Consider the following 287269-nt stretch of genomic DNA (forward strand, 5'->3'; position numbering starts at 1 on the left):
TCAAGGGTAGACTGCTGAAGTAGTTTTTCAAAATGCTACGCTAATTAACTTATTTTTTCTCAAAGCACATAATCTAGATGAAAATAGCCGTTTTAATTTGTCATTAGGCAAATCAGGAGTATACAACGTGAGCAAATTTAATGGAATCGAGGGTTTTTGTTTTTCTTTCTCTCTCTCTCTCTCCCTGCTTTGTCAAAAAGGTTTTCAAAGCTTTGGGTCTCCAAAGCTGAGAGTACCCAACTCAAGTTGCCTTTAGTGGGCAAAAATATTTTATTTCAAAGGCTTGGATTCTGAGCCCAAAGTGAAAGACAGAGGTTGTAAGAGAACTTCCCCATAACAGTTTTTTGAACGTATAACAAAAACGTAAAGATCATAAAAGATTTGGAAAAAAAAAAAAAAAAGTGCAACCAGATTGCGAAGCTTTTCATTGGCTTTGCGTGCAGTTTACTCATATATCATTTGATTTTGGTTTTTGTTCTTTGTTTCCTATGCTATACATATATATAAATATATATATATATCACTCACTCTTTCGACCGAATCATCCACCGTCGATCAAGATTCAATAAAAGCTAAAAAAAAAAAAAGACAAAAAAAAGGAAAAAAAAAAAACTTTGCATGTTCTAGTGTTAGTGACAAATTTTTACATAGATTATGTAGAGTTAAAGTAGTGTGAATAAAAACACAATATTGTAATCCCAACATTGGGCACTTGCCAATAGACTATTCATTTGGCCCCTGAAAAAAAGGGTATTTTTACTGCTGTCCTTTACAATCAACCAGCTGAACATCTTTCTGACTTCTCTACGCTTCTCATCCTTCTCTGTATTGTTCTCTTACCTCTTTTTGTTCCCCTTTGAAATGATCTGTCTTTCTTTCATTCTTTCTCCCCCGCCAACCCCCCCCCCCCCCCCCCCCCCCCTTCCCGAAAGCAACATGTGTACTCCATTTTACATTTTCAGATTGCATGAAATAATTGATCCTCATCAATGTGCCTTGAGTGATGGCCCAGTCCTGAGGTGATACACAAGATACAATGTGGAGAGTTTTACTTTTCTTTCCAACTTTTTTTTTTTCTCAGTCCCCCTCCACCCGTTGTTTTAGAAACAAGGGAAAGTTAATGTTAATGGTGGTTAAAAAAAGGAACAAAACACAGTATTACTCTTCGGTCATTTGTAGTACATCTCAGGCCCAAACGTCATCAACGGTACTTAGCTCACTATGATTTCACATCCTGGTGCTGCATCTTTACAAGACCTTAAAAACAGTCCCAGTCTTGTACTGCTGTTCAATCAGACAAGTGTCAATCAAACAGATATGGCCCCCCTCATTGGCTGTATGGTGAATATAATCCTGGTGATAGTTTTGAAGCTCCCGCCCTACTCTAACCCTTTGTCCTCTTTGTGTTAACACTAGAGTATTGATATTTATGGATGTTGCTGCAATTTCTAAATGGAAACTACTTTGCTTCTTTTTTTGTTTTGTTTTATTTTTTTTTGTTTGAGTCTTCCTGTTTTTGTTCCCAGAAATGAATAATGAGGAAAAAAAAAAAAAAAGATCAATATGCAATACTTGCTTGCACTCACGTAGACATTCACTAGTCATATATTTTTTATTCTTTTCCTCTTCCTTTTTCTTTTTTTTTTTCTTTTTTTTTTTTTTTTAACCAAAGTTAGTGTTGCACTTGACTGGCTGAGTGGTTGGTTGTCAGTCTGTTTGGCATGCCTACCGCAGGAGACCCTGACATTATCGTGAAGTCCAATCAGCCTTGCTCGGGTATCCTACTTTCTTTGTTCTTGACATTTGAGCTGACCATAAACGTATTAGGATTTCACATTCTTTTGGTCACAAGCGAGCCTTAAAACAAGGAACCTTCTTCTCCATCACAGATACACATTTTGACATACAGAAAGATAGAGGAAAAAAAAAAAACGTCCAAGAGAAAAACAAATATGCCCATTTTTTTTATGTACATTTTGACAAAGTTCCAAGTTATAATTATTGTTTACCTGTTTTTTTGTCTATCACATATATCATTTGGAGAAAAAAAAGACATTTTAAATATGGGGAAGATTTTCCCAGGTGTCCAACATGATGGTTTAGTAGTTACACTTGTGTGTGCGTGAGGTTTTTTTTTTTTGTTTTTTTTTTGTTTGTTTATTTGTTTGTTTTTTTGTTTTTTTTAGAGTGACAATTTTGTTTCATCATTGTTCTTGCCTACCCTTTAGAGATGAGTTGGGCATTACTTTCTTAATTATCTGCACTAAATATAAAATAGTGACAATTGTGAAAAATTTAAAAAAGGAAAAAAAAGAAAAAAAAAAACGGCTTAAAAGAGCGAAGGGAAAAATGATTGCACGGACATTTTTTGTGTCACGAAAACCTTGTTTTTTGAGCAGCCTAGCATCTAATCAGCAAGATTTGACTGTGTGTAAGATAATGACAAAATTGCACCCTTTTTAAAGAAAGACAAAAAAAGAGAAAAAGATTATAAAAGCAATAGTTTGGGCAGTCTGTTTTGTTCTTGTGTTGTGTGTGTAATTTAGTTTTTGGGTACAGAAGTGGAGATAATTGTGGGAAGTGATGTCAAACAACATAAATGACTAGAGAAGAAAGCTATGAGGCGAGCAGGATGGAAGCACCTGATTGTGGGAGATTTGTTGTTTGTATGTTGTATAGTTTTATTAATTACACTGATTTTAAAGCTGCCCTATTTTATAATGCAGGACTTTTGTAACATTGATTAAATGAGGAAAAACTAGTGTTGTGAATTTTTCTGATTGTTTGTATTATGGCCACATTAATAGAACAGGTTTTGTTTGTTCTCTGGGAACTGGATTTAAGTTGAAAACTTTCCTGTTTCCTAATTTTCTTTTTTCTTTTTTGCTTTCCTTTTTGTATGTATTTAAGGACTTTTTCTTCTTTTGATGGTAAAGAGTATTCCTGTACTTGAAAAGTATAGGGTATTGAGGTGAAAACCCCATTGTAAATGGATGTTACAAGTATGCTGTATGTTTTGAAGGTTCTTTGTTGCATCAGTGTTGATGAAGCTAAATCTAGGTAACTCTGAGGACATTGGTAAGAAAAAAAAAAAAGAGAGCGTTTTTATGCATTTTAAAAATTAGTTTAGGCAGAAGACAATGACATAGACAGCCAAAGGATGCCCCTATTATAAATGCATCTAGGCATCTTTTTTTGTGTTTCACCATTCCATGCAGGAAAATAAACAGCTTGATATGCAACATGATTCTTTTTTCTTTTCAACATCTTTCTTTCTCTGCTTCCACCCCCACCCACATATGCTTCAGTTACCTGGAGAGCTTTGAAGTACCTTGCACGCTCTTCATCTCCTTAGCACTCAGTAACGGATTTCCTCACTGCCACAAAAAACACATCCATAGTCAGTATACTGGAATTATCAGCACACATTAGTCCCCCCCCCCCCGTAAATTGATATGAAAAGAACATGTGTCTTTCAAAGGTAAATCCATATTAAACCCACAGTAACTAAATATTCAAAGCCCGCCATCCGTCTTCTGATTTATGTATCTGTGATCCATATAGTAAATACATTATCCTCATACAAACTTGTCTTTGAAAGACAGAAGAGGGTCAAAATCACATTTGGCAGAAAGTTCACTAACTGGGAACAGATTACGTAGTACGTATGGACATGAAGGATGGGTATAGAATTAGGAGGTCTTTTAGATCTTTATAAGGTCTTAATGACTGCCTAGTTCCGTGTTTCTATGACAAAAACTTCAAAACTCCATAAATTCAAGCCACTATAATCCACCCACAACTCAACCACTCACGCAAGTCCCATGGTCATACTGGCAGCATGTAAAACTTGGAAGTTGTTGTTTTTTGTTTTTTTTACTGTTTTTTTCGGATGCCTCCAATGTAATATATTTCTTAACACTAAGAAAGACATGTACTCCATTACTTTAATGCTTAGCTGACACTTTGCAATTAACCCTCTTCTCATGCCTTTTGGTTCCAATCAGCTGACATTACAAGAGGAATTTTAAACAGTTCCCTCTTGTGCTGCAGGTGCCCAGTTTGCACAGAGAATTACTTTACCATCGCTTTTTTTTGTTTGTTTTTTTTTTTTTTTTTGGTCCATCTCCATTGATTCCTTTTTCCTTAATCTTGCGAGCTATGGTTTCAGTTACATCCCTCGAGAGTGTTTATCAATATTTTGACCACTGTCTAAGGAATTCTATCACCCAAGAAACAGGGTTGAATAAAGGCCAGGCTGTGCAGATGCACACAGATAGCCTTTGTTGACATTTGTTCGTCCCCATTCTTGTGGGCATTGTTGCTGTAATAAGAGTCCCCACCCCCCACCCCCCTTGTGCTCTGAGTGATCTAAAATGATAAACAGAACATTTCAGGCCATAATCAGGGTTATTTTGTCATCAGCAATTAATCAAATCTAATGTAGAGGCCAAAGTATGTAACAAGAGTTGGATCTGTTAAACAGGTTTTACTACTGTCCCAGCCTTGTAGCTGTGCAGGACTTCTGTGTCTCCCAAGCTAATATAGCATGGGAAAGGATCCATACACCCATGGGGGGTTTTTTCAGAGAAAGATTTCTAGATAATGCTGAACAACGGGTAGTGTTTGTGAACAAAGTCCAGATTATTTGATGAAGGTTGAGGATTAAGGATTTTAAACAGTGACAAAACTCATAAATTCCCCCAAAGTAACAAAATATTGCGGAAAAGATATAAATCAACAATCCTGCTATATGGATTAGCCCTCTTGGAAAGCACTTCTACAGGACAATCAACAGAAACTTTCAACCATCTCACCACCATTTCGTCTTCCCAAATGTTTGGCATTGTTTGGCATGGGCTGGTTAAGGACTTAAAAATGTTCAATGAGGCCAATTCATTTTGGGGCCCTCTTAAAAAAAAAGATGTAAAACATTTTAATACCTGTAGACGGATATAAATTCATCATAAAACGAAAGGCGTAGATTTATACTCAATGAGGCACTGAAAGCAGGTACATTTTTGAAGCAGTTCTCCAGCGCTCTAGTCTAAAGAATACCATCGCCAATCCTTTGCATAGATATTTATCCTCCCGCAAATCCATTACATGGTGCTAATTCAGGCTGGCAAAACAGAAACAAAGAGAAACGGACGATTCCAAGTGATCTCGCTTTCTGACAGCATATTGAGCATAGCAGTTTTATCTGCATGAGAACTATGCACTGATGAAATAAATGCTATCCTGAAAATGCTAACGTCTGACACCTACTCTGAACTTCCAGCCTTTGCCTTCTTTTACTTTCAGTTGTTTTAAACTTATTGTATTTACTTATTTATTTGTTTTTACAGATGCGTTATGTTAGTAGAAAAGAAAGAAGAAGAAAAAAAAAAACGAACCAGCATATTTCCAGATATATTTAAAACGAACTAATGTAGTGCCTGTGAATCCTGTATCACATTGCTCCTCTGAATAATGAAATCAAATATCTGTTTGTAATCGTTTTGATTTCTCAACACCAGTAGCCTTTGCTGTCTGTCAGATCTTTCTAATTATAGCTGATGTACAATAATCATAGACTATAACTGCATGCTCCTTCATAACCACCGAGTAAGCTGTTATGAATATGACTACGAGAAAATCTATGAAAACAAAAACAAATATGTTATCTTATGGTCTTTTCTTTTCCTCCAAATGTCTCCGTCCTCCCTCTTACCTTACCCCAGCCCTAACACCCCCTCCACCCCCCCCACCTCCCCACCCCTAACCCAGCCTCAGTTGTCACCCCCCCCCCCTTTTTTTTTCTTTCTTTTTTTTTTTTTTGAGTGAGCTCATTCTAGTGACATTTGATCATGTTAGTCTCCATATTTATCGTTATGGTTTTGGAGCATTTTATATATCTTTTATATATCTGCCATCACTGAGCCGTGAGACACTGTCTTCCATTACTCTTCCCTATCTCCCCCTTCTGTATATTCACGCTCATCCCAAGAGTGTCGACCTGTGCATCTTCACTGAAGAGACCAGGCCAAGTGTTCAGTCGACTGCATCTTCCCACACTCATTAGACAATCTTTAGCAAGCCACTGGTATCATTCAGCCGTGTGAGTGAGATGTAGCTGAAGGGGTGAGGGGTGGAGGGGGGGGGGGGTTACTACTGTTCTCCTTCACTTGAGGAATAAGCTGATGAGCCATACTCAGTTTCACTAAAGGATGATGTTCGGTATTTGGCTGCCTCTGTAGTCTGCAAATCGATGCGGCGGTCATATATGGCGCGTTCAGCACTATCGAGGACAAAAGCCTGCATCGAGTGGTGTGGGGTCTGTGAAGGGTTTAAGAGAGAAGCCCTAGTTACTCCCAGGATAACGCTTCAAAGGAGCAGTTTAGCGATTAGAGTAGTCCGGACCCATCATCAGGCACACTGTAGGGACCCTAGCTAAACAACGCTAAGCTTCAGACCTGTGTCCTCAGTCTGCTTATCTAACATGTCCAGAGGCGGATCTAGGCATGAGAATTCACGCTCGGCCATAAAGGTCTACTGATCAATAATCCCACTTTAAACCGAAATATACGTTAAGCGGATAGAGAATCTGTTTTCCTATGAGGCATTTGCATCTCTGCTTTGTTTGCCAATTTCAATTCAAAGTCCAGCTACTTTTGATCAGGGTTTATTTGATGTCTGAATGAGGACGTGTAAGCCCTGAAGATAAACATTTTCAGCAGCGAAAGCATCTTGAAAGGGAGATGCCAGCTGGTCATTTTGGTGTGGTTGGTGTTCTTCTTGGCCTTGTCTAATCTGAAATGTTGCATTGCTTCTGCCATTGGCTGTAAATTTAGTGAAGACAATCTATTTTACCGGTTGACCTGGATAAGCCTGAGTGTCGGAACAATGCAGGACGACGCTTTGGCCCCGCGTCTCAGCATTTTCCTACAGTCATTCCCACAGTCTCTGTACCTTCACCATCTCCACCACTTCGACCTCCATCCGTCTCCTCCTCTCCGTTTTTTGGTCCATCACCGAGTACCCACTGGACTTATCAATTCCAATATGAAGTGAACTGAACCCTTGTGCCTCTATATCACATATTGAAGCGAATGGTAAAATTGTGAGCACCTGTTGCCTGCTGTGTGATATTAACCAGCTCCATTAAAGTTTTTGATTGGTCATTGTGTCCTTTCTTAAGGTGTAACTGACTTTTTTTTTTTTTTTTCTTTCTTTCTTTCTTTCTTCTCTATTGTCCCGAACTTTTCCTCTTATCTGCTTTGATGACCTTCCTTTCTTTCTGTCCTTCCTTTCGATCAGTGTCGTGTCCATTCATCTCTCAGCCCATTAGTGTGATCACGTCCATGAATTCAATTACCGGAAGCAAAGATGTGCATTTCCTATGCAACAACAACTGACGAAAAAAAAAATAAAATAAAATAAAAGACAATAAAGACGCTAATGCTGTACTGAAGTGTCTACGCATGTTCATTCCGTCACACGCTCACAAAAATACCACACGCTGCAAATACAACAAGGTTTCACAGCCGCTACACACACCAAATTAAACTCGATTGATGGATCCACTCTGATAAGCAAAAAAGGAAAAGCGTGTTAGGTACAGTAATGAGGTGTTTCGAGTAATTCCAGCACTTTGCGGTTTGTTTGCCGATGTTGGCTGTCTGGGGGCGTAGTCGGCCTGGCCCATATCACCTGCCCTGTTTCATGCTGCCGTGTTGTGTTCATGCCTCGTTTGATGTGAAAGAGCCTGTTCTTGCAAAACACACATACGCACACACACACATACCTAAAATTCGGTATGCTTCCTGCATGCCTTTTTTAATGAAGTTTTAAAGAATATTTGTATCTTCAACCCCACAAAATCTGCTTGTCAGGAATACGACGCGGCTTAAAGGTCTTGTGAAAATACAGACAGTACATGTTTTTTTGGGGGTTTTTTTTTGACGTGTATGTTTTAGACAACTTTTGTTTCAGTCATGTAATAAAAACACACAACTTTTGGCTGTTAACTGTGTTTAACGCGTTCATGCTCATTATGGGCACAAGTGAAGAGAATCAATACAGGTCTTAAGTACACCTCAGTGACACCCCAGGTTTTTTTTATCTGTTAATTACATGCATGACATGTTGAGCTGAGTCATGCCAAGCATCAATTTGTGTCAAATGCAAATGCATTTGTGACATTGAAAGGTCTAGTGAAATAAGGCTTTGGGGAGAGAAATCATAGGTTGTTTTTTTTTTCAGTTTTAATCTCCTCAACTAAAGATACACGTTAGATTGTGAGACATGAGCTTACATGTTGCTCTTCTCTGCCCCAAACTGGTTACTATTTTCCCACAATAAACCGAAGTCCTCTCTGCTCTCACCATGCTAGAACTGCTGACCAAACTAAACCTCCCTCTTTCTCTCTCTCTCACTTTCCCTGAGAAGCGGTGTGACAGTGAACTTGGATTCTCTCTGGGGAGCCGTGCAGTTGGAGGATTGGGTTTCAGGCCGAGAGACAATCCTGAGACGAAACCGCAAGAGGCTCTGTGAATAATTCACAAGCAACACGGAGCATTGGGTTTCCTCCCTGGGACAGGCCCCTGTCTGCCCTCCTCACAGCAACCTCTGACACCCCCATGGCCCCGCCCTTCCCTATGGGCACGAACTTGAGGGGGGTGGGGGTGGGGACGGGGGGGGGGGGGGGGGGGGTTAGTATCCTTTGTGCTGACGCCCGCTACCTGAACACCTCAGGTGAGCAAATGCACAATTAAGCATTATTAAACGCAGGCACAATCTTGGGATGTGCACACTGGCTGTCGCGCTCTCTCTCCCTCTCTCTGTCTGTCTGTCAGTCTGTCTGTCTGTCTCTCTCTCTCTCTCTCTCTTTCATTTGTTTATTGCACAAGGCTCCAGCTGCAGCCCGGTGCCTCATTAAAAACATAGATCATAAATTGAGGAGTGACTTAGGGGGGCTAATCTGGGATTTAAAGCCCCTTTCAGTGAAAAAAAGATAATTAATTTCCTTCCATTTGCTTAGCAGACCTCATACTGGGGGGAGAGAGCTTAGCGAAGATGCACCCGAGCCAATCTTAATGCAAAAAGTTTAGGGTAATCCCATCCACGACTGCTTAGAGCGAATGGTGTTGTTGATATTGTTGACTTCTGCCTCGGGGCACGGCTGTTTAACACAGTTCAATGGCAAAAATGAATTGAGTGTACAGTGAGGAGGAACTCCGCTGAAAAGAGAGCAAGCTTTTTTTTTTCACACCGTGACTGTGCTCGTGTCGTGGCGATATAACACATATTGTGCCTGGGTCTTTGTGTTTCCTACGGTTCCTTGGATTCACTGCACATGCACTGGTACTTATAATTACGTCCTTGCATCTGTATCTGTGACAGCAGAATGAAAACAGCAGTGTGTACATCTACATATATATTTACAGGGAGCTGTTACTTCAGCCTTTCCAATGTATATTGGAAATTTAGCTCAGGGCTACATGGGTTTAGTCGGTGTTTTGAATATGTGTCTGAATATGCTATATTCACAATGAATATGAACTGAAATGTAATACATGGAGCAGAAGAACACTGTGTGTCTAATGATGGTTCAAATAAGATATCTACAGTGCACTCAGTGTACTTCAGCACATCAAAAGTTAACCCGTAACATTTTAAAAATTACTTTTGCAGTAGCCATGATCTGCGTATCAGTAGCCATGATCTACAACTGTAAATGGAAATACTTACTCTCTCCTGTAGGTGGCAAATTATCCAGGAGTAACACCTGTTTCCATTTGGCGTAGACCTCATTTGTGTGGGTTGGTCATTGACAGGGTTTGGAATGAAGTAAAAGGTGTAGACTTCATTTGTGTGGCGGTTGGTCATTGACAGGGTTTGGAATGAGGTAAAAGGTGTAGACTTTATTTGTGTGGCGGTTGGTCATTGACAGGGTTTGGAATGAGGTAAAAGGTGTAGACTTCATTTGTGTGGCGGCTGGTCATTGACAGGGTTTGGAATGAGGTAAAAGGTGTAGACTTTATTTGTGTGGAGGCTGGTGATTGAGACAGTTTGGCATGAAGTAAAGGGTGTAGACTTCATTTGGGTGGCAGTTGGTCATTGACAGGGTTTGGCATTAAGTTAAAGTGTAGACTTCATTTGTGTGCCGGTTGGTCACTGATACGGTTTGGCAGGAAGTAAAAGGTGTAGGCTTCACCTGTGTGGCGGTTGGTCATTGACAGGGTTTGGCATGAAGCACTGTGTGCCACAGGCAATTTTCTTTGATGGGATGGCAGTGGCAGCAGGTAACTAACGCATTATGCCTGATTTGAACTTTGTTTGGGTAACAGCTTAGCTCAGTTTCTTTACAAGGTGTAAGAGGGAAAAGCAGGTGAAGGACCCCTTAAAGTGTATATATATATATACACTTTAGTATATATATGTATGTATGCATGTATTTATGTATATATGGAATCAACTCTTTATTAGTGTTCAGTTTCTTAATTACTGCTTTAAGTATGCTTGTGCCCATACAGTCTGTATAATCTAACCAACCCTTTTGGCTAAAACCATGGTGAGATATGAATAGTTCTCACAAAATATTAACAGCAGTGTTTCACCATTTCTCTGTCATAGCTGATCTGACACAGATTATTAAACCTCTACTCCATTTGCCAAACTTCATGCATAACTGATAATGATAGCAAAACTCTGACATTAGCCTGCTTTTGACCCATGGGCTTTTCCTGTCGTCAAAGTGGAAAACCATTATCACATTCCCACTTTGACCACAGGAAGGTGAACAAGGCCACTCTCACACTCGTATAATTGAACTTCCTGTTTCAGAGGAAACGCATGTCAACATTAGATCCAGTATGAGGCTAACAGCAGGTGTCCAAGGTCCCAGAGTCTCCCCCCAAAACTGCTTTACTGTCACTAAAGTTATTACATATCAGTTTAAAGTCGTGCTTTTTGGATTATTAAATGTGTCAGTTAGTTTCCAAAGGCTACTATGAACTGCAGTTACTTTGTTGTTTATCTGTATGATGAATATTGGCCTCCCATACTTTTCAACAGTACGTGGTGGATCTCTCAAAAGTGCTGTTTATCAGCTGCTTAGGTGTTACTGAAGTGCTACTGAAGTTTGGAGAAGTGACATTTCTGAAAGTCATCCCTACACAACTTTGACTACATGGTGACTTCAGAAGGTCTAAGCTCTGTTGGTAGCAAGATGGCAAGGTCTGGCCTATTAAAGATATCCCAAAGCTGTCATTTTCAAATGACATTTTTAGGATATGACTCATTTCAGATGATTCATTTCAGCCTTATTAAAATTGCTGGACCTGTCATTTAACTCAACAGAGAGGCTGAATCTTTTGCATGGACCAGTGGTTTTCAGGACACACTGAAACACCTCCGGCCAAAGCGACCCCACCAAACCCATCTCGGTTCTCTGAGATGCCGTTTATGCGCTCAGATGTTCTGTGAAAGCATGCAAAACGCCACAGCCAATCACATTGTGAAATATAATGTGAATTCTAACCAAAGTGAAGTACATTTGTGATGCTTTAGATATTCCATGCTGGGTTTATGCCAGAGACTTTGAGTCTGTATGAGACTCATTTGAGTTTGTTTAAGTTTGTCTCCCTTTCTTCTGTGACACAGGTGTAAACAAAATCAGGTGTAAGTTAACATTGAAAGCATGAGGTAGTGTAAGCTCTGTCTGGTTTTAGGCTAAATTCTAAAGCAGAAAAGTGTGATTTGGATACACTAGTAAATGGTTAAGAGTATTTGCTATTCAAGTCTTAGAAGTGGAACAAAGTTTTTACATGCATTCCATTTCGGGTTTATTAGAGGCATATGCAACCTGTCCTACTGCAGTTTTCCATGATCTTAATAGGGGTTTAACGTAGGTATGCTTTTTGGAATAAAGTATTTATATTAGCATTTTCACAATCTGAAAATATGTGAGTAATAGTAGTCCAGCGGCGTAAGATTGGAATATTGATGCGCATGTAAGTTTGGTCGGCGTAAACTTGAACTCTCAGTCATATCCTCAGACAATTTAAAACAGATGTCACACTTTGGCTGGATGTGCTCTTTTTTAAGATAGCAATGAAAAAATGCTTAAACAAATGTGTTTCTCACAGATGAGAGGGTGCACTAAATTAAATTTGACTGCTTGGTGGTCTCGGGATACGAGGGGACTTGAAGTTTAAGCAAATAGATGAGACCAAAACAGAACCAAGAGAGGAAAAGAAAGAAAGAAAGAAAGAAAGAAAGAAAGAAAGAAAGAAAGAAAGAAAGAAAAAACACTCAACTTGAGTTCAGAGAGGACAAGTATATGAGCCACCAAACAGGTCCAGTGGATGCCATGTTATAAAATATGATTCATATTTCAATACAGACGTGAGAGCGAAAGGTTCAGATAAAGGAGGTGGGGTAGGCGGGGGTGGAGCTCTAAACATGTTAATTATTTTGCCTTTAATGCCACCCCAATTACACCTGTGCTTTTTGTATGCCGCGAAAAAATGAGAGATCCTGTCCCAGGTCCGTACTGCGTGTCCGGGATTACTGTGGCTCATTAATCAAAGGCTTCTCTGCAGGATGGAGCAGGACTCTCCATGCCAGAGAACAGTTCACCCTGGGTGATGGTGATGCCATTATCATATTATCACCTCAGGCACAGCTATTAGACTGGAAATTGCAGGCTGGGCTTTTTTAAAAAGGGGATATTCACGCCGAGATCAGTAGAACAGCTTGTAGGCTCCCCCCCCCTCAACCCCTCAGGAGTTCACTCTTACCATCTCAACTGGTTCTACGCTCTCCTTTTTCCCTTTCCTGTTTCCCTTCTACGGATACGGTTTCTGTCTTTCTTCTCCTCGGTGTCTCTTGGTTCTTAAGTTCGTTGTTTTGCTTTTCGACCTGGTCGTCAGAAACTGGCCCTCTCTTGCATTCTCATTCACTGACTTTGCTTTTTTCCTTCCTTTGCATTAGTTACCTGTCTTTGGATTTGTCTGTACTGTTCATCTGAATTAAAATTAAACGTGTTTTCTGAACAGATGCTGAAGCAGCAGTCTGGTCAAAACTTCAAGATACGATACTGCCTCCCTCCACTCATACTCTTTCCATCTATCCCATATTAACGTCAAATCCCTCTGAACTTTCAAGTTCAGTCCTGAGCTTGTAGGCAGCCTGGATATTTTGATGTTTGTTTACTTTTGGCAGGGAAAACATCCAGAACTGACCATATACAACCAGTTTGCCAGAAAAAGATTAAAACTACGCCTGGACTAAATTCCATTTTAAGTAGAGATATCCATTCAGAATGCAATTTTCTCCAGGACCAAATTTAATCCTTGTCTGAGAGGCTGGCCCAACCAGTGTGTGTGTGTGTGTGTGTGTGTGTGTGTGTGTGTGTGTGTGTTTATGTGTGAGAATGTGTGTGTGCATGTATGTGTAAGTGCACAAAGCTCCCGAATGAAAAGGACCTGGCCACAAATTAGCAGTGTTGCATATTTATCCGTGTTGCAAGCTACTCACTGTGGATGAATTACTCTGTGCGTGGTCAGTGTATCATGGATTACTTCAATACCATCCAACAGAGGAGCCTGGCATTAAATCCAACCCACTGAGGTGATACATGAATGCTCACAGACAGAGCCTGCAGGGTCCCCTGGCTATGGTTCTGGCCAAGGTAACAAAGAGTCCAGGGTGATAAAGGGTCTCGACCACGCCTGGCCCTCTAATGAGTGGGTAATTAGTGAGTGGGATTACGGCTCCGTGGTCCACGGAGAAATTAGCATCAATCAAAGTTAGGTCAGGGGGGAAAGGGAGAGGGAGAGAGAGGTATTGGTCACACTGGGTATGTCGGTCCTGCCGGATGCTCGGCCGCTTAGAATGGCAATGAGTCGCCCAGGGCAGAAGCCAGCGTGACTCCTTTTAATTGCCACCACTGTTTCAGCAACTGAGGTGACAATCAATGCCTTTCGCAGCACTTAATCGCAAAAAAATTGTGGAGGGTAATGAATGCGAGGGTCAGCAGGTGTCGGAGGCGAAGGGAGGGAGGGAGTTTGGGGGGGGGGGGGGGGGGGGGGGGGGTTTGGTGTTGGTGGAGTGCGGCAGCCCTGGAACTTTTCGAAAAGCATGACCTCATTCGGCTTTCAGCAGGACGTGTGAGCGTGCATGCATGTGCGTGTGTGTGTGTGTGTGTGTGTGTTTGCGTGTAAGTGTGTGTAGCGTATTATGCAGTTGAATGTTTCTATGACCTCACCGGAGTGATTTTTTTAAGCTAGCAGGAGTGAGAGGCCCCTTTGGCTGGGATTATGACTGATTATTATTGTATTTCATGCTCATTCTTGGCATGTATGGGCCTCCATCTGCAAGTGATGGTAAAAAGGCCTATGGTTTGTGTCCTTATTTAAACCTGCTCTCCCCTGGGCTGGTGTGAATTGTGCGGTGGGGTGAAGGGGACAGGGTGTGTTCACCCTTCCATCCTGGATCACACCAGAGTTCATCATATTCAGTTGCTTCCAGTGAAACCAACTTGACTCTGCTCTGAATGATCCAATCAACATTTTGCGTCACGACAAAAAAAAAAAACATTTGGTCTCCTGAGTTAGGGAGTGGGATGCGCCTCTAAAAATACTCATGAAAATTGATGTTTTAAAACATTTGTACGTCTTATATAAAAACACTTTTGAATTAGATAGAGTAAAAATAAACGTTGTTCAACATGCCTGCAATGGGTAGATGAAGTACACATATGCTTTGCTTGAGTCCAAAGTAGAGGTACCCTTGACAGAATATTTCCCCATTTAAAACCCAAGCCCTACATTTAAATTTCCACTTGAGCGAAAGTAGAAAAGTACTTGCTTTTAAAAGTACTTAAGGATTTTAAGTATTTTATTATTTATTATTACACATTGTTTCTATAATTATCTGTACTCCCTCACTGAATTAACCTACTAAATGCTCTAATGCCACTGTTACGGTTGCCAGTCCCCCTTAAATTGCGCTTTTCTCGCACCGATACTGACTCACTGTTGTTTTTGTGTGGACATTAAGTGAGTCACGTGCACCTCTCTGCACGGTTAACTGTTACTCCTGTCCATCATCACTGCTCATGATCTGCTCATGTCATTGTGTAGATTTCATTACGTGGAGGTGTGGATATAATCACACGGCCTGAAATGATAGAGAGTGGCAGACAGGGCCACTTTCTGTCAGATCTTAGTGTTGAGTTGTATTTATAGAGAAGATCTGATGTGAAGTTTTGGAGACATGTTACCCCACGGCAAAAATCAAAAGGCGATGGACATAGATCGATCCCATATACCCGTCCCATTTATTATTTGTACACTCTGACATTTGTAACTCTAAATTTATTGCTACATAACAATAACTGACTGCGATCATGAACGTTCTTTGAATACCCTGTGCACAGCTCATTAGTGATTAGTGGGTGCCAACCAATGTGTTTTGGTTTTGTTCTCTAACTTGAGTGAGAGTAAACAGAAAGAACCAAAAGACTATATTTTTTCGGGTCCTCGGCCCACCCTCTGTCAGTGCTGTAAGTTGGTTGCTGCAGTGAAACCGTAGCATTCGTTGAGCGAAATGTTTTGTGTTTTGTACCTTTCACTTCTTTGGCGCTGTGCCTGCATCCCCGTTTTTTCGTATTGGTTTTGGATGCGTTGATATTGTGTGATATCTAGTGTAAATGCGAGACCCACATCGCTGCTTCCCCACATTTAGCCGTCATGTCTCATTAGTTCTTCGTGTTACATCTCTTTGTAGCCTTAGACAGCCATCCTAGGTCATAACAGCCACCTACTGGGCACACTGAGCTGCCAACAGAGGAGCTTATAAAATCAGTTATGTATGGGCATCAAACAAAGTTTTATTATGGACAGAAAACCATTTCATAATTTATTCTATGTTTCCATTATGGAAACAAAGCTTTCTTGTGCGTCTTAACTATTGTAAGTGTCTCCACAGCTAAAAATAAAGAGGGGTTTTCAAACTTTTCCTGTTGGTTTTCAGTTGTCATGGACAATGAGTGAGAAACATCACCTATAAGTGTGTTAACATCACCTTTAAGTTTGTTTATGTGTTTATCTTAAACGGAGTTGCACGGAAACGCTACGCCATAATATAACGAACCCCAACACCAACGACCATATTTGGATTAAATGCTATTCTATCCATCACCTGCTTAACCATAAAGAGATTAAACCAGCAGAAATCATTTTGAAAACTGTCAGAGGTCTGAACTGAACTAATGGACTACATCAAGGGTCATTTCCCATTGCACAAGACTAATCTGCAATGTAATATATTTCCCTTCTCTGCAGACTTGCATAACCTTTTGTTTAACCTGAGCAGAAGCTTCGATTTAAAAGTTTTGTCAGTCTAGTCCTGCTCTCTTTGGATGAATAAAAAATCAGTCTCGGCGTGTTACTGCAGGTGAAGTGGTGTTCGTCTTTCGAGACATGCTGTAAACTCCTGGTTAGGACTTGAGTATATCTATGTTATCATCTGAGCAGGCTTAGTAAGCATTCTGTTTGATACTTTCCTGAATGTAAGTTTGCTTCATGTTTGCAAAGAAGACTTCTTTATCAGGTCCCGTAGGTGTTCTTCTTCTAGGAGGTCCTTAATGTTGTTTAGACTTGAAATGTAACGTCTGTGTCTGAAACTTCACCTGTATCATATGTTTTGGAACTAGCTTACAATGTCAATTACTTCTGTTAATCGGAATTTAATGGGTTAAGCGGCCCAAACATGGTCATAACATGGCATTTCACTCAACTAAGTCACTGACTTTGTTTTCTTTTTTTTTTTTTTTGAACATCCCTCGTCAGAAGTTATGACTCATGGAAATGCCCAAATTACTCCAAGTGGATATTAGCTCTAATTCATAATACTAGCTTGGCACATGATGGCTTGGCTTCTGCTGGTCAAAATGGTTATCTAGTTATAGACATACAAACAGCAGATTTCAGTTCGCTTATTTTTTTGCCAAACACAGAGAAAGACTTTGTTATAGATAACTATGGTAGCTTAAGTACCCCTCAAGTAAAGCTTTAGAACTTGCGCTCACCCTAAAACTTTCAGAGGAAATTCTCAGTGGATGAGATATCTCTCACATATGGCATGGACAATCTAAATCTTTATGACTTGTTCATGTCTCCCTCAGTTTAAAAAAATTGATCCAAATATGGATGTGGACGCTAGGGCGTCTCATTTTCATCTTCAGCTATTTTAGCACATGCTTATTGCATCACTATATAGGCATGGTGATTCATGTGCTGGCATTTTTGCACTTTTTTTCTAATCAAAGTAACAAAAACTGACAGGTGGAGAAATAGTGAGACATTTCCACTTACGATGAAGTTCAGTGAATGAAGTTTCTAAAAGTGGGAGAACATAACACTCAAGGTAAAGAAACTTGGAAAAGATATTAAGTACAATAACAGATTACAGACACCTCTTTCTATTAATCCATCCTCCTATCCCTTCCCATCATCATCATCATCATCATCATCACTGTCATCATTATCGTCTTTCTTTTCCTAGACTAGCGTAGGAGTCTCCAAATTCAACAGTATGGAGCAATATATATGTGCCATAGCATGTAACGCATGTGATTTATAAGTAAAATATCTCTCCTGTGAAAGCTGTATGAATTAAGGTTCTAATACTCCAACCCAGCTGGCCGGTAATTATGTCCTATTTGGATGACATTTCACCCGGGAGGGAGGGAGCTGGGCCGTGCAGTCAGCAAGAACAGCCCCTTTCTCAACCTGACCCCAAGGGGAAGTCTCCTGTAACCACAGGACATATTCACAATGAGGTCACCGCGCTGCTCATTTTCACTTCAAGATGAATGTTCTTCGTACTTAAACGCGTCTCCGCCTGTCCATCTGCATATATGTCTTCCGTTCTTTTCTTTTTTTCTTTTTTTTTTTTCCTCGCGTTTTAATCGTTTGTGTTTTTGTAGGAGTGTTCTGTTTGTCTGTGTCCATATGTTTGGATGTGAGCCTGGTCCAGGGTGTATAATATTGCAGGTGAATGGCCTATGGCCTTGTCCGCAGCTGTCCCATTATCATGTCTGATCCATTTCCTGTTGTATCTCTCTCTCTCTCTCTCTCTCTCTCAGGAGCAGGAGACTTTTCTCACGCCTCATGTTTGCATCCACATAGATTCTATTTCAGCGTGACACAGGGAGCTCTTTACCCTGACATTGACTTTACAAATCAGGTTTATCCCAAAGTGACAATGGAATCCATCTATGCTGAGACAATAGCGCGCAGGAGGTGGCGTTTCGTTTGAGTTAGGGAGGTTAGGCAGATGAGATGAGTTATCGTAGCGCGCTAATGCGCTTGCTCGTCACCGGTCAGGCTCCATTTCCCCTCTCCCTCTCGCCACGTATCTAAAATCAGCTGTCCTAACCGTTTTCTCCCTCATTCACAAGACAGACTTAACTGATCTCAGATCAGCAGCTAGGGATTGAGTGGGTCTCCCCCACCTCACCACCCACCACCCACCACCCCACCTACCCGGTCAGGCTCCATTAATTGTCCCACCGGCCTTGGCTCTTAACCCTCCCCCATGCCACGGCACTGGGCCGGATCAGCACCCTGACAGTGGCTGCAGGGTGTCAGGGCAGACCCTCATGGCTTGTGCGCTCCGTTCACGCTCCATTGGTGCAGCGCAGCCTGACAAATGAGCCCACTCCTGTCTGCCGGCCCCCCGTTTACATTCTTACATGGATTGAGTTACTCCTCTTGGGGGCAGACGATAGAATCAGTTTGAGGAGGTGTTGTGTTGTGACCCTTGTGTTAGAAATAGGGTATCGTGTGTGTGTCTGTGTGATGTGTGTGTGTGCGCGCGTGTGCGTGAGTGTGCGTGTGCATGTGCGTGAGTGTGCGCACGTTTGAGTCAGTCACTCACTCTGTCTACATGCGTGTTGTCATGTAGGCTTTTGTAGCTGAGGCTTTGATGGAAAAGCATATTCTTATCACCGGTCCTTTCTATTTGTGTGGTGGGTGTTGTTTTATGAGGTGTCCCATATATTTAATTTGTCCTCCTCTTAATAGCTTGTAATAAATCTACGATCTATGATATACACTACGAACAAAGAGAGAGGGAGTCCAATAGACTGCTTGCAAAATACAGACTACCTGTTCGAGCAAAATACAGAAACAGCACCCCCTATAGGTGACGAGTATGCCAACCATTGTGAGGCATAAGTTTTCTCTCTCCTAACCAGCCATTCTGCACACCATGGCAAAGAAAAGAGTCATAGTTTAAGATGACAAATTCAGATAACTTTTAATGAGAGATATTCCCTTTCTACGTGGTTATAATTAGATCATCCCAGTCTCCCTACCGATCTGTGAATGGGGCGCATTACCCACAGGAATACCACAGACCCTGTACCTTGCTCACCATACAGTCGACGTTAATGTTATGATTTACTTGCATTGCATTTTGTACTTTGTGTGCATCAGAATGTAGAATTGTTTTTGAACTGTTAAAAAGTAAGAGGACTCCAGACTCACATAAACCGCACTGAAGAATATACAACAGAAACATTGTGTCCATTGGTAACGTGCACAAATGCCCAAAAAGTGTAAAAAAAAAAAAAAAAAAAAAAAAAAAAGGCAAAGTAAATAAATAAATAAAGACATGGTCTTAATAGTATATTGACAGAGAGAGGCAGAATAGACTCGTCTGCTGTTAGTCAGTAATTTTGTTGGACTCAGGAGAGTTTGTGCCTTTAAACCCGTTCTTCAGCCAAAGCTTTTTAAAAGGGTGCTGGAGGAAGCCTGGGTCGGATTCATTAGACGGTTTTAATCATTTGTCTTCCGAACAGTGATTGACCCTTCACATCCTTCGCAACCTCAGTCATATTTTTCTCACTCTTTTTTTTTTCTCTCTCTCCTGAAAGGTTTTGAGGATCAGCTCCGAGAGTTGCCAAATTCCTAAATGCACAATATATTAATGCAGGGCCCGATAGACAGTTAATATTCCAGAGGAGTTGAGAGCTCCATGCAAAAAAAAAAAAAGAAAAAAAAGAAAAAAAAAGGGAAGAAGAAAAAAAAAAAAGAAAAAGCTAGTGATCCATTTTGGTGGAGAGGAAGCCAAGCTAGTGCAGTGGCAGTTAAAATGAATGTCCACTGGAGAGGAATGGAGACTGCTAAAAGGCCGGATGGGCCAGCACTCAACTCGAAAAAAGTACTCTGGCTTCACCAGCTGCATGGCGGCTGTGTGTGTGTGTGTGTGTGTGTGTGTATGAGGTGGTGCTAAACAGGTGGTGCTTATTTCACGCCGCCTGCCCTATTTTAAGTGGATTGGCAGAGAAATGGACGGGGATTAAATCAAACACTTTGATAAGGGTCTGTTGTTATTGAGTTGTGTTGGTAAGTGTGTGTCAAGAATTTCTTTTGTGTGTTTAGTGTGTATTTATACGTGTGTGTGTGTGTGTGTGTGTGTTCCTGGCATTGAGCTGTTGGACTATGTTTGGCCGTGGTTTGTGTGAGTGGTTTTTGGTTGTGAAGAGAGAGAGAGAAAGAGAGAGAGAGTGAAAGGTCTGTTCTGGCTCCAGTTCTTATTGGAGGCTCTATGGAAATCTCCCCTGGAGGAAACCCTGCCTCAGTCTGCAGGTGGACCCAGTCGTATAGGCACATCCACTTCAGCAGGAGCCGCATGAGTTTGAGACCTTCCCTTGCTTTTCATACCATTGTGAGGCTGTGTGTCTGCTGCCTTTTTTCAATGCCACTCTGTGCCAACACTCCCTGGCAGGGAACCTACCCATCAGCTGAGGAAGCCATGGCTTAGACCATGTGTGAATATTGAACGAGCTTATCAGGTGCCACGCCAGCACGAAATGTGAAAATTAAAATAAAGGATTAGAGGGAGGGGGCTGGTTGGCACTCTGTTATTTTATTTATTTATTTATTTTTTCAATCACCATTTCGTGAAGCCTGTCACCTTATCATTAATTCCTCTTGACACACATGGTTCCGAACGACATAACTGTAATTTCATGGCTTCTGTAACCTATGCAGACGTGCCAGGGGAGGAGAGCTAAGAGCACTACCATGCGTGTGTGTGTGTGTGTGTGTGTGTGTGTGCGTGTGTGTGTGTCTTAGCTGCGACTGGATCATACTGAGGGCATTGCCCCTCCCAAACAAACAAGCGGATGAAGACAGGGAGACACATGTGTTTCGGCGATTAAATGTTTCATCTGTGGCAACTTGACCCGTTTCAGAGGTTTCAAGGATGACCGGTGTAGTCTGGAAGAGGATTCGTATTATAAATCCACAGTAAGCAGATTCCAGTGAATACCTGATTGCATTAGCCACAGTTGTTGGAAGACTGTTATTTGAAATGGAGAGTAATGGCAAGGTAAGATTTATATGTCAGGATGTGTAAGCGCTGTGTGGAAAGGGCGGCAATGTCACGGGGTACTCTCAGAATGGGTCGTGTGATGGTTAGTCACAAATCCCTCCCCCCTTCGGCTCTGTCCAATCAAACTGCAGCAAAGCCCCAACACCTATAAGAACTTCTTCAGGATCCAAGAAATGAGCTTTGACAACATAAACGCAGCACGCACAAAGAGAGCTGGCTCTTTAAATGCGTCAGCCTTGACCTTCTTCCCCCTCAAACTGGGAAGGGGTGATGTAACTTCCCACCATCTTCACCCCGCCCCAAAGGCAAAAACAAGAGCGTCGTAGTAGGGTGGGGACAGTAAACTCACATACCTCTGACAGCCTCAGACACAGGAAGCTATTTATCATTACATGTTGGGGGAAGATGTTGCCTCCATACTGAACCAATTAGACCAGGTCTGTTTCATCATACTTCATAACCTGGGCTGAGGGAGCTTTGGAGCGTGGTACAGTGCCGTAATTGAATTTTGATTAAACACACATGGCGCGTGACCCCGCATGGATATATAAAGAGGCTGGGCCCAAGTCCGAAAAATTTCTCCCAGCCAAGGACTTGCCAAAAAACAGGATGTACTTTTAGATGAGGGGTTAGGTTAGGGAGGGAGAGAGGGAGAAAAGGGGGGTGACATATGAAATGTATGAAAATCAGGGACAGCTGGAGAACAATGATTTCTTTATGTTTTCACTGCTGCAGCTTCCACTTTGGACATGCAACTCCCCCCCCCCTCACATGCTTTGCTCAGACATGTTACAGCTCCATGCGAAGTTTCTGGCCGTTTCGGTGATGTGCTACAGTTATGGAGTGCTGTTGCGGTGAAATGTGATGTATTGCAGGAAGCCCAGGACCCGGGGCCGCACGGTTTGTTTTGTGCTTAGTCATTGCTGGTCTGCACATGAGGGGCTTTTACATGCCATTCATCATTGGCTGTCTCTGAAAAACACCCTGTCACTCCTACTGCAGGCACGTAGGGGTTGTGAGACCTGACCACAGCCAGAGAGATAAGCTTACACAGCCAGGATCCAGACTGAAGGTCAAACACATTTAGCAAATACCCAAAAGATTGATACGAAACCCGCTAATGGTGTGTGACCTGTGTCTTACACTGTGTGTAAGTGCACTTCAGGTTACGGTTACACAAAAGGAGATTGTTGGGGAATGTGATGCAGCTGGACAAATGTTCGATGCTTTAGCAATTGCAGAATTTTGATATGAAAAGATGAAGGGGAAATTAAAAAAAAAACATTACACGTTTCTGTGAGTTACTGAGAATCAAGTGGTTTAAGACAAATGTGTTTTTAATTTACTTTGCCCAACCTCACGAGAATCATCTAGCCTCAGTATGTGGATCCATGATTCATTTGATCTGTGGAAACCTTCTACAAGGTTTTTAAGTCCTAACACAAACTCTCTGTGTTATAAAATTGTTCTGAAATCTCTCGAGTGGTACTTGACAGTAACTGTGGCAGTTCTACATGAAGCTTTCTTGGCCCGAAGCCCACCAGAAACACCTGTCAATACGAGTGGTGTACGAGTGCTCCATTTATGATTGAGTCCCAGAACTATAATTCTCAACAGGAGAGAAACCTCCCCTGAAAGCGGGTTCAACAGTTCTGACTGCTCATGTTTCATGCCTCGCAGTCCGGTCCCAGAGCTGAGGTGCAGTTTCTGAATTTGTATTACGCAGTCGCCTCACTGCAGCCCTGTAACTGCCTCTCCCTCTCTCCGAGACCCCACCCGCAGGGTCCCGTGACACAGCCTGCTAGAACTCTCCTCTGTCACACTCTGATCTCATTGGCTTTCATAAAGACAAGCAAATGCTGTCAAGGGCCCGGTGACCTAACCACCGGGATTTCTCTGCTCTCTCTCTTTCTCTCTCTCTCTCTCCCTCACTGTGCCTCCCCCTGCTCATGCCTTTTTACTTGTACTTCGTACTTGTTCTCTTTCCGAGTACCGCAGAGATCTTTCTCTGGTAGAGTTGTGGAGTCCCTGATTGCTCCAGACTCTGCAGATGGACATCGTGTGATAAGAGTGAGATGAAATAGCGCCAACCCCCCCCTCCCCCCACCCCACCCTCATCCGTCTGAGCCCTCTGACATCACGATTTTGGCCAAAAAAAAGTCAGGCCGCAAGTACCTCCACTATCAGCAAACCGGTATAAATCTTCCCCGTCCTACCCTGGCTCACCCTCCGCCCAACACAGGTCCACAAAGCCTTTCCACACGCCAAACCTGAACCACAGAGACAATGATTGGCTCGTTCGTTTCTCATCTCTCCCTTCACTAGCTTCTTACTTTTGTCTCAGACTGTGGGAGGAATCAATGAGGTCTGCAATGCAGGATTATTCCTCCTCAGGTTAGAGGACTGTTTTTTATTTCGGCATTGTACTGCACCCCTCCTTTGTGCTGCTTCCCCTCCCTGATTCTCTTCCATTTCATCTATCCGGAGTGCAGGGGCATGCACCTATAAAGCACCGGCCCGGATGAGGAATGGCCTCCTCCTCCTCCTACTCCTCCTCCTCCTTCAGAAGAGGGATGGGGGGGGAGGGGGAGGGGGCGGGTGAGGTGAGAGCAGTGGGCCTAGGCTCTGCGGCTCTGGTGTGGAAAGTGCTCTATAAATCTCCCAGCTCTTATCCTTGTGGTGTATTGATAAGCTATGCTTTAGGGAAGTTAAGAGCACAGACTTTGGAAGAAGTGAGCAGAGAGGAGAGGGAATTAGTTTGACCGTTTCCTTTGATTTCTCCTCTTTAAAGTGTAAGTTTAAAATTCTTGTGGCGGAAAAGGAGAGACTAAGGACAAATGTAAAGATGAAACCTCCAAAGCTGAAACTGAAGAGTTCTACTGTATAATATTCATTCATTAGATCCATTATTTAGTTATTTAAACAGTGAAAAAAAATGCAGCAGTTATTCCGGTGATCATTTCATGTTCCTTCAATCATCTTTGACAACTGAGACAAAATAAGGAAAACATTCAGATGGACAAACAGGGAAACTCATTCTTTAGACTGGTGTCTCTGAAATACTATAAAAAGCGTATGGATGACTGGTTCCGTCTCCTGGGGCTTGCTGTAGAGAGAACATCCCATGCCAGGGCTGGTAAGTCATCATCAGGTCCACTGGGGAAAAGGAGGGATCCATTTCCACATCCACACGCTGAGCTCTGCATGTTGTGGCAAGGACAGTTCACTTCATAATGACTCACACACAGATGTAGTGTGACAGGCCAACGCAGCAATCACTTGACTCTTACACACTGACTCCACTGGAGTTTGTTAACGATGGTGCGACTAAGCTGGTAAGCGAAGACATGCTTGAGTCAGACTGAAGCAGAACTTGACACTGCTTAAACACAGATCGTGTGTGAAGAGCTTTCTGATAGAAAACAAAACCCACAGGCGATATTAAGTGTGTTGTGGGCCTATATTAAATGCTGGTAGCGTTCCATTCACTGCAGTTTGCTACACCTCTATAATTAAAGCAGAGAGGGAGAGAGGGAGAGAGAGAGAGAGAGAGAGAGAGAGAGAGAGAGAGAGTGAGAGAGCGCAAGAGAGAGAGAGAGAGATGTTTTGCAACATCCTATGAACTACAGACAGATTTTTTATTTCATAAAAGGATAACTTTATTTACAGACATTCAAAATTACATCAAGACAGCAAACATCAAAAGACTTCTTTACAGCCAACAGCAAAGAGAAACACACTCAGACATACTGAAAGGTTCTAAGGGTGGGCTCTATTTTAGAGGAATGGAGAGAGTGAGGGAAAGAGGGATAGAAGATTGATGTGCAAAGGTTCTATGAAGACTCTTAACCCCATGGTCAAAGTACAGAGCACCAACCAAAACTTCAAAAGCCCAACACTCTATGACCTTGATTATTTACCAAGTCCTCTTACACACGTACAGCAGTCGGCTGAGGTTGTATATTCTCATTTAACTAGAAAGGAAAACTGCTTTACATGTCATTATTCTGGAGTGCTGTTGGTCTCTCGTGCGTTTCAACAACCTGAAATGAGGAAACGGGAGATGATTTTGTTCAGATCAATATTCAGTAACAGAACGGTGCAAAACGACACACGTGTCTTTCTGAAGAAATAATCTATGACATAAGGAAAAGCAGTGCAGCAAAGTCTCGTTCTTTATGAACCAACTGATGAGAAATGTGATACTGCATAATCACTGTGAGTGCCTTTCCACGTCACGGCAAGATATTAGTTTAGCTTGACACAAAAAAAAACCCAGCCATGATTTTAAGATAAACTCCTTGTTTTCATTCGATTTGAATGTTCCTCTATACTGATTGCATGAATAAAATGAGCAAAGAGCAAACACCAGGTTATTCTCAAGCTAGACTGACATCAGAGCAGTGCCGTGGTAACGACGCCCCTCGGAACGCGGCACGCAAGATCTCCCGAGCTTCGTTTAACGTTGAATTTTAGAACAGGACTACGTTAGGGAGAATTTCTTTCAGAATTTATGGCCTGCTCTTGATGCGGGTCTACCGTCTTCCAATGTTTTTGCAACATTGCGACATAAAAGTCCCAGTAGTGTGAGAACCCGGAGAGTGACTTGTGTAAGAGTCTGTGTGGTGTAGGAGTATGACGGGTGGAGTGAACATTTCAGCTCCTCCCTTCTCTCTCTCCCTCTCTCTCTCGCTGTTTCTCTCCGCGTCTCACACGGGAACAATGTAAACACTGCCGAGCTCGTAATGGACTCCACATGGGTCTGATTCACTAAAACACTCCTGTCACCACCAATGCACCATAGCACTTAAAGCTTAGCAGAGAGAGAGAGAGAGAGAGAGAGAGAGAGAGAGAGAGAGAGAGAGAGAGAGAGAGGGAGTAAGAAGAAAACAGACAGATACGGCAAGACAGTGATAAAGGGAATGATAGATGAACGTGCTGGACACGGCACTGGGATTATATATATATATATATATATATATTCTTTTTGAAATGGAAGCGTGTCCTGTATGCGTGTCTATAAGGGATACGGCTAGGGGCAGGCGGGTTATAACAGATTCACTCCGGGTGTCAGCTGTAATGAGTGCGGCCTCACGATTCAAACATGTTTTCTCAATGTTTGCTTTGCGAGCTGACATTTAATCGCTCCCTCCCAAGAGCAGGGTGCCTATACTGGGGAGCAGAGAGGGAGGCGGGAGGGAGGGATGGGGAGAACCAGGAGGGGCTTCACCTCTCTGAGGCCCAGTTGAAGGTGTCCTTGGCCCCAAAGTTTGCTTTCCTACCAATGGAGGTCATTTAAGACTGTCACCAATACGGAACATACTACAGAGAGAAGTTGAAACTATAACCAAAGAACGATTTTCACATTAATACTTGGTCTTCAGTACCTGAAATTCATTTTGGACTTCTTTTGTTCTTCTACAGTGTCACCTTTCCATGAGTTAGTTCCATCACTTTAAAGTTATATGCTATGATATTCTGTTTGTACAGGTTTAATTCAAATGAGGCTCGAGGTTTGGAAAATCACCCTTTTGAAATCTACTTTGCAGCACTTTTACTATGACCAATACTACTCTGTTGGTGCAACACTCCACCATTTAGAGTGGGACATTTCTGGCTCCTTGAGTTACAAACAACAAACTATAACGCCTACAGACAAAACTGTCTTCACAACCACAGTCTCTTAATCAGTTCCAAACTTCAGCATTGTATTCATTGGATATACTTTTTTTTTAAATGAAAAAACCTCCTCACCCTCTTTCTCCTCAAGACAGCTGTGTTCTTCTGTAGGTTTCGTTAGTGATGGAAAGTCGTGTGAGCCGGGCCCCATAGTAATCCACAATATAGTCAGAACCATCAGATGGTCCCACAATCTAGGAGAGGACACGACGAGAAAAGACAGAACTTATCAACGAAAAACACATGTATTACACACCAAAGGAAATATAATGTCAATTTGTTCCATCCCATATATCTGTAATCGGAGTTTAAAACATGATCAATGACTGGTATGAGGTTTTAATTGGTCACACATTTGGCTAACAATGATTCGGTCTGTTACCAAAATGACTTCTAACAGCATGATGATTTCTTTGAAAGGGAAGGGACGGATGACGTTTTAAATCTGGTCTCTGGTGTTTCGTTCAGTCCTCAGATCAGAGTGCGGGAATTAACGCAGAGCCGGACTGGGCTGACGCCAGGTCTGAGATCAGCTCCTATCTGTCTGACTCACTCGGTCTGACGCACCAAGACGGCGTAATGGCTTCCTGCAGAATGCCTGCTCAACACCTGGCCTGGGTTACCCTGCTCTCAGACAAGGTCCTGATAACACACATCTGGTCCCGAGCGCCGGGACGTGAGGCTCCCGCGAAAACCAGACACCGCCTGATTCTGACTTCTACCACATCAAGATTAGCACTTGACTGGCCCCAGACCAACAGCGCCTGATTGGACGCTTTCGTGCTCGTTTTTCTCAATTCGTCGGCGAGTCCAGTAGACTGCCGCACTCTAAAGTAAGACCAAACAGTGCTCCATTCGTGAATTAACAGCCAATCTGTCACTCGCTAAGTCCTTCCTTCTCTTGGTTTTTGGGCACAAATTGAATAGTTGCGCAATGATCGTTTATCTCCAATTCTGGGAGGGGGTGGAGGGGGGGGGGCAAATGTCCTAAACAAGGGAGTGACTCCTTGAGACAAAATAGATGAATATAAATAAAAGTAACAAGTCCCAGGTGTTTATTCATTAGTTCTCACGGATGCATTTTCCTGGCCGACGCCGCTCTTAGTCAAGGTAGTTAGGCTTAAAATATGGAGCTTTAGCGGGTGCTGCGACGCATAAATGGCCTCTCAAGGGAAGCGATACCCTTTATCAAAAGTGTCACAATTTCAAAAACGGAGAGCCCAGACAGCAGCACAGCTAATTGAGAATGTAAGTGTGTGGCTGCTTCCAGAGCCAAAGGCACTTCTTAAAAGCATTGCTCTCCCAGGGCCCTCAATAAGACATTAAGAGAACAATAAACACTGGAGAGCCACTCTTAATCAAAGTTGTCACGGCTATTTAAAAAAAAAAAAAAAAAAAAAAATGCTTGCTTTATTTATCCCCAGCTGACAGAGGAGAGTAGGCTCATCAGAGGAAGAGGAGCAAATTAATAAAAGAGGAATTATGTGAAAGAGACAGAAGTGTGTTATTTTTTTTTTTGTTTATAAAACAGAGTGATGTGCTAAAGGGTGGCACAAGAGCGTAAAAGCAAAAATATATTAAAAAAAAAAGCATTTCTCAAATGCTGTTACTTTGTTTGTTTTTTTTGGTTTGTTTGTTTGTTTGGTTTTTTTTAACAAATGAATTCTTCAGTCTATACGGTTGATGAGATCAAAAGGAACGGATTCTGGAAACAGAATTTTGAGAGACTGCTCACTCTAAATCACACTGTTCTCAAAACATCTTCGAAAGCATATATAGCTCATTATTCAACGCAATATTTTGCAGGATCAAAGAAGTGCAATTATTGACTGCAACGACGTATGAATGGATTCATTTTAAAACACTCATGCTTATAGTTTACCAATCATATCGATGAAACAAATTTTTTTTAACAACAACGACAGCGGCAAAACATTTCTGACACACAACCCTCTGCGGAATCATAAAAAGATACAACAATTTGCATTGTTCTTTAACATGCAAAACCTCAATTAAGATCTAGTCATATCCATCTTTCATCAGACTGGAGAGCAAACAGAAGCCGAGCGCCTGCTTCTCCCGTGTATAGCTTCATTCAGCCATCAGGGCCTAATTAGGATAGAGAGGGTGAGCTTAGTGCTAACAGGATGACAAATGGACTGCCATTTTTCTCTCTGTCAGGCATGGGGGTTTTAATGGGGGTCTTCAGGGACAGTGTGCCTTTGGGGGGTGGGGGGGGGTTGGGGTGGGGGCAAAACAAACCACAGTCTCATTAGCCCCTTTCATTGCGCTCGCTGCTCCGGCAGACCTCACAGAGGCACAGGTGGCGGCGAACATAAACAGTCTCGTTGACACGCGAGAGCCCTGTCACTACCGCGAGGAACAGGGTCTCCATTCTGTCCTCTGTTCATTTCTGCCTGACATAATATACAAGGCCACTTGACTTCATATAGAACCTGACGCTTCAGTGTTTCTGATGAGAGGTGAGATTTTGGTTTTTCTCCTCAGTTTACCCCGAAAAAAAAAAAAAAAAAGGTTTATCATTACTGGTGTAATCTATTAAAACCCAATTGCCCTGCCTTTGATTAAACTGCACAAATCAAATGGCGACATTACATCGTATGAATAGGAACAGATTGATTGCTCTTACTGTTTACTGCGGAGAAGCGTGGATAATACAAACAGAAGTAAACACGAGACAAAGAGATAAAGCCGGGGCCACTCACCTGCATGGAAATCAGCATGAAATCCACCAGACTTCCGATTCCACAGAATCCCACGGTGCAGAACTTCAGCAGGCCTGAGGAGTGGCAAACCAAACACAGCTTCATCTGCCACTGAACCAAACAGCACTGCAGGCTTACTAAAGCACCACCTCACTTCAAGATCTAATGTCCATTGCCTTCCATTGTTTTATACCTCTTCATACACAGTTAAATGGTAAAATAGCTACATAACCTCTAAGTCAAAGAAGGACTTGTTTACTCTGTAGATTCTGCCCCGATACGGGGTTTTTTTTTTCCAGGTGAGAGAAATTCCCATGTTCTCCACAGGCGATTCTCTGCAGCACTAATTGTTTTTTTTCCTTTTGTTGTGACTGAAAAGTTGTGGTTTGTCCAGCTCAGCACCCATTCAGACGCATACGAGTGTAAACTACCCAGAGGGCAATAATTCTGAAGCCAGAGAATGCATTATTTGCACACCACACAGTGAACAAAGCCTCTTACTGAGTTCAATGATCATATTAACTGGCTGCCAAAGCACTTCTAGAACTTCTATTTTTTTTTTTTTTTATGTCTGCAAAGTAATCATTTTTTTATTTAAAATTGTTGAAATGATGGCCAGCCTTAATATATTTTAAACGTCTTTAAAAAAAAAAAAAAATAGCTCACGTTGCGATATGGACTGCCGTCCAATGAGAAACCCCCACAACGTTGCCATTTCAGGATAATTATTGCTAATGCTAATCGTCACTAATTGCGCTGGAAATTACTCACGGTGATCTTAAAGTGTGTTTCTTCAAGGACAGAAATTTCAAAAAGGGTACGTGCTGAGCGTCTGGACAACAGAACGCGAGCCTGACCTTAAGAGCTTAATAGCCCAGCGGCTTTCAGAGCAGTCCTGTGTCGTGCCGGACCACGTCAAGTGGCCCTGCAGAACCCTCTTATGTCTGCACCGCGTGAGTTTACCTTTCAAAGGTTTTGTGTCTGGCCAAGAAAAAACAACAACCAAAAAAAAAAGCCCCAGAAACAAGAGAGGCCCAAACAACCCTTGGGCCTTTGTAATCACGCAGGTGTTTAATTGATAACAAACTCTTAAACATAAAGAGAGAGAGAGAGAGAGAGAGAGAGAGAGAAACCTGCCTGACTTCACATCACACCTGGCACTGCTTTTAGTTTGTTTTTTTTTTGTTTTTTTTAGACGCATGGCTCAATTTGCCAGTGTAAGCACTTCTAGGTGAGATAATGGCAGCCATGCTGGATTCCACACAGGCAGTGTTGACTCCTGAGGGTTTACACTTATTCTACAATGTTGGTTTACTTGCTTAGCGTTCATTCAGGGCATGTGTTGTTCTCATATAACAGGTGTAAAACTAGAACACAGTGAGAAAAACAAAGATCGCTGGAAATGGTTTTCTGCTACTCGTGAAAAGCATGGTAGGCAATTTTCTGGTTCTTTTCTTTTTGTGGTGGGGGACTGCTGTCGCGCCTCTGCTGGATTAAAATGACTGCGTGACCTAACGAATAGGAACGTTTTTCAAACGTATTTTTCCCCGTTCTCTGAGCAGCGACGCCGCATCATGCACATTCCAGAGTTTCAATAGACAGTAAACGTCTAAAAACTAACCGGAGGTGTGCAGGTATGTGGCACTCTGCTACTGCCAATATTTCCCCCCCCCCCCCCCCCAAGGAACAAACATCGCCCATCAGCTAATAACAAACGCAAGCAAAGTACCGTACAAAATAAAATAAAAGCCATGATGCAGAACGTGGACTACTGTAAGCGTACTGAGATTCCGAAATAACCAGAGCATAACAGCGCACTCCCAAGTTCTCGCCTCGGAACACATCTGGTAGAAAGGTGTGTCCTTGAAATGGATGCGGAAGGAAATGATGTCAGGTCTAGATTATTCAGTCCTCCCTCGGCTGACAACGTAAGCCTGCTCCAAAGGTCTCTTGAGTCAAATTGCTTTTAGCCAAACAATGAAGGCGGAAACGTGTGATCATTTTTTCCCCCCCCACATGTTGCAGAGTCTCCGTTTGTAATGGATAAGAGCATGAAAAATCTCTCGTTTGGAGTCATTCACTTTGTGTGTTGGAAAATATTAAATAAACGGCGATGAGTTCATTATTTTGAAATAAATCTGCAACCAAGTAAAATAAAAATATAAAAGCCAGAAAACCACCAACACACTCAGACACCTCATTTTTAAGCCGTTCACATGCAAGCGTTACTTTTGGTATCATTTGTTGAACAGCGCGCAAACCAAATATTTACCTAAGGCTGGATAACCCAAGTAGAACCGATCCGCTCCAAGCCATCCCAGGAAGAGTGACAGAGCAACAGCAACTTTGTATGAGTAACCGCTCCTAATAGGCCAGAAAAAAAAAAAGTAATCAAAACATTCATATAAATTACAAGTCAGCACTAATGACACTGAACAGCTAATTCATCCATTTAAAATAAACAGCTTTCACAAAATGACTCGGGTTAAAAAATGATAACAATCAATTTGTTCATTCAAGTCTGGTGTGGACATCGGTTAGGTTTTACATCACATTTTGGATAAATCACATTTACTTGGAAACTCCTATTGAAAATTAAGCAACGGTAAGCGAGTGAGGGGTATGACATACACATTTCGGCACGGGATACTTTTGTTGAAACCAACTTCTTCCCCGCTGAACTTAAACGTGGTCCCATTTGCTAAGCGACAGCTGACGTTGGGAGCAGGACAACATTCCACTGAAATCAAGATCAAGATCAAGATTCACTTTATTATCCCACATTGTAGAAAATTTGGCTTTGGCTTCCACCCATGCTGCATCCATAGAGAAAACATTCCACATACATAAAGACAGGGTGAGACAGCTACAGGGAACAAGTAACATATCTAAGAACATACTACTTAAAACATACCATAATTATATATATATTAAAAAAAAAACTATACAGATCCAATAACCAGGAAATTACTCATTTTGATTTCGAACCAGCAGACAGATTTGTGGAAAAGTAGTCTGTGGTAGAATTTCTGTAAATTAGCATACACTTTCACAACCTGTAGACAAATAATAATCTAGATGGAATTCTTTTTCCACAGCCTGTGTGACGGGTGGCATTACCATGATCTACTCACCCCAGGCCAACGAGTCTTTGCAGTTTTGTGGCTCTTGAGTGGCGTCATCTATTACTGGATCTTTACAACGATACTTGTTCACAGTTAAGGAAACTATTATGAACTGACCATCATTAGCCCAAATAAAGCATTGAGATCGGATGTATAATACATGGACAAAAATATAACAATTCTATCATTAAGTGTACACATCTCGATTGAGTAAATCCTGATGTACCCATTCTAATGCTTAGTGTGCTGATCTTCATACAGAAATTAGAACACAGTGAAAATTCTGCACTTGATAATTTACATAAAATGTCCTATGCTAATGCAAAAACAGAGATATTTGAGAGAAACCACGAGTTTGAGCTCCAGCAAATTGAAAGCAAATATCATACGTCATTTGAACTACTGGTTTAAAGATAAGGACTCCAGATAACATACACTATACACTTCCCCCATGAAAATAAAATACATGGAGCATTCTTCTGTTCGTTTGTGTTGACACTTACGGTGTACAACACGTAACGATAAGTGTACTGAGAGGTGTTTCAATTGATCGTATTTGTCGTATTAGTCGTTGTTGTCGTATTAACTTAGAGATCACACCAACAAATATGATCAAATCGAGTGCTGATCTCTTTGGTCATCTGAAGCAGCTAGGTTTTTTCCACATCAAAAAAAAAAAAAAACAACTGTTTGATTATCTAAACAAACAAGGAAACGGAGAAATACTATGTGCAGTTAGTGCACGTGCTAAATGACAAAGTATGAAATTATACCCGTCCGTTAATCACCTTATTCCTAGAATATCACTCAGGGTCAGTGGGGTTTACATTCGTCAAATAAAGTATACATAATATTTACAAAACTGGGGATTAGCAAAGCTAGCTAGTTAGCCAGTGACATCACTGCAGCGAAAGATGAATTGAGAACACACACACACACACACACACACACACACACACATAAACAACAAAACAGCAGCACAATCGTTAACAAACTGGTCTGCATATAAGTATGAAATGACTGTCTCCCCTTGTCGCTTGCTACGAACAACAAATTATGTCGGTCATTTAAACACCTATCAAAATCTGTTTGGTCAGGCTAGACATACGGCTAGTTAGCAAACTGAATAATTGAAACAAATAACCAAGGTAGCGAACGAAGTTTGACACAAGGATATTGTCCCAATCGCAGATTTTCACAATTGTCCACGTCATCTGCAAAACTGTATATCAAATTCCAGCACAGAGAAGACAATAATATTACTAATGGCAAGGAACGCATACAAGACAATAAACTATAGGGAGACGCCATGTTTGACAGTGTGACTACATCACGTGACTTTGAAGTTTTTAAAGAGACAAAGCAGAATTATCTCCGAAGGAGACTCGAAGACACTCACCTGTAAGAATCGTGTTTTAAATAACTTTTTAAGTACTTTACGAACTGTGGGCCGCACTGTCACATTTTAATCACGGGTTTTCATTTCAAGGGGAGTTTCATTCAACTCGTATTCCTGTGTGTTGATACGCAGCGAACAACTTTTCACCTGGCTAACGTGGCTAACCTTATTCAAGCTCTCAGACAGTTAGCATAGCTACGATAGCTACTTTGCCTCAGTTGAATGACTGATGGAAGCAAGAGGTATGTTTGATAACAAGATCAACACCTGTGAATATCGTCGTTCTTCGATATTTAGCTTATAACATGGTTGTTCCCTCTTAAACGCTGCTTGAACTGTCAACGGTAATGAAACACTGAACTTCAACCGTACACTTGCTAGGCGATGTTTCCAGTCTCATATTCATGCACCTGTTGTTAGAACACTCGGTTGGCAAGTGCAGCCTTCAAAAAGAGGAAGCGGTGCTTTTATATTATTGAGGTCATCTTTTTATTATTAACGACGTCCCCTGTATGCGTTACTTTTTAAGCGTGTACGTAATAGAGTTGCTATGAAACTTGTCAGGGTCTTTCTGTTTAGCAGAAACTCAATACGGTTTTGTTTTATTGTGTTCCGTCTCACTTCCTGTCCCAAGGTGAGGCGAGAGCTTTTAGTTTACTTCCGTCAGACAGGTAAGGGCGTTGAAAACACCTAAATCACAGCTGAAACTTCAACGGTAACTAAACAAGGCTCATTTTGTAAGGAAGCTTTTATTATGCCTGTTAGTGTTTACAGACCTTCTTTTGAAGTTAAATGGTCTTATAATCGTTAAACTCTCGTTCTGACATGCTTTACTTTCTTGCGTAAATACGGCTAGCAAATTAGCCGTAGCATGCGTTGCTAGAGTAAATATTTCTTGTTTTGCTTTGTTTTCTATGCTTTTCTTTTCTTTTCTTTTAAACAAAGAGTGGGTTTCATGTTATCCTTCTTATCATGTAAACGTGCTTGTGTTGTGTTCAGAAATGTTTAATCACACACACACATGTATTATTACAATTTATTTGCGAACCTTGCCTTGTCCGTCCAGACAAAGTTTAGAAGTGCCTTTTCTCTAGGATGATGTTTATCACTCTCCTCAAGAGAGTGAGAAACTTTCGTTTTCTCTCCCCTACGTAAAACTGGGATTACTTTCAACCAATATAAGCTTATTATCAGATCACAGATCGTGGCTCAACCTGCTTTAATATTTGGTTTACCTTCCCTGACAGATTTAATCGCACTGGTCAGTATAGGGGTGGACCATGTATGAAAATGTTCCAACAGGTGAAGCTGCTTTTATTACAGATTAATTAGCATAACTGGTATACCGTAGTTGCACTGGTGGTGTTAATGTTTCATCCTCCTGTGTGTATGTGTATGTGTGCGTGCGTGCATGTTTTTAGTGTCTACAGCTGAGCGACAGCAAGCTTTGCAAGCTTTGGAAAGGCTTCAGGCAAAGTTACTCCAACGTGAAGAGTGGACCCATGCCGACCGACTTGGGGCACTTAGGGAGGCCCTCCAGAACCCTCTGTTTAATCACATACTCACCCTGCAGCACTCAGTCAAACAACTCAGAGATCAGGTGAGATACAGCTATGAGTTATGACGCTCTGAGCATTCAGCAGCTATTCCACAACAAACTTTTGTGAACCCATCACAATATGAGTTTAAAAACTGTAACAGCGGTTAGACATAGTTTGATATTAGAACATTTTGGATCAATTAATCAATAACTGAGAGACTGCTTACTCACAGTGAAGCTCTGCAAAGCTCTGATGTTCTGTCACTGAACTGGACATTAATTTTTAAGTTACATTAAAGATACTGCATCCTGTCCGCCCCTGCTTTCCCAAGATGTTGTCAACGGGCTGAACCAGGGTAGCTCAAGGTTAATTAAATGAGTTACTGTTATGAATGGTATTTCATGAGAATTGCTGCTTTGAGATGAACATTTCAACCATAATGTTCCCAGTGTGGAGCACTGTGTGTCAGTTTATTGCTGAGCTGACACACTCAAAGCCCCATGTAGCTATTTGTATTCAGCAAGAGTTTTTATTGACACACAAAAAAAAAACGTCTTCGTATTAAACAACCCACACTCCAAATTAAGATAATGGCAATAACAGAAGCCTGCATTCATATTCTAAGTGCTTGGAAGGTCAGTCAGCCACCTATGAATGCGTCAGGTGAAAACCTATTGTGTATATAGAGACGGGAGTGGTGAATAATTTTTTTTGTGGTTCTATCAAGCCTTAATATCTACTGTCTTGGTTTGAGTAACTGCCTTGTCGGAGATATATTGATGAAATGGCTGGGAACATGCTCCGTCAGCCCAGGCTAAATAAGCAGAAGACTGATAAGTTTCCACAATGTGAGTCTAAAGGTCATTAATACATTACCTGTTTGGGACCGTGGAGTGCTGCAGAGGAATGTATTGATCTCCCCCCACCCCCTTCTTTTTTTGCAGTCACTGGCTCTGCTTTATAAGGGCAATCCTGTTCTTCCGTTATATTCTTCCTTTATACAACGGCTAACAACTGCAGTGCACTTTCATATACCTCGTTCAAATTTAAAATGACTGCGGGTAAAATACTGCAGTAGTGATCATCTAAATGTGTAACAAACATGTTCAAATAAAATAGACATATTTTTTAGTAGTTACAGATGAGTGTTACACTGGACATAATTGGAATGCTTTAATAAAAATATTATTACTTGATTTAGGATAAAGGGTTGATTGTGTAATGAAAGGAGAGGAAGAAGTAAACTATTATAATTTTCTTTTCTTGCAGTTGAATTGCATGCCCCCAGATACGTGCAGTGAATTCAGCTTCTCAAGGAAGGGCCAGTTGATTTTCAGCGCCAGTCGTCCGTCGAGTAGTCTCGGTCAGGGCTCTGTCGTGTCAAATGGCACCGGGGTGACGTCTGTGTCATCTGAGCAGCTTCAGAGATGGATACATGCAGCAGCAAAGGTCTGAGGGAAAAAAAACATCCATGAAGAATTTATGTTCTCTCTAGTTTCTATCCTTTTTTTTTTTGAGAATTTAAAGTGTTTTTCTCATTTTCAATGTGTTTCAATGTCATCCACAAATTCTCGAATTGGATCCATTGCTCTACATTCACCACGCATAATTTTATTGTGCCTTCAGTGATAAGTTCAGCACATAGTGAATTTGTGAAATGTATTTCCCTTTAGGGAAGGAGGACGGAGCACATCAGGCTGCCTAAGCCTTTATCTGGAGGCCTGGGATTCAGTGTAGTGGGCCTGAGGCCTGAGGGAGTGGGCAGCCACGGGGTCTTCATCAGACAGGTGCAGCCTGGGAGTATCGCAGCCAGGTCAGTGCCTCAGCCCAGAGCCCGACTCAGATGATTACAGAAACATTTAATGGAAAAGATAACCTTCTGTGACTTATTCTTTCAGGACATCGGCGGAAATGCATCGTTTATCAAATTATCTATTCATCTAATCTATTTATATCGCTGTGCATAATATTTTCAAATGCTGAGGGTGCAGAACGATTCTGCGTTTCACAGAGATGGCAGGTTGCAGGAGAACGATCAGATCTTGGCCATCAACGGGATTCCGCTGGACCAGAGTGTCACTCAGCAGCAGGCCATCACTCTGCTGCAACAGTCCAGAGACTGGGTGGAGTTAGTGGTGGCGAAGGACACTGCATCCAAACAGAGCTCGCATGCGCCTGGGCCTATTCAGACGGTAAGGCATGTGTCCCGCCCTAGCGTTTTGGAAGTTCGTAAGACATCTTCTAAGGAGACCTATGTTTTTTTGAAATACAAAGATGCGTTGAAGTGTTGTTCTTTGAATTTATCTGTTGATTACCCAGTGCAGTTTAAGATCATTTTCAAAATAGCTTCAGATCTGGGCTCTAAGTCACTATCGGCATTACATGGACTTTGCTGGAGTGTAGACAGTGCTCTTCAATAGCATTGCATAATTTTTGAATGTGTAACCGCTTAAATTTACGAGTGAAGGCTTGAAAAACTGAAGGCTTGTGTTATGCTTTTCTGTTTTGCAGCTGTAAGTTTTATGTAGTTCAGTTGAAACTCTTATTTAAAACTTTTTCTTTTTAAAACTTTAAAACACAATCATTGAGCACAGCTTTTACGGGACGAAAACTGGAGCCGGTTAAGGTTTATTTTTTTAATTTTCAGGAGAATCTGTGTTTACCTTACGTGGAGGCCTTTGAAAAAGCCACCACGCTTAAACCTTTAGGTCGTGGAAAGCACATTTTCCTTAGCCAAACTCAAGATGGATGAGAAACCGAATGAGTAAACTTGACTCTTCAAATTGCCTGAAGGGTCCTCTCGTCCTTCCTCTGGATGGGAGAAATAAACTTTTAAGTGAGTCTAAATGAGCCAGGAATAGATCAACAGTCAGAGGATGAACTCGATTAACCCAGCGGTCTAACAATAAACAGATTGGTTCTACCTCCTTCGGTTTGATTAAATACCCCAAAAAGCTTCTCGAACTACTCAAATAAAGTCTAAACACAAACGAAGCACCGATAGTCCCAAGTTTTAATTCAAACGGTAGATAAAACACACTACAATTCATACTGAACACAGGTTAGCATCAGCCACTAGAGTTGTGTATTTCTATGTCATGTTGGTGTTTCTCTTTTTTTTTTTTTCCCCTTCCTTTTTTTTCCCCTCGTTCTTTAGTGCTCATATTGTTTTAATACCCTTGGACTTTAGCCATATCCTGCATATCAAATCCAGGCATTAGTTTTGTTTTAATTCATGTGCTGTTTGTCTTGAGGTCGGATTTAATGGAGCCCTGAGCAGAAAAGTCTGGATTTTATTTGATTGCTGTAGCCCAGTTTAACTAACTGTCACCAAATGCCACGATTCATGGTAACAAACGTAATAAGCACCTCTGGTCTTGTTTGTTATTTTTTCTGTAAGTATCAAATTTTAAAGTTCGGATTTGCTGGAAATATGGCTTTTCACAACATACTGAACGTCCAATGTGGCTGAAAGTGGAGGAGTCAAATAGAAGATGCATGGAGCTATTGTCGTATGGTATTTGCATTCTGCTTGGTGCATTATATGCCTGTATGGTTTAGACGCGCCTCCTGGTAGGCAGATGAACTGAAATGAAGCCCATTTGTCATGCTTGACCTCCTGTCAATCACCGAAAGACATTTAGTAACTGCATGACAAGAATTGGCCCACACAAGCTCAACAATGAAGACATCTCTCAAAACATATGTGTGATGTCCTCAGCCTACACTTTTATTTAAACACTCATTCCTCTCTCTCTCTCTCTCTCTCTCTCTCTCTCTCTCTCTCTCACCCTCCCTCTCTCTTGCTTGCTCTCTCGCTCGCTGTCTGAATCTGTTTCCTCATTGTGAAAAGCTGAGAAAATATTTATCTGTCTAAGCTCTCATTTCTCATCAGGCCATTGGGGATTCTTTGCCTAGTGCTTTAAATTGCGGAATGTGCACAGTAATGTTGCCTTGGTATATTTTTTTTTTACTTCCCTAATGTCCCTCATACTTTCTTTGGTCATGGCCTCCAAAGATTTTGTTAAACTATCTTGAATCTTAATTATAGCACACGGAAACATTCAAAACAAGCATGACTGTGATGCACGACTTGAGACCCCAGTACCCGCAGGAATAATCTGGAAGCAATGTCCCAGACCATCTCCCCGTAGAGCTGTTTTCTGTGAAACCCAGAACCCTGGCACCCGTCTCCCTTAATGGCTTTCTCGTTAAAACGTTCGCTAATGTATCGTTGTTTATTTAAGAACTGTCTAAGGGGGGAAAAAAATACTGTTTGTCCAAGAAACTTTGTAATATTTCAAATGTTTGGGTTGTCAACAGGAAGGCATTACAATTCACCCCGATCTCATCCAAAGGGCATGATTTAGCGTATTTTCGCTCTTGCATGACAGTTGTGTTTCTGTGTGGAGTGCCAGGTGTGTTTAACGTTTGTGATGTTTGGCTGCTGGGCATCGTAGCCTGCTCTGTAATTCTCATAACTTCTAATTTGCAGTATTGCCTCTCTTTCCGTTTCCCAAACAAAGCAAAGCAATCATTCAAATGACACTCATCAATCTTTTAAAGCCTCAAAATAGTAAGCAATAAAATCAGTACCTTTATTTTTGTAAAGCAGACGCGAACCGCTTGTCTGTTGAACTTATCAACACGGTTTGATTTAGGGTGAGACTGAAGACCTCATCCAACCTAAAGGTTAAAAAAAAAAAAAAAAAAATTACATTGGGGTTGCTCCAATGCTTTAGCTGGAGTTCTTATCTCTGAAATAGTTCTGTCCTTTTTTTTTTTTTTTTTTTTTTTTTTTTTTGAGGGATAAGCAAGAGAGCTAAGACTTTGTCTCCTGGGGGTAGAGCGAATGGCGTAGCAGGTTTCATTAGATAGTTTGAAAATTGCTGAGGAAGTCACCCATCAGATAAGCTCTGGTAATAAGAGAAAAGAAATGTTCTGATTGGGGATCATTAATAAGAACCCAAGGAGACTTTAGCGATTAGGAACGGCACTTGTGTGTGATCAGTGTGTTAAAGCAGCTGTGAAAGAGCACTCTCGAGGTTTCTTCACCCCGATATTGATCAGTGACTTATACGTCTGACATTTAACACGTCCATTTGAATTTTTCGCCCTATTATGACACCGCTCTAACACATAGTTAGCGGCCATACCTTTGTAATATCTCTCCTCTGATGAAGCCATTCAAGCCGTCTGAGGTGATTGAAAGAAACATGACTCAAAAGCACCGCGTCCTTAATGCATTTAGCAGAACCCGCTTCGGCAGAACGTCGCGAGACTGTAACCTCTGTCCGGGTGACCTCGGATTCCCAAAATACGTAACTTTTGTTGCCCCTGTGTGAGAAGACAGTGTTGTAATGAATCTCGTCTCGTCTGTTTTGGCAGGACCAGTGGGGTCACGTGGAGGAGATCGAACTGGTGAACGACGGCTCCGGCCTGGGCTTCGGCATTGTGGGAGGCAAAGCCACAGGTGTGGTGGTGAGGACCCTGGTGGAAAACAGCGTGGCAGACAAGGTTGGTACTAAAAAGAAACTCTTTAAATGTCAGCCAAGGTAAAAACGGTGAAAAAAAGTATGGAGTGAGATGAAATTATATCAAAGTGATTCAGTGTTTGTGATAATCAGCTGGTCTTTCATCATTTTTTTCAAACATTTTCAACTACTCTGTCCTTGACATCATTTCATTGTTTGGGAGTGAGTCAATCATACTTCAGCTTAATTGCATTCTAGACCTTACGTTACATTGTTTGAATGCTTAAGTCAAATCACTGTTTGACGCACAAGCTAAATAATATGCTCTGTGCATTTTAGTGTGTCAGCTTGAAACTTCAGCGTGGAACAAATGTTTGTATCTTTCAAGTCAATACCGAAAGCAAAAAAAAAAAAAAAAAATGCCTGCACTTCAACAAATCAATTCAAAGACAATGCATGCTAGAAAAAAAGGACGTTAACAGATGTTGAATTGAACTAGGTACCAGCACTGTGGAGCTGTGTTACAAAGATGTTTCAGGGAGATTTACGCCTATGCGAAAGGCCCTGACATTCTCCTTTCACCTCCTCTTATCCCATTGAGATTTGATTTTATTTTATGCCTTTTTCTTTGCTGCGGCTCGACTACATTCAGAGTTAACACAGGGGCTTACGGCAAGTGGATTGTAAAGAAACATTTAACGTCTGCCTCGGCCTCTTGATGTGTTATCCAGGAAGGGATGTGGATTCAAAAACCCCTGTCCTGTTTTGAAACTCCGCGTCCCCGCCACCCCCACCCCCCCCACACACACATCCACATCCACCCCCAACCCACCCCTCCTCTCTCCCGCCCTATGTCCAGAGCTTGGGCAACAAAACCCTTCTTGTTCAAAAGCCACAGCACTGCATTTCACACATCACTGGAGCTTATGCTCCAAAAAAGCTGTCAAAATTGGGGCTTTGTTAGCCCTGGCGTTTCCCATTTCAACGTTTAATGGTTGCGCTGGGCTTCAATGCACCCCTGCTGTCTCTACGCACAGAGGCACGGACAAGTTGGGGAGATTTCCTGCGCGAGTTGATGCATCAAACGCCTTTCATGTCTTCTTTTTTTCCTCACAAAGGCTCCTATTCTCTCTTCTCATAATGATTCTTTAGTACTCCCCCTTTTTTCCCCTCTTTTTTCCCAGTTTGTTCTGCTTGAACCCTGAAGCTGAAGAATACATTTCTGAGCTTAACTGGGCAAACCCAAGTGGAACTGTCCTGTTCAAGTAGCGCATTAGCAGTAATGAAAGGCCACACCAGCCTTTGCATGGCTCATGCACCTGTTGAATACTTTGACAAATTTGGCCTTAAATTCCGTGGTTTCCTGTCAGCTGTTAAATATTGAATTCTTCATTTTCCTAAAGCTGATTTGATATGTTTGGAATTAAATCATGTACAGATGAAACTTTCGGGCCAGCTTTCGAAAATGTAGGCATATCCACAGTGTCTAATTCACACTTCTTGTTCCCCGCGTCGGTCACAAATAAATATCTACCATCTACGTATACTTAGAAGTGATGAATCATTACACGTTCTTTATTATGTGACTAAACAAGTATCACTGCCCCTTAATGGAACCCATGTCTCTGGCGTGGAGTAAATATCCCCTGCAGTTTGATTGAAATGTTTTACTCTCTCTCGCCCCATTCTCAACGAAAGGACGGACGACTGCAGACAGGCGATCACATCCTGCGGATCGGTGAGACCCCTACGCTGGGGTTGAGCACTGACCAGGTGGTGCAGGTCCTGCAGGCCTGCGGGAGCCGGGTGCGTATGCTCATCGCCCGGGATCCCGTGGGCAAACTCCAGCCGGCACCCCCACCCCCTCCTGCACCCGCCGCTGCGCCCGTCACCTCCCTGCCGCCCGTGCCTCCTCGCAGAATGAACAAGACGGTGAGTGCGACGGACTGTTGCCCTGTTAAAGTGGGATGAGTTGAGACGTAAAGATCACGTTCTTGTCATTTCTTATCAGTCCAGAATATCTCCAGTCTGTGAATGTGCAGGAAAGGAACGCGATTTTAAAACATGAAAAAAATGGCTTAAAGACCAATGTTTGCGAAGTTATATGATCTGTGTGTCCAGCTTATTTCAAAACCACTTAAATGATCTGTTGTATTTTACCGTAATACCAAAATTTTCCGTAATAACTTAAGTATGATTTTATGATACCAAAGTCACCCTTAATGTCTCAGTTATTGCTGGTCTGATATATATATTTTTTTTTCACAGCCCAACCTAGAGGGCTATGAGATCCATGAAGTGCCACTGACGAAGAGGGAGGGCCAGAGCCTTGGAATCTCCATTATTGGGTACAATGCCTTAACCAGTGAAGGTAAAAAACAAACAGAAAGGAGTTTATTTTAAAGCTGTAATGGGTCATTCTGTCTGTGGTTCGATATTCATCTGAAAAATGTGTGTATAGAAACACCTAAAAGCAGCTATTGTTGCAGTGTGTTTTTTTGTTTGTTTTTTTTTCTTCCTTTTGTTTTTTCAATACAACATGATGACGTACCATAAATGAAAATCAAGTATCTGCACATATAATACCGACAGTAATAGAATACCTATTGGTACAATAGCTGTATAGCAACTGCCGCTGGATTAGGATATTGCCACTAATGTAAATCTGTTGCTGTTTCCTTTTCTGTAATCTCGCTGTGTTCTCTTCCTCATGGCAGATGCTGTGGGGGTTTTTGTGAAGAACGTAGTTCCGGGGAGCGCAGCTGACCAGAGCGGGAACATCCGAGTCCATGACAGGATCATCGCGGTGGGTTCCTAATCACTTTTTAATGAGCTCTGCCTTAATTAACACTGCTCTAGACACAGAGAGGAGTAAAAACCAACAGAGGATAATCTCAGAATCCTATCCTCAGATTTACTGACGTTTTCATCAAAATCTTCAAAGTAGGGAAGCATGTCTCTGAGCTACAATTTGTGATGTTCTCTTGTCCCACGGGCTCTTTCACACAGATACACACTCTCTCTCTCTCTCTCTCTCTCTCTCTCTCTCTCTCTCTTTCTCTCTCTCTCTCTCTTTCTCTTTCTCTCTCTCATTTCCTGTTTTCTGTGGCAGCTGGATGGAGTGAACCTCCAGGGATTCACCAACCAGGAGGTGCTGGAGGTGATGAAGCAGACAGGCCAGACGGTCAACCTCACCATCGTCAGGAAGATCGCTACTCCCATGAAGGGGGCCACCGAGAGGTCCCTTGATAAAGGTGAGTGTTTTCTTTTTCCCTATCTCTCTGTCTGTCTCTCTCTCTTCCTGTGCTTGTTAGATAGAGAGAGCTTTTTTTTTTTTTTTTACCACATATGCCCTCTCTCTCTCTCTCAAAGGCCTGATTATCTCCTTTTGTTACCTCAGCTGAAGGAAAGCCCCCACTGTGATGCTGAATGTCTGTAAAATAATCAGAGCGTTTTCCCTCGTGTCACTTTGACTCACACTGGCCTCTGAGGGCAACTGGCTACGTGATTTTTACACAATTTTGTGCTAGTTGGCTGTGTTGTAAATGTTTACGGTTTGATGAAAATCTTTCCCTTGGGTGTAAGTGAACAGGATACAGAAAACTGTAAACCTGCCTCAGCTCTCATCAGGCCCTCCATACCGGACACGAACCATTGACATATTCAGGAATGACCAGATTCCCCATCAAGTTACTGTTGCTTGATATGGCCGTTTATCACGGCACAAATCAATCAAGCCGTAAGTCTAGCGTGTGGTGCTGTGAGGTTCATTTAGCTGACCACAGTTAAGACATTAGATAAATGCAAGACGCTGCATCCAGTTCTTTCGTCTGGCAACCATTATGCAGAACCTGGATCCCAGACATCAGTATGGAAATATGAAAACACAGCCATCTGCAGCTATTAGTATGATCAGCCTATCCTGAAATCGAGTGTGTGTGTGTGTGTGTGTGTGTAGTCCACAGAGAGTCATCGCGTATATCTCTGAGGAGGTCGGCAGAGATTAAGGCACGGTCAGACGTGCAGAAGGCCCCGCTGATGGAACCTGTGGAGTCTGCCATGGGTGGGATTAAACAGCAGCTGCATGGGAAAGGTGAGATCATCTTCACAATCACACAGACACACACTCTCAGACAAAGAACCTCCCCATACTCCCCAGCACACTCATAGCTTATAAATAACCCCACAGCCACTCACAGATGATGAGTAGACACCCAGACACGCTCCCAGAGATACAGCACTGACAGCGCTGGAGCAGTAGGGGTCAGTGTCATTGATAGTAGCTCAGACTTGGCAGGTATCTTCGGGGAATATGGTCAAGACATCATAGAATCACTGCTAAGAGGAACGGAAAGTTGGTTTCTTAACCCGTCTCAGTTGCTTGACAGTACAGTGCGCTGTTTAAGTAATCTTAGATCTACATCTCCGTTGGAATATTGAAATGGACCTTAAGGTGACAGACAGACACTTTCATATTGACTATTGCCTTCAGTCCAGCACAGGTTTAATTTCCTCATCATTGGGCCCTCTCTCATCTCTCTCTCTCTCTCTCTCTCTCTCTCTGTGGCTCTTCTTGGTGATGACTGGGTCATTTGGGGTTTTTTAATGCTGTTCTTTGGAACCTGATCTGGTAGTGAGCCCCGCTGGACAGAGGGTCAATGGCAGGCCAGGCTGTCACTCTAGCCGTCTTCATCCAATCAGCTAGTCTTCCCCACAGTTACCGTGCACTGTTACCGTTACGCTAGACTGCCCCACAGATATAAATATCAGGCTTGGCGAGGTGGGTGCGGAAGAGCAGGCCCGGTCCCAGGCTGGCCGGCGGGGCCAGCTCAAGTTACACTCTAGCCTAATTAATCCAGACAAGACCCTATACCTGCCAAAGTTCTAAATAAAGTGCTCTGTTGCACAGGGCCAATACAAGCCTGGGATAACAATGATTGCTTGTCAAAGAGTCATTTCCCAGTGGGGGCGGGGGGGGGAGGGGGTGGGCACACCACTTGTAAAACGATAGCAGCCTTAAATCAAAGCACCCTGATTTTTACCTTCTTCCCCCCCTTAACTTCTTTTTTGGGTTTTAAAAATGATATCATCTTAATGACACATCTAGATGTTTCTAAAAAAGCTGTCTCCCTGTGGGATGTGTGAGTTGACCTGTGAAAGAAAAAGAACGGGGTGCGGGGGGGGGGGGGGGGGGGGGGGGGGGTGCGGTTCTGTTCAGTACCTGTTTTTAGATGATTCTATTAGGAGCACCATTTAAACTGAAGTTTTCTGGATGTCGGATTTGAAGTTTTAGATTTCGAAAGCAGATATTGCATGTATCCACAGTCCTGCTATAAAAAACTGATCCGAACGTGGGCCTGCCGTCCTACTGTGGCCCATCTGTTTTTGGAGTTCTTGTTCATTTTCATTCATTGTTTTTTTTATTTTGTCTTGTTTTTTTGGTATCAAGACATTAATATGCCCAAAAAGCCCAACTTAAGTGAATAGCTAGAGCTCTCCGTCATCTCAGCACTGGATTGGGAGTAAGTCTCAGATGGGAGTAAGTCTCAGATGGGAGTAAGTCTCAGATGGGAGTAAGTCTACTCAGATGTCTTTGCAGTGAGATGGTGCGTACAGCAGCTTTAACACAACGTTGTGTATTGTAGTCTGAAGCTTGTTTGCTTTAATTACCTAGTGTAAGTTGAAAGTAAACCTCTCTATTATTGATTATGTCCTTCACTGAGCTGGGGAAATGAGGGAGTGCGTGCTTTTTACTTCTCAGGAAAAGTAGCTTATATCTCCCTGCATAATATCCTTGTATGAGCATATCGGCTGTTGCCTAGTGATCAAAATTTTCCACTCCTCCCACTGCGTTAGTGCACCTGGGTCCCAGATGTTGGCGTGTGTTTGACGCCTCAGCGATGTATTGCTGTATTAATGTAGTCAAACACTTGTGATGAATTGTGTTGCGATGGCAGTGTTAGAAATGCTAATTTAATCAGGTCTCAGCGTTCAGGCCACAGGTCCGGCATCTATCCACGTGAGGCCTGGAGGGGTGGTGGGGGGGAGAGAGAGAGAGAGAGAGAGAGAGAGAGAGAGAGAGAGAGAGAGCGAGAGAGAGAGAGAGAGAGAGAGAGAGAGAGAGAGCTGTCCTATACTCCAGTTGCATGAGGACGGAAAGTGTTCTTCCACTTTGTACGTTTTCAGAACCGTCCCACGGTGCATTAGAGGAGAGCACAGTTTTCCATCGAGGGAGCGCAGTCATGCCTATTCATTTACATTTCCACCTCGGGCCATACATCTGATACCATATGCACATTGGTTACATTTGCTGTTTATCTCAAGTGACCTTATACTTTCAGCTATACTATTAAACAGTGATTTTTCTCATCCATCAAAATGACAGCCTACCGCAAAACAGTACTGCATTGCCTTAGGTTAATGTCACATGCTTCCAGATATTGTGTCATAGACTGTTGGTAGCCAAATAACCATTGTTCGTCTTTAATTGATACCCTTAATCTTCACTGTTTTAGTCCAAGACCCGGTACCTCTGACTGAGATGGAGCTACGCGCTAAGTGGGAGCAGGCTCTTGGCCCACATTATGAAGTTATGGTAAGCCAACGTCAAGTGAGGTAATGTTAACAGATGCTAAATGAGGCACTTAATTAAACTTGACATGGATGAATGCTAGCAACAAGAGCCAGTGCTTACAATACATTTATAAAGTGGCTGAGGCCTCCGGTTAACCATCTAAAATTGATTTTATGTTTTCATTGTTGTTTCCTTCAGTATGCATGTAGTGGTATCTGTAAAAGATACTGCCAATAATTTGTCAGTGTTCTGACTTCTCCTCTTACGGATCTTCCATAGTGTGACTTGGAAAGGTTTGTAGTGTTACTGAGTTTGGTCTTTTTCAGGTTGTGGAACTGGACCCTGTCATTGAAGATGATGAGGAGCTTCAGAACTGCTCAAAGGTAACACGACACTCTTAACCCCAAACCTGTACTGTAAACTGTAAGTCTGTTGGACTGTTATTGAGATGACTTCTTCTCGCAGCTTCTCCCAATTCATACCATGCGTCTGGGAGTGGAACTGGACTCCTTTGATGGACACCATTACATCTCTACCGTGGCCCCGGGGGGACCTGTGGCTAAGCACGGCTTACTTAGACCAGAAGATGAATTGCTTGAGGTAAAAGTTCAAATCTCAGTTTCACAGCGTTCTTGGGGGAAGAAAAAACACAAGCTAGCCTTATATCTTCAACGACTGCCTTTCTTGACCTCTCTCCACAATATCACTGGACCACCCAATGGAGAACAATATTAGCTTTCCTATTGGCATTACAATTAAATGTTAGAGATCCTACAGATTGGCGCCCGTGCAGATTGGTTTGGCTAAGATCTGAAGGTACACCACAACCTCACGGTTGGTCTGTTAAACACCCCCCTCCCCAGTCTCCAGGAAAGGCTTGCTGGTGTTGCTGCTGTTGGCTGGACACAGGAGCAGGAGGCCTTGTGAGTCCAACTGAGGGCCATCTGTATGGCAAACCCCCACCTTCGACTATCCTGCAGCCCTTTCTTCCTGACCTCCCACTCTTTGCCCACCTGGTCCAATGGCCACTTGCCCCTCTGTTCTAAGACTGTTGCTGTTGGCAACAGCAGCCGAAGCCAGCGAGAGGTACAGTTATTCAGAGCTACAGAGGAAAGGAAGAAGATTACGGTCGTTAAGGGTGCTCGTAAGGAGGTCAGAGAGTTTGTGGAGGTCTCACAGAGGTCTCGTTACATTGGTGTTTGAAATGCCACGCTTCAGCGAAACTGTACCCCTCGTAACTTCAGCCTCGCTAGACGTTGGGCACTGCTTGTTCCCTGTGTGAAAAAGATTCGGATAACCATGATGGCTGAGACTCTTAGGCATGGTGTGTAGTGGTAAGGACCTCCTCCTGTCTGGACAGATGGTAAAGACCTTCCTCCGCACAGTTCTCCGTTAGGTCCAGTCTTGCCTGCTCCATTAAATGCCAATCAAGAGGCCCAGCAGCTCCCAGGGTTGTTTCATATAGAGAATCAACAGTGCCGCCAGCTTCATGTCTCACTGCCTCATTACTCAAGAGAGAAATCATGGCGTCTATCAATCAACATCCTATTCCCCGAAGCTGTGATTATCTCAAACATAGTGGCACTTGGTTTATCCTTGGCTGGTTAATGCGCATGCAGGTATCTGCCAAATGGCTTTGTGTTTATTGGCGTTTATCTTGCTTTGTAAGGGTCTGAGTGGACCTAAACCATGCCAGGAAAATGCGAGCCACAGTAAGACAGAGCCACCGCACATGCTCTCTTCTGCTTGTTAAGAACAGGGTGAGCGATGACTAATCTGATCATATGACTTTTTTTCCACTGCTCAGTAGACCACTTTCTGTGTTCTTTGTCCAATTTAAATCGCAACGGTTCATTTTTATGCGTAAGAAGGACTTTATGCACTGGAAACCAACCGTAGTATCTCTCTCGAGTTCTTGATAGACTGTTGTTGATGTCACTCTCACCCCAGACTGAAATATACAGGTGGCTAATTTAGATTTGTTTATCTGTTTTGCCTCTTGAACCTGTACCAGGACATTGCAGTTGAGGAATATGTGCTTGTTTCAGCGCATTCTAGCTCCTCATTAGCCATGAGCGTTTTGGTGTTCATGGAAAAACAAAAATCTAGGTCTTATCAGACAACAGTATGAGGTACCAACAGACACAAAAGTAAAGGCTATGAAATAAGAGTGTCAATAAGAGTGAACTTCCCCTTTCACACTGGTCGATAAGATAGCCATACGTCTAGAGTGTTGCATGTATGAGCAGAAAGGTGCAGTTGTGTTTGTGGTCTGATGTGTGCACAGGTGAATGGGGTTCAGCTGTATGGCAAGTCCAGACGGGAGGCCGTGGCGTTTCTGAGGGAGGTTCCTCCACCTTTCACCCTTGTATGCTGCAGGCACCTAACAGAGGAGGGCAGTGATTTTCAACCTGACACAGAGGAGTGGCAGTCTCCCAGTCCAACAACCAGCTTACACGAACAGGTCACTGTCACATACAAACACACTCTCTCTGAAATACACAGTTAGATACACACACACACACACTCACTAACAGAGACACACATGTATCTTAACAGGACTACTTTGAAGTCAAAATTAGTTTGCCAAGTATGTTCATATTTATTCTGCATGGTTGTTTTACTTTTCTTTCTTTTCTTTGTTTTCTGTAAAGATTGAAAATAACCTCTCCATGCTGGCTAGAGATACTTCTCTGAGGGCCAGTATGAATGACCTGCATCAGGTATGTCCTTTGCTTCTCTCAGCTTACTATATTCAAGCAAGCAGAAAAACAAACTTGATTCGCCCTTGAAAATATTCAGATACCTAAATCTAAATATACTGTCGGTATGATCCGTTCATCAAGTAAGTGTCTCTGCCAATGTAGTCCTACCAGCCACAGATAATCCCACCAGAAGTTTCTGAGGAGGGACAGCATCCAGAGCAGAGACATGTAGAGAAAGAGGAGGAGGAGGAAGAGGAAGAAGACGAAGAAGACAATGAGGATGATGACGAGGAGGGTGAGCTGGCTGTCTGGGCTCCGGAGGTCCAGGTGGTCGAGTTGGAGAAGGGAGAACGAGGTTTGGGCTTCAGCATCCTGGATTATCAGGTAGGAATTCCCCACCTCTTTATGACACCTTTCCTCTAAGTCTTATCCAAACGTGTTATGATGACACCTTATCCCACTGTGCCAACACCTGTGATCCTTGAAGGGCTGACTGTTCTTAGGAAATCTTAGAAAAACAAATTGAAGAATTAAGAAATGCCAGGGCTTAGTCCTGATCAAAAGGGACCATTCGAAACCCATGTGTCGAAGCTGCGGGTCTCCAAGGAGTCAAGTAAAGAATACTTAAAGCCTTTGTAAACACATATTAGGTTTTCTTTGGTAAAGGAGAGCACGGAAGAGCCTAATCTTGCTTGACTTTCCTGTAGCCTGAGCACAGGAAATGTGCGCTGATGTCACAAGTGGTTGGGTCACGCAACAAAAAGAAGCGCTGATACGTCTCTGGCAGCACTGCCAAGGATCTGGACAACGGCCAAACTCTAACATCAAACTTATGCTACGTCTTCAGTTTCTCCACAAAGCTGCTTTTCCTCCCCTTCATTAGCCTCTAATCAGGGTTAGTGCATAACTACACATAAGTAGCTATTAGAAAACATAAGCAACCAGGTAACAAGGGGCCACTTAAAATGCAAGCACTGGCTTGTTCTCCTTTTTTTCTGCTTTCTTCCTCTGGGACTGTGTGTGTTTATTACTCAACCCCCTCCAAAAAAACAAAACAAAAAAAAAAAAACAAATTGATTTGGAGATTGTATTGGCAAGGAACCACTGTGGATTGGAGCTGAGCTTTTGCAACTTTATCAGGAGAATAATAAACGACAGCGGTTTAATGGCTCGACTTTGAAACGGGGTTGAATTTAGCGACGATCACGTTTTAATGATACAACATGCTTCTTCCCCTCTTCGACAGGGGCTCTTATGAGTGATGGCCGCACTACGCCACAGGCAGAATTGCACCGCCGACTTAATGACAGTAACTCGAGCACTGATCCTTTCATTTCTCCATTTCTCCCTGCATCACTGATAAAGTGAAGAATAACCACGACAGTAGTTTTGAAAAGAACTGAGAGTATGGAGTTCATATGCAGTGGTCATTATTTCTTAAATACATCTTTTTTTGAAGTGACTTCAGGCTCATCGCTTTCGGTATACGTCTCGACAGGAGCGTTATGAAAGACGGTTGTGTTTTCATCTCTTTACGTTCACTGCCCTGTGTTAGACGTCGGCCGACCCAAAGAAAATTTATAGCACGTTGGCCATCGATAATACAAATGAGGCTTCTGAAATTTAAGCAGATTCTCATCCTAACCAAGGTTATGTGTCCCGCAGACATTTTTTTTTTTAAACTCCTGAACACAGTGGCTTAAATTTTCCATCCAAAACAGACACTACTACCCCCAAAATGTGCTTCCCCCTTTTCGTTGATTGGGTGGTTTGGTATGTCATGGGACTTAGCGGAGGCCATATTGACCTGTGTGCCCTTCTCAGTCTACCACGCTGTCCCCCTCCCCTCACCACCAGCTGAGCCCCTTTTACCCAGTGCTGTCTGGCCCCCTTATCGATACCAGGGCCTCTGTTCCACACGCTGCCTGCTTTCTGCCTGGGGTGGGGATTCAGAGCGAGTGGGAATTGATTGAGAAGCGTAGGGGGTTTGTGGGTGTGTGAGAGACTGAGAGCAAGAAACACAACGGCGTTGATCAACCTATAGAAATGTTCACGCAATTAAACGGTTAAAACAGTCAGGAGTGAGAGAAAGAGAGAAGAGGCAATTGTAATGTGCCATCGTAGCCTGAATCTTTTATCCCTTACTTTCTTTTATTATTTATTTATTCACTTTAGTTTAGTATCAACTTCTCTTTTTCTCCTTCTCTCTTTCTCTCTCAGTTGTACTGCATCTGCTGCAAGCGTGGCTCTTTTCAGTTGGAGAGGGAAAATTGATTTCAGTGTTTAGTCTCCAGAAAAGGCCTGTAGGCCAATAAGACTTTCTGCATGGGGGGGGGGGGGGGGGGGGGGAGAGTTTCTTGTGGACACTTTTACAGTAATCCAGGGTTTTCCATCGGAGCCTCTGGTCTGCAGCTGGAGCTCTCATTCTCAGTCTCTCATAGCTAAAGTTACCAACAGTCTCATCAAATGGCAAAACGACCCCGTAACTGCAGCTAGACGGATGGGAGCCCGCCGTCCAAGTGACAGCTGGATGCTGGCTAGTTTTGTTTTGCATTATGAAACACCTAACTGCAGGAGTGCTTAAAAAAAAAAAAAAGACAACAGTGAAATCAGTTGGCGTCGGGTTTTTATTCGTTTAGCTGCGAGTCGTGCTTAAAGACGAGAACCGTGACGTTCAACACAGACGCGGCGTGTGAACAAACGATAGCGACCCCCCTCTTGGTATTACTAGCTATGCCCGTAATGGAGATTGATGCCACCCCACGGGTTTCTAAACAACTCACCTGAAGGCTGGGTCGGGCTAGTTTCATTTGACCGGCATCGGTTTTCATGTGGCCATTTAAAAGTCATTATTTGGAGTTTTCCTTGTAGTCCTACTTTATCCGTGCAGGAATAGTTGTCTGAACAGGATCGTGATTGAAGACCTCCCCCGCAGCGGAGCAAAAGCTTAGGGCCTGGGCTTCCCTGCTGGGATTGGTGGGAATTTGCTTTAAGTGGGCCTCGCAATACATTGTTTGGGTGAGCTGTCATGCCCACAACAACTTTGTTACAAAAACATTTTCCATTTCATTTGGAAACCAATATTCAATTCCTTAGGTTAGGACCGGGGGGAAAAAAAATGCGATTTAAACTTGTGTCTTTCATAGAGTCTTCAGGCTTATGAATGTGCTTTCTGTGTCAGAACAAACACATGAACTGCAGAAACGCATGTAAAACGAACCAGTGTTTACATTTCGTTCACTGTAAATAAACTGTCTCATTCTCTGCATGGGGAACAAATATATTACCTCCACTGCATATGGGGTGCATGTAATTCATTGCTGCGCTCTCCTGCCAAGAAAAAGCAAAGAAAAATCTGGAAGGTAATGTTTTTTGAGGTCTCTTTGGCAGTCAAAATAGTCTTACCTGCACGTCAATGCAATGTTTAGCTTTACCCGGTTTGTGTTTTAAAGAAAAAGCATAAATCACAGCTTTTCTTCATTATTTATTTACCAGGGTTTGTTTTTGTTCGCCCGTAGTGCCAGAAATTGACCGCGGAAAGCTTTATTGCCTTCATAGGTACGCTAACCAACAAGCGCATAGATACAGCGTATGGAAATGTAGCTTCTCTCAAAACTTTCAGCCTCTGGACGCGGATCCCACGGTACAGTGCAGTCCTGACGGACGCCGATTTTCCCATACGCGGCGGTGGGTGTGGGGGTGGGGTGGGGTTTCGGGGGGGTTTCAGGTGATTGTTTATCACTCGTGTCTTCTGCTCCGCTCTGAGTCTCTGAGCATGTCCAAGGCGCTGGAGAGGGAGGTTGGAGAATTTACTGCCATTGTCAGGTCTGCATTGTCTATGCTAGTGTTGACTCTGCCAAACGTCTGGCCACAGCTGCAGAGCTTTATTATAAACAGGGTCTCGTGTTTTCCCATCCCCTCCACATGCGTTGCGCACAGACTACTGTTCCCATGTCAAAGACGGAGCCTGTGGTTGTTTAAAGGTCTAAGTCATAATCACAGTGTCTTTCCATTGACAGAGGCCACATCAGCGAGTACGACCACTCACAAGCTTTGCATTACAAAACTGCATTTTCTTTTCAGTATTTTCAGCTTCTCTGCTCACAAAAACAGCCGCAAACCGTACGTTTCTCCGTAGATAAGCTAAACATAATATTAGTGTGATAATGAGATACGTGTACGATGATAAGGTGAATTCGTAGCAGGTTTGATGGGAAAGGTTCAATATCTCTGAACATCCTGCATGAGTGTTGAAAGTGTTAACAGGACATTTCCTGTAATCCGGTTGGTTTTTGGGGGGGGGCTTGTGAACGACTTGGTCATCCACGTCATGAGAGCAGTTGGCCACTCCAGACCTTCGTTCCTCTTCAGAGACACCCATGGAGAGAACACACACAAAAAAAAGAAAAGAAAAGAGAGAGAGAGAGAGAAGGGTTCCTGGAATTCTGTTCAGCAAGATTTAAGGAGGAGGTGAAGCGGCTCACAGGAGTGCAGCAGATGACTGGCTCTGCTGATTATTCCAGCAAAACTCCAGATTTACTGTCCACCTGACACCATGGCAAAGAATTTCCAATCCTTTCTCAGATGCACAGGGGTCTGATCTCAGCCACACTTTTGTCTTTAAAGCTTTGCCTTTCACACAGTGGCATTTATCTGTGAAAGCTGAGAAACACAGCGCAGAGGCTTCACTAAGACGAACAAGAAATCTGAATGATCCGGTCCTGACACATATGTGGTCGTTCTGCTAAGAACTCCCCGGCGAAGCAGACCTCTTTATGTGAGACCGTGGAGTTAATTCACCGTTTGCGCCGGCCTTGTTTTTAAGTTTACGCATTGCATTATATTTTGAAAGTGAAGTTCCAAAACTGTACTTTTCCGTGTTTACAAAAAGCCCGTTCAAACCTTTGAATCAAACAGGGAACGAGGCGATTACATACCAATCAGTGCAACAGACTTTTTTTTCTTCTGGTGATATTTACAGGCTCTGCCAAGGTATTATAATTGTGTTTTCACTTAAGCTGACTGCCACACTTCCTGTTTGATTAACCTTGAGTCTACCAAGCTGCGCTTTCCTTTTTTTTTTTCCTAGTACAGCAGATCTGACCCAAGAAGCTTTTCTTCCTGTATTGTTTTTGCCATTTATTGGCGTAACATGATCCCAGTATACAGTTTAATATCAGAACATGCAACGTGAACTGTGAGAGAATTTGACTGTTTATGTACAGTAGTTGCATCTGTTGGAATAGTCTTTTTTTTTTTTTTCTTTTTTCTTTTTTGTTCATATTGTAGCTGACCTCAGGCCTGTAACATGGAAGGCAGCTGCACCCCCTGTTTCATTCTTTTTTTTTTTTTTCCTTTTTTTTTTTATATGGAGTCTTAAATCACAGATGCACTGAGGCAGAAAAATAAATAAGAAACGAAACGTTTTCTTTTCACGCTGTCAGGCCTGAGAATCTGCTGTTCTGTACGCGCCGGTCCTACACCCCGGTGACGTACTTTTAAGTTACTGAGCGTGCGTGGGCTGTTTTTTCTTTTTTTTTATTATTGTCTTCTGTACATGCAGCCCCCAGTGTGGGCCCACGTTCCTGCTAGCCCACGCTCCCCTTTCTAAGAGCTTCTCTGCTGACATCACCAGCCATGTGGGATGAGAGAGGGGGCTTGGAAGCCAAACACGCTTGGCTGAAACTCCTGAGCCGGACAATGCAGCTAGTGTCTTCGCAAAGGGCCAGCTGGAGTGGAACTTCAAATCCCTTCTCTAACTTTTTCCTGTCTGTTTTTTTTTTTTTTTTCTCTCTCTCCTCTCCCTCTCCCTCTCCCCTCTCCCCTCTTTTCTCTCTCTCTCTCTCTCTCTCTCTCTGTCTTTCTCTCTCTCTCTCTCTCTGTCTTTCTCTCTCTCTGTCTTTCTTTCTGCTTGATTCACTGTATCTCAGTGTTTATGTTCCCTTCCACCAGGCCTCAGTTCACCTCACCCTAAAATTGCTTTCCCCCCTCAGTCTCTGCTTACTCTGCAGCAGTAGCACATTGTGTAACTACTGGCTGTAATTGCCCTGAATTGCCATTCCACTGTGCTCCCTTCAGTTTTGCCTGGCTCAAGTCAAGTCACCTGTCTGGGGTTTTCTGATAGGGGTGTCCAGGGCCTCGGTTATGGTTCAGGGCCTTTGCTACAGGCTGTGGTGTTGAACAGTTTTAGCCGGAGTGCCAGGTTTGATAAAGTCGGCATGGTATGGTAGGCTGTGGAATTAGAGTGGCACTTAAGAACACAGCGATAGACATGGAAAAAGTGGTTCCCCTAAAGAGCACTCTAAGCTTAGAACTGGAATGAATTTAAAAGTCCAAGTTTCAGTGTGCAGGCGCAAAGACCATTCTAGCACCAGACAGCTAATTCTGAAGCCTTTTCATCCATTCTTGTGTTTGCTAGATGGATGTACTGCTTTATAAAGTCTCTGTGGAGCTGATATAGGCCCGAACGTGGTTCTTTTTCAAAGACGTCAGGCCCGTTTTGGTAGACATGTAAACAACACACTCGTTTACTGCCGTAATGACGCCTGGCCTGGTCCGCTTTTACAAGCCCTAAAAAAAAATATTCAGCCCGGAGACTAAACGTTGTCCATCTTCCTTCTGCCCTTAAGGGAACGGCCATAAATACCTCTCCCATCACTGATAGATGTTCCCTCCGCTAATTACTGCACTCCATCTTTAGTTTATACACTGAAATAACCACCTGTTAATCATTTTTATGCAGTCTCTCGTCGCATAAAAGGCGCCCATATGGGTCATCAAATATATTCGTGGAGACATCAAATAAGAGCTGAACTGTGCTTTTATGGCGTAGCTTTTCTAGAAACATGATTGATAACTGTGACACTTCGTGCTGCGCAGCGAACGCAAAAAGTCCCGTCTTGGTTCGGCGTCGGGCGCTTGCGCTCCAGTTATGACGGGAATGTGAAACATCCCCGCGGACTTGTAGTCCGCCCAGGTTTACATTCCTGAAAGTCCTCCAATATACTTCCATATAGAAGCAGCTCAGGACTGAGCTTGGATCAGTCTCAAGGTGCTTTAAAGCGTACACAAAGTCAAAGGAATTGAGTGCACTTGGGAAGATAGTTGGGTTTTTTTGTTTGTTTTTTTAATTGCTCGACAGTTTTGGGGTTTTTTTTTTTTATTTTATTTTATTTTTTTTTAATTTTCTTAGGATATTTTTGCAATGTTGGGATGTGGTTTTGCCTGCAGTTTTTTGTGTGATTGTGTGTGTGTGTGTGTGTGTGTGATTGTGATTGTGTGTGTGTGGGAGGGTTTCGTGGGCAGGTCAGCAGGTCTTTGTGAGAGATGTGAAATCAATAGGACTGTAGATCCTGATTTGATTTGTAACAGAACTGTAGTCAAAACTGTCACTCAGTGAGCAGAGGACATTTCCCCTCTTTGTCTCTCTTTCACACTCTCCAAAAGTGTCTGCTCATCATATCCACTGCTGTATTCTCTTAGCAGAACATTTCATAAAGCCATCAGGGCAGTGAACAGCAAAAGTGTTTCCAAACTGAAACCTGTTTATGTATACGCGTGAACTGTTCGTATATAAACTGTGTAATTGCTACTGTAGTTTCCCATTAAAATGTTTTCAGTGAAATGTTACGTGATTTGTTCCACTCCTCATTGAATATGATTTTGGTTACATTTGGGTGGTCAACAAATATGATCAATACAAGCTAATAACTCCGAACATAAACTTGTTCGTGCTGCAGTTTTTTATAAATAGATTTTATTTTTCGTATTGTGCAGAAGCTTTGGAGGATTGCACTAAATCATGTATGTATGTATGTATGTATGTGTGTGTGTGTGTGTGTGTGTCGCTCGGGCGTGTTTGCTGTGGTTTGTGTTGCCCTCTGCAGGACCCTGTGGATGTTACACGCTCAGTCATTGTAATCCGTTCTCTGGTGCCTGGTGGGGTAGCGGAGGGTCACGGTGGGATCCTTCCAGGGGACCAGCTGGTTTTTGTCAACGACACCCACCTGGACACATGTACTCTTAACCAAGCAGTGGAAGTGCTCAAATCCACACCACCTGGAAAGGTCTACCTAGGCATCAGGAAACCACTGGTGGTATGTGCAAGGCTCCCCCTCTAACCCCTCTCTATCACCCAAATCATTTCATCATGATTACAATGTGACTGCAAAGATGAACAAGTGGTTTTACTATTTGCAAAGTGGACATTTTGCAAAAGGGCAGCTTTCGAAAGTCAGTTTTTCACTTAATTATTGCATTTCTCAGCATGTACCGGTCCGTTCTGAATTCTTACAGGCGGGAGAAAATGACACTGGAGAACTTGGCTCTCAGTCTGGGGAAGTTCATGAGGAGCAGGCAGCAGTGCGAGACTCTCCCATCCAGACCCAGCTGCCCGAACCCAAGGTATTAACACACCTCCCTTACACTGCTGCTCTTCACTATATATTATTATATTATAGTCCCAACAGTGAAGCTTAGGAAGGCTCAGCTCCAAATGAGCCTCCTCCAAAGGTTGGCCGCTATTAAGAGAAGACCCAGACTCATGAAGGGAATGTTTAAGCGATCACACATCGCCAGCCCATCTCTGTTTTAGGATGTTCCGATGTTATCCTTGATTTTTTTTTTTTTTTAGCAAAGACGTAAATGCAGCCCAGAGTCAAGTGGCCCCGTAAATCTCCCGCCAAAACGAGACTAATTGTACCATTAAGATTTTCGACTCTGCACATTTTTCACGGCAAATTGGTTCTGCGAGGGGGCCAGGATGGGAAAGGCGCTGACTAGGCGTGTTGAGAAGTTGAGGTTGTAGGGGGGCTGAACTATGCTTTCAGCTCTTAGGATCTTTAAATGTGTGTGTGTGTGTGTGTGTGTGTGTGTGTGTTGGGAGGATGGATTTGGCACCCTGTCGCTAGGATAAAAGGCCTGCTTCGCATCCGATAGACAGAGGCTGTGTCTTACAGGTCAGAGTTTCTGATAGTGTTGATTAAAACAAGAGGAAAGACCACTCTTTTCAGGAGTAGATGTCAGTAACGTGTAAGACCCCCCCCTTTGACTGCAAAGGGTTCCGTAAACTTTGGTATTGCGCCAAATATAGGCCCATCAAAGAAGCCACCAAGATTAACGACCAAGTTTTTGGTTGAGGCATTTCAGTGATGCTCTAAAAGAAGCTACCTTATCATGTGTTCCAAACCCTGGTGGTGTGTAATTGATCTGTTCAGACAAACTGATCCTGTTTGTAATATGGATGGTTTTGTTTTTAAAGGCCAGCTGATCAAAACTGGTTTGAAAAGCTTACAGACCCACTGGCTGTCCAAGAAGAGGAGCAGACTTCATGACTGTGATCTCTGGCAGCGTGAGTGCCTGTAACTGATTGTGGTTTGTGTTTAACAGGGCTTTGGAGACGTCTCTGCTCTCCCCGAGCTTATGGATGATGAGCCTGAGCTCATTCTGGACGCTCACCCCCGTTACTCCTCTCCTCTCACCACCACGGAGCCACAGCCCAGGCAGGAGAGAGAGATGGCTGTGGACGAAGACTTGGAGGAAGACGAGGAAGAGGAGGAGCGGAGGAGTCACCAGAGCTCCAGAAGCGATGAGGAGAGCCTGCCGTCGTACCACGGGCACGCTCCTCTCTCCTGGGAAGAACCGACAAAGATCAGCACCTACTTGACATCTGTCCAGCCCACGCTGCTGGTCCAGGTGAGCGCCCTCCAAGTCGTTTGACTGTTAATCGATTAGTGGTTCTAAACGCGTGAATGAAGGAATGAACTTTTTTTCCCTCTCTTTTGACCAGGAGAAAGAGGAGGAAGAGGGCGATGAAGGCAGAAACACGGAGGAGAATCCAGGAGGGCTGGTGTCAGAGCCCTCATTCAGTGAGTGTCTGTGGATGCCCTTACTGAATGATGCATGAAAATGTGATCCATGAAGACTTCTGACTGTGTGGGATTTGTATTTAAATGTATAGTCCAAACTTTAAACTGTGAAGTCTGAATGCTTGTGTAAGTCAGTTAGCGCGTCATTCATTCAGGCTAGACAGTGACTGAGTTAAGTCAGTGAGTGAATTGGCCTATGTCTCCTCTCAGGCCTGTCAGAGAGAGCGTGGAGAGAGACGGCAGACAGCGAGGCAGAGTCTGTCTCCAGGAACGACGGATCAGAGCTCACGCTAACAGATACTGACACTGAGTGAGTGATGCACACATGCTCACGCACACACACACACGCACGCATACACACGCTCGCATCTACAACATGCTTTACACGCTGATTTAATTTACATATCTTCTCGTTCAATAATATTTATTTTCTGTGTTTGGTTTCCTTTTCCCGGTAGCGTTTGTTTTGATGATCTGTATGCAAGCAAATAGCAGGTGATAAAAGCACACAACAAGCACATAAATATTATCCTGTCATGTTTAGCAAACTGCATGTAGCAACCCTCTCTTTAACGTCCAACACTGTAATTAGAGTTTTCCTCTCACAAAATTAGGGTTAGACAAGTGTGATTCTTAATGGTTCTGTGTTGACTGATGGCTTTAGTAATGCCTCTACGTTGAATTTTAATTACTTTAACATAAAATGTCCTGTGGACTCATAGCCCCACCTGCTGGTGGAAGACAGTAATGCAGCAGTTTTAACTAATCCTGTAGACCTGCATAGAGATAAGCATCAGAAGCTTCACTTGAAGGTTTAAGTCATTATTAATGATGCTATGAGAGTGGTTGAAAAAAAAGTCACAGAGAGGCAGAGACTTGGCTTCGGTAGCAATGAATTTCCACAGAGCCTATGTGTGTGTGTGTGTGTGTGTGTGTGTGTGTGTGTGTGTGTGTATGCACTTTGAGAGGAGGAGATAAAAGGAGCCGGGAGAGAAGAGTGTTAACTCTGAAAGGTATGAAGTTAGTGTGGGAGGCACAAGAGGCTTTGCCAACTGTATAAGCCGTGTGAGTGATAGAGACGTGTGTGTGTGTGTGTCTGTGTGTGTGTGTGGTGTGTGTGTTGATGCAGGCTTACATGTTTTCTGTCATTCAAGCAGTATTTTTCCACCTTAAATCAACAACCTTTATTTCCAAAATGAAAAACCCAATTAACTTGTTTGACCTAACCCTCTTCTTCTACTTTTCATTCAAAAGAAATAAGACAGCCATTTTAGTAGAAACAGAAACAAACAAAGAAAACACAACACAATCAGTCAACAATCTTATCAAAGCTCCTTTAGTCTGTTCATTCATCTGTTTTCATCTCCTGTACAAATTGAGTGCATCTCCTCTGTACCTGTGGAGGTTGGCCTACTTCCATAGCGACGGGAACGGCTTTGATGTTGGGAAACAAAAGAACACAATCAAGACCCTTTTTTTTTTTTAGCCCAATTCTCTACTTTCATTTCTAATATTGTGAAATTTTAATCTATCCTTTCATATTGCAGTTTGATCTGTAAAAATAACTTGTATCTGAATTTGAATGACTGAAGTCTTTAGTGTAATTGCCTTAAGATGTTTCAAAAATCCTTTTTTTACAGCAAGTACTATAATCTGGAGTCATGTAGTCCCTTATCATTTTAGCCCGCTGGAAATCAAATAAACTCCAAAGTCAAACTGACATCGAATTTCTGCCTCTGTCGTTCCACAGTTTCTGCCCAAAATTCGCAATCTAATTTAAAGCACTTTTTTTTTTGGGCAGGGGGGTCGCCCAGACGAGAAAAGGCCTGGGATGAGACTGGAATTCGTTTCGTCATAGTCCGCTGAGATTTTTCTTGGAGATTTTCTTCCATTTTTCCCCCATGAGTGTGAGGTCAGCCGTGCAGTAGATTACAGGCCCATCACACTGATTTACCACGCTGAACTACCACACAGATACACGTTCGCAACATCAAATAAACCTGTCTGCGCTCCTCCTTCTCTAATTCAACCTGTCTATGTCTATGGCACTTCATTTCGCCATTTATTTTACTTTGACGAGGACCAAATACAGATATTGAGGTGTGGCGGGGGTAGCCGCCGATGCTAATTCGCCGTATCGCTGGTCCGTGTATCTCAGCGGTTTCTATGGCTCAGCTCTTGATAAGCTCAGTCAAGCACGACAGTGTGTCGTAATGCGTCCGTTAGAACACGTCGCTCACTGAGCGATGGTTTCGATCGGAGTGTTTAGGGGTTTTTTTACATCACGCCATTCTCATTTCGCAGGTCTGTACATCGATCTGCGTCAGAGAGGAAAAAGAGGAGGAGCCTTGGGACTGCCACACTGCCAATCAGAGGAGGGTCTAGGTAAGGGCGTGTCTGAACAGTCTCAAATCCCAGCCGGGATTTAAGTGGTGATGACTTTAAAAAAAAAAAACTACATTGTGTGTGTGTGTGTGTGTGTGTGTGTGTGTCTCATCTTTAGTGAGCTGCCGGAGAGAGAGGAGGGTGAGGGAGAGGAGACACCTGTGTTTAGTCACTGGGGTCCACCACGCAGGCAAGTGCAAATTCTCTTTATTAACCTGTTTAGGTCTCTTTAACCACTGCTGATAGCGTGCATTAAAACACACGTACGTTATTCTTCAGATGAATTATCATTAGGCTTTTTCTTTAAAGTTTCTTTTTTTTAATTCGTTTGACAGTGTAATTCAACATACATATTATATATTATGATATAATTTGACCAAACAATACAATTGTACAATGCTCTCTTCAAATATATATTGGCCTGTTTTTGCCTCTGCATCTCTCTGTGTTTTAATATCTGCATCTGTGTCTGTGTGTCTGTCTGTGTGTATGTATGTGTGTTTGTTTGTGTGTGTGTGTATACACAGAGTGGAAGTGTGGCATGAACCCAGTGAGTCTCTGGGCATCAGCATAGTGGGTGGGCGCACTGTTATTAAGCGGCTGAAAAACGGAGAGGAGCTCAAAGGCATCTTCATCAAACAGGTGCTGCCAGACAGCCCTGCAGGCCGGACCAACGCCCTCAAAACAGGAGACAAGATCCTACAGGTGAGCACTCAGCTAACGCACACAGGTACTTCTGCCTTTTCGCATTCATATTCACCCACACAATACTGATTTAATCAGTGCATGAGTCTGTAGTCATGTTATTCACCAAGATAATGCAGTCTATCAGTACGTTTTCCATTTAACTGACTACATTTTCCTTTCTCCTGTCACCTGTTCTTTCTCTGTAAGATACATGATTGGTAAACTTGGTTAGTCAGTGATCAAGCTGTGCTGTAATTGCAGTCAGGCAGAGGGCCAGATATTTATCTTATCTTCTCCCTCTCTCTCTCTCTCTTTCGCCCCCCTTTCTCTCTCTTTTATCTCTCTTTTTTGCTTCTGCCTCTCTTCTCTCTCCTGCTCTCGCCCTCTCTTTATTCTGCTCTCTCTCTCTCTCTCTCTCCCCATTCCTCTCTCTCCTGCTCTGTCTCGCTCTCTCTCTCTCTCCCCATTCCTCTCTCTCCTGCTCTCTCTCGCTCTCTCTCTCTCTCCCCATTCCTCTCTCTCCTGCTCTCTACCTCTCTCTTTCACTCTCTCTCACTCTCGCTCTTCATTCCTCTCTCTCCTGCTCTTTCTCTCTCGTTCTCTTGCTCTCTCTCTTCATTCCTCTCCCCCCTGCTCTCTCCCTCTCTCTCTCTCTCTCTCTCTTGCTCCCTCCCTCTCTCTGTATAGGTGTCAGGAGTGGACTTACAAAATGCTAGCCATGAGGAGGCAGTGCAGGCCATTAAAGCCTCTTCCAGTCCCGTGGTCTTCATCGTCCAGAGTCTGTCTGCTACACCGCGGGTAAACACCAGCACCAGCCTCACTGGCTCTCAGCCACACAGTGCTGCTGCATCCAGATGAAACCTCTCAAATACTCTGCCTGCCCAGACCCCAGTTTGTCAATACCAATGGCCTCACTGCCAAACATTCCCATTAAAAAAACACCATATCACCCTGCAGAGCCCAGTGTTCTCATTAGGACAACATTCAAGACAATGAAAAGGGTATATTATTTGATCGATGTATCACCACAGAGAGTAAGAGCCAGAGAATGGAGCTAGAACACACTGTATCTGTTTCCATTTACTCGCACACCAGTTCCTGCCTGTTGCAGTCCTACACGCTTTACAGAATGTTGAGTGTATGTCGGTATGTGCTCTCCCAACATTAGCGTGATTGATTGTCTTCTCAGGGGTCGTTGCTTATGCTCACGGTGAATTCGGGGCCCGCCTCACGCATGCATGCGATGCCTACGTTATCTGAGAATCAGAGTTTTTCTTTTGTGTGTTCTGTGTCCGCAGCCCACCTCCGTAATGGCGCCTAGCGTAAAGCAGCACAAAGCCAAGAGGAAAGCTACACCCGTAAGTGACGGTCCACCGAACTCATATACTTCATATACTTCTCCCCTCAGCCGCACAAATATTCTAATGGGCCAGAAGTACGGTAGACTTCTAGACAGAATGACAGAGAAAGCACCAGGTGTTTTTTTTTTTTTTTTCCCCTCCACCCCATGAGTCTGAGTCCTCAGGGGTGTAGACTCTGTCTGCTGCACACCAATCTGTACACTGCCTGCCCCAGCCCATCTGGACCACAGAGACAGAGAAAGACAAAAGCATACATGTAAAAGCTAGAAAAACTGAGGAAAAAGACTAGAAAGAGATGGGGGGAGGGAATTGGGGGAATGGGTAAAAATGGACTAGAAAACTGGTGCCTGTTCCTTGGGGACATGCTGACGAATCCCATTTTCAAATCTCATCTCTAAGCCAGCGCTGTGGAATCAGGACGTTTTGATTAAAGTAGTTTTATCTGACAGTTAATTGGAAATTGTAATAATTTTACCTAATTGGTCTTATTTCCATGAGCATCACGTTCAGCTCTGGAGGGCATGAGATTATTCGCTCTAATCAGAGGGGGGTCTAATTACACCGAGCAAATTTAATTAACATTTCAGCACATATCTAAAGAGCAACTGTATATCTCCGTTTGGATAGAAGAAAAGCATTAAATAGATTTAATAACCTCTGCGGAGTTGGTGAAAAGGGACCCTTAAGCAAAGTTAAAGGGTATACTTTCAGCCTGAGTATGCACAGATACAAAAGAAAAAAAAACTTTAAAAAAAAAAAAAAGAACGCTCTTTTGTATCTGAAACACCTTGGCATGAAGCTTGAGTTATCGCTTAGTTCTCATAAGTGCTGCGTTGTCTCAGTGGGTTTCTAGTCCACCCTGGATTCTTCCAGAATCTTCTCTGCCCTGCTGCAGTAAACTCTCTCCCGAAAGGGCCTCTTTAATAGGTGATTACTGCTGATAGATTACACAGAACTGGGAACTGGGGGGGGGGGGTGTCTGGTGCAGACGGAACTGCCCAGAGCAATGACTCGAGCTCTACTGAGTCACAATTAGTTCTGATTAAGCACCGCCCCCTCTGCGTGATGAATGTCCAGCCAATGAGCTGTGATTGTTTATTCAGCCTGACCACACACACAGGCAGAAGCTCAGAGTGCCTATAAAAAAAACTATACACAGACAGGCAGGGCTACGGCTCCCTCACTTACCCACAGAAACCAATCTGGCAGGTTGTGTCAGCTGCATGGGTGTTTGTTTTTTTGTTTTCGATTTCAGTGAAAACACAAGAGAAAAAGAACATTATCTAAGCTGTATCTTATTGGAAAGGAAACTGTTAGGCAGAGCTTGCAGAGAAAGAGTTTAATGGCACCTTAGTGGCGACGGATAGAAAACCAATATTTGGGACCGTGTCCATTCACATTCCCTTTAGATCAGACTACAGTAAGACTCTGTGACTTCACTGAGTTGATTGAAATTCAGCTCATTAGTTCAACACCATTTACCGTTTTCCTGAAATGTTATGAATATTCCCACTGTGACTGTCAGAGTATCACTGATGCTGCTAACTGTCAATCACACCGTTTCACGCAGTTGCTGCATGTCTGTCACAGTACTTGATTGGCTGCCCGCTAAGCTAGCCTCACTCTCTCTGTCTCGATTTGATACAACATCTTACCCCCCAAAGAAACCTTGGGGAAAACCTTTGTTTGTTTTAGCTTGAAAGAGTTCTCTTTAGAGTAGCATAACTTGTTCTCTGTGCCCTGTTTTAATCTCCCTGCGGACCTTCAGCAGTCTTCAAAGCTCAGGTTCTTCAGACATCAGGACTGAGCTTTACTTGCATGGCTCTCTGTGCTTTCCCATCTCCCCCACTGACTCTCCCCGCTGCTCTGATTCATGTTTAGCTCTCTCTATCTCTCTCTCTCTCTCCATAGCTTTGCCCTGAAAGTGTTTGCTTCAGAACTCTGCCTACAGTAAAAAACCTTGTTTATTTCTCTCACAGAAGGTGAACCAGGGGAGTATACCTCCACCCATGCGCCTCCCTCCCCCCTACAGACCTCCTAGCACGCTGCAAGATGAGGAGGTGCAAGAAGGGCAAGACCCAGAGGAGGAGCTGGCACAGGCCAGAGGTGAGTCTATATGCCCTTTCTCAGAAGATCAGACCTTGGTTCTGAAAGCAGCTCCTAGCTGCACTTCAGCACCAAGGTCAGCTCCTTGCCCTTGCTAAGTATGTGACACTGTGCTGTCCAATCAGTGCCCTAGCAACCAATCTAAAGCTGAATGTTTAGTGTGCTTATGTGAGCACAATCTAAAACCGCTCTCTTCCTCCCTCCACCTGGCCTTTGTAGAGGGTCAGACAGAACTGGATCATTTTCAGTTAGAGCACTACGCTGTTCTCATTTTAAGTTCGGGCTTAGCAAACAGGCAGAGGCTTCTAAGGCTTTTACATGGAGGGGCAATAATGCGGTTTTAGACTGGGCTCTGGTATTGCTTAAGCACAAGGGTGTACAGCCTTGTTCCTGGAGGACCAGTGTGTTTGCTGGTCTCTGTTGTGATTTATTACTCAGTCATTAGTGTCCAGTCTGTGCTTTGTTCTCAACAACAGCTCTAGTGAGTTGAATAACAGGAGAAAGGACTTTTAAATCAGTCAAGTTGACTGATAAGCCCAGGAATGAGTTTGGACACCCTTGCTCAAACACTCAAACTATGCGTCAAGTTTCTCTGTCTTACATTCATTATTTCCCACATTGCACCACGTTCCGTTTTCCAGGCACAGAGTAAGCCGAGTTCAAGAGCAAGAGGATTTGGAATGGAAAAATGCACATTAACAAGGAAAAAGAGTTCATGGATATGCTTAACCCGTGTCTGTGAAACCGCCTCACTTTCATTCAGAGGCAGAGACCTCAAGCATTTGCCAATTAATTAACTCTATTCAGCGTTCCCTGACGCCGCTGTCGTTGGCTTAACACCTTACTGTGACTTAAGAGTCGGTCTTTTAACGCGTCTCTTACCCTGCTTTGGGCTCTGTGCAGTATCGCTGATATTAGCTCCTAAGTCGCGCTGAAGATTTTGATCGCAGTCTTCGTGCTGTCGCGCGTATGAAATGGCTCTGTTCCCAGCGATGTGATCCCCAGAGAGAACTGCACTTAGGACCGCATCAAGTCTTTCTGTAGAAAACCCAAAGACTGTTATACTTGAGTGAACTCCAAATGAGCTTGGAGAAAGCGACAAATGGCGGTACCGGTGTTCTCTTTGAAATAGTCAGACAATACCACTGGCCAGATAGCTCAGCTTCGTGGTTAAACTCCCTCTTGTAACCAAGGTTTTCGCCCTAAGAAAAAGTCTGACCTTTGCACGTCTTTTTCTCTGAAAGTTGCTTCGACGTGCAGATCTACATCAATCCAAACTTTCCATTGACCAGTAAGATCTGTCTAACCGATAAGTGTCTGCATCAGTGATTGCTGAGTAACACGCTGAGGACTCTGCCACTACCAACCACTTTGTCTCATCCGTCAAATCCTAGAGCAATTGATCAGAGATGTCAGATGTATGGAAGTTGTACACCAGCTGTGCTGAACGTGTAAAAAGTTTTGCTGGAAGGCATTTAAAAATGCAACAACTGAAAGCTATTGAGAACTCTCTACTCCACCAAGGGCAGCGGACTCAGCAGTATACTTGGTCCTTTAATGCAGAGCATGTCGTTACATTTGGATTTAGATAAGACTGAGTGAAATATTGTTTGGAAGCATGTGATTTCCCAAAAGGAAGGTTGTGTATGCCTATATAAAAAAAGACTTTGTATGCTTGACTACACCATATTTTATCAAGCAAGTACCAGTCAGTGAAGCACTTTTCTTTCTCTTTTCTTTGCCATTATTAATTTTTGGCTGAGTACTAGTGACATTGATTGGATACGCGTTTGTTTTCCTTTTTCTTTAACATAATGACTAGTGTCTTTGCGAAGCAAATTCTGTCGTCACGTAAACATGCGCCCCCCCCCCCCCCCCCCCCCCCCCCCCCAAAATCATCCCGGGGCGCGTCTTTTATTCCGGACTATTCCGTTCTCTGGCACAATGCTGGCCTTGGTGTTTGTGCCGGGAATTTATGGGCGCTTTAGAATGAATGAATGCCACCATCTGCTCTGCTGTTGGGAAGAATACGGCAGACGGCGGCATTTGCTTCCTTTTGCGTACGGCTCACGCAGGCGAGAAAGAGGGCCGTCCATTGTTTATCAGCGGCGGGTGAAGGACCTCAAGGAAGGCCCATTTATCTTGGATCGCAACATCAGTCGGACTGATGAATAATTGAAGAGTCGCAACATGGTCGCCACAAAGCTCCAGACCTTTAGCACACCAGAGGGCCCCGTTCTGCTCACAGCTAAGCTAGCGGCACTGTCCCTCCCTGCCCCTTCATTCTTACTGTATCAAACCCACTACAGGGGATGGCTGGGCTTAACCTTTCTGAAGTCTCATCTAAACCCATATGAAGATTTTTTTTTTTTTGGTCATCATAACAGATTAAGCTTAATGGCTAGCTTTCTTGGGGGGGGCGGGGGGGGCTTCACACCAGTATTTCCTACTGACCTATTCCTCGGCTGCCCACAGAACGTTTCACATTTTTGTTCCCCTCAGGTTTTGTCACATCTCGGTACAGGATGGTCAATTATTCACCGTCAGATCCTCAGTAAGGGCCTGAGTAAGGGAAAGGAAATTGAGTGAAAGAAGCGTTTTTTAGCTGAACGCCATTAGGGCATGTCAGGGCATCTGTGCTTGTCTTGACAGCATATCTGAAAATAAATATTCGCCTTTAAGAGCCGCTACCAGTGCTGTTTTTTGTTTGTTTTTTTTTCATCTCACTTTTTGTGGAAACCGTTGTTGAAAACCCGTCCACTGCCGAATGTCGCGTCCACTGCTGAAAGTCACGTAAGATGGCAAGCGTGGTCAGAATGAGAAATATTGTGTAGAGTCATCCATCTCTTTCTGTGTTTGTCCGTGACAACTGACTCCTGCGGGTCTTGCTCTGGTGTAGTTGGCTGTTTTTAAAGGAATATCAGCTGAGTTACAGTCTCTGCAGCAGGAAAGGTGTGATGCCGCCCACTGGAGCCATGTTAAACAGTAACACTGTATCATTAGCCTGTTTGTTTTTCTATTGATCCCACTGTCTGGGTGACGCATAAATAAAGAAATCTGCACCGATGTGAACTCGTTACACACACACTCTATACACACATACTGCGCACACGCACGTACACACACACACACAGACACACACACACACACACACACTCACACACACACACACACACTGCACACACGTCGTATACATACACACACACACGCACGCACACACACGCACGCACACACACACACACACACACACACACACACTGCACACACGTCGTATACATACGCACACACACACACAACACACACACACACACACACTCCCATACACTGAGAGCACACACACATACACACTAAGTGTCTCAAGCTCTATATCCACCTCAGCACCTCACCTCCTTATCAGAAACAAAGAAAGAGAGAGAGTGAGGAAGAAGGAGTGAGTGTTCACCTCTTCTGCGTACCGAGTGTGTGCTGCGTGTGTCCGTCGGGAGGTACCGCTGGCTACCCTGTATTCTTTCCACCCCCCCTCCCCTCTCCCCACCTGCCCCCTCCAACAGCACTCTTTCTCTTTTACTTTCCCTTTTGTCTCTCTCTCTCTCTCTCTCTCTCTCTCTCTCTCAATCCACCTCTTCCTCATTTGTCCTTCCTCTGCTCTCCCTTCTTCCCTCCTCCCGCTTCCCTCTCCCTCTCTCCCTCTCTCTCTCTCTCTCTCTCTCTCTCTCTCTCTCTCTCTGTCTCTCTCAATCCACCTCTTCCTCATTTGTCCTTCCTCTGCTCTCCCTTCTTCCCTCCTCCCGCTTCCCTCTCCCTCCCTCTCTCTCTCTCCCTCTCTCTCTCTCTCTCTCTCTCTCTCTCCCTGTCGCTCTCTCTCGCTCTGGTAGCTGAAATGCATTGAGGTGCGCTAAAGCAGAGATGGTGCAGGGGGGATTCCCAGGTAAGAGAGCTGACGTCTCATCTCACCCCCTTCCCATCTCTCATTCACACTCCAACACCAGCATGTGAAGGACTAGTGTGTGTGTGAGTGCCTGGTAGCATTTTTAGCGTTGTGTGCGGTGCACCAAGGATTTCTGCACATTAGAGCACACGGTGGACGTGAAGTTAAGCGCTGTCTTTTACTCCATTGCACCGGTCGTCTCACGGGCTTGCAGCATGTTAAGTCAATTGAACTTTTCCCTCTTGGCATAAGTGTGTGTGTGTGTGTGTTTGTGTTTGTGTGTGTGTGTGTGCGTGTGTGTGCACGTGTGCATGCGTGCATGTGTGTCTGTTTGTGTGTGTGTGTGTGTGCGCGCGCGTGCATGTATGTGTGTGTGTGTGTGTGTGTGTGTGCGTGCGTTCGTGTGTGTGATGAGCTAAATGAACATAGATCAGGAACGAGGACATAAGGAATTAAAATGTTTTGTTCTTGGACAGAATTTGTTCTCATATTGGGACTCTGTCCATATTTAATTGCAGCTGGTTGATTGGTTGTTGCAAATGACTGGTTGCAATGGTGGAAACATTGTGACACGTTTTGTACTCTGTGTAGATCTTCTCTTGAGTTTCGAATCTGTCAGCTGCAGTGTGTGGGTGTATGTGTGGGGGTGTATGTGTGTGTGTGGGGGTGTGTTTGTGTTTGGAACCGCTCAGCCATTGCCGTGTGTCAGGGGAGTGCACGTCAATGACTGAGCACGAAGGGCGGCAATGGGCATCTGCCAAAGAGCAGCTAACTAAACCACAATCACTGTCACAGCACCCTCCTTTCCCTGGCCTGATATCCCGTCTCTCTCTGCTCCGCTCAGACAGGATACGTCAACCACTTTATACCTTCAGATAAAGCTCTTTAGAGGGTTGTTTATTTCTTCTGTCTCATACGCAGAAAGGCCAAATGTTGGAGGTACCACATGTTGGTAGGCAATTGAACGGCATTATACTAGATTATTGGGAAGGTGTCCTGAATAAATGGAAAGATACTAGCCTGAGTCACATTTATTGTCGGCAGTTAAAAAATTATCACCCATTTGCCAGCCACAGGACTTTTTTTTTTCTTTTTTTTTTTTCCTCCAATCTGCTGGTCTGTGAGAGCTCTAAGGAACAGCTCCTGAATTCTGTCTTTCTCTCATACCATTTGGAAGAGCTCGGTGTTAGTGAACAAAACCTCATTGCTGACCCTAGATCAGTCAACGGGTTGAGAGATGGTGTTATTGCTTTATCTCCGACTCTGCAGCTGTTAGTTCCTGCAGCAGGAGCTGTGTGGTGGAGGTGCTTTAGTGCTGTTTGGGATTCTGTCAGGTGTCTTGTCAGAGTTAATGACTTTGGGACAGAGGGCAGCCTACCATGTCTGGAAACACGCTGAGATTATAGTATGAAGTCTTCCTCCTAGCCATGCGTTAGCATGCACCTTGTAGAATACTCTTAAGAGTTTTGAATTATTCTTCAAACATTGTCAGGATTACTGGAGTTCACAAAACAACATAAAATAGAATCAGTACTCGGTGGCTTTCTTTAAAAAACGACTTTGTTGTGTGCTGTGGTTTTGTCTTTCTGGGTTCAGTGTATGATGCGTATGTTGTACAACGTACAAGATCCTGAACAGGGATTTCTGAACGATTCCTGTCAGATTTCGGAGTCTACTCAAACTGTCCTAGATATTCCGCCTCCCGCTCTAGCTCTTAGATGCTTGAGAAGTTTCAAACATCAGATCTTGAATTTAGACGTTTCCATGTCACTGGGGTTAATGTAGCATCCGTGATTTTTTTTTTTCCCGCGCGCTGGAGAGGCGTGTTAAGAGAGGTCTCAAATGATGAGGAGAAAAGTCCAAGTTGTGGCGTAAGATTCACAACTCTGTGAACCAGCCAGCCATTTTGGCACGAGGGAATGAGGTGCTTTTACGGAACTTGATGAGGCTGTCTCCCTCGCACAAAGCCGCAGGACTGTGCTCCAGGATTAGTCTTAACACACCGTATTCCTCTAATTCAGAGGCTTCTCAGGACTTTGACAAGCTAAATCATGTGATCTTGTGAGACGGAGGCGCCAAAGGCCGCGTACTCTGCCTGTCTCCAGGAAGAGGGTTTTTTTTTGTTGTTGTTTATCTGTAATAGTGAGATTTGTATCTGCCTTAAGTACTCAACCTGTTTAGCTGTGACTCCCTAACATTTTGGCTCTGTGACTCTCTTCGTATCTTGGCACATCTCGCTCCAGACTCCAGACTCCTCTTCGATTCGAGTCTCTCAGAGACACAAAGCCTTCGAGCAAAATGGGCTTGTTCAGCTGGGTTTTTTTGTTGGTTTGATTCATTCATCTGTTGTCTTTTGTTTATGCCCCAAACCGTGATGAATAGCTCTGACAATTTGGCTGCGAGTCTTCCTCAATCTTCTTTAGCTCCCGCTTAATTAAGAACCGTAATGAGGTTGCAGCTAATGAGAAGTAGTCACAGTGGTTTTGTTGTCAATGTTATCGCTGTAATTTTGCCTCAGGCCGATGATGGAGGGAGCGAAAGAAAACAGCTCCGAGCTCATATATTTCTCTCTTGCGGAGGTGTGCTGGTCTGTCTGTATTCCATTTCACCCTTCTTCCGCTCTCATCATCCCTCACTCATCATCTACTGCGTTTTTTTTTTTCTCCAGCCTCTCAAATCTCTCTATTTATCCTCCCTCCCTCTCCTTCTCTCTCTCTCTCTCTCACTCGGCTCTATCCCTGTACTCGGTTGGTGAGTCGTATGGGGTGTTGAATGATTTGTGGGTTGGCTGTGGTTTAATGCACTGTTCTGCTCTATGCTGAATATCAACATTAATCTGGCACAACTGATTCTTTGACTGCTCGCATCCATATGTTTAAACTGGAATGACTGGCCTCAGCAATTTTACCTGCAGGGGAACTGTATTTTACAAAGCGAGGCCTTCTCTCCAGAGCCCTTAGTCATCGCGGATGCGCAGAAGTAACATATAGACAGATAAAAGAAAGACAAGCAGGCAAAGCAACCCCCCATTAGCATTAAGTCTAATAACAGATGTTAGATGTAAGACATTCTTGCTACGGCCAGAATTTGAAAAAATAATGTCTCTGCTTCTCTTTTACAGGATAGAGTGGCTGACTGTTGTATGGCCAGAGATTCCCCCCCCCCCAGTAGTAATCTGTAGCCTCCTCATGAGAGAGGGAGGGAAAAACGTGGAGGTGTCTACCATTTACTGTTGTGCGGAAGTGAAAGTTTGGCTTTTTCTTTTAAAAGGGTTGAGGGGATCTCAGGTTAAGCCTCTCTGTAGACATCTGTGGCATCTTCCATCTTGCTTGGCATGAAGGGTTGGTTGCATCAGGTCTCTGGTGGGTGTTGGGTGGTTCTGCACTGACATTGCTTACAGGCGAATTCTTCGCCTTTTGTGAATGCTTTTCTTTGAGTGAGTGGGTAGGGATGCAGGCGTTTCTGTGTGTGTGTGTGTGTGCGCTTGGGTACGAGTGTGTGTGTGTGTGTGTGCATGTGTGTGCTTCTCTCTGTCATATGATTACTGATGCAGTTTGTTGTTTCTTGACTTGTCTGACTAATCTGTAGACGTGATCTGTAATTCAGACATGCCCACTCTCCGTTAGCATGGAGCTAATGGTTTCATTGGAGTAACATTAAGAAGATCAGCCTAACTAATAGAGACATACATGGATAGCATTTCACCATGTTGTAGATATAATATCAGTAGTGAATTTACCTTCATTTCGTACAATCACTTTGGCCAAATCAAACTTCTACTCTCTTTCCATATCTTTGTGTATCCTCCTCTTTGATGGCGATGCCTTTTTCTCAGACCTCATGTATTTATTTATATGTTTTTAACTGCAAAGAAATAACTATGTTTTGTAATAAATCATTTTGTCATCCCTAATGTTCTGTGTGCTGTTTGCAAAAGTTCTTCACTATGCGTACATATTTATTTGTGAACGTGTGTGTATATATATATATATTTATGTGTGTGTGTGTGTGTGTGTGTATATATTTATGTGTGTGTGTGTGTGTGTGTGTATTTATATTTATACACACACACATATAAAAGATCCATTGTGCACCCAGTCCCTGTCCCTGTCCCTGTCGCTGAACTCTCCTTATTGAAAATTCAGAGCACATTCTGGAACGACATTTACTCCAGGTTGATGCTTGATTGACAGGTCTCTTCTGAGTCTTATTTCTTTTCCTTTAGCAGACAAGCCTGTCACAGGAGAAGAAAGAGTTGACAGGAACATGTGAACTGTCTCAGATGAATACTGTCTCACTGACTTTGAGTGCGGGCCAGTTTAAATCTCTGCCTCTATCATTTAGGAGGGCAGCCGCGGAAATGTGCAAATCCAACTCCCGTGGTGTTAAAAAAAAAAAAAAGAAAGAAAGGAAGAAACGATGGAAGGCAGGAAGGAAGGCGAGTGGTTATTTTCAGACACCTGGTATCTAATGCTGAAGGTCATTGGACATGGAGATGGATTATAATGGACTCGTGCAGACCCTGTGTCTTCAGCTTTAAATAAAGGGATGATTGCACTGAGTAGGACGTGTTATAGTTTTACCGCAGCGTGCTTAACGTGTCTTTTTTTTTTTTTTTTTTTTTTCCCTCTCCACCGTCCGCACAATTTACTTCTCAGCCTAAAGAGACTGAAAAGGAATTGGCCAGCCGCCTCACCATCTTGTCTGAAGATTGAAAAAACCACGAGTTGTGCAATGAGTAATGTTATTTTGACTATGAGCTCTCGCTGCATTGCTTTAAAAGGTAAAACGTTGAGAACGCTCAGGCTTTGCCTCATTAATTTAAATGTCTTCTCTCTGTTTGTGGGCTTCTGGTCTTTTCCGTATGTCGTCATCGCGGTTCTCACCTGGATCTGGCAACTTATGCGTTGAACTGTGCCTCGAATTCTGAGAGCGGGTTAAAAAAAAAAAAAAAACGATGAAAGGATAGAACAGTGAATGGATGGATGGATGGATGGATGGATGAGAAAAGGACAGGTGGACAGATGGAGGAATGGATGGGCAGTGTTGCTTGCCAGTTGAGCGCATGCGTTCACAACAACAACCGGGAGGGAGGGAGGGAGAGAGAGAGAGAGGAATAAAGCGCTGATCCATCCATCACGGCAGCGTGGGCTGGCGGCGGGCCGGGCCCTCGTTTATCTGCGGCCAGCCTGCCGGTACAGACGCGGGGATCCGGGTGTAATTACTGCCAGCTCCTCTCCTAATGCCAGAGTTATGAGTGGCCTTAGCCTAGTCATTAATATCCCAACACGCTGCAGCCGCCACCCACCTAACACCACAATCCTGCTAACGTATGCTAAATCTCCAATGCCATATGCAGATTGGGCTTTGTTTCCCACTGTACACACACACACTCACACACTCACACACAAGACTCACATGAGGAAGAGCTCCCAGCTGTTTTTGTTAGTTTTTCAGGCCTTGGTGAACATTTGTTTTTTTTTTGTGTACATATCTTGTTTTTCTCTGTGTTTGTGTGTCCCTGGTAGATTTAAGGTCTTGGTGAAGCTGTCTCGTTCTTTCTGTACTTCACAGTGTTGGTGGAGATTTTTGGTATCTGCATTTAGGCCAGCCACTTCCCAAACAATCAGGTCAAGGCCGGTTGTTCCAGCGCTTTGTGAGAATTCCCCAGACTGTAAGCTCTGTTTATTATAGCACAGACTGGTCCCATTTCACACTCTCCACACACAGTCTTTTCTGGAGGAGAACCAGTTTCTGTCCACAACCCACACCACTGTTCCATGCCACGGTCACTGGCAGGAATGGTCCAAGTTCTGTTGGACAACTGAGCAGTCTTGTGTACGTCTTAGAGAAGAGGACATTTTTACCAGCTCATCTTCAAACAGGAGCCTTGTTACATCCTTAAGAGCTTGAACATAGCTGTCAAAGAAGCGGATGTGAAATTCACAGTAAAGCCCAGCGAAGAATAGGTTGGGATTGAGGATTGGAGCGGGGGGGATAAAAAGAACAGCTACACAGAAGTGAACTTGTAATTAAATTAAAATTTCTTGCACACCCAGTTGCCTTGAAGCTAAATCAGCTTGTGGATACACTATGAAGCTCTTATCCCAGTAAAACCCAGTATGATCAGCTGTATCTGAGTTTTTCAGCTCTCTCTTTCTCTCACTCGTACACTATCTCTCTCTCTCTCTCTCTCTCTCTCTCTTGCTTTTTCTCTTTCATTGCCTATATCCCATTCTCTTTCTCTGTCTTTCCCTCTCTCTTGCTTGCTCTCTCTCTCTCTCGCTTTTTCTCTTTCATTACCTATATCCCATTCTCTTTCTCTGTCTTTCTCTCTCTCTTGCTTACTCTCTCTCTCTCTCTCTCTCTCTCTCTCTCTCTCCTGTTTCATAGATAGACTTTGTCTTACCTCTGTCTATTTTTCTGTCAATCAGTCTGCAGAGGTATCTGTGTATTGACTGATTAATCACTCTCTCCCTCCTTTTTCCTCATTCTCTCTCCGTCTGTCTCTCACCCATCTCCTCCTGTCATTATGAAATCTCTGAGAGACTGAGAGAGGACTGTGGTATTTCTGTGGTCCGACTGCGCCGTGTTCTGTAATTACAGTCATGTAGTGGGGCCAGATATAGGCACATTCTCCATTCAGATGTGATCAAAAGCCCAGAGACCCCCTCTGCTCTCCGTCTCTCTTTTTTTTTCCATTCATTCACAGGGCCGCACTCTGCTGAGAAACCTTTTTATCTTCTGCCATTCAAAAGAGAGCACACATATGCTATTATCTTTCCCACTCCCCTTTCTTCTCAATGTAATTTAAGGCAGAATATTGTCAAACGAAACCATCTATTGCCATGACAATAAATGGCTGTAATTCTAAGGCGCCTGAGACAGCTAACAGATGGCATGATGTGAAGTCAGGTTAGAGAGCTTGCTTGTCTGCATCAGAAAAAGGGTTTGGTTGGCAGAAGAATTATTACCTGAGATATTGCTTGCCTAACATTGGGTATAGATCTTCACCTGTCATGTTACGTAAGCAAGGGAAGTGTTGCTGCAGTATGTGTTAATGGGGTACACACACACACACAAACACACATACACACACTACTCTGCAGAAACTTTTCTAGGCTTTGCATTGTTACACACACAAAACCTCAACTCCACCCCCGTCTGCATTCTCTGCAGTTCTCTCCTGTAAGAAATGCCAGACGCTCGACATAATGCTGCTCCTGGTGATTTGATTGTCCTTGAGAGCAGCGTGCTATTCTTCCTCCTCCTCCTCCTCCTCCTCCTCTTTCTCCTCTTTCTCCCTGACATTAGAGAAGGGTGGGTATTCTGTAAAAGTGTACTGAAGCCCTGGACCAAAGCCTGTTTACCTCATGACCCACTGAAGGGTCTGTGAAGTATCTCATCTGAAAAAAAAAAAAAACTACAGAGCAACAGCATAATGAATAGTTTTAATATGTCAGGCACCAAGAAAATTTCTCCTCTCATATAACCAAGAAGAGATAGTATATCTGTCACCTGCTCTTCTGAATGACGTAACACTCTTTGCTCAGTTCAGAATCAGTCCTTATATAAAATAAGGGTCTGTAAAAAAGTCTTTTTGGTTTCGATAAGAAACCTGATGACTATTCTGTCAGTCCTGAGGGGACTGAAGTGAATAACATATCTCTTTCACAATGGTTACCAAATGACAGTGAAGACCTGGGGTAAAATGTAAGACCTTTTATCACAGTCTCAGAGCTTTATGATATGAATCACAGTGGTTTTATTCTTTAAAATGATAGACAGTATTCCCATCAGATCTTAGCCATTTGGATATGAGAAGTGTTTTAGTCAATTGTGCCTTCTGTCACCTTTTGACTTTGTACTTCAAAAGTTACTGTACATTTTTTCACTATTTTGTCCATTCGAATTTGGGTTTAGGAAGTTTAAGACACAAGTTTTCGACTTCCAGGACAGAGTCAGTTGTCAGAACTTGTATACATATTTCGCTTGCTCTAATTTCCATTTTCCCAACAGATATGTGACTTTTTCCTACACCTGAAAACACATTTTTGCATTTTACTGCACCCTTGGATAGTGGATGACTAGAGCAGGATTCCCACTTGGAGTGGTGTGTCCTTTTAGCCTTGTGACTATTGTATTTGTTCATATTACATTCTGTGTTCAAGTCCCAGCTCAGAGTCAGCCACGGTGCAATACCTCTGGAGCAATTGGAGGTTAAGTGCTTTGCTCAAAGACACATGAGCAGTGTCAGAAACAATAACCGTTTACTCTTGAGTACACAGCTAGGTTTTTTTTTTTCCTCACCATTGTCAGGGATCTAACCTGTGACCCTCAGTTTGCTGTCTCCTTACCGTTAGGCCTCTGCAGTCCTGTTCAGAGGGATGCATTGATCGTTTTCATTGGTCATAAGCCTGATTGCATTCAGGAGTGACAGTTGTGAAGACTTTGAGGCTAAAGAGAGGGTTGTTTGTTAGTGATGTCTTTATATGGCAGTGAGTTTGCACTTTCGTGATTATCTGTCTGAAGTCTCTGTGAAATCTCTTTCATGTGTTGTTTAAATGCAGAAACAGATGTCCTCTCCTCTGATCTGCTTCAACTGAACGCATTTTAAAAAAACGTATATGTTATCTGCTTTTCTTTTTCATATGATGGCTTTTTTTTTAAACTCCTTCATGTTAAAAGCATTTTGATTTTTTTCTTCTTTTTTTTTTAATGAAAGGTAATTGCGCTTTTCTGTCTGTCTACCCTTCTCTTGCTTGTCTCCTCATTTTTTGCACCAAACTGTGCTTGCTTTGTGCTTGAACTGTACTCTGGTCCTCTGCCACTCTCTCTAATAATTAACCAACCACAGACACCAAACTGTATTCGCCTCCAACTCTGCTCTCCGCACACCAATCCTCCACGGTTAAAAAGCTGGATAATGACCCTGAACAAACCTCACATTTGCTTATTTAGTCGCATAGCGACCAGAAGCAGGAGACGTGCTGTTCCGGTAGCAGAGTTTGTTTTCAGATGGTGTTTTTAAAGTTTGTTTTGGAGAAGGATTTTAAAGAGTTTTTCCTCCCTCAAGGCCATTTTATCAGAATAATAAGCAGAGAGCTTCTTTACCTTACCGTTGCAAGGATTGTCTTCTGTCCTTCCCAGAATTCCCATGTCAGGAGACACAAGCCAATACTCCTGGGAGTGCTTATTGAAATGGGGCCTCCCAGACCCATAGATCCATAAAGACACTGGTAATCAGGTGTGAGGAGATCTTTGGGAAGCAGATTTACTCATAGGATTTGAAATATTAAAGAGTTTAAATGAAGAGGAAAGGGTGGGACCACATTGAAGCTGAGATGTCTAAGGCACTGTTTCTATCTGCCCTCACTGTGGTGCAGTCTGTCACAAGTTTGGGAGATTTGTGTGTATGTGAACCAGCGGTGGTATGAAATTATCCCTGACATGGACTTAGCCGTCATGGGGTTGCTGTCAGTGTCAATATGACTGAACTGTGTCATGCTGACATTTACAGCTATTTTCTCTGTTTGTCCAAAACCAAAACAGCGAACTCATCTGACAAGGTGACCCAAGAATTAATGATAATGATCCCGTGACCTCCCCAGTAGAATCCTGTGTGATATTCTGTGGACAGTAAGTCAGTAAGTATCTATGCTATGGATCTGGAAAGGGTGTCTATGCATGTGTACTGTGGCCTTTCCTTGACTCATTAGATCAGTGCACCATTCATCTCATGCCTGTTTACACGTCACCGCTGAGGTCGGAGGTTGTCACTTATGGACTGATTGAACTGTGTTTGGTCAGTGTTCAAGGAGTCTGGTAATGAATGTGTCGTACTGTTGCTTAAAGCTACATTGGACTTTGTAAGGGATTTTATTACTGCAAAGAGTTATGTGAAATTTTGTTCTTGTAACATGTCTTGGCTCACGAAATCTTTTTGCACTGGAAATGTCTAGCTCACAGAGATAGATAAATGTGAAACTAAAAAAGCAGTTAGATCTAAAATCAGACAGGGCAACCTTCAACATAAGAGGCCAATTTAAAAGCGTAGATCTGAAGGTATTATGGGACGGCATGAGAAATAGGATGGCCAAAGGTTTAAGGAAAATAAGCCTGTTAGCATTGATGACTTTAAAAGCATGCTCCAAATGGTTTCCGCTTGATGGATAAAGGGATGTACTCAAGGTGAATAATATCTCAGTTAAGCAAATAGAGTTTAATGCACAGTGTTTTGAAGGAACGGCGGGTAAATGTTCGGGATCAGGTGATGTCATTACGAAGGCTCTGAAGACATTTGAAGAGCAACTGTTTTCTTTTTCTGTTTTTTTTTTCCCCCCTTGCTTTTTCAGTAAAAATGCTCTAGATTCTACTATTGCACCCGTGGGAGAAGAGAGGAGCCCTCCCTCACCTTAAATCAGTTGCTTTGACCTCACCAGTCATCAAAACAGCAGTTTGCTTTAGGGAAAGGAAAGTTGTTGAATATGCCACAAATGTACTATTCACCATGTTGTGTTCTTCATCTTAATGGTCCAAAAACACATTAGGTTTAATTTGTTGAATTTTTATTGCTTTAAGAACAATGCAGCCACATATTTTACCCAACAAGTTGTTCCCTTGCTTTGACGTTGACTCAAGGTCCATTCCTTTGTTTGTTGATTTTTGTTGTTGTTGTTGTTGTTGTTGTTGTGTTGCTCTGAGAGGGTGATGGTAAAAGGGATTGCGTTAGAGCCGCGCTCCTCTTCCACTGGTTCTCCTCTACGTCATGTCTTATTTTACAGTCTCTATACCACTGATTTGCAGGATCACCATGGGTACAGGCACATCCTTAAATTCGTTAATGATTCCGTTATCGTCAACCTGTTACCCAATGAACAGACACAGCTTGGATGGAAGTGTTTGTGCAGTGGTTTGATTATTCATTTCTTTCTCTTCATTGATCTAAACTGAAGGACATGGTTGCTGGCTACAAAACCACCCAACCATCCTCTGAAACTCCATAATTATGTACCGGGATATTGAATTGGTAGAGAATTACAGATAATTGTCATTTACCACTGATATGGGCAGTGACACTGTAAAAAAGATTGATGGAAATGGCATGCTTTAAATGGGAAGAGAAGAAAAGTGCCAGTGCCGTTGAGAACTGTTATTGAACCTGTTTGAGTTTTTTCAGCAGGGGCTCTTCTTTAAATGTGTCGAAAACTGAAACCCTCTCAATAGCACTTTTAAAACGGCCACTATAATCACTGGCACTTGACAGACCACCTTCTGTGATGTCTATATTCAACAAGTGTTCCACAAAAATTGTGCTATGTGCGCTGATCGTCCTATGGTGTGATGAATTTTGAAGTTCTCCCTCAAACTGCAACTTAAGGATACCACTGACAATGGACTGAAGTCCTGCTCCATCCCAAATGTAAAATTGTGTATTTTGTCCATTTGGAAGTAGCATTCTTCAAGCTAAATTTCCTGCCTCAGAAAAGAATTTCTTTAATCTTATTTTTGTGGGTTTGCATCATGCTGCATGAGGCTTATCTGAGGAAGCACCGTAGAAATGTGCCTGTCTTTGATGTGTGTTGGCCTTTCCACATAAAGGCGTCAGTGCCGAAAAAGAGGCCTTTGTTATTAAAACAGTGTTGAATATGAACTTTCAGTTTGTCTCCAGGCCTCGCAGCCTTTTAGATCTGGAACAGAGATGACAACATTTCAGTGCTCTCATCTGTGTGCTGTTTTTTTTTTTTTTTTCCTTTTTTTTTTTTACACACTTTGTCTCTGTCAACCCTTGTGAACCTTAATCTCGTTCTGTTCTTATTGCAAATCGATTTGCCTGTGGATTGTGTCTGGAGCTGTTACGAAGCAAGAACAGAGACTGCAACTTTTAATGTTCTTCTCGGATTAGATCTGGGTTCTCATGATCAATACACTGGTCTCTTGGACTTGGTTCTTCAAGGGAGGACTTGTATTATGTCACCTACACCTCTGGTCGCTTCCCTTCCTGGGCACAGACACTCTTTTTTTAAGAGACAAAGCATTGGCTCATTCATGGACCCAATGAACTTTTGTTATGTGGCATGTTTTCCAGTGGCAGCGTCCAGTAATGTGATGGGTCTGTAGTATAGGGATAGTTCCAGTGTGGTGTAGCACCTTTCATATCCACATGTACTGTGGTGTATGTTCACAGTGCTGTTGTGACATGTCATTTGAATTGTCTTCCTTTGTTGTGGCAACCTACTGTATGAGGTGCACTGGAAACGCAGCTTTTGGAATCTGGTGCTGCTTGGACCTGAGCCTCACGTTTTCCATTCGTAAACTTGTAAAGGCAAACAAAGAACAGTGACGTAGCAGACGATGTAACAGAGTGAATTTGTGCGGGCTTCAAGTTTGCTGGAAGTTATCTGTGTATGGTGGAGACAGCCTGTGCTACAGTGAATGCCTGGCTTTTTCTCTTGAATAACATTTGCAGACTGGCCCCATCACCAATTCAGTCCCAATCTTTCATCTTTACCCAGTCTACTCTAGGAGAAGAGATCTGCTCACACACTGTGCCAAGCTTTGGCTTTGGCTGTCAGATAAACTCTTTATTTAAACTGACTCTTTTCTTCTGGGCTTTCCACAATCAAAAATGCATTGAGAAATCAACAGAGAACCATGGCAAATTAAAAAAAAAGAAAAGGTTCAATCTTCCCAAATAAAGCATATTATACACTTCTTTATCCTCTGAAGATTACGGCGGACCATGAGTCAGCGGGGCTGAGAGATGTTCTAATGGCTTTCCTCTGGGTGGAGATCAGAGTTTGCTGGGGGGGTTTTTTTCTTCTTTTTTTTCCTCCCAATTCTCTGTGTTTTTGTGTACAGCTGGAGAGGTTTAATGGAGTTTTACCACAGGCTGCCTCTTCTTGTATTGGTAATTCCGCATTGCCGAGTCACTGAATGGGTGTCTAATTTAAGCGTGGAGATGATAGAGCTGTTTGCTGAACGTTCCAGACATTTTTTTCTCTCTCTCTTGCTCTCCTCTCTCTCTCTCTCTCTCTCTCTCTCTCTCTCTCTCTCTCTCTCTCTCTCTCCCTCCCTGTCTCTCTCTTACTCAGAGAGAAAGAGTGGGTGCACTTGAGGTGCCTGGAGCAATGAGCCAAAACACACAAACATTTCTTCGGGGCAATTTATTTTTCCTCCTCCCTCCCCAAAATGCATATTTATACAAACACCTAACCAAGAGGCTGATGTGGCAGATGTTATCAGGCTTGTCCTGGTGATGGGCTGAAATTAGAAAAGAGTCATGAGTCATTCTCTCTGTCCCTCTTTACTTTAGAATCTTTACTGTGGATCTTATCAGAGACTGGTTTTGCCCTCTGGTTTCAAAAACGTGCATATCCGATGCACGACAAAGCATGAGTTGTGGCTTGTACCATTTGAAGTCTCACTTTGGATATTAATGAGTCATTTTCTCTCTTTTCTAAAAATAAATAGTGGATATTATTAGATTGTGATCTCGTCCCTCAGAGAAGTAGTTACATAAACATACAGAAATAAGACTATGCATAAACATAAGCAACTATAAAAAAAAAATTGCATACACAAATTGAGCAAGTAGATGAATGAGGTTCTTGGATTTTCTGATTGCTGTAATTTTTTTCTGTCTGTCATCTATGTCCTTTGATTGAATGGAGTCATAACTGAATGAACAGCAGCTGTTGTTGGAGACTCATTGACAGGAATGCAGAATGTTACAATCAATATACCATTATGGACATAGGGGATTTGAAGGGACCCTGATGTGAAGTCATCCACCCCCTATATCCACACACACAAACACCCCACCACCACCACCACCTTCACCCCCACCACCACACACACAGAGCACACCCACTTTAAACACACACATTTTATAGAGGCTGACTGGTATCAATGAAGATTAACTCCTGTGTCGTGTGTGTTTTTTAATCCCACCTTGAAGATTCATTCAAGCCCAGCACCCTACGACAGCAGAGGTCCAGAGCTCCCCCTTAGACTGGGAACACTGATCTGCCATGTCATCACCCTGTGTGTACACACGAGAGAGAGAGAGAGAGAGAGAGAGAGAGAGAGAGAGAGAGAGAGAGAGAGAGCAAAGCAGGAATCAGATGCTTGTGTAATTGAAAGCTATAGTGCACGGGGTGTCTGAGACCTCTTGTTTCAATTTATATGTATGCACATTCTCCAGGAGAGGGGGAGAGACTTGATTGAGGAGGAGGAGAGAGAGAGAGAGATGGTAAAACGTGTAAGAGCGTGAGTGCTCAGCTCTCCAGCATGCATGCACACGCAGACACACACACACACACACACACACACACAGTCAGCTACAGAGACTGCACGGTGTTCTTGGGCAAGCTCCCACACCGACTCAAACAGCATCATGACTTCTGACTTCCAACAGCGCTACCGACCAGCAGCACACCACTGAGAGCGAGCGAGCCAGCCCCACACACACACTCACTCACTCACTCACACACACACACGCACACACACACACGCACGCTCAGCCACGGAGATCGTAAGCTCCGAAATGGTGGGAGACTGAAGCATGGATCATGTTGCCAGGTTAGTGCCGATTGTACGCTTTTCCATTTGTCATTTGTGTGAGAGAGACTGAGCTGCTCTGTGGAGAAGGAGAACATAAAAAAGAACTGGCAGTTTTAGGTGGGATATTTGACTCTTTTTTTCAGTATAGTGTTCAAAGATTAGCAGACCAGTGTAGTCCATGCCTCAGCCACACAACTCTCTCTCTCTCTCTCTCTCTCTCGCTCTCTCTCTCTCTCTCTCTCTCCCCTGTTGCATAGACATACAGGGCAATGAGAGTAACCATGATCTGCATGTACCACACATGGACCAGTCCGTGTTATACATCAATACAGCAACAATAAGCAATTAGCCAGGGGTCACCAGCATGGGATGAGGTCTTTCATCTGCCTGCAGCCTCAGCCTGAACGAGATCTTCTCACTCTTTCTGTTTGAGCACAGGATAAAAGTACGTGCGCGGTGCTTTGTGGAGGTGTGGCGTGAGTCCTCAGTGGGATTAAACTGTCATTAGAGAGCACTGACACAATGCTCCGGTGAGACTGAGATGCTTGAACCCTGTGTTGAATGTAATCCCACAGTGTCAGAGTGCAATATTGTCTGTCCTTTTTTACAGCACTGACTGCAGAAAATAACTGAAGAGTAAAACTCTCTGCACTACAGGATCAGTGTGTTAAATGGAGGACGAGGGAAAGGGAGAGAGAGAGAGAGTGTGTGTGTGTGTGTGTCTACGTTAATCATTTTTTTGCACATTATCTATGCATTTTCTCACTGTGTCATGATGTTGATTCAGTCAGATGTCTTATCATTGAGTTGGGTTGAATCTGTGGAAGATTTGTGCAGGTAGCCTCCAGTGCATTTACATTCTCCCTGTTGAGACACCAGTTTGCATTAGTCATGCAGAACACCTTGATCATTCAATCCCCACTGATTTCCACAGGTTGCAAATGATCATCTTATAGCTCATCCTCTGCATAATAACCACAGTCTGTATAAATTACTATGCAGAACCAGCAAGACGTTACAAGTAATCCTGAGCTCTGAGGTTGTTTGACCAAACGTAATCCAGAGTGGAGATAATTACGTAATCAGGAGTGCTCGTGTACCTACGTGTAACTGTGATGAGAAAGATTCTCCTCGGCTGGCTACGTGATAATCCTGCCTCGCAGTCTTAAACCAGCATCTCCTCCTATTGGATTAAAGCTGATTATTAGTACCCTCTGCACCTGAAAATGTGACCTTTGGTTGATATAAAGATACCAATCAGACAGCCCGTTTTTCCATGTCACCTCCCTGCCACACAGAGCTCAATCTGGGATTGTATTGTGTGACTGGCTAGATAACATAAGATGCACTGATGGTGTATTGTGCTGCAGAGGTGAATGGTGAGCCCTGTGTGTGTGTGTGTGTGTGTGTGTGTGTGTGTGTGTGTGTGTGTGTGTGTGTGTGTGCGTGTGTTTCTGTTTGTATATGCGTGGGTGGGAAGTGTGTGTGTATATTTATGTAGATTGGTGGAGGTGTGTGAGTGGGTGGATGAGTTTGTAGTGATTATACCAGGTTGATGTGATGAATGCTCTGCAGTGAAGGGGCACGGTTGGCAGGCAGCAGACACAGCCTGCTGAGGAAAACTTGCATTTCCACTTATGAAGAGAGAGAGAGAGAGAGAGAGAGAGAGAGAGAGAGAGAGAATGAATGTCTTTCTCTGAGAGTGAGAGAATGTGTGTGTGAATAGGGGGGACGCTTTGCACTGCTGTGACAATGCAGACTACAGCAGGTTCATCAAGAAGGTGAAAAATCTTTCCCACTGCAACACTGCTCTCTCTCTTTCTCTCTCTCTCTCTCTCTTTCTCTCTTTCTCACACACACTCCAAACCACCTGACTACTTTTCTTTCTTTCTAGCAAATCTTCTTCTATATCTCTATCACTCTCTCTTTCTACACTAAATGAGGGAGGGGAAGTCTATGAATCTTTCTTTGTAAATTTGAGTGTGTATATAACTGCAGAATCTCTTCCACTGTCAGCCTCTGAGGAGTCTAGTGTCTGTATTTGAAACAGTCGGTTTCAAAGCCTCTGAAAGACTGAGGGCGCACACATTGGTCACTGTGTTTAGTGTGTCCGCGGCAAGTCAGGAACCAGCACAGAGCCTGTGATTTAGTGCCTCATTTCGATAAATAGCCCACATTTTACTGTATGAAAGAAGTGAATGGGCTCCCTCTTATTGCTCACAGCTTAATATCCGCTCAAAATCTTAATGACTGCAGTCAACATCAATGGAAAAGTCCTTCGCTCTGTTGGTTAGAAGGCCCGTCTCGTGTGATGGGAGCTATATGGGAGCTGCCACGCACCAAGGGATTAGCCTGCAGTACTCCCCCTGTTATTTCCTTTTATCTCTCTCTTTTTTTTTTTTTTCTTTTATTAAACGTTCACATAAATGCGTTCTGTATTCACGGCCAGTCTCGGTGGCGCTCTGAGACACGCCGGGTGTGGAGACAGGAATCGCATGCTATGAAACGTAAGCCAGAGATGGGAGACAGAGGAAAAAGTCTGTTTAAAGTCCATGTGGCGGAGAGATCTCCATACCCGCCAAACTAATGAAGAGTAGCTTGTCTCTTGGCTCCTGGACGGTTTAACGTGTAAAGCCACGTTGTGTGTGGTTGTCCATATTGAAACATACTTCATTATGCCCTCTGTGTCTCGTTTAAAAATCAGGCTCTCGGTTAAGGCATATAAACTGGTATTTATTTCTTTGTTTGGGTGAGTGTGCTTGCAGGTGTTGGTCCTTAGGAAGGCATTAGGAAGGGAGGTGCAGATCTTATGCATTTGGCAATGTCTCTGGATCGCTCCATCAGGTCACCCCCATTACCTTCCCCAAATTCAATTCTGAGGGACAAATATTGAATTATCCTGAGCTGCACCTGCGTGTCTCTCTTGATTATAGTCCTCCTGCTTTTCCTGCCGCAAAAAAAAAAAAAACAGGCCAGCGCCTGTCAACATCAAAGGCAACCGCTCACCAAAAAGGGATTGTTTGCCTTGTGTTTTGTCTTGTTTTTGTTTTGTTTTGTATTTGCCGGACAAATCGATGCTCTGCGTGAATAATTAAACAGGATCATTATTTCTGTTGAAGACATGCTAATGTTTTTCTTTCTTTCTTTCTTTCTTTCTTTCTTTCTTTCTTTCTTTCTTTCTTTCTTTCTTTCTTTCTTTCTTTCTTTCTTTCTTTCTTTCTTCTCTCTTTCTCTCTCCCACTCTCTCTCTCTCTCTCTCAGCGCATTTGCATAATGCTTGAAACTACTGCTATTTAACTATCCTCTGGGACCTCATAGATTCACCATGGCTCATTGAGGGCATTTATTAAATTTGACTATCAGGGATCTACAGGGATCCCCTCAGTCTGTATGGCTAACTGACCTTGTGACCTTAAGTCTTCAAGAGGGTGCCCACTTGTCGACTTTTAACCGTTTCTGTGCCACTCCAAATGCTTAATGACATGGGCACAGTGCTAGACATACGTTAACTCATCCTGCCATCTCCCTGCTGCTGTGGCGTATGTCACCATGCCAACGAGACAGACTATGGCTATGCTATATGAAAATGTTAAAGCTGCCAACAGCGTCCACCACATACACGGAGGCGTAGCCAAGCTCCACAGCTGAGGGGATGAAGGCTGAGAAGGTAAACCTTGAGCTCAGGGTCTAAGTGGTTGAAAGAGAGGGATTTTTTACACGCTGTAAGCAGGTGTCACCTCCACTCTCTCTCTCTCTGTGTGCTGGATAAATTGCAGAGCCGATTATCCTGAAACAACTCGGCAGGGTTTTTTTTTTTTTTTTTTTTTTGTAAAGGGTCTGAGAATATTTCGGGAAATAAGCAGGGGTGAGTGTGGGGTGTTTGATTCCCTGTGTTAATGTGTGTGTGTGTGTGTGTGTGTGTGTGTGTGTGTACACTCTCTCAGAGCAGGAGGACCTGTCATGGCACATCAGCACACAAACACACACACACAAACACAACCAGGGGGGAACAGCAGGAGACAGCAAACAACATCTCCCATGTAGATTATCAGCAAATGTTGTATGAGTCGAGAGAGAGGGAGAGAGGTTGGGTTTATGGGTTTACAGTTGTGTTCTGTATGATTGACTGGGGTTTGTTTGTTTAAGCGAGTGTGTGTGTTTCATTTGTGGAGCTGCTGGCTGCCTTAAGCAGAGGAGGATTAATGGAGGCATGAGTTTGTGACAGCGTAGAGGCAGAACACAGCTCCTTCATACTACACCCCCCCCAAATGCCTGCCATCATCAATCAACTCAGTGCATTTCCTGTGTGTGTGTGTGTGTGTGTGTGCATGCGTGCGTGTGGTGAGAGAGAGAATGAGGCTATGTGTATAGCACTGTTCAGTGTTCTTGTCGTGTCCTTTTGGTTGTCCATACAGAGTCTGAATCACACATCAGGGTTCTATACTTCCAGCCAGGAAAGCATTCCTAATGCATACACATAAGCTGCTCTGTGTTTGTGTCTTTTAAATAATGACATGAATCCAGTTGATATTTTTCTTTGCTTTACTAAATTATTTACATGGTTGTTTAAGGGCATGATTTTTTGTCACGTTGTCCCAGAATTAAAGTAATTTGCCGCATTTTCAACAGGGCAGTAGTTTGAGCTGTGACCACAGACCATTCCAATTGAATTCACATAAAATTTCTGTCCCTTGAAGCAGCAATAAAAAACTTGGCAGTTTGACCAGTTTAATTTGGCAACTGTTAAGGATATAATCCTGTGCCAATTTAAGAATCTGGGCTCATCCTTCACTGTTTGTTTTGCTCCAGTATTTTATTGAATTCTGTTGGCTTTGGATAATGCACAGAGATGAATGACAATTTGTAATGTATATTTTAGCGTAATAGTTGCGTATTTATGTGTATATGTATATGCGGGGGCTGTGTATGAAAGTGGGAAATCGAGGCCGTGCGTGTGTGTGCGCGTCTGTGTGTGTTTGTGTGTGTATCAGAATACTGATCAGTGAAGTGTGGTCACTTCTTTTCCCCCGATGCCACTTGGTCTCTGCTGGCTGCACATCCTCATCTTAGTACATTAAAACCCAGCTGCAGGTTCCAGAGCAGAAGTCAATTTACATACTTTCCAGAAACACCCCCCCCCCCCATTCTGTCCTCCTGTGGAGATGTATGAGTGCTTTCCAATTAACACACCAGCAGCTGGCCTCCCTCATTCTCACCTCCCTCCCCTCCCCACAGCTGTGTTTGAATGCTATGGGACAGGCTTCACTTTACACGTCTTTAGGTACAGACACCGCGTGGCAGTGAAGGGGCCGCTCCGGCTCTCATTTCATGCTCTGTAAACTGCTGAATCATGTGTCTGGCCGGATCGTCATCACAGCTGCCTCGCGGCGGGAACGCTACCTGGTCGCAAAGAGGGCGAACGCAGTCGACGGCCGCGCGCGTATCGTTTACCCAAAGCCTTCGGCGTCGAGCGCGTCGATGTCCCGTGGCGGAAAAAGGGGAGTTAAAGATGTGTTTGTTCCACACAGACACACAACAAGACGTCAATACGGGGGAGAGGGAGGACGGCGATCGATAAGAAGACCCCTCAGCTGTGAAAACAGGCAGTGGAGGTTTGTTCTCTGTGCCATCCTGTGGTGCCTGCTGGACTCTGAAAGGGTTTCACACACTCATGGCCTTATGTGGTGTAATATTACAGCCCTTCAGTCAAGGACATGGGCATAACTACGTTTGCTGTCCTCACAGTGCATTTTTTGTACGACTGAGTGTGTGACCTCACAGTGCAGGTGCATTACAGGGTAATGTAACAGAGTGGGTCTTTAGCTTGACACGATGGAAGATAAATACCGTGATTTTGAGCTGGCCATCAAAGTGTTCACTCAACCTTACCCACACCTTTTAACAGGGGACACTGCGCTATAAAAATACACTATGTTCCATGTTCTGTACTATGACTCTTGATAACCAGAGAAAGACCTTGAGTGTCCCCTATCCTGTCTACTCAAATCTGCCAGTGTTTGCCCCCTTGTGGTTAAGAAGGGCTACTTAACATGGTGCTCTGGACAGTGATGAAGGAGACTCATTAACCAAGCCCATCCAATAAGAGTCTCTCTCTCTCTCTCTCTCTCTCTCTCTCTCTCTCTCCCCTCTCTCTCTCTCTCTCTTTCTCTCTCTCTCTCTCTCTCTCCCTCTCCCTCCTTCTGTTCTGCTAATAGAGATCTCTCCATCTTTGGCAGGCAGTCTCAGTCAGGGGTCATTCTCAGTTCTTCTCTCCAGCCTGGCTGGATTAGGTTTAATTACCATTCTGAACAGCGCAGTCATGGAGATTACCTGCCCAGTGATTCATAGGCGGCAGTCAGAACCTCGGCGATGACGCTTTGCGGGGAGGTTTCCTCTTACCTTGTCCTTGAGGTGGAGGTGATGATTTTTCATCGTTATATCTCTCGCTGTACTGCACGTGGTCACATTTGTAAACTACTCATGCTGTAGATCGAATGTATCACCCCAAGCTATGAGCACAGGTTCCCTAGACGCTGGCTAATTTCTTAAGTGTATATTACCAAGTAAGTGGGTTACTGCCTACCGCTATAATAGGAATGTTCCAAGAGCGTCCTTATTAAAGCAGTGGATGGTAAAATTATGCACGTAACTGTACCTTTCCATGAGTGTTCTAATGATCTGAGAACGCTGAGGGAAAAAAACAAAAAACAAACAAACAACAAAACAAAACAGAATTTTGTCATTCTAGAATATTTACCCATAACTTCCTGAGGGGATTCAGTCACTTTTTTCTAACATCCCAAGGCTGTTACCTGGGACTCACAGTTTGTGTATTGTTTGTTTTCTCTCTTTTGTTCTGTCCTTTAATATGAAACAGAGAGGGAAAAAAAACATGCCTTTATGCATTGCAAGCCATTGCCTTTTCCTTTCCATCCCTGCAGAGTCACAGATCGGTCTCCTCTCATATACTCGTCTGTCTCAGCAACGAAGCATCGATCTCTCATTCTGCTGGCCCTCCCCGGTGCCGTGTACTTAAGGTCTAATAGAATGACATCCCCAAGCTATTTATTTTGGTGTTGACGCACCCATCTGGGGTGCCTTTATGACTGTACTTGAAGGACATGTTTCAAGATAATTGTCTGTCTCTCTTCCTCTGGGTCTGTCTCCTGTCATCCTGTCTTGGAATGTGATCAGTGGAGAAGACACAGTAAGATTAAGTCATTAGGTCATAAGACAATGGTTAAGGAATCTTGGGTTTGGGCTGAGGATAGGGCTTGGGCTTGAGAGGAACTTGTTGTGGAATTCATATCAAACCTTACAGGGCCCCATACTTTGATTGGCAGATCTGACAGATATGTTAAAAACTATATTCATGGTGTTCCATCAACGCAAAGCTCTGACTACAGCCTAAGGATTCCCTCATAACATAAACATTTTTAAAAACTCCTGATAACATAATCAGGAGTTTTTAAAAATGTTGATAGATTTTTAATATAACACTGTTCATCAAAGCAGTTATTCGACCTTACCCCCACCCTTTTCAGAGTTCTAATATTTATACCGTTCTGCGTTCGCATACATTGATCAATAAACATTAATAAGGTGAGGAGCTCGAAAAGCCCTGACGAAGCATTAAATGCACAAACCAATAACAATAAATGCTAGTACCAATATTTCGTCTGTTGTTGAAATGAGGTGTAAAAAATAGCCAGGTTTAATGGGCTGTGGCGGTTATCGGTTAGGCACAGGCCCTGCCCCCGCCCCCAAACCAAATCTGTCACAGCGCTCACACTTCTTCCATGTCAGAACGAGGGAGCCAACTATCGCTACGTTTCCACTCGCGGGAATTTATGTACCTCATAGGGCTTTTAATTACTCCTCTCACGTCATGACGGCAGTAAAAGCTTCCCTGTGGTAAAATGAAATTGAAAATAAAAACGTGAATGACTGTCATGGAGAGAAAGGTCACAGGATCCCTCCCCATCCCTCCCTCTCTGCGCTCTCATAGCCTGACAGCTGTGCTTTTAATCAGAAACGCCGCTGAAAGTCTGCTCTCCACATTAAACAATCACAACCACCAACAGGCAAGGAATATTGAATTCTCCCTGTCATGGCACTTAGCATACCCTGCAAGGATAGGAGTTCAGTACCCATGGGTGAAAGTGTGAGGTGTATGGGAAAGAGTGAGAGAGAGAGAGAGAGATTTGATTCCTCAAAGCAACTCTAAAATGTTGATTCCTCTTTTCATCATGCCAAATTCTGTGTGTGTGTTTGTGTGTGTGTTTGTGTGTGTGTTTGTGTGTGTGTTTGTGTGTGTGTGTGTGTGTGTGTGTGCGTGTGTGTGTGCGTGCGTGTGTGTGTGTGTACGTGTACTCATCCACATCAATACATCATCCACATGACCTTGCCTAAAATAAACTAGCACTTTGTGAGATGATGGAAATAGAGCTGGAAGTCATTTTGAAGCCAGGCTGCAGCATGGTTTCTTTGAAAAAATACATAAATAAGAAAAAATGACATTTGTACCCCACCCCACTACTCAACCAACCACAAGAAACCTTTTTTAATTTATGTCTTTTTATGGACACCTCACACAGTCATCTAAGGATGGCTTTTAGGAAGGATGGGCAAAATCTTCAATTGGACCCCCACTGTCCTGGTGTACGCCTCAAAGGGATCTCTGATTTCCCACCTAAGCAAAGCCCCATTCCACCCCAGGTCCCTGAGTGCCTGCTGTTTCCATGACAGCAACCAGACCCCTCTGAGGGGCAGAGAAGAGGAGAACTGAGGTGTGAATCTTGCAGGCCATGCTGCCCAAGCAGAAGGGAGGACAGATAAGAGTTTTAGCCTCAGTCACACAGTGTGTGTGTGTGAGGATTACATGAAATGCCATAGCAGTCTGATGGATGTTTGGACCCCGGTATGGTTGCTAGGGGAAGCACCGTGGTGTCTTTCAGCAACCATCCAGCTTCTGGTAAACACCAGGATGCCAACACTGAAGAGACATGACATTTAGTAGACCTCGGTATGGCTCAACCATTTGCTCTTCTCTTTGATGTATTCACCTGCAGACGGCATGCGAAGCACGCTTCTGGAGATTACACTCACGCTGTGTAGCACAGAGTGTTTTACAGATAAAATGTCAGATTTCTGTTCCGATACTCCAGTCTTTTTGCAAGCAAGTAATTTAAAGACGGTGTGCTTAGCAAGTGTCATAACTCTTTACTCTTTTTGAAGAGGTTTGAAGTTCAGTCATAACAGCAACCTTGAGTTACTCTAATCTACCTGATTCTACTACTCCAGGTCCCTGTGAGTGTCTGACTGGCAGAGTCAGGTATGCCAGCTTAGGGTTGAACTGAAAGTGCGGTGGACTAGCTAATACACCTTGGTTTCACAATGAGAGAGTAGCTCTCCCCTTGCCTCCTCGATGACTGCGAGTGCTTTACCGTCTGAAGTTAAGTTCCCTCAATGCCTTCCTTTGAAGTACCGTTTTATTGCAGAACTCGGAATGGTTTGTGAAATGGATGCCGACATTTAAAACAGTGTCTTGACAAAAGGCCTGCACCATGTCTATGTGATACTGCAGTGAAATAACTGAATAAGAAGAGAACCGCTCTGCTGAGCACCGTTCTGCCCACATCACGATACGCTTTCGATTCATGAAATATGTAGGCAGACTGTTCGCCGCATACTCAACTGAAATAAGAGTGTCATAACAAATAGACTGGTTATTGTACACAAAGGGAAAATGCCTTGAGGCTGTTTCATGACCCTACGCTGAGGACAGGCAGTGGAAACACGCACAGACAAACACTCTTACTTGAGTTAAGTGGAAAAACTGGACGAATATACGATGATAGAAGCAAGTGGATTTTTTTTTTTTTTACTTGTTTGATTAAGTTGTTTGTTATTGGTCTCTGTACTCTTTATATGTGTACATCCCCGTGTACATGTTTCTGCTCTCTCTCTCTCTCTCTCTCTCTCTCTGTCTGACAGAGCGGATCAGGCAGAGGTATGGGGAGCTGCCGGGCGAGCTGTTACTGGTGGAACTGGAAAAGGATCGGAATGGTTTGGGTTTGAGTCTGGCTGGGAACAGAGACCGCTCCTGCATGAGTATCTTTGTAGTTGGCATCACCACTGGGGGCCCAGCCAGTCGCGACGGACGCATCCGTGTGGGGGATGAGCTCCTGGAGGTATAACACACACATACACACACACACACACACACACAACCTCTCTTTCACTCTCACTCGCACACATACACAAACAAGCCCACACCCCCTGTTCTTTTTGTCTGAGGGATGCTGTTATTGAAGCTGACACATTCTGGAGAGTGCTACAGGAGGTATATGGTGAGATGAGAATACACACACACACAGACACACACATACAGCGAGAGAGAGAGAGAGAGAGAGAGAACAACAGCAAAACAAACTCACTTCTTGTTTTTTCTGCCTGAGAGTGTCATTTCCGTACTCTCAGGGATTTGCTGTAGGAGGTAAATGGAGAGCTGTGAACACACACACACACACACAAACCAAACCCATCTGTGCTCTTTTTTTCCCCCCTGTCAGTGTCATTCTTCTCAATCTAGAATGTTTTGCCAAGGATAAATAGAGACCTATGAACACATATATACACACACACAGAAAAACATGTATCATTTTTTTCTCATTCCTCCTCTGTAATGGACACGGCGTAAATGAAGAGTTATAAGCACACACACACACACACACACGCAGACACAACACCACTTTCTTTTGTTTTTCTTAGAAAGCATTGCCATCAGCAAAGTTTGTGTCAGTGGTGGGAACGTAGCAGATCCACCTGTCAAACGGTGGGTAATAGTCTTTTCCTGTTGAGCCCACTTTCACCCAGCAGGGAAACGAGTGGCTCTATCATTGTCACTCTGATTCAGGGCCGCTGTCCTCCTCTCTGGGCGCAGATGCGTTTGTCTGGCCTAGAGTAATCGCACAGGAGAAAAGAGTTCTCCAGAAGGGTCAGCAAGGTCAATCTAATCCTGGGGACGTGACTGTGGGACTATGGACGTCTTTACCTTTGATCTGAGATTTTGGTTATATGTTTAAAAAAACGGTCACTCTGATGTTGTTCATGCAACAAAGAAAAAAGAACCAGTCATGCTGTTTTTTGTGTGGAAGGCTCTATTTAAAATGTCAAGGAGAATTTTGAATAAAGTTTAAATTTCTTCAGCTTTTTTTTTTTTTTACTGTTCACTTCTCTCTTTATCCTCACTTCTGTCCTTCACCTCATTTTTCTCTTCATTCATCTATGCATGTTGTCCAATTCAGCGCATTTATACAGCCTCAGCACTGCACACTACACTACACTACACACACGCACACTCTCTCTCACACACACACACACACACACACACAGGAGAGCGTAGCTATCCACTTTGTTGGTCCTCCCATGATTCCAGCTGTTGATTTTCTGAGGTCATGCTCCTCATCAAAGACCACATGGGGCTTCATTCAGATGAGACGTGAGAATTTTTCATTTTAATCTGTCTCGTCCGCCCAAATTGCCTATTGATTTACCAATTTGGTGGCCATATCAAAATACATTTGTCGTGAGGCAAAAGCCAACGCGTGGAGGCATTGCTTAATGACCTTTCCCTAATATCCGTCTCCATTAGAACCAAACACATTGCGGCGTTAGTCGTGATTTGCAAGCCGACGCTGCCAAACGCTCCTGTCACAGATGAGCAGAGGTAGACTCATCAAATTTCCAGTTTGTTTACAAGACAGGTTGTTATTTAGAATCATTTCAACAGGACGTTTACCTAGCTGTTCGTTCTTCCCTGTCTATCCGCCTATTTATGTGTCTGTTTTTTCACCTGTTTATTTTTACCGTTTACTAAACAGCGTTTAAATGACATATTTTTCATTATGCACTTATTGCATTATTTAGTACGCAGATGTGTTGAGAAAAAGACGCTTTTAGATTTTTGGGGGTCTGAGTGTTGTCGTCTCTCATGCAGATCAATAACCAGGTGCTTTACGGGAGGAGTCACCAGAACGCGTCGGCCATAATAAAGAGCGCCCCAACCAAGGTCAAGATTCTGCTCATCAGGTAACAGAAACTCTCAGAATACACCAGGGGGTCAAAGCCAAGGCTCAGTTTCATTACCTGCCAGGCGCAGCCCAGTAAAGCAGCTGGAGCGTGCTGAATCAGAGAACGACATTGACCACTGTCATACCATATTACCGTATTATTGTTTAAAAAGGCCATTCATCGTTGTTTTGCTTTTCAGTCTTGGTTCTTAGCCGTTAAAAAATTCTTGCTTTTAAATGTTGGTTAAATTTCAGCTTAGTTCGAATTCTATCCATGTATTTTTTGGTACAGAGACAGAATTTGGATTCTAAAGTTGATTGATTTATTGAATTTGTTTTAGTTAATGGAAAAGTTTTAGCAAACATGATAAAAGCTTCAAGTGAAGATCAGCCATGGTTTGTACAGAAGGGATTTGATTGCCTCTTTGGAGCAATACTCAAAAGAGTCTGAGATCTGTGCCAGTACTTTGAAGAAACTTCAAGGAGTTCCCATTTATGGCATAATTAAAATCCTTATGAAGATCTAATTGAAAAGTTGCCATTATGTGCCATATGTATCTGCAAAGTTATAAAAACGACTTTTTTCCTCCTCCTCAGTCTGAAACCATAATTAGGCTTTCTCCAAAGAGTCAGTGAGGCTGTGTGTAGTTACGAGGGGCACATATTCTTCTTCTCTGTGCCATGCAAAAGGAAATTCAGAAACGGTTTCCCTTGGCTCCTCATAAGCTTACACAGTAGATTTTACTTCTAATCTTTTATTTGTGGCGTTGTCTGTTCTTTTTTTGGCCGGGCTCTGCGGTCTCCACCTTTTGGAGTCACTCAGAAGAGGCGAGCCTTGCATTTCCTTCAACAAGCTTGAAAACACAGTCCTGTTAACACACTGGCTCATTGTCCAAGTCAGCATGGGTTAAGTCTCACAAACAAGTGGTACTACAAGGACCCCACTGTAATGTTTGCAAATCCTTCCTTTATTAATCTCAGCAGAAGAGAAACAGGCAATAGTGGCGTTAGAAGGGGGTGTTGGAGGGAGGGGGGGTGGGGGGTTCTCAGAGCTGCTCCTGAAAGGTGCTTTTTGTGTCTCAGTCGGTCCTGTTTCTAAAATATCAGTCCTCGTACACCTGTGGACCAGTGAGGAGAAGTCCTCTCGTCCTTCCCTACGCTGACTCTTTGATAATCTCCCCAGAGAGAGAGAGAGAGAGAGAGGGAGCAAAGCCGGGCTCCTGGCTGAGCTTTTCTCTGCATGCCGACTGATTTTTACCATTAATTAAACGCAGTGGGCATGTCATAGCTAAAACAAACGCACTCCGGGCACTGAGAGAGGAAGAGCCAGAAGACTGCGGTCGAGTGTGCAGATGTTTGATTTCGACTCTTTTCTATGAGGTTGAATGTCAATGGACGATCTCAGTTCAGACATGTACGTGCTGTTATGGCATGATACATGAGCACAGTAGTGAGGTTGTAATAAACGATGATGTACAAGTCCTACGGCCAATCCAGAGTTTGATCGTTAAGTGGATTAGAGGAAACAGATTGTGTTAACAGGAATACACACACTGCTTTCAATGCTGATTAGCTTTTCTCTGGAAAAAGTTACAAAAAGAAAAGAAAAGAAAATCCTATGTGCCAGTGTGTGAAATATGTTTGTAGTTTCTATAATCTTGGCAGTATTTTCGTGAAGATGCTGTCCTGTCCTTGGATGACCTTGATTTGTTAACTGTCATTTTTGTTTTCTCATACTGATAGTTTTTGGGAAAAGAGCCTAAGTGAGACCCCTGTATTTCAGTCTGTTTTCCAACTGATTATCACTGGTCTCCAGCAAAACAGACAGCTCAATTTATTGCTGTCCAAACAAAAGCTGACAGGCACGATAGAAATTAATTGATTTTCCCTATCATTGCCAGAGATGTCTTGCAATCAGTTGCACTGGTATAGGGGTCATTGTTTTGTGATGTTTTTCGTTAGTTGGATGCCTATGAAGAGTAAATGACACTTAAAAATAATGTGTGTCAAGTCAGAGGCTGTCAAAGAATGATGGAATATCATGGGAAGGGAGAGTACCCCCCCCCCCCCCCGGTCTGAGCTTATCGCCATGGAAACGCTGGTGGGTTAACAGACAGGAAGAAAAACTGTTTGCCAACAGCTTGAAACAGTGAAATGTCAGCTCATCACAGACTCAAAGGTGACAGAGACCTCTCTGCCTTTCTTTGGGAGTTGACATAATCATATCAAAACCAACATCAGCAACAACAACAGTTACCTGGTCTAACTTCATAGTGTCAGTTTACGACTGCGTGGTTTGCTCTTATCAGCTGGCTTCCCTCCCCACTGAGGTAAGGAAGAGGAAGGACAGGAAATAACAGATTGATTATTCCATAAATTCCCCAAAGTATCCTCCAAGCCTGCCCTTGCCTTGACCAAAAACACGTTAAGTGTAATTGAAAGAGGGTCAGTTAGGGGGTAAAGACAATAATACAGAGATGGGATGAGAGAGAGAGGGAGGCAGAACAGGATATAATGCTGAGACAGACGCTGTAAGACCATCCTTGAGGCTTGGATTGCTTACCAGTGCATGCAGCCACTTGAGAGAGGCTGTACAATACATCCAAGGCTCTGTCAACCACCTGTGGATTTACACAGTACTGCTGTTCTCCAGTCAGTCCATCCCCGCCGTTTGATAGTTCAAGAGGGAGACTTACAGTTAGAGCAGGTCCCGTAAGAAAAATAAGAGGAACGTCAGACATTGTGGAGCTCAGACCACATGGAGAGTAGGAGAGGAGAACTGAAAAATGGAGGGATTATGCTGAACTGATGACAGGGTCTCTGGGTACTGTTGACACTCTCAAATGACCTACGACCACAGGATGTTGTGTAAAGATGCTAGAATTCCCTGTCTTTTGCTGCACTGGGCTGACATTTTCATCTTTTACTAGCTAATGTGGCTTTCTAGCAGGGTTCTACTGGAGATAAATCAACAAGGGAATCTGAATTTGTCCGTTTTTTCCTTATTTCAGAAAGCCGTCAATTTTAGTACAGCGTTCCACTTGATAATTTATCTAATAGGTGTGTTGAAATGTATTGCCTATTTAACTAGAAACAGATCAGGTTTTTTTTTTTCTTTCTTTCATTTAATCTTGTTATGCAATTGCTCATCCATTCTGTCTCTGGAACCCCCACCCCCCCACCCCCCAACTCTCTCCTGGAACGTTCCACATGTGCTGAATTAGCCTGCTACCCTGAGCCGTATCATTTGTGACTGCTCTGATATTTGACGTGGTCTCAGAGGGCTTGTGATTGTGTCGCTGAAACGGTTTGTTGTTCTTGTTGGAGTATCCACACAAGGCCTCTGATTGTCATATCACCAGCTGTCACCGTGTTGAGCTAGGGTGACATGGCATCTCTGAACATATGGTGAATAGACACATGAATAGACTGATCTGGGTTCTCCGTCTCTCTCTATAGACGCGACGCCACGTTTACTGTGAGAGCGACAAGGAAAATGGTACTGTCGATGGTTAAAACAGGGCAGGGAAATGGGAATGGTGGAGTGCAATTCAGCTGACTTAACAAAAGTGTCACCTTGTGGTATCTTGTTTAGCAGAGATAATGAAATAAATTGTAGTTTGTGTGCTAATGAGTTAGCGAATTTACAATTAGCAATTAGCTGATGTTTGCTCAAATTTTGTTATTTGAATAGAGTTAGACTGAACTCAGCAGTTCTACACACCAGAGAGTAGTCAAGAGATCTGTATGCCTTTCTTAATGTAAATAAGTAATGTCTGTATCTTACCACAGTCTATGTGATACAAGTCTTTTCAGATCTTTTAGTCATGACTGGTATTTTTCTCTCTCTCCCTCTCTCTCTCTCCCTCTCTCTCTCTCCAGAAATGAAGATGCTATCAATAAAATGGCTGTCCCTCCTTTCCCCTCTCAGTCAACCCCTTTCTTATCCAATGAGGTATCACACGTACTTTCCAAATCTTTTTATTTGTGGATTTGTGCACCAGTCTTTGTATTAGTATTGCACTGTAGTGGTTCTTCTGTGGGTTTTGCATGTGAGTAATGTAGAGCTTTAAGTCAATCTGGCCCTTTAACTGAAGGCTTAATACTACATTCTGTTGTGGTGCATCTAAAGCATCGAAGGAGTCAGCGAGCTGCCGATAATAAGTATTGAAATTGGCACTCGACAGAGCAATGCAGAGAGCCAGATGAGATTTGACGCCTTTGGCTTTCCATATAATGAAGTATGATATGATAAAGTAGAATGACATCTTGCAGCACAGAGAACGGGCCTATTATCTCGTTTGTAATGTATTCTTGCTGTGAGAAATTGCTAATTCCAGCCATCGTGACCTTGGGCCAAAACTCAATTTGGATGGAAACTGATATATGTGTGTTTGTGTGTGTTTGTGTGTGGGTGCGTGCGTGTGCGTGGGTGTGAGAGAGAGAGAGAGAGAGAATATATGTCTTAGTGTATATTTGATGTTCATTCAACCCTGACAAATAGCAGTTGGAAGGTCTAAATTAAGACGCTGCCCGCATGAAGTTAATTGCTGAACTTTTACATCATAAGACTGGTGGTGCATAGTTATGAATAAATGTGTTAACAGACTCATCAAAGTGCTCCAGCCGTCCACACGCCCACAGACAAGCCTCTTCCTCCAGACAGCCTCTGTCTCAGCAAGAGCCAACCCGAAGAACCCCTGACTAAAGTGAGAGCGCTAAAGGGTGCACTTTATATAATCAGAGTTTTACTCTAACAGAGTTATCTGTTTACTCTCGCAGAGTAAAACCTCTCTTGCAAGAAATGCCTTGCTGCACTGTAACCAAATACAAAGGTCCTTGTGGACACATGTTTAACAAGCATTCTTTTCAAATATTACATCGATGAATAATACATTACATTCATAATAACAGAGCCCTGTAAGGGCAGGAAAAGATCTACCATGCCTTCTTCCTCTTGTTTTCTTTACATGTGAAAAGATATGAACATTTGTCTCTGACCCAGATGTCTCCCTTTAGTTCCAATCTAGAGCTAGACGCTTTTGATCTGACCGACTGTTCTCATTCACTGATCGAACCGTGCCTCTTAACAGACTGCAGTCCCACAACTAGTGCTGACAAGAAAAAGAACTTGACCCAGTTCTGGCCCTTTTTTCACATTAAATCTGTCCGTACAGGAGCTGGCCAGTGTGACGTCCAGTGTTAGCACAGACCCCAGAGAAATAGCACAGAAGGGTCTCAGAGATGGAGAGTCCGCCTCGAAGGTGAGCACACAGAACAGGCCGGAGAATCTTGGTGACAACACATGACGTTCTGTTCCGCTGTTACTGCGCCTTTTTATGACGCGCTCTTCTCTCCTGACTCATTTCAGAAGCTGAAGTCCTCGGAGAAAGCAGAGAAAGTTCTGGAAGCCGCGAGTGAGCAGCCCTCCAGACCTGTGCCTGAGCAGGTTAGTGTGGGCTGAACGCTGTGAGGGTTCGGGTATTAGTGAGGATAGCACTCATGTTCTGAGAGGAGGCTTCGGATTTCTCAGAGACACCTCTGGGGCCAGCTATTTGAAAACTTTGAAGAACAACATTCTAGCTTTATTTCACTTGAATTTTAATATTCATTCTCTCTCTGTCTCTCTCATTATGTCCGTGTTTGTGTGTGTGTAGACTGCCAGCTTCCCTAAATCCTTGAGGAACTCAGGCAGGCTTCCGGCAAGTTCTCAGGACAGAGCTGTCTCTCCACCTGCTCCAGCGGCACCCTCTTGCACCAGCCCAGACTTTGAGTACTGCAGTAAAGGTGAAGTATGACACTCACACAATGGAACCCACACTACTTCAGCCAAATTCATCTTCAAACCAACTGCCAAATTCCATCTCAACACAGCAGTTTTATTTCTTACTAGATCTGGCTTTGATAAAAAATTTTGTGCGGTAATTTTAATCTAACTCCTAGAACTGACATCGACAAAAGTATATTTTTTCTGTCATAGTGTTCCAGGACAGAGACATTATCGTTACTACTGGCTTCACAGATTTATTATTTTGTTCTTGAACTTGTCTTATGCTTTTAGAGCAGAGGTGATTATCTCTCAAACTCATTTTTCATATTGAACAAGTGAAAATGTCACTGCCTTATGTATTGATTTCTGTTTTTTAATTTCTAAACATTGGCTCTCATTAGTCATTGTGCCAATTATGAAGCCAAGTTTTCAATTAATGCTCAACCATCACCCTCTCTCTCTCTCGTTCTCTCTCTCTCTCTCTCTCCCTCTCTCTCGTTCTTCTTGCAGACCCTGCCACATGCCCCATCGTGCCTGGCCAGGAGACCGTTATTGAGATCTCTAAGGGACGATCAGGACTGGGTCTGAGTATAGTTGGAGGCAAAGACACGCAGCTGGTACACTACATCACATCCTGTCATGTTATCATATCTGTGTAGATGACCGTTTTTATAGCTCACAGGCCCAATCCATCACACGCTGACAGAAGACTGCCAGCGCACGTTTCTGAACAGGCTCGTCCAGCTTAGCAAGGCCGCATTTAGAGAGCCTTTTAAAAAGCACACAACTCACTCCAACCACAAATCGCCCTAACTGATGCTCATGTGGAAGGGCGTGCGCGTGTGTGTGCGTGTGTGTGCGTGCGTGCGTGCGTGCGTGCGTGCGTGCATTCGTGTGCGTGTGTGTTTGAGTGAGAGAGGGCAGGGTACAGTGCCTGAGGGCTCAAGCAACTTTGAGTAAGAGGCTGTTGAATGATTTGATCAGACCGAGCAGAGCGGTGGACACTAGGGTTATTCTGTTGGAAGAGTCTCTCTGCTGGAGCTCACACTAACCCCACCGCCTCTTGAAGACACCGCTGGCAGAGCCTGCCCGGGGGCTCCCATCATCGGGTCGGATTCAGCCGCACTCGTAGCCCCGGCTGTCCTCAGCTTTAGGCTCTGGGAGAGCAGCCAAGAGCCTGAACCGTTCCGACAGAACCCATAAAGTAACATCAGCAGCTTTCATTACTCATCAGGGACCAGCGATATTGTGTCTTTCAGGTGTACTTCTTTTTATGGGAAAATGTTATTCATGAAACCTCACTTCTTTCTTTCTTTCTTTCTTTCTTTCTTTCTTTCTTTCTCTCTGTCGTTCTCTCCTTCGTTCTTCAACCCGACCTTTGCTTTTCTCTTTTTTTTTCTCCCTGGTGTTTTCTATGGCACTGCCATCCTCCTCCTTTTTTCTCTCTCCCTCTCTCCCTCCCTCGTTGCAGGATGCTATAGTGATCCATGAGGTGTATGAGGAGGGGGCGGCAGCGCGAGACGGCAGGCTGTGGGCCGGAGATCAGATCCTAGAGGTGAGAAAAAAAATGATAGCGCGTGGACGCGTGGACGCTTAGACAGCGACACACTCAGGCTCTGCAGTGTCTCGTCTCCGCAAAAAACGTCAGCGCATTGTTTTCATCCCAAGGAGAGACAAACATCATTGTCCTGCCCTCACTAGCCCATAGTCATGCTCCGACTATATGGGACAGTGCCTCCACCTGCTGGCCAGAGAGAGTAATACAGGTGTAACTCCTGTAAGGATATAGCATACCTGTGACCCGCACAGGTTTGAGACATTGGGGTGTTGTTAAAGAGACAGTTGCTGTGAATGTCTAGAGTATTTCAGAGGTATGTTAGGATGAGGATTTCATTCCACACTCAACCTGTAGCTGTTGAGGTAGGCACATATTGTGGTGTTTCCTTCATTTTCCGTGGCAAGTGAATGTGTTTTATTACAATGAATGGGCGCGTGTGTGAGTGCGTGTGTGCGCTCGCATGTGTGTGTGCGCAGGTATGTCTGTCTGTGTGTGTGTGTGTTTTTGCACATACTGTAACTGAGCCTGGTCTCTCTTGTCGTCCACAGTATTCCCTGGAGGAAGTGAGTGTGGATTCTGACGGTGTGTGTTCTCTCTCTGTCCAGGTGAATGGAGTGGACCTGCGGAGTGTGGCTCATGAGGACGCCATCGCGGCTCTGAGACAGACCCCGGCCAAGGTCCGTCTGACCGTCCTGCGGGACGAGGCACAGTACCGGGACGAGGAGAACCTGGACGTCTTCCGTGTGGAGCTGCAGAAGAAAGCCGGCCGGGGGCTGGGCCTCAGTATAGTCGGCAAGAGGTGATCTGACACGATGGCCTACTTCAGTGCACGATGGCCTACTTCTGGGCTGTCACCCAGAAAACAGAGAATTTTTTTTATGCATTTCATGCTATTCTACGTGGTTTTCCATTTAGGCTCCCCTGACACATAAAAAGTTATAGAATCAGTCGACTTCACAGATGAGGGAAAATGTGAAAAAGTGTTCAGTAATGTTACATGTAATAAGAGCAGTTGTCAACTCAGTGTCTGCCTTGTGATTATTATGAATTATTATGATTATTATGAAGTGTATAACTGTTATGTTTTAAGGCAGTTATGATGTAGTGTGAAAAAGATCCAGCAGGCTATTTTTACACAGCAGAAAAATAGAGAAAATGGACATTCTGTGCACTTTGTGGCCTTGTGTGGTTCAAAGAAGACCAACATTGTATTGAAGATTATGCCTATGATTGGGACCACTGTTGATACACTACACTGCACAGTCAGAGTCAGCGTTTGGTAAACATTTAAGCATTTTGTTTTAGTCGTCCTTAATGCTTCAGGAAATACCACACCATGTGTTGTTTAAACGTGAACAACTGATGCATCTCTCCAAGGAATCTCAAACAGCACAGCTCAGGGAAAAAAAAACCAGAAGTCACTGCAGTATGTGATGTGAAATGATGCAAATGAAAACAATTAAGTAATTAAAGTGATTACTGAGAGACAAGACAAGCTATGAATAATCTCGCGAACCAACGTAAAATCTGCAGTGTATTATGTTAACGCTCTCTCTCTCTGTCTCTCTGCCTCTGTCCGTCTGTCTGTCTCTCCCTCACTCTCTCTCTCTCTCCTCCTCCTCCCCCCCCCCCCGTCTCTCTGCCTCTGTCCGTCTGTCTGTCACTCTCTCTCTCCTCCCCCCCCCCTCTGTCTCTCTGCCTCTGTCCGTCTGTCTGTCTCTCTCTGTCTCTCTGCCTCTGTCCGTCTGTCTCACTCCCTCGTTTTCTCTCTCTCTCTCCTCCCCCCCCCCCCCCTCTCTCTCTGTCTGTGCTGGTGCTGTAGGAATGGTACAGGTGTGTTTATCTCAGACGTGGTGAAGGGCGGGGCGGCAGATCTGGATGGAAGGTTAATGCAGGGAGATCAGATCCTGTCTGTGGATGGAGAAGACATGAGGCAGGCCTCCCAGGAGACCGTCGCTGCCATCCTCAAGGTGAGAACGCCACAGCGCAGCGCCGAGCAGAAAAACACTCTTCCCGGCTTACACTAATACTCCCCAAATAGGATTACAAGCACACAGAGATTTAACACACGCTGTCAGTACCGCCACACACCACTAGGGGGTGCCATTGACATGGACATGGAGAAGGCCATATGCATATGGTGCTATGATTTTTTTTTTTTTTTCTTTTCCTACACACATCACTTAGGTAGAAAAATGTTTGAGAGAAGCCATCAAAAATGTCTTAACTCTCTTCATGTATCTTGCAACCAGACTGTAGATAAAAGTGTATAGTATTATATTTTGTAATCTAATAATTCAGAATTTCAACAGTTTTCCTCAAAGCAGAAACTGCATTTTCTCCAATTTTATTCAGTAGTGTATATAGTAGTGTATATATATACTATATACATATATCTTCTGTACATATATGAAGTACACATTTGAATTTATTTATCCTATTTCCTGCTGTTTCTGGAACTGAGTTGCCTACTGGAGTTTAAAAGACTTGAGATGTAATACCCTATGCAAATGAATAGCCTAAGTTACTTGAAAGACTATAAAAGATTGTTTCATAATAATTAACATACGACTGTCTCTGGGTCGTGTCTGATATAATGTAGTGATCGGATGCATTTGTGAGACTGCATTGCTCTTATGGATTACCACTGTTGCATATATGTGCTCAACACGACTGAAGTATCCATGGCTCTGTGTGAGAACCAGCACAGTTTTGTTCTACAAGATGGAACAGTCCAGATGCCTTGTCTGTTGGCATCACGGTGAAAACGCTAAAACACTCTGTGGAGTTTGGGTCTTTTTCTCATTTGGCAGTGTTCAGGCTATAGTCAAACGCTCTTTAGAGTTGAGTCCATGTCGTTTGGCAGTGCCGTTAGAACCCAAACCAAACACAGCGGGCTTGGCTTGGGTCGGGCCTTGCTCCGTGTTGTAGCTGAAGCTGGCCGCGTGTCGGCTGGCAGCCCGTTTGGCTGTGTTGCTGTGGAGTTTTGGGCAGGGAGGGGGGAGGGGGCGTGCGGTGCCTCTCCTCTCCGTGCTCTGGTCGTCGTAGTCACGTCGGCTGCCCTGTGCCCCCCGCAGTGCGCCAGGGGAATGGTACAGCTGGAGCTGGGCCGTCTGAAGGCTGCCACCTGGATCTCCTCTAGACGCACCTCCCAGGGAAGTCAGGTGTGTAGCGGCGGGCCGCACGGCTCGCCCCCTCGCTGGGCGTGGCGCTCACTCTCACCGCACCGCGAGTCGGAGCTGTGCATGGCTGAACTCCCATAACTAACTCAACTGTCGCCCGCTGTTTCTCTCGCTCCCTTACCCTCCAGCACACGCATGGTCATAGACACGGGAACCTAAAGCGTGAAAGGAGACGTATGGTCAAACTCACCCGCATGACTCTGTGTGTGTGTGTGTGTGTGTGTGTGTGTGTGTGCGTGTGTGTGTTTGTGCTTATTACCGTGTTTGAGAAAAGAAGAGTGTTTATGCATGTTCACTCATCTCTCTGCGTAGATGCAGCTGTGTGTGTGTGTCTGTGTCTGTGTGTGTGTGTGTGTGTTTATTACCGTGTTTGAGAAAAGAAGAGTGTTTATGCATGTTCACTCATCTCTCTGCATAGATGCAGCTGTGTGTGTGTGTGTGTGTCTGTGTCTGTGTCTGTGTCTGTGTGTGTGTGTGTGTGTTTATTACCGTGTTTGAGAAAAGAAGAGTGCTTATGCATGTTCACTCATCTGTCTCTGCATAGATGCAGCTGTGTGTCTGTGTGCATGTTGTGTAACTAGTTTTTCTAACATCTGTTCTCTCACTCCCACACTCTACAGATGAGCCACGTGAGTGCCAACAGCACTAGTGCCACGCCCACTCCCCCCGTCACCGCCCCCATGCCGTCCCAGGCCCTCAACAACCCCAGCGTCAGGAGACCCACTGCTACCACCACTACTGTCAGCACGACTGCCACCGCCAGCAAAAGCACAGGTACCTCACTCAACACCGCACACTGTCCCCAGAGTCCACCCCCCCCCCACCACCTCTACCAGACTCATGCTATCTGCACTCAGGCAGGACAAGTCAACACCATCCTGATAAAAGTTACAATCTCGTACTCAAGACAAACTCCTCAGCCAGAAATGACATGAAAACTCTGTCACGTGTCGGACTTGTGTCACACTCGTATCTCTGCCCTGCTTTCTGTGCTTTTAACACTATAGAATGGTCAGCCGATGGAGGATCGAGTCATATTTTAGATGATTACCTAAAGATTCATTAAGTTATTGAGCAGTTTTCTGTGCATTAGTGCTGTGGTTGAGTGTGATACTTGAGTACTCACACTGTTTGATTGTTCAAGCGTTGATTCGTCAATGATAGTGAGTGTTGCGTCTTTGTGTGTCTGTTCAGGAGCTGATCCAGGCCTACGGACAGTAGAAATCAACCGAGTAAGAAGAGATGTTCTCATCTGTCAACAGTCATTTCCTTATTTCCTTACTCATGATTTACCGTTGGTTTGTTTGTTTGTTTGTTTGGTAGCCTAATAGTAAAAGCCTTTTAGACAAGATGTACTGTTGACACAGTGGGTAACTATCTGAACAGATTGTGTTGTGTTACGATAACTCTCTCTCCCTCTATCCCCCCTCTCTCTCCCTCTCCCTCTCTCCCTCTCTCTCTCTCTCTCTCTCTCTCACTCTCCCTCTCTCTCCCTCTCCCTCTCTCTCTCCCTCTATCTCTCTCTCCCTCTCTCTCTCTCTCTCTCTCTCCCCCTCTCTTGCTCTCTCTCTCTCTCTCTCTCTCTCTCTCTCCCCCCCCCCCCCCCTTCTCTCTCTCTCTCTGTCTCAGGGTCCTACTGATGCTCTGGGGATCAGTATAGCAGGGGGTAAGGGCAGCCCTCTGGGGGACATTCCCATCTTCATCGCCATGATCCAGGCCAACGGAGTGGCTGCCAGGACCCACAGACTCAAGGTTACTCCACTCCTCACTCTCTTTTTTCTTTCTCCTGCTCTTCCTCCCTCCGCTTTCTTCCTCTCTGCTAGTACGTTGTCCCCTGGCACTCAAACAGGCTGCGTACTATTGATTAGGCGTTGTGTTGTAGTTAGGCTATGAAGGACATAGCCGTGAACAGTATTGGATGTGGTTTGATTGGATGTTCTCTCTCTCTCTCTCTCACCTACTCACTCTCTCACTCACTCTCTCACTCACTCACTCACTCACTCGCTCGCTCACTCACTCACTCACTCTCACTCTCTCTCTCTCTCTCTCTCTCTCTCTCTCACTCTCACTCTCTCACTCACTCACACTCTCTCTCTCTCTCTCTCTCTCTCTCTCTCTCTCTCTCTCTATCTCTGTAGGTTGGGGACCGTATCGTGAGCATTAACGGTCAGTCTGTGGACGGCTTGTCTCACGGTGACGTGGTGAACATGCTGAAGAACGCTTTTGGCAGTATTGTTTTACAGGTGATGCTTTGACCCCATGACTAATGCTCAGATACAGACCGTCCTGCCAGAAAAGAGAGGGTAACCCTCATGACTGACAAAGCCAGGACTGTGAATGCGTGGCCTGAAGGCCAACATTGCCGCAAGCAAATAGAAATTGCATAAGGCTTAGGTGCTTAAGGTAACAGGGACAGGCAGGACCTGTCAGTGTTACTAATGCTTTGAAGGGGCTGTAGAGTGTAGCACCCCCCCCCCCAGCCCCTGTCCCTCAGTCTTCCTATATGTGGTGTTCCTAGAGCATAGCATCTATAGGACATGTACATAGACAGTGTCTCACTAAAGCCTGCCCATGTTCATTCATATACACTGATCAGTCAGTTCACACACACACACACACACACACACACACACACACACACACACACACAAATGAATAATACTTGATAGTAGTACAGGGTGAACACTTCAGTGTGTGTTTGTGTCTGTGTGTGTGTATTATGTTTTCTAATGCTTAGTGAAAGGTGTAAGCTGAGGGAATAAGGGCTGAGAATACTCTCCTCTCAGTATGTCTCCATGAGCTTGTCAGGGTTTTTTTTATATTGTGTCGCTCTTGTGATGTGTGTGTATGTGTGTGTGTGTTTAAATTTATGTTTGCATGTGCGCATTGTTGAAGTGTAGTGTGGAATGAGTGTTTTTATTGCTTTTTTAAAGACATTTTTCATGTGTTATGATAGAGTGTGTAAATATGTAAGGTGTTGTGTCTACACAGTCCGTGTGTGCATAAGTGGCCCAGTGATGTGGACGTGATTCTGTGTTATACAATGTATGTGTGTACGCGCTCACACGCGCGTGTGTGTGTGAAGCAAATGCACACTAACCCTGTATGTATGCATAAAGTATACATTAAGCATGCCTCAGTATGTATTTGTGTGTGTTTGTGCATGCTGCCTCAGACTGTGCGTGTGTGTTCATGGGTGTGTGTGTGTGTGCGCGCGCTCATTGTAGTGGCAGATAGCAGTGTGAGTGGTTGGTGCTGTGTCACTGGGCTGCCGCTGTGTTGAGGCTGTTATCAGCTCTGTACAGCTGGCTGGCAGTTTGCCGCGCGCCCCCCAGATTATCCCAGACCTTTATGCAAATGCAGCCTTATCAGCCCAGCTCCAGCAGGAATGCACTGGGCTTTTAAACAGGGGAGCCCTGCCTGCAAACCTCCGATTACACCACCTAGGAGACCAATTACTGTTTACTACTCTTTCTCTCTCCCCCTCTCTCTCTCTCTCTCTCTCTCTCTCTCTCTCTCCCTCTCTCTCTCTCTCTCGTTCACTGCTGTGTTCTTTCTTCCTTCTCCATTCTTTTCCATTCATGGCCACTCATTTGCAGAAGCCTGTTTTCTCTCCCAGTCGAGCCAGGCCATATGTAATTGTACAGGCGTTAGGCCATGTTAGAAGTACATTAAGATTGTATATGAGATCTGTGCAGTCTAAAATAGTGAATTATTAGTTTACTTTAATTTTGCCCCCTGGAGTTTAGCCTATTATGTTGTATGTCCATTTCTTCCTCCTATCTCTCTCTAGGCTCCTCCACAATAAACAAGATTCAAGTGCTTCAGCGCTCTCTCTCTCTCTCTCTCTCTCTCTCTCTCTCTCTCTCTCTCTCTCTCTCTCTCTCTCTCTCTCTCTCTCTCTCTCACTCGCTCACTCACACTCTCTCTCTCGGTCTCTCTCTCTCTCTGTCTGACCGGTATATGGAGAAGGTGTGGCAGAGAGATAAATGAGTGAGATGGTTTGGGAGCGTTCCACTGGTTTGCTCACAAACCCGCCAAGTCATCCATTAATTAGGCTTTGTTGTTTGTTGTTGTTGTTATTTTATTTTTAATTGCCTGGCTGTTAATTAAATATGTAAATGAATGTATTCTGAGGGATGTTGCCCTTATTTGCTGGCAGACGGTTTGATTGAAGGGGGGAGAATGAAGTGAAAAGTGACAAACAAAACCATTTTTATCCCTGTTAAAGAAAGAGGAGGACTTGATGACGGATGGCAGGGTGTGTCTATTTGAGGACTCTTGTGTTTCAATGAGAGCATAGTCCATTTGTCTGATTCTTCCCCGATTTGGAGGACATTAAAGGATTATAGGGGTACATTTCAAAGCCAAAACACACATCGCATGAAAACAGACAGAGGTTATCATGCACACAGACACTCATCCATCTAAACACAAACACGTACTGGAATGTACACAAATGTACAAGGATATAGATGTATGGCATGGTCCCGTTAGATCTGCTGTGTGTTCTTAGAGCTCTGTGTGTGTGTGTGTGTGTGTGGGTGTGGGTGTGTGTGTGTGTCCTCATATTTTTGGGTGCATCAGGGCTCTGTGTGCATGTGTGTGCATATGTGTGTGTGTGTCCTCATATTTGTGGGTGCATCAGGGCTCTGTGTGTGTATGTGTGTGCGCGCGCGTGTGTGCATCTCCTTATATTTGTGGATGCATCAGGACTCTGCTTCAGGCCTCTTTTTTTGTGTTTGTTTGTGTGTGTGTGTGTGTGTGTGTGTGTGTGTGTGTGTGTGTGTGTGTGTGTGTGTGTGTGCGTGTGTGCGTGTGCGTGTGTGTGTGTGTGCGTGTGTGTGTGTGTGCGTGTGCGTGTGTGTCTCTGACAGGTGATTGCAGATACTAATATCAGTGCCATAGCCAGTCAGGTGGAGAGCATGTCGACCAGTTCCAGTGTCAACAGTAACACAGAGAGCCAGGCCGGAGAGCCAGAGTGAGTCTGAACACATTCATTTTACTGTATTCACTCAGTACTGTACACCAGACGTGTGTCTACCTCCTCACCCGCATGACTGCGTACTCAGATTCGGGGTTTTATGTTTGGTTGGGTTTTTTTTTTTACATCGTACCATACACGGTCATTAAAGCACTCATCTCCAAATGAGTAAACTCGCTGCATTAATTCATTTTTACACTGAGCTGTCTTAAGTTTTTGAAAGTCTCTTGTTTCTTTCTCGTTCTTTCTACTAGCCCTATGTAGTTTCATCATTACTCTCTGCTCTGTCGACTTAGTTTCCCTGAAATGTCGACGTTCAGCTCACTGTTGGGTTTAGCACACGCCGTCCTGTCTGTGAGCTGTACTGGATCCCATTCATAGAAGCCCATCCTGTAGACTGGCTTTAGATCTTATCTGACCAATCGGTCACACTCTGTTGTGTCTACTGCTGCTCTCAGCCATTTCTGACATATTTTATATTTAGTCCTGAGCATGGGGCTGAGGTATTTGTTGGGGTTGTGTATGTGTGTGTGTGTGTGTGGGTGTGTGTTTGTGTAAAAAGGCTCTTGTGTTGTTGTGTTGCTACAGAGGTCCAAAGCCAAAGAGTATCACGCTGGAGAAGGGTTCTGAGGGACTGGGCTTCAGCATCGTGGGAGGTTTCGGAAGCCCCCACGGCGACCTTCCCATTTACGTCAAGACCGTCTTCAGCAAGGTAGACCTGCCCACCGTCCAACCCTGTCAGACTGTTACCTCACCGGGAGAAGTGCAGACAGCTGTGCCACTGATGGCATTATTGTCTACTCTGGCTTGTCCCTTTTACGGACACCAGGGGGCAGTGCTGTACTCACCCTAGAGACAGTTTATGCACCTTCATGCAAGAAATGATATTTGCCGTTGTTGTTAATTATTTGACATCTTTATTTTATTATTTTATTGATACAAAGGTTGCACATAAGATTTATATTTATGGAGTTCTTCCTTGACACATAACATGTTTTGTCTTTTATTGTGTGTTATTATTGGGCTGAAGGTTAATAATTAAATTGTACTCTATCTAATGTTACTGTATATGTAGCCGCAACAAGTAAATATGAAACTTGGAATGTAATCTGTTAGTTTTGTGTTTATATTGTTAATTTTGTGTTTATATTTGATAATCTGATGTGTTGTTGGTATGAATAAGAATCTTCCTCACTTAACCCTCCTGTGTGTGTGTGTGTGTGTGTGTGTGTGTGTGTGTGTGTGTGTGCTGTGCAGGGGGCAGCAGCTGTGGATGGGCGTCTGAAACGTGGAGATCAGATCCTGTCTGTGAACGGGGAGAGTTTGGAAGGAGCCACACATGAACAGGCAGTGGCCATACTGAAGAAGCAGAGAGGAGCTGTCACTCTGTCTGTACTCTCCTAACACCAGGGTTCCCTTACAGACGCAGCACCCAGCAGACTGGAGAAAAAAAAACAAACAAACCCACATTCCGTTTTTTTCATCACTCTCTCTCCACCCCAGAACAATACTGTGCTCAAAATATCTTCAGATCCAAACTCCGTCTGAGATGTTTTGGTAGAGCACTGAATGATGACCCTGCATAGTTCAACCCAGTTTAAGTCTCCTCTTCAGACCCTGGAGCAGAGTGAATACTCGAGAAATGACTGAATGAGAAAATTCCAGGAAAAAAAAAAAAAACCCTGCTGAGACTTGGCACTTTATTTTTGAGTTTCCTTTGAGCTCAACCCCTTTAACATACGTGCCAGTCATCCAGTGGATCTGTGGCAGAAACAAAGGGAATCTATTGACAGACCCGTCTGTATCCATAGCATTGTACTGTGTCTGACATTCGGTCTAGGGGCTCGTGTTCGGTGGTCTGGGAGGACTGTGCTGTGTTTGACATTCGGAGTAGGGGCGTGTATTCGGCGGTCTGGGAGGCCTGCTGTAGGGTTGGAAAGTGACTGTGGTCAGACTGTGATGGCCGTCTGAAGGGAGATGTTTGAAACGGTGTTGGTGCAGAAATGAACTGACAACATAACAACGTTAAGGCTCCTTCAAACACTCGTCCACAGGGCCTCTGGAGGAAGAGACTTTTTGTTTTTGTTTTTAAGTTTGTTTTGTTCTCTGTCCCCACTGTCTTAATGATGTGTAAGAACAAAATGAGTCTCTATGTGCCATCTTTCCAAAGCAGATCCATGCACACGCACATGCACACGCTCACGCACACGCACACGCACATGCACACGCTCACGCACACGCACACGTTCTTTCGCACGCACACGCACACACTTGGTCACAGTCAAAGCTGTCACACAGACAGGCCTCTGGAGAGTGACACACAGAGGTGTGTGTGTGTACACAGACCTGCAAACACGCACACGCACACACACTCGCACACGCACACACACTGACACACACACACACACACACAGACAGAGCTTCCATCCTCTCCTTTTTTCATCATCTGAGCCCTGTGAGCACTAAAAGGGGGATGGGGAGGTTACTATATGTTTTCCCCTAATCCCCTGATTAAAGCAAGGCTTAACAGTCTCACACACACACACACACACACCTTCCAACTCTCCCAGACAGGTTTCTCAGCCTGCTTAGACCTGACCACTGAAGAACCACTGATTTTGCCTGAATTAATCTGGTCCATTCTTTCAAAAAAAAAAAAAAAAAAGCCAGGAGAAATATGATTTATTTATTTTGTTTTATTTTATTTTTTTTCAAGTCCTAGGGCAGCAGTATTTTGCTGAAGTGAAGCTGAAATGTTTAGCCCTTGATCTGTCGACTCTCAGGTCATGCTGGAAATCCTGTTGTGTTGTTTCTTTCGTAGCGCTGTCATTGCGTTTGTTTCATTTCTGTGGGGCTGGCTTGCTGCGCTTCTCATTTCTGTGGTTCTGGTAACACTGGAGATGATGACATGAATACTGCAGTAGAATCAGCAAAATCATGTAACACTGTTTTTATACTCCATCACTCAGATTAAAGCAGTCATTCATATACAGTCAGTCAGACACAAAATATTATGCATTTCAACAGAGAGATTTGTTTGTTTGTTTGTTTGTTTGTTCAATTTTTTACCTTTGTATGTCCTTTTTATTTTGTCACAGTTACTGTTGCAATAATTTAGTTTTTACAGCACAAAGTTTCACCATTGTTTCATTGTAAATATGTAATTTATTTCCTTGATTGTTTCCAGGCTGAGAGAATCAAATGAAATTGAACTGTCTTAATGAAGATGCTTACTATGTGACTATGTTTCCTGCTTTAGTCTGGCTAGTGGTGTAAAGGAGCCACAATAAGAGGATATCCTGTGCTCCCCACAGCCTGGTGCCTGTGTCACTCTGACCTCCTTCTCCCCCCCCCCCCCCCCCCCACAGGAAATGCCAGGCTCCAATATGAGACACCCTCACCAAGTCAGGGTTATAGAAAGTGTGGGGACTTACTCCTCTGTAGCTCCCCTCTTGGTCACAGTGCAAATTCTTCACATTCAACAGAACCATGTGTAACAGGTTTTAAATGACGTCCAAACACCTCATTTTGTTTCTCATATTCAAGCTCTGCTATCCCCCCCCCCCCCCCCCCCCCCCCGATTCATGATGTCAGCAAAACCGAGGTTTCTGATTGGTTGAGTCTGTGACGAGCCGGGTTTTGTGGGGGAATAAACATGTGTTTGGGCTGGGGTCTCCAGAGGAGAGTTTTTGAGAAGTACTGTACGGTGGATTGCACAAAGCACATTTTTTTTATTGGTCTTAAACATGTAGAAGGTATGGTGTGTTCTGATGGTGCCTAGACACGGAACTGTTGTGCCATGATAATATGCTTCCATGAAGACAGTGTGTGTGTGTGTGTGTGTGCACGCCATTACGAGGCCTAGAACTCTCCGTTTCTCAAGCCCTTTAAAGGTTCACTCAGAATTCTGTTATAGTTTCACTACCGGACCTCCTCTAATCTATAGACTTCAAATTACTGGGATCCTTTTTCATCTCTGCTTGCGTTAGTAGATCCTGATTCTGTTTTAGAATTTGATTGCTACTGTATTACACTGAGCAATATTAAAAAAAAAAATACAGAGCAGTTTGCTTTCACGTGGCATTAGATTTTTCTATATTGTTTGTCAGGTCACTTATTTTGTCTCATTAAAAATGACTGTAGTATTTTTGCAATGATACAGCAATGTTGGTAATAATTTCTAAACTCCTTAAAAAAATGACTGATGACCCCTAGTAAATGTCAGTCCTTCATGATGCTGGTTTATGGCGTTATCTCTTTGTCAGAGTGCAGTTCCTGTCTCAGCATTGCCTTCTTTCTCATCTGCTCTCTTTGTTTTGCAATATTATCTGTGCATGAACTCATTTGTGTTTTCTTAGGAAGAAGAATGACTTACAGTCCTCTAACGCAAACACATTATGTTTGTCCTATCATTTCAGCACTACTTGTCTAAAGTCACTTGTCTTGATACTGGTCAAATTTTAGTCTTACAGGAGATGTTTGTCATTGATTAATGTTACTTTTTTTCATATCATATTCCAAAGAAATAAATCAGATCTACATATTAAGAATACAAGAAATGTTGCTGTGATTAAATGGATCCATGTTTACCTTGAATTTACACTTTGGTAATGCCCATTATGACATTATGTCTTTCCCAACACGTTAGCTATGAGAATTGCTGGCAGTGAATTCAAATTTGATTACACTAGGCGAACTCTACCTTCTTGAACTTTGTTCGAAACATTTTGAAATCTCTATTTATTAACCCCCATAATAACCTTATCAATAGATACCAACAATCGATTTCAACATTTGCTGTCATTTTTATTGGAAAAAAAAACTGGCTCTTACAAAGATTATTCTACATTTCATTTCTTTACATACATTTGAAAGTTGAGGACACTACGTGGTGAACACAAACGTACATATTTACCTTTTTTCAGAACAAATTGATTACTTTCTTCTCTGGTAATTCTGAATTTTTAATGAGTTATGCAGTGATTGTCGATAGTCCAAGTCGATCTATTGGTAATAGTAGCTTTTGTGTGTGTGTGTGTGTGTGTGTGTGTGTGCACGCGCGTTGCTGAGCGTTGTCCGAGGCCGCTTAATCACATGGCGGTTACTTTGTCATCGGCGGTGTGAATGTCCACGTTTTCATATGCACTCAGTTGATCGTTGCCCCTACAAAACATGCACATACGGGCACACGTGAGCACACACATAATTCAAAAGGAGCCGTCAATAATATGTCCCACCTAGATCTGATTTGCATAGAGTTCAATTCAGACTTGCAGCACGTGGTATATATACAGATGCTATTTACATGCTTGCGTAATGAGGCATTCGATTTTTTTTAAGGTTCTATGATTTTACGTGATGGTTACTTGTACTATATCTTTTTTTCTTTCCTTTTTTTGTAATAAAAACCTATCGTTTAGCACCCGCTTCGTGCTAAGACTTACAAGAACTGTGGACAAAAGTAAATATATCTCTCTTTTACACATGACGACATGGGTATTGTTAGCTGGCGATAATGTACGAGTCCTTACTTGTCCATATTCAGGCTAGTCTCATAGGCTGATCCATTAGCGGTAGCGTAATTGTTGGGAATGACGGTGTCTTCTTCCCTCTGCCCTCTTAGAGACATTGACAAGAAAGGAAATTTGGTCACCAAGACACCATATATGAAACCACAGTGCTGTACTATAAATGTATGTAAACAACCATCGTTAATAATCTGTAACTTTTCTTTAGAAAATTTGTTCCGTAAATAAGGTTTTTGTGTTATGGTACGTACATGTCTGTTTACATATACATTTTACAGAGTGGGTAGCTATGTATTGCTGCACGCTAGAGTATCAGAAATCACAGATTGGCTTTTTTCATGGAAAGACAAATTCTAAAATGAGTTACATTATATTCAAAGGTTTTTTTAATCTTTTTTAAGTGATGATTAACTTTCATTTTTTTTAAGTGATGATAAATAGTAGTTAGTCTGATAACAGAGATTAATCAAATGGTTGGTATTTACTTTGGCTTCTCACACCAAGCCTTGTTAACAAGGAAGGCAACGAAAATAAGGAAGAGGAAACCAGAGACTGCGATGATTCCCACAAGCCACTGTGGCAGGGCCCGCTCTGCCCTCACTGTGTGGTAGACATCAGGAAAATAAAAATATTTCCATTAGTATCAGCTATAGAACATTTATTTTACATAATTCATCTGAACAACTGGAATTCCAAGCTTTTACATACTTCTAAATAACTCAGTTTCAGCAAACAAGGTTGCATGAAGGCCATCTAAAATTTCATGTTATACTTGAACTTGAAAGATGCTTTTTCATTTATCTGTGATTCATAGGTTTTATTGGATGGTCCATAAGGTAGTGATGCAGGTGAACATTAAGATTTGCAGATGAAATTATGGACATAATAACCTCTGACTTTGACTTATTTTACTTTGCATGAACTGCTGAATGTTGTCGTGATTTAGTTTCATTCTTACATTTCATCCAAATTGGAATCCCATCATTCAAATCTTCTCTTAGCTTCGCCTCGTTATTCACAAATAAAATATTTAAACACTCCTTCAATATGAAGGACATTACACAATTCATGATTTTTTTTTTCATCAGACAATTTTGACACCACACTGAAAACAGATGACATGCATAAATGTCTCACCTGCCTGAGCTGTGACGGACCCCAGGGTAAGAAGAAGCCAATAAAATGTTATAATGCTTTTCCCCATTCTGAACCCTTCTAGGAAAAAAAATCTGAAAATGCAAAGTATGAATATATGTATATATATATATTTATGTATCAGTCACTGCCCCACAACAGACACCTTTTCCATACAGCTCCTCAGATGGACTGTTTTTCTCTCTCTCTGCTGTAGCCTAACCTACAGAGCACTCTGTTCCTCCTCAAAGTGCACACCCATATTCGTGTTTGTGTGTGGTAAATCATTTACTAAACAGTAACATATCTTTAACAGAGCAAATAACAGATACATGGATTTTTTGGCTGTGATTTCTGGATTGAGACTCTCTAAGAAAACCCAAAGCTGAGTTTGTCTTGAGTTTCATAACCAGCTACTTTCAAATCATCCAATGAACATTTCACTGTTTCTGAGAACTCAATAATGAATTTGTTCAGTTATTGGTGGACAGGTTTGTTTGGTTTTTTTTTTTTTCCTTTCACACCTCAAAGACAAACCAGGAAGTACAAGTCTAAGTAAAAAATACTCTATTGAGAACCCCCAAAAGGTTGGTAACTATCACTAAAGGACTTTGGCTTAGTAACTGTGTCTTTTGCTGATGAGAGTAGTAATATGTCACTGGGGAGTTAATCTGAATTGTAAGCCCCTAAGTGTTTTCACCTCGTGGGAGTTACTGTTTAGCCTGAGTTAGAAGTGTTGTAGTTAAAATGGATTTAGCCATAGTAAATCTCACGTGGTACGTTCTAGGACACAAACAGAGTAGTATATAAGCGCAGACTGGTTCAGCGGTACGTTCTTCCAGCCGTCAGTAATTCGGGATGGTTGAGTTTGTCCTGAAAGAAATCAGCTGGATTCACGTTTCTGAGCCACTGCGTCTCAGCCTGTTTAGTACGACAAAAACTGGAGTGACAGGGAGAAAAGCGAAGGGGTTTAGTGTCAAACTGAAGTGATAAAGAAACCTGATTTACAGTGAGGTGAGAGGTGGGGGTGGGTGTTGGAGCAGACACTGGGGTACGCCCCCTCGGTACTCAGGGGACAAATGAGCATCACTCAAGCCCTGGGAGGGACGGGGGGGGGGGGGGGGGGGGGGGGGGGGACTTTGTCACTGCAGTTCTGCCCCAGCATCAGCCAAATTAGCAACCCTTTTGGAAGCGGCCCAGCCCCCTCGTTAACACCCCAGTGCCCACTCTCTCCCCAGGGGAGCAGCCAGCGATGTTGTGGCTGATAGTCCTGAGAGAGTCCAGGGAAGGCTGTTTCCAGTGCCTCAGCACAGAGCTGAGAACCAGGCCTCTCCCAGGTTCTCTGGGAGTCCAACAAAACCCCCAGTGAGCCATCCCACCGTCAGTGGAGGGGCTCCTTAATTGAATTCTTTCACCCTCCCCACCCTGTTTCGTTATCTCCGTGGGTAATGATGTTTTTATCTGTCTATAACCATGTTCTTTGTTGTGACAACCCTTTGAGATCTATCAAGGTGCTGGCTCCAGCTCATCTTGCTTCAGTCTCTGGTGGGAAAAAAAAAACAAAAAAACGGGACAGCTATAACAGCAGTTAATTAAAAAGGGAAACCGCTGTCAAAGTCCAGTCAAAGTGCCCTGATTGAATCCATTATACTGCGTCAAAGTTTCAAGAGGGTAACACTTCCACGCCAAAGATGAGTGAAGGGACTTAATAGAATTGGGTTTCATGGAATTGTTTGATGAAGTCTGTAATCTCTGGTTGGAGATATACCCCCATGTATTCCATGTGATTTTAGTTGACGTGTCTGGAATGACAATGCATCTCATTTAAAGACTTAAATATGCAAAGGGTATTTTATTACATCTCAGATGCATTAATAGACTGTCAAATGAAAAAAAATATGAGTTCTTCGCAAACAGACGTGAAAATGTTACCACTTACATTCTTAAGAATGACTGTGTTGCCTATATTTAGCCAGGCTGTATGTGGCAGTTGCCGTGGTAACTTTGGTAGGATGGTCTTTGTCCGAGGTTAAACCCACAATGATGAGTCCCAAATTGGCCAAAGAGCTGGGACAAGTAAGAGGATAATAGACAAGGTGGGCTGCTACTCCATCCTGTCATAAAGCCTTTCCTTTTATTATTTTATTCCTTTTCTTCAGTGTTCAGTGAGGAAAGCAGCCGCCCTACCACTAAATGACTCATTTAAGCAGAATAATGACTGATTCCGCATCCAGCAGGGCCAAAGTCCTGATCCATGTGCAGTAAACACGGTGTCCATTGTGTAAATCATTTTTGACTGCACACCACCTCCTCTTGTTGTTGAAGTGTAATGACAGTTTGTTCTTTGCTTTGGTATAGTAAGAAATCAATCTGCCTGGGCTATTTGTGTTCTTCATTGTCAAACGGTAACCAGGCTGAGTGGAGTACGTAGCAGTAGTTTATGTTAGCAGTAAGGTCAAAAATGATCAAACTGATTATTTTTTGCCCTTGTAGTTTTATGCTGCGTGGGGTTTTTTTGTTTGTTTGTTTTGTTTTGTTTGTTTGTTTGTTTTTTTATTGATCCAGTGTTTGTCATATCTGTTTTTTGTTATGATACAAAGCAGAAATTTTCTTTTGTTAAGAAAAATGTTGTGTATTTGTAAGAATTCTAGGTGGGCTGGGATGCCAAGAGCATTTCATTCAAGCCATGCCTTTGTGGGAAGATGGAGGCTGAGATATAGCAAGGTCATGTGTGTGTGTGTGTGTGAGTGAGTGTGTGTGTGTGTGTGTGTGTGTGTGTGTGTGTGAGTGAGTGAGTGAGTGTGTGTGTGTGTGTGTGTGTGTGTGTGTGTGTGTTGTGTGTAGGTGTGTATGTGTGAGAGGCTCAGTGACTGAGCTGAGAACCAGCACAGGGCCAGTCTCTCTTGAGTCCATGGGGACCAGCAAACCGACCAATGGCTTTTTCATTGGCTTTGATGCTTATCAGTCTCTGAATCCGTATTCTCCAAATATAAAGCCTAACAATGACAATTAGTTTCCCACTCCATCTACAAATACCAGCATATAGCATCTCTCATCTGTAACTCCTCTCTGACATGGGAAACCGTGTCATACCTTTTCCCCCCGAAGCTCTGTTAACGCTCATCTGGAGTTATTTGGTAATGTAGTATTGTAAGTGTAGACAACACATAACTAGTTCCGTTTTCCAATAATGACAGTGTTTGAAATGTACTTTGCCTTACAATGCTTTGTTGATATGATTTCAAAAATAGGTCAGCTTTTCATTTTTAATGTCACTTTTTAAATTAGAGCAGCTTTGAACATGAATGTTTAAACTGCTGTTTAATAATCTAAATAAATTGTTTCAATTCTTTTAGACTGTGAAATATTCTAAAGTCTTTGTCCAAACCTCAGATTCAATAATCTTGTATAATCAAGAATGATTATTGACAGTGGTTTATTAAAGTAATAAACTGCTTATGCACCAACAGCTTGTCAGGAATGGAGCACTGTTATGTGAAGTGTGTCCAAAATATCCTAAAGTATAATATATTATATATTGCGTCATATGTCTTAATCAATACTCAAGGTGTGATACCTATAAGCCCAAAAACTATGATTTTGCTCTTGAAGGCTATATCTGAAAATATAATATATATTTTTCAAACATCCCATTGCTTTTAGCATGGTATTCTAAACCCCTGGTGGAGTGCTTGTTGGTAGAATGTTTTGTCTCTCAGATAAAAGTGTTATTATATAAGTCTATTTTCAGCTGTATTCATGATATTGGTCCCAATTAATGAGTGTCTGTCTAGTGTTTTTTTTTTTTCTTGTTGGCTTTCGTTTCTCTAATACACACATTCACACACACACAGTACGCGCGCACACACACACACACACACACACACACACACAGTAGTCTCAAGCCTGGCTCATCAATAAACTTACATAAACAGACATAAGGATATTCAGTTCGCATTGAAAAAAAAAATGAGAACGAACAGGAAACTTGTATCAAATTAATTCTGAAAATATTATGATCTCTTATTATATTATTAATTATTATTAATATTATAATATAATATATTATTATATTATGATTTGTAGTTTTCTTTCTTTCTTTTTTTTTATCATTTTAGGGCTATCAGAGGGGAGATGGCGGAGTAGTTTCGTTTTTCACATAAATTAAAACTCTGATGGACAACATATAGTTTCAGAAATAAGTTAAAATTCTGACGGACAACGTATAGTTTTAAACATGCGATGTCTGCTTATGAGGTATTAGGAATCCGACTGATGCACTGATTGTAAGTCGCTTTGGCTAAAAGCGTCTGCCAAATGCTAAATTGTAAATTGTAATTGTAAACATAAATTAAAATTCTGATCAACAACGTATAGTTTTCAAGCTTGTGGTTTTTATTTCTTTTTTTTTCTTTTTTTTTTTATAAAATTCTGAGAGATATAACGTTGCATATATTTATAGATATATTCATTTCACCTTACAACAAAGGTTCTTCTACTAAATATCACATTAAAATAACCATTTTTTTTTTTTGCTTAATACACAAAAAAGAATAAAAGGTACCAAGACTGGTTACTCAGTGGTCTGCTGAAAAAAGCAGAACTCCATTAAGTCAAATACAGTGATAAAACACTTACTGGATGAGTGTGTGTGTGTGTGTGTGAGGGGGGGGGGGGGGTTATCAGTTTATAATGAAGAGATGAGGAAGGAAGATGGAGAGAAAAAAGAACAGGAGAGGTTAGATGATGCTGATTAACTTATTGTACCATAATCACGCTGGAAAAAAAGAATAAAGAAAAGAATAAGAGGTACAGGAGCATAGATTGATGGGCTACATTTTTTTCAATGCAGATGTACAACATTATCCCATTTTCTGTATGTACACTTGGAGCGTGGTTGCTTGTACCTCTTCCATTGCAAGCATCTTTGTCCCACCACCTGTTTATAAATGTCGTAAAATTCATGCTAGTCTTACAAAACTATGATGTCTGTGTGTGTGTCTGTGTGTCTGCCTGCCTGTCTGTCTGTCTGTCTGTCCGTCCGTCTGTAATCTTTGTACTATGTTTTTGTGTCTGAACCCAAAAGGTAACATTGATAACCATTTACAACATGGCAACAATTTGTCCTCATTGGTGTGCACTTTTAGATGCTAACAATGCCAAATGTTTAAATAGGGCACGACCCCGATATGTACATCATTTCTCTTAAAAACACGTTTTTATCTCCAAAACAGAGCTTCATAGCAATGTCTCAGAGATTTAAGGATTACAAGGACACACTAATTATAACTGACATAGTGTTCTCCGGCTGTCTTTTTCAGCTAATTCTGTCTGAAGGTTGAAACATGTTTATGTGTTATTCATTCCATATACTGAAAATACTGAAAATCCATTTTGGTCGAATTTGCCGTGATTTACCACAACCTCATTTGTCTGATTTAAGACTTAAAACATGGTTTTCTCATCTGTTTCTTTAACACCATTAATTACGCATTAAATGTACCTGATGAAATATGGGGTCAAAAGTGAGAAGAGGTACCATTTTCAATATTTTGCCCAATCACAAATGTCCCTATATTTGTTTTAGTCATAATCGGATGATGGCGACGTTCCATTTCATTCCCATGGGAGCAGCTGGGACACCAAAAAGCCTAATTCCAGTCCGCCATTTTCCCTCTTGTACCAGCGTTTAACCATAGAGGGCAGTCCAGGGACAGGAACAGAGAACGGAACAAAAAAAAAAAAAACCACTGGGTAAAAAACGGGGAGAGAAACCAAACGTATGCCGGTACACAACATGAACACATCACCACAGGTCCATGGCCTATTCACTCCATCTATTCAACCTTTAGTGGTGGGGCTTCGCACCCATTGCCTTTTAAGATCAAGTCTTTATTTATTTATTTTTTTTAATCATCTGTGCCTCCGCTGAGACATCTCAGTCACCGATGGTTGCTGCCGTCCATGGGCAGGGAGGAGTGGTGCAGTCCCCTGGCCGCCGGTCGAGATTCCACCGACGAGTCCTGGTCCTCGGTGAAGCTCTCTGGGCTGCCCTCCCCGTCCAGAAGGCTTCCGCAGCTGGAGTTGGGCGACAGCATCTCCTGGAGGATGTCTTCCCTCACCAGGCCGGACTCCCGGCCCTCCCTGGCCCTGGTGGCGGCCTCACCCCCCAGCATGTCGTCCTGGTCGTTTAGGAGCTTGGCCAAGAAGTTGATGTACTTCATGGCCAGACGGAGGATCTCGTTTTTGCTCAGTTTCTTGTCCGGCGGGTGGGTGGGGATGAGCTTTCGCAGCTCGGCGAACGCCCCGTTCACGTTCTGCTGACGCCAACGCTCACGGCTGTTGGTGAAAATCCGCCGCACCATTTTGGGCTGCGAGGCTGATGGAATAGAAAAGAATATTGGAAGCGTTACCAAAAACAGTTTCATTCGTTTTCGTCTATCTGTGCTTTTTTTTCCCCCTTCTTTTCTGGGTCGTTTTCATCTATAGAGTCTGTGAAATCTGGTATCCACAAAATGCATCTCTTATTGTTCCATCACCCTCAAACTGCACTTTGAAACAAGACGTAGCCCTTGCAGCAGTGTGGCATCGCTACTAGTGACAAACTCCAAATGGTCGGATGGTTGACGCTGTTTTTTCACTTGAATGGAACTTAAACAGGGAGCTCACTGATAGATTAGAGGTTTATCTCAACCCATTTAGCCAAGAATTAATTAACCTTTATATTATCTGCAGCATTGTACATTCAATTATTCAAGCTCATTTCTCATCTGTGACAGTTAACTTAGAAGTGAACTCTCTCTCTCACTCTCTCTCTCTCTCTCTCTCTCTCTCTCTCTCTCTCTCTCTCTTTCTCTCTCTCTCACTTTCTCCCTCTCTCTCTCTCTCTCTCTCTGTCTGTCTGTCTCTCTCTTCCCTTAGCAGTTGATGCTCTGGTGACTCAGTGTGTTTATACTTGATACGGATTCGTATTCATATCTTTGGCAGAGCTATGGAAGTTTGTGTGAGGATAATCAGACATACAGAGTGCAGGTAAACCGATGTTACTTTAAATGGTAATTAGCTGTACATTAAAAAAAAAAAAGAAGAAGAAGCTGTATGCTGCACTGATTTCATTTCCATAGCCGTGTGTCGCTGGGGCTTCCCACTCGTTTAATTCCTCTCCTACTCTCACCACCAGCAGCCAAACACCATGCCCCATATTTGCATTTTTATAGGCAAGACACAGCTATCTCTCCTGCACATACACCGTTTGCCTCTGGAAGTCATCCCACTGGCAACTGTACACACACACACACACACACTCTCCCTCTCTCTCTCTCTCTCTCTCTAACTCTCTTTTGCCATTTCTGTCTCGCTCTCTCACTCTCTTCTTTCTCTCATCACCTAAATTTGTTTTTAAAAAATAAGGATAAGCAGTAAATAAGGCTAATTTAGTATGAAACGACTAATAAAAGTAACCTTTATTTATTATGTAGATATTAGAAAGTAAGTATTTTGTTTTCCATATAAATGTTATAATAGGCGACTGACAACATGAGGAAGAACTCTCGTTTCATTTAAACCACACGCGAGATAATTAAAGGTGAAACGAAAAATGCGATGCAACGTTCAGTGCATCTGATGAACCAACAAATAAGCACGTTTCTAAAAAATCTCTTTCAAATTTCGATAAGGCTGTGTAGCGATACATTTTTTAACGCATTTTTGTGAAATTTCAATTTTGTAGTCCACAAATTCTCTATAATTCTGTATGTGCACCTGACACCTGACAAATTAAGCAATAGTCCGAGTATTGCAAGTGAAATTAAAATACCGAGTGAGAAACGAGTGAACACAGCCAAGGAGTGGCTTACCATACTTGGAAAGATCTAAAATGCTCCTACCATCGTTGATTTCAACCTCATAAGGCGCAGGGCGACGTTTCACTCGATTACTGGGGTACATTCCATACTGATCCGGTTCTCCCCCAAAGCCACTGTGAGAAATTGATGTTTATTCGTTAATACTGAGATATTAGAATGAAGTAAAACGTAATTTATTACTGCTTGCAAAAATTATTTTTAGTTGGTAAACCTTAAAGGATTGTGTATGAAGAGGTTTCAGAGCCGTTAGAATTTGTTTCAGTTCTTCTGATCCCGATTTTTCAAACTCACAGCTTAAAATTATTGAAGTAATTATTATGTATAATACTTAAATAAAGAGGAAATTACAAAAGCAATGATTTAATCGTGAACCACTACATAAATGTTGTGTTGTAATGATTTCGTTTCGTTCAGAAAACCAAGAAAATCTACAAAAAAAAAAAAAAAGATTGTTATTTGTTCAAAATCCTATTACTTAAATTACAAGAACCATTTGACTGTAGTCCAGAGAAACAGTGTATAGAATTTCATACCGATGCATCATTGGCACTGTGCGTAAATAATGTGTGTAGAATAGATTCTTAACACACATAAACGAAAGTAAAGCTGTTTATGAAAGGAATTTGCCTCACCTGTTAATAGTGGCGAGCGGTTGCGCCATGTTACTGTAGAGCATCGCTCGAGCCGGGAGAGGAAAAGCGGGTGGGCTCAATTGCACCATTCGAGTTTCGCTAAGCGGATCCCTGGGAGGCAGCGGCAGAGGAATAGGTGGTCTGCACAGTTCAGTAGTCTGCACCTTGTGGCTGCTGTCTGCCTTAAGCTCCCTGGCTTTTATATCACCGGTCCCTCCTCTCCTGGCCAACTCGATCACTGGCACTTCCTTTTTTAGCTCACTGGCGTGGTAAGCCGTTTCCTTGGCAACGCCATTAAGGATGATAGTCCCATTGCAGTGGTCCTCTGGGATATACTCCCCTCTCTGCTTACTTTCCGCCGAGTCCACGGTCGTCGTGCCTTCCTGTTTCCCGCATGCCTCGCCCTTCTCCACTGTAGTTAAACCTGCGGAGGAAGTCGTGGAGGTGTCGTGTCGGGGCGATGCACACTGCTCATCGCTTGGACTTGGCTGAGACAGCTCTGATTTCAGTTTTTCCATCATTGTTCAAGATTTGATATAACAGTAAGATGTGCCTTAATTTCTAGATGGGAAAGGCGAAATCTGGAAAAAGCAGAGAGATGCGTAATTGTATCCTGAGAGATATATTCCGACTCTCCCGATGAATGTCCTGATACGTCACCTGAAATAGAGGACACCTTTTTACGCACGTCCAGGGTTTGCTAAACTTAATATATCAGCACAAGGTAACACCGCTTGCCTTTTGTTCGGTGCTGGTCGGTGTCATTCATAAAGCATCCCTTCGGTCCTTTGCACACGCGTGACTGGAAACACTGACAAGTGGTACACTATCCGTACAGTATTCTATTTGCTCACAGTACGAATATGCCTTGCATCACAACATAACCATGTATGCGAAGTCATCACTCAGGCCTACGAATGCGACTACAGCTTCTTTCCCCTGTCGCCCCCCCCCCCCCCCCCCCCCAACCTCCCAGAAAACCAGTATGACTACTTCTTTATTTTTATTAACATTTTGATTGGAAATTAAACCGTTTTATTGCCTACAAGTAGTACTTAGTAGCCTATAGCCTTTCATATTCCCAGTGTTGTCGAGTCTAGAATTTTTTCTTTGTGGTAGATTCAGGCTTTTAGTGACTCAATGCACAAAACCCTACCACCGATTTATTTTGCCTCCAATCAATGCGTAATTGACGCATCCTCTTATAGGCCGTAGGACTGCCTCGAACCGACATGTATTGTTTTTTTCTGTTTTCTTCCAACGTGACCTTGGCCCATCACATTAACAGTCTCGTCATGGTATGAGCAGATAAGCATGCCATGACCGGCTCTCAAATGAGAGCGAACTTATCTTTTACACACATTGTTGGATATATGGCAGTACAATTTAACGGTGTATTTTAAGCGGGCTATTGCCAGACATTTTTGGATTTATTTTTAGTAAATATGTCACTGTGCTATGTTTATATTTAAGCAAATTAATAATTATTCAGCTTCTTTTTTTTTCAACCTTAAGGGGCATAATCCTAGGCTATTAAAGAGTGATCATTGCTAATAAAAGATAGAATGCAATAATCCTAATGTTACCAAAGATCTCTTATTGTTATATTCATTTTTCCAGAAAAGCGAATGCCACATTTTTCGCTTCGAAACTGCTGACATTTTTATTTATTTGAATTTGATAGTATCGTTGGCGCATTACATGACAGTTAAGCTATGTTTTCCTCTTCATTCGATGTGAGTGTGCTTAGCAGCCCGTTATTTTTGGACGTTTGGCAAATGAGAGATGTTAAAAAGAATAAGCTCCAATGAACTGTTCAAAGATACTGACATTTATAAAGTTCTTTATGCGCCTTGCGTTGGTGCAGAATATTAGGTCATCTGAGAAGAGAGAAAACGCCATAATTGTAAAATCTTGCTTTAAATATGTGTTTTTGTTATTAAAACAGGTTAAGGTCTTATTCCATCTTTCTAACGAACGCAGAACTGTTTTAAAAATGTTATAATCCTATTTGTCATGTAAGAATTTTAATCCAAAAATCTTGTTCGTTAACCGTGTTGCTCCGAATTACAGCAATCTTAAAATAAGAAACAACGTTAATATTCACATCAGCGTTAAAATTTGGTAACCTTTTTGATAGTCATAGCTTGTCTATAGATATAGATATATATATAAAAAAGTCATACATAAAGCTAATCGTTGATGTTTCCAAATTTTAGAAACATATGACTTCAGAAAACTGTGTAAATGACCAACATTTTACACATGAAACAACACTCTCCGTATGAGCAAAAGAAGCGAATTTCACCAAATTTAGTTTTGCTATGGATCGATTCCATGTTTCCTTTTAAGGGAATAAATTAATAGCCTACACTGTGTCGCTACTGGGTATTAATCACAGGCTAACCATATTGCTATTTGGAAAACAAGCAAAATATGAAATTTCACTGGTCATTTTTAAAATGAACGCTCCAAATACTGCCGATTATATCGAAAATTTCAATGATATCGCATACATGTCTCCACTTTACCACTTTATTCTGAAATGAAAATGCTTAATCGATGAGTGCTATACAGAGGCAGTGGGCCTAATTTTTCCTGAGCGGTCTAGGGCAAACAAAAAATGGAGAAATAGATGTATCGACCCACAGAATGATATTGGACCATTAAAGTTTATAAAGATAAATTGTATTTATATCAAAACGGCAGTTAATAACTGTATTTTTCTCTTACCGTTGTCGGGGTGTAGTTGATATCAGTGTGCATGTGGAGCCATTTTGTCGAGGGTCATCCATGTCTGAGGTTTTAGATGCACTGAAGTGCTGTGTGGAACTGGAAGTGAGGTCTATATGATTCCACATCACGTCCAGTGCGCCGCTTAGCATGGGGAGCGGAACACTGGAGCAATGTGGCCAGGCGAGATAAGCGCGCAGTGGCGGCCACTTCGTATTCGATAAGCCCCTAAACCCATTATTTATGAAATGATTCATTATTATTTTGCTTTTTATCGAGGGCAAACGCGAAGAGAGAAAAATATAGACTTATATTGTGAATGGATATGCATAAAAAATAACTTAGCAGAAAATGAAAAAAAAAAAAAAAAAAGCCGAATGTTTAATACAGGTAGTGATGTAAAACTGCTCCAGGGCTCAATCAAAAATTAATTACGTGGCGCAAAGGAATACATTGGAGTGATATCGGAAGGGATGTAGGCTTGAAAAGTACCATTAGCGTGTGTTTGTTTTTACATATTTCAGCGTTTTGCTAAGGACGTCGTGATTAAACTGAAAAAATGTGTAAGCTGCCCAGCCCCTCTTTCGTTGAACAAATTGTCAGTGCACGTTATGGAAGGGGTTACAAGGGCACGTTTTAAACCGATGCTGACTAGTGGTTTCTTTGATTATTCAGTTCATTTCTTGGTGCTTTCTTTATCTGTTACCCACACTGACATGCAATAACGATACATAACCGAACGTAAATCTCATAGCGCTTGTTTGTATGACTTCACCTGTCTTTTATTGATTAACTGATTTGCCTTCCTCATGTAACATAGAAATACGTCGTTAAGGTTGTGATAATGATGATGATGATGGTGATGATGATGATGATGATGATGTGAAAGTATTGTGCACTTTAGTTGAAAATATACAACTGGTCTCACATTTCTTAAGGTCAACACCAACCATATCAGTTAATAATGACAGTGATAATGTTTTTTAGAGGTGGATGTGAGAAAAATAGAGATTAGACATAAATCACCCTTATTCGTGAATCACACAATATTATGGGTATACGTTCAAAACTTAACATAGAAAATGAGGGTATATATGAAATTATTAGGTGCGAAATCAACCAAGTCATCTGAAGCCTTTGATCATCGAGCTTTGTGTGTTTATTGCCACGGATTTGAGCGATTTCGGAAGGATGCCCTGGGAGTCCTGCCAGAATTTGGTGTAAACCTCAAAGGACCACCTTGCAGAGTGCGATAAGACGCTATCACTGCGCCAACGACCTCAGGTTCATCCATCAGCAGAGGGATGAGAGTCACCGCCATTTGAGACGGTAAGAGAAACCTGTGGATGCGTAACGACTATAGCACTGCCAGTAAGCCATCAATACCGGTTATATCTCCTTCTCCTTACTTTCTTATGAATTCTATCAGCGGTTTCTCTTTTTTTTTAATTGCAAGACTTCTCAAAAGACCCCATTACAAGTATCATAATCAGTTACCCATGTGTTTTTTAGAAACCCACGATAATAAATATGTTGTCCCAAAAGTGAAGATTCCGCGATTTTTGTAGTCAACAGATATCTCGGGGCATCAGATTTTTATCCACATAGAAGACAACCAGGTAGAGAAAAAAGAAAACCTTTTGTAAAACGTACTGCCAGATGTTTTTTTTTTACCGACTTCCTCTGACGTAAAATACAAAGTAGCATTTCACAACGACAACATGATAGTAATTTGCTAACAGTAACCGAACAATAGACTTTGAAATAGGCTGAGGGAAAATTACAGAAAGTCGTTGAGGGACATTGCACTTAGGCCTGTGCTCTGCTGTCACGACAAACTTCCGGACCTTGCTAATAGACCACCAGAAGAATAGATGGTTATGTATGGATTTAAGTCAGCGGTGATTGTCGATGACTACTTTCTTTTGTATAGCATTACTGAGACTCATTTGTGCAATTTAACACGTTAAAGAATATAGACAGAGTACACCGAAACGTTGCTCTCGCAGTGCGTAAATACGCACAATCATTTGGGGCGAGTTAACTTCCAAAAATGCATTATTTGTGTGTCAGAAAATATGTAAATGTAAAATAGGTATATATGAAGCTGGAAGCTGACACATAACGTGCCTGTAATGAAAGTGTTGTTTTACGCATAGAACAACATAACACCAATGATATTTTTCTGTGCTGAATCCAAAATACTAAAGACTCTCAGATTTTAACTCTAGGTTGTGACGACACCTACAGGACATATGCTGCCATAACAACAACCAAAAATTACCATACAACTTCCCCATAATCCTCAAACAGCATGGACCAGCCATTTAATAACTGAATCGAAGAAATGGTTTCTGATAATACAATACATTCGAATCATGTTAATATACTACAGGTAATTACCAAAATAAACGAAATAGCCAGGTGGCATAATAGAACATTCAGACAACTGCAGGCAAGCAGAGGAGCATCACTTAACCTTGGCATAGATTCTACAAGTGACTGGAACTCTTGCGGAGGAGCACAACAGCATTCTCCCGTGAGAAATTCATTCATTTGTTTGTATTAATAGTGATGGAAAATGTCATCTCAGGTGCCACTTTAGAATCTCATCATTTTTCTTCAGCCGAATGGAGAACTAGTGACTGAGACAGTTATGTCATGCTATTCACATAGTTTACATTCAGCCAATCAGTGCCCACTCATGCCTTCTGGATGGGTGTATTAGTAAAATGAAGGAGAAACACTCCTTTATAAGATGATGGTATATGTTCATAATTTATTGGCATTGTGTTTTTAAGTGTAAAAGCAGAAGCAGATCTAAAGCATGCCAGAAATACGCACCCCGCACTGTAACAGAACCACCAGACCTCTTCACTGTAAGTACTATACGACTATATGTGTCTTCTCTCCCAATAAACCACTGTCTGTGCTCATCACACCACTTTATTAGTAAATATACATTTTAATAGTATTAGGGGCTTGTGTGATGCAGCCTAACTGCAATATCCATTTTTGCATTTTGTGAAGTTGCTGATGGACTTTTCTCATTGAAACCACTTGTATGTGACCTCAGTGGTTATTTGCAGATATCTGATTCAGAGACGTTTGTCTGTTTTACATTAAATATTACAATACATTTTCCACTGGATATTTTGGTCAAGAACTGTGTGATCACCTTAGACGACCTTAGACGACCTTAGACGGCTGATGTCTTTGTCTCGGATGTTCATGCCAGCATCTCTTCAGCCACTGTTTCTTGTGAAGCATCAACTATTTGACCAGTCTTCAGGACTGAAGTTCCTGCCAAACACAGCCCTAAAATGACCCCTCTCTCTGAGCCACTGAGATCTCTCTTACCTCTGGCCCTGGTAACCAAAATAATGGGGAACTGAACTTACCCATCATTGTCATACCTCACTCTTAAAGTGCTGAGACACTGGTGGTGTTATTCATTGAGGAGCAACACCCGTGTGGAGACACCTGCTGTCAGTATGCCTCTGTCTGTCACTTTCTCAAATGTTTCCTTTATTTGATCTTTCACTTACGCAGTTAAAAGGAACCGAACATTCCCAAAGGAAGTGTGCAGTTCATTGGATGTTTTAAGTACAATAAAAGACATCTTTCGTTAAGCACAGCACGTGTGCTTCATGCCCCTTAGTGGCATAACAGCAGGTTAAAAAAGAGTGTTCAGATGACTCTATACATTTTATTATTGTAGTTTTATTCCCAAGACTCATAAATATTAGAAAAGACATAAAAGTATTTCTCCTTTTACTATCCTTTAAAAAAAACCCTCTCTACTCTGTCAGTAAATGACATGGGGGGGGGGGGGGGGGGGGTTCAGGACTCTCTATAATGTAAATATGCATCATCTCTCTTTTTATTTCCCTTCTCTCTGTTTTGGATTCACAGTTAAATCCTTTTGTTTTGACTGCGGTTTAAACGTGTGCTCATACTGAAGTACAATACAGATTGCCATTTGGTGATGATATAAGCAGTTTTGTGAGAATGTGAACTTTAAATACATAATCCTTGTCTATTTTTCTGCAAAAATGTATTGAGTCTAGCTGTGTTTTGGAGGTGGGGTGAGAAACGGAAGCTTTAAAATGAGAATGAGCGTGAACACAGCCGTAAACATTCTCAGCAAATCAGATTATATAAGTGCCCTGTCATCTGCTATTTTTACTGTGCTAACCGTGAACTGACCTACTTAATCTAAAAGGACGTGAATGTTTACGCAATTAGACCATATCCTTCAATGAGTAAACCATTAAGAATAAAGATTTAAAAACAATATTAACCACGAGCCTTAAGTACTATAACATTTACATCAAAATTGGGTTAATTTCTTTGGACATATTATTATTTATGTTTATGTAACGAATACACTTAGCGCCCTCTGTTTTGGTAGTGCCTCTAATGGCCACTAGATGGCGACATGCACCAGCGTTTTCCTTCAGTGACGTTTTTCTTCCCTCTCAAAACCGTATAAGGTCATGTAGAACCCTGGTTCGTTCTGACTGGAGAGCAAGCTTTATGGAAAGTTGTTTTCTCTTGAAAGACATTCTTTCCACTCAAACCAGGTCACCCAGCCCCTCCCATTCACTCATTTGCTCACTTCATCCCTCAGCCTGGACCCAAGAAACAGCTGGGCCAATGCATCAGACCCTACACACACATTTCCAACCTTTTGTGACTGTATACTCAAACAATGTAATGTTATCCATTACCGACGGCGGATTCCTTTCCTATGCTTTATACCATAACCAGATGTCCATGGAGTTGTGTATGGAACCAGTTGGTTGCACTAAGACACAAAGACTCCTGTTTCTGGTAGCAGGGTGCAGAGTCACTCTTTTTCCAGGCAAGGAAGAAAAAAGAACATTTATGTATATTTCTTCTAATATTTCATTAAATTTAAGCTTGTCCTGTTGGCACTTGTTTCTGATAAGGAATCAATGTGGTCTCGATCGAGGAATTGATTTGACACCGGCTGTTTTGTGAGTACTGTACGGTGCAATGCTAATATAAGTTGCACTGACCTAGAGAGTGTAATGATTCAGAGCAAGGGCCAGAGCGTGGGATGAGGAATACAGAAACAAGTCCATGTGTCCTAAATACACAGAACCAAATGGGGTCAGCAGCAGAGCTGCATTGGTAGGTCACACACATGTTGGGGCAATAGAGAAGTGAGCTTCCTGTGGTCAGGCTAGGCGTGTTTCTGATGTCCACAACTGAGATCAAAGGTTTCCTGTTGGATTCAGTGGAAGTTGACAATAAGTCTGCCGAATTCCAACCAAGACAATTTATGGTGTTTGAATGTAGAATCCAGATGAGTCATTTTGGTAGTGGAACAGGAACTAAATCTGGAATTATGGAGGCTGCGTAAGCTGATATGTGTTTGTCTTCAGATCTTAGATATACCCTGATATCAAAGATGATATTTGCGGATGAGTGGGTGAAAGAAAGCGTGTGTGTGTGTGTGTGTGTGTGTGTGTGTGTGTGTGTGTGTGTTTGTGTGTGTGTGTTTGTGTGTGTGTGAGAGAGTGAGAGAAAATATGAATGCATCAGAGAGAGGAAGAGAGGCAGGAGATGAAAAGCAATAAGTGAAGGGGCAGCAGCTGCAGATCTCTCTCTCTCTCTCTCTCTCTCTCTCTCTCTCGCTCTCTCGCTCTCTCTCTCATCTCTCCAGGTTAGCAGAGTGAATCACCCTCTATCTCAGTGGGCGGTGAAGTCTGCTTCACTCCAGCTCTATAAATATACGGCCCACGCTATATTTGGTGTGGGGGGCGCTGTAGTCTGACTACACCGCATTACCTCAGCAGTGGGTGTGTGTGTGTGTGTGTGTCTGCGTACATGTGTAGTGTGTGTGTGTGTGTGTGTGTGTGCACTATGTGTGGTATATGTAATGTGTGTCTGTGTCTGTGGTATGTATGTGCATGTGTGCATTATGTGTGGTGTGTATGTGTGTGTGTGTGCGTGTGCGTGTATGTGTGTGTGTGTGTGTGTGTGTCTACTTTCATCTCACCTCGCCTCATTCTCTGAATCATCAGCCAAGGCAGAGGCAGGCTTCACAGCCCCCGCTACTTCATGGAGAGCAAAGCCAATTTGAGAGCATGCCTATTAAAACGTAAGGTCTGTGTGACAGCCACGTGTGTGTGTGTGTGTGTGTGTGTGTGTGTGTGTGTGTGTGTGTGTGTGTGTGTGTGTGTGGTTGGCTGTGGGGGTGCACAGGAGCCTGTCACTTCAGGTTATATTCATAGATGATCCTCTGTATTACTATTCTCACACCCAGACAGCTCTGATTATGTTTTGGCTGGAAGCTCACAGAAATTGTGTGTGTGTGTGTGTGTGTGTGTGTGTGTGTGTGTGTGTGTGTGTGTGTGAGTGTGTGTGTGTGTGTGTGTGTGTGTGTGTGTGTATGTATGTGTGTGTGCTGAGAGAGACTGGCTAGAGTGCACCTCAGGTGTTGATCTCTTGACCTCTTGGCTCCTGGTCCCGCCATGCTCAGGGGGCCTGTCTGGGGTTGAGATGTAGGAGGGAGGTTGGAGGGAGGTTTGGGGGAGATTTGAAGGAGGCTTTGAGGGGGAGTTAGGATCTGTCAGCCTGCACTGTCTGAGGGGAGACGGTACTGGAGTCGGTTGTATTTTGACAGGGAATGCTTCTGCTGTGCATGTAGTGGTGAGAATCAAAAAAAAAAAGAAAGAAAATGTGTTCGGTGGATGGTGCTTTTGTGTAACGTGTGCACACCTACGCACGTGCACACACACACACACACACACACACAGTCTGAATAATGAAGAGGAGTGTGTCTATATCTGGCAGACGTGGTAATGTGCTTCAGGTTACTGATCCTGCCCCTCATTACCATTAGATGATCGGAAGCAGTGAGCCAGAGACTCTCTGCCTTTGGCACCATGTATGAAAATGACATGCCTATGATGTCCTTTACTGCATAGCATGTTTCACTACCCATGATATCTGATGGCATTCTCTCGTCGTTTACTCTGGGTTTGAAACATGTGAATCCATGTGTAATACTGGTTACATATTTCAGGAATTAAAGTCATTTTAGATCTACCCTATGAGAGATCTGTTTTGTTTTAACCTGTTCCTTGTTGGATGTGTTGGGTGCATGTGAAGATGCCGTGAGGGTAAAGAGATTACACTGTATGTGTGTGTATGTTATCAACCTCCCTTTAACATGGCTGACTTTGAACAATAAGACAGCTTGCTGGCAGGAGACTGGCCCCCATGCCCTGGGGTGTATGCTTGTGAGTGTGTGTGTGGTGTGTGTGTGTGTGTGTGAGAGAGAGTGTGTGTGGGGGGTTGGGGTAGCTCCTGGAGGTATGAAAAGGAAGACTGGGGGGTTGTAATAGGGAATCCATTCCAGGCGTGTGTGTGTGTGTGTGTTGTGTGTTTGGTGGAGGTGGTGTGTCACATGCAAAAGAAAAAAGAGAGAAAGAGAGAGAGAGACAGCAGTGGAAATCCCAAGGGAGCAGGGGGGTTACCACGGAGATTCTCAAAGAAATGTGTTTACCTCACCCATCCACCCATCCCCCACCCAACCTCAGTCATCTACCTCCCCCCACCCCCACCCTGGCCAGGCCTGACCCCCCGCCTCAGTTCCCAGGATGGGGTCCTGACTGGGGGGAAGGTCCCTTAAGATGGCCCCCTTTGTCTTCAGCCTTTTGTCACCCTCAGCAGGACTTGACTCCTTGATGAGTTTCACAGCTAAAAAAAAGAAGAAGAAGAAGAAGAAGAAGAAGAAGAAGAAGAACTGAGTTTGGTTTCCTTGGGCATGTTAGTATAGTACACCCTATACTAATTCTCCTTTGTCAATCTTATAAACTGAAAAGGAAATGTTCTGTTAATCTGGGAGTTTGGTATTGCTTTAGCCATTATAATTCAGTCTGAACAGCTGAAATGGAATATTTCTGAACCATCTATAGACGGGCTGATGATAACTTGTAATATTAACTTGGTCATTTTCAGTCATGGATAAAATTCAATGAACATATACATCATTGATGATACATCATAGTGTACCTGTGAGCGCCTTTGGCAGTTCAAGAGAAGTGACATCAGGTTTACTCATATCTCTGTCTCATGTGTCTGATCTGTTTTCTCATGGGAAACGTGTTGGAACTGAAGGTTTGCCTGCACAATCAGGCCTTTGAGAGATAGAGCAATCGCCAAAGTAATTTTCCCATCTACCCTCAGGCCACTGCTCCAATTTCTCTGAAGTAATTACAAGTACTAACACATTTTTTGTGACCCCCTTAGAGTCATTATGTTGTTTGTGTTGTTAAACACCACTTTCTCACACATACGTACACACACGCTCAACAAATACAAACAGAAAACCACCCACCACTCCTGTTTGTTGTGTTCTTCTCTCCCTCGGCATTGGCTACCAACAACTTTGTCACAGGGTGTGGAGACTTCATGGCTCCAGGGAGAACGTCAAAGGAATTTCAAGACGGTTTCTGTCACTGACAAATGACCGAGTCACTCACTGACGCATATCATTTTCCTGTATCTTCTCATTAATCAACTGAGGTTTGTTTATTCTCTGTGTATACACCATAAAAACACTTCTCTTCAAACAAGAACTGACATTCATATAATATAATATAATATAATATAATATAATATAATATAATATAATATAATATAATATAATATAATATAATATAATATAATATAACATAACACAACACAACACAACACAACACAGCATAACATAACATAACACAACATTCACACTGATAATATCGTAATAACTGATACATAATTGATATTATAATATTAATTGATAATAAAAATAGATTATATGTCTCCAGACTGATGTTTTTTTCTGTTGAGACAGTACACAATTTAAATCTCTTACTAACACTACTGTAACAATATTTGCTGGTAGCAGAAGTTTACAGTGTTTGTAAGGGCAGAAAGAGGAAGAGGAAGTGGCTTAGTAATGCGTGTGGTTTTGTTTAAGATTGCTCAGAGCAAAACCAAAATGCCTGAATAATTCATTCTGAAGAGAGCCACAAGACATGTAGCGGCCAGGGCGTAGACAGACAGCTGTTGAGAGAGAGAGAGAGAGAGAGAGAGAGAGAGACCTAAAGACTGGTTTACTGTGAAACATTTCGTGTCACGGCAGTAAAACCTGTCAAGCACCTGTAGGACCACAAATACACTCCTCAGCCTCAGGCATCTATCTCTCTCTCTTTCTCTCTTTCTCTCTCTCTCTCTCTCTCTCTCTGTCTTCACGCACGGGCCAGTTTCAGCGTCCAGTTTCTCTCGTCCAGCCACTTCTGACATCAAGCCTGCATTGTTACGTCACTTGCAGTCAGTGGTGTTTATGTTTACAGGTTTATCAATGTGGGTCAGTGCTGTTAAACAAACATAGCGACGCCTTAAACGTCGTCAGGGTGATAGTTTTACCTGAAGCTCTTTGCACGAGCAATTGTTTTTATGAACAGTAATGACTTAGAGCTGCTCTCGTTGAACATTGTGACATTCCAACCGTGAGCCCCATTCTAAGCCATGAGTCATAGCACATGTTCTGGTGAGTTTAGAGTGACTTGCGAACTGTTTACCTTGTCCTACAGTAAGAGAGGAATGTACATAACTGCCTCACTCCCCAGGGGAGGGGGGGGGGGGGGGGCTTAAGACCACATGGGAGACATAGAGAGGTGATGTGACGCATGGTAGTACCGTTAATGTCTCCTCTCTGTTCCGGACATTGTTTCCCATTGCATGCTATGTGCCACCACTGCTCCCCTTTCTGTTTACATAAATAGCAACCAAAAGACAAGAGACCACACACACACACACACACTGAAATATGAATGGGGCAAAATAACATCCACAGCTGTCTGTCACACACCGAAATGTGACACTAAGTGGAGAGTTACAGTAACCCTCCCCACCCACGCACCCACACACACACACACACACACACACACAGACGCGCTCATCCCGCTGTCTCTTTTATGTAATATCAACAGCAGTTAATATAGGACACAATGTCCTCGCGGTTCATGTCTGACCTAAACCGAGGGAGAGAGAGAGGGAGAGAGGGAGAAAGAGGAGGGGGGGAAAGGTGGAAAAGATGACAACAGATGGAGAGAAAGTGAGGGAGAGAAAATTAGTTGGGGTGCAAAAAGAGGTTAGACAGTAAGACATAGGGATAAACTGAATGCAAGAAAGAAAGACAGATAGAGAGAGGCAAAAAAAAGAAAGAGGGAGGGGGGAGAGGAGGCCTGTAGGGGAAAAGGGGGCCTGTGTGTGTGTGTGTGTGTGTGTGTGTGTGTGTGTGTGTGTGTGTGTGTGTTTGTTTTCAAATGATGAATGGGGAGCAGTGTCCTCAGGAAGCGGGGGATTACACAGTGTACTCATGGCAGCAGCAGTACAAAGCCAGGGCAGAATAGCTGTGTGAGACAGTCCCTCTCAATGATTAATAGCCTGCTTTACTCAACACTTTTTCTCTCTCTGTTCAGTTATCTACCACTGATCATCATCTCCTCATCTTTCTCCTTCTTCTTTCCTCTTTCTGTTATCTCTCTCTCTCTCTCTCTCTCTCTCTCTCTCTCTCTCTTTCTCTCTCTGTTCTCTCTCTTATCTCTCTGTCTCCCTCTCCTCTGTTTCTGTTTCTGTTTTTTGTCTTTCATTTCCTCTCCTCTCATCCATCTCTCCTGATAGTGTGCCTGAGTCGCCTGTGTGTTGCTGGTTGAGTCTGGTGTGGATTCATAGCCAGGAGAGTGGTAGGGACACCCCAGAGATAGAAGTCTGATTCTGTCACTGATGAAGGCGGGAGGGAAAAGCCAGCAGATGAAGGGTCCTCAGCCTCAGGAAGGGAAAGTGTCTGGGTCTGTGTTTTGGATGTCGTGCTAGATGTGTTTTGATTGTGTGTGTGTGTGTGTTTGTGTATTCTATTGCAATGGAGGACAAGGCTATTGTTTGTTTGTCTGTCAACACTTTCATGTTTTCACGCTTACACACACACACACGCACACACACACGCACGCACGCACACACACACGCACACACACACACTCACACACACACACTATCGCTGACCAGTAAAAAAACAAATTCACTATGACACACACCCCTTGAGGCAGAGTAGTGAAGTGTGCATACTGCCAGGGATGTCAAGTGGCACATATACACACACACACACAAACACACACACACACTCACACACACACAAACCTCACTTTCATAAACATAAACAGGCCCACCCCTCGCCTGCTCATGTCACTGTACACAAATACACATGCGCAGAAGCTGACACAAACAAACAGACAAACACGTTCACAAGAACCGCTGTGGATGTCAAACAAGGCCACCAACCCTCCCCCCAAAATACACACACACACACACACACACACAGACACAGCTTGCACAGATTCACTGAAGTCATGCTGGGATGGCATCTGTTACCCCCAACCCCCACCTCCTGGCTGCTGTAACCTCCACCTCCTCTCTGATACACACCACTCTCCCCTTCCTCCACCCCTTTGTTCCTCTTTTCTTATAATCACATGCAGGGCTTATTTATTCCCTGACTGCCCTCCCGTCGCCCAATTTGTCCTCATCTCGCTGTCTGTCAGTCTAGTTTGTATGTACTTTCATTTTGGTTCAGTCCTGTAAGCCAGGCGCTACATACAGTTGTGAGCGCCGATATCTGAGTCAGGAATAATTGATTAACGCCGTGTCTATGAATATGAGCGTGTTTTGCTGTTGTCAGCAAATGGGGAGAAAGAACCTGCGGAGTTGTGTGGACTTAAAGACGTGTTTAAAAGCAGCTAGGATGACAGATCAGCAGTTAGGAACAGAGTGTGTCTGCTTCATGTCCTGTGAGGGAGGTGGGTGGGGGGAGTGGGGGGAGTGGGGGGGGGGGGGGGCTGCTCCTTAATGTGTGAGCAGCTTTCTGATTGAGCTTCTGTGGGATTTTTCTCTCCTCAGAAATCCCATAGTCTCCTTAAGCATCTGTTGACTTGGCTCGTGGACGGACCGGGAGGATAAAATGAGGAAGAGGATGGTGACATCAAAGAGGAAGCACGGGAGTCTCAGACGAGAGCCGTGCTGATGCCGCTTTCTTTAGACTCCTACCTCGTCATCTCCTTAAGGACTTGAGCTATTCTACTGCGGGCGGTGAGGGCGCGGGAGATGAGTTATGCCGGAGAGCGTGTCTGGCGGGTCAGTGGGTCAGGCCCAAATTCCACACGTGACTGCACTGACCTGGCTGCTCTTGCCAATCTCTGTGGGAAATACGCACAACAGTTTAAACCCCCCCCCCCCACCTGAGGAACTAGATAATCTATCCTTACTAGAACTTCGCTGTAAAGGAACAGCGAGACATACAGTAATACACGCTCAGGGAGAGAGACTGACTGTCCATCTGGTCCATTTGGACCGTTTCGTTTTGTTTCGTTTCGTTTTGTTGTTTGTTTTTTTTTTTCAGACTGCTGGACGGTTGACGGGGTGGTGCAGTTTTGTGTTACCGCTCGACAAACGCTCTTAGCAGGTGTTGAATGAGATAAGTGTCTGTCTGCCTGCCAATGAGATAAAGGCTACACTGCATTAGGAGAACTGCCCCATGGGACAGATATGAACACTTTCATTGCTTTGCTTTTCACCTTGGCACACGTGACAATGCAGTAACCACTGTCACGCCATAGATCTAGACATCTCGCACCTTAGACCTGAAACAACGCTTTAGTGTGACAAAGATTTCTTTAAGTTCATCCTTCGGCGTATCAGTGTCCAAACCTAACCTCCAACATTGCACTACAAGTTTTGTGCTGTACAGACTGTCAGTAAAAAATTCTGCATTTAAATGATAGTTTTCACCCTGTAAATCTTAATGTTTTGGGTTAAATGTTAAATGTGTTTGGGGTAAATATTTGAGGCTCCTGTTTAATGTTGGTAAAACAAGTGATTGTATTGTTACAACCAGCGTTTTTGAATTTCTCTGTGTTCAGCTTTAAAAGATGAAAATGGCCTTTCATCTTGTCAGTTTTCCATATGGTACATGGAGTGATCCAATAGGGAGGAGTCACATGTGGGTAGACCAAGCCAAGCTTGTGTTATCACGTCGTTGCTAAGTGCTGTGACATAATGTTTTGTCTGTGTTTTGGCAAATGGTTCAAAGAACTCTTAAGAGTTAAATTATTTACTCGAGTAATTTTATTTGCAGAACTCGCGAATCTGGCAGTCTTTGCGCTTCTTGAAAATAAATCTCAGATATGATCTAATAATCTTCAAGTAATATGTCATATCCTCTCCCACATTTATAAACTCATTAATGTTTTTTTCACACGAGAATGAACGAGGTTTATGATGAGATTATGGTGTAAGCATGAGTAGTGTTTTTTTTAAGTGGTTGGTTTGTGTTTATTGTTATGGAGGCAGCTGTTGGTAACCAAGTCTCATCGTATTCCACAGCCCTGAGCTTGTTTTGTTTCCCTAGCAACACCAAGGCACAAAAAACATTCACCCACTACGAGAACCCGCTGAAACAACCTTGGGGTTTTTATTCTCAGAGATGTAGAATTCTTTTCATTTTACTGGCATTCTTTCACCAGTTACTATTGTTCTTTCAAATACTGAAAAACTGCAGGTTTTGAATATTCCTAGACATATGTAAAATAGCGTTCAAATAAACCGGAATGAAGGAAGACAGAGAGCGGAGAGTGGAACTGGGCCACCCCTTTACGACGCAATGACACCACCTCCACATCATATTCCAAAGGTCAACTGTCTGATCCTGAGTGGACTTTCATGTTTGAATGAGTCAGAGCAAGAGCAAACACGAACCAAAACAATCCAAAGGCCTCTGTCCAGGTTTCAAACATCACAGCTTTACTCCTACACTGAACTGTTATTTCCCCCTGATTAAACAATCCACTGGATGATACCAGTGTGGTGAATGTGAAAGCCCCTTGCGTGATCTCGGAGACATTTAACATTTACCCAGCATCTCGACTCAATATTTTGGGAGCACAATCTGATCCAAGGATTCTCCAAGGCACTAGAGATTTCCTCCACAGTCACGTCACACACGCAAGACTTCAGGCAGTGTTTACAAAATGACAATTAACCAGCCTTTCAATCCATTGGCACCCTGCAGCCAGTATTAATTTGCCATGAAGAAATGAACTTCTGCAGTTGAACGAGATCCACAAATGATTAAAGGGATGTTGCCTGACTCTGAAAATGCCTGCACGCTTGCAGGGTTTAGTAATGTGTGTATTAGTAGTGTGTGAGTGTGTGTGTGTGTGTGTGTGTGTGTGTGTGTGTGTGTGTGTGTGTGTGTGTGTGGTTTGGAGGGTAAACCCCCTGACCCCACACAGGAATGCACAGCTATGTCTTTGATTTGCCATTCTAACATCTAGACAGACAAGCAGGTTAGCACATTACCAACACCACAGAATGTGAATGAGGTGGGTTCTCCTATTTCCTTGAAAGCACTTTCTGCCCTCTCTACTTCTCCATTAGATCTTTACTTCTCTGGTCATGTCTGAGCCTGTATTAGGAATACAGATAGACAAACACACTCACACACACACACGCACGCACACACACACACACACACACACACACACACAAACACACACGCACACACACACACACACACAGGCTACTTAGGAACAAAGCAGTTTAGATACTCTGAACTGGCCATCCTTGAGTAAGGCATTCATATATTTGAGGGTTATTCAGAAGTAAGTCACTTTGGAATGTGAACTGGCATACTGTCCGTTGTATCTCTCTGTGAGCATTTCATCATTGCGTGCAAGCAATGTTTTGAGTTTGCTGCCATTGTGAGAGAGACCTGGTCTTGTCTGGACATATCTCCTGCCTCCGTTCCTCTCTCCTTGGCAGCTCCTATTTCAGGAAGCCCAACCCTGTCACTGATCCCACGCTGGCATTTTTCCCAGGATACCCCTCCCCCGACAGTGATCCCTTCTTTTTTTTTTTTCTCCACCTCTTACCCTCCCCCCAGCCTCTTACCCTCCCCCACCCTACCCTTTCCTCCTGCCCTCTGCCAGTTCCCAAGGTAAACAAAGACTCTGGTTTGTCTGGGTTCCAGAGGGGGTCAGAGGCATGAATGGTGGGGCCAAAGCAGGGGTTCTTGCTCCCGTTCTTTAAAGGAGAGCAGGATGGTTTTTGTGTGATGTGGTTGGGGGCAGGGGATAGAGTCATTGTGTACCTGCCAGCTCCACAGTTAAGTTGTATCTGTTTAGGTTCTGACTTTTGTCAAACCCGGTGACATAAACGTAGCTAACGTCGTAAATATGTTTTGAACTTGCACAAAATGAAATTCAGTCGGTCAAAATCTCTGGTTAATCCCCATATTGCATTTGAGGTAATGATGATGTCAGTAGTCTAGCTTATCACCAAGAGATACACAACAGACAACAAACACATAAACATTTCGTTTACACATGGCTGGACTGGTTATTAACTGATATTTTTCCCTGAGTGGGCAGCCTGTGTAAGGACATATTTGATCTTAAGCAGCAGATGGGTTGTCGCTTGTGTTTTGGAAGCTTTAGATGGTTTTGTAATGCTTATGCACACAAAGCTGATTTAGATGGACAATAACTCCATTAAGCTCAACATGGATGGGATGGAGGTCTCCACCCTTCTCAGCTCTATGCGTGTGTGTCGGAATTTATTATGCATTTACTCACACGCTGCTGTATTCCCCCTCCAGCTCAGTCACAAGTTTTAACGATTTTTTCTTTCTTTTTCTTTTTTTTGAGCATCATGAGTGTCAGCTGAGCTGTCTCCTTCCTGTGAATCTGAATCTGGCCTTGTTTCATAAATTCTGCAGACAGAAGGGCGTTTATATAGTCAGCTCCCAAGGGTTAATACAAAAGCGTGACATAAACAGATTAATGGGGATATTGATAAATTGCTTGATGGGTCATTGCGGTGGAGATCCCGGCAAGAAGATATCCATCTTGTCCGGCGAGCATTGAGCTTTCCCTTTGCTTTCCTTTTTTTAACGATACAAAGGAGTTGTCAAGGCAGAACATGTCCCAACACGTTTTTTAACGGGTGTTCTCGTTTGAACTGTTATTCTGTTACACTCGTGGGAGGAGAGCAGGAGTGACTGAATTAAACAAAGGCATTTATACGACCCAGATAAGTGAATTAACATATGACGAATCCCATAAGATATTGTCAAGTGTTTTTATTTTTAATCTCAGATGTTATGTTGTGTAGTGCATTCACATAGCTGAAGGGTTCGTCCTGGTCAGTCTTTAATATTTTTTGGCCAGATAGACCTAGGTTTGGTCAAGTTGAAGCAGCTAGTTGGCACAGAGGTCAGCCGTGACATTGCTGTGAGTACACTTAATTAAATCAATATTTCCCTCCATTCTTCTGCTTTAACCCTGCATTCCAGAAACACGTGCTCTCCTGCTGCAAATCAGCAGGAAATGATTTCGCAAGTTTTTTTCTTTTTTTTTCCAGGATTTTTTTTTTCTTTTTCAGGAATTCAGAAAAGAGGCCAATAAAGTGTGAGGACACTGGACAGCTGTGTGTTTGCGTGAGTTTTTCGAGTGTGTGGCTTTGGACCTGACGCGCATTCATTTTAATCGCTGCATTAAAAAATAAAAAAAAATAAAATAAACCTCATAATGGCAAGCCATACAGATTAGTCATACCAGTAATCAGAACAGAGAGCAAGGCTGGTGCCTAGAATGAAACATTATAACTGACATCAACATACGTGGTATGTCAGCTGGTCGCTCTTTTGTTTGTACAGTGGTCAGCTGACTTCTACACTCTGGGATTTTGAGTGACACACATTCCTTGCACTTACGCAGTGGCTTTAGTCATGCCCCCCTGGTTCATCTCCAGGCACCAGGTCTATTTATACCCTGCCCATGTCCATGTGAAAGAATGTGGTTTTAGAGGACATGAGGGAGGCTGGTCTGGCTTAAATCCGACTTAAGCTCTTGTCACACTAAATTTTAGAGATTTGCAGGAGGTCTGCTCATCCAAGCCATGAAAGATTCTATTTTTTCTTTCTTTGTGGTATTACCTTTAGCGTGCATATGTTTACAGTTGTCTCATTTTTGCTGTGACCTGCATGCCGGTCTTCAAGGTTAGAGTTAGGACAGACCAACAGAATGAGCTAGAATGACACACAATGTCCCTCTAACATTTAGCCTTTACTTCCACCGTTTTAGGTCCTTCGGTAGCAAAACATTTCTTCTATGTATTCAACATTTTGACCAATTTGACATATTGAAATCCATACTCAATAATAAAATATTGTTTGTTGAGTCATTTCTGATGTCATGCCTGATGTAACTGATTTAAACACACCAGTAAACAAAATTCCTTGAATCCAGTCTTGGAAGTCCTACTGGTTTTTTCCTCTCTTCTTTAGAGGCAGATTTTGACCTGGGAAACAGGTATGTGTGCTTCTCAGCTGATATAAGACCTATAATTCATGGATGATAAAAAAAAAAAAAAAAAAACAGCAGGTCTTAAACTCCACAGCCTGAAGTTGGAAATCCCACTTTGAAAAGCTGAAGTTTGAACGCCAGGATGAGAGTTATAGGAACCATTCTTTGAGCCTTTCAGCATAAACTTAACTACCCTGCCGCATGCCTGACATTCCTCAACGTACAATGGCTTGGTTTACAACATGTAGTAAAAACTGGTTTTCAACAAGAGTTTCTCTGCAATCTAGAGCAGCAGCTTTCCTATCTCTGAATTCCTGCTCTTATCTTCTTAAAGTTCTTGCCCTCCAACTTCAGCTGGAAGTGTGCAGTCCCCTTGCTTCAGTCTTAAAGGTGGGGGTTACTCTCAAATATTATCAGTCACTGCCTGGTATTTTTCCACCGCCAATGCACCTTGGTCTCTATACATTCTTCAAAAGACCACACTGAAAAGCAATCCAACGCACGATGCAGCAGCTCCAGGTTCGGCAATATATAAGACACCATACTTAATTCTTTGACCTGGTTAAAACTCTGGAGTTGAGATTGAGTTGCAGCCAAGAAACAAATCTGTAATGTTCACTTAAGTATTCACAATTTAAGTATAAGCATGATGGTTATCCATTGAAATGAGAGTATGAGGCAAAATAGGTTTCATAATCTTTTAATACGTGATCACCACGTAATGGTCAATACCAAAATACATAGATTCAAGAGGCATTGAAACAATATGTACAAGCACAATGTTACAAATATACAGGTCTTTATAAAACAAAGACATCAGAGGAAAAAAATTGTGTCCCCAACCCAGGATAGACTTAACAGATGGAGTCAACACAGTATGTCGTGAATTGATCCAATGTACAACGTACTCAGAGTACACAAAATCTGCCAGTGTGATGCCATGATCTCTTCAACAATTTACTCTGTTATAACTGGGTAAAATTCCAATATTAAGCCAAACTTAAACCTCCAACATAGGTTGCTTAAATATGAATTTGAGGGCAGAGAGTTTAGTACTGGGTCTTAGTGGAGTCATTGGTTTTGCATGGTCAGACAAAGTGGTAGTACCAGCATGTTCACATACTTTGCTTTACTCAGACATGCCCAAACATAGAACTGGCTTTGTACTTGGTAGCAATCATGTTTATGGGGAAGTCCCACAGCACTTAGTCCGCCCACGCTCCACCACGTGTTAAAATACATTGAGTGTTTCCCAGACATGAAATACGGTAATAGCAGTTGGCCTAGTCTCAACATTCAAAACTGAATTTTTTTTTACATTTCCATAGATGAGTCCAATTCTATTAAAATGCGACGATAGCAGTACTCCATGGATTAAGATTTTTGAGCATTTGATCGCAACAGATCTGCCCTGACCCAGAGTCACTTTCCCCGGCCTCTGTCTCCGGCTTGGCGCCGTCTTTACTCAATAGTCCGGAAAAACTAGACCCGAAAATCGTTATTAGATTAGACACATTACTAGTATCCATTTCTTCTACCTCCTCATTGTTACTGTTCGGCACAGTTGAGTTTGAGGAAGTTGCCTTTGTCCTTTTCAGAGGAGAGTCATTGGCTGGTGATTTTTCAGCGCTCCTTTTCCTGGTCGAACAGACGTGCGCTTTCGCTGACTGGTGGAGATCACTTGTGATTTCACTGGTGGTAGCACTGGGTTCACACTCTGCCGGTCTTTCTTCCTCTTGTTTTTTGACACTTTGATGTGAACTGGATGAACTCCTTGGTGTTACGCAAGCCACTTCGTTAGTTACATCTTTTGTGGTAGAAACGTCCTGACCCTCCACTGATTCAGGGGAGCAGTACTCTGAACCCTTGTCTCCTGTTTCTGGGCAAGGCTGGTCTCCCTCCACAGACACCTCCACCATGTGGTGCTGTGCAGAGTGGTCGGGTGCTTCAGTTGGCTCCTCGGTAGCCAATGTTGCTTCGCTGCCGCCAACGTCTGGCGAGCAATCCTCAACCGCGGGGATCAGTTTCTCCTGTTCAGAGTCCATCAACTCCCACTCCTTAGCCTCAATATGCTGTGCGTTCAAGCACACACCACCATAGTAGTCACTCAGATATACTTGACGAGCACTTCTGAGTACCAGCGACACCAGAAGATTTTTATGTAGTTTGATGCCTCCACGCTGTACTCGGGAATTATAGATTTTCCCTAAAGAAATGCTCATTATCCGATGTGCCTCCACTTTATATTCCATCGCTGTTTCGAATATTAAACAACTCAAAAAGATTTGAAATTTTGTTGGTCCGGAGCGAAAAAGCCACAGAGTCTCAGTTCGTATTCAGGTCTGTTCGCACTCAAGTAACTTTAATTAAAAACAGCGCTTCCCAAGTATGTCCAAAGGCAGCGCAGATCACAATCCAACCAGTGCGAAATTAACATCAAAGTTTATTTCCTCCGGTTTGTAGATGTAGGAAGTAGTGACGTTACTCGTTAGTTCTTGTTTATTAGTTTTAGAAATGAAAGACGGTAAATAGAAGCATTAGCCTCATCTTTCTTATTGACAAAACTTGTATGGCGTAATACTATGTTAATGGTTGAATTTACAAAATAACATTACCGTACGTATTTCTCCTATCCCTACAACAGCCGCCTGAGGAATGAGACCGTTTCTATTTTTAACTCGCTTATATACTTCCACGCAATGTCTACGATAACCAATGGTGTTACGAGTTGGATTTTACAAACGCCAGGATTTACACCGCGCCAAACTCGCGTCGACCAATTGGCAAGAGACATCGAGATTAGTCATATTTAAATACAAACGTGGGAGAGTCGTTTAAAGGGGCCAAAATGTTTTTAAGGGCGAAAAACCGAGACGAACCAAGGACAACAGAATCCACAGTTTACATCTTATGATCGCTGATTTCAGTTGTGTATTTTGCCTTTTCGTGCTCATTTGAGAACAGCTTAGAACGCAGTGAGATTCAGTAAATGGCTCTAATACAATATATACAAAATTATTCTTTACGGTTTAATACATTTTGGGTTTGTGTGGTTCAAGGTTCCTGTATATCATTTAATGTATGGAAATATTTTTAGCGTTGAACTCTGGTTCTTATAAAAGACACCTTTGTCCTTTGTTTTTTGTTGAACCGAAAACACACTCGCTCCTTCCCCTTTAAGATTTTTTTTAAGTAACTTCCTGGACTGATGTAATGGTTTGTCTGCTTTGCACAAGTCACATGACACAATTGTGCAAATTCACTGCGGTGTGTGAGCAAATGTGAATGGAACCGTTAGGAGGGGGAGGGGTGTTGGTGTTTTGTTGCAAGAGGCGATTGTCTACAAACGGTAAAGAGGCAATGTAGGAATAGCTCTTGGTCGATCATCTATAGATGATTTAAACGATTCCACACCAAAACATTGTCACGTAACTTTGTCAACGTCCTGAATAAGGAGGTGACCGTGAGGTCGTCTAGTTGGAAATGTGGGTCATACATAAACTGGTAGGGTGCCTTACTGATGACGTAAGACACCGAGGGGTAATTTTATGAAAACCGTGGACGAGAGAGCGTGAACAACATCACGCTGTGGCCTTAGTACCTTTGACTGAGATTGTAATATAGCGTGTTATATTCTGCAGTTATATTTCCTTTTAACCTCGAGGTTGGTGACACATATGTGTATTATTGGTAGCGATACAGTTCTTCAAATTAGTGTCATGTGTTATCAAATTATTCTCATGATTTTGTTTTCTCGTTTAGATTGATGCCAGGTACATTTCAGCCACAAAATATGTTTTCCTATCTGCTACTGGAACTGCCATGTCTGTCTCTCGTCTGCAAAGCATGTGTATGGGTGTCTTGTAATTATATGGGTTTTGCTAATTTTATACATGTTTTCTAAAGAGGTAAATATTACTTTTATAACTAAATTGTGTTTTGATACGCTTCGATAAATGAGCACCCTTCTGCACAAACATGTTGCTGTAAAGACATTACGTGTTATTACATTGTTAAGATGTTGTTAGAATATTAAGTACTTGTGCTTACATTAACTGTTGATTAAACAACAGACTTAGAATGAATGTGTGCATTCAGTGCATTTTGTTCACCTGATATAATTTCCATACACTTCTCATACATTATCTACACAGGCACTGGATCATGGATGCTGCGCAAAGATAACCAGACTCCCAGCATACCCACTGGGGAAAAAACCCTGTGGGTATCCAGTTTGTGAGAGCATGAATAATTCATAATAAGTAATAGCGTTGCAGTAGGCTACCAATAACATCCCCTTCTTTGTAAAGTCTCTGGCAACAATGTAATGTTTACATGAAATAAAGTTTTTGGAGCCGCTTTTGTTCCTCAAGAGAATGTACCTGTTATGATACAGCTTACACAAGATGATCTTATCTGACTCGAGCCTATCCATCATATCCAGTCCCTCGTGTAGTTTTTATTTTTATTTCCAAAGATGTTTTAGGGACCTAATGCGCTGGTTCGGGTTCGGTGCCGATGCTGGGTCTTTAATTAATGTGGGAACCCAATACAGAACCTGTCTTGGCGGCGTGATGGTGTTTTTTGTTGTTGTTGTTTGTTTGGTTTTTTTGGGGGGGGGGGGGGGTGCGAGATTGTCTCATGTGTGTTTTCCAATGAATTGATTTATTTTTAGATGTGATGATTGTCTTTGAGACAATAGTTTGCCCCGTACCCACCATCTATCTATCTATCTATGAATATTCATTTATTTATTTATTCAGCTTTGGACATAACCACGGATTTGCACACATGTACAGTTACATCTCAAAGTTAAATTTCCGATTTTAGGAGCCAGTTCAGTATATTCACTAAGAGAGCAGCACAAATGATATTTAATGCACGTATGTAAACCACCACGCCTGTGGTGGAGTGTATCCACGACCTACGACCCGGATAGAATTACCAGTGGGCAATGGCGTCTGGGATGAAAGGAATGCCAGCCCACATGTAAACAACAAATTAAATCCCTCCATTTGTTTGTGATCTTGTCGGCGACAAGGCAGAGCGGTCTTGTGTTGGAGCATGCTCTTTTTATGTAAACGCTCCTACATCTGAGGAACAAGATGTCGATGGAAGACCCATTTTTTGTCGTCAAAGGGTAAGTAATAATAGCACTGAACAGTGCAATGCTAAGGATAGCTAACTACCTCAGGATGTTAAACCAGGGATCGAGCGATATGGTGCTTTACCGGGCTAATTTAGCCAACGAGCTTTTTCCAAACGAAAGGTTTCGACACGGAAGGAATGCATTTTTGGTGCTTTGTCTCGAATATTAGATCCATCGCTATAAAACACGGTAATCCCATACTCAGTATGAATTTGTGAACATCATATAGCCGTATGAATGGTCACTTTAATTTGTGCTTACCAGTTGGCTAAGGGGCACAACTGTTTCCAACGTTATCTTAAATACTGTAGCTAGAAGGATGTTGTGAACTAAAGACGTAGTTTGGGCTCATTTAGCACATCTTGCTCTCCAGCACATACTGAAGTCATCAGATTCGCTGGTATAAATAACTATGGCGATAACGCCCTTAGCAAATACCACAGTTGAGAATGAAATGATGATGCGTGCGTGCAGCTAGCCGTTGTTGCTTTGGTCGCAGGTTTTTCATTTCAGTTTAATGTTTCGTTCATGCTAGGGAGGTACAAAAAGCAGTCAACACAGCACAAGGACTGCACCAAAGATGGAGGGAACTGCTACAGGACCATGGAGGTGCCCCCAAGGAGGAGATGGACTGGACCACCAATGAGCTCAGGAATAGCCTGAGGTCCATTGAGTGGGACCTGGAGGATTTGGATGAGACCATCAATATCCTTTATATGTGGTTCAAACATAGTAAAGTTTTTTTCCCCATCCTTTTTAACATATAGTTTATCAGTTCGGCTATTTGCATGTCTTGTTTGTTTAACCTTAATTTTGAGTGCAAGTATTGTGGAATCCAACCCTAGGAAGTTTAATCTTGATGCCATGGAGTTAAGCAAACGGAAGGCGTTCATTGCCACCACCAGACAAACTGTAAAGGTGAGCATATTGCAAGTGCTAGACCAGTTAGAAATAAGAACTTTGCACAATGTAGAGTCATGTTCAGTTGTACAAATATAGGTCAGAATACTTCCTGAACTGATGTGTTTCATGTCATGTCACTGTCTGCATAACTGATGGAGTGAAATGTATGTCTTTTTTTTTTTTTTTTTTTTTTTCAGGAAATGAAAGAGCAGATGTCGAATCAAATGGTTCTGAATATGTCAGAGAAGAAAAATCGACAAGTAAGTATGATCACAGCTCATTAGTGTAATATAATGTGCTGACATTAGACTGATCCGTATTGATTTCCTCCTTTGTTAGGCTCTGTTAGCGGACGGTGGGTCCCAGGGCCCAATATGGCAACCCGGAGGAGACAAATACACCCGGCTGGACCAGGAGCTGCAGACAGCCAACTCCCAGTTTATTGAGGAGCAACAGACACAGCAGCACGTAAAGACAGAATTCTAAGCAGATCATTATTGGTCTGTGCGATTGTTCATTATGGTGTTTGTAAAGCTCTCAGTAACAAGCACTTTTCCACCGAGATGAATTCCTCAAAGACACCTATGAAAACGAAGCATGTTCTGCACAGTAAAACATTTTAGCAATCATCTTCTTCATGTTGTAAGACTTTTTTGCATTAAACAGATAATGTCAGTAGTTCTTTCATACCACTGTCTTTGATATTCAAGGGTAACCGCTGCACCGCTGTTAAATGCATCCGATTTAATAGTACTGTTTTGGGTACAGTGTGTGTATCGCAGGACAAATGAATTTGCAGGATTAAATCTGAATGGGTGTATGTTTCAGCTGATAATGGATCAACAGGATGAGCAGCTGGAGCTGGTGTCTGGTACTATTGGCGTGTTGAAGAATATGTCTGAGAGGATTGGCCAGGAGCTGGACGAGCAAGCCGTGTATGTGTCGCTAACACAGGAAGTCCCATCTCAGTGACTTCCTTTTAGTATCCGCCATGGCTTGTGTGTGGCCAAAACATAATATGGCTTGTTTATGGTGGCCAGGAATGTTTACACCATATGCAAAATATGTTTTGTTTACATAAGAGTCAGCAAACTGGTTGATCAAAAGGTTTTAGTTGTGTGGACCTACAGTAATCTTTTGTAAAGAACCAGATGTGTGTTTCACATCAAAAATAGCATTTGGTTACATAAACGACAATACACACATTTTCAGTGTACTGATTCAAAACAGTTTTTCTCATCCTTATGTGTCGATTTTTGCAGTCTGATGATTAATGATTGTGGTGCAGTCACACAGCATTCATTGTGTCACATCTTTTCATTTAATATTTAAATGAATTCACTTTTAAAACACAGTAAGAAAAAACATTTAAATAGTTGAATTCTAATATTATGGTAATGTGTCTTGTGTTGGTTTGCAGTATGCTGGATGATTTTTCACATGAGATGGACAGTACCCACTCCAGACTGGATAATGTGATGAAGAAGCTGGCTAAAGTTTCTCACATGACCAGCGGTGAGTAGAATCCCAGACAATGCCTCTCTCCGAGTGGAAATAGCTTAAGGTATCAAATTTGGCTCTTACATTATTGTGTTCAGAACTTTTGGTCTGAGCTGAATGAGACCTTTGACGGGAGTAGGGTGACTGCCCATGGTAAGTATTTCGGTGGACATGAACCCTGAATCGAGACCAAAATACCGATGTGATTGCAATGTGAAATCCATCACATTTCTCAGCACTATGGAGTATGTGTTTCAGAATAACCGCTGACTCTCCCTTAATTGTGTACGAACATGTTGGCCTAAGGGTCTGTTCTTGTCTCGTACTCACTGGTCTATATTCTAGTCAGACTAATGAATCATTCTTGAACTTGTTCAGTCATGCACTTCCTGTCGTGAGGTACCTCCTGCACTTCATATCCTGGAGTCAGTAAGACTGACTGACTGGAGCGGAAGGAAGGGCGGGGCTTGCTGCGGGTGGCAACGCCCTTATAAGGCATTATTGTATGATAACCTCAGGAAGTCTGACCTTTGGGTCTCTCAAAGGAAGCGCTTGGTTGATGGCGCATGCATCAACTCGAATCTTCATTTTTCTCACCAGTTACGATTTCACTTTCAGTTGTCATCTCTTGCCTTTAGGACATTATTTTTGCCTCATCGGTTCACATTAGTAGAAATAGAGAGTTTCTTTGTTTATTTTAAATTTCAAAGATCAGTAGTGCCTCTCCCTGATTCTCGTAAGTATTTTGTAATCACAAACAGTCTGTTGTTATGGAGTCATCTGTAGTTATGGAATCGTACTCTTCTAATGAATACTGTTGGGTGCACTAATAAATCCCATGAGTTTGTAATGAAACAGAACATTGAGGGCCCTGAAACTGGAGCTGTGATCAAACCGTGTCTGGGCGTTTTTCTGCCCATCCTGTCTTCCCCAGACCGACGTCAGTGGTGTGCCATTGGCATTCTCCTGGCCATTCTGTTTGTGGTCATCATCCTCTTCTTCGTTCTGTGAACATCGCTCCGTCCACCGCCGCTACCCAGCACTCCTCACCCGCACGTAGGGAACGAAAGAAGTTATGGTGCTTCGGGAAAAGACGATGACAACAACGAGAACAACAACAAAAAAAAAGTTTCACTATCTGAACTTTTCACCGTTACACTGTCACGTACTCTGCATATCATTCTCTTTTCGTTACATCTGAGAAAACTTTCGCAATTTTATTTCTCGATATTTATGTATTTAGTTGTTAATACTAAGCAGTTTTTTTTTTGTCTTTTAACAAAGGCCAGGATAATGCTACTCTTTTGACTGTGGTGTTCATTACTTGCTCTCTTTTTGGAGTGTGGAATCTTGGGAGGAGTTTATCAAGTAGGAAGCAGTCAGCCTTCCCATTGGTTTATGGTCTCTCTCTTTTTTTTTTTTTTATTTCATTTGTTTATATTCAATATAAGCAATGAGCTGATAACATTTTAGTGGAGAATTCTAGTTTTAGAACTGATTTTCGTTTCTTGAAGAAACTCTAGGGCTATCACTAATTCTGTCATTTACTTTTCCCCGTTGTTTATTTATGCGCTGCTGTAAACAAAATGACTACTGTATCCGAATACTAACGTTAAAATTATGTTTAAAACAAAACACTGGATTTATCAGTATTCTAAACGGGTCTTTGACTAATCACACTAATACTTAACTAACCACTTATTATTCCATAATCTGCTCTGTAATTCATTCTGTACTTTAATTGTTTCTTTCTGTTGTTTGATTTCCATAATATGCTCTGACTTTGCTGACGTAATCGATAATCCAATGGAAATGGTAATCTCGGTATTTTATTGTATGAACACTAACAATGGCATGGCATTTGGATGCTTGTGGAAAGCACTGATGATTTACTGAACTCTACAGACGTGTGCATAGTTAATGTGAAACACTCCAAATCTTACAAGTTTACTCAACAGCTTTTGTCAAGTCTAGGGTTTATCTTAACAGTAAAGGATACCATTTAAAAGCCCACAAACTAAATATACTGGTGTTAATTACTCTCTGAAAAAGCATTGACAATTTCATTTCAATCACGTGTTATGCTTGAATTTTTTTTTTTGTCCCGAGTTTTCAATAAGAGATCACAGGAGAGATTGGCATGTCCACGTCTTCCGTAAAGCGGTCGACTTTTGAAAGCTGATCCAACCATCCTCGCATGTTTTTTTTTTTTTGCTCTGAGGAACGTTGTATTGATCAGCATGTCTGACCAAGTAGTCTAGAGTCTTAACGTAGCCAGTGCCTTAGTGTGATGACAGGAAGGTGATGTATGGCGTTCAGTCTGTTAAAACCTTTTTTTTTTTAAAAGCTAAGCTATACCCAGCAGTGCTTACTCTCATCTGAGTAGTCCACAGGTTAGAAGGTTTTCCACTATTTAGCACCCTGAGGGCATTTGGATGTGTGTTTTCTGCTCTGTTTTACAAGGAGCAACCCCCCCCCAAAAAAGGTCTTAAAATAACAGGCGGTAAAAAAATCTTTCTGTTGTATTTAAGAAGAATTACACTACATGTTTACTGTATCAAACATACAGTATATTTTTGAGTTTTGTTTTTTAGCAGCTCTTAGTCAGTTTGTTATGTCTATGGGTTTTAGGTGTCCTTTAGCGTTCTCTTTTTTTTTTGTTTGTTTTATATCATTGCATTTTCAGGCAATCACATAACCACACTGTGTGACAGGCTTGAAAATGAACCATACAGGGATTTTATGGTATAATTGCGTATTATGGTGTTAGCCCTTGAACTAGTGATACTACAGCTGACACACGAACGTGAAAGTGCAGTGTGCCAGTTTTAATTGGTTCGAAAGTCTGATAAGAGTATTATTGTTATGTAACGTTACGATACAGAGAAGACTCAAATTAAAAGTTGCACAATACTGGAACTGCCCTGTGAAGGAACGGTGACCAGTGGATAGAGTGATTCAGTGAAAGGATTGATTCAGTTCCTGATAAAACAGTAGCGTGAAACTCTACTGTGTGTCTTATTTTGACATGTTTTATCGACTATCATCCCTTACTCCTGGAGAGAATGGGAGTTTTTTTTTTTTTGTTTGTTTGTTTTTTAGAAATCCCTCTCTTCCCTTTAACCTTTAAACTGTTATGTAAGTCTCCATACCATGTCCCTAAGTGTGTTTCTTGCTGTGTATTGTTGAGTGACTTTGAAAACTATTAAAAAGCAGATCTGTGTTGAAGATCAAGGGTCGTATGACTGTTTTCCTTTTTACAGCGTGCCGCAAACATAGTTATATCGGTGTTAAAGTCCACAGACGTTTGTTTTCGGAGAACTATTAGACTGCTGAAGACAGCAGACGTGCAGTAGCTGACCATGGCAGTCAGCGTATTGATCTGATTAGCCAGCAAGCGGCATGGATCAGTCATGAAAAACCAGTGGGAGGGGGGCTTAAACCCAGGACACATGACAGGTGGTGCTCTCCCCTTCCTGTCTGCTCCCTTTGTCTGTCCCAAAACAATTAGTGATCCACACCTGAGTCCCTCAGCGTGCCACACTCTCATTAAAATGACTATTGAGGAGGTAAGATCTGTGAATTATAATTGCTTCATATTTCAGATCAACGGTAAGGGATACCTTCACAAGATTTTGTACATGGAATCATCTAAGTCTTTTATACACTATATTAATGCTTTGTCAAATGTTAAATATTTTTGGATTTTACTATGTACTTGTGGGGCCCTCGCAAAATGTTCTCTATGGCGTTAAGATCAGAGGACACATACACGTCACCCACACAAAGCTTACATGACTGTTTGCCTTGGACACACTAACAAAATCTTCCGTACAAAAACTTTACCTTCACACATAGATAGATGGTCATTTGCACCTGGTCATTTACTGGTGTCATAAGTCTGAGGGTCCAGCAGAAAAACCAGAAAGTACTCATTTTCTCTCAGATATGGGTAAAATATATTCATTATCTAAAATATGCAAGGCCAAAGGCCCTGTGTGGCTCAGATATATCTCTGCCTGAGAAATTGTTTTCTGTGGACAGTAACATCAAGATCCAGCAGCAGTAATATATTGTGTGCGAGGAGCAGCTCCTCTCCTCTCCTCTCCTCTCCTTCTTTGTTTGCACCATCATTGAGCCTCATTAAAGAAGACTTCTACCAAAAACCATCTCTGCGCCTTTCTATCATTTAGACCAACAAACGCAAATGCCCGACATACTCAAATGGTGAGAGATTCCTTTTGGATGTCTGATATTCTAGGCTTGTCATTGAACTCCTTGGCTCCAGCGGAGAGAACATGGGTGTAGTGGGAACATTCTCAATATGGATATGTGCAAGTCACTATCAATAGCTGGAGGGTTGTTAATTATGGAAGGTGTGTGTGTGTCTGAGTGTATGTAACTGGCAGCAGGTGCAGGATGCAGGTTTTCTGTTCAGTTCCTTTATGCTGCAGTAAGTGGAAGGGACAACTGAGTGCCTGCCCCCATGGGACACAGGGTTGGGGGGCAGGGGGTGGTCTTAGACAGCTGGGCTTATTAGCATTGCAATGCAGGGCTTTGAGAATACACACAAGAAACATAAAGCCCTCTAGTATCAGGAAACGGACATGATTATGTGAGCTTATGTGTTTGCCTTTTTTTTTTCCATCGCTAAAAGAAGATAAAGCATTTTTACCCCCCTAAATGGTGCCAGAGAGAACCATCTATAACACATTTCCTTTGCCAACCCATTTCCATCAATAATTAGAAAGAATAAATCTGTATTCTTTGAAGTAAAGGTTTTCGTCTTGCTTTATAAAAAACAGTGCACCCAAATTATATTCCCTCATGAAATAAAACAGCATGAGTAATCATATTTCCATAACAGAACAGCTAAAATCAATGAATGCGAAGCACGTTTCGACATGCCATTTCTGAGTGCATTCACGCTGCAGTACATTAGGTCGTACAAGAAGATTGAAGATGATATTCATTTCTGGAGGTTACTTGTCATTTTCTGTCTGTACGGACTTAATTCTGCTCTTTTATGGCAACGTTCCTCTCTGTTGGTAAAAGAGAGAACAGATTGAATTGAAAACCATGTCAAGGGAGACTATGTGTGGCGTTACAATATAAAAGTGGTGTTTTTCTGGTTCTGGTTCAATCCATCTTGGTCCGGTCAATATGAGGAGACGTGAAGGGTATTGATCACTGATCTTCCACCCCCTCCCCTCTCCTCTCCATCCTGTGTTTGCCAAACCAGCTGAGACTCTCCTCACACATCTGTCACATCTCCTCCTCTATCCCAGCATGTCACTTTACCCCTTGCTTTAAGCACACCAACACTTAAATGTCATGTCTGGATCAGTATCTACCTTATTTATGAAATTTAAAACATCCCTTGTTTAGATTATTCAAGAGAAATTCTATTTTTTTTTAAATGCCCAAACCATTTTATTTACTTAAAACACAAATCCAGTAAGGGGCGAGACTCAGACAACCTTTCAAGTCCCTGTTTTAAATCAGAGCTGGAACAGCAGCCACCGTTAACCAGAAAGAGAACTTAAAAAAAAAAAAAGTGAAACATATTTTATCCTATATTTTATTCCGTAGGATCGCATGTATAAATAAAGGTAACAAAATACATTGAGAGATATGGACATTTCATTTCTTTGTACCTTAATACTGATGCCATTTCCGACACCATTCTAATAATAGGTACTACAAAATTGTTCCACTGGGATAACAGTGTTCTGAATGAAAGGAAGGAAATACTTAGAATAACTTACTATACATTTGAAATTCTCAAGCTACGAGTCTACCACACCAACCACTGTGTGTCCCCTCACAAAGTCTAAAGCCTTTTAAAGTCTACAGAAAAGTACTAATACTCCTTTGGCATTTAATGCATTGAGTACTTGAAGTCGTGTGCATCTAGGTTATCAGCAGCAATAGAGGACAGTTTACCTGAATGCACGCATTCTGGACACCGTAGGACATGCTGATACAATAAAAGGCTGAAATATGCTATACCGGGGGGGGGGGGGGGGGGGGGGGGTAAATAAATAGAGAGAAGCTCTACTCACTGGGTACCTTTCTGATCAGCTACAGACCTTAATCCTGTTACTATAAGAATGTGCAATGGCTACAAGCACATGAAAATAAAACATTGATTTGTTTGTTTGGCAAACAGTCGCAAGCAAGGAAGTAAAAAAAGAGATCATCCTTCATTACAATCAAAATGACTGGTAAACGAAGCTTCTCGATGCCTCGCGGAACTGTGGCGGGATCACGGAGTTTGTGCACCACAAATGTTATATTAAATATTGCTCGTTTTCCAAATGCTTGGCATAACACTGAAATATAGTCCTTACAGAACAATACTGATTGGGTTTCATTTATGAACAACGCTTACATAGAGAAATCACAAGAAAAAGTAAAATAAAGTTTCAACTCATAGATGTTGAATTTTGGTTGTGGAATATGTGCATATATCCACCTGTATCTCAGTGTGTATGTATTCTATAGACATTTTTAGGCACTGTATTAGTCTTGTAGGGCTTCATTTGTTGAAATATCTGATGGCTTTTTATACATAAACATTTTTAAAGATTTAACTCTACTTAAATCTTTTGTGTGAAGTTGAAGCAATGCTTACAAATGAGGCCCATGATATCATAGTGCTAACTCAGCTGAAGTAAGAGCAACCATTGGGGTCTATTCAAAAGTACTGACAGCGTAACACAAGATGAATACAGGCAAAGAACACTGATTGCAGTCTGTTTAAAAACACCAAATGAGCCTCACATTTTAATGGGTCTTAACCTGTTAAGATTAAACACAGACTAGTGGGTGTGCATAAACATAAACATTTTCACAATGGTGACATTAGATTGTTTAAAGAGATGGAAATAGCACCAGGTATCCTGCACTATTCAATCCATAAAGTTTTCCTCTAAATTCTCAAAACACACCTGCCCCAGGTTCAACTAAGAGGAGTCAGAGATTCAACTGCCTTCAACTGATTTAGCATACAATCACTATGCTTTTCTGATAAGAAATGAACAGCTCACAGAAAGATCTCGCTGACTGGTTGCTATTTCTGAATCATTTTGATTCTCGTCACTCATCTTACTAATGCTCATCTTTCAAAGTGGACTCTATTTTCAGAATGTTATCTGTCACCATGGCTACAGACTGCTGTATTTGCACACAGGTACCAAACAGCTTTGAATCACTAGATGAATACATTGGGATTTTTTTTTGTTAGGTCTCAGGGGGAGCTGTACTGTTGCGTGGGGAACATCTGAGGATAGAGAAAGCAGAAGCTTAGGGCATTTACTTAAGCCAAATACCTTCAAAAGAACTTTCCCACACCTTGTTCAGTCTATTTTGCAAGATATTTAGTCTCACTACCTTGATGATAAGAAAGTAGACAGTCGCTTTCATGTCGAGTTTTTTCTTTGAACTGCCAGGAAAAAATATGCTGTGAATTCAGATACTGTGATGTGTTCAACCCTCACAGTATTTCAAGCTGAAGAGGCTGTTTGATTGACAGCACATCAGACTGAATGGAGGGCTGGAGCACCACGGTAAGCCAGCTACAATCACGCGGTCACAAACAATGTAAAACAACATCATTCACTCCTCCGTGGTGTCATTAGCGCTGGAGAGGTCTGTGGCGGAGAACACGGATAGATGCGGTACTGTTCTGGGTCATCAGCTGGGTCACAAGTTCCAGACTCAGTCCTGCTACCTTCTCCCCATTGACCTCTAGTATCTCATCTCCTACTCCCAGTAATCCAGCATACAGCTTCTGAGTGCTGCTGTCTCCCATCTCCTCCACATACACACCTATGAAACAAAACCACCGCACAACATTGGGTTTCACTCAGTGAATAACAAGACTTGAGATGGCAAATTGTTTGGTCATGGAGAACGTCTCTTATTGTAAACAGCAAACACATGAAATTAATTTTGATCAGCTAGTCTTAGAAGTGATTTCCTGTGCATTCTACTTTTGCATGAGACTTACAGTAACATCTTAAATGCTGTATAACTCTACGTGATAAAGGTGCCCATAATCAGATTAAAAGACAGAGAGAGAGAGAGAAAGAGAGACTTAATTCTCTAACCTGAATCTCGTCTGCCTTTGCCACGGGATATGAGAAAGCCGAAAGGCCCGTTGGGGGGTCGATTCAGCTCCAGCAGTAGAGTTCCATCAGAAAAGGCCTGGGCCACTCTCCCCACTGACCGCACTGCACTGGGGGAGCCCACATCCTCCACACTGAGGGTACGTTGGAGCCCTCTACACAAATACACACACAGACACAGAAGACCAGCCTGAATCAGGTATACTCATCAAAGATATTTGCAATCACACACACACATAATATTTTCAAAGCAGACTGATGCTGAGAGTAAACGCAAGCACCAGCAATTACACAACCAAAATTTTCAGAGAAGAGCGCACACACAAACAGAGACCAAACTGTGTGTTTGCATCACTAGTTCATATCAAAGGGCATTGGGTTTTCTCAGGTATAGTATGTTTAGGGATGACAAGACAAGGGGAAGAGAAGCTCATTTTAAAAGAAACAATACTCAGCGGCTGCAGACACTAAATACAGGCCATGCCCAAATCAGTATCAGAGTGACGGAAGCTCAGCTTTCACTCCATCAATCTTGCCCAACGGATCAGGAGGAGCTGTGAATAGAGTGTCCTTGTCATGCCTCTCTCAGGTTTCTGACTGGCTCTCCAGGAAGGTGATGTAAGCAGGAGGCTGTCCAGTCACTGGGGTTGGAATTTCCTCTGGCCTCCAGAGTGTTCCAGTCTTTTATTGGACTACTGGCACAGAAAGGCTCTCAGACAGTGTAAACACACACACACACACACACACGCACACACATACACACACACACATACAAACAGAGGAGGCTCTAACACAGCATGAACACACATAAACACGGCGCATTCTAGGACAGCATAAACACACACGGACTCTCTCTCTCTTTCGTACACGCGCGCACGCACACACACACACAATCTCTAGCAGTGCCAAAACACACACACACATGCACGGCAAACTCCCAAGTGGCATCAAGTCACACTTAGTAGGTATCAGCAACACAGACAAGCACGATAACACATTCTCTGGCAGCATCAACAACCAAAACACACACTCTCCAAGGCAGTACTGACAACACACACAAACAGTATACAGTTTCAACTCCGGTTTTAGCCAGCGTTCCACTGTGTGACCTATGATCATCTCCTGAATTCCTTCTCTTTCTTTGGCAGTGACACACACTCTATTTTTGTCTCTCCGCCAGCCTCCTCAGACACCCACGCTCACTCAGTCAATGGAAAATATTCAGCCGTTACACAACGCTTCCAGCTGTCCGGGGCGCATGCCGCTAACACAGGATTGGACCCTGTGCACATCCTCCCAACGATGCACGCCATAATCCAGATACAGCTCATTCATAATATCATGACCAAACAGGGACGCTCTGGGATCAGCTCAGTGATTCATAAATAACAAAACAATTTGTAAAAACACTCCAGTTTTGACATCACATATAGTCATCTTCATTTAGATGTTGATGACATACATCATACTTTGGATACGACACGTAAAAAATAATAATAGCAATCAGAAATTGTGTTGATCCGTGAATATTCTCGAGTATCGATCTATGTATCTGAGAAAAGGTATGAAGCAGTGAGTATGAGTGAATAAAAATGGTGTGGAAAAGTCATCAGTTCAGTTTATGTACACAGTGAAAATGGAAGAGGATGACATCTGTGTATGTGAATGTGTGTGTGTGTGTGTGTGTCTGTATGTGTGTGTCTGTGTTTGCATAGGATACCATACCTAGCCAGCGCAGGGCTGCAAGGCTGTTCTCCTGGTGTGTATGCAGTGGAGCGGTCTCCCTTTCTCTTGGGAGACTGGAGGCTCTGCACTGATGAAGACTTCCTCAACTGGAGAAAGGGAGACCCCTAGTGGTCAAATATATCATAATTATGTTTTAATCAGTCAGACAGTCAGCCTACACAAGATTTTCTGAAACGGACCTTTTTCACTACACCTGAACTGATTCCATCTAAATAGCGTAGTTTTAATAAGGCTTTGAGATTAGCAAACTAATACAGCTAGTCAAAAGCATTAAGTCAACTTATCTGTGTTACTGTTAACATAGAACTACTACGTTATAACTGAAAATACTTCAGAGACACAGCCTCTGTGGGCGCTGAACATTACACAGCAGCGCGGTGTTGCTCACCAGGCGAAGGGACTGCAGTGAGGGGGCTTTCTTTAGCTGGTTCTGCTGTCTGTGAGCGGGGCTGGGAGAGGCAGTGCTGGATTTAGTCTGTATGTTGAGCTGATCCATGCTGCTAGATCGGCCCTTGCCCAACTTCCCCGCGCTGTTTAATCCCATTGCAGAAAAGAACCGTCGCAGGGACAGCTTGGGTCTCCCCTCCCGGTGGTCCGCATCTGTGAGTGCCCTACTGTGATTCCAAAAAAAAAAAAAAAAAAAGAAAGAAAATGGCCATGAGGAGACTGACCAATCAGAGGCAAAGGACTGCATTACAGTGAGCACAGCTGACACAGTTTTGTTCCAGGTAAACACTAGCATATCTAATAACCTTGTTAACAATGCAACAAGTCAGTTCAAGTCAGTCAGGCGTGGCTTGGCTAATAATAGTATGAATTATACACCCTATTTGTTTGCTACAATGTGATGTGCACTTCTATGAGGTGTGTATCCTAGGAGGAATTTAATACATCATTATGTCAGTAAGTGGGACACTGTGATGGACTTGTGTTGACTGAACAGAGTCTTTTCAGGCAGTTGTTAAGATCAAATCAAATAGTGATCACCAGAATGTACTTGTAGTTTTGGACAGTAGGGGGCACTATTGTGTTAGAAATTCTGACTACACCTGCTATGACTATGGTGAGAAAAAAAGCAGGAACCAAAGGCTCCAATAACAGAGTGGTACAATGATGTCTATGCCTAAGAAAATTTTCCACACATGTGGTCTTAATCAGAGGAGGGCAATACTGTCCTTGACATATCCCGACGGAACATTTTTAATAACAAAAAAAGGTTAGCCTGCCATTTCATCCATTTCCCTGACCTACATTCAGTGTTTAGTGCCACAAAAAATGGACTGGACCTGAATCCCGGAAATTAAAGTGTGTGGAGAGGGGGCTTGAAGGGCTATGAAAGGGATCTAGTTCCTTAAAGTATGAGCCCAAATAAAGGGGATTAGAGAGTAAAACACAGCACTGACTCTTAGACACAAGTCAAAAACACAGGAAGCAAAGCCTCTCTCTGAAAGAATTGACCTGACTTACTGTGAGGGGCTGGGACTGTCCTCCCTTTGATGTTCTGCCCTCATTGGTGCCCTGGCCTGTCCATCAGTGACACGGCAGTAAGTAGACACGCTACCAGCAGTTAGATCGGGTCGAAATTCGCCTGTGCCTTGGTGCTGTTCCGTAACTGGGAAAGATGGAAAAATATGTAGTGGACCTATTTCTGAAATAGTTTTCCACTTAGGCATGACTAAAAGTTTTCAGCAGAGCATGTTTGTTGTGTGTTCCCCTTGTTCTCAGTGTGAAGGGAAATCAACATCTCTATAATGCATTGTTTAATGTGTGAGAAGACTTAGGGCTGGGGAGGCCGCAGAGGGAACAATCACTGGTTTCAGAACATGAATAAATGCAATAGTGCGAGTGAACAACCCCAGCCTTCATGGGATTACTGCCTTGGGACCATGGGGATCTGCTGACAAGAAAATCTCGACTGGAACTGGTACACAGCACAGTCAGGTACACCCAAACACACACACACTCACACAGAAACGTGACACATCACAGAACATAGACAACTACTTGTGATCCAAAGAGACAGTTGAGACATGAGAGCTCACATGCAGTTCATTAGCAAAGGTGTGCCTGGTTATAACTATATCTTTCAAACCATTAGGTTTGGATTTTCTATGACAAATAGTATCCGTTGGTCTGAATCATAGCTGATTTATATGATCAGTTACAGATCTTCTCATACTCACAGTAGTAGTGATTAGATGGAGTAATGATGGTTATGATTACAAAAATGCCCATTGTTATCTATCCATCTACTTCCAGTGCCCTGTTGCAAAGTATATCTCCCATTACTTCTAACTGGTTTGAACACTGTCAGACTAGTCCATTGTTCCAGTAGCCTCTCACGCCATGTAACATATCGGTATATTTCTGATTGTAATATGTTGAAGAAAAACTACCTGCTGTTTGAGACGCAGGCTCCCCATTCTCTGTAGCGGCGTAAGCAGGTGAACCATGGGTCGCGCTATGTTTGAGGGGAGATCCCCTGGAACCGGAGCTGGAGGAAATTCCTAAAGATGGACAGGACCCCACTAGAGCTGAACCGCCCACCCCAGAGGAGAGCTGCTCCGGAGTCCTGGTCTCCAAAGTGCCCCCCTCCTCTGGAGAGTCCAGAAGCACAAGGCGGTACTGTGGTGAAGGCATGAGTTTGACCACTCGCTGGCAGTTCGCTCGGCTCTTGGAGCCTGACTTGAGAGCTGATTTCTTTGGCTGCGAAGGTGGTTGGGGGATACTCTGAAGAAGAGGAGGGGTTGGAGTGTCATCTTGAGAAGGAGGTACTGCGGGAGGTTCGGTGGATGGGTAGACAGATGTATGACCGGCCGGCACCCTTTGCCCAGATTGCTCCGTGGCGTATGGGTTGGGCAGTAGCATTGTGGTTCCGTTTGACAAATGAACTTCTGCTCCATTTGGCACCGGCCTAACATTTTCTAACGGACCTTGAGCCGCAACCCGACTTGTGCCTGAGTCCCCTGCTTCTATCATCCTCTCTACACTTCGTCCCCTCCTCTTCTGCTTTGTTAACGTGCCCCCATTGCTCCCATCATCTGCCATATTATTATACTGTCCATCACTGTCCAGCCCATTGACAGGGTTCACTGCCCCAATGTAAGTCTCTTTAATTTGTTCAATACGGACCATACGGTTGGGTAGGGTGGGGGTCACCCAACATGGGATCGTCTTTCCCTCGTTCCCTCCGTTAACAGAGATTGAATGGAGAGGTAGAGGGTTTGGAGCAGGACTCAAGTTGGATGTCGAAGAAACTCCGTCCAAGAGGGTTCCACAGGAATTGCACTTCTGACTGACAGCTTCTTGGGGGATCGTTTTGTAATGGGCATTACCATTTGACAAATTCTCCTGGGATTTTCTAGCTTTCTTAATCCACAGAGCAGGGTCTTCTGGACCACGGCCGTGTTCTCCTGAACGTCCCGTCTCGGAGCGGCCGTTGACGTAAGAGGATATGTTGGGCTTGGACACCAGTAGGCCCTGGGCTCGCTCACCGGCACGTCGACGTTGGCGAAGACGTTCCAGGTAGCGCACCTCTGCATCTTTCTCTGACTCGTCCTCAAAACGCACACGCGTGGGTGACTGACCGTACCGCCGACGGGCACTACACACAGATTCCCCACTAGAGGAGTCACTCAGACTCCCTGAAACCGCCACCACCCCCTCCTTCCCCGCAAGAGGAGCCCAGCGCAAGGGTGCACCAACCCTAGACAGCAACTCCCTGCAATCACACACAAAACATTTCAGAGCTCTGCACTGTTACAAACTGTTGAATTATGGGTATTTGAGCCATAATCTAATATCATGACAAAGATTTATTAGATTAATATCCATCCCTCTAGGCATGAGATTAAAGCCAAACAATAAGTAAATTACCGTAGATTATCGACGTGTAAAAATTTACGTGTCTGCAAATGACATCATATTTTCAGGTTCTTTGATCACACTCCTGAATGATATTACACCAAATTATACCACGATATTCAAACACAGAATCACACAGAATCATAAAGGCTAATGTGGTCCACATTCCATTTCCTGACACGGAGACATGGCGAAATGCCTGTGGAATTCTCTCATCTGTTTTTGGCTCCTCTCTGTAAGGCCTCTGCATTCCAGGCATGCTTTTTTCTAGTTAATGGAAGGTCATTTTTAGTACAACCCTGCTTGCAATATCCTGATTTCAAATCAAGCTCTGAGACAGACATCAACATAATCCTTCAGAGATATATTTTTATATATATATATATATAAAAAAATGTTAGATATATTAAAAAAAATGTTAAGCTGTTTCAAATATGGCATTTCTGTAATTTTTCAGAAACACATCTTTTTACTTCTTACAGTCTGTTTGTTCTGGTGTAATTTGTTACATACAAAATTATAAATCCATACATCTACGTATGACATTCCCCGAATGCAAAAGATGTGCGCTTGTACGTAGGGAGACAGAACTGCACACAATGGAAGTTTTATGGTTGTGAACATAACATTTTGAATACCACATAAATTACGGTGTTAAACAAAAAGTCCCTGTGGAAAAAGCGTGGAATGTTTACAAAGTGCCGACATCAGTGGACACAGTTAAGATGCGTTTCTCCCCACGAGAAGAGAGAGGGGGCTGATAACAGCTGGCGGACATGACAGGTGTAGTGATGCAGGAAAGCAAATCAGTTTTGCCAAGCGTCAAATTTAAATCAGGGAATGCAGCTGAACTGAAGGAAATGAAATCCCTTTATCAGCAACACTTGATTTTTTTTTTCCAATACCAAAACCTTTTGGATTTGTTTTAAAATTACATTTTGGTCACAAAATGAAGTTCGATACATCATTTAGTTTATATAGGTAAATCGTTGCTTGACGATACGTTGTCACTTCACTCTGTTCCTAAACTGTGTTGCTATTCACTTAGTCCTAATCTGTTATGGATAATGTCGCTAACTCAGTTGCTCTCACCGTACCAAACAAGGAGACAGCTGTTTGTGTGGTATATCCATCTGTCTCTATGCGAAAATGCTGAGCGGTCAAAACCAGTACGCGTTATTTGGATTTAGAGGCACCAGCGTCCAGTAATTGTTGTATAATTGAAGACTGCTTACGTAACACTTACAGCAGAAATAGAATAAATAGAGTGCCTAGAAAGGACATAACAGCCCCGACACGCTTTTATCACAAGCTAATTTCATGTTTTATGTATTTATCTGTTTGCTTATTGGTTTGTTTGCCTATGTTGTTCTTGTTTTTGTTGCTGCCGCATCTTAATAAGGACTAAAAATAAATAACTTTCAAAAATGTATACACGGATGAAGAAGTTAGTAAGTTTTGCTTAGTAAGATCATCTGTAAAATATGATACTAAGATACTAGCTCTGGACATTTCCAATACAGCTATGAGGGGAACCAGCACCTGTTGCAGCTGAGAGCGTGCTGCTGATAGACAGTGAACACTTTTTACTCTCATCAGCGGCTGCCCCCCAGTCCAGACCAAATGAAACATAATACAACACAGCACATAACACAGAGACTTAATGGCTCTGAATACTGCAAAACAGACACACCCAGAGTTCATTTAACTGAGGGAAACCACTGATGGAGAAAGAGCGGGGTACGACTGTCTTAAATTTGCGCAGGAAGATCTTCGAGCACAATGAAGATAAGCCTGTACGATAAACAACAGCCCTTGTTCGGACCCCTTAATCTCAGAGCTAGTAGGCTTACGAGAGAGAGAGAGGCCAAAGAGACTTACGGGTTGTCCCTCTGGACGGGTAGGATGGTGTGGTCAGCCTTCAGCGGATAGGCACGGGCCTTCATACGCGCTCGTTCTAGTAGTCGCTTGGCCTGCTCATGGCGCGGACTGAGCGGCAGGTCGTCGCCGGACACAAAGGCCCTGTGGGCCGCCCAGAGGGAGAGAGACAGAGAGAGGCACACGTCAGCGCCTGTTCAGGAGACACGCTCATAGAGTAGGGGATTAAGTGGAGCAAGCCGTCACCACTAATTAGGCTGACGGGCTGTGTGTGTGTGTGTGTGTGTGTGTGGTTGTGTGTGTGTGTGTGTGTTATGTGAATCTAATAAATAAAGGTAAACAAAACAGTGCGAATAAATGCAGCTATTGAATAAACTATCAATTATTGCTGAGAACTATTGTCGTCATGTTATATGTCACCGTTTCTAAAAAGAGCAAATTAAATCATTCAGTATATTGCTACAAAATACTCGGTTGCCTCAGACAAAACTAGTTGCTTTCAACGTAGTTCTTTGTATAAAAACTCTGTTTCAATTAAATCGCGTTAGTGAATCGGATATGTAACAGCTGCTATGTGTTTTGCGCTCTTAAGATTTTCGAGTGAGACCGTTTTTTCAGCGCTGACAGATGACAGAGGGCTGTCGATCTTTTCCTGCCGTTATGAGGCCAGACTAGTGGACAAGGAGGGGCAGGAAAAGTGAGCGATATGATCTAAATCCTCTCCTGATGAGAATGTGGGTTCAGCTGCGGCAGCTGCTCTGCTCAGTATTTCCTTTCACACTTGCTGTTCTGGTCTCTTTATAAAGAGCAAATGTGAAGATGCCGTATTCAGTTTCAGCATAAAAATGGGACAGGAACCGAACGGTAATGCAAAGTTCGATATTTATGTTATTAGCACCGTACTTGGGGTTGTGTTCACTGTCTTGGAGAGAGATTCCGGAGTCTCCTTCACTGTCATTCACGGGGCGCAAACCTGTGAAGAGAAATTCAACACCATTCTCTGTTATCTATATTGGCGTTGTCACAAAGAAACTTTGCAGAGGCAATTTTTGAACCACATGTTTTTCGCTCCTCAACAGTACAACATAACCCACTTGATCCGCATGTTTAGCACTTGCAGTAACATGTAAAATATCAACCAAATCTTTCAACGGCTTTGTCTTCCATGGTTATTAATTGACCATTGAATAATAAATTACTAAATGCAAAATGCCAAATCTTTAGAGAGTAGTGTGGATGGTAAAATGTTCTGTCTGCATTATATTCTGTCTGCATAATGCATAAGACTGCATTAGATTTGCAGAATTGTGTGTCTGTCCCTCGGGCATGAAACAACTGCTGTTAATAAGACTGGAAATTAAAGGGACATCCTGTTTATGTTAACATCTGGGCTGTCTGAAAAACATCACATCATCTCACTCCCTTTTTATCTCCCAGTCTTTACCTCTACTACATTCATCTCTACTCTTGTTAATCCATGTAATTCTCATTCTCATCCTTCAGTATCTAGAAGGATTAAAGAGCTCTCTTGCTTGAATGACTCTTATTTACTGATAGAAGATACAAAAGCTTCAGATATATGTAATGTAGTGAAAGTGACATTAAGTAGGTAAGTGAGGGTAGTGAGGTGTCAGAAGAGAGAATATTGTTGTCATTAAATTTAAATCGACACTTGTTCACCCATCTACATGCATCCCACCATCTAGCTGCAGTTAAATGAAGTCCCATGTTGTGGTTTATATCATGGACAAAGATTACCATGGAAACAGTCAGCACTGATCTCACTAGTTCCGTGCCTTAATGCAAAGTTGAATGAAACTTTTTACCTTTGGTGCTGCCTTGCTGTGGGTTTTCTGACCTGTGCCCTGAGATCAGGCCTCCCTGGCAATCCTTCTTTTGGGCCTTCTGGAGCATTTGCCTCAAGAGGGTCCGGTTCATCTCTACTCTCTCGGCCAGAGACATGGAGCTGCTGGTGCTGCTGCACACGCTCTCCAGGCTGTCAGCCCGCCACAACAGACCCATCTGTGCCTCTGGGCTCATTGAGTCAGCCTCATTTCGCATGTACCTGAGCAGGTGAATCTCCAGGCTGTCAGACCTCTGGAGTTCCCGTCGCGTTGCGGGAACCATCCCTCTTCCCCCTGGGACAGTTCCTGCAGAGGAGAAATCTCGCACTGGAGGAGCATCTGCATTTAACATAAGGGTCTCCGGCCTGGCAGTTTTCCAGAGGCCCTTGGGAGGAATCCACTGTTTATGGCAAGTAGAGTCCCCCTGCACGCTGCAGACATCATCTGATAGGTTCTCTGGACTGTCTCCATCTCCATGTACCCTTGGTAAAGCCGGTATTGCTGAGTCTGAGGCCTGGTCACGGTCACCTACACCTGGGAATGAGATTCCATTAAGATCCATGTGAGTCTCAGGATCTCCAGGGGGGAAAGAGAGTAACCTAGTGTGAGGCTCCACCTCTTCATCACTGCTGCTGGATGTCCAGGCCCCTGTGAGTGGAGATCCTAACCCGTATGGCACGGTTGCCACTTTTTTCTCCTGAACCCTCTTGGTAGGCTCTCTCCTTGCTCGCTCTTTGCGCTCAGAAAGGGCCTTAACCTTTGACTGCAGGGCGGATACAGCAGATACCTGGGCACAGGGCAGTTGGGGATGGATGAGGGGGCATACAGAAGGAGTGGTGGAGGTGGAAGGCTCTCGGATAGGAGTAGAGGGCCTCCTGTCCTCTGAGTCCCCAGGCTGTTGAAGCTCAAGGCCTTCACCCAGCTCGGGTGGAGTTTTCTGAGAGGCATCAGGCAAGGGCTCTGTCTCCTCAGCCACAGAAATGTCCTCCATGGCCCAATCAGAAGGTCAAATCCAAATCAGTGCATCTTGGCCACTGAAACAACAGGAGGGGAAATCAAGAAAGAATCATCAATGTTGTGTTTCAAAGAAGACTTCACCGTGTGAAAATGAATGAATGATCCTCCTCTAAAATCCATGCATCCAACTAAAAAACAGCTAATTATAGTTTTTGATGTAAAAATGCTGTGACACTTATTGGTCCCAGAATTTAGGGTCATGCTTTTGAACACGATGGCACTTTACATTACAAATTTCATAATACTGTATCTTGTCACAAGTAGTATTTTATGCACTGCAAAGACATTGAATCCTATGTCAAAGCGTGGCCAATGTTATTACATATTATTTAACAGTTTCTTTAAATAGCGCTGATGAGCTGAGCCTAGTTGTTTTGCAAAGTGGACATTAAATGATGCTGGGCCTGGATGATTTCTATGGTAACACCTATTCAAAATCAGATGACTATGCTTTGTCACCAGAGGCAACACAATGCAGCTTCATGGATCCATCAATGGCCTTAAAGCTGTCTCTCACTCATGACCAAATAACAGAAAATTATTAGACATTTCCCTCCAGCAGTTCCCCTCAGTAAAATATGTAGAATTTTACTGGATTAACAGACTTCTGTATTTTCAGTTCTAAAAGGCAATGTGGGAACCTTTCAGTATAAAATGTTACCAAACCATTGAAAAATTGTAATATCAAATTGCGTGCAAGTATAAATTCGTTTATATAACTGTATACATAAGTATAAACCAGTTGGAAGTAATCACAACTTTCCACTTGGGGTTTTGCATGAGAAAAAGGACTAGCACATGTCTGTAGGCAGATGCGGCTGGTATCAACAAGCGCAAACAATTCTCCGAAAGTGACACACCCAAATTCCATTTCTATCTAGTGGGTCTTCATTTCCCATCAAACCTTGGAGCACACTGTGTGGGCACAGTTTTACATGTTCTTCTTGCCAACAGCTGTTTGCATCCACTTATTACACTATCCGCATCAAAGTGATGTGCACTCAGTTTTCATGTCTCTCCTATCAGTTTCTGTGGTTTGACATGGTTTAAAATGTTAAGGGCTGGCGTGAAATTTATTCCATTAAACCAAATATATTCCATAAAATCTTAAAACAGAGGAAAATAACATTCTGATTTATCATTTTACACAGATCGCAGTAAAGGTTACACAAATAAGGAACATAAATGAACACTTGCCATGTAATGAAAAGTAAGCATCTGAACCGTGCAGAGTTTTTCTAAAACGTGATACTGCTGCAGCAAACTGGAAAAAATGACAGCATTTGGTTTAGAGCAGGAGGGAACATTCAATGCCTGCCCCTCTCACACAGTTTTGCTCTGAATGTGGAAATTTGTGTGAAAATGTTTTTCTTGGTTTCAGAGCAGAGGTCACTCTGGCTTTGTCCATACCATTTCAATAAAGTAATCTGATTGGATCTCTCTTTGGAGCACGTAGCTAAAGCTAGAGTCACTCGCATTAAGAGTGAGAAAATTAAAGCACTTCTCTCTCTCTAACGGTAATCTTTTATGGCCTGTGCAGCAGAAATAAACATGGCAAAGGAAGCATACTCTTGAGGTGAATATTTCATGCAAGACTGAAGTTGTGGAGAGACTAATTTGTTTTAATTGGTCTCCACCTAATTAGAACTCGCTGCTTTTGCCCTTGCTAATCTCCTTCAGGTAACACCCACAAGTCCTAGATACACCCCGCTGCCAAGTACTCAAAATTCATTCTACCATGACTTAGACAACTGAGTCTTTTTTTTCTGTAAACACAGACAGCTGTACGCAAACAAATCACCGGCGTTCACATGGAAAACTGTTCTCAGACCGCCTTTTTTAGGGGCCTCTTCCGCTGCCAATAACTGCCACAGTTAATTTTGTTTCGTTTTTAAACTGAAGTCAGTTAGACATTACAACAGTGAAGCACTGGATATTCAACAGCTACTCCCACAAATGTAATGCCTAAACAGCCTTACAATTTACGTACAGTCAAACTAGCAAAAACCATTCCCAACAAACTGAAAGGATTAAACAAGTCAGTTGGGTGCAGAGATCCATGACTTATTTTTCAAATCAGAACATCTTAAATCAAAAACGTCTTGTCTGAAAGGTCAACATCCCAGGAACATTTGAAGTTAATGAGACAGTTCCAAAGGAATGTGTGAGCAAACATTAGCAGCTAGTCTCAGAACCTTCCGGCTCCCTCCTGTCCTCCAGACCAGGTCAGCCGCCTGGCTTCTGCAAGGCTTTAATCATTTTGTTTCAAGTATGAAATCAGTCAGGAATGCAGCTGTCTGAAAATTTCTTTTAAGTCATGTGGGGATGCAAAAACTGGTTCAAGGCTGCCCTTCCAAACTCAGTGTCAAACTTCTCAGCCACGGGCTTCTGTTTTAATGCCTGTAGATGCTGACTCTCAGTGTAAGAAGGTCAGTGTGTTAGGCAGGGAATGAAAACAAATGCCGTGGTGAGAATGAAGATCTCACATGGTGCTGTTCCAGTCAGAAGAGATTTATGGGAATTCCATCCCTCAGTACAAGCTCAAATGAAACACACACAAAGTTCTGGAACGAAGGTCAATAGCAGAGTGCACACAAGATTATGACCATCAGCCTGAACCGACCGAGCTTATAGACGACAGTCTAACGCAGCAGCAACAACTCAGTCATAGCGAGAAAGAGCGAAATATTGACTTACACATGTGGAGTCCAGAGCGATATGAGCAAGTTCATTGTACAAACATAAACATTTAAAGAGGGAAAATGAACTGGACAGAAACCATCTGCTTACCTCACTCCTTCCATCATTGTTAGAAGAAGTTATGCTTATGGTCCTTTCTTTGATCACCCATTCTGGATTCAGTGAAACTCAACTATTATAAATATTCATTAAATCAGATGTGAAATATGAAAATTCGCCTGTCATATTTGTTTTGCATTGAGTTCTAATGTGACCTCTCCCTCTCTTTCTCTTCCTTCTCTCTCCTTTCACTCTCTCTCTCTCTCTTTCTCTCTCTCTCTCCCTCTCTCTCTCTCTCTCTGTTCTAATCCAGCTGTGCTGGGACAGCTGAGGAGTGTGGAGCTGGTTTGCTTTGAACACTCCCACTTCTTAAGAACCTTAAATTGGGCTCTCTGACCAGCTCCCTCCTCCCTCACCAGCTCTGCTAAACTTACACCATACTGCTCTGCAAAGTTAGCCTTAGTGGTGTACAGGCAGTAACTGACTATAAAAGACAGACAGCATGTGCAGGATCCTTGGGTTGCTCAGGAGACAGTCACAGCCGACTCAGAAGGGGATTGGCTGATAAAAAGTTTCTGCAGGAACAACAACAAATGTTCATTGGTGCAACTGCCCGAGTAGCCCATTCCCCTGCAGGAGGAGTGTAATCCTACCCTTGAATTTGAAGGGGGGAAAAAAACGTCATAGGAATCTCAAATGGAGAGAAGAGGAAGTGCAGAAGTCTCCAGGCACATATTCGAGCTTCCAAGGAATTTCCTTTGTTGATTGTGCATTTTGAATCGGCTGATTCGCCACTTTCCCCGCTTTGCAATCGACCTCTTTCTCTACTGCTCTCATTTTGATAATAAAGGAATGGGTAAAATAGCAATTTAGTTGTCAACCTGTTTGATTTTTCAACCTGTGGGATTATTGATACAAGGTGAAACAAATTTTCTTGTTTATTTTAGTTTGCTGAGACTGTAGTTCACTGCTGACTGTGAGGTCCGGTCTGAAACACTGCCAGAGGCAATAGAAAAACGTTGGGTTGGGTCGTCAGCTAAAGCTGGTCCAAGGACGCATAAAATGAGATGCTCCGGCCAGAAAACCTGAGGATATACCAAAGACCAAGAGAGGACTGTGTCTGACAGGCAGCAAAAAAAAATAGTGCTGTCCACTCAAAAAGACACACTTCTACCAAAACTCTCCTTTCCCTTAGCTCTAAGATGTCCACTCAGTATCCACTTCTCATAACAAAAACCTCATTGTTTGCAGAAACTCCTCTGAAACAGTCACCGCCATATCCACTCTTTGAACAAGACGTATAGCAGGCAGTGAGGTTAGAACTAACACAAGCATTCTCCTTACAATATTACGCCTTTATTGTCAGTGACAGTGTGTACTGAACATTTACAAGTATATGTTAACTATTTGTTGACTGGCTCAACACAAACAAATTCAAAGGAAAAGTAATTGGATGAAGAGTTCTGGCAACATTCACATGACTCAAGACATCTTCTTTGAAAAACAGAGAAATCTATTGTTTGTCATTTTGGAGACAGTGGGATAAATCAGAGCACTAATCAATACTGAATGACCTTGACAAATTCCATTTAAATAATGCATAACACTGCAGGTTTTGAGGATTAAATAAATTCATTTGACAGCAATATTTTCACGTCATGCCAGTTGTCATCCTGAATATATGACTCACTGAACGTTAAATGTTTTTGCTCAGATGTCCATTCTTCCTCTCATTCAATAAAATAAAGCTATCACTCTGTATGACCCAAGCAGTATATGCAACAAGAACTATCATTAACTGGCCTGTGATCACCAAATATCCTTGTGTTTACCACAAAATGCATTTTCACATCCACTTACAATGTGACAGAACCTCAGTTTGGCTGAACATTAACTTTTGTTTTGGTGGATTAAATTCTCTCTGGAACAGTATGAAATGAATAACTGACAAAACCATTAACCAAAGGTCAGCACAGTGCATGTACATAGTGCCCACCTAAAATATATGAACATGAAAAAACATTACCTTCTCCTCATTGTATTCTTGAATTCAGGATTTACCCTGATTTTAGTCCAAAAAAATAAACCTAATCATCCATGTCCTGACAGCGAAATATTTTCATTCGCTGTAGTGTTCATGATATAGAGTTCAATGAGAGAATCCAGAAAAAAACTCAGCTTTCTCACTACACTAGGAGTTCAAGCCTTTCAAACCCTCACATGTACTCTCTCACTAGATGCAAACAATTGGTTCGGGTTCGGTTAATCTGTTCAAAAAAAAAAAAAAAAAAAAAAAAATCAAGCGGATTAGGACAAAATGAAATCCACCAAGGCCAACCATTGGCCAGACACTGTTGCATAAATTCAATCTGGGGCCCATTGGCTGGACCAACATGAGTGAATGAGTGAAGCTTGGAGATTATTTCTGTCAACTCCAGAATGTGCTCTGGTCTGCCAAATGAATGATGACGTCGCTCCCTCGATCCTAGATGATGAAAAGCTCACTGTCCCAAAAGGAACCAGGATTATAATCACAATTCTACCTGGAACCCAAAATATTTTGTAGAAACGTAACAGTTGTAAAGTGTATTACATCATATTATCATGGCGCACTGTTTATTGTTGTTTTTGTTTTGTTATTTACTCAGCTCGGTTTGTTATCAGTTTGATACTCTGCTCATTTGTTATTGACAAGTGTAATAGGTCTTCACAGCTATGCAATGACATTCATACATCCAGCTTTATGTAAATGAATCACATGTGAGATGTAAAAAGGATTTTAGGGCAAAGGTCGGTAATCTTGGTCAGTTTGTGTTGACCCTTGTGCAGCTGTTCAGTGTCTGAATGAAGCATTTGGGGTGCACACACTATTCAAAATAATCAAAGACAGAAAAATCATTTCAGAATCTATATATGGTATTGGTGTGAACATGAAATGAAAATCTGCACCTGAATGTGATTAAAGAGTTTAGTTCATAATATCACATTTTATTGCATTAGGGGGAAAATACAACTCCTTAAAATTTGGATGACATTCCTGTTAGCACTTAAATTAATAGAATATATATGAACTGAATATGCAGAATATATGAATAGAATAAAGCAAACAAAACAAAACGAAAAAACAATAATCTACTGTGCTCCATACGTGCTTGCTAGTTAAACTGCTCCACCATGTGGTAAGTGCAAAAATGTAGACGTTACAATGACATGGCAGCTAGCGAGCACCACCCACTAATCGGGCGTACTGATTAAACCCTACAAAGTCAAGTTTTAGAAGCACTTCTAGGCTTATTCACGGTTGCCAACCAAAATGGACAAACCTCTATATTCTTTAATAAGAACTGTCACCAGCGAGGCCACTTTTGCTGCAATGCCCCCAGCTTCGCTATCAGGATAAACTTCCCTTTCTAAACACCAACAGTTACATTGTACACACGACCATTCAAAAAGCCTCGGTGAGCAAGGCGGGTTAGAGTGCCCTGCTCTGATAGGTCGAGAGACAGGAAGCAGGCCATTTCTATTGGCTGATCAATTGCCCCGCCATTGGAACCTGGAAACAGCGCCACAAATTTACATTTGAGTTGGCTGAAGTGGAGAATGTTCTTGTTGTGGTTTTCGATTGCTAACCAGTGTTCTTCATTTAACTGGACGCCAGGTTACTATCAGATAAGGTAAAACATCAACACCTCTGCTGGAGTGGACTTTTGCCGCGTTTTATACCGCTCACTGCAGGAATGAGAGTTTGTCAATTGTTTTTGGTTAGTCCTTCCAACATCGCAGCACCGAAATGCAGCTATAGCTAGCTACAGACATCGGGTGGAGTAAGGAATCAAACGAAATTGTGGGAAAACTACAACAATCACGTTTATCTTTTTGAGCAAAGATCAAAATCTGAGCGGACTCATAGGTGAGTGAAAGTACTCAAATACTTGTCCGTTCATGAACTTCTTAGGAAGGTAACTTGACATGTCACCTGCTGGCTAACTTACTAGCAGTGAAGTTTTAAAGTCCCCTCTGCGCGTGGGGCATCTAGGTTATTGCAAGGTAAGGTAGATAGCGTTGTAATGGAATATTGCACATTTAAGTCGTCATGTTTTATTTTTGTACTCTATTTTGTAATTTGTATTTAACCAACATGCACATCTTGTAGATTTAACTATGTATATACAGCGACGTTGACACAGATTCAATTTGTCGTCTCAGATTTCCAAACCAAGGATGAACCGTCTACAGGTGAATTTACGGGGACTGCCGCCTCACATATTGGACAATGTCTTAAAACCTGACACCGTGCAAACACGCAGGTAGGGTAATATTATCGAGGAAAAAAATACTTCACTAAAATACTCTAGAATTAAATGCTAAAATGTGAATAGGTAATTAAATACACCCTTTTTGTGCCTTTCATGTTTCAAACAGAATCTCTCACGAGTCTCTTCTCATCCCCTTTTCCCTTTCTCTTCTAGGCCAGCAGAGAGTGGCTTAACAGCACTAACTTTTCCTAAGTCCAAAGTGGCTCTGTGGGACCCCACTGCTAATGGAGATGTTGTCAGCCTTCATCTCTCATATTACAGGTTAGTCAAAAATCTGTTTAATATGTCAACACTATTTTATTTAGCTTCTTATCTGATGATTTATGGCATAACCTGCCTATGGTTTCTTCAGGAACCCAAGATTACTCCTGGTGGAGAAAGCCCTACGGCTGGCCCACCGTCACGCCCGGCAGAGCAACAAATCTCAGTTTTCCTGTTTCCTCCTTGGGACGCTTACTGTGGACAGTGGTGAGTACAACTGTGTGCACGTCGAACACTAGGCCCTCGCAGGTTTTGTTTGTTAATTTTAAAATGAAAATTTTAGATATCTTGTTCTCCGTTGTCATCTGCTTCACCGGTTTTATTGTAAATGTAATTAACTATGAATGTCAATTTTATCTTGGGCCAGATGAGGAAGGTGTGACTTTGACCCTGGATCGCTTTGATCCAGGCAAAGAACACACTGGTTCCCCTGGAAAGGCTCCCACAGCCCTGCTCCCAGGGGATGCTCTTGTACCCTGTGTATTTGAAGCTCATCAGGTGTCATCAGTGGACACTGTGGTGCACTCTGCAGATGATTTCAACATCTCATTTAAGGTATTTTGTCTTAATCAGTTTCTTAATTTCTGCGTTGCTGTTGGTGTGGTTGTTTCAAAATGGAAATCTGCACGGATGTGAAGCAATGTCTTTGCCGTGACGTTTGATGGCTTTCATGAAGGGAACACGCATTTGAAATCTTAACGACTGTTTTAGAAGCCCTCTTCTCCTGTTACCTGGGCGATGGCAAAGAACATTTGTATCCACCTCAGTGTGGCGGTTACAGCAACCTGTCAGTGGCAGATGTTCTGTGGAATGGCCTTGCCCAGAGCAGTGTGGTTATTAAAACGTTAAGTACTGTGAAGATGTCCAATCTGTCATCTTGTTTATTTAACAGATTATCTGTGGTAAGACTGTGATATCAATTGTGGCTAGGTGGTACAGATTGGCACTCACTATCTAACGGTCATGTAAGAAGGACTCTTCTCCTGTTGTCGGGGCAACCGAGGGCAACGCCCCTTACCTAAACGAAATAGTAATCAGAACCTGCTGGCACATGGTGTTTCTGCTGTAGTTCTTCTGGTTTCTGAGGAGAATATATGAATACCTGTATCAAGACTCATAACTTTTGTGTACTTTGCAGCTTGTGTATTCAAGACTTAGTACTGGATGGAAGTTCCTCGCTAATTGTCTCACCTTCCTCTTGATCAGATGCTCCAGCACTGTTGCAGCAGTAAAGAGACTCTGGACGTGTCTAAGCTTCTTGTCCTGCGTGCTCGCTTTAGCTGCACAGAGCAGCTGGACAGACTGAGTTTTAGTCTGCACTGGGCAGCTGTCACAGTGTCCAGTATACTAGATGCCGTCCCAGTCAGGGCAGTGCCCATCATCCCCACGGCACTGGCTAGGAACCTCAGCTCCCCAGCAAGCGTGGCCCAGTCTCACACAGCCTGCCGAAAACGCGGGTGAGAATATGACAAGACCTTCTTTGAGAATAATAATGTATTTGTCACGTTATTTTCCTCAGTCATACATATAAACTATTATTTTTGCCCACAAGCGTCATTCTTATCTTTATTTAATTTTATTCCTCATGTTCGTTCTAGCTTCTTGACCATGGACCAAACTCGGAAACTGCTTCTAATACTTGAATCTGATCCAAAGGCTTATACCCTTCCTCTTGTAGGAGTGTAAGTGCTGTTTTTGTTTTTTTGTTTTCTGGATTGTATACATTCAGTGATCTGCAGACATTGGGGTGATGTAATTTGATCCCACTAATTAACCCTTAGTCTCTTGAGACACTCTTGACATTGTGAGGGTAACTGTCTGGCTGATGTCAGTATCACACAGCTGGTATAGTTAATTCTTTCTCTCTCTCTCTCTCTCTCTGATATGACAGATGGTTGAGTGGGATTACACACATACATAATCCCCAGGTGTGGGCTTGGTGCATGAGGTACCTGCACTGCTCCGCCCTTCAAGACAGGTGAGTCCCACCCCCATCTGCTCAGCATCTCTAATGCCCAGTGACTTGGCTCCGTTTTCTTTCTTTATTAAATTTCACAGGCTGTCAAAGTGACTCACAGCAGTCCCTGAAAGATAACTGATGGTAATTTTGTAATGGTAGAAATTTCACAGCAATATTATCGAAATATAGGTATTTGCTGTTGTAAGTGACTTGATCTTTATGATCCTTTTTTTTTACGTGGTTCCGTAGGGTAACGTCCGAAGGTGGTGCATTCTTGGTGGTTCTGTATTCACTGACACACAGAGATCCAGAGTTCTACCAGGTCCATCTTTGTGATGGGCAGCAGGACATGAGCTTTCAGCTGCTCACCAGCACAGAGTCTATTACACTGTACAAGGTCAGTACACAAAGGGTAGTCAGCTGAGGCATACATGGTGTACATTCTTCTATCTTCAAGGCAAAGTGTTCTTTTAAGAGAGTCTGCTGATAATGAACTACTGGCTTGTGCTGACATTCTTTTAGTTTAGTATATTGAATCCAAAAATTTTTTTTAGTAAAAGTATTTTCTCGTTTGTAAAAAAAACAGTAGATTATGACTGACTGCGTTTGTTCTCCTGGACAGAATGTAGAGCCGTCTGAAGGGCGTCCTTTGCAGTTTGAGCTCAGTGCTGAAAACCAGAATCAGGAGACAGAGCTCTTCAAAGAAACCATGTCCCATGGTTCATTCACAAGGTACAGGAAAACTCATTCCAGATTATTTTTTTGAAATACCTACAGTCAAGCTTCAGAACTGTGATGTACATTTCAGTATTGAATTTATTCAGAATTGTATAGTTGAATACAGAAATTGTTGTAACTCAGCAAATGTATTCATTTCTCCCATAAGGAATGCTGTGAGTGCATCATCATCCTCTCCACAGAGCAAATTGTCCATTAGCGATCATGATTCAGGCGTAGAGGATGAAGACCTTTCACCCAGACCCTCGCCTAACCCTCATCCTGTCAGTCAACAGGTTCGTCACCATACAGATGCTAACAACTTTTAACATTAGTTCCAATCCACAACTAATGGATCATTTACTGTCAGGGTGGGATGTTTTTGATGTTGCCATTTTGTTCTGAGGCTTTTGTTTAAAGCTTGATTTGATTTTCTACACAACGTGGAATTTGCATTTTTAGTTATTTTGATTTCATTTTCTTTTGTTTCCAGGCAAAACGGATCCACCCTTCAGTGCCTGAACTCTCTTTGGTGATGGATGCCAGCTTCATGGATGGCAAAATGGTGGAATCACGTGACCAGAGCTTTCCACAGGCTCCTTCTGTACATCTACAGAACAGGGGTAGTGGTTCCTCTCACCAAACCCACACAGGGCCGAGACCACCAGGTCAGGTTGCTCTTGCTGGTCCACCGCCCATTAGAAGACCCCTTACCCCTGTCCTTTCACAGCCAAAGGCCACCAAAGGACATACTAATGTAGGCCATCACACTCCTAGGCCAGGAATGAGTAGGAAATCTGGTCCCTCAATGGGGAAAAGGCCAAAGGAAAACCAGTCGTCCGCGTCCTCGACCTCATCTTCCTCCTCTTCATCCTCTTCACCAAAGACTGGATGTTCTCCCAATGGCTCCATACATCTGCAGAGGCAGCGTTCCGCACAGGGCCTCACCACCACACCTTCTTTCCCTCTGGCTTCACCATCTGTACCACAGGCACCAGGTCACTGCAGTCCCAGACACAGCTCAGGGGTCCCAGGTCAAAACCACATGCAGCCTTCGCATCAGAACAAGGTCTTCCACAGCACGCCAGCATCCAATCCACCTCTTAATTCTGTGGCAAGGCCTTGTAACTGCTGCTCCAACCACTACACCCATGGTGCTATGTACCATACTGGTTCTTGGACAGGAACACCACCTCACCCAGCCCCAGTGCTTGTGTCTCCCACCACTCCCAGTGGACTGCATTGTGACAGCCTTCCTCGCGAAGACTGTTGCCTCTCTCCGTCTCGCCAGTCCCTGAGCTGTCCCTCATCTCTGAACAGGAGTCCAGTCTGCGTTACCACTGCTCCCAGGCCTAGCCCTGCATCACATGGGCCATGTTCTCCAGTACATAACAGAGGGCCTGTTGAGCACCCAGTGCATGTCTGTCAGGCTCAGTGTTGCCAGACACGGCCAGGCTACCACGTCCAGTCTGATGGTGCTCCACTAACCGTTGTGGATGGGGCGATGGGCCTACTCCCTGCAGATGCCTACAGAATCCTTGTGGATCAGGACCGCCAACTCAAACAACTGCAGGCCCAGGTTAGTGTCAGAGGAATGTGAAGTATTGGTGGAATTACCAAACAATGAAATGTCTTTACCAGAGCGACTGTTAAATCTTTTATCTGATTCACTTCTTTTGCTCCTCAGATTCAGAAGCTCTTAGAAGCCCAGAATAAGTCATCCAGTCATTCGGTATCCCCTCAACCTAGTTTGGCACAAGAGCAAGTCATCCAAAAACAGACCTCCCCAAAGCCACAGAGGAAGACAAGTGTCAGTGTTGCTGTTGGAACAGGTACAGTATTTAAAAAGAATTTTTAAAAAAATCCATTAAAAATGAGTCAGATAATTGTTCAGTGCTAATCTGATCTAATAGTCTCTAACAGTCAGTGTTGCATTTTTTTAGGTGCTAGTTTGTTTTGGAATGGCACAAGTGAGAGCTCCTCACATGAAGCTCCACCTTTGGAATGGCAGTCAGAAATAAAACCCGGAGCACATGATGTCAGCTTGGCCTCCTTAGGGAACTCCCACCACAACCACAGCATCCTAGACACTGTGAAGGAGGAGGAGAGAGAGGAGCAAACCCCAAAAACACCTTCAAATCCCGCTACAACGCCACAACAAAAGTACATAAGTGTGATGTTTTCATATGCTTTGTGGTTTAGGGACAGATTTACAAAATGATTTGGTTTAACCAATGAAATACTCAATATAGAGAAAAACATACAACGTGCACTGCATAATGGTTACAATCCACTGACTGTGGATGGTAGTTGTGCTAGTCTTTACAATAATCTTTGTGTTATGGGGTTTTTTTTCCCCCCCAGCAGTACACTGTCGAGTGCTGGAGGCAGATCTTTTCAGAGTCCTGTGCTGGGTGAGAGCATCAGCATGTACTGTCAGCCTGAGTCTCCGACTACAGATGGTTCATCTGAAGTTAAAGTTGCCGATGATCCAAGATTTTATCAAGAGCTACTGGTACAACCATTAAAGTTTTCAGACAAAGTTTTCTGTTAAATGATACAAGTTTTAGTAAACTGTATGCCCTCAGCAGCAGTTATAGGCAGCATTCATGATTAAAAGAAGATATTGAGTGATGGGACATGAACTCTTCCTATCTCACATCTGACTTCTTTAGGCTCAAGTGAAAAGTCGACTCCAGGACTCTGTTGAAGAGGAGGAAAAAGTACGGCGAGATGAATGCATCACGCATTCAAGAGACAGGCAGAGTTTGTCGCCAACTGGTCAACGGTCTAGGGATCCTCCTCCAAAACATTCCCCTCCCCAGCCTCAGAAAAAGGATCAGAAAGCCAAGGAGTCAGGACAGGATCAGGTATTCAGTGCCACATTAAGACAACTGCAGCAGCTCGGGGTGACTGTGGAGCTTGATACGGCCCTCCCTGGAAAGGCCACCCGCTCAACTGTGGAGAGTGCAAGGTACAAGTTTACTTCTCCACTGACATGTTTTCAGGTGTCCTCCAGGGTGCAGTCATAATCTGTTTTTAAATTCTCAGAATTTTTATTAAGGGCCAATGAGCAATTGACTGTGGCAGAGCTGAAACAGCCAAAATCTATTTGAGAAGAACCTTTTTAACAAGCATCTAGAACAAAATCAGTCAGTGTAGTTAAAAGCATCCAATATTAAAGCATCTCTGGGTATATCTCAGAGCAAAAAGGATCTAATCATTGTTTCTGTAAAAAAAAAAAAAAGATTTCACAAATTTCTCCTCCTCCTCCATTCCTGTATGTTTGCATCAAGTTCATATTCAGAAATGCCCACATTAATATTTTATTGTATTTATTGAAGGTAGCCTGATAAGCAAATGACATTCAAGCTAGCAATGTTATCTTGATTAGCTATGGTAATCACTTCTTCTAGCTACCTAGGAGTGAATGTTTTTAATATACTTTAACTAGTGACATGAAGAAACTAAAATAAATCATCAGGAGTTGTAGGAGTTGGTTAATGACCCACCGGTACGTTGCTGTAGTGTGGCTTTGTGACTGTTTTGCTACACGCATGCAGAAATTACATCTAACTGTTGGATGACGACCCAGTAAAGACGTGTGCTCCCCTTTTTACCTCCCATTATTTCTCAGTTTTCTTGTTATTAACAATTTTTATCTGGTAAGTTGAATAGGAACTGACAGAAATGAGAGCAGAGGTTAAAAATTCATTGCTGATATAAAATTCTCAAAAGGGCTGTGAAATATGTATGTGTAATTTCTTCTTATTGTTGCTTCTTGAAATATTTATCATTAATGACGGTTGATCTATTCTGTCCAGCACCCTGGCTTACATAAACCCTGAGGCAGTAGTTCCAAGACTGGCTCTATCTGAATCTATGGGTACTAGCATCTGGGGTCCAAGTGGAAGTGTAGACCTGAGCCTGGAGGCCAATGCCATTGCCCTAAAGTACCTCAGTGACTCTCAACTCTCCAGACTCTCCATGGGTGGTCTGTCCCCTGGGTCCAGACCGACTCTCGGTTCTGTGCTTCTGGGAAGGAGCGCTGTGGAAAAGAGCAGTGTCGGACTAAGCATATTATCCCCCAGCAACATGTCTCTTGCAACTTGTAAGTACATGAAGAAATACGGGCTGATCGAAGCTGGGAACAGCAGTGGAGAAGAAGATGAGGATAATGAAATCAAACATAGAGTGCAGACAGACTCTGCCCTTGGGTGTTCTTTACAACTTGAACAATCAGAAAATGTCAGTACTGAACAAGAAAGGGACAATCCAAAAGGTTTAGTGCTCAAGAACATAACGAACAAAAAGACCCACCCTGTACCCTGTCTTGAGAACTCCCTGAACGATTCTCAGAGACATCTGATCCAAGGTTTACATCCAAAAACACAGCCTCTTGCCCATTGTAAGATAAGCCAAGAGAAGGAAAATGGTGCCAAGTTGAACCCTCTCCAACGTTATTCTTCCATGTCTGAAAATCAAGGGTCCCAGGATAACCTGGAGGCACAGGGATCTGTGGGGAACTTCCTAGATCTTAGCAGGTTGCGACAGCTCCCTAAGCTCTTCTGAATTGAGACATGGAATTCTACATGTTACAAAAGTCACTAGTTCATGAAGTGTCTGCCTTTTAAAAGTATAGTCTTGAAACCGTTTTTTAAAAGTTCTATTTGTTTACAAACTGATTTCTGTGGTGCCATTTTTTTTAATTTTTCTAGCACTGTGACTGCTTATCTGTGTCTTTTTTTTGTCGTGTAGTAGCTACTTTGGGATTTTGTATTTTTTTAAATGTTTATAGCCTAAATTCCTGCTATATAATTAAATCTATGTGTGTCTCTCTCTCCTACCTGTCATTTTAATGTAAACACATGTCTGTCGGTTCTTAGTTATTTGTTTATAAAACCGGTGCCTCAATTTCCAGTTTGAAATGCAAATGTTTTTAATTCAGATAAGTTGTTATCAAGATGTACTTGAATGCTATTTCTCCTGTATTGTTTTTAACAATTTTAAACCTCTTTTAAATTAAAGTTGTGTTATAAATGCTCATATGGATATCACATCTCTATTTAATGCCTAGTTTTATACCGTGTATCAATATATGTCAGGAGTTGATTTGTAAATTTAGATGTGGATTTGAAAAGAAAATCCTTTCAATGGATAATATATATTAGGTTCCAGTGTTACATAAAGATCTGTGGGTTGTTCGGAGATAGAAAAAAATATGGTTTGCACCATCACCAATACAGAAAATTATTTCCAAAATGTTTATTGTAATACAAATACAATTAATGAAAACGATTGGTGAGGCGATGAAAAATGACTAGTTTCCAACCAAGACGTGAGTCCTCCATTCTACTGTAACACCTTTAAATATTACAGAGGGCCGTTACCATTCTAGTCTGCGCAAGCGCTCTGTTGACATTTCTACCCATCTTACCTCTCTAGTCTCAAAGAGAAGTTTTAACCACAACGATACGGTCGACATGGAGACCGAAAGCATACAACTATATTTTGCCGTAGACAGTTGAAGATTGACAACGTTCAATCGATGGTTGTAAGTAGACACTATTTGGTGATTAATATTATTAGCAAGCCTTGATTAAATATGCAAACGATATTTGGATTACTATAGATCGAGCTGAGGTTAGCCAACAAGACAACATCAGCAAACAGCCTGGTTTATTCTATCCAGCTAATGTTGGGGATATCTATCTAGAACAAGTGTTAAACCATGATGTAGCTGTGCTTGCAAAACAAATGAGGCGCTTCAGTGCATGAAACGAATACAGTTATATGGATATTTCTAAATGTGTTAAACATTATTACAACTGCGTTTTAATGATCACCATTAGCCCTCCTTATACAAGGTAACTTCAGCTATGCTAGCTAGGATAGCACACAAGATGTTAGTTAGCGATTAGCTAGCGCGAGGCAACTTATTCTTGCAATAGCATAGCTAAAGCTAGATAGTTAGATAACCTAGCGTAACGACACCAGCTGTCGTCGCTTGCTTGGTTGTTCTAGTTCATCGGAGCATAATCTGTTATGGCAGTGCTGGGCTCTTTTTCGTGAATTGCAACATTTACTAGCCACAAATGCTGTAGCTAATATTTACATGTAAGTCGTCAGGAAACAAGGCGCGTTCCCTGAAACATCGAAAATGTTAGCCTACAATCGAGGTTCCACTATGTAGCTAGAGGTAGCCACCCAGCTAACAATAATGTACAGCTGGGAAAGAGCTAACCCTGCTTTTTTGTGGATCATGAAAAGAAAGAAACCCCCAAACAGAGACAACTGGCTTAACGATGTACTCGCCAACTTACATAACGATATCAAGTTGCCTGAAGTTGGAAATGCTGCGTCGGTTATTTTGCTCGGTTACTGTATGTACGATGTATTCGCTACAGGGGCTTGAACTAGCACAGCTAGCTAAGTATAATTTAGCCGTTAGTCTTCCGTTTGTGTCATATCGGACGATATTGTACTCAGATTTTCATTATTTATGTCGGTGGTGTTAAATCAGTTTTATTTGAAAGGAAATGGCAATATTCCCATAGCCGAAGAAACAGCATACAGATGCTCGTTTAAAGTCTGCAGCGACTTGCCCCTAACCTATCAATGACTGCGTCTATTTACCGGCTTTGTCCTGTTTTTCGCTTTTAGCATCTAATCAGTTTAGGCCCTCGGTTCTTGAGTCTTGCTGCTGAACAACTCACTCACGAATACGCAGTTCTTGTGCAGTTAGCACATGTGTGTTGTTTCCCTTAAACTAAGTCTTTAAAGTTAATGTTAATCGTGGCGAGTGAATTGCTTTGGTTAATAATCAGCAGTATAGCTGAATGACTAGCGTTGAGTAAGAGTGTTGTTTTATCAAGCTAGCCCATCAGCACCAACGATTTCGTTATAGGATGCCGCTGTCCAGTGTGAACAAGTTACTGGAGTTTTCTTGTTCTTCATCATATTTTGACCGATACAGTTAGTGTTTTGCTTGATGTCATAAATCAGTGGATAGCATGCGATCCATCTGGCTTTTCTTAAAAGTAGATAAGGACATTTCACTTGAATGGACGAACATTCTTTTTTAAATCTCCGATCAGGAATTTATTTGATTTGGCCCACTGTATCATAACGAGGCGTTTTAAGCTTAACGGGGTTTGCTGTTCACGTAGTATAAGAAACGTTTGTTTAAAGTTAAGCGAAGTGCATATTAAGTGAAATTAAGGTTGGTTACGTTCAAAGCTGACCTCCAAGGCGATACAAACTTTTCTCGCCTTCTCTGAATGAACGCTAAAGTATTCCCCGTTCTGGGAATGAGTGGATGAATTTCTATTGATGTTTAAGGATACTGTCTGAACTGCTAAAACAGTACATGACGAAAGAAGGTCACAAAACTCACAGGTCAGCATGAGTCTCATTCTTATCAAGCAGTTGACGAACGTTATTTTGGCGCTGCGAGCAACGATGACAAACACAGTTTTGTTTTTTATAACCCAATCCCGAATGTTCACGGTGTGTAGAAGTGAGTAGTACTCCTTATCAGAATTTTTCAACATAAGTTACGAGGGAGTGTTCTTAATCTTTCCTGATCGAGTTACACCCCAACAAATTTCTTATTATTTGGTATACTTTACGCCGTAAACTCTTGGTTTATTGTTTGTAAATATGCTTGGATTTATATGTGAGAAAAAGCTGAATTCACATGTAGTATGAGTTTTGGTGTCCTGTCATATTCGTACCATTCATAAATAGCTTAGCAAATAAAAATGTCATCATGGTAAACTGTGGCTCTGGAGGATTTCAAAGTCCTGATTTATGACATTGTACTTCACTAACGTAGTCAATGGTACATGAAGAAAACCAGACTAGTTTTGCATAGTGAAATGGTCCGAAATCTTTCCCGTAGTTTCAGTAATCACCCGAGACACCACAGGAAGTTGTATGGTTTTGGTTATTCTGATCTATGGTTTTGATATTATGCCTGACCACAATATTTACAACAACGTTTGTGTATTTGGTATTGAATGCGCCTTTTTTTGAGAAATGCATTTTTATTGTTGCTATAGTGCATCTGTTACTTGAATCCACTGTGTGTGTGTTATTTTATCAAGTAATTCAAATTATGAAATCATAATAGTAATGTTCATTAGATTAAAAAAAGAACTTTCCACATGTTTATGTAGTCTTGAGTACAATGGTCTGGGGGATCCTATGCTGTTTTTGTGGCATGTTGCACATTGAAACACACATAGTCATCATGTATTTCATCACAGTGTGTTTAAAATACTGTGTTTAGCAAATGTATGTGTAGTATCTGAAACATTGTACATGAAAATCTGATTAAACTGGAGAGGCATGTTCACAGGAGAGAGCTGTGAGTCACCGTGAGGTGTGTAAATCGGGGGCAGCAGTGGTTAAAACAGGACTGCGATTAATACCTCTTCCGTGGTCCTTTCATGACTCACGCTGTTTCTTTTCCCCCTCTGAGCTATACTTTATTTTCTTTTCAACCAGAACACCTAAACTTATGTATTTTGAAATTGTAGGGGATTTTGGTCATGGAACTGTGTGACTTGATCACTGCTTCCTTACAGACTGATAAAAGATAACATCAGTGCCCTGAAATCTGATTCAAGTAGCATACGTGTGGTTACTGGATGAGGTATAGATTTGAAAACTTTAAGGCCCATTAAGCTCGCTCAGATGTTTCAACGTCGGGGGATGTTTCTTGAAGCTTTTGAATGTCACAGATGTGAAAATCCGGGAAATTTTAGTGAACCATTCACTCGTATGCTTGTGTCATTTATGGTACATTCGTGAGCCCTGGGACATTTTTTTTGACACATAAGGATTTGAAGTGAAAATGGCATAAGACACATGAGCATGTAGTTACATATGGACTAATCTGGATTTTTCCCAATGGCCGCCCTTTTTTTTTTTTTTTTTCTTTAAATACAGCTGTTGGTCAGTTACAGCAGATGCATTTCAATTGTTTTCAAGTAAGCAGGGTAATGCTAGCATGCTGAAACTGAAGCCAGTGGAAAAGATAAATCACCTGTATGAAGACTGGTTTTAAGGTGAGAGCGATGGTGAGGACATTTAAAATCAATTCAATTCCTAAGTGTCATACAGCACATCTTTGCTGTCATTCTGACCAGAAGAATCTTTTCTTAATGGCAGTGACAGACAGCAATTTAAATATCTTTCTCAGACCCTGGAATACCCCCACGTACTTAATATTTGGACATATCATGTTTTTTTTAAATGTGTTTCTGTAGTTTTCTTGTCTAAATCATATTTAAATGGACAGCATCAAAAATTTATTGTATAAATGAATGGAAAATGTGCCAACATTGCTCTAACCAATGCTGCTCCAGACAGAGACAATGAGTCTGAAGATTCATCGAACTCATTTTCTGTATTCTACAAATTACAAAAATGCATCTATCATTTTAGCTGGTTTAGGTGCAATGCAGGTTTGTCATGTTCAAAGGCTTGTTGTTATGACTTCCACTGGGCAAAATGATCACACTTTGATTTTCTTGTTGATTTAACTTTACTTTTGCTTCAGACCAATAAGTTTGCTGGCTCTTGTTTTCATTAACTGGCTTCATGTGTCTGATTTTGGGCTGTTAATGTAGACACCCGCTGCAACATGGCCAGTAGGTGTCTAAGTTGAAGTGTCATTGTTGTTATTATTGTTGTTGTTGTTGTTGTTCCTGTCATTATTGTTGTTATTATTGTTGTTATGTTGTACTTAAACACAGAACTACTCAATGTCTGTCTGTTGAATTAGCTATAAATGCAAGTGTGATTCATGAAGTATTTTCCATGACAACTCTCCAGAAGTTCTCCAGAACTGTCCCCTCTTTGTGACGCTAGAGTACACACACACACTCAAGACTTGACTCAGGTGTCATCAACTGTATAGCCTACATGACTCAGACCTCTGTGTTATGCGGAAAAGGGTGTGAACACGCTAACACCGAGGCTCTGTAACGTTTCAGTAACGTTAGAGGGATTTGCCCCCTCGTCAAAGTGCCCGAGGAGAGGTTATTTTTACCTCTCGATTTCCCTCTATTTTTCTCTGTGTTTTATTTCCCTATCAGGGTTACTTTGCATTTTCAGACTCTTCTCTGAATAAGCTGTTATACTGGGAAATGTCCTGTTTAGACTCGAGGCCCACTCCTCTGTCAACCGCTGTGGGTTTGTTTCCTGCTCCTGTTTTGTGCTCTTGCACTGTATAGACGTAAGCAGCCCACGTCAAAAGCCAGACCAGGCTTCACAAAGATTCCCCCCCCGCGATAATATGCAAGCAGTTGACAGTCCTCCCACTAACTTTTGTGGTGTGCTATTTTTAGTGAGGCGGGAAATCCTTTAGAGGCAAAGGGCACCAGCGTGTGACATCAGGTGAGAAGAGGTGCATGTTTGTTTGCATTTGAAGTGAACCTCAGGAGGAAGCATCACAGCAGTAGGGCTTGACGGAGTGTGTTTGGCGCAGAGCGGCAGAGTTGCGAAGCCATAACAAGCTCTTATTTGAATGTTGCGTGGGATCTTATTCACGGAGATAAGAGGTTAAATCACACGGACCTGAGGTCCACTTTTGGGGGGATGTTTGGCTTCATCGCCTTTTAAAATCTGAAGAGTCAGCTGGTGGTTTCAGTGCTTGCAGCTTGAGGCGTGACACACTGGATGTCTGGGTGTGTTCGCGCTACCTGTCAGGTAACACGAGATTGTTTTTGCGTTTTTTTGTTTTTTTTTTGCTCTGTGGCATTTTTTTCATGTTCTCAAGAATGTTCTGCAGTAGAGTAAGGCTATCATTGGCGTTTATTTAATCCAGTTCTTACAGACCTGTTTAAATTTGACTTTGTTTTCCTTCTTTTCCATTGTTATCTTTCACTTTCATATGCGTGCACGCTATGACATGGAAGCTAAACGCAGCTTATGACGGGAACGTCTTGTCGTCTATATAATTGCACTCTTCTCGAACATTGTTGAAGGCCACCAATACATCGTTAAGAAGCCCGTTCTGAGAGCGCAGACAGTCTGGGGATGAGTCAGAACACGCGAGCTCTGTCTTTGTGTTCTGGTTGTTTCCTGGTGGAGCAGTTGCATTAAACTTAATGATTAGTCATTCGAAATCCCCTGCTTCTTTACTTCGCCTGTTTGTTTACTTTACTCCTGCAGTCATTTGGCCTCTATTGCTGTTACGCCACTAAGCAATCTTCAAACTCAGTCAGCCGCCTATGGAGTCTATTTGCTATGTTGAGAGCAGTGCTGTCTCCTTGCCTGGACTCCTGAATTTTGGTTGCTTTTGCTGAGTTCCGTCTCAGAAGCGTTGAGGTATTTGGCTCAGAATAACTTGTGTCTGTATGCGCTATCGAAGGTTTTTTTTTTTTTCTCTCTTCTCCAATCGACAGAATTGCTGGCATGAGGAACATCCATGTAAAAAAAAAACTTTTTTTCCCACTTTGGTTTGCCGTCAGCGTAGGAAAGCAGATGTTTCCAGCTCCTCTAAAACACTGAAGATGACTTATAGTTAAAAGGCTTAATCATATCAGTGTTGAATTCCTGCTGATGTTATATTTTGATTGCATGTGGTGGAAAGAATACTGATGTTTTGTCTGTTGTCTTGCAGGTTATGTATTTCACACTGTGTGCTGAATATCCACGATGCCTGGAGATATTTAATATTGATACCTGGAAAAGAGTTTTTGATTCCAGTGGAATCTGTACAATTTTTCATTCGTTTGTTTTTAACAAAAGAACTGAACGTGCGTACACGTCGCTTTCGACGCTCAAACCCGAGGATTTAAAAGGAGACCTGTGTTATTTGTTACAATGCCTGTGCAAGCCCCGCAGTGGACCGAGTTCCTGCTGTGTCCCATCTGCACCCAGACCTTCGAGGAAACCGTCCGAAAGCCCATCAGTTTGGGCTGCAGTCACACGGTGTGTAAGATGTGTCTGAATAAACTCCACCGTAAAGCGTGCCCTTTCGACCAGACCCCCATCAGCACCGACATCGAACAGCTGCCCGTCAACACCGCCCTCCTGCAGCTCGTGACCGGACAGGTCGGGAACTGTTCCTCTCTCTCTCTCTCTCATTTTTTCCTCTGTTTCGAGTAGTTTTAATGACTCGCATGTCTGTTATGTTCAGTCCACTACACTCTGTATGTCTCTGGGGTGACTGTGTTTATTAATTACTAACCACTTCCCAGTATAAGGTATGACACATCTGTTGCACATTGCATAAGTTACAGGGGCAGCCGAGATGAGTTATTACTGTATAAACTAATCTAGCAAATATATGACTGTGATTTCATACACGCTATACTCACTTACTCAAGTGATAAGATATAGTGCTCTTTGTTGGTGGCTAACCTACCGCTTCTGCCCATACAGATCTGGGTTGTTTTTAACGACACCACTGAAAGTGCAGGCCAGGACGACTTATTGCTTTTTTGGTTTGCCTCATTTTGTTTTAATTGCTCACATCGTTAAAGTTTGGAAGTTTCTGTGTACAGTCATCGCAGTTCTAATGTAGTCACTGTTCCACACAACCTACTCTTGAACCACGTAATAGCTTTGTTGTCTTTGTTCTGTCTTTACTTCCTTTTACTGTGCTCGGTGTTTGTATGCATGTAGTCTGTTTGGTTGTGTAGGTTAAAGCGTTGCCTTAAAAGGCTTTGGCATACGGAAAGAGAAGTCATTCCACAATAATGGATTCGCTTTGTTTTGATCTCTCAGCCAACAACAGAGAGTAAAGTGGTTCTTCCACAAGTTTTGTAAGGACATCAGGCTTTATTTTTAGACCCACAGACGGTGGTATCAGTGAAAGGAACGGATGAATGAATAATACTTGCTGAGTCAGTTTGATATAGCAGTGACATGTAATAGAGAATAAGAGAAGAGGAAATGAGGAGAGAGCGAGTGTGGCGGAGAGATAGACGGAGAGAGAGAGAGAGAGAGAGCGTGGAGTCAGAGGAGTACAGTGGTTGTACCAGTCTGGTAAGGCGTTTACGTGCCGTTTGTACTTCAGTTACTCTCGCTCTCTCTCTTTCTCTCTGGTGGTTTCATCTCTGCATTTGCTGAGTCACATAACAAGAGGAACTCAGAGTGCGTATAGTCCCAACTCCTGTTTCCCACAGGGACTCCCACCGCACGGCAGCTGTCTGTGGCTGGAGGAGAGAACTGAAAGAGCCTTCTCAGAAACACCATTACAGACCTCCCATATCCACAGCTTTTACTCGCTATGGATTCATCACCTCGGTATTTTTCAAGCTGAATATTCACCAGCTACCAATGGCTTGTTACCACTCAAAGCCAAGTATCAGGATCACACTCAGAGAGGATAGGCGCTCTTTGTATACTGCTTATTAAATGAGGTGTCCCTGCAGTGAAGGAAAAAGCAATTAGGTAGAATTCTGACATTGCCTAACCTCCTACACATTTCCCATAAGCAGTTCTCATGAATCAGCTTGCTGTTTGTGTTTAAATTAACCAGCAGGAATATTGAATATTTTGAAAGGTTTTATGTTTTGAGGTTATTTGGGTTGTCACACTGACACACTCTCTTTTTTTTTTTATTACCCGCCAGACCTGCAACTCCTACCAAACCACCGTTTGTAGTCGTCTTTAGAACAGACAGTAAGGCGGTATCTCATATCTCTATTGGCAGGTTCCCAAAAAACAGCCCGTCACCTTGGTAACAGGTGCCGAGGACACACAACACTATGAAGAGGCTCGCACGTGTGTGGAGGAACTAGCCTTGTACCTCAAACCCCTCAGTAACACCAGAGGTAACATATTTTACTTCCCCATTACAACAGTGATTTACTGCATACTGCCTTCTCTTTAAGGAATTAGTCCAGTCACGCTAGTTTCTAAGAACATCATTATGTTTGGTTAGTGAAATGTGTTGTTTTTCAAGTTGTATGATGTGGTAACATTGGTATGCAAGTTTTGAAGTCTATGGGCACATGAAATATTGTCACATTGTCCATACGGAGGAGAGCTATTTGTGAAAGACGATTAAGGAGAGCTAATCACAGTGAGGTAGGGGGGGTGTGCTTTCGGAAGAAACCCTCAAATCGAAACTTGAGGAATTCCTAATTACCTTTCTTCTGTAGTAAAAAAAAAAAAAGATTTGCAGGGAAAAAAATGACTCAAAAGGAAACTAAAGGACTGAAAGACATATGAACAAAATGGAGCACATTTACAGCTACAGTTCCGTGTGTCTGTATAACTTCTTCCCCTGTGCTTAATTAAAATGTCAATCTTAGTCCAATAACAACAGTCATTCATTTTTCATCCTTTCTTTCCTGCCCCACCGGTCTTTGTTTCACCTCTCTCTCTCCCTCTCTCTCTCTCCCTCGCTCTTTCTCTCTTTCTCTCTCTTTGCTCAGGGGTGGGGTTGAACAGCACAGCCCAGAGTGCTCCCAGTAGGCCCATGCAGAGGAAACTGGTGACACTGGTGCACTGCCAGCTGGTGGAGGAGGAAGGGCGGATCAGAGCCATGCGAGCCGCCCGCTCCCTGGGCGAGCGGACGGTCACAGAGCTCATTCTGCAGCACCAGAACCCGCAGCAGCTCTCCTCCAACCTGTGGGCCGCCGTGCGGGCCCGAGGGTGCCAGTTCCTTGGCCCCGGTGAGAGCGGGCGGGCGGGGTTCAGGGCAGGAAATCAAGCAACAGGCCTGGGATGCATAATCACATTTAGTACATGGAAGAAGTTCGAAATGCAAGCACAGTCAATGCATGAGACATGTATGAGTTGAAATATTTCTGTGCCTGCTAGTTATTGGCACAGAAATATAGGACAGTAATGCCGGCAAACTCTTGTTAAACAGAGAAACACAGCTTCAGATTTTGGAAGGGTGAAGAGTTTTTTTTTGTTTGTTTGTTTTTTAAACCACCATGGAATTTCATATCGTATTCTTCAAGTACAAGTGTTACCATTAGACCATTTAACTTGTTCACACCAATTTGTTTTTCTAACTGCTCAGTCGTTCTAAGTTTTGTTTACACGACTGACATTGCATGGAATTGCTTCTATTTGTCCTTTCCAGCAATGCAAGAAGAGGCTCTCAAACTAGTCTTACTGGCCCTGGAAGATGGCTCTGCCCTGTCTCGAAAAGTCCTGGTTCTTTTCGTGGTCCAGAGGCTGGAACCACGTTTTCCTCAGGCCTCCAAAACCAGCATTGGCCACGTGGTTCAGCTCCTCTACAGAGCTTCCTGCTTTAAGGTACCTCCCCCTCTTCTCTCCCCTTGACTTGACAGAATCCTGTTCTTTATTTATATGTAGTATCCAAGTCTTACAGAGTCGACGGCAAATGGAGAATGCATGTTAGTATATCCCAGACGCCTGCTGTATGAGTAATGCTTATGTCCTCTGTTCTTCTCACTTTAAAGCAATAAAACCAAATTCCAAAGAAATAAAAAAAAAAACTTCGTCCTTAATCTTACGCACAGGATAGATAGCAGTACAGTTTTTACGATGTTATGCAAATGTGTTGGATGATTAACCGTCATAATGACTTCTCTCATGCCCAGGTGACCAAGCGCGATGAAGACTCCTCCCTGATGCAGCTGAAGGAGGAATTCCGCACGTACGAGGCACTGAGGAGGGAACACGACTCACAGATTGTCCAGATCGCTATGGAGGGAGGTCTGCGTATCGCCCCTGACCAGTGGTCCTCTCTGCTCTATGGGGACCAGTCCCATAAGTCCCACATGCAGTCTATTATAGACAAGGTGAGGAAAGGGCGGTGTCACTGGTGGTCCCAGCAAAATACTCAACCTTAACTTGTTCTGTTAAGTCTTTAATGCTGCTTTTGTGAATGACCAGAAACCCAAGAGACAAATGAATATATGAATTTACCCATCAAGTCTTAATCTTTCAATGGTGCATTAAACTAAGTCTTCACATGCCATTTAAAATGTGCTTCTCTGGTCGAGCCCTCCAGGTATGAATGCTCATTTCCCAGTAGGTGGAGCCACTGTTTACCCTGTGTAACTCTGTTGCTTTGTATTACTAATTATCCTTCACATCTGATAATGTGGTTATTTGAAGTGACAGTTCTAGAACGACAGCATTTCAAGTATGTGTCTGAAGTAACACGCTTATGTTTGCTAAGGCGTTGCTGAAATTCCAAATAAATGATGTGCACGTGCGTTTGCGTGTACGTGCGCATGTGTGTTTATCAGTTGCAGACACCAGGTTCCTTTGCCCAGAGTGTACAGGAGTTGACCATTGCCCTACAGAGGACCGGAGATCCGGCCAATCTGAACCGCCTCAGGCCACATCTGGAGCTGCTGGCCAACATTGACCCTAGTCCCGGTTAGTTTCTCCGCACACACCGTTCTGTGTCCCAACATTTTTATCTGAACAAACCAAAGGTGTGTTACTGCTTATGAGGGTTCAGCCTGTGATTCAACAGACCCATAAAGTTTAAACTAAACTAGTTGGCTGTTTGAATGCCTGTTTTTAAAACAGCTTTTGTCGCTTCAGTAATTAGCGAGACCAACATAAGTCGCTCAGTTCAAATGTAAGGAGCAGTCTCCCTCTTTTGTCTCCATTGTTAGATGCTCTACCCCCCACGTGGGAGCAGCTGGCCCAGGCCCTGCTGGCAGTGAAGACCGTGGTGCATGGCCTGGTAGATTTCATCCAGAACCACAGCAAAAAGGCCAACGATCAGCAGCAGGTCTGTAACTCTACATCTCTCAACCGCAACACACTTCTTAATGATTTGTTTAGGAGTCTGCTCTCCTCTCTCTGTGGCTGATATCTCTCTCTCTCTCTCTCTCTCTCTCTCTCTCTCTCTCTCTCTCTCTCTCTCTCTCTCCCTCTCTCTCTCTCTCTCCCTCTCTCTCTCTCTCTCTCTCTCTCTCTCTGTCTCTCTCTCTCACTCTCTCTCTCTCTCTCTCTCTCTCTCTCTCTCTCCCCCTCTCCCCCCCCTCTCTCTCTCTCTCTCTCTCTCCCTCTCTCCCTCTCTCTCTCTCTCTCTCTCTCTCTCTCTCTCTCTCTCTCTCCCTCTCTCTCTCCCTCTCTCTCTCTCTCTCTCTCTCTCTCTCTGTCTCTCTCTCTCACACTCTCTCTCTCTCTCTCTCTCTCTCCTTCTCTCTCTCTCTCTCTCTCTCTCTCTCTCTCCGCTGTCTCCAGCCTCCCCAGCACAGCAAATACAAGACCTACATGTGTCGAGACATGAGGCAGAAGGGTGGGTGCCCGCGTGGTGCCAGCTGTACCTTTGCCCACTCTCAGGAGGAGCTGGAGAAGTGAGTGCCCTGATTGCTTCCTTAGCAATAGCGCCCGAGCCATCACAACGAGGAAATGTCAAATGCCTTAAGGCTCTTTCGGTCCCTAAAATTTGCATAACCAGAAAACGTGTGATGTAACAGTGGCGTTTGTTCTATCGGGTTATAACTTAAAATGAAATTTAGCTATGAGTAGATACAGCTGCACCTGAAACACTCACTGATGTCAAATGTATGGTGAAAAAAAGAAGGTGTATATATATTTATGTGTTGCGGCCACAAAAATTGGCTGTTCGTTATGACCTGCCTGATGACTGTGGTCTTTGACAGGTACCGTAAGATGAACAAACGGCCAGTTGCCAGACGAACCCTCAGCCAGTCCCTGACCCAGCTGAACGAAGTGGGACTCCCCTGCACCCCTGGCCTGCTGCCCCCTGATGAGGGCGGGATGATGGGGGACTTGACGTGCAAACCTACCCCCATTGCCAATGGTATCGTGGCAGCCGGATCAAGCTCGGAGCTGTCTCACCTAGTCTCCAGGAGTACAGATCCCTCTTACGACCCTGGCCGTAAGCTTGGGAAGGTGGACACGGTTAGCCTTAGTGCTCCTGAATCACCTCCAGACCTGTAAGTCCCTTAATAAGTAATTCACATGTCCAATTGGCTGTGGCCAAAAATCCCTCGCTCATCAGTACAGTATTGAATTCATCTAGAGCCCTGGTTAGCCTGTAATTTCATTTCATTTTGCTAAAAGGGTTAGGGAGGCTTTTGAAGAGGATTTTTGGATTTGGCTACATCCAGGCCTAGAGGCATCAGATGGATTTCATATTCTCGCTCTGAATGCCGTCTTTCTGTGATCTGTCTGCTGTGTCTCCGGTCATGTGGTTTTGTTTATTTCCATTTTTTTTCTGTGGATGATTTTCTTTTCAATTTGTTGCTTTGTAGGTTGGATCCTCTCCCAAAACCAGGGATGCCCATGAACCCTCAGGGTGTGCCTCACCCCAGACTGGTGGGAGAGGGTGTTGCTGGGCACAAACGCATGCCTGCAGTACCCAGAGTGCCCCAGATGTACCCTCCCCACCAGCCCGATCACTATTACCCTGAACCCAGACTGCCCACGTCTGCCTCTCAGTATGAGTCCTCCCAGTATCCTTCAGGTAAGTCGCCACTCTTTGGCTCAGTAGAGTCAATGTCATTTATTTCATTCGTGACAGTCCAAAAGAGGATCCTACTTTTGTAAATCAATGTTCAGAGGAAGCTTGGAGTAGAAGGGTTTTGCGTGGAAGATAGGATCATCTCAATGTAATGAAATGTTTTTTTGATTATCTGTAATGTTTCTTTTCTCTCAGGCAACCAGTACTCCTACCATCATGTCCAACACCGGTACATCCGCAATCCCGCACCCTCTGCGGAGCCTGGCATGTCCCCGTATCAGGACCCGTACCCTGGTGCTTACGCCACAGACCGTCAGTATCCCACCCCCTCATCTGGCCCCCAGTTCTCCACGTTGACCCCTCACGGCTACCCACATCACTATGACAACCGTCGCCACTCGCCTTATGCCGGACCGCCGCCCCCTCATGAGCTGGTGAGGAGGAGTCCAGTACCTGTGGACGTGCCCCCACCCCCACAGGCGCCGTCAGGGACCTCCTCTTACCTCGCAGAGCACCCACGGGAGAGATACATCCCAAACAGCTACGCCAACACACACCCCAGCCAGAGCAGGGTTTACGACAGGGTAAGATACACTAGAGAACCTCAGTGAGCCCCACACAGTTATGTAATACACTGGTCCTGTGATATTTAAGCAGGTAGTCCTTACAGGACCCCCAACTAGTCTACTCATTTGTTCCATCTTCCACCAACGCCGCATTGGATTACTCAACACATCAATAACTTGCTCAAACAAGTTGGTTTAATAATTAATTTGTGGAGTGGAGTTTGCTGTGGTAGACCTGATGGAATTTGCCTCTGATTTGTTGTCTTCATGTCTTAATGAGTACTCCTGTCTCTCTCAGAGTGTCTATGGGCGCCAACAGCCCACGCTAGATGACTTGCACCGCCGACGCAAGGAGATAATGGCCCAGCTGGAAGAGCGGAAGGTCGTTTCACCTCCACCCTTCGCGGTTGCGCCCAGCCTGACACACACGTTTGACTCCAGCTACCCACACAATGTAAGAGATCAAAATAATAGGGGTGCTTCAACAGATATTCCAAATAGGGGCAAAGTTTTTCCCTCAGGAAAGTCAGTGTGTATGAGATCAAGGGACTGATTCATTGTTTGATTAAATGGCGGTGGTGAACCTAAAGATTTGAGTTCATGCCCTTACCACTTTGCTGTGTGTGTGTGTGTGTGTGTGTGTGTGTGTGTGTATGTGTGTGTTTGCGCGCGTGCGCATGTGCGTGCACTCCTGTCCTCAGTACATGGACGACAACCTACAGGCATTTGGGAATTTCCGCGAGCAAGACTACGCAGCCCAGTATTCTCCTTGGTCATGTGACACCTTTGGTTCCTACATTGGCAGTAAAGATGTGAAGTCCAAAGATGGCATGGTGTCAGGCTCCATGGAGATGGTAAATAAAACACTGAAACCTGTGCCTATGTAACGTCTCCGTATTGACTGAGCTTTAGATAGAATGTTGACTCGCGTATAAGTGAGCCTTGAGGTTATCATGGCTAATAAAATCCCAAGAATACATGAATGACGTAACTTTACAGTTCGTTTTAATAACACCTTTGTTATTGGCACCAAAAGGAGATTGAGGTGTTGTCTTTTGGCCTACGTTTGGTTTTCCACAGTAACACAGTCAATAGATGGGTTAGATTTAACAAGTTACCTCTCAAGTCCAGAGTAAATTCGCATCCTCTAATTCTGCTTTGAATAAAATGTAAAGCCGCTTGTGATTAAGGCTGACTTTTGAGGTCACTGAGGTTTTTTTTTCTAGTACTTTCTGCGTTGGCAAGTGTTTTCTGTGGAGAGTGGAGACAAAAGGTTATCAGTGTTTACTCTTGTGTTGCATGTTTTCTATATATAATGTTGACTGACCAAAGGGCATGTATTGAAGAAATGAGGCTGTTTTGTTTTTTTGGGGTTTTTTTCTTATCCTTTTCTTATCCTTTTGGGAAGTGTAATTGTAATTTAATTGTTTGTTAAATTGTTATTAGATTTGAAAAGAATTATGTCATTTAAATTCTTGGAATTCTTGGGGCCGGGAATCTTATGACCAAGGGGGAAGTGCTTACGAGAGGCAAAGTCTACACTCAAATGCATTAGAGATGTCGCAATATCAGCAATGTTCATGTTGTTAGTAACAGTAACAGTATCCTGTTGTAGAATGTTCACTGGTAGCGTAACCGGTGGCTACACGTTAAAATCAGTTGTCGGTGACACTGAATTTCAGTTTTTGTTTTCATGCTGGGACACAATAGCAACAGTAAGGCTGAGAAACACCTACTTCCATCCAACTAATTCCACGTGAAAGAAGTCACAAAAATAGGGAGGACTGCTAGACTCTGTAACGGCTGTGAAGAGCCACCCATTTTATAAAAACTAAGTCAATCCAGCTGTTGGCTGACAGACTTCTCGCAGATCTAGTTGTGTGTAAAATGTCTTATAAAAGATATTTGTATTTTGCACTGAAGTTATCGAATATAATGAAACATATTTCTTAGGGTTATTTAAAATATATACATTTTTTTCCAAAGTATAATCAAAATATTATAGTGTATGTTTAAAAAATGACAGAGAAATGAAATCTTTATTAAAAAAAAAAAAAATCAATGTGTCTCATGGAGTTCGTAAAACCGTGTTCTCAGCTTTGATAAGATTTATTGTGAATATGTTGAGAGCAGTATTTTGAGGGGCTGGCGTAGATGTCAGCGGTTCCTTCATCTGGGACCCTCTTTCACCCTCGTGTCCCTGTTTTGTGTCTGTGTAGAACATAGACAACAAAGCTCTGAGAGATCCCTCCGTGGAGCTTCAGCGCAGGACAGCAGAGGCCAAAGACGACATCATCCCGTTCGGATCCCTGCCTACCGTCTCACGATTCGGCGCCATTTCCCGCACCTCCAAATCCGGCTGCCAGGCCATGGGCCTCTCCACCAAACACACAGCTGCTGCAGGTAAAGGCAGACCTCTGCTCTGTCACAGAACCTAACTAGGCGGCAAAGTTTTTTTCATTTTTTTTCTAAAGCGTGAACTCTTCAGTTTTGAGGATTTTTGTTTTTCAGTGACAATGCGGTGTTTTAACAGGACTCCTGCTGTTTGGGTGTTTTCCATTCTGATTTGTACATGTTGGTTTTTTGTATCAACCTTTTTTTTTGCTGTTTCTCCAGATGAGTACGCGTACGGCGGTCACGGAGGGTGGAGTGACGCCTCGTACCCCCAGCACCAAACCGCGTCGTCTCAGGGACAACACTTCAGTGAACGGTACGACCCGAGCGCCACTCCCTTTTCCTCGCTCGATCGTCCTGCCGCGTCTCTCTTTGCCTTTTTTCATTCTCTCCTTTTTCATCCCTCCATTCCAGTCTGCCCACACCTGCTCAGGACAGGGAGCAGCTGAAGATGGAGCTTCAGCAGGTCAACCAGCAAATCAACCAACACATTCAAATTCGCTCTGTGGAGGTATGTTTCTCATGTTATTCCCATAGCAACAACTCTATTGGTCAGGCCACTCTGCAGTATGTGGCACTGAAATGTCTGGGTGCTGGTTGGTTTGCCTCGTTCTGAACATAAGAGATCAGTTTCACATGTTCTGCCCTTACACAGTGCGTAGTGTTTGTATTTCGTGTCCTGTAGTGTTGATTTGATTGAAATTCAGATCGTCAGTATTAGTTGAAGCCTACCCTATGTAAAACACATTCCCTATGTGCCATACATCAGAGCAGTGTTACTGTGGAGAGCTTCTGGTTTGACACTCAGTCTGTAACGCGAAACATCCAATGCTTTTCTCCTCAGGCCTCTGGTAACGCAGCATTACTGCCAAGGGAGGCTGTTGGCCTGGCCTCCAAACCTGCTCCTCTGGACTGGTCAACGGGAGTGTCCAGTGAGCAGCTGAGCCTGGAGCTCCACCAGGTGGAACGGGAGATCGGTATAAGGACTCGCGAGATGGCCCTGGTGAGTGTCTGGGGTGAGGTACAAAGTGTGAGGAGGCCTCGTCATATCACACTCACTGAATGGAAAGTGGTGGTTTTGCAGGCAGAGCAGAGCTTCCTGCTGTTTTGATACAGCTAATATGCATTTACCATTACGTGTGGTTTGCTCTCTGAGGCAGGAAGTGGCCTCCACGCCTTCAGAAATCCACCAATAAAACTGAGCATCACGACACAATACCCATGGCTAAAATAAATAAGCTGATAAAGCATCGTATACCTGGTGTGTTGCGTATATATATATATATATATATGTCTCTAGCTTTTACACAGATAAATAAGTAAGGAAGTGAATTGAGAAGTGAAATGTTTTGCCCCTGCAGGAGAGCCGTGCGTCCCCTGATATGAAATACAAACTGGTGCAGTCCAGTGAGAACGGACAGACTGAGCACGGGTTACAGATAGAAGACTGCTCCATGACTCTCAGGTCAGAGAACAGGCACAGAAACCCCACCACACGAATCATGTCGCCCTGAATTATTTTTGACCACTCTAGTTTTGTATTTTGATCTCTCTACATAACCTTAAAAGGACATTTCTTGAATGTTGTTCTAACGTTAAAGTTATTTTGTGTGTGAACAAATTAGTGTTTTTATGTTACTTAGTTACAAAGTCAGTCAGATATTCCCTTTCCCTTTGTGGAAAGTCTGTAAACGTTTCTTATATAAAATCATTGAAACTGTTCTTTTTCCAATCGAAAATAACAAAATAATCTCCTGCAGCGGTGAGTGTTTTGTGAATAAGAACATAAATGAGTATAGTGAATGCAGAGGGTTTTTTTTTTTTTAGTTGCGTAATGAACGTAAAGTATGTTGTCTCTATTGTAGTGAGAGCACCAATGGCTCCAGTAGTCTGGCACAGGACTGTGGAGTGGTCAGCAGCAGCAGTCTGTCGTCCATCACCAGCAAGACCTCCTCTCTCAGCCTCTCCTCTGACTTGGTGACAGGCAGCCCTGAGCTGCCCCAAAACGGTGTGGCTCACTCCTGCTCTTAGCCCACCCACAGTCCCCCAGACCTCAACCCCCCTCCCCACCCCACCCCACTGTCCCCCAAACCTCAACCCCCCCACCCTCCCACTGCACGGAGTACCGAGGAGCTGCCCGACCCTGGGAAACGGGGCCCACGCAGTACCACCTCCTCCAGAGTTTAACCATCGAATCAGCTCCACTCACGCAAATCTCGCACACACAGGGGAATTCACTCTCCTTTTTTTTTTTTTTTTTTTTTTTAAACTGTACATGCCATTACATCCTTAAAATAAGGGCTATGTGTGAGACTGAGTTTGGCAATGACCACTAATCACTAATTAACGTGGGTGGCGTGCATTAATGATTGCGTTGTATTTGACTCGCCTACCTGTGCACAATCTCACCTACAGGTTTTGTTTGTTTGTTTGTTTTTTAATTGAAATAAGCAGTATCTGCATTATCTTTAATATTTTTCATCCTGTTTTTTTTTTTTTTTTGTTCTGTGAATGAGCTTTTTCTTAAAACAAGTATTTTCTCTGATCGCCTTGGAAACCAGGGTATCGGAGATTACATCTTCAGTTTATATGTTTACTAGTCAACTCTGAAATTTACACAGTAATAATGATTCTATGTTGTGATGCTGAGCAGTTATCTTTGCTTTCCAGGAAGTTTGCCATCTTGGTATGTAAAAGGAATTCAGTGGACAGCTGTCTACCGTAGGGCTTAGCTACATTTCGGGTAGTCTCCTTGTCTCGTGCTGTCGGCTTGCTTGTTGAAACGTTACTGTTTTTCTACTGTGGGCCATAGGAAACTTTTTTTTTTTTTTTTAAATCTCATAACGTCAAGGACACAGGCCTGATTCTGTTGTAGTGTGTGAGAGTGTTGACCGGGAAGCATAGAGCACCTTCATTTTACCACCTGAGCAGTTCAATGTTCAGAGTTGTGTAACTCCAATGAGAATGTTCCTGGATATTTAAAAGACTTGAGACGCGAGCCTCCAAAATGATCCCAACCTTCGCTTTACCTGATATTGCACAGATATTTTTGTGTAAAAAAAAAGTGTATCACTTTTCAGATTGAAAAAAAAAACCACCAACAACAACATTAGTCTTATCTGAAATCAAGGCTCTACCTATGTGTACTCTGTCTGAATGAGTCAGCACTGTCAGTGTGTGTAGCTGTTGTGGGCCTATATCAGCCTGAAGTTAGCAGGAACCGGCATAAAGAGCTTTTCAGAGGGCAAAATGCCTCAAGCGTCAGTTCTGTGTGGTACCTCTGAGGTTAACCCAAACTCCCTGAAGAACCATCAACCCATCTTGAAGAATAGATAGATCTCGATGTAGTTTTAATATGGCATTATGAAATTTTTTGAGAGATGTTTGAAATTTGTCATAGTTTGGTTCAGAGTTGATCAGAGAAGCGTATGTTACAGCAATTGGAGAGAACCAAGAAGCCAGTAAATGTAGCCTCATTTAAAAGTGTTTTTATCAAAACACTGATGTATTTTCACAGCTCTAATGATTGTTTTTGTTTTGTTTTGGTTTTTTTACTGTCTTTATTTTTAAAATTCATCCTGAGGATGGAAAAAAAAATACCAAAAAATACAAAATTCTACCAAACATTCGATTTTAAGAATGTGTATGTAAAATATCTAAGACGGTTCTCTCTGTCAGTGAAGTCTCGTTGGAGTTTCTCAGGACAAGCAACATTCCTGCTCTGTTCCAGAGCAGAATGTCTGGGCTCTTTCCACTGGATACGTTTGAGTTCATCTGATGGTTTGCACATGGTTCCTCACTGGTTCTTTGGGTGACTTGCGTTCTCTTTATTGTGAAGTAGCTAATGCTGTTGTGATGTGGGAGTGGAGTTAAGTCTCCTTCCTTGGGTCATGACTTGGCAGGACAGAAGACTCTTCTGATCAACTTTAACCAGCTTCAAAAGTTGTTTCCCTTCTCATTTGTCCCCCTTTTAACTTCTATGAAGTTGCAGAATTGATGGGTTGATGTCTCTCATGGGGTTTGGGTTCTAATACATTTCTGCTGTTCTGCTGTGCAGAGTTTTGGCCATGACAAGAGCTTCTAGCACAGAGCCAAAAGTATACAAGTGTTTGAACTCATAAATTTCACATGCTAAAATGGCATCTTTATTTGGCCTTCTGAAAGCAGATTGAATTATGAGAGACTGGTCTCATTTGTTTTCTGAGTAGTTTGGGGGTTTACAGACTTTGTCAGGGTCACTGAAGAAGATGTATGTATTTATGCTTTCAATCAGTCATTCTTTGTATAAAAATCCAGAAAAATATGGTTAAAATGTTTGTTCCAGTGAACTTAGATTGGAACTTGGTGCAATAACCTCTCTAAGTTATGTGATTGTGCATCATTGCAAGCAAATCACCTGGAATTGATTTCATGGAAATTAGTTAAAACATTGCGCTGAAAATAGCGACACTGGACGGAACCGCAGTGACGACGGGGAAGGTTTCTGACTCGATTAGTTAGTCTTTTGTTTCATTAGCAATATGACATGACTGTTATATCTGCCTGACATGTTTCTCTAGATGTCATATTTAGTTTTATTAAACCCAGTCTTTGAGAGTAGCTAGTGTGTTTTTGTAGCGATGCTAAGGAACATTAAATCAACCAGTTAGCATTGTCAGTGATTAAGGGATTGTTGATAATGGTAATATTTGTTTCAGAAAAGACTTTTTGCATTGTGCAACAGGGCAGTCATTGGGATCTGCCATGGTTTCCATACCAAAGGAGACTGGAATACAGACCAGTGGAAAGAGCACCCACCAGTAAGAGTAATCGTTTTCAGGACAATGCAGAGAAGAAAGAGAAACTCTGGAAAGTGACTTTTGCGTATTGCCAATATAGTTCTGTTGAGTTAACTTGTGTCATTGAATACAATACGGTGGGAAGAGATGACATTGCTTTATGACAGAAACAGTCACTGAGGTTTTATTCATCTCTCAGCAGCTGAGAAATTGGAGAAATTGTTGTATAATATATATTTTCCAAGTACACTTAATTTTTCTCTTCACTTAATGCCTCATCTTGGTGTGTTTACTGTTTCATAGGCCACATAGGAACACATATTTGTCTGTCAAAGCATGCTTTGAAGTTTAAAGATCTTAAAAAGCACCAGTGTGGTGAAATTTCCCTTGAAGTGAAAACTTTGTACAGATACTATGAATTTGTCTTGTTAAAATTGTCACCATATATTGTTGTTATTAGCCACTGGCTCAGAGCAGTTGAGCAGTTGTAATGATTGGAGATTTAGAGAATAAACATTTGGTACTGACACCATAGAAGATGTTGATGTATGAAGCCGAGCTTCATTAGTTACTGCATGGTGTAGCTTGGGCTGGTTTTGATGAATCCTGTAAATCTGGCATCTTGGCGCTCGAAGAATAAGCCAGCTCATTTTGTCTTTACCGTCGTGGAAGAGAGAGTCTTGTTCATTGTGCTGTTTTTTTTTTCTTTCGTTTTTTTTGTTTTTTGTTTGCTTATTTGTACGTTTGTTTTTCGTTTGTGTTTGTGGCCTGTTCTCTGTGAGTCGTCAGAAAGCTTCACCTTTCTCAGTGAATCATGTTCGGTCCGTTTGAACCCACTTGTTTGTTTGGTTCCTTTTCCTTCGGTATTCCGTGATATTCGGTGGCTTTTTCAGGGTATGGGAAGGCTGCCTTGCTTCTCTGCTTTCCAGGAGAACTCTGGGAAGGGTTTCTCAGATCTTTTTGGGCGGCGTCTTGCCTTAGCTGCTTCATTTCCAGGCTCATGATTTCCATGTGCCTCTAATCGGGCTGTAGACTGTCCAAGCTTTGGGTGTAAGGCCATGTCCAAAGTACTTTAAATGTACAACTGTTCAGTCCATGTATCCAGAGTCTGCATTTATATTAAATGATCTCTACAAATCTGTACTGCAATAGTTTCTTCAATCAACAGATTGCCAACTTAAGTACCACTTATCCTTTCTGAGACAAAGGAGTTCAGTGCCAGAATTTGTAACTTTTGTTTACTCAGCCGGTGCGTGTCTGTGCTTACAAACTGTTTTTTTTTTTTTTTTCTTTCTTTCGTTTGTTTGTTTTTTAGAGGAAATGTTTAAAATTTGTTGACTTGTTCTGTGCTTGTGTCATTACTCAATCCGTGTTTTGATTTTTTTTTCTTTCTTTTTTTTTTTTTTTAGAGGTTTAGATTCTTATCGCAACTTATCTGAGAAGGGGGAAAGAACATGAGCATATTCTTTATCATTTGAAATCTGTTATTCAGACACTGAGTGATGATTATTGGATAAAGAGTTTTGTTTTGGTTTTTCTGGTTAATGGACAACGATGATGCAGATCAGCATTGGGAAAACAGCTTGGGGGGTTCTCGCCGCTCCCATCTGAAGCCATCGATATAATTATTGATTCCGACTCTGTCTGAAGGTTTGACCCTGCTGATGAAAAATGCCAAGCTGAACCAGTTTATCACATGTAAAAAGGGCTCCATTCGCTTACTTTTTGGAAGAATACGTTTAAAGAGTCAAGTTTAAAGAGTCAAGTTTAATGAGTCAGTGCATTTTTCCTCACGTACTATTTACATACATATTGTTGCAAAGCAACATGGAAGTTGAAGGGTTTTCTCTGGTCACTGGGGGAAACGTAAGACAAAAAGGGAACCGAAATGTTTACCCACTGCTGGGAGAAAAAAAAAAAAAAGTCAGTCGTCTTATTTATACATTTATTCTCCATTGAAAAGATTCACTTACACAGAATCTTTTATTATTATTATTATTATTATTATTATTATTATTATTATTATTATTATTATTTCTTAATAGTAGAAGATGATAATAAATGCTGACATTCACACCTTGATTTAACTTAATTATCGGATTACGTAGGAGATTGTCAACTAAAATGACAAAACATAGTTTAGCGTACTGTGAATGTGAAGAAAAGAGATGGTTTTATTAAAAACAAAAAAAAAAACATTTGTTCTTGGGCTTTTTGTGCCTGAAGCAGTTCAGGGAAGTGAAGTCTCATTAGTCGTTCCATTTTCAAGAAATGATTCATACATTCTGTTTTCATAATAATTGGAGGATGTGTGTGGAGGTGTATGGGTGAGGGGGGGAGGGGGGGAGGCGTGTGATCTCAGTTGTCAGATCAGTGAAAAATGTCAGTTCCTCCTTTTGACTAGTTGTGAGTGAACAGTATGCATAGTGTAAAAGGCAGTAGTGTGAAACTGCACCCATTCACAGGCACTGGTGTTTTAGCTTGTAGCTGTAGGAACGTCTGTGTGAACACTGAGTAGTGTGTATGTATATGTATGTGTGTATGTGAGAGAGAGCTGGTGTGTCCCAATGGGAGTGTTGTCCACCTCATTTCTCTTTTTTTCTCTTGTTTACGCTGAACTTGCTCATGGCTTTGCACTCACAATATTATTTTTTTCTTCTTTATTATAAGATGGGGCTGTTCTTGCATTGTGTTGTGTGGGTTGTTTTTTTTTTGTTGTTTTTTTTTTGTTTTGTTTTTTTTTAATGTAATTCCTAGCTTTTGGGAAAGTAATTGCTTTTGATGATTACTCCCCAAGTTGTCTAGTAAAAGATTGCTTAAATTAAGGTACACATTTATCTTCAGTATGAATTTACAAAAATGTTTGTTTTATATTATACTCCATTAAGGAATGTTTAGAATTATATTTCTCCAATGTGGATGTAGCTGTTATCATTTTTTCTTTGTAAAAGAATTCACTGTGTGAAAATTGGATTGCATTTTTGTATACTACAATTTCTTTTTCTTTTTTTCTTTTTTTCTTTTTTTTTTTTTTTTTAGAACGGAGGAGTTAACTAACTGGAAGTTTGGGTTAAATTTAAATATTGAAAAAACAGGAAATGTGAAAAAAATTCAAAATGTAACTTATGTGCAGCAGTGATTCTATACTGGCAGGGACTGTGATTAAATAATATTGTGAATAACAGCTTGCTTTTTATTCTTTCACACACACACACACCCTCACACACGCATTTAATACACATACCCCCATCTTTCATCAGTGTCTTTGAAGCACATGATCACACATTTATTGCATAACCGTCTCATGACGGTGGGCCACATATATTCCCACTCAGTGAGGTGATCTTTTACTGTCAAATAAGGGCCATTTAAAGAGTCCTTGTCTCCAGGTAGTACTTTGTCTAACTCAATAAACCGATCACAGGCATTACTAAACAAATTCTTGTAAGAATTCACAAACTGTAGCCCTATGACAGAGCAGTTAAAGCAGAACTAATCAATAGCTCAAAGGTTGAGCTGAGTAAATTCTCCTGTGTTTAGTACCTGCGTCGTTCGGCAGGGTACTGACCCTGGCCATAGCAAGAGGAGCCTGTGTCTTAAACCACTGCCTCAGCTCTGCTTTAACATAGTCTGACACCAGGGCATTTGAAAGGATTTAAAACTACTGCAGGTGAGGGGAATTTTTCCATTCTCATGTTATCTTTATAACATACAGGTAAATAGATTTATCAAAAGATAGCTTTGTTTACTGTTTGTTACTAACCCCCTCCCCCTTGGCAACACCTTTATAACATCTGTTATATAGGCAAGCAAAAGCGTTTGTGTACTTAATGGACTCTTCTATTGTCTTTTACTGTTCTTCCTTTTTAATTACACGAGTGTCATATTGCCATGAATAGAAACTCAACCGAAAACTGGCTTTGCTCTGATAACCTGTAGGAACCAAAAAAGGCTTTAAAAGGTTGATTTAATCAACCCCAAAATAAATTTCTTCAGGTTATCAAAATACATTTTAAAAAACATTTACATATTACATTCTCTCTTTTAGTCGTAAGAATGCTCTTGCATGATTTTAGGCTTTGTCTTTCCCCATTAAGTTTTAGACATGACCAACATTTAGAACTGACAAAGCCAGGGAGTCAAAAAATTCAGTGAGCTATTGGAGGTCATAAACATTAAATAATGCTGTTAAAATTGATTTCTTTCTCCCACCATGTGAACAGAGCTTTTTGTTTCAAAACCTGCTCATAGCCAGTTGGAGGTGAACTATCACAGCTAATGACTTGTGTTTGGGCACCCAAGCTTGCCAAGACATCATGCTTCTCTTCTCTGTAGGAATCAAGATTATTACGTTTCTATAAATGTCAGAACAACAACGTTTTTGGTCCAGAATACATTTCTTCAATAACAAATATGCTACTGGTTAAATCTGGAACGTGGTAAAGGTAAACATTTCTTTCAAGATGACAGAATCGTTGAGATTTTTGCCTCCAGGTGAATCTATACTTCTCCTCTTTTTTTCTGTGGGGTAACAAAATGAGCAGTGAGCCATGCTCACTCGTGAGTCCTGGACCACTGAATTGTAAAGCTCTCTGTCCTCAGCAGGATGAAGTTTTCAGGGTGTGTGTGGTCTTTGGGACTCCTCTTCCTGCTCTCCACAGTCCAGGCAGCCCACGATATCTGCAATGCCAAGCCAAAAGACCTACCCTTGGGGCCCATGTGTGTCTATCGCAGCCCCGAACCTGATGAAGATGTGTCAGCTCCAACAGAAAAACCTGAGAAGATTCCAGAGGCCACGAACCCTCGGGTGTGGGAACTGTCTAAAGCCAACAGTCGCTTTGCCCTCTCCCTCTTCAAGCAGCTCGCTCAGGGAAAGAAACAGGAGGAAAACATTTTTATGTCTCCAATCAGTATCTCCACAGCCTTTGCCATGACAAAGCTGGGAGCATGTAACACTACACTGGAACAGCTCATGAAAGTAAGCTGTCAAATCAGGCATATGTTAATAATTACCCTCTTTCTCTATCTCATCAAGTGTCCAAACTGTGTCTTAATTTTGGTTTCTTTTCTCCTCTGTAGGTTTTTGAGTTTGACACAATAAAAGAGAAAACCTCAGACCAGGTTCATTTTTTCTTTGCGAAGCTCAACTGTCGCCTGTATCGCAAGAAAGACAAGACCACAGAACTGGTCTCAGCTAATCGTCTGTTTGGAGAAAAGTCTTTGTATTTCAACGAAACCTATCAGAATATCAGTGAACTCGTGTATGGGGCTAAACTGATGCCTCTAAATTTTCAGGTCATTCTCTTTAATGCATATACTCTTTCTAATTAAATGATCTGTGGCCAACTTTTTTTCTTCTTCCTCTTTTTTTTTTTTAAATCTAACTCATTGTCTTCAAATCCAGTCTTGGTTCCCTCTTTCAGGAGAAGCCAGAATTGTCACGCATGACTATCAATGAATGGATTTCTGACAAAACAGAGAACAGAATAAAGGACACTTTGCCACAGGGCTCAATAGACTCCACCACTATCTTGGTTTTGGTCAACACCATCTATTTTAAGGTGAGGAGAGGAAGAATGGAAGTCAGAAGTTTCATTTAGTTTAACCCCTTATGTGCCAATAGAAAATGTTTGTTATTTGCATTGTTACAGGGTCAGTGGAAAAATAAATTTGATAAGCAAGATGTCTTGCCGTTAAGCTTTCACATTAGTGAGAGTCAGAAATGCCAGGTGCCCATGATGTACCAGGAGACCAAATTCAAGTACGGCCGATTTCCCGAGGACAAAGTCAAAGTGTTAGAGATGCCCTACAGAGGGGAAGACATAACTATGGTCCTAATCCTACCCACTGATGAAACCCCCCTGTCTGAGGTACGTATTTAATGCAACACGTCATCCAAAGTCGTGCGCAGCTGCATGCTGAGGTGGTCTTCCAGCATTAACATGTGTTCTGTTGTCTTACGTTTTTGCATCGAGGTGGAAGCCAATCTGGACCTGAACAAACTCACCGGGTGGTTGGATGCTATGAAGGAGACTACAGTGGCAGTGCAAATCCCACGCTTCCGCATTGAGGACAGCTTCAGTCTGAAAGAGAAGCTGCAGGCTATGGGACTTGAGGACCTCTTCAGCCCAGAACGGGCCAGTCTCCCGGGTATGACTGGTTGCTTTTTTTTTTTAATTTACAGTAAACGTGACCATTCATTATGATCCAGTTCTTAAGCTACACCGTGTGTGTTGCAGCTATATGACTTTTGTGTTTTTGAACCAATGCATTTCAGGTATGGTCGCTGATGACGGAAATGGGCTCTTCATCTCAGACGCCTTCCATAAAGCCTTCCTAGAGGTATGGGATTCAATGCTAGGAAAATAGTCTTAGTGGCCTTTTTTAATTACTTCGTAAAGTTCAGCTAGAATTTTTCCTTACCATGGCAACAGTTGTGTTTATTGGTATGTGGATACATAAACTGAAATTTGTTAATATTTGCGGATAAAAATTAAGTAAAATTAAGTAAATTAAGTACTAAAAAGCAGTAAGATAAAATGATCATCTACTGTAACAGTTATCCTATTTAGATTTTTGTTCTGTTTTACAATCATTGCCATGGTAGTGTAAATACATTATTTTGGTGATTCTGAAGCTGGATAAAACATTATGGGAAAAAAAATCGTTCGGCAGGTGAATGAAGAGGGCAGTGAGGCTGCAGCAGCCACAGCTGTGGTGGCACTCGGTCGTTCCTTTAACTTTAACCGGGAGAATTTTATAGCCAATCGGCCTTTCCTCCTGCTCATCCGAGAATCCACCATCAACGCCATGATCTTCACCGGCCGTGTCTCCAACCCCTGCGAGAGCAGCTAATGAAAGACAGCCTGGAGAGAGAGAAAGACAGAGCAAATACCTCATCTACTGATTGGATGATACTACCAAGTTTGCTCACTTCCCCATTCAGAATAATGAAATAAAGAGTTCAACATCAAGCGTGTTAATAGTTGTCTGCAGTTGTATATTGAAATGAGAGACGCGTCATCAGGTAGCATATTTTATATTGTTTACGAGAAAAAAAAATCACTTCAAATAATCAAATTATTCCTGAAAAAAAGTGATCAAAAATGATCAGCAGCTATTTCAAATAAAATATGTTGACAGAATGCAAGGATAAAACAGGTTTATTAGAAATTTTGGGTTTAGCAGTATCACACAGTCTGGGCTTTTTTATAATTCAACATTAATAGAGCAAAACAACAAATCCTTCACAGTAACACTTAAAGTGCTTCAGTAGGAGAATGGACATGATGACACTATCTGCTAATGGCGGGGTGGAAAAAGACATAGTGGTTTGTTGTGAAACTATTCACATTATCATAAAGTAAATGCCATCAATCTAACAAATTATGACTTCACACCTAAATCTGTACCTTTACCATTAAATGGGTAAAATAAAAGTATCCTCTGGAACGGAATAGAAACCGTTATCAATTTATTAACTTCCAATAGTTTTATATATATATATATATAATTTCTTTTGATAAGACACAGTTTTGTCTTGACCCCTCTGAAACAATACATCTGTAATTTCAATAAATATTTTGGCTTACAGTTTAATCACTAATGAGTAACTAATGTCAATCATCCTAATATGTAATTAAAATTTCTCCATAAAATATCTATTTGAACATATGCAATCTTGTGTTTAAGAAAGAAAAAAAAACACAGAAGAGTAAGAAGAAAAATATAGAACTTGTTTTTGAAGATAAGGTTTAAAGTAAAGTGATCATGTTCTGACAAGACACACACAGAAATCATTTTACAAGCTATATTGCTTCAGCAAGATTGACAAGAGTAAGATTAATGGTAAATGTCAATATTTTGGCATATACTGGTGCAAAATCAAATGACTTAAAAATTCTTAATTAAAAAAGGGTGTTTGGCCATCACAATTTTGAACGAAGACAAATGTGTATATTGACATGTAACAGTTGGACTGAAGTTTAACATTCTTTTGTAATGACACTGTGAAAATGCACAGAATTTCATTTACAACACAAACTAATCCAGTATTGAAGAAAGAAATCAACCAGGACAACTTCTTTTCATTTTTTTAGCTGTTGCAACACAGGTTTGTTTCACACATTTAAACTGTCGCTGTGGATTTTCTTTGAATTCCGGTGTTTGTTAGATACTTCCAAACAAATTGTCTTTCATCAATCTTTGACAAGCCATGTTAGAGCAAAGCATTGTTTAGCACTGATATTCAGTGTTTCATAGAAGTACTAAACAGTTTTCAGCTTTCAGACAAATACTAAACAGTTTTGCAGAAAAATTTACTGCAGTCTGAGGAAAATGGAATTGCTGTGGAGTATCAAAGCACTATTCAACTCCGTTTTAAAATCAAATCTCTTAAATCATATTAGCATACATCAGCATTATATTATGTTCTGTGGTAAGCTTACCTTTGCCCCCCCCCCTCCAATAATCCTTTAAAACAATATCACCTATGTTCTCAAGCAGTCAATCTTAGGCCTCTTCTGCAGTTGCCATAATAAACGGAGCAAAGCCATATTCATCATAATGCTTTGATTTGTAATTTAGAGCATTATTTCCATATCCCTCTCACTCAGAGCATGCTGGGAACTGTATTTCTCTACTGAATGGACACAGTACCCCTGATACATACTCCGCACATTGGGGGCTAGAACTTCGATTGCAGGCTGTGACGATGCCATGACTAATTTGCTGGGGCATGCAAAGAGATTTTACCCGAAAGATGAAAACTGTAAGTTCTTCCTCTTTTTGACTGAAGGCGTGTACGAATCCCACTCTTCTGATCTGAAATGTTCTGAGTAAATATTGAGGGATTTGGAAGTCTGGTTTACATTTAGGGCTGTACAGTGTTCATATGGTTTAGTATTTGCAGGTTTTATCGTGACTGTTCTACCTGTTTTAAACACAGACAGCTTGTTCAGTCAGCGTCTGTTGTTGAGTATTGACACAATTTGAATAACCGTATTTACACTGTAACAATAATTTTTTTCTCATCTGATGTGGAATTAAAGCTTTTAGAGCAGAAAATCTAAAATCATTTTTACTAAAATAATTTAAAAAAAAAAGAAAAAAAAAAGATAAAGTATAATGGTTTTTTGTCCACTCAAATACAGAGAAAACCAGACCGGACAGATATGCAAGATGGGAAATCTGCTTGACAAAGTTATTATTCCCCCCCAAAAAATCTGATCTTTTTTTTTTTAACACTAAAAAACTGTGCTGTACAGTGAATGGAATGACTCATTTCATACACGGACACAGATCCCTGGCTAGATCCATCCGCACAAATCCATGACTGACAGACTCCATTCCCCCAAACAGAGATATGCATGACGAAAAAACCCCAACCACCTCATTCCAGACAGCATTCACAATATATGCCTGGGTCCTGCACACAAGGCCAGTTGTAACATATGCATGAGGACCACAAACAAAAACTCTTCTAAATGTGTGGGTTTTTTTTTTTTTTTTCCTTCGAGAATATATCAGACTATGATTATGATGTTGGATTTCTGACAAAACTCTCTTGACTTTAACAATCTTAAAAGGTGTATTCGTGAAGTTACTCTGGAAATTGGAACAAACAAAAACAAAAACAAAAACAAACACCTTACAAGACATGGTCAGCATGCTGTCATGGACTCATGACTTATACACAGAAATTACACAATTCTATAATAGTGTTCCATTGTTCCTGCTTTTGTGGTATTATTTACATTAAAGGAAATGTTACTTTTTTTTTTCTTTTCTTTTTTTTTGCTGCATTTGTGAAATATAACTATCTGAAAGACCTGTAAAAGCTTAATCCAGAGATGTTCCAGATAAGAAGAGCTGAGTAAAAAGAGTAAACATAAAAACGAGAGTTTGAGGTTTCCTGATATTTGTAAATATTGACCTGTTGACCTTTGTGGACTGAGGTGTGTAGCAGTAAAAAGTTCTGACCTGTATTGATACTAAGTGAGTTCTGAGAAAACTCTGGAAATATCAGTAGCTGTATTTCACTTGCATTCACCCATTCATAGAAAAAAAACCCAAAACAAAACAAAACAGAACAGAACAGAACAAAACAAAACACATCCATGTGTGATTCACAGCTCAGTAAAAATCAACTACTGATTGACAGCTTTTTTTTTTTCTTATTTTGCTGCTCTACCAAAGCATTCTTAATTTTTTTTTATCATTATATAGATACTGTCTCTTTATAGTTTGTACAAATACAAATTTGTTTAAATATGCATAAGTGACCTACTTATAGCTATACAAATATCCTTTTAAAAAAAAGTTTCTCTCTCTCTCTCTCCCTTAAGTGCCTGATGGAATCTCTCTCGGGTTTTTTTTCCCATTTGTGGGAAGAATAAGACGCTCTACAGTACATTTCTGATCCTTTGGTTACCATGAGCCTTTTACCTATTGATTCATATCATAGCACCAGCTTAAACATTTTCCCATCAGCAAAATGAAAAAAAAAAAAAAAGACAGACAGAAAGAAAGAAAGACAAAACAAAACACTTGACCTGGAGGTAAAGTGCCTTTCATCTGATGATGGGAAACAATAATCTCAATCGTTCCGTGGCATTTCAGCACTTCTCAGTACAGAAGTCAGTTCGTTTTTTGTTTTTTTTTTTCCCCATCCACAGCCACCGATGGCCATTTCTGAGTCCTGCTTTTGGTTCATATCTTTGCCTCCCCGACCCCCGACCCCCTCCCTTCCCCAAAACATCCTTGACGTTCTTGGACATGCTGCGAAAAAAAAGGACAAGGGATTAACCCTCGAAAAACAACGTGACCCCCCCCCCCCGCTCTAACAGTCCAGAAGACGGTACACTGAGAGAGCAATATAACGCATTCAAAAAGACTTAATGAAGCCTTCCTTGAACAAATCAGTTACATACATATATGTTAAAAAAAAAAAAAAAAAAGAAGTAGTAGTTAAAACATATCAAAAGAAGAAAATAATGAAAAGAAAAGAAAAAGAAAAAAACCAAAACAAACCAGATAATCAGCTGAGTGCATCTGCCAATCTGCGTGGTACAGATCTGTATTGCGTAGTGATGTGTGAGAGGTAACGGAGCTGTTTTTGTAGCTTATCTGAGGTTGAAGACTTTCCTGTTTTCTATATTACTGAAAAATTCGCTAATTTTCAGCAGCTGTGTTTTTTTTTTTTCTGAAATCGGAAAAAAGGCATTGAAGGAGACGTTCAACATGCGAACAATCATTTACGAATTCCTTGTGTACAACTTCCTTTTTTAGAGCGTGCCAATATTATGTGAGCATTTCAATTGATATCATAGAATCACTGAGTCCCAAGGCATTGTTCTCTATACCTGTCAGGTAAAATATAGTCAGGTTTTTTCATAATTCATTACACAGACCTTTTTCAATTATGTGTATGTTTTTGTACAGTTTATGATAGGCCAGATTGGCACATAGTATCAAACGAATACATGAAGAATCTGATGCTTCAGATGACCTGAGGAGCTCTACAAGACTCAACCTGTTCTCCTATTCATCTAATCTCTGGGATATTGCAGCTGAAGCATCTTAAACCCAGATTTAAATTCTTAAGATTGTCTCAAGGCAAAGCAACAGAGAACTTCCGTTCTCTTATGTTTGTAATTCAACAACTGGCACAGAGAAATTTGGCAATTTTAAACACAATGTGACCAAATTATAACTTATTTTGAAACGTTTTTGTTTTGACCTGAATTCTGTAGCTCTACTGTAAGTAATACAAAAATATTTAAAAACAAAAAAAAAAAAAACCCAAAAAAACAAAACTGTAACAAATATAAAAGACAGGAAAGGCAAATTAAAAACAAATCACTGCATCCAGTGGTATGTGAGGTTGTTGGAGTGTGATAAATCTTCATTTTGTTATTTCCCAGTCTGTATGGTGAAGGTAGATGCGGTTTAAAGCAGAAATACCATTTATAAATAGCTATGTCATACAAATGTCTCTTCGTAAATTGTTTGTGGCATTTTTGTTTGTTTGTTTGTTTTTGTTTACATTTCATGTTTGCTAGGATTTTTTTTTAAAAAAGAGGGTTAAAAAAATGACATCCATCCGTTTAGTAATCAGCCAAAGTAGATCTGAGCAGATCCTCCCTTTTCCCATCCATCCCCCACAAACAGCAGCGTTACCAGTAGCCAACACCCGGGGCGGGGAAATGTCAACAAAACATCCAACATCTGCGTCGCCGCTCCACTTTCTCTTTCTCTCATTCAGGTTTTATATGTGGTCAGCAGGAAAGCAGGTGACCGAGAGCGCTCCAGGGATCCCTGCTTTTCCCGCCCTGCGCCCCAATGCCCTCCGCAACCCCCTTCGACGCACCTGCGATTCCCCACCTTTCAATCAGGCCCCGTCGTAGAGACAGAGGCCTGGACTCCTTCTCCAAAAGACGACCCTCCTCCACCGCTTCCGCCACCGTTCCCTTCCGCTGCCTCCTCCTGAGTGGGCGACTCATCCTCGTTTTGGCCTCCGCGGGAGGTGACGGTGGTGGTCTCCGGGGAGGCGCTGAGGGACACCTCCTGAGGAGCGCAGCCCGGATGGTTCTTGCGGAAGTGTTGGTTGAGTATGGCCTGGAAGGGGAAGCTTTTTCCGCAGACGTGGCAGTGGAAAGGCTTGTTGCCCGTGTGCTTGCGGATGTGGTACTCCAGCTGGTCCTTGCGTGTGTACTTTTTGCCGCAGATGCGGCACACGAACGGGGTGATGCCCATGTGAAGCCGCATGTGGCGGTCCAGGCTGCCCTTCTGGTTGAAAGACTTGCAGCAGTAGATGCAGGTGAGTCGCGGGTTATAACGGAACCAGCGATCACCTACCTGTTCACGCAGGTATTCCTCATACCCGCCCATGTCAAACACCGCCTGCTCTTCCCCCTGCGGAGGGAATTCAGCGTTAAGTTCTACGACTAACGCAACACTTCATTTGTGTTTACAAGTTCCTGGAATGTAAACATCCTCTTTTTGAGAAATCTGACCACGTGTGGATACAGAGGAGGAAGTGAAACACTAAAGTTTTAGTTTACAAGTTGTCAGGTCAAATGAGGAAGAACCAGCGTGTCTTACATCCAGTTCATTTGCTTAGGGACACTTAATGTAATTTACGTTTGGCTGAAAACAACAACTGAACACTACTCACCCTGCCTATAATATAAAGCAAGCACAATGCATTCTATATTAGACTCGCAGACTGCTTCTACCCATAAGTTAAATAAAAAAAAACAGCTGGAGGCAATGAGAGTATGTTTGTGCCACAGGAGCCTGCATTGAATGAATTTTCCACTCCAAAATTTTCAAGCCAATCAAGTCATCACATGCCAATCCGAAGCGCAGCAGGCTGTATATTTTGACATCTCACAGAAAAACACATAGACCGGTAAAACTACAGTCTCCCCACACAGATCATGCCATAGAGTGAACACTCTGAAAACAATCTATTTGTTAAGCATATGTTTACTAGAGTTGCAACACATTTGTGTGGATAAAAGTCCATTAAAAATTGGAGACCAACAGTAGTATTATATATTGATTTTAAACTGTTAAATGGAAACTTACAATGCAAACTTGGGTTACAGTTTGCAGTGACACTACTTGTTTGAGCGATTTTGGCATTAAACCCTTGCTCACAGGCTCCTGAGGATAGTGTGACTCCATACAACCGCATAGTCAGCTAAAGGTGATAATGCAAACATGTCAAAACTCAGTTAGTAATACCATTAGAACGCATCAAACAACCATCCAATGAAAGCGTATTTATATTAATATGCAAATGAACACTACACCAATACAAAACATAACTCAGAGTGCAAGCAAAAAACAACAATGTGGTTCCCCGCTCTAGTTCAGCCCAAGAGAGGCGGAGTGTGATTTACTGTATCTGTGACGTACGTTGGAGGGTGTGTGTGTGTGTAATCTTACCTGTGAGGTGGGATGTCTCTGATCATCTACTCTCCCTGGAGACTCACTCTTGGCTCTCTGTCGCTCTGCTATCACAACCACGCTGCCTGTCGGGCTGAACCTGACAAACAGAGACAATATACTCAATGTAGCCAATCAACCTTAACTAGCTAATCTGCCTATCTGAAAACTACCATTCTGTAGGCTTTTCATTCTTGCCCAAAATTAATTTCATTTCCAGCTTATTGAATGCACCTTAGGACCATAATGATAAGAAACAGTGGTGTTTAATTAGAGCTTAAGAGCACAAGCCCACATATCCCATACCTCTTTGGGAGGGTCAAAAACTGTTTCTTTAGAAAGCAAGAAAACAAACAACTTTTTCTGTTGATGGAGGGATTCAGAGGGGCAAGACTAATGACTCAGACTTTAAATGTAGTAATTACTATTCTTGAACTTCTAGTAACTTCCGCACACCTTTCTGTCTCACTGAAGCTGCTTGAGGGCTGGGAGCTCTTGGTTCCAGAAGCTCCGGTGACGAAGCCCTCCTGTATGAGCGTGCTACGACCTGAGGTGTCAATCACCATAGTAGGCCCCTCCTCTGCCCCGCTCCCCTCCTCTGCGGACGCCTGTGTTTCCGCCCCCATCCACTCCTCTAACCTCTCCGTCTTGATCCGAAGCCCATCCACCACTCGTACGGGTTCCTCGGCTCCTCTCTCCGGCTCCGGCCCGGTCTCCACGTACCACTGTCCAGCCCGGTTGATGCGCAGAATGGGTTCCTTCCCTGACGCTACCCCTTCGGAACCTAGCCCGCTATGCTCCACAATCTGAGGGCTCATGGACTCTCCTGGTGGACTAACCTCACGGACTTCCCTCACATCCCGCATGTCAATCACTCCTCCAGTGTTACCATGGGGACCAATCAGCCTGGGACTGCTGTGTCTTGGGCTGAGAGAGCGTGGACCTCCTATAACTCCTGCTCCTCCTCTTCCAGATTCTATGGTCCGACCCACTCCTCGATGACTCCCTATCTCCTCTTCCATATCCGCTAAGCTAATTTTAAAATGGATTCCCTCCAGAATCTGGGTGCAGCGGTCAATAATATGCTGCATTTGTAGAAAGCTAGCTGCCGTCAGGTAGCTGATAATGTCGGCCAGCTGCAAACAGAGGCGCCCAGTGTAGCAAAAGGAGAGCAACTGCTCGAACACAGAGGGGTTTCGAATCACAGAGATGGACACTGTACTCATCTCGCTGAGTGACATGTGGTCCCTGAAATATGGAGAGCTGGCGGCCAGGACCACCTTGTGGGCGCGAAAGCTCTGGCCCTGGACGTTGACCACAATGTCGCATAGCCTGCCCTGCATCCGCAGCTGGTTCAGGTGAGAGAGAACGGAGTTGCTGAAGTCCGGGATATCAAGTTGTATGCTACCCGATCGCTCCATACGGACAGTCTTCTCAGTAACACTCAGACTGTGGAAAAAGAGAAGATAAAACATCTAAGACACGGCTTTGGAACATCGTTATAGATAAATATGTCAAATTGCGAATACGGCCAAGTGTAACAACCAACAGATGAGCAAACTTGCAAGATGAGAAAAGTTTTTCAAACTATCCCACACTGTCTGAACGCTAGCCGGAACCACAGGTTGGGGAAATCAGACACATTTCTCAATTCCACGTACCTTTTCAGTGCACTGGGACGAGCCGCACCACTCTGGCTTTCGGTTGTTAACGTTACTTTTAGCGAAGGCTACAAGCTGCAGTACGGCACCAAAACAGTTGCTAGCTTCTTAACGAGCGAACTTGACAGGTTCTCTTGCATAGATTAGTTGTGACTATAGCTAAATTGTGCACATTGCCTACAAAACATGAGCGTAAATGTTGATGTTTTTATATGCTAATGACCGATGAAGCTATACAACTGCAGCTGCGGCGTGGCACCATTTTCGGTTACTGTAACATACTGCAGCACGGTGATGAGCCAAAGCCTACCCGAAAAACACCCCGGCGTTGGTAGCTACAGGGAGGTGCCTTGCCAGTTCATCAAATTGTGCCAAAAAATGGACGCGACAAAATACACTGTCTAATATGTCGGACAACAAACCGTTATCAGATCACATTAAAGTTCCTAGATTTAACACGCATTTGTTATTACTTTCACTTGTCGCCCATACGTCGTAGATGTCCATTTCTCTTACCGTTCTCATACTCCCCATGTATAAAATGAGCCAATGTACAGAAACATTTGGTATTCTGGGAAGTGTTGTTCTATGCGGGGTGGTGACGTGAGACTGTCATGATAAAACTGCCATAGCGAACTATTATTCCCATAATGCATCGTAATGAAGTCAGAATAGTGGGCAAGGGACTGGTAGTTTGGTTGCATTTTTGGCTGTAGTTTTATTTAATTAATTGTTTTGTATTCGTCTTTATTTTTTAAATCTTATTTATTGGAAAGATGGTGTAGTTGTAAAGACAAATTTTAAAACTAAAATGAACAGCTGTAGAACTACATCTAATTTACATTCGTCTAGTGAGGACAGTTGAAAAGAAAATTACTCTTAACTAGGTTACTGTTGTGCCTTGTACTAGGAGCAATGATCTGCACCTAAAAATTGTCTGTAAATATTTGTGATTTGTGGTGAAGTTTAAAAACTCTCTGAATATCAGGTTGTAGTTTTGTGCTCTGTATTTATTTCCCAGACAAAGCTGTGTCTTATTTCAACATGCTGTTGACAAAACGAAACAGTCGGGTGGCATGGGTAACAAACGTTCGATTAACAGTTGCCTCTAATGAAATGCGGAGTTAGCTGAGTATGTGCAGTATATATTTAAAAACTATGCAATTTCATGAAGATGTAATGCTCCAAAGCTCAACACTGCTGGAGGTCTTAAATTATCGAAGAATCTGATTATCAAGAATATTCACAGGTACCATTACAAATGTCTTTATCATTACAGTTTGCAATCTGGTATTAAGCAGGCGCTTTTAACCAAAGCGACTTACAGTAAGTGCATCATTATTATTATTGGTCATAAATTTAAGTTTGCTTCCACTTCCTAGACTGAGCTTTTCAGTGCGTGTGTTCTATTGAATTGTGTTATGTGAACCTGATGGTTCTCAGTAGGGAAACATATAATTGGTAAAACGTGTTTGAACGTTCATTCTCACCAGTTTTGTCAGAAAAACAAAAAGCGCACGCACACACACACACACACTGATTGATGCAGAAGATATGACACAAGCGTATGTGTTATATTGGTTTAAGTCCTGGAGCCTGTTGTTTTTGGATCCTCCTTGTCTTTAATACACAGCAGTTCTAACTCACTTGTGGTATTGCTTAATTTTCAGTCATTTATTTCACTGATGGTTTTATCCAAAGCAGCTTCAAGTCATTACCAATTATACACACCTCAATAGTAAACATAGAGGTACATGCCTTGCTCAGGAATACATCAGCAGTCAGTTGTTATGTTTGAGTTCTGATCCTATAACCCTCTGGCTACTATACCTTTTCCTTCATCTGTGTACCCTAACTGCCCTTACCCACAAGACTGAGGTTCTTTATGCATTGTTAATGAAACCTACTAAGGTGATGTTCTTTATCCCTGTGCACTATGTCACTGATACTGCTGGTAGAGGGAGCTTTGAAATCCACTCTCACTTTAACATTAAGCAAAACTACTTATGAACTAACACTTAATCAACAGCTTCTCTCCGAACTGATAAACAAATGTGCGAACAAGCATGTCTTCGGCAGGCATTGCATGTAATTTCATAACACAACCAGCACACACCACAACTTGTCAGTTTTTAAGGGATTCGTGTCTTGCAGGGTGTAGTCATATTTTATGGCAGCTCTGAATCCTGCTGGTTGTCCCCTAATAATTCCTCAGGGGTTACACTCAATTCACATCAAGATCATTTGTTTGCCTTTTTGAACTGATACACTCATACCATCCCTGTATGGACAACTGTAGCCAACACTGGAGCGTTAGGAATCCTGTACGAATCTCTTACCAATGCTCCTGGCATGACATCATGCATATTAACACTGATAATAAGAATAGACAAAAGTAAATCACATGTTCTAACATGAATATATTTAAACTGATCACCCTTTAAACCCTTAATTTCACAGTACAGATTGGAATGTGTTATGAACTATCAATATGTTCTACAGTTTAGTGAAACTGTCAGTCAAAATATAAGAACTTAGAGATATCATGCTTGATTAGTCGAGATGACCATTGACAATCCCATCTTTTAAACAGATAATGTGCATGGAGGGTGGTCAACAGTATTTAAAAAGGAATCATATATGTGGAGAGAAATTGAATCTGAACTAACTCAGACGTAGATCTTTACACATACTATTTACACGCTAAAAGTAACTTAAAGATCAGAAAAGACTGAAGATTCAAAAGGTGGTAAATCTGTCACTGATTATTTTAACTTACAACTACTTAATTAAAAAAAAATTACAAAAGCAGTTACAATGGTTGTCTTTTTTTATTACAATACATACACATGTATATCTTAGATGTGTACCATAAAGTCATACAATTTGATTTAAAACGTTAATGTGCATGACACAGCAACTGAAGCAGTTATACAGAAAATGCTCTTTTATTAAAAGACACTAAAAACCACTTGGACCATTGGATTTTCTTTCTGCTATTCTTTTGAAAATTTCTGCTGTCAAAAACAGCCTAAGAGCTCCTTTACTCAAATTAAATATTAACCCATATGCTTTAAACCCATGTGGAAATTTTCGGTTGCAGAGTGCTGCAGCACATCCAGCATACAATAATATTATTACATTATAAGATTAAATTCATCACTAATTCAAACCACCAGTTAGGCAGTATTGCAAGAGAAACCCACAAACAACAGCAAAAGTAAATGCAGATAGAGAAGTAATTGAGGGAAATGTCAAAGAAAAATTAAACAAGGAAACACAGCCAACTATGGAAACTGAACTGTAAGTAGAAGAATGGCCATCCAATTTTTACTCTTTGGCCACACTCAGTTCAGTCCAGTAGGTGGAGCTGTTTCATTAACAATACGAGGAGCGATCTGGAACCATTGCTTCACATCTAATACAGGTGAGTAATATACAGTGTGAGGAATTGAATTATAGCAGTAAAATATCCCTTTGCGAGTCCTTTCTGTCGGGTATTCTGTCTGTGCTGTTTATATTTTTGTCACTGTGACAGAAATTATTTTATGGATTTTTTTTCATATTCCATGTTTAATGAGTATGTTGAGTGAAAATGTGACAAGAGGAAACTGTTAAATTTTTTAAAGTCTCAGCGAGGACATCTGCAAAAAACAACGAAGTAATTAGAAATGTAATGATTAATTGCAACCTGGAGCATTATAGGTCTTCATTTTGGGCGTGCATTTTGTTCATAGCCAAAAGAGAACGGAAAGACAAATGTGAGCGTCTTTTATTGCAAATGTTTATTAACAATGACATAACTCAGAACACTGAAACAAATGTTACAACGTGCAAAGACAAACTGGGCTGCTGATTCTGCTTTGAACTGAAAACAGTTTTAATATCCTATCTGAAGAGAAAAAAAAGAGTTTTCACAGACGGGCACATGTGCTTCAAGACGTCGATAAAGTTTCCTTACAATTTAGCAATGCTAATGCTAACTCAGAACTGCTTCAGCTCTAGCTGCAAATGTCATATGTATCTTTAAGTCTGCAGCATCTAGGTTATATCTGCATGTGTGTCCATGAGTTCAGCTCAGACACTGGGTCATGTGGACACATGGTTCTGGACCTATTCATAGCCTGTATCAGGATGTCCACTTAGCCCTACGATTCCCAAAGCTTGTCCTTATGATTATCGGTTGTATCTGTTACTAGGTATCACTGAATTCGTTTCTTCTTAGAGCAAGTCATATTGCAAATGTAAAGCTATCCTTCTAGAAACAGAGAAAAGAAGAAAAATTAATCATTTAAAGACATAGTCATTGTCTCCTTCATCCAAGTAACCTCAAGTTTATTTTACTTTTTCAAAGATAAATTAATATTTGCAGCTACTGTACATGCACATTTCATTTTTTTCTACAATAACAATAACTGTTTGTCTGATGACATGTGAAACAACACAGTTTTACAAAATACATTCTGGATCGAGGGGTAGAATTTTCACTAAACCATACTGTTAAGTCAAAGAAATACATGTACCTTGTGACTGTATTTCTTTTATTTCAACAAGACAATAAAAATACGCACAAAAAAAAAGACTAGTGTCACTCTTTAATCAACACATTTTAGAGAGTGTAAGTAATACCTATGTTTGTTCCCAAAGGGCACTTTTACAACAAGTGCTGTTCTAAATAGTCCTTGGATTGAAACATTGCTCGTCTCACTGCAAGGTTGAGGAATGGTTTGATGAATAATACTGAATGATCAAGTTTGCAGTTTTCATATTAAGTGCTTCCCTACAACATGTTGTATTGAAACTGGTAAAAGTTCAGTGCTGGCAGTCCTTCCAATGTGACAGAGGAGATTCATCAAAAATAGCATAAGCACTTTCCAGTTGAGGCATGGGCTTCTTTACAAGTATAGGCAAAAGTTTCATCTCAGTTTGTTCTTTGTAGCCCTTTTGTAGTGGTATTTTTTTTTTTATACCTTTTAAGGAAGTCCTCTGAAAAGTAAGCCACTTCAGATTGATGAGACACAACATGGTTGCGTTCGCATGCACAGCAATTCACTCACTTACACAAATTACGCACTCATTCAGGCACATACATTCACTAAACAAACGGAAGAAAATGTATTTAACGCTAAGAAGCCCTTTTAAGATGACGAGGTGATATTTCCCGAAGACACAATGGTCTCTCGGGGCGAGTATTCAGGTTCCTCTTTATTGGGATGAGAAGAGTTGTCCGACTTGCTACGACTGAATTCTGCGCCGATGATCGGTCTAGAAAACTTGCCCACTGGCTGACTGCACACGTTACACAGAAGCATTTTGATAAAAGCGCGGCGCATTTCGTTGCTAGTCAGCGTGTAGATCAGTGGGTTCATGGCGGAATTTAACACTGCCAACGCTAGAAACCACTCAGCCTTGTAGAGGATGGGACACATGCGAATCTCACAGGCTACATCAAGCAGCAGGAGGATGAATAGTGGAGCCCAGCAGGCGATGAAACAGCTCAACACGATGATCACAGTTTTCAGCAATGCCATAGATTTCTCTGAACTTTTGTTGCTGCTGCGACCGTTGGACACCTTACGGAAAACCAGTTTGCGGCTCCGCGTGCGCACCAGTGCGTAAATGCGCGCGTAGAGGATGACTATAGCCATGAGGATAACGCTGAAAACCGTGGTACAGAACAGAATGTAGGTTTTGTGGTAGAGAGGCAACACCGTGGAGCAGCGGTTCATGTTTTCGATGCAATTCCATCCCATAATGGGAAGGCCCCCCAGGATGGCCGCGATGAACCAGACGGTGCTGATAAGCATAAACACACGGCACGTGTTGCCATTGTTGTGCAGCTTCATCTTCAGCATGGTTAAGTGCCGTTCAATGGCAATAGCCAAGAGACTGAAGACAGAAGCGGCTAAGGCCACAAACATGCTCCCTTCCCTGAAAAACCACTGTGTAGGTGTCAGTTTATAGGTGTTTGCCCCTGACAATAGTATGTTTGCGGTGTACACCACGCCAGCAAGCAAGTCTGACAGAGCCAAGTTCCCAATGAAGTAATACATGGGTTTGTGGAACTTCTTGGTCCTCCAGATGGTGAGTAGAACCAAAACATTCTCCAAAATGATGAAACAACACACAATGATGAAAACCACAGAGTCAGCTTTAAGTCCCGGGTCCTGCTCAACCTTTCGCAGTTTCCCTGTGAAGTTGTAGTGTCTGGCTATCAGATCTGAATACATGGAATCAGCCATGGTCCTATGCTGCCCGGGCGATTTTTGTCCCCTCTTATGCAATCCAGCTAATATTCCACTGAGGGGCGCTGGCGGACCAAGGGCAACAGATTTTCTTATCCGATGGACTCTTGATGTTTTGTCATATGCGATCACTCAAGTCAAGTGAAAATCCGTATTGTGAGAGAATGCAGTAGAGATGTCCAAGGACCACATCATGAAGTGACTGAAATGAGTAAAAAGTATGTATTATAAATAGTGTACACATATCACCCTTATCGGACACATACAGTCAGAACAATATTAGGCAGAGTGGACCATATTTAGCAACGTTATTTTTTCTACCGTATTCTTCTACGACATAGTGTGGATTAGAATAAGCGGGCGAATGAATTTAGTATATCTAAAATGAAACCTGACAACTCTGTATTCTTGAAAAAAAAGTCAAAGACGCAAAGTTTAATATGGTCATGAGCACAGCGTAAAGTAGGCTATGTATTAACAATTAAATATTGTTCAACGGCTATTTAATGCCAGAGCCAAGAGGACGGAAAATATTGCTGTTGTATATCGTATTCGTCATTGGTTAAAAATAAGTTTAAAGTGATTATTTGGAGAGTAATGCCCCTTGCCTGTGGCTAAAACATTTGTAACTTGTTTGCCTCGCTTAGCGATTTTCCAAAATCCAAACCAGACCCAAACAAAACCTCTTGTTTTTTCGAAAACTATACTTTTCATTAACCAAACATAGCCGATGTGATGTAGGAGGACAACCTGATCTTAGTTGCTGGACATGTGTTGTAATATATTGTCTTAAACCATCTAAAAACGCACTATCCGCACGTCCAGTGTAGAGCCCGCAGGAATTTTTGTAATCAAGCTGTTTATCACAGCACAGGTGGATGATCGTTCCACTGAAAGTTGGCAGTTAAGTGGATAACAGTTTCAAATGTTTTTCGAAGTAATGTCGCAACACAGCAAGAACCAACTAAAGGGTCAAAATGTGCGAGATTTGAAGTAATTAAACGCAATATAAAGTTCGAAAAGAAAAATGGGAAAACAGAGAACAATAACAAAAAAACTCATCTTACCTTCTGAATTATAAATTAACCACTGATCTCCGGTGTGTAATGTTAAGCTATATCCTCAAGTGCCAGAAGTGTTCTTTGCGTCGCATCCAACAGTAGTCTCGTGTCCTAAGGAGTCAACCTTTTCTGGAGAGGGAAAAGCGTGAGCTCCAATGAATTTCAGCCCACTGATACCCCTCCCCCTTCACTTTCATCATTTGCTCATTATTCTTGCACATTCCACGATTACAGGGCGCAAAATATAAAACGTAAGAATGCGAGGTTGCTTAAAATTAAGATGTTTAACTGTTTGTACAGTGATGTCAACATATAATCGACCTTAGTTCTAGAGTAGAGTAAATCAGTAAATCTTGATTGCGGTTTATTACATTTATAAAGATATGTAAATATGTCTTTTTTTCAGTTGCTCAAGGAAAAAAACAGATGAAAATTACTACCACTAATACTACTACTGCTGCTGCTGGAAACTGCATGATGGTTATCGAGATGCCTTGGTTTATTATTATTATTATTATCATTATTATTATTATTATTATTATTATTATTATTATTATTATTATTATTATTATCATTATTATTAGTAGTATTGTTGTTCATGTTGTTGTTGTTGTTGTTGCTGTTGTTAGTAGTAGTAGTAGTAGTAGTAGTAGTAGTAGTAGTAGTAGTAGTAGTGGTAGTAGAAGTAGTGCTGGTGGTGGTAGTAGTAGTGGTAGTAACAACAACAACAATAATAATAATAATAATAATAATAATAATAATAATAATAATAATGCCTCATAACTAGCGGCATACTAGCAATATTAGTCATGTCTGTTCAGTTGCTTTTACCACTATTGATCATGGTCATTTTAATATCCATTTTAATACTTTTATTATCGATATCATTTAAGTATTAATGATATGAGTGACCCTACTCTTAAGATGTCTTTTGTCTGCTGCTGTGGGAGTTGGTCAGCTGTGCAGAGTCTGGTGCCCCCACACTGAGCCGTAAGCTCCGCGAGTATGTGCATCTCTCAACCCCCCTCTGCCCCAGTAACATCTTAGCCTTACATGCATGTGCTGCCCAGTCTCCATACTGCCCCTCAGCCTCACGGATAGAGCTGGGAGGCACACATGGTACGGTTACCACCACAGTAAGGAGGAGGGGTGTGTGTGTGTGTGTGTGTGTTTGTGTGTGTGTGTGTGTGTGTGTGTGTGTGTGTGATCGTGTCAGGGATTACCATGTCACGGCATGATGAAGGAAGATGACAATCTGATTGACATTTTGTTTTGTGCTGTGCAGTGGACCATATTTATGGTATTTAATGTGGATAGAATCATGTGAAAAGAGAGTAGTTTCTGAGTAATCCAACCAAGCAGTGGAAAAGACCAAACCAGTGAGCGGGTAAGAAAACCAAAGCATTGTGGAAAATTGAAAGACAGAACTGTAGCTCTAACATCCTACTCTGTAAGGGTCTCTTAGCTGCCTCTAAACAATGGAAAACAGGCACATTTCTTTTACACAGACATTTCTGTCTGTCCTTTTGTGCTGCATGAGTCTTGCTTGCTTGTGAGAGGCAGCTCTCCTCAGAAATGTAAAAAAAAAAAAAGGATCAAAAGGATGGTGGCTCAGAGAGAAAGACACATATGGTCTCTCATTTTGGCTGCACAGTCATCGTTTCTCTTTGTTTATTTTTGACCCCCTCTATTTAGATGTAATTTGCCCACCCACGCAACTAAACTCCATTTCATCCTCCCATAATGACGGGCCAGAAACGTCAGTCCAGAAGAAGACCGGCGTGAATCTGAAACAAACTGAACTGTGGAGTAAACAATGTGTGAAGAGAAGAGCAATGTAGAAAGTGTCCGCCGTTCTTCTGAACGATGACGTCCCTCTGCTTATACCACGTTGGGCTTCGCTAGAAATATTTAGAAACGATCTCTCTGCTTTGTGATTTTTCCAGTATACAAGAATCACCCCCCCCCCCCCCGCCCTTTGTGCCACGTTCGTCAAGCGCTGAGGACTAAACTTAGATTCTTTGCTGTTGTTTCTATCTTGGGACATCATGGTTGTTTTGTTTATTGCACAACAAAACTGTACCCACAGCTGTCAGTGTTTGTATGAATTTGTATGTGCATGTATGTGCATTTATGTGTGTGTGCGTATTCTATGGTATGGCCATCTGCACTCAGTGCTATAAAGTAACCCAGCTGAAACCTGTGAGAGAACCTGACAACCACAGCCAGAGAGGCTTGAGAGAAAGAGGCCATAGGTAACGAGGAACCACTGCAGGAGGAATAAGCACACAGACGAGTGTGTGTGTGTGTTTTTTTATGAGGACCAGTAACTTTACTGGTGTGACCATTTGACGGCTTAATGTAGGGAGGGAGGCGAGGTAGTAACTCAACGAGGAAAGAAAAGTGACTCCTTCCCCTGAACTTTCTCTCCCAGTAAATACCAAAATACAAACTCTGAGAAGGATACGCACTAGCAAACAGTGTTAGACCCACCTAAGACCATCAGTATTCTGAAATAAACCTGCACGTAATTCTTAATGTCACCCCTCATTTGCACCCTGTGATCACATAACACTGAGTTTTGCCTGTGTACTCCTCTTCTCTTCATTTCCCTTCATGAGCCATCTGTTTCCTGTCAAACTCATTTTCCACTACTAACCACAAAGTGACTGAAAAAGAGATGATTTATCTCTTGCCACCACCGAATATTAAGAAAACATTTAGAACTAAATGCATTGTGCTGGATGTAGCCATAAATTACACGAGCAGATTGTTGCAATCTGTACTGGGATAGATGGTATTAATGGAAAAAACACAAATCCACTTCCTAGTATTAAAGATGCCGGTTCAAACATCACTGACAACCATCTGCTTAAGATCATTGGATAAGTTAGCTCCTAATCAAATGACTTGACTTTTTTTTTCTATCAATCACACCAAATTAGCAAACATTACTGAGTGAAATTACATTACAGAAGAAAGCATTGGGACAAGCTCTGATGGGTAGTCAGAGCTGGAACGCAGCACATCTTCCAGTCACATGGGAAAAGTGTTCACGGCTCAATTCGCCATAAGCTATCAGGACATGAATGATGAACCATCAGAAGTAAAATGTGAAACACGCTCACGTTATACCTCTCCTCATCTCCCTTCACTGGCTCCCTGAGGCTACCCACATCACGATCAAACCCATAGTGCTGGCTTTCAGAATAGCTGATGGAACTGCACTTACCAACGCTGAGTCACTGATCAGGGCCTAAGCTCCATCCCGTTCACTACAGTCCACCAGTAAATGGCATCTGGTGATACTGCGTGGCAGGAAGTCTGAGGCCAAATTCTTTTCATGTGTGGCTCCTCGATTGTGGAATAAGTTCCCTAGCTCCATCCAATCTGCGGAGTCCCTCACAACTTTCAACAAATGCCTGAAGATTTAGTTCTACCACAAACACCTCAACATCTGATCCTTGGACCAACCACCAGTCTCTTCTCAATTCTTTCAACCTCTTACCTTTTGACTTGTGGAACCATTGCGATTATGTCTATTGCTTGGCAATCCCTTGTTCAAATGGTGTGATCCATCTTAGATTGATTGGTATGTGATTATTGTTGGTAATCCAAAGCATTTCTGGTTATTAGCTTTCCATTAATCCTCACTTTTTTTTTGTAGCTTCCTCTTTCCCTCCCTACAACTATTTTGCACTTATGTCTCATGACTTATTAGAAACCTAGCCTTGTAGCACCTGTATCAACGTTGGCTGCTTTAACACTTGTATGCTTGGATTGTATCCTGCCTCACTTGCCTCACAAGTCGTTTTGGACCAGAGTCTCTGTCAAATGAATAAATGTAAATATAATGCCCTCAGACAGTATGTGGCATGCTTTATTAATTTATGTTGGTCTCTCAAAATGACTGGTGTGAGAAAAACCATTTGAGGAGGAGGAGGAATCTAGTGCCTGCTTCCACAAAGTTGTAAAAATACCCTCGCCATGTTGTCACTATGCTAAACTTACCTCATAAAGCTATCCAAGGGAATATGATCCCAGGAAACGCTCAACAAATTAATGGACAACTTCAGGCTAAAGCTGCACCAAGCCCATCCAACACGTGATGAAGCGTTGTTTTAACAAGGCCGCATGGGGATTTTGCGTAGGCTTAGGCTATATAATTTAAGGTGATCTAAAGCTTAGAGAAAACTCAGAGAGCAAGAAATGTTGTGTTAGACACGGTCATTTTTGAGAGAGTACCCACTGTGTACGAAAGTGTGTGTGATTCTTGTATGGCTGTGTTTCACCTTTCCTCATTGTGAGTGACAAATTCCTGTTCAGCTCATTTATTTTCATTATTATGTTTGTATTTATTTGAATACTTTTGGGATATCCGGGTGGTAAAAAACAAACAATTCAAGTCTTTCTGTAAACATCACGTGACATCAATTTGACACAGAAACAACAAATTCCTATAGGAAAGAGGAACCTTTCACCAGAGGCAATAATCACTAACATCCTTACACAGTCTAACATCCCTGCCCCCCCAAATCTTCTCCACCCAAGTGCCCTAAATTAAGCCCACACTCTCCTTCCTCTGTGCCGGTCCCACAGGCTGTAGAGATAGTTCCCAGTCGGTTCCACCCGACCAAGCTAAGCGCACATACATGCAGTGCACTGGCATGCTGTAAGGGACTATAACTTGAGATCATTTTCAACCTCTCAAAGTTACATCCACTTCCACACATCAATTGGTAATCAATATTTTCATGACGGTTGGAAGTAATGGTTCCACTAGCTTCGTTAGAGAGTGTAGCTCTTTCAGCGGGCTCGGAAGTCCATTAGGAGTTTAAATAGAGATTCATTAGTAATGACGTTAGTACAACTGTTGCTAAGATTCAGGGAGAAGTACGGTACTAAAGCTGCACATGTGTTGTCTGTTTCCACTTCCTTTGGATATTCCTTTTGAATAATTAGTTCCACATGGCCAGCTGCAAATCCTCAGGAATTTTAAAGTTATTTTTCAGAACATAATAAAACAAAGCAAAACAAGCTACAAAAAAAAAGCTGTCTAAAAACTCTTGATCATTTGCCAAAGCTTAATTATAGAAACAATCTACTGGTGTACAGAAGAGATTAAAGCAAAAGCTAAAAACAAGTTAGACAGAAAACAAGGGCCACAGCTTGAGTGAATAATCTTTACAGCCAACAGTTCTGTGTGGTTTAGGATGACTAGTACTAAACGCACGTTAAAAACCTTCCAGTAATGCATTACAGCACACTCATTCCCGTATCATGACTTATGTAGATGCACAGCAAAAGCTGTAATCATTTCATTAGGCTTTTGGACCTTTTTACAAGGTGTCTTTGATTCAGAAAACTAGAGGCTTAAACAATCAACAGTGTAGTACAGGAATATCAGACTTCTGAAACTTCAAACAAATTTCAACCAAATTATCCAAAATGACAAAGATAATGAACACTGTGACGTTACTGACATTTCTCATCCACAGTGTCATATTGTGTCAGAGGAAAGTTAGAGGAAAACATTGTTTTTCCCTTTTTGGGGACAACAAACTCTGTTTTGCTTTCCATTCTAAGCAAGTTCCCCATATGCCTTTATGGTGAAATGTTGGATGACTCATAAGATGCTGTCATCACAAATGAATATATACTATGAAATAATCTTGATGTATAAGACCAAATATTCTGTTTTGGCAAATTTGTTTCTGGCCATAACACTGCTGATTTATAACTAGGGGTCATGTTGTAACATCGAGACAAGCACACTGCTGATCCTCACCCTTATGCTTGTTACAGGACCATGAGTGTAATTACCTGATGTCATTTTTCACTCTAACCAAAAGCATCTGAGGCTATACCGTGCATCACATACCTTCAATTCCATTTCGGTAATGCTTTTGAAATGCATTTCTGTGTCATTTTATGGTTATTTATGCCCATACGCATAGCTTAATGGTATAAAATAAGAATGAAATCGCCGTGGAGACCGCTGTTCAGAGAGCTTGCCGCCTTTCCCTTTGTCGTCGGCTAAATCCGTGCGCGACGTGATTCAACTCAGTGTAAGCCCTTTCGCCAGGGCCGTTTATTAGAGGGGCTTTACAGATTTTTGTACAAAAGAGTGCTTTGTGTTTTAAACACTGACCAACCCCCCCCCCCCCCCCCCCCCACACACACACACACACACACACACACTGTCACATAAACACACTGACGTGTCCAATATTATACAAGCGTATATTAGATTCAGAGGGGAGGGCACAGATAGGCAACCAAGAATAAATTAGTCCCGGTGTTCAGTGTAGTCATGGAGAAACTGAAGCTAATCTGTAGGTTTACAGAGAAAATTAAGTCACTCTCAAAGTTTTATGTAGTCATTAGATTTTAGTCAATAGATTTTTTGTTTAGTCACTTTAGATTTTATTTAGTCACGTTAAAATATAATGACCTTTGTCTTGCTTTCACTGTATATGAAACAGGCTACACAGTACAAAGCTAAGACTTTGCTCAACAATTTAAAACAAGAACTTTTCTTGCTGTCCAATGAGAAATCATTGCGAACAAGTAATGATTTTCTGTGTGTGTGTGTGTGTGTGTGTGTGTGTGTGTGTGTGTGTGTGTGTGTTTGTGTGTGTGAGTTCGGGTCTGTTGGGGGTGGGTGGGGGTTGCTGTATTGGTTTCCAAGCACTAATCATGTTACTTTTTGACCTTAGATTAACCTCAGGGAAGGATTAAACCTCTTAATTCAGGGGTGGTCCATGTGGTGATTGGTTGTTTTTGGGAGAGAGCAATCTGATGCCTATCAAATAGTTAGTTTTCCAAATACACACCACAATAAATGTTGAAACAGCTGACTCACCAAATTCATTGTGTTTCTTGATTATAAAATAAAACAAACAGTGCCCAGTGTGTTATCAGCTGACCGGACAAAATGGCCTAGTTGTCACATAGAAGGATCCATGTCTGAGTGGGTCTTTATCATGTAGGGCAGAGATGAACCTCCTCACAGAGAAGACTAAAATGACACAGGGGCAAGAACTGAGACCCCAGTTCTCAGCGTTTCGGGCCTAAAGAGTGGTCACCAAGGAGCAGAAAAAACTATGCAAAGTTCTGAAAAGAAGGAGCAGTGCTGAGAGGAACAAGGCCTTTGTTGGACAACCCCCCCCCCCCCCCCCAACAGTTCCCTCTCCTCTTTCTCTCACCCTCTGTTCATTCTGCCCGTACTCTCACAGGCGCTCAAGCCAGAGGATTTCGTCATGTGCCCTGATTTGTCGGTGAATACACAGAGCACCACTCTGAGCTGAGTCTCAACTCTTTTTAGGTACATGAAAACGCCTCAGGCGTATTCACCATGCTAAGCATGCACTCATCAAAGAATCACGTGGAAAAAGGAGCTGATGAATTTGTCCGTGGATCACTAGCCCGATCAAACCTTTGGTGGGATCTGCGTTAATTCATTACTTTTAGTTCATGGCTCCATTCTTCATCTTCTGTTGGTTTCGATTTCTCTTCCTGTGTCCTCTAACCCCAATCCATCACCTTTTTGTTAAGGTTCTGTAATACCTCTTAACGCACCATTCTGAGGTGTCATGGGAAGTTTCTGCGTTTCGAGGTGTCTTCTGTATCGCCGTGGGGACGTTTCAAAGCGTGTCGCGACCCTCTTAATGAATGTCCACTCCCTCTTGTTTACCATTGTCCCTTGTGACCTTATGTCATCTCTCCTTTTGTTCAATCCCTTTTGCATCTGTCAGTTGAAATGACCATATTCCATACTGAACCTAATGGACCATATTGAACCTCAAACCTTACTTATGTTCATCAGCTTAGCCTGCCCTCTTTTCTATGGTCACAACCCTTTGCCTCAAGCCAGTAGTTGCCTAAACAACCTACTCTGGAATCCAAAACATGCAGAACTGTTTCCTTTCACACTTTCTTTAAAAAAAAGAAAAGAAAAACAAAACATGTTTGCATGCCATTCTCAACCCATTGTTTAATTTCCTCACTCAGTATGGTAATAATCAGTCCAGTTTTTAGGTTTGCCACTTTCTTCTCTCCTTACAGTAATTCAAGGTCCAGTCTACCAAAGCTGTCTGTCTGAGCATTTCTGAAACTTCCAGACCACTATGCAACATCTGACACACACACACACACACACACACACACACACACACACACACACACACACCAAAGAACCAAACTAATCTCCAAAGAAAGCAGCCTTTGTTACAATCCCTTTGCTAATACTCAGTACAAAACGAAAGCCTCTGCATGTAGGAAATCTACCCTTTGTCAGTGGAATGGCTTGCTTCCCAAGGTCTTCACATCCATGGGACTGTAAACAGGTGAATGACCATAATGCCATTCATCATGTGTCTCGCCTGCGACCACCCCAATAAAGTTCTGCATCTTATTTTCCAGTGAAGCTTCCCCAAGCCAGGGCTGTTGATATGCAGTCTCCAGTCTGAGAGGCCAAAACAATGGTCTGGCTCCAATCCACCAAATATTACGCTTGCCCTTTGATCATGTGACATACCTAGACAGGAAGAGGGTTCACAGTACAGACATATCCATGTACCAAGACTTTGCATTCACTGGAAAGTGTTCAAAGGGTGGAGAAACCAAAGCTGAGCCAGTGGCATGTAATGGACACATCATTATGTGACCATCCTTACGAAGCATCTAAATGAAGTAACAGTCAGTAACTGCAGCTGTGAACTTGTGGGCGGCAATCCATCCTCTCCAGGCTCGGTGCTTTTCCGAGCTGACTCCGAAACCCTGCGGTGGACCATCACCTCTTTATTTTGATGATCGTTGTCTAGTTTTTCAGGCACATTTTATTGCTTTTGTATTGTCTCAGCCTTGGCCTCAGATGTTGTGCAAAATAAACGGCTTTGTTTGATGGAACTATCACGTTGTTCCGTTGAGGATGGATGTCTGCTGCTGGGGAGGGCGGGAGGGAGGGAGGGAGGTGGTGGGTGCAGATGTTCCAGGAATGAAACGTAATTTTGGCAAAGACCAGCTGGCACCTGATGCCACCAGAGAATATGGGGAAAGAACAGTTCAGCCAATCCTCCCAGCTGGGACATTAAGCCCACCCTGGCGTGTCCCTGGCCCCACATATATGTCTGACACTGACACTGTTAATGATAAAGGCATAATGTTTCTATATACGTAACATATAGAGTAAAGCCAGTTAATTATGAATAGAGAAAAATTCATATTTAGGTTTTCCACAGTCTGTCCTCTAACCCCAATGTTTTCTAATAATAAGAAGTATATTACAATCAACTACAGGGTCATTAATAATATGTCACATGAGTGATGGATGCGGCTAATTGAATACCGTCTAATGCATGTGTAAGACTGTATTATTTTAAATCACATTATGTTTATGTATGATTTGAGTAATTTGCATATTTTCAGCATTTATTTGAAGAGGACCTTTTTAAAATATGAAAGAGAATGACAAACACAGCAAGGGCTGTTTGCCTCCAATCACCACAGTATAACCCGAGGCAAAAAAATATCGCTGCTCTCAAAACACAGCACCATGTATGGAGGGACATCAATCATCTTTACAACTGTCAGCATCCTCGGCCAGTCTCCTCAAAGGGGGCCCGACATGCAATAACTAAGCGAGTACGGAATGAAAAATATTTTAGCCTTTTCTTTTACCAAACATCATTCGTTTAAAAACTGATTTTATTCTCTGACACAGAAGACCAAGTTTAAAATATTGTGTTTTGCTTTGAGAAACAAATTTCTTGATGGGATAGGAGCAGTGAACAGTTCATGAACTTACAAATGTATGGAACTCAGAACTGACCAGTTGGTATTTTGAGTATCATTAAACTTTTAATATTATGTCAGCACAAATTGCTTTTTTTACCTGAAACTCTGGTAAGCAATTTTGGAACAGAAATCACGTGTGTTCCACCACATAATTTAGGGTTTGACAACATAATTCAAACTAACCCTGACATCTGTGCAAACAGGGTGGCATACTTCACTCTCTAAGATTTCATTAATCCTTTATCTGAGGACACCAGCTCTTCGCAATGACATTTCAATTCATTATACATTTAAATGTATTCAGTGAATTATCAACAATGAGCAAATGCAATCACAGACACTTCAGTGGGACTAGGCAAATAGCCAAATCTACCGCTCCTTCATCTGTCCTGACTCCACCAGTGAAACCCTTCCACCCGAGTGTTTAATGCTACACCATGACGATGGGGCAACTTGATTATCACAGAATGTCTTCAATAGTTACAAAGGCTGAAGTCCTCTATAAACTCCTGGATATCAGATAACTGATTTCATGTTGCAATTAGAAAGCTGAGACCATCGATAAGTAATTTCTGACAGCTCTCTGGTTTTTCCACGACTGCGTTCACTTGACTCAAAAGTTCTAGAGCGTCTCAGCAGATGTGAAGACCAACCGCCACTGCATCTATTAATACAGCACTTAGTCTCAAGGGGGAAGGAAACCAAACCAGGAAAAGATGCAAAAAAAAAAAAAGAGAGAGAGAGAGAGAGGGAATGTGGGACGCAGGAGGGCTGAGAATGGAGTCGAGAACAGTCGGACTGGAATGGTGAGTGGTTGGGGGGGGGGGGGCGGAGTGTGGAGTGTGTCGGATCTGAAAGGACAGTGAGGGGGGAGCAGAATGATTTAGGGGTGAGAAGGGGTGAAGATTGTACCGCTGGTAAGGGGTTGATGTGGGGCTCCTACAGGGACTAATGGGTGTTTGGGATCGGGGCGGTTTCAAAAAGGATTCAACCAAGCGTGAATAGAAAACTTAAATGGAACTACACTGAAGCGAGGCCAACCAATGGAGCAGGCAGTGCACACCCAAAAGGGAGGAGTCTTTTTTGAACCTGGCTGAGCAATTTGGTTAATGAGTTGTCCACAGGGTCTAAATCAGACCCCAAAACAATTCTGTGACCTTTTAGGTAGCTTTCATTTATAGAATATCCCATGACTGATAAATGACTAATACCTGATTTCCTGGTGAATTGCTGTGTCACATATCCTTTTGACAGAATATGTCAGAACTTACGTGCACAAATGCACAGTGGTGCTCAAGGACACCAGCGCTGGGTCTCTCTGAGTCAACTCAAAAGAATGCGTTTGTAATCATCCATGGGTTACCCCAGTACAGAGAATGTGTGGGTTTCTGGAGGGAGACGGGGGGGGGTCGTCGACTCTTGTAATTATGATTAGAACTGCCCACTTCCTGAGGCCTCCTTGAGATGCTACAGTGGAGCAGTAGTCAGGAAAGTCATGGTGAAAACGAAAGATAAAGGGAGCAGACCTCTCAGGGATCGGAGAGAAGGGGGGGGGCGGGGGGTGGAGTTGTAGCGGATATTACGTGGCCTTTTTTGCCGTTCAGGAAAGCATTAAACCGGATTGCTGCGTCCATCTCCCTCTCTCCACAGTTCTGATGTCATCCTTACTCTTTCTGGGAAAGTGCTAGAATAGAATACTGACCAGTGACTGACCGGTGACTTTTGCCATGGCATTACTTCAGCACAGATTACAATTGTAATCTTCATGTGATTACAGTATTTGCTTTCTCTGGAAAACAGGAATGAAGTTGGAGTCATGGCACCATGAAAAAAAGAATAATAAATGTCACATTACACAAACAATGAACACATACATCATTACTATAAAGACACAATTAGGTCACAGGGTAAAAGCCGCACATCCAAGACCAACTTTTTGGGCACTCGAAAGCTAAAAAAAAAAAAAAAAAAAATTCTTGGGGATTATTTCTGATTCTTTTTCGTGGGAAGGTGCGATCAGTTTGAATGCACTTCTTCTAAGTCCCTCTGGAAAGAACATACACTAAATAACCAAAGTTCTAGATTGTAAAAACTGTAAAAAAAAAAAAAAAATTGGTGTAAAATACAAAGCTTGCTTATGTTTTTTATTAGTGTGCGCTTTGAAAGCTGGCAATTCTGCCCAATATGTGTGTACAACACAACCCTGTCCCTACAATACAACTCTTAGCCAGCCCCTCTCGGCCCTTCAGGTCACTCTAAAGGGGCTTGCAGTGACACAATGGTGACAGAGGAAACAATCAAGGGATGTGACATTAATCACCGTGGCGGGCGGAAGAGATATTATCGTAATTATTTGTGTTTCTTTCCTCCTCCTTGGAATCCACATTAAAAAAAAACCAACTACATGCCTCTCCTTAGTGATGTTGTCATGGGCAAGACATTGTGCTTGTGTATGCCTGTTTTAGTGACGTCCAGGGAGGTGGAGGTTGGATATTTTTCAAAATTTTTCAACATGCAACCAGTTGCCAAAAGGAAACACAACATATCCACCCCACATCCCCCCCAACAATCCAACACCGTCTATACACACACACACACACACACACACAAATAGGTAAAAAAAAAAGAAAAAAAAAAAAGAAAAACACCAACAAATGATCTGAATTTAACATCTGAACTGACTTAAAAGATGAAAGAATTGTTTATGTAATAGCTGCGGAAGAAGAGAGAAGGAAAGAATTTGAGGGAAAACCCAAGAGCACGGTGTCTGTAATGACTGCCTACCATCCAGATTCTGGGAAAAAGGGACAATATGAGACCATGGAATAGGAAGGAACAGGCTCAAGCTGTGAGAAATCCCCAGCAAAGAAACTCTGGTGATGGACTACAGGGCTGAACACACTGGGCTAAACAACAGTTTCCACAAACTGAAGAGAGCGGCTCTATGTGTGCCTGTGTGTGCCTCTGTGTGTGTGTGTGTGTGTGTGTTTGTGTGTGTATCAGTGAGCGAGGGACACGGTGTTCCCAATGACAATAGGGCGACAAGAAAGTCTATCAACGGAGGAAATGCGACGGACAACTGAATTCAAAGAGAGGGGCGTTGTTAAAGCAGTGGATATTTCATCATGCTATAATTAGAGAGCCTCTCTGGCCATCACATTTCTTTACCAACCCACGGCAAAGCCTAGGGTCTCTCCAAACAAACAGATATCGCTGAGAAAAAAGAAAAGAAAAGAAAAGAAAAGATCTCATGGCATGAACCACCGAGCTCAGGCCGTTATGGATGTTTTACTACCCGTGTGAAGCAAAAACACTGCTCAAAGCACCAAACCTCACAATATTTAAGCTCCGTTGCATATCAGATATGTCAAAGGATGTGACTGAAGGGGTGTAATTAATGTTTTAGTTATAAACTTAAAAAATGATCTTTTAAAAAAAAAAAGCTAACTTAGCTTTCATCAGGGAAAAGGATGATAAATTAGTATTTGGGAAAAAAAAGAAAGAAAATCCATAAAAATGTCAATATGAATGATGTGGAGGAAGACATTTTTCTACTTATTCATTCTGTGGTTTCTGTTAGAAAGTAAACAAGCAAAGTTCAGAGATGAATTCAGGACATATCTCTTTATCTCAGACCTCTGATGTTTTTGTTCTGCTGATGCTAATAACGACTGCTTCTAAGAGGGAGTAATGACTCTCTAATGGAACTGAAATTAATTGGACTGGAGATCTGTTCATAGTCCACAGGGAAAGCAAGGGCTGTGTGAAGTTGTTTGGGACAATTTGAAAGTAATTTGTGCATTAGGCAGCTCCTGTTATGCACAAATAAAGTGTCATTTATGGCAGAGCTAAGAGTTAGAGTGATTTAGATTCGCCTGATGGGAAGTGCTGTGCTTACACTCAACAGCCCAAATGTGACGACCCAAGTTCACACATCCTCAAGTCACTGGCTGCTAACACAATCAACACGGCAAACACACAGGGGCCACAGGTTTGTGTAGCAAACATGACATTAGCAAATTAAACTTATACATATAACAACGTAAAACTACAGTTATGAATATATTATGAACCAGTACAGACCTGATTTAAGGGCCAAATAGATATAGCCACGACTTATTCATTGGCAAACGCTCACCTATTCACCAGGGTTTAAGTTTGACAAATGATCAATAAACTCTTTTCTCATTAGCGTAGCGTAACAGATGCACCTTGACTTGCCACGCGCGTGATTAAGTAATTCCTTTTTTTTTTTTTTTTAATCTATCAGTTTTAATTATAACGTAAAGTTTACTGGTCAAGGTCGCCTCAGGCCATCAGTGCAGTGCTGTTGTGTCCAGCGGGCGGAGAGGGGTCCTGAGAAAAATGGCGTATTGTGTGGGCAGTCGGTCACTCCGTGGATCAGATAACAGAGGTCAGAATGCGGAGGTCAGAGTTTAGTGCTCTCCTCCTTCCTGTAGCCCAAATTCCGCATGCATGTTCTTCCCCTCAAGATGCTGATGGCAGAGGTATGTCAACGACCCTTCTAGATCCCTATATTTATCATCACAGAGACGGCCTGCGAAACCTCGCCCTGTGCGCTTATGAAGTACATAAACAGCACATCTTATTCACTTTAAAGTTTTACCTCAAATGTCAGGTCTAACTTACTTCGATTCTAAATAAATGTTGTGTTTATGGTTTTAATACACAATACTGTTCACTTTTTCAGGTTAAATATTGGCGTAGATGTGCACTGGAGTTTCTGGATCTAATGGAGTTGCAGTTCATTGCATCCACCACACTCACTGTAAGTGTAGCGATGGTGTATGTAACATCAGTCAACCAGAGAATAATGGGTGTGGTTATTACAAGCTTCATTATACGTTTCAAAAGGTGGACAGAAGTGATCCAAAGGGAATATTGTTCCCAGTGGATGTTCTTTGAAGCATCTTGATATTTTTTTTAAGTGAACTGTTATTCATTTTTCTCCTCCCTGTTTCTTTGTTTGGGTCTTCAGTCGTAATCCTCTTTTCACAAGTCCACAAACAGAGAGAAAAGACCTCAGAGACTTGTACAGTATACCTCGTTATCCCGCGGCCTGTCTGGCTCCTGTGACGTGGTTGCGTTTTTATTCAACACACCAGTGTGATAATCTGTTCCTGGGGTTATATCACTGGTTTGTTTTGCCCTAAACTTCTGCAAAAATAACAAAAAGTTCAGAAACAAATGAGATGTTTGGTTAAGGTTTATGGCCACTTATCTGTACTAGGTCCAATGTCTGATCCTTTATTCCTTCATTGCTTGATGTTATTACAAAAGCTAAGTCATAACTACAGTCTCCTTTAACACGGCTCAGCTACCCAAACCCTTTAGCATGCATGCGTCTGCTTGTCTCCGGGTTAAAATGTAGGTTAACATGTGAATTAGCTTCCAAAAGAGATTACTGTCAAAATCCATCAGTTTCTTAATCGTTCATTAGGTGAAGAAAATAAGATCTGCATAAAAATCTGAGGAGACTGATTCAGGACAGCGGATTTCCATAATCACCGTAACGTTATAGTTCTGGCCTTACGGAGCCTTTGGAACGGAGACATCATTTTGACCACTGTAGCGTGCGCGAGTCAGGCAGCGGTGTTGTTTGTTATCAGCTGGTGATGTCGGGGTGTAGTCTGTCTAGTGAGAGAATTAGAGAGAGCGGAGCTGTATGGTGCAGTCAGTATGCATAACAAACAGAGACGGGGGCTAATCTGTACAGACACACAGATTCTCTCCAGGAGTCCTGGCCTGATGCCGCTCTATCTTATTTCCTTAGGGGAGAGCCTGAGAGGGCAGGAACGCTGTGCCCTTGATAACGCAGATACAAAAAATGATAGGGTGAAAAAAAAAAGAAAGAAATAAATAAATTGAGAGCATTTCCTTTTACAGTGCCCGAATATCAGAACATTACATTACTGTTACTGTTTTTTTTTTTTTTTGCATTAAAGAATCGGTAGTTCGTGTTAAAGTCGCATTGCAAGACACCTTTGGATCTCAAATTGTAGTCTCTGCAACGAGCCAGTCAGCATCGTCGGTGCATCACGGTCTATGGCATTTCTTCATATTCATATTCATATGTTGTGAATACGAGTTTGCATCTAAAAAGTATTGTGGCATGACCACTGTGGCACATTAAGTTTGCTTCATGTGATCAGCGTGTGATCAACATTGTTGAAACATCCAGTAAATTCATTCTAAAATAGAGAATGAAGCTAAGCGGGGCACTCTTCCAATGTGAAAACTTACACTGCCTTTTGATTTTTTAGCTCTCACATATTTTAAGCGTGAAAGTCCTGCCAAATAACACATGCCGCGTCTCTGTGGTTTTAATCATTCATTTTTGTTATAAGGTTATTGAATTGGAACACTCTGCAGCTCTGTAGCAACATAAGAATTAGTTTGAGGGCTGGTTCGCATCTGTAGGTCATTGTTTTATTGGAGATGTAGCTTCTTCCCAAAGCCAGCAGAGTGCTTCCCTATTTAACCGTGATTGGCCGAGGCATCAGAGGGACAAGATACAGAAAGACAAATGGAGACAACAGAGACAGTGTGACCCTGGCATAATGGGTTTAATAACGTCAATCTTCGAGTCAGACCGCTGCTTCCGATTGGGTAAGGCCTTAGAATGTTCGACGACAGAGGAGGCATAAGGTTGCTAAATATGATAAATTGTGAATCATCAATGTCCCAGACGACGCAAGCGTGAGCTGTGTTTACACAGCTAATGTGTGAATCACGTTGATCGATGAAAATCCTCATGCAGTCAGCGGTAGCAGTTGTTTCTCCTCAGTAATACTGTTAACTATGTCCGTAACTCTGGAACACACTTTTACACACGCAGCAAAGCCACGACAAGGGAGCAATAAAATATTTGCTCTATTGCTTCTGCCAGATGATCTGGGAATAATTCTCCTGTCTCTCATGCATAATTCCTTTTGTCTGTGTGCATTGTTCACTTCTATTACAATCATTTGTCAGCCGTACTACAAATCAGCTGTGTTTGGCCATGTAGTGCAATGCCCAAACCAAAGTGTCACATCCCATTATGGGAACTGAGAGATATGCCCAGACATTGCCAGGGGCTAGAGTCAAAGAGTGGCCAATGTTTTTATACATGAACAATAGCTGATATAAGTTAGGGGGGGTTGACAGGGTAACAATAATAACATGGCTTCTGATCATTAAAGACATGAGCAACAGAGAAGTGCAGGAAGAAAACAGCACGTCTGGGCTATGTTTGGTCAGAGAAATCAAGCTTTTGTGTTTTTTCACCTGTTTCTTATCAAATGGCCAAGGCTGAGCAGTATACAAAGTAATGATATCCCCAAAGCACTCCCTAAGCCCTGTTCCTTACACCTGTACACAGTCTATCACTCACATACACCGAGAGAGAGAGAGAAGTCTGCTTATATGTGTGTGTGTGTAAGTGAGTGAGAGGTCATGAGAGGGAGAGGGGGGGAGAGAGAGAGAGAGAGAGAGAGAGGTCTGTGTATACGTGTGTCTGAGTGAGAGATCAGGAGAGAGAGAGAGAGAGAGAGAGATGAGAGAAGGACAGACTGAGACGTTTATCTGCTGTCGACAGCTGGCCCCTGGCTTTCCTGAGTAACTACGTCTAACCAGGCTAACCTTTCAAGCCCAGATGTGAACGTCAAAGCCAGAGGATGTTGTTTACATTGTGTTGGGTTGATTGACAGCAGGGTAGTATATTTGGTGTGTAAATAAATGGCACTGTCTCTCTTTTTCTCCCCTTTTCTTTCCTTTTTGTGCCTCGATTGTGAGAAGTTGGTATTGTCAAACCGGCCCAGGGTCCACTTCACAGCTGAAGCCTCTGAGTTCTTTATTGTGTAAGTCTCAACCCTTTCTTACTGCATGAAAAGCAAGAAAGAAAAGGGGAAAAAAAGAACGATTGTGGTTTTCCTCATTACTAATGATGGACAGAAGGTGCTACTGAAAACACTCACAAGACAGCAAATATATATGACATTGATTAAAAACAAGCCACATCTGATTCATTGGCAAAAGGAGCTGCTAATAATATTGAATTTTTTTCCATTTAGGGCTAGTTTCTCAGACCGGGTTTAAGCCCAGGCTTTGCCTACAAAAGTTCCTACAGATGAGCTTTAATTAGGCAGAAAGCACTAAGTAAGAGCTGCTTTTCTGCAGCATTGTCCAACTAGTTCATGATCTGTTATAAGAATAAATAGTCTAAGAGAAAAACATTGAACTTTGTGTATTGTGTTACAATGTCACCATGAGATTAAACTTAGATTAGCTTGTTTCAGGAACTTCCTGTGCAATTACATACAGTTCTACTACAGCCCTTCCTCAAGGATAAATAAACAAACAAATAAATAAAGCAGTCAGAGGAGGCAATGGCCTTCCGGCAGGCCATGCAGTGTCTGTACAGAGCTGTGCAAGTGTTTACAAACACATGACATCCTGAATGTCAGAAAACATCCACTCACTCATGGACCCACTCACTCCTTAACTCACTTACTCACACACTCAATAATGCACCTACTCACTCATTCACTCACTTACTCACACACTCAATAATGCACCTACTCACTCATTCACTCACTCACTCACTCACTCACTCACTCACTCACTCACACACTCAATAATGCACCTACTCACTCATTCACTCACTCACTCACTCACTCACTCACACACTCAATAATGCACCTACTCACTCATTCACTCACTCACTCACACACTCAATAATGCACCTATTCACTCATTCACTCACTTACTCACACACTCAATAATGCACCTACTCACTCATTCACTCACTCACTCATACACTCAATAATGCACCTACTCACTCATTCACTCACTCACACACTTAATAATGCACCTACTCACTCATTCACTCACTCAAACACTCAATAATGCACCTACTCACTCATTCACTCACTCACTCATACACTCAATAATTCACCTACTCACTCATTCACTCACTCACTCACACATTCAATAATGCACCTACTCACTCACTCACTCACTCACTCACACACACACAATAATGCACCAACATTCACTCACTCACACACTCAATAATGCACCTACTCACTCATTCACTCACTTACTCACACACTCAATAATGCACCTACTCACTCATTCACTCACTCACTCACACATTCTGTTGAACTGAACTTTTCCGTGTCTGACTCTTCCCATACACAGATCTCACTCTGTCCGAACGGGTATACTTTAAACTCTTTACCCTCTTCACTGAAATGTCACTCATGTTTATCTGAAACAGCAGACATCTCTCTGGCCTCTCAGTCAGTTTTCACGACTGAACGTTCATTCTTTTATGAGTGCCTAAATAACGTTCACTGACTACAGATTTACTACATTTACTAAAACCTATACTGTGTGTAATTATTTTTATAAATATTCTGCCTGCACAGAACAGTTTTTTGGCTGCCGACTGGTCAAGATATCTGTGAAGAACCGGCCTTTGTTCATAGTTTTGATTTTGAAGACTGAGTGGTGTTTGTAAACCTGGTCCGGAGTGACCACTTTTGTTAACATTGAGAGAAACAAAAGGGTGGAAACCAAGAGCAGACAAGTTTTCTGTAAGGTAAACGCTGATGCACTATGAGTTATTTCTGCTCACATACTAGATTGCATTTGCTATTTGCTGGAAGACTATGTAGAGAGAGAAAGCATATGCATTAAGGTAAAGAGGTTCCAGTGGGTTCATTACATCTCAGTGATTGTAATGCATTGTACAATCTGCAGGAGCAGTCTGATTTCAATGGCTCATACAGAGAGAGAGAGAGCACGAGAGAGAGAGAGAGAGAGAGAAAGAAAGAAAAGTTACTGTTGTACTAATGAGTTACTCTCTATCACTCATCCTAGAAACAGAAGTATTGATCCAGTTTTATAAAGAAAAACAAAATGTGCATAATTAATCACACGTTTGTCAATAGCACTGATAGACTATGTGAAAGTTAAACTGGGCTAGGCAGACTGGGCACGTCACCACTCAGTCGCCCATGTCTGTCCTTTCTTTTCTGCAGAAACGGCAGGGCCGGCAGCGGCGATGGAACAGTGACTGACTTCACCCTCTCTGTTTATTTGAACAGGTACGGTCACGACGCGCCGTGTAACGTATCATATTTATGTTTTAAGGTTACCTTAGGGATGACACACTGGAATTTCCATGGTCAGTTTTCACATTTAACCGAGTTCATATGAAATATATCCAGCTAAGAAACCTCAGCGTCTGGACTTCTGTCTCTCCCCTCGACAAAGTCTACAAATGTAAACAGAGGTAGGGAGGAGAACCTGAGCGCGATTCAAGCCGGATCCTTTTGCTTTTCTGCAAGTTTTGTCAGCTGTGATTGTGGTATTTTGAAAAGCTGTGATAGCTATCACAGATGCCTGCCAATCAAAGAACTGGGCAACAGAGAAGTCAAAGGCACTGCAGAGGGAAAAGAGTACAGTATATTCTAAACTAACATCCTGCTCCAATTATACAGACATAAAAAAATAGCAACAGAGAAGCCTTTCCAAAATACAAAAAACCAACTCCAAACTTGCATGCGAGTACATCTTTATGCAACAAGTTATACAACCGCAAAGGAGGGAAGAGAGTGAAGCGTAATGGGGATGACATGTAGGAAAGAAGGATGAGGGGGAAATGAAGAGAAGGAGAGAAAGAGAGAGAGTTAGTGAGAGAGAGAGAGAGAGAGAGAGAGAGAGAGAGAGAGAGAGGGGGAGAGGGAGAGGGAGGCAGAGAGAGAGAGAGAGAGAGAGGGAGTGAGAGAGTGAGTGTGTGCAAGAGTGAGTGAGAGAGAGAGAGAGACAGCGCAAGTGAGAGAGCGAGTGAGAGAGTCCATGAGAGAGAGCGCGAGTGAGAGAAAGAGAGAGAGAGACTGAGTGATTGAGAGCAAGAGAGAGAAAGAGAGAGAGCAAGAGCGAGTGAGTGTGTGCAAGAGTGAGTGAGAGAGAGAGAGAGAGACACAGCGCAAGTGAGAGAGCGAGTGAGAGAGTCCATGAGAGAGAGAGCGAGTGAGAGAAAGAGAGAGAAAGAGAGAGAGAGACAGGGCGAGTGAGAGAGCGAGTGAGTGAGTGAGAGAAAGAGAGAGAAAGAGAGAGAGAGCAAGTGAGTGAGTGAGTGAGAGAAAGAGAGAGAGAGCAAGTGAGAGAGAGAAAGAGAGAGAGAGAGACAGAGAGAGAGAGAGTAAGAGTGAGAGTGAGAGTGAGAGTGAGAGTGAGAGAGAGTGGGAAAGAGAGCAAAGGAGAGAGGAGAGGCCCAGGACCTCTTTGTTAGCTACACAGAACGATCTCCAATTACTGCACAAAAGGAGCTCATTCACAAGCCATGGACTTGAACACTGGGGCTTTGCATGCATAATGAGCACCTCACTGAATGCTAAGAGGTCCCTGCAGAGAATTCTCCCCTCAGATACACACACACACACACACACGGTGTCTGCCAAGAAATGCCACTGAGTCCCCTCTCTCAATGGCCAGTGTTGATTTGTTTAGGTTCTCCACCAGTGCATATTTGGTGTCATGAAAAATACATATCAAAGATTGTTACAGTCTCCTTAACAGTTTTATTCTTGCGCTTCATTTCAGGATGTTTTTTTAGAAAGTCACAACTGACAACAGTAACACCTCCAGTAACTCACAATACATTTAAACACTCCTGATTCCCAGCTGGCAATGGAAAACTTTTTCCCGGGAAAGTGAATCAATCATCACATATTACTTCTCCAGCTTTCTCTTTGACTTGAAAGTGAGCAGATCTGTGTGGATCTGAGAGGAAGGATGTGTGTTTCCCTTTATCATTTTGGGGACACGCTACTGGGGGGGAAACCTGGACTTCACAGGAAATAAGCTCTTTCCATTACTGGAAATGAATGGAATTCCTCATTTGATTTCCTTTCCATCTGTCCTTTTCCAAAATGACTCATTAGTAGTAGATGAGTTGATGAATGTGGGTGTAACTGTTGTGGTTGATCCTGCATTATTAACTCATTAATCATATCCTTCACACTATGTCATGTTGTTTCACTATATTTCTGTGGTATTCCATCCTTATTGTTTTAGGGATTTTCCACTTTACTCCTTCAAACTGTCTAAGTAAATTTATGGTTCCAGTTTTATCTGCGCAGATAAGGGAGAAACAAAAAAACTCCCATATCTTAGAACACAAGACCGAGTCATCTCTCTTGGATGTTCGGTCAGGATACGATTCTCACATAAAGTGGTTAGTTTAGCGACTTGAGTTCTGTGACTGACATTAGTTTTTCTGTTATGAGCACTTGCTTTTGGAGCGAGGAGAGAAATTTGGTTTTTTTTGGGGTTTTGTTTGTCCCATTACTCTGGACAATAAACCACCCAGGTTGAAGACATGCATTCTAAAGAATGATCTATTCTATAGAAGCGTGTCCCGGTGTTTGCGGGAAACACATTATGGATGCTCTCTCTGTGGGCATTTCCATAGTGTCCTGACAGCACAACTGTTATCGGGGCTATTTTAAGAGCATTGTAAAGCTTTAGGGACAAGTGTGGAGAGAGAGAGAGGGGGGGGGGCAATGAAAACATACCAGACCCTTAAAAAAAAGCCATATACTTCAAAACTCCCTTGACATGTCTGGTTCACAGAAACACGACCAGAGACAGCCACTTCCCACTGCGATTCGTGGGGGAGGGGGGGGGCTTACTTAAGAAAACATGAATGTCATGCCCAGACAGGAGGCTACAGAAACATACTCCCCTTTAATCGATTTATTTTAACTCGTTCTGTGGCTTATCAGAATTAGATATTTGTGTATCAGTTTGTAATGAGACTGACTCACAGGAGCCGTTTATGACTGATAATAGCTTTGGATTTCAGATGCCCGTATTCTGACCGACGACAACGCTTAAAAAATAATAATACACGTAAATGCATTAAACTGTAGAAAATTTGATTTCACGTCTGTTAACTTTTGAAAGTCAACAGCAAACATGTTATGACGTCAAAAAGGATCTCGGTGTGAGACCGAAACAGAATTTTCAGCTACGTCAAAGCAGGGCCAGAGCCACTTAAAGGAGCCCAAAATAGATGAGTTTACAAAATTCTATTGCTTCGTTGAAGTCAAAGCTCACAGGCAAAGTTTCAAAACCCAAACGGATCCCATCGATACTCAGAGACAAGAGCCTTTTTATGTCAGTGACAATGTAAACATCTTTTTTACTGCTATGGCCTATCCAGCACGGTCACAGTGGGCTCAATAAGCTGTCGACCCTAACAGTTTGTATTTCCTATTCTTTTTGTGTTTTTTTTTTATTTAATAATCATTTTTCTTTGGGGTGGACTTGGAGGAGAGAGTGTTCTGAGTGGTAGGAAATGGTTAAGGTTGTTTGTTGGTGCAAACTCTCACCACAGTCAAAACTAGATTGGCCCTCAGTGTTGGGACAATTTGCCCCTGGCTGACTGGCCTCAAACAAAACCAGGGGAAAGGGAACCTGGGTACAAAAGAGAGGACCCAGTGGATGCTGGCACTGCCCCCCAACCTGCCCCCCCACCCCCCCCCCACCCCTCCTGGAGCCTGAATACCCTCACACAAAAAAATGGACAGAGCCATTACATAATCTCCCACACAAACAAAAATTCTGTGCCATTCATTTGAGGTAGTATTTAAGTATAAGGATCACTTCTCAGAAATGACAAGTGTGTAACACTCCAAATATGGATGAGACACAGTGAGCAAAACAAGAGGTATTGAGCATCATCTTTCAAAAATCGACCAAGTTTAAAACCTATATACATTAAAACTGTATATACATATCACAATGTAGTCATGTCATTTCCATAGTAACAAGTTAACAGTCTGGTAATAACAAAGCAATGAAAACATAGAACCATTTGTGCATTTGAAATATAAGAATTTTCATTTAGCTACATCCTTGGAAGTCGATCCATGGAAAAAAAAATGGCAAAGTCTAACACTCATTCCTTTAGAATGGATCTACCCACACAAACATGCTGTGCAGTTCATGTCAACTATGTGAAGGAGCTGGACCTAATTCCCTTCTTCTTCTTTCGTTTCTCTCTTCCTCCCTCTCTCTCTCTCTCTCTCTCTCTCACACACACACACACACACACACACACACACACACACACACACACTCTCACTCTTACTCACCCTCCTCATTTTCCCACCATTTGCACGATGTAAATTCTCATTAAGAACCAAATTGTTTTCAGATGCTGGCCTGCTGGAGTTTCCGTGGAAACGGCTGGGAGGCAGCGAGCAGCCTGGCGTCGGAACGGGTAGCTCGAGATCTGGGCACAGCGTAGAGTCCCATTGCCAGGGTTCACTAAACCCATTCTGTCTACCACAATATCCACTGACGGAGGCCTTTCTCCGCTTTACAAACGACGAGGAAGCACCACTGGAGAGCTCTCTGACAAGCTGTTCTTTTTCACCCAAATTCTGAAATATACTTTATTCATTGCTGTCTGCAACCCTCCCCCCCCCCCCAAAAAAAACAAAACAAAACAAAACAAGACAAAACAAAAAAAAAAACCACGACTCAACATCTTTAGGCTTCGCTGTAAAACCTAAAGGGGAAAGAGAAGGAAGGAAAAGAAATGAAGCCAGCGAGTAGGATAAATAAATACGACTTTTATAGACTTGTTTCAATTAGAAACTCATAAAAACCTCATGAGGAATTGTTTGACTTGACTCTCTTGTAATGACTTCAGTGAAAGGCCGTGACTCTTGGTAGGGCGGGGACCAGATGGCCCACTCGCCTTAGGGGGGGTGACAAGGGCTAAATTTAGATTTTTGTGACCTTTTGACTCTGATCAGTGTCCATCCATTACAGGTATCAGCTGTACCAAACCGAAGGTCTTAACCTTAATTCATAGGCTGTTAACCTCATGATAACAGAGACCAACCTAAAGGCTTAATATCCTATGATTATTCAGCACCTAAACATCCGTGCACTCCCATTTGGAGTCACCCTTTTTTTTCTCCTTTCCTGCCTCTTTCTCTCTCTCTCTCTCTCTCTCTCTCTTTCCCTTCACTTCCTCTCTATGGGTGGCCCTTTTTCTGGACTACATGCTCTCAGTCAGCCTTCTTAATGCTGTCAATTAATATCACACTGGGCTAAGCTATCAGAGCCAGACAATCTTTCCAGTCTGTGCCATGTTGCAGTAATCCACAAAATCTCACTGCACACCCAAACAGGCTTGTATTCAGGTAGAGTTGCAGTAAATGATGCAGTTTTGCTTATAAGTTTATCCATTTTTTTTTGCTTTGGAGAGAACAGTTACAACTGAAGTACTACTCAATCATTCATATTTTTCAAAAGAAGTGACATTTTGGCATTCTGTGATGCAGGAATAACATGGCAAACATGCCTAAGATCGGTACAAAGGTATGTCTATAAATTACAAAAAAAACACCGAGGTGGCAGGGTTTTGAAAAATGCTTTGTCTGTAGGGAACTGGAAGTTCACAGAGGGTTAGAGGAAAAAGGCCTGATTTACTGTGTTGTTCGCGGAGGAGGAGATGGAAGGGGAGAAGAGGAAAGACAGGGTTACCAGGTTCTGTTCCAGGGGTTTTATCCACCCAAACACCAACAATGACAAAACACAATGACTAATGTTAGTTTCACTCAGTCCATTGGGACATGAAGAGTTTGACAATAACCTCATACTCTTGTCCCTACATAGGTCTCCTCTCTTATTCTTACTCCAAAACTCTACATAAAAAGAAAAAAAAAAACTCTGTTAAAATAACTGAAGAGCAGAAAAATAAGCAGCTTTGCCTAGATATGCTTAAAAAAAATTTTTGAACATGCTAATCCTCAAAAGTTAAAACCTCTAAACTGTATATGTTCAAACAACATAAATAAGCAACTAGAGGTCACAGTTTAGCATTCTTCACATAGCAAAGAAAAACTCATCACGAAAGGGCAATTTATGATCAGAAAGTATGTTTATAATATAATATAATAACACATCAGTTTGAATTATGGTAAGAATATATAACTCAACCAATTGGCAGTGTACGTGAACACATTAAATCTGAGGAATCTTGTTATTCCCTCACTGAGATCCTGAGACCATAGTGACATTCCACCAGCTCTTTAAATCAGAGACACTGTTCATGACTAGCGGCCTCGTCTGACCTCACAGTCTGCACTAAAGACTACTTTCCATGGAACTTACGTCCCTCTCTCTCTCTCTCTCTGTGGATTTAACATATTTTGACCATGGAATAATCTAGAACAGAAATGTTTTAAACATTTTAAATCTGCAAAGAGAGGGCACACTGTGGCACAGTATGTCCAAACACAGATTAAAGTCATATTTCTCTCTGAGCATCAACTGTGTCGCTCACTGTTTGACGGCAAATTAAATTTAAGATCAGTTATTCATTATCTCACCAACAGAGATTAAAGAGTGGCATTGAAAAAAAAACAAAAAAAAAACAGTCACTTTTGCGTTTAGGATGAAAAACAGACAACACTCAAAGCGTTTGTGGTGATCTGCTCACAAACAGTGTATAAAAGCTGTTCTCCCTGGAGATTTATGTACAATACAACTCATGAATCAGCACGAATCAACACTACGACACATTCCAGTCAGATTAAAGTAGTAAACCTACAATGGATGCCACAGAGTCCGGACAGCTAATGCATCCCACAGAGTTCAACACTTTTTTTTTTTTTTTTAAATAAAAGGTGTTTAATTTGCTGAAATATTTATTTATTTATTTATCAATCAGTCCATCTATCTACTTTCTGATTCATCCGTTGATTTATACATACACTCTTTAAATTTATTTTCAGGTCTTGTAAATGATTAAAGTTTACAAAAAACATTGTCTCATTCAAAACCATTGCAGTATCTAAGATATATGTGTGTGTATCATTGTACTCTCTCTCTCTCTCTCTCTCTCTCTCTTTCTCTCTCTCTTTCGTCCTTTAAATTTCCCTGGCTTAGTAGCCCAAGTACGTTATCCCTCGAAGTTACACGGTTATACAACCGAATCTACTACATGAGCACTGTTTTCCTCATGGCTGTTGCAAAAATTTACACAGTGACCAACTCTCACATAATAACCTCTCAGTTTCATTTTACCCTCACTGCTTCACTGTTACTTCGTTTGCAACGGCTTCAGATGGAGCTCCACGACACTGTCGTAAAAACAAGATCTTTATGGCATACCGTAGGTCAGTTGCTTGTATGTGGCAACATGTGAGTTAGTTCGCGTGTGAACGCGAGAAATGAATGTGAATGTTGTCTAGCGATATGTTTTCATGTCAATTTTCGTAATTCACTGGTTTCAGATGAATGTTATTATCCCTGATTAACTCAGTGGAAGTCTTCATTCGGAGTGTTTTGTGATTGTAAATACGCAGCAAACAGGTTTATCTGAGTTAAAGCAGGGACACGCCGCAAAGCTAGGCAACTGTCGTTAGTAGTGAAATGTTGTATTTAATCGGTCTTGGTTTGGGTGATGCCAAAGACATCACTGTAAAGGGTTTAGAAATTGTTAAACGATGCAGTCGTGTTTACCTCGAAGCATATACCTCCATACTAACTGTTGGGAAAGATGCATTGGTAGGTTGTGTGCTAGTCTGTGTAAGAGACAAACTGATGAGTTTTAGAGAAATTTGTGCAGTAAATTAAACATTGTCACATATAACTTTCAGTCTGTATGAAGTTTGTGATGCTTTAGTCTGAGCAGCAGTACGTTTGTACGGTATTACGTTTAAATTCTACTGAGTTAAAGTTAATGATTAACGTCGGTCGTATCACCAGACCTGTGCATTTTTGTAATTGTTGCAGTTCCATTTTAACGCATTTTATAAACTGAGATATCAGTAGTAAGTTGCTGACTGAGTCCTGGTTCCTAGGAGGAGTACTATGGGAGAGAGCTGGTGCTGGCAGACCGGGACATGGTGGAACAGGAGGCCGACGAGATACTGAAAGGGGCGGACGTCAGTGACGTCGCTTTCCTGGTGGTGGGAGATCCCTTCGGGTAAGAGAATCAATATCATACTGTGCCATGGTTCTTATTCATTGGCTCACATATAATGGTTAGCTATTGTATGATTGGTCAGACAGTTTATATATTACTGCTCTTTTTTTGGAAGGGGGTTATTTCACTGCCTGAGGCGAACCATCTCAGGCCTGTAATGTAAAGTTTTTCTGGTCTGCCACTTACTGTGTGTCTCTTTAGTTGTTTTTCTAAGAAAGCGCTGAGAACCTAAAAGGCAGCTCTAAACCCATGAGGTTAGACCCATATCGGGAAAATCACAGCTAGTCATTGTCTGGGATTAAACCTTAAAGACTAGGTTCTTACTTGAAATGTTTGAGTGTTGGTATTTTTGAGTCTTATACTTCACTGTGTGCTTCAGTTGCTTTACGTTTTTGAGTAATCCTCATTATTTCTGTGGGAGTTTCTATGGGACACAATCCTTCCAAATACAAAACAAAGACAATTAACAGATGAAAACAGGTGATTTAAACAAGTGCCACAAGGTTTAAGGTCACCTGTATTTACAGTTTTGGATCAGAATGTGGCAAGAAGGTCTTTTGTATCGTATATGATTTTGTCAGAACATTTATTGGAGTCATTTTTTTCTGTTGGAAAAAAGGCTGAGCCAGTTTTCCTACAGTGGGGGACAATAAAGTGAATCTTCAATCTTGTTAAGTGAAGGACATTAGACACGCTAATCAGGAGCGATTGTAGCTATTGGAAACATTCGGGGCGCATGCAATTTGCGCTTGCGCGCCTTCCAACTTTGTGTGCGCTGAGCAGCGCTTGATTATTCCCCGCTCCTTCGGACGCTGCAAGTCAAATTCCGCTCTGTTACACAGTCTGTCTGTTGTTTTGCCATAAACACCTCCTTTCAGGGTGAAAATATCCGGGGCACGGCTAGGCTAAGCTTAAAATATTCGGGGCTGTAGCCCCGATCGATCGGCCCTAACGACGCCACTGATGCTAATCAGTGTCAGTGTAGTAAATCAACATTTAAATTAGGTGACATTAAGATAAATTGACATATTTATGCATTCATATATGCACTGATATTTATGCATTTATATATGCATTACACATACTATTATTTATGCACTTATTCATTAATTTAAGTGTCCTTTTGTAGATCACAGAGAGCTTTGTCATGTTAACAATGAGCAAGTCATTTGTTGACACTTACATTTTTAAGTAACTGGTCTGAGGTTATGGAAGATATGCATATGGTGCTTGCATGTCCTCAGTCTATAAAATCCTCTGATCTATAAACCAGATTACTAGCTGACTCAAGACCACGGTATGGTGACCATCACACACAGCCACAAGTCTAATAGGATACATAAACCCCAGTCAACATTTGCTTTCCATATACATTGTAATAGAAAAAAAATGTAAATTATTCTGATTTTTAAAAATCATTCGGTCAGAAAAAGACTGAACTAAACACCAGTCAGATCAACAAAGTGGTTTTGCAGTAATCTCTGCACAGCAACAGCATTCAACCTCATATATATATGTGTGTGTGTGTATGTGTGTGTGTGTGTGTGTGTGTGTGTGTGTGTGTGTGTGTGTGTATATATATATATATATATATATATGGGTAGGATCAGCTCGGACATCAACACCATGTAAATTAAGAAAGTTCTGGAAAGGTACTGCTGAATGTACCGCACTCCATCTGCTTGAGCCACTTGAATGATGTTCAGCAGTGGAGTCATGGTGAAGATTTGTATGTTTGGCCATGTTCTTTTCCATCCAAAACCACAAGAACCCACATGCACGAGGAGAGCGGGAAGCTAGCTCCCTATTTTCCATCACCGTCGAATGCTCGGTTTGAAGGAAGTTAATCACATATTTCAAGACCAGAGATGAACTGTGTGAGCCAAGTTTGGCTTCTTTTTGCCTGATAAAGTGCAGAGTCAGACTGGAATATTTATTCAGCCCACAGTATGACCTTTGATAAGGCGTTACTGTGTCGTCTTTGTGGAAGATCATTCCGGAAGCAAAACCTAATGCATATCTTGTGCCTAAATCAAATGATCTGAATGATAACAGTTCCAGCTCAAGGAGCACTGACCAGTCAACATTGTTTTTGATGTCGCTCTGTCTTTCAGAGCCACAACCCACAGTGACCTGGTCCTCAGAGCGGTGAATGCTGGGATACAATACAGAGTCATCCATAATGCCTCCATCATGAACGCGGTGGGGTGCTGTGGACTACAGGTAGGCATGAGGAACCTCTCCATCACCCCCCCCCCCCGCCCCCCCGCCAACCCATAGCGACCCATACATTATGTCATTATACGTTATACGTCATTATGTTTCTTGTTCCTCTGTAGCTCCTTCATCGCCTTCATTCAACGTTCTGAGAAGCAATCAAACAACGGCATAATCGCTATTGTGCCAGAGTAGAGTCTATGAACTGAGAAATGAGAGTAGGACCAAGCACTCTCAATAGACCAGGCCCAGCCCATCAATAACAGGCCCATGTATTGACCTGTCAGAGTAGCTTTTGTGTGGGGGACTGAGGCCCAGCTGCTCCCGAACACACACACACACACACACACACACACACACACACACACACACCGCTGTCCCTGCCTGTGATGTGAGCGCAGCTGGCTCCTTCAGGCTTAAACACCACAGGGCTACAGGCTAGAGTGCCGCGGCTGCGTGGTTATGACCGGTCCTTGGGTTCACATCAGACGCGCTAATTGGAGCTCCTCTCCTGGCCCGGGCACACAGCACAAAGAGCAGCCAGTCAGCGCTAACACAGGAGAAGAGCCTTTGCTATTCTAATTAAGGAACCCACCGTACCACAAGTCTGTGTTTGATTCTTTTTCTCTCAGTCCACCTGCTTTCTGCACCACTTGAACCTTTTAAATAGTTCCAATTAAAAGCACAATGTTAAGGTTTTTTTTTTTTTTTTTAAATTTCTTTATTCCGAGTGGTCTTCTTGGTTTTAGTACTATAAAAAGGTGGTCAGATACATAACCGTGTAGAAATGGACTAAATGATAGTTTAAAAAAACAAAAACAAAAAAACAGGGCTTCATACTGATACTAACAGACTATATGGGATGTGAGTGGGGGTGGTATGTAGGTAGTGTGATGTTTCAGTTGGGGTGGGGGGGGGGGGGGGGGGGCAAATTAGGGCCAGTTCACCAAGCATAGTGGTTTACAGTGTTACAAAGGCCTAACTCAAGCTCTCCCTCTGCATGACATCATGCTTGGTGAAAAACAGGAAGCAGCTTTGTGCAACCAGTCTGTTACAACAATCAGGGTTCCCCTGCCACTTACAGTGTGTCCCACACACACACACACACACACATACACTTTAGTATGGCCACACACTAATGACCATACCAGCCTGTGATCATTCACAGGTTTCATCGTGATCTGTTTGTCTTTTTTTTTTTATCATTATTATTATCGGAAGACAGAACTAACAATTATGATTTTTTTTTGTCTCAGGAATTTTCTGTCTTATTGATCTTGCACTTTGTTTTGTAGTTGTACAACTTTGGAGAGACGGTGTCCATCGTCTTCTGGACAGACACATGGAAACCAGAGAGCTTTTATGATAAAATCAAGAGAAACAGAGCTATGGGGATGCACACACTGTGTCTGTTGGGTGAGTTTATTTTCCTCTTTGTGTTTACATTTTTTATTGATAACCTAATGGTGTTCAGCATGTTTTTTCTATCAGAAATTAAATGGATCAGATTGTAGGTTAACAGTGCGTCAAGTCTGCCAGTGCTTTAGATGGATGTCGTAGTATATCAGGTCATTTCCATGCACATGCAGGTGATTGGCTCCCTAGGCAGTCCCTCAGTGCTCCAGCCCCTCCCCCTTGTCTCTGTAGTATTAGTGACACTATGGCAATGAAAGTGTCAATCAAAGCCACACTTCACTCCAGGGATGCTGTAGAGCCCATATTTTAACTGTTTCTACTAAAACTGCAAACAGACATTTCCCCCCCTGTGTCATCCCCGGGGTGCGAATTAAAACCCACCCAAATCAAACACACAAAAGAAAAAGGGAGAGCAAGTGCGTTTCTCTGGTGGGGATCAGACCTCTGCTCTCTCTCCAGGGGGAGACAGATGGTCCAAATGCTAATAATTTACGTTTATGTGTGCGTGGCTGTGATTTCTATAACCAAAACATGCAACCTTGCTCTTTCTCCCTCCACTGGCGAGACTCCCCAGTAGAGCTTGCCCATGGGTTTTAGAGTAATGAATCTCAGGAACATTGTAGGCACTGCGTTTTAGGTCACCTTTTATTGAGTCCCAGGGCAGGGGGGGGGGGACGGTCAGGTCCCAGCGCGTCCCCAGGTGCAGCACCCAGCTGGGCGCGCATGGGGGCGGGCAGGGGGTTGTCCTGTGCAAGTACAGAGTGTTATTAACCTCATTATTCAAAAGGGAACCGGCAAAGGGTGGGATTAGGCACCTCACCTCGCAACCCCTCTGTGCTAGAGCTCACGTCAAAGACAATGAGCCGCAGACACAACAAAAGCGCACACACACGCACACACACACACACACACACATACACACACAAGGCTTGTGAGTCCCCTACTGATTGGCCCATCCGTCATTTCCTCTGCTAACAAGACCCAAACAATTCATCAAGGTGACACAGATGAAACAACCTTATTATAAGGACTCTCTAAGCAAAACCGTCAGCATGGTTGGTTAAATGTAGCACACTAATATTAAAATCATATGTTGTCACCAAAAGCTGGTCTCTTTTTGTTTTGAAAATTAGAGAATGTGATGGGCTTGGCTTTTATACAAATATGAAATGTTTTGTTTTCCTTTTTGGTTTATTCTGTAAGAGGACCCTTCTTAGGAGAGAATTTGACTGCTCTGCAAAAGTAGTTGCTTAACCTCAGGACAGAGTAGGGGTCCCAAAATTATGGTCCAGCTTCTTTATTGAAAGCAACTTAAAAATATTGAGAGTGCAGAGCTGTAAAATGCTGGTTTATCATGCAGTACTTACACCGCCTGTATTTTACAGATATCAAAGTCAAAGAGCAGTCCATGGAGAATTTAATGAGGTAAGAACCTCTTAATTTTTTTCCTCTGGCGGGGGTGGGGATGGGGGGGGGTCAGATTTATATCTTGTCTGTGGTTGTGTCGAGGAAGGCCCTTGAGATGAAGACAATTTTCAGTTTATTGCAGACGTTCACTTGACGTACATTTTTACGCTTTGCTGGATGCTGTCCAGGCTAATGAGTTGGGGGGGAAAAAAAAAAAAAACCAGAAAAGTTTTGTTTGATTTGGACTGGTATTCAGTTATCGCTGTAAACCTCCAGGGACAGTTTCCAAAAAAGAAGACGTGTTGTAATTTTTCCCCAGCCCATGGGTTTAAGAGAAAGGTGATAAACGAGGGTTGCCAAACATACCCGCTTTGTCTGACACAGTCAGAGCTGACTGGCTTGACGACTGGCTTAAACCAGGGGAGTTCTAAGCGGAGCTAACATTAACCGTTTTCCAGCTAAATGGACAGTTGTGAAGTCAATGCTCACGTTGTGGTGTAGGGTAATTATTTCCCCAGTGGAAGCAAAGTCGAGAAATGTTATATCGCAAACAATAAAAAAAAAAAAAACCTAGTGGTTTCAGCATTCTGTCAAATACGCTGTACAGGGGCCTGGGTCAGAACATGTTTCACAGTGAGCCTGGAAAATGCCCTAATTTCTCCCAGACTTATTGGCCAAGTTATCCATTACAAGGAAATGGAATAAACACATGTGCTCGGATTCTGGTCGAAACTGAAATGCTTGTTCAGTGAGTTAGGTATTCATTAACACAAAGAAATCAAATAAAGATCCCAATTATCTCTGTTTTGTTAATTAAATCTAAAGCGCACTTGAAATTCCTTTTCAACTCGTTATTTTTTTTTCATGCAAATGCACTCTTCCTTGTCAGTCTTCTGCCTGGTTGCTCGATAAACTTAGCTCGTGTTAGCTCAAGCTAAAATTACAAAATACATTGAAGAAAGTATCGCTTGTTGCAAATCCAAAGAATGGCTTATTCAGATTCAGTATGTACTGTATAACGATGGCCCCCATGCCTCTTCAGAACTCCTGCATAAGAACATAGGAGTACAAAGTACATTAACAGGCTCTGAGAGTGACTACACTCATGTCTGTCCCAGTGAAAGCCTGGCTATTTAAAATGACTGAAAACACTCTCTCCTCTTTGTTTGCAGAGGCCGTAAGATTTATGAGCCTCCCAGATATATGAGCGTGGCTCAGGCCGCCGAGCAACTCCTGGAGATAGTGCAGAACCGGCGGGAACAGGGGGAGGAACTAGGTGAGACATCCTTACGGGCGTACCTGTCAAAAAAAACGCATAAATTCGGTCCCTTGGAATATTTCTGTGGTTGAACCATCATTTAACATGGTAACAACTTTTTCTGGTGTGGTATGTGCAAAGCAGCAGATCAGAAACTAGCGGTTGTTGAAATGTATCGAAAATCTGTGTAATTGTGATGAGTGCATTGACAGCTGCGATTTGAAATATCAGCTCGAAAGGTTAGCGCACCTTGGTTGTGACGTTTCGGACATCTCTTTCCTCTCCAGCGATGACGGAGGACACAGTGTGCGTAGGGCTGGCCCGCGTGGGGGCTGACGACCAGACCATTCGAGCGGGAACGATGCGGGAGCTGGCATCCTGTGACCTGGGCGGCCCACTGCACTCCATGATCATCACCGGGCACCTTCACCCGCTGGAGGTGGACATGCTCGGACTGTTTGCCGGGCCCGACGGACTGAATGGTCTAAAGATGACCGACAGCTCCACGTATATTTCCTGAGACTATGATCAGACTCAAAGAAATCACATTAGCCATTTTCCATTTTTAATGTCCAGACGGATGAGTGCAGGACCCAGAATCTCTGAGAAGACAGTGGATTAGCCATATCATGAATAATGTCCCCCATATGACAAAATTTCAAAGGTTAAGGGGACTTACGTCAATTACTTAATTGTTATTACGGATCAAGTGAAGTAGGATTAATTACCCCAAAAGGCCTCAACAGGCAAAGGTTAAATTTCATTTACAGACTTAGTTGAAGCCATGTAATCAGGTTAAGGCTTACCAGTTATGTATAGTGTCTGTCAGGGAGTGTAATTATAACCGTACAGAAGGAAATGAAAAAGGCCATAGAGGAAAATGGCATCTGGATCGGATTAAGGTCTTCTTTAAGTCATTTTATGCCAGGCAGTTTAACATATTATGTCTGAATGGTATAGGAAGATCCATTCATACAAGTCAAATCAGCAGTGATGACATAAATTTGAGTGAGTGGGTAACATTTTCCTGTCATCTTGAGCGAGGTATGCTGTCTGCAGGACGAGGAGAGAGCTAATCTTCACAATCTTGGATACTTTATATCATTGCTGTTGGTTTCTTGCTGTTTCAGTCCAACTTTTGGGATTGGGTTTTCTGTGTACTTCTGTGGCTTTCCTTGGCTTTCCTCCTTGCTTCACTGTTGTCATGATAGAAAACTTTTTTTCTGAAGGAGCATGTTAACAGTGGAGATGCCATAAACTGTTTCACTCATTTTTTTTTTTTGCACCCTTTTCTCTTAAATCTCTACAGAGACCACATAGAAAACACATCTGATGTTGAAGGATTTTATTAACAATTTTTTTTTCACATTTGCTTTCTCCGCAAACCAATGCAGGCCTTAATTTTTTTCCCCCTCATTGCATCAGTATGTCTGACCAAGGTCCAACTCTTTAAGTAGTGACCCCATTTTTGTTTTGGGGGGAAAAAAAAAAAAAAGAAAGTATATTGAAAGTCTTCAGTATCCTTCATGAAGGCGATATTTAATCTCTTTATTCCATCCACACCTCAGAGTACTTAACCAATGAGGCTGAACAATACTGTTCATTTCTTCTCTGGTGCCTTCTTCCTACTGATCGCTCAGCTTTTGAATTAATGCAAAATTACGCCACACGTTTTAACATTCTTTCAGTTTACCGGCATTATGAACTGTTGAAGTAAACTTTGAGAAGTCATTCATATTTTACATGTTTCATAAACATCCTAGTATTTTGTAGAAAACCAAAGCTTAACTGCATAAAGAGTTAAAGTTAAAAAAAAAAAAAAAACGGAACAGAAGGACATACTGGGGCATTTGGAATGACACTGTGGCAGTAAATAGGCTAAAAACCATTTATTTCATTGCAGTAATATAGAACTGGCCAACTCCATACTTGGGCTTTTAAAGCAAAACAAACAAACAAAAAAAAAAAAGACATGAGGGCAGTGAATTCGTTAAACTCCCCTTAGAGGTGTTTGCACACAGGATATATATGGATCAGTAAAAAGCTGGTGTGTGTTCTCAGCACTCCACTCTAACAACGGTCTCCTGCCACATGCCCTAAAACTGACACCCCCGTAACAAATCAACATTCCAAATCAGAACCATCATTAAAATGGCCAAAAAAATAACACTCATCTCAAGGTTGTTTTACTGGACATGCAAGCATGTTTACTGGACAAGATTCTCAAAAGGATTTTGAAATATTGTCGAGGAGATTGTCCGTGATCTAATTTAAAAAGGCACTTAATAAATTCAGTATGACAGTTCAACTCAATGTATGCAATGAAATGGCCAATAAGAGGGGGGGGGTGCATCTTTTAAACTCACAGCATCAAGAAGTCAAGAGATAACTGGTACAAAAATATACCACTGATCAATCTCGTCCGGTTATAGGATTTACAGAAATGTCCATGGATACATACACACTCATACCAGAAAATTAAAAGTCCGTACTGATGACCAAATTTATGAAAAAAAAGCAGACGTCTCGGACATAATAATAAAAAAAAAATTAAGAAACATCCAAAACAGTTGATCGAGAGGATAGAGGGGGGTGAAGCGTTGGCAACACTGATGATGCAACTTCTTGTTTCCTTTGAAAAACATCACGTTATCATCATTGGCAAGTTGTATTTTTTTTGTTGTTGATGTTTTCTTGGTAAGAGTCAGTGTACTGTACTGTAGTTGCTCCATCTTCGCTCTAAAACAGAGTGGAGGAGCAGAACCCCAGAGAGAGGAGGGTTATGGTGGAGGGCATCTCCACAGCAGCACAGAGGGCTTTGGTCCCAGGACTCCCAAGAAGAGGGAAGGAGGCAGATTCTACATTGCAGCAATGTCGATCTGAACGTATAGCTGTCTTACTCCAGCCTGTGCAAGAATAAGACAAAATCAGAAGAACATTTTCATAAGGTTCCAATCAAGAGGAGTGTGGCTGTCTAGATAAAACTGAATCGTGAGAGCGGCGTCACCTGTGTGAAAATGTTGTGCGTTTGGCTAAGAATCCATCGTGCATCTGCATCCGGGGCCACGAGGAGCTTGAGCGTGCCGATGTAGACGTCTGTGCATAAAGTCCAGAAATGAGGCTCTTGCAAATTGTAGACACCCTGAAGCTGCTGGACCTACAAGAGGAACAACGCAGATAAGTAGATGAAACCTCTGCTCACTTTCAGCTCGGTACAGGAATGAGTAGACAAGAGGTTCATGCTATCATTACAATGAGCTGGAGAAAAAGAAAAGAAAAAAAAAAAATTAAACTCACCCTTTGATAGCATTCAGGAAGGGCATGGTCCAAAGAAGGGGGAGTTCGCTGCATCAGTATCCCTATAGACTCCCTGAGTAGAGGCACCACACTGTGAAGGAGGAAATAAAGAAAGGGGGTTAACGGACCTTCTCCCATGCCTTCCTATTCTCCTCGGACGCATATTAATCCAGGAGGCCGTGGAATGCCGAGTCAGGCAAAAAGGGATGTGGTGCCACAGGGGGAAAAGTCAAGCAAAACAATACGAATATCAACACAATGACGAGGCGAGGCAAGGCGAGGGCCGCTGACCTGTTTATTATGAACCGGATGACCAAGCACGGGGAAAAGCTGTATCAACATCATGATGTGACAAGTTTACTTTTAATTAGTGGAAATATTCTAGAGCTTTCTACGGACTCCAACAAAAACTCCTTGGTGCCACGGAAGGCTTAGTGGTGCATTAGTGAAGTACGAGAACACACCCTCCGGGGGTTTAGGTCACAAGAGTCAGCTGCGTGACTGCTGTTCCTGAGGCTTCTTGCATAGCTAGCGTATGAACTCAAAGCAGGCTAGACAATGCCATGCTAACCGCACACAGCCCGGCTCTGCTCCACACAACTCAGCCGTTCCAGCGGCAGCCCATCAGGACCTGGGCCACAGTTCTGCCAAAGTCTAACAAAATCTTCAGTTCTCTTCCAAAAACCTCAAGGCTGACCACGGCTGCATATGCAAACCATTAGAGGGTTACTGGGTTTGGCCTTCTTTTCAGTCCTCCTAATCTATTCTCCCTCTTCTCCTCATCTATATATCCACAAAACTAATCATACATACTCCAGGCCTCTGGACTCAGACGTCAATGTCTTCGTAACAACTAGCATTAATCATCTAACATTAATCAGGTAATTAGCAAAATAAAGGAAATTCCAACGTGAACTGTCTTAAATTGGGCATTGTGCCACCCCAAACCACCAGAACAGCTTCAATACACCTTGGCACAGATTCTACAAGTGTGTGGAGGTCTACTGGATCCATATAGCACCACTCCTCCATGAGCAATTCCATTGTTGGTGGCACTGTTTCAGAATCTCCAATTACCAACCAGTTAAGTTCTGATTGGTGACTGAGGCAACAATTGCTCGTGGTTTATGTCGTTTTCATGCTCATCAGACCATTCAATGACTGTTTGTGCCTGTGGATAGGGGCATGGTCATCCTGGAAGAGACCACTCCAGTCTAGACCACAGTGCTTCAGCATAAGATGATCATTCAGAAAGGTTTTTCAATTTATTGGTGTCTACCTTATCCTTTTCAGGGGCTGAATGGATGTAAACCGTGCCAAGAAAAGCAACGCTCAAACATGGGAAACAAACACTCCAACGTGTAGGTTTCTCTTGGCGCGCATCACACATGCACTTATCCGGTTGTTGAAACCAGAGTAAAGGATGGGTCATTCGTTCATCATTTTTTTTCCCCCTCCACTCAGAAGACCACTGCCTGTGTTCTCTTTTGTACCTCTATAGATGCAAACGTGATTTTGAAAATGTAATGAGGGGTTTAAGCACTGCGATCCAGTCGTAGCATCCTTTGGAGTTGACTGTAGAGTGGAGATTTGCGTGAAGAGCAGTCCTGTTTCTAATGGTAACATGCGTTTAATAATAAAAGATCACGCTCTCAGTTTGCAACAGCATGGCAAGTCACGTTTTTGTAGAGTTGTGTTAGAAGGAATTGCGTGCAAACAACAAGAATATCATCATCAGCAAAAGATTTAAAATAAGCTATGTTATTAAAAAAAAAAATACATCCGTAATCATGTTACTGACAGCCTGTCTGTCTGATGTCTCAAGAGCTATCTCATGTTGGCCTTGAAGTTCCTGAAACGCCAGCTACTTCCTCATGCTCCTTAATAGCCTTCAGTGGAGCCATCAAACCAGCCCCATACTACCACATACTACACTCTCATTAAGAGCAACATTGAGCCTTTCCATAATCTATAGATTTCCTGACAGCTCAGCACTTCTTGCCAGTAAACCGTATGTGGTTGAGTAAAAGTGGTAATGCGTTGAAAATTCAGCACATGCAAGCATTCCGTTAGATACCTCCCTAAGAATGCTTGTGGTACACCACACGGTGTCTTAGAAAGCAGGCAATGCCCCATATCAAAGCCATATATGTATGAGAGTATCCATGGAAACCCAATTTCAATTGATCGGCATGATAGCCAGATGCCTGACTCGGGGGTTAATGTCTTGTTGTGCAGTGGCTAACTGGACTTTATTGCAGAATACATAGTTTTGATTAATCCACATTAGATGTTAAACACGATGAACTTAAGGTTGATGATATCAGGCCTGTATGAAGGCAGGCCACTGTCTATGAACATTCGTCTCGGAGTCCGTTATGTTTGTCCTCCCTTTGGACAATAAAATGAAAACAGGAAAGCAAAGCATGAGGGGACCTCCAAGGTCTGACATCATACCATTGTTCCAGCTCTTCCTGCACAGTCTTGGTGAGGCACACTCACCACCACATACAGTGGCACACACCACTCAACACACATAGCTACAACCTGACTAGTCACACCACCACCACCACACACAGCATGACTCACAATACAAAGAACAATTGCAAATAAGTGATCAAGGCCATGATAAAGGTTAACTGTTGAGTCAAAGTAAGAATTCTGGCGCTAGTCTATGCAATCCTGGACATGTCCGAATCCTTAAGTGATACTCTTGAATACGACCACAAAGCAGATGCAAAAGCAGATAATGTGATTGTAAAAGACAGCTGCTTCATAACCACATGGTAATGATTGGCTATTAGGCAGAGTAAACCTGAGTTTGCCTCCAGTTCGTATGAAACATTTACGACACCGACCTAATCATAAGAGGGATGTGACCACAGAGAAGAAGTCAACATTCACAGATTGCAGACGGGGAGGGCAAGCGTATAAATTTAAACTCCATCACACGTTAATGCATGACGGGATCTAAGTCTGTTCTGGTCCTGAGGAGGGAGGAGCGTCCAATCAGAGAACCACCACAACAAGAGCCCACTTTGGTCTCTCTGCCAGCTGGTTCGCACACTTACTTACACCCGCACACAGCATGAGGTAGCGCTTCAACTCATGAAAACCAAATTCCACCAACTTTCTGCTGGTTTTTTAGTCAACAGACCTGGTGCTAATGAGATATGGAGGGAAAATCCAATATGTGAAGGCACGTTAAGACCTGCAACATCTGTCTTTTAAGTCATCGTGGTGAACAGCACAAGATTACATGTGGAATGACCGAATGCAGCTCAGATGAAGAGAAAAATAAAACATTTTAAGGGCCAACCGGATAACCTGTAATTAGTGAAACTGTAGCCAATGGCAATGAAGGGTATGTGGACAAACCATTTCATTTGACTAAAATCCCTTCCAGAAACAAGGCCATTCATCTGACACTCCCAAAACCAAACTATAGGCTGACATGAACTGTAACTGTGTATTTTTCCTGGGGTAGCGTTGCACTTGGTTTTCACATTAAATGGAAACAATTCAATTCATCAATTTAAACACAAATGACTTTACTGCCAAGACAGTTATTCAGGGGAGGACATTTCTTCAGACAAAGAGCCTTACTGTGGACTGCTTTCTTGGATTTGGGTAGACTGTTCCATAAAGGAAAGCACCTTAAGTAGCCAAAGAGTCCAGCAAGTTCATGCGGGAGATTCCTGCCATCATAAAACAGTTACTCTTGTGACCTCCAGTTCTACCAGGTCAGTCAAACCGATCTAATCTGCCAGCAGCTACATAAACTCAAGAGTTTCAAACCCTGCTTAACATCTGCAGAACAAAAATGTAATTTATGTTAATATTCACTGGATTCGTTTGGTCCTCTGGCCACAGGCTTGAGCCCAAGTGGACTTTGTAGAGTTCCAGAGCAGCGGTATCACTGGTCACATCAGCAGGGCTCCACATTCATGTCTCAGAGTTCAAGACACGCCAACCACTCCACTTCACTCAGTAATCACAGGCTACTGTGGCCACCACAGCCATCTCAGATATTCTCCCCCTGGGTCCAGAGCAGCCCAAGTCAAACATACTCGTGTTTACATACACTGCACTGGATACAAACACACACGGGTCTTGGCCTTTGAATGACCGCGAAGGGACTGGAGTGCTGTCCAACTCCCAGTGAGACCTCCAGCCCTACAGACATGGTACCTGTCATCAAAGTAAAATAAATCATTTTACAGTGCCAATCAATCAATCACACAGCAGGATTCAAGAGCGAGAACAAAGCTCGTTTCATTTCTCCAACTAACACTGGTGTCTATCTCACTGTCCAACAGCCCCGACCGCAAAGATTCCAAAAGAGAGCCAACCACGGTCAGGCTCAGGGAAGAGTCAAAACCATGACAGGCTCTGGTTTCATTTCAACACACATCGAGAGAGCCAAAAGACGCACAACGATGGTGCGTACTTACAAAGAGCCAATGTCCGCTGACGACATGTGTTATCTGTTCTTATCTCGCTGTCCAGTTTTTAAGGCTCCACATAAAATCTCTTATCAGATGAAAACCAGAGATGAAAGAAATATGGGGATGAGGAGCTTGATAAACGCTCTCATGTGCAAAACAACATTAGAGCAAATTAAAATGGGTCTGTGGGACCGCTAAGATAACTGGGTGGGGTTCGCAGAAATGAACAACAGGGAAATGTTTTTTCAAATGCTTGGCATGACTGTTATGCGTGCACCCACCAACTCCCCGTTTAATCTTATGCGTGTGACCAAGGTAAACCCCATTCAGATGCTTCATAAGCTACGTATTCAGGTTAAGCACTTTTATAGGCCAACTGCACTTTAATGCTTTTCCTTCTCATTTTCAAGCTAATGCCTGTTTCTGATTACTTGGCTTTGGGTTTAATTGCTTTCTCTGGTTGTATAATCGGTCTGTAAATACCATGCCAGAACAGCCCCCCCTCTTTGGTTTCCACCCTGAACTTCACCTGTATTAAAATACGTTACAGTCACTTAAAAAACGTGTTTTCTACTATATCCACACCAGGCAAGAAAGAATTTTATCCTTTCTGCAAAACTAGTGAACTGTTAATTTCTCTGCACTAGCTATTTTGTGGTGAATAGAGATTTCTAAGGGCAAACAGTCTAAGCCAAGGTCTCAATGACACCCCCCCTCCTTTACTTTCAGATAAAAGAGAGAGGAAAATCCATCTTAAAAGATGCCTTTGTTCCCACATTTTTGTAGCTAACAGTCATAGATCGCTACACATTCCAGAGGAAAAAAAAAGAAAGGCTTAAATACAGAGGGGGGGGGGGCTAGCAGGGATGAATGAGTGTACAGGAGAAGCTTTGCTCTGAATTATGCATTTGACAAAAAAAAAAAAAAAAGGAGGCCCTTTCTCCCTCCGAATCAGACGCTCTTCACTACAGCCCACAGACCAAGAGCCATCTGTAATTTAAACATGTACTGAGTCGCAGCGCTCCTCTTCAAATTTACACAGCAAGCATGCTCTGGCTTTGTATAGGAGACACAACATTTAGCAGCCAGAATACAAACGTGTCACATCTGCACTGTTTTATGTATGATTCGGGGGGGGGGGGTGTTTGGGAAAAGATGTGAGTTTTACTGAGTGATGTGTTACAGATATGTAGAGTTTTACAGCCTGTTAAAGGCTTTTGTTTGTCTGAAAATGAAAGTGGCTACATTTAAAAACGGGCTCGCCCTCTACTATATTAGACATTAAAGACAAGACTGTTTGTGTGTAGGCATTAGGCATTGCTGAGTGGTAGCCATTTGAAGAATCCCACAAGAGAGAGCTGACTCCTCATTTTCTGGTTTGGCCACATGTTGGGAGGCCACTCTGGACTCCACCCTCAGAGCGAGTCCTGTAATTCACCCAGCTGAAGTGGAGGCAGCTTCAGAGGAGACCTGCATCTGGCCAGTCTGAAGTGGCTTCGGGACGTTTAGCATTAGGTGCTGCTATGTTTGCAGGGTGGAGTTGAGGGTTGATAGTCATAATTCAGACAGACGCGAACTCGCAGATACGCAGTCGTGCACACACACGTACACACACACACACACACACACAATTGGAAAGAGGTTTCGCATCTGAGGAAGCTGAGTACTCACCTGACTCCTATAAGGATGGAGATGAGCATAGAGCAGATCGGATCAGCAATCATCAGGTCATACTTCTGCATGAGAATGGCTGAGATGATCACACCAATACTGCCCAGTGTGTCCGCAACAATATGCAGAAAAACTCCTGCAATGCACAACCACACGCAATAAGTCACTCCATGGAAAGCATAGCGTCACACCACACATGGAGAAAGTACCAAGTTAAGGAGCAAAGCAAGAAAAATGGCCATGCAGCCCAGAACTAGAGTAAGCTTAATCATCGTTTGGGAAAATCAGCCAAAATTGTATTGAAGCTCAAGCTTTACAGAATTAGAAAAAAAAAAAAAAAAGACTTAAAAAAAAAAAATCAAAAAAGAAAGGCATGCTTTCTCTGTTACATTTACAAGAGTGATAAACAGCAGTTTATCCCCAACCTTTCTTGTTAACTTCAGTAACTTAAATGAGCTGGATTTTCTCAAGAGCAAATCTGTGGTGGGTCTATAGTTCACATTCCCATACATAATGAGTGGATGACACAAAAGCCCAGGGGCTACGCAAAGACCACTATATTTAGAGGTGACGTCATGACTCCAGGCTGCTGGGTTCATTTGGGCCCAGCTGAGAGTGAGTGGTATCCTGCATAACTCTACTCTCTCTGGGAATATCTCTGGACCACTTCACTACACAACCTGCCAGCTTTTCCCTCCAATACAACCTCAGGCCAAAACAGCAACATAGGATACCAAAAAAGAACAGAATTCATCTTTTGTCACCTAACATGGACTGATTTTTTTTTTTTTTGTATTTGATTTTATTTTTATTTTTATTTTGGCACACCGACTTCAACTGAAATCGTGTAACAGTTGACTTGTGACTATGAGTGGTAGAGCGTCACATAGGTAAACTGCACTGGCCAAACAAACCACACACACTACTCTCCACTGGAAACAATGTCATTATCAGCTCCTAATTCTCTGAGAAAGAAAAACCACAAGAAAAGAGACCACCACCACTACCACAAGTAAGTGAAAAGCAATGACCAACGCGCCCGATACAGACTTGCACAATAAACAGGAATGTTCCCATTGACAAGTCCTCAAAGGAATGATCTTCTTTCTAAACAGACACAATGAAATATGGAGCACTTGGAGGGCTAGGGAGGGGAACTGAATCTACTTACAATTCATCACTAGGCTGAGAAAAGGTCCAGCACCAAAGGGAAAACAGGGACGGAGGGAGTGTAACCTTTTGCACTGTCACCTCCTCTCTCTCCCTCCCCCTTTTCCAGCTATTCCTCCCCTCCGCACTCCCTCCGTTCCCCAAAGCCGGCCTCCCAAAGGGCCTATTCTCTCTCTATGTGTGCCAGGGTGAAGGGGACAAACTACTCTCTCTTCCCAGCTCTTTCCCACAGAACCCAGGACAAAGCCATTTAAAGTGATAGAGCGTACACACTCTCGCTCTCACATGTCACCATTGCCAGTCAAAGCCAAAGGTTATGGCTAGCCATGGTCAGTGCCGTCACATCAGCGATAACTATGACCTAACTTTGTTTTCTGCACACGAAGCTCTGACAAAAACTCAGACTCCGTAAGCTTGCTCAATGCATGAAGGTTGTTTGTGCATCAAACACACGACTCCAGGACACTGAAGTCTAGACTAAGGCTGAAGTGTCACAGGAAACGAACTGCACACCTGGGTGACAATAACATTACTATTTCCAATCTGTCCTCTCAAACATAAAGTCAAAGCGTAATGAAAAACATGGATTTACAACAAAATACATCAGTGCGCCTAGCAGTCATACATAATCCACAGCCGCATCTCCCTCCAACATTAGTCTCACTCAGTGTTTATAAGATAGAGGGGTCTCTGGTGCCATCCTGTGGTGATGGCTGGAATAAGACAAACTTTAACTTTACCTTGTAAAATCTGTTTGCTGGAGCCTTTTGCTGGTGAGTATGAATGTTCATCTGGGGAGAACAACAACAAAACACATGGAATAAATCAAAAGGAACTGAGACACTGGAAATGTCTACAGAGCTCAAAACTCTGTGTGCCAGTGAGATTTGGGTACTGGGGGCGACAGCGTGATTCAGGTCTTACCGTGGCAGTGTGGTTCTTCATGTGAGTGCCCGTGTCCATGCCCGTGTTCATGCCCATGCTCATGCCCACCGTGACTGTGGCCATGCCCGCCGTGGCTGTGTCCGTGACCCACGCTGCCATTGAAAAGGGAATGGCTATGGCCATGACCTAAAGACAAAGAGATTCACAATCACAGTGCTGCTATGGCAACAGCTTCGCTTTCCCTCAAGATTTAACACCAGAATTCTTTCTGTCACTCATCAGTCATTACTATAGGATTTAAGCAGCAAAAAGTCATTTCGCTGAAAGTAAAGAAGCTCTTATTACTGGACCTATGTTATGTTTTCCTGAGAGCACCACAGGAATGCAGTGCCTTGTATAAAGCGTAACAGTGAAGAACGGACAGCTGACAGAATGAAAACAAGCTGTACCTTCACCACCGTGAGAATGTCCATGACCCCCGTGCTGGAACACAAAGATGCCAACGAGGTTGACCAGAAGCCCGGCGATCGACACCGGCAGCAGACGCTCGTGGTGGACATCTGGAGGCTCTAATGCTCTCTGCAGAAAAAAGACCGCAGGTTATCACCGTACTCAGACTTAAAACTCAATCACATTACACAATATCTGGATCAGCAAATCAGAAGGAAATGCAAACTCTGCTCTCAATGCTCGTTATCAGAGTATGTTTAACGCATCACAAAAGGGGATATTCCAATCCTATTTAATCCTATTCATTTATTTTATTTTTTTTGGGTATACCTCAACTCCCTCTGAGAAGATAAAAAAGGCAGTGAAGATGAGGAAAAGGCCATTCACAAAACCTGCCAGCACCTCTGCTCTGACATACCTGCAAAAGAAAGGGAACTATTTCAAAACAAGTTAAATGATCTGGCAGCGTTTACACAGAGCCTTCACTCAGAAACAGATCGTCGCTTCCTGATTTACTTCCTCATACAACCGCTGGCTTAAGGGGGCCTGTCTTTCAGTGGTAAAAAGATGAGCGGTAAACTACGGCAGTGGTTTTGCTTGTACCTTACCCATACGAGAAGGAATCATTGGACCTCCACCGAGAGATGACTGATGCCGCAAGTCCTGCCAGAAGTGCGGTGCAGTCAAAGAACATGTGGAAGGAATCTGATATCAAACCTAAACTGAGAACAGAGCAAACAAGAGCACAAATCACGCACAAGCCCAATACAGAGCTCAACAGTTTTTCAACGTGAAATTCACCGTACAAAACAACTGTTTCATGGCAACATTTACGTCGAAAGGTGAAAACGGACTTAACAAATACGTGGATTGTAAAACAGCAGATGTGTTTGAGTTTGTGTCACACCCTTAAGAAGCTTAAATGCGCTCTTACGAGATGCAAACTCACAGTTCCTCTTAGGAACCACAAATTTCAAAAGACTGAGACAGCCACTTTGTTTAACACTCTGTGGGGGTGGGCTAAGGCAATGCCATTTCTGTCAGGTTTGGCACTGCAATATTTAATAGAGCAGGCCGTTCACAAGATTCAGAAAACCCTCTGACGCCCGTTTTAGCCCCTAAAATGTAAACTATGCTATTACACACTGATATTTCAGAATCAATGGAAATAAAGTATAAGCAGGTTCTCCTGTTCAGCAACAAGCCGTAGAATGCATTCTGAATACTGCTAACCTGAAATACTGGGAAACTGTATCTTTTCTAATTGCCACGCTGTTTCTTATCAGCATTCAAGCATTGAACCTTAATCCCGTCAACCAGGAACCATTTCAAAGACAGTAATCATTAGTTATCTTTGATCACGGGAGGACAAGTACTGAGAGGTACTGACCTCTCAGATTCGTTTTATTCTTAAGCGAGATGCTATCATTGTATATTAGCGATTGAGCTAACAACAGACATGGTTCTGAATCATCCATGCTTAGACCTACGTGGCACATCCTGCACATAGTGACGTTTGTTCTGTCGTTCGACTGCTGTACTTACCTGTTACTCCATATGCCGTAGAGTAACTCCACAAATGCAAAAGACAGATTCAGACAAAGGAAAAAAAATAAATTCCGAGATGTCTTGTCTGCAAGGATTGACCTGGAAGGAAATATGTAAATTCAGCTGACGTTAGTGAAGCGAGAAAACCTCTTCGGAGCTAGACGGCTACCAAGCTAGCTAGCCACACTGACTTTTGTGTAAGCAGACCGACCGTCGCTCACTCCCTGACGAGTCACAATAACACTGCCTCAATATTGTCATGCTTCTTGATAAAATATTGAGGCCAGAAACTTCAATTAGTCAAAATGCCACTTCGGTTTTACAGTAACCGTGGCTACTCAGTTAGCATTTGCTTCCTTAGCGACTACAAATTGGTGGGCGAGGTAATGGCTTTCTCAGGCACCGAATAAACATGTGTATCTTACATCTGGCAATCTGTCAGCACAATTTAACTTTAATGAGACATATGCGACTAGTCAAGACATAGGATTTGAGAAACAGCTGGGCAAATACTTCTTTCATTTTCAGTTTACTCAATGAAACCCGGTAGCTTTATGAACAGTTAACATATATCTCTGGTTGGCAAGTTGGTTGTTTTAAAGGTTGGTCATTCGAAAGTCTAAATTAAATTAACTGGACCAAGAATTCATTCAATTGAAAGAGCATTTCAAACCCCCTATCACAATAAATACAGTTAGCTATCCTAGCAAGCTGTCTTAGCAAACAAACGGATCCCCTGCCGCGAAGTTAGCAAACTAGCAAGTAAGGAAAAGAGAACGCTGACCAAACGCATGCCAGTTATCAGTTTACCTAAACCATCCTGATATCTTGACGAGCAAGTTGAGTTTAGCAGGCTTGTATTCATCGTCTTTAATTGATAACGGTAACATTTTAACCAAAACCAACACCTGCAGCCTTGGCACTGGATTCCCAGTGTTACAAACTATTTTGTCGCCTACAGTCACTTAATGACGTCGAAACAGTGACGCGGCACGCACGCGCACAATTACAATGCAAACGCCGTGATTGAAAATATTCTTGTGTTTTTACAGAATAATGGGAGGGGGATTTTCAATCTGATTGCTTTGTGACAGCTAAGATGCAATACTTAGTACTTTCATTTTGGAAGCAAGATTAGCAGTTTAAGACATTAAATTCTGACCGTCAGACGTCAGTCCCAGATGTACACAAGAGGCGAAGACAATGAGATTAGTAACGTTAGCTTACTTGTTCTTGAGGTAAGATTACTACGATCCATAAACCATGATTTGTATGATTCATCCTTGTTATACAACGTAGGTAAAGAAATTATATAGCTCAAGGTGGACAAGTTTTGTTATAAACATTGAGCTATGATAGGTACAAATGAAAAGGTTTTTATACAAATCAATCCCCTAGAATCATAGTTCTGTTAACAGAAAGAAGCAACATCACATACAACATTTGCTCAATAAGGGGGATGAGATGTCTTTTTAGGAGCAGCCATCTAGACAGAAGTTACATGTACAGGGATGGGGGTGGGGGGCCTGGAGAGATACCAATACAACACTGGGATTACAACTAGTATAACTAGTGCAACTAGTTCAACTAATACAGCTAGTTAACCTTTGCAGTAAACAGGTCAAACCTACAGAATAACTGAGCTATCTCTGGTGGTCCTCAGACATCTATAAAATTACCTGAAATGAAAGATAGTCCCATGACCTACTTTTAAGCCAGAAAGCATCTACTGTTTTTCTGTGAAAAGAGAGCAAAAAAATCCTACGTGAGAAGAATGGTGGAGTGGAAGAAAAACAAGCCAAGAGGAAAAGAAAGCAGGATATGAGTTAGAGTCTGATCCAACTATCTCTAATAGACCAAATAGCAGTAGTTATAATGGACATGGAGCGGCAGGCAGCACAATGTAAGATCATAGTTTTTGTTTCCCATTGCCCTCTAATCTTACTTTCTCCTTTAATGTCCTGATCAAAGAGACAATGGAACATATTATCAAGGAAAACAACAGGGAGAGGAACACTGACGGAACAAGAGTCTTCCTTTACCCTCTGTAATGACGTTGCCTACTGTTATACACATTACTAAGGCTTGGAACCTTGAGATCCATACAGAGAGTATTACTGCAAGTAAGCACCTCAAAGCGCTGCTCTCTGCTCTCTTTCATCAGACTTGTCAGCAATTCTGAGCCACCGAAATATTGTTTTTTAGTGTTGTTTGATGTTCAGTCTTTGTATATAACTATCCATGATGAAGTATGCATTTTTATCTGTGTACATATTACCTTGATGGGTGGTCGAGTTTTTTGTCTAGTCTATTCTCCTCACTGACGAGGTTGCTGGTTATTAGTTAACAAATTGTTTTTACTGCAGGGAGACTTTTCTAAATGGCCCTGGACTATGTTTACAACTCTGGTACGGTGATACACCTTAGATACAATATTGTTGTGCTGTACCGTGATGACTTGTCATCTTTGAATTAACCATTTTTTGACCTCCGTCGTTAGCCACATATGTCTCTCAGTGCCACATAACAGACTTGCTGGATGTTCAAGAATACGGACAGGAACTTATATTTGAATATTCATATTTGCAAGTGGAAAAAAAAGAACAACCCAAGAATCCATTGACAACTACAAATAATGAAACAAATGAAGAAGTTGTGTACAATGCTAGTGTCCCACATGTTCAGTATAACTATTCCTTTCATCAGCTGATTGGCATTTAAACTGAAAGAGTCCTAAAAACTGCAAATCACTCAATGTAATGCTCTCCAATATCAGTATGGAGTATTCTACGATGGTGACAGATCAGAAATTATGGACTTGGATGTGTGCATACTGGAGCACAGCCCAGAACTTCAGTTCATTCAATCCAGTGGCACAGTGGGAAAAGTTCACTGAGACATTTTGGATGTGTGGCCATGTCACCCTGTTATGAAAACAATTATACAATGCTCTTGCATGAAGTTGTTGAACATTTCATGTTTGCATGTTTGACCAAAACATTCTCCCCTTCATTGCTCTAGACTGACACATTAATGGTGACCATCTTATTCATATTGTAGCTGAACATGTGTAGATTTGTGTTTTCTTTCTCTTGTGTCTTGTCATTTCATATTCTGTCCACTAGATGGAGACGTGAAGCACAGTGTCCTTGTTGAGGGTCCTGCCCCTTGTCTGATCAACGCCGTTTGAAAAAACGCAGCTGTTTATGGTCCTTGTAACAGGTATCTCGTATCTTGTCCTTTTCCTTCACATTTTAACTCTCATTAGGGCCCTATGAGGCCAAATTGTTGGTATTGCTGTGGCATAAATAACACATGACGAGTTTTTTTCCAAGCATTAGTTACAAAGTTACATTAGTTACAATCTTTTGTACAAGTTAAAGCTGGAATTATTGCACAAACATGTAATTAATGTAAAGTTTAGCTCTAAAAGAAAGAAAGAAAGAAAGAAAGAAAGAAAGAAAGTAATTATGTTTAACCACTAGATGTCACTCCACAATCAGAGCAACCCCTCAATCCATCTGTATATCTTTATGTGAAAACATGACACACTTTCAAACTTTTCTGTGAAAACAGAACCATAATCACCTCATGGATAATTTGTTCATTTTAGCAAAGAAATATGCAATAATTCTATGATTCTGCACATTATTAATATTATTAGTATTCTGTGAAGAACACACATAATGAAAGTGCACACAGAGTGAAAAGAGAAGTTGGAAGAAATGTGAAATTTTCAGAGAAAACTTGTCAGTACCATTGTTTGCTTTGTCAAGACATTTACAAAGACTCAATTCAGAGTTTCCTTTTCTTTCAAAGAAAAATAAAATATCTCATTCTCTTCATTTGAGTAATCATGTTACAAAACAATGCACAGGAAACTAAAAATATAGTCAAACTAAGAATCAGTAGCGAAAACAACCCCACACTATAAATCTAACACCTCAAACAACAAGCTAAACCCAGGGAGAAGAAGGCAGGACCTGCATTTCAAATACGAGAAAAGGAAAAAAACAAAAAACGCATCTTAGAACAAAAAAATCAGCAGTTCCAGACAACCAAAGTGGAGGAGTTCCCATGGAAACGGTTTAAACCATTCCAAAAGGGATCATACTCAAGCTTGCACTGTTTCCTGAGTTACCCTGAGCAAATTGCCCACACACTCCAAGTTTTGTCGGTGCTTATAACCAGAGAATCTGCCCCCCCCCCCCCCCCCCCCCCCCAAAAAAAAAAAAAGATTCAAAGCCTTAATACATATGTATGATCATATAGATAATAGTGAGTCTTTGTTAGGCTGCAAATATCATCTAACCCGTGACATGGTCTGCATTAATTCTCTCTTAAGAAGTTGCTCTCTTTCTCACGCCGAAGTTTGCCAGACAACATTATGCTGCTTTGAAACCACTGAAGGAGAGAAGCTACTTGAAATTCCTTTCTGAAAATGCAAGCCCTGTTCATTCTGACCAAATATGTATCAGCTCTCACCATACAACTCTATAAAACTCAAAATATTGCAGATTTGCTCTCGTTAGTTTTCTGATTTTGTTTACTTAAATTGTTCTGATGTTTTGACAGCTGGGAACAATCAAACCACTGTTATCTGAATTTGATGTTGTGATGCTACACCGTGGGAGGTCATATCTGAAAAATTTATCAAAGCTTGCCAAGTCACGAATAGTTGTTGACATAAAAAGCTTTGTGCTTGAGTAGTTCTACAGTTTTTGTTGTGATTTAAACAAACAACCAAACAAGACATACAACATTCTGGATTACTGGTACTGATGATCATAAGGACTAAACACTGAATTTGATATTTACATATAACTTTAATTACATTTATATTCATTTAATTCTCCCCTGGTTGAGCCAACTTTCCCACACAATTTATGATTACAGAAAAGTTACTATATTTCAGTGGTGTAACAGAGAAACAGAACAAATATAAACAAATGGGCTGTATGAAGACGGACGTTTCCCAAAAGAATCTAAGAAGACCTCTAACAATAAGCAGAGTACTTTAACTTAACCCCTTCTGAGATTACACTGATATGTTATTGATAGGAGTGAACATTCTTCCCTCGGCAAAGTGGCTTAAATCTGACATTACCCCCTCAAACAGTTCATTATCTGAGTGCATAACAGTGAGTCAAGTCATGGTTTAGTGTAGCTCTGTTTGTTCTGGCCCTGTTCCACAAGCACCAAAGGGATGAACCAGAGAGCAAGGCATGTTTGTACTCTTCTGTTCCCATAAACTGACTCCCCCACTCTCCAAGATGCCCCCTCTTTTTTAATTACTGTAACCTACATTCCTCATCAAAGAGCCTGATTTCTTACGCAGCTGAAAATACGCTACTTTCAGATGGTCCTGTAGTCAAAGAATCAAACTTTCATCAAAAGTTTTCATTTTATCACTCTCTCCTTTTTTGTGTGTGTGTGTGTGAATGTGTTAAGAGTCTAGCCAAAAATAACAATTAAGACAAGTATAAACCAATAGCCTTGTACATGATACATGATAAAACCAGACAGTTGCTGCTGCATAATTTCTGTTTATACATTTGTATGATTAAACATGAGACGGTACATTTTGGACAAGGACTTTCTGAACTTTTGTAACTTTGACAATGTATTAAACATTGCATTAAACACTTTTGATGATGCATCAGCTACATTTGAGACTTCCCTGTTGCTGTGCATTCAGGATGTGCTTTAAATAGACATAGAACATTCTTACCCTGACATATTTTTTTGTAGCTGTTTGCATGGGACTACAGTGAAAATCTCTTCACAGAAAAGGGTTTTATTATCAAGGGGTCAGAAGTTATGAAATTAAAACAAAATGTACCTGCGCTGAGAGAGAACTGTTAGTTCAGTACAGCATTTTGCTGAGGTCTGCATCAACTGTTTGCCAAACATTTCTTATTTGGTGCATACTTTCAAATCTTTGTGTAGACACATGTTGAGGTCAAACTCTCTAGGGTCGAACGCTGATTCCTGTCGAGTGGATGTGTCGCCGTAGGAACAAAAGAATCAGTTGGTCACTGCTACATGAGCTCATATAAAGTTTGTTTATTAGACCTCTTCCAAAATCTCAGAGGCAGTAAAATCAAGACAAACTGAAACATAAAACTCTGTTATTGGAACTCTTTAGAGCAAAAAGATAAAAAGGGAAAA

General features: G+C 42.4%; 14 protein-coding genes across 15 annotated transcripts; 6 read left to right on the plus strand and 8 right to left on the minus strand.

Annotated features, from left to right (window-relative positions):
- Positions 1–25076: 25076 nt before the first annotated feature.
- tm2d1 (TM2 domain containing 1) lies at positions 25077–34218 on the minus strand. The gene is made up of 7 exons (XM_030791875.1): positions 34104–34218; positions 32936–33009; positions 32433–32541; positions 32074–32165; positions 29802–29875; positions 27151–27269; positions 25077–25439 (listed from the first exon to the last, which is right to left on the minus strand). The coding sequence occupies exons 1-6, from the start codon at positions 34205–34207 to the stop codon at positions 27162–27164; spliced, it is 561 nt and encodes a 186-aa protein (XP_030647735.1). The 5' UTR covers positions 34208–34218; the 3' UTR covers positions 25077–25439; positions 27151–27161.
- Positions 34219–34553: 335 nt separating this feature from the next.
- Positions 34554–115302, plus strand: patj (PATJ crumbs cell polarity complex component). Its single transcript, XM_030791049.1, has 48 exons — positions 34554–34567; positions 35573–35627; positions 35747–35925; positions 37136–37315; positions 37540–37679; positions 37878–38058; positions 41255–41383; positions 43039–43272; positions 43609–43711; positions 44058–44146; positions 44453–44594; positions 45299–45433; positions 47856–47935; positions 48241–48297; positions 48380–48514; positions 50202–50378; positions 50569–50637; positions 50782–51003; positions 58506–58715; positions 58915–59022; positions 60007–60312; positions 60407–60485; positions 60696–60795; positions 62790–62870; positions 62989–63060; positions 63398–63575; positions 64245–64355; positions 64856–64915; positions 66898–67024; positions 95514–95710; positions 97519–97610; positions 101474–101546; positions 102199–102300; positions 102769–102855; positions 102963–103040; positions 103249–103378; positions 103872–103978; positions 104833–104916; positions 105525–105718; positions 106742–106889; positions 107997–108083; positions 108722–108875; positions 109296–109333; positions 109731–109853; positions 110240–110344; positions 112979–113082; positions 113674–113797; positions 114343–115302. Exons 2-48 carry the CDS (start codon positions 35606–35608, stop codon positions 114487–114489), a joined length of 5880 nt encoding a protein of 1959 aa, XP_030646909.1. The 5' UTR covers positions 34554–34567; positions 35573–35605; the 3' UTR covers positions 114490–115302.
- Positions 115303–117907: 2605 nt separating this feature from the next.
- Positions 117908–119848, minus strand: pdzk1ip1 (PDZK1 interacting protein 1). The gene is made up of 4 exons (XM_030791951.1): positions 119751–119848; positions 119099–119213; positions 118617–118703; positions 117908–118248 (listed from the first exon to the last, which is right to left on the minus strand). The coding sequence occupies exons 1-4, from the start codon at positions 119815–119817 to the stop codon at positions 118176–118178; spliced, it is 342 nt and encodes a 113-aa protein (XP_030647811.1). The 5' UTR covers positions 119818–119848; the 3' UTR covers positions 117908–118175.
- A 5841-nt stretch (positions 119849–125689) lies between these two features.
- Positions 125690–128765, minus strand: tal1 (T-cell acute lymphocytic leukemia 1). The gene is made up of 3 exons (XM_030791888.1): positions 128245–128765; positions 127634–127725; positions 125690–126126 (listed from the first exon to the last, which is right to left on the minus strand). Exons 1-3 carry the CDS (start codon positions 128763–128765, stop codon positions 125690–125692), a joined length of 1050 nt encoding a protein of 349 aa, XP_030647748.1.
- A 20369-nt stretch (positions 128766–149134) lies between these two features.
- On the minus strand, positions 149135–151050 carry ier5 (immediate early response 5). Its single transcript, XM_030791382.1, has one exon. It carries the CDS (start codon positions 150668–150670, stop codon positions 149762–149764), a length of 909 nt encoding a protein of 302 aa, XP_030647242.1. The 5' UTR covers positions 150671–151050; the 3' UTR covers positions 149135–149761.
- Positions 151051–153406: 2356 nt separating this feature from the next.
- stx6 (syntaxin 6) lies at positions 153407–157176 on the plus strand. The gene is made up of 8 exons (XM_030791740.1): positions 153407–153558; positions 154103–154285; positions 154386–154485; positions 154668–154730; positions 154810–154938; positions 155299–155405; positions 155891–155985; positions 156905–157176. The coding sequence occupies exons 1-8, from the start codon at positions 153524–153526 to the stop codon at positions 156979–156981; spliced, it is 789 nt and encodes a 262-aa protein (XP_030647600.1). The 5' UTR covers positions 153407–153523; the 3' UTR covers positions 156982–157176.
- A 6433-nt stretch (positions 157177–163609) lies between these two features.
- Positions 163610–174425, minus strand: kiaa1614 (KIAA1614 ortholog). The gene is made up of 10 exons (XM_030791107.1): positions 173969–174425; positions 173417–173935; positions 172494–172563; positions 171594–171734; positions 168245–169569; positions 167316–167460; positions 166237–166462; positions 165828–165952; positions 164085–164257; positions 163610–163803 (listed from the first exon to the last, which is right to left on the minus strand). The coding sequence occupies exons 1-10, from the start codon at positions 174423–174425 to the stop codon at positions 163610–163612; spliced, it is 3375 nt and encodes a 1124-aa protein (XP_030646967.1).
- A 6986-nt stretch (positions 174426–181411) lies between these two features.
- Positions 181412–189016, plus strand: stil (STIL centriolar assembly protein). The gene is made up of 16 exons (XM_030791108.1): positions 181412–181497; positions 181660–181767; positions 181859–181974; positions 182135–182322; positions 182974–183224; positions 183366–183449; positions 183659–183745; positions 183977–184124; positions 184350–184459; positions 184614–184740; positions 184938–186023; positions 186132–186276; positions 186388–186607; positions 186812–186959; positions 187120–187418; positions 188269–189016. The coding sequence occupies exons 1-16, from the start codon at positions 181412–181414 to the stop codon at positions 189014–189016; spliced, it is 3951 nt and encodes a 1316-aa protein (XP_030646968.1).
- Positions 189017–196098: 7082 nt separating this feature from the next.
- Positions 196099–207836, plus strand: rc3h1a (ring finger and CCCH-type domains 1a). Its single transcript, XM_030791681.1, has 19 exons — positions 196099–196513; positions 198120–198240; positions 198847–199086; positions 199506–199681; positions 199990–200190; positions 200644–200776; positions 201022–201140; positions 201599–201711; positions 202021–202317; positions 202636–202847; positions 203040–203428; positions 203709–203864; positions 204112–204264; positions 205630–205813; positions 206027–206120; positions 206219–206315; positions 206649–206807; positions 207166–207269; positions 207670–207836. The coding sequence occupies exons 1-19, from the start codon at positions 196283–196285 to the stop codon at positions 207833–207835; spliced, it is 3345 nt and encodes a 1114-aa protein (XP_030647541.1). The 5' UTR covers positions 196099–196282; the 3' UTR covers position 207836.
- Positions 207837–214092: 6256 nt separating this feature from the next.
- serpinc1 (serpin peptidase inhibitor, clade C (antithrombin), member 1) lies at positions 214093–217561 on the plus strand. Of its 2 annotated transcripts, none has more exons than XM_030791981.1 (8): positions 214093–214252; positions 215185–215560; positions 215662–215877; positions 216006–216143; positions 216234–216452; positions 216558–216732; positions 216860–216924; positions 217258–217561. In XM_030791981.1, the coding sequence occupies exons 2-8, from the start codon at positions 215189–215191 to the stop codon at positions 217435–217437; spliced, it is 1365 nt and encodes a 454-aa protein (XP_030647841.1). In that variant the 5' UTR covers positions 214093–214252; positions 215185–215188; the 3' UTR covers positions 217438–217561. The 2 variants fall into 2 exon arrangements, with proteins under 2 accessions (XP_030647841.1, XP_030647842.1); XM_030791982.1 differs by having other exon boundaries at positions 215188–215560.
- A 5156-nt stretch (positions 217562–222717) lies between these two features.
- On the minus strand, positions 222718–226642 carry zbtb37 (zinc finger and BTB domain containing 37). The gene is made up of 4 exons (XM_030791644.1): positions 226200–226642; positions 224995–225987; positions 224539–224638; positions 222718–223497 (listed from the first exon to the last, which is right to left on the minus strand). Exons 2-4 carry the CDS (start codon positions 225957–225959, stop codon positions 222970–222972), a joined length of 1593 nt encoding a protein of 530 aa, XP_030647504.1. The 5' UTR covers positions 225960–225987; positions 226200–226642; the 3' UTR covers positions 222718–222969.
- Positions 226643–231337: 4695 nt separating this feature from the next.
- On the minus strand, positions 231338–232441 carry s1pr1 (sphingosine-1-phosphate receptor 1). Its single transcript, XM_030791778.1, has one exon. The coding sequence runs from the start codon at positions 232439–232441 to the stop codon at positions 231338–231340; it is 1104 nt and encodes a 367-aa protein (XP_030647638.1).
- Positions 232442–260578: 28137 nt separating this feature from the next.
- Positions 260579–269103, plus strand: dph5 (diphthamide biosynthesis 5). Its single transcript, XM_030791350.1, has 7 exons — positions 260579–260910; positions 261207–261331; positions 263446–263554; positions 264844–264964; positions 266350–266389; positions 267544–267647; positions 267917–269103. The coding sequence occupies exons 1-7, from the start codon at positions 260776–260778 to the stop codon at positions 268147–268149; spliced, it is 867 nt and encodes a 288-aa protein (XP_030647210.1). The 5' UTR covers positions 260579–260775; the 3' UTR covers positions 268150–269103.
- A 400-nt stretch (positions 269104–269503) lies between these two features.
- slc30a7 (solute carrier family 30 member 7) lies at positions 269504–282046 on the minus strand. Its single transcript, XM_030791349.1, has 11 exons — positions 281909–282046; positions 281096–281197; positions 280159–280272; positions 279881–279968; positions 279550–279679; positions 279140–279286; positions 278956–279006; positions 277046–277181; positions 270927–271017; positions 270637–270786; positions 269504–270535 (listed from the first exon to the last, which is right to left on the minus strand). Exons 1-11 carry the CDS (start codon positions 281986–281988, stop codon positions 270488–270490), a joined length of 1137 nt encoding a protein of 378 aa, XP_030647209.1. The 5' UTR covers positions 281989–282046; the 3' UTR covers positions 269504–270487.
- Between the last annotated feature and the right edge of the window lie 5223 nt (positions 282047–287269).

This window comes from Chanos chanos, chromosome 14 (assembly GCF_902362185.1).
Source record: "Chanos chanos chromosome 14, fChaCha1.1, whole genome shotgun sequence".
NCBI lineage: Eukaryota > Metazoa > Chordata > Actinopteri > Gonorynchiformes > Chanidae > Chanos > Chanos chanos.

Coding starts and splice junctions, on each gene's coding strand:
- ier5 (XM_030791382.1), bottom strand. CDS start 150,670: ATGGAATATAAAGTGGAGGCACATCGGATAATGAGCATTTCTTTAGGG.
- tm2d1 (XM_030791875.1), bottom strand. CDS start 34,207: ATGCGTTCCTTGCCATTAGTAATATTATTGTCTTCTCTGTGCTGGAAT. Junction 33,010..34,103: donor GAAAATCTGCGATTGGGACA/ATATCCTTGTGT, acceptor AACTGTGAACAA/GTATCGTTGTAAAGATCCAG. Junction 32,542..32,935: donor CAAAGACTCGTTGGCCTGGG/GTGAGTAGATCA, acceptor TCTTGATTTCAG/TGGAATGTTGTCCTGCTCCC.
- rc3h1a (XM_030791681.1), top strand. CDS start 196,283: ATGCCTGTGCAAGCCCCGCAGTGGACCGAGTTCCTGCTGTGTCCCATC. Junction 200,191..200,643: donor TGCAGTCTATTATAGACAAG/GTGAGGAAAGGG, acceptor TGTGTTTATCAG/TTGCAGACACCAGGTTCCTT. Junction 206,808..207,165: donor GGACTCGCGAGATGGCCCTG/GTGAGTGTCTGG, acceptor TTGCCCCTGCAG/GAGAGCCGTGCGTCCCCTGA.
- stx6 (XM_030791740.1), top strand. CDS start 153,524: ATGTCGATGGAAGACCCATTTTTTGTCGTCAAAGG. Junction 154,286..154,385: donor ACCATCAATATCCTTTATAT/GTGGTTCAAACA, acceptor CTTAATTTTGAG/TGCAAGTATTGTGGAATCCA. Junction 155,406..155,890: donor GAGCTGGACGAGCAAGCCGT/GTATGTGTCGCT, acceptor GTTGGTTTGCAG/TATGCTGGATGATTTTTCAC.
- zbtb37 (XM_030791644.1), bottom strand. CDS start 225,959: ATGGAGCGATCGGGTAGCATACAACTTGATATCCCGGACTTCAGCAAC. Junction 224,639..224,994: donor AGCTTCAGTGAGACAGAAAG/GTGTGCGGAAGT, acceptor TCTGTTTGTCAG/GTTCAGCCCGACAGGCAGCG. Junction 223,498..224,538: donor AGAGACATCCCACCTCACAG/GTAAGATTACAC, acceptor TTCCCTCCGCAG/GGGGAAGAGCAGGCGGTGTT.
- kiaa1614 (XM_030791107.1), bottom strand. CDS start 174,425: ATGGAGGACATTTCTGTGGCTGAGGAGACAGAGCCCTTGCCTGATGCC. Junction 165,953..166,236: donor CACTGCAGTCCCTTCGCCTG/GTGAGCAACACC, acceptor TTTGACCACTAG/GGGTCTCCCTTTCTCCAGTT. Junction 163,804..164,084: donor CAAAGGCAGACGAGATTCAG/GTTAGAGAATTA, acceptor TTTGTTTCATAG/GTGTGTATGTGGAGGAGATG.
- pdzk1ip1 (XM_030791951.1), bottom strand. CDS start 119,817: ATGGGGAAAAGCATTATAACATTTTATTGGCTTCTTCTTACCCTGGGG. Junction 118,704..119,098: donor GCTTGGTGTGAGAAGCCAAA/GTAAATACCAAC, acceptor AATGTCTCTAAG/AGGGCAGAGGGAAGAAGACA. Junction 118,249..118,616: donor ACTAGCCTGAATATGGACAA/GTAAGGACTCGT, acceptor CATGTTTTGTAG/GGGCAACGATCAACTGAGTG.
- serpinc1 (XM_030791981.1), top strand. CDS start 215,189: ATGAAGTTTTCAGGGTGTGTGTGGTCTTTGGGACTCCTCTTCCTGCTC. Junction 215,561..215,661: donor CACTGGAACAGCTCATGAAA/GTAAGCTGTCAA, acceptor TCTCCTCTGTAG/GTTTTTGAGTTTGACACAAT. Junction 216,453..216,557: donor ATGAAACCCCCCTGTCTGAG/GTACGTATTTAA, acceptor TTTTGCATCGAG/GTGGAAGCCAATCTGGACCT.
- s1pr1 (XM_030791778.1), bottom strand. CDS start 232,441: ATGGCTGATTCCATGTATTCAGATCTGATAGCCAGACACTACAACTTC.
- dph5 (XM_030791350.1), top strand. CDS start 260,776: ATGTTGTATTTAATCGGTCTTGGTTTGGGTGATGCCAAAGACATCACT. Junction 260,911..261,206: donor CTGTTGGGAAAGATGCATTG/GTAGGTTGTGTG, acceptor CCTGGTTCCTAG/GAGGAGTACTATGGGAGAGA. Junction 267,648..267,916: donor GGAACAGGGGGAGGAACTAG/GTGAGACATCCT, acceptor TTTCCTCTCCAG/CGATGACGGAGGACACAGTG.
- stil (XM_030791108.1), top strand. CDS start 181,412: ATGAACCGTCTACAGGTGAATTTACGGGGACTGCCGCCTCACATATTG. Junction 181,768..181,858: donor CTTCATCTCTCATATTACAG/GTTAGTCAAAAA, acceptor TGGTTTCTTCAG/GAACCCAAGATTACTCCTGG. Junction 186,608..186,811: donor GCTACAACGCCACAACAAAA/GTACATAAGTGT, acceptor CCCCCCCAGCAG/TACACTGTCGAGTGCTGGAG.
- patj (XM_030791049.1), top strand. CDS start 35,606: ATGTATGAAAATGTTCCAACAG. Junction 50,379..50,568: donor CAACCAGCTTACACGAACAG/GTCACTGTCACA, acceptor TTTTCTGTAAAG/ATTGAAAATAACCTCTCCAT. Junction 97,611..101,473: donor GTCAAGATTCTGCTCATCAG/GTAACAGAAACT, acceptor CTCTCTCTCCAG/AAATGAAGATGCTATCAATA.
- slc30a7 (XM_030791349.1), bottom strand. CDS start 281,988: ATGTTACCGTTATCAATTAAAGACGATGAATACAAGCCTGCTAAACTC. Junction 281,198..281,908: donor AAGATATCAGGATGGTTTAG/GTAAACTGATAA, acceptor ATTTCCTTCCAG/GTCAATCCTTGCAGACAAGA. Junction 270,787..270,926: donor TTCCTGAATGCTATCAAAGG/GTGAGTTTAATT, acceptor TTCCTCTTGTAG/GTCCAGCAGCTTCAGGGTGT.
- tal1 (XM_030791888.1), bottom strand. CDS start 128,765: ATGATGGAAAAACTGAAATCAGAGCTGTCTCAGCCAAGTCCAAGCGAT. Junction 127,726..128,244: donor CCGCTCGCCACTATTAACAG/GTGAGGCAAATT, acceptor AATTTCTCACAG/TGGCTTTGGGGGAGAACCGG. Junction 126,127..127,633: donor TGAGGTTGAAATCAACGATG/GTAGGAGCATTT, acceptor CTATTCCATCAG/CCTCGCAGCCCAAAATGGTG.